This window comes from Triturus cristatus, chromosome 5_1 (assembly GCF_964204655.1).
Source record: "Triturus cristatus chromosome 5_1, aTriCri1.1, whole genome shotgun sequence".
In the NCBI taxonomy this organism is placed as follows: Eukaryota; Metazoa; Chordata; class Amphibia; order Caudata; family Salamandridae; genus Triturus; species Triturus cristatus.
Window position 1 is genome coordinate 179,005,974 of NC_140587.1, and position 276,062 is coordinate 179,282,035.

Here is a 276,062-nt window from a genome sequence, read left to right on the forward strand (position 1 = left end):
GATTGGACGCCAAACAGCCAAGGTGCGCCTGTACAAATAATGAGGTACCAGTGCCCATCCTCAGATGAGTATAACAAGACACACAGGCACTGGCAACTGTGAGTATGAAGAAGGACAATCAGGTCAGGCTGCACAGTGGACACCTGTACAAATTAGCACGTCTATATACATGGTGACAGGGGACAATGGCACAGAGCACAACTTACGCTGTAGACACTGACAGTGGCCACGTTCATGATGACACATACACCACTGAGGAAAAGGTGCCCCAGGGGACAGTAGTGGGCACGCAACTACATGCTACTGAATGGTAATGACAGCAACACACGTCACCATCCCTGCACTATGTGTATCGCACAGTCATGCACATCATGTCACAGGCCACTACATAGGACATGCGCGCTGTAAGGCATGACACATGAGAGACCAACTCCCATGTCTGGAGTCAGCATCAGTGCCAACTGACATGGAACCCACATGCAGTGAACTTGACAGTGCACAGGCAAGGTCCCACAACCTGTTACACACCACCCCCACACATGATGCTACAGACATTGTTCCCGTGGACAAAGCGCCAGCCTACATTACCCTGTGAAGGAGTGACTACACACAGACCAGGGAACACATTGCAAGGAGGGGAAGGGTGGCAGGGGCACAGCGCTATACTGGGGCAAACAGGATCTGCACAGCACCTTTAAACCCTGCCAGTGGATTCATGCTACTGTGCCCTTACAAATGCCGGTGACACACAACAAACACACATGTACCTACCCCCTTCCGGCTGCTGCATCGCCTGTAAGCGCCTCTCAAGGTCTGGAAAGACCACCGGCAGCACACGCCTGTGGAGGTGGCTCAGACGGCGGCGGCCGCGGTTCTTGTGGCTCTCAGGTGAGTCCCCCAGCAGGAGCCGTGCAATCCTCCGCGTCCAGCACCGGATATCCTGCCAGCGTTTCCTCACCTGGGCCAGGCGCCGCCTCCGACCATCCACACCCCTCACGGCACTGACGGCGGTCAGCCAGATCTGCTCCTTGGCAGTGGCGCCTACCTGTGAGGAGGAACAAGTGACACCACATCAATACACCAGCCACATGTCACAGAGAGACATATGGGTACAAATTAGCTGGTAACAACAAGGCATGTCATGCAGCCAACGCATTGCACCTTTGTCATAGGGACATCATCCCCTGGTGAGGGGAAAAGCACTACGTGCCACAGTGGGTACACAGGTGGAATGATGGCAATGTCACAATCAATGATCTAGGCTCACACTGTGCATCACACCCACCCCTCCTGGCTCAGGGCACTTCTGTGAGGACTCCACACCCACCCCTCCTGTCTCAGGGCACTGCTGGGAGGACTCTGCACCCACCCCTCCTGTCTCAGGGCACTGCTGGGAGGACTCTGCACCCACCCCTCCTGTCTCAGGGCACTGCTGGGAGGACTCTGCACACACCCCTCCTGTCTCAGGGCACTGCTGGGAGGACTCTGCACCCACCCCTCCTGTCTCAGGGCACTGCTGGGAGGACTCTGCACACACCCCTCCTGTCTCAGGGCACTGCTGGGAGGACTCTGCACCCACCCCTCCTGTCTCAGGGCAATGCTGGGAGGACTCTGCACACACCCCTCCTGTCTCAGGGCACTGCTGGGAGTGATGGGCACCCACCCCACCTGTCTCAGGGCACTGCTGTGAGGACTCCACACCCACCCCTCCTGTCTCAGGGCACTCCTGGGAGGACTCTGCACACACCCCTCCTGTCTCAGGGCACTGCTGGGAGGACTCTGCACCCACCCCTCCTGTCTCAGGGCACTGCTGGGAGGACTCTGCACACACCCCTCCTGTCTCAGGGCACTGCTGGGAGGACTCTGCACCCACCCCTCCTGTCTCAGGGCAATGCTGGGAGGACTCTGCACACACCCCTCCTGTCTCAGGGCACTGCTGGGAGTGATGGGCACCCACCCCACCTGTCTCAGGGCACTGCTGTGAGGACTCCACACCCACCCCTCCTGTCTCAGGGCACTGCTGGGAGGACTCTGCACCCACCCCTCCTGGCTCAGGGCACTGCTGTGAGTGATAGGCCCCCACCCCTCCTGTCTCAGGGCACTGCTGGGAGACATCAGGCACCCCCCCCCATGGGACCCCCCCGACAGTACATGGCATGTGTGTTACACCTGGACGCAATGGCAGAAGTCACAGTCACCACATAGGGACAGTCTGTGGCAGTGGCCTATGCACTCACCTGATAACCTGGTCGCCCATACAGCATGGAGTACTGTGGGAGGATCACATCCAGCAGAGCCATGTTCTCCTCCAGGGTGAATGGCTGTGTCCTCTCCACAGCCCTTGACATGGTTCCAGGGAATCAGTAGCAGCAGCTGGGTCGACGAATGCAAAGATGTGCAGGCAAGTGCTCCCTCATGGGACCTGGCTGCCTTATATGTGCCCTTCTGCCCAGTCTCATGCACAGGAGTACAGAGGGATTGGTCACTCACATTTGCATCCTATGTTTCCACCAATCCCTTCAAACCTAGCAGTCTGTGTGTTCTCTATCGGTTTCATTCTCCTGCATGATGTCAGCCCCACAAACACATTGCAACAAAGTAGACAAATCCCAACTGACTTCTGCTGTGCACCTTCCAGAACAATTTCGAATTTTGAACTTGGTCTCCATGACAACCAGCATGCATGTAGGCCTTAATACTTGTCCCCTATGTAATTTGGAGCATCACACACAGGTACGGTGCGTGTGGGGGCCCTAGGGCACCCCAAATGCATGGCAACGGCCCGTACATGCATGCCTACGCTCTCCATCACTTTTGGTCTGCACGCGTATGCGTACCCGTAGTGGTACGGACCGAACACTCGCATCTACGCTCACTATCACTACGGGTACGCATACGCGTGCAGACCCATAGTGATAGTGAGCGTAGATGCGAGTGTACGGTCCGTACCACTACGGGTACGCATACGCGTGCAGACCCATAGTGATAGGGCCGTACACTCGCATCTACGCTCTCTATCACTATGGGTCTGCACGCGTATGCGTACCCGTAGTGGTACGGACCGTACACTCGCATCTACGCTCGCCATCACGATGGGTACACATACGGCAGCACTCCCACAGTGATTTGGGAACATGCACAGGCCCTCTCAGCAGCAGTACGGCGGATTTTACACATCACTGTGGTGATAGGCGACACACATGTCGGAATAGGGCGGACATACTTGTCCATGGATGGACATACTTGTCCAGGAATGGACACCAAGGCATCGTCTGTGCATTACCACATGTGTGGGGCACAGGTGTCACAGGCTGTGATGTGGAACATGCCTCCTGAGTGGAGAAGGCACCAGATGTATGATGAGATGTGTACATGTGTACTGTGTGAGGGTGCAATGTGTGCCAGGCATGCCCTTGACTCCTTTGACATGTGTGCATGTGGGACTGCGCACTTGGGGTGAGCGTCACTGGCATGGCACGGACACCAACACACGGAAGTGTCCCATGATGCCCGGTACAGGGGTCATGACACATGACTCATCACTACCCACAGTGCACAATGTGACTATGCCATATATGTGTCCGGGATTTACATCGGGTTGATGTTGTAGCACTCTCAAAAGCTGCAGCCGTTGCAGCAACCAACATGTGGCTGTGTGTAGATTGTCATTGCACACTGTTCCCAACACCATGCCACATGTGTTACCGGATGTGAGGTGCACATGTATGCAAGGGACACGGAGTAGCGTGACCAGGCCATGTCAGCAAACTCACAAGGAATGTGTGGGGAGTCATGACATGTGCACCTTCATGGCAAGGTGTGTGGGCTGGACTAGTGTAATGTCATGTGACCTGTGGCTCAAGTGTTCCGCTGCCAGTCTCTGCAATCAGCATCACACTTCTGCTGATGTGTGGGTGTATGTCACTCCTGTCTTGCGTCGGGCAGTGCACTTGCACTGGGACACAGCTATTTTCATGGCGTGGCATGGGGAGGTTCTCAATCACCGTGTGTAGCTGGGTCTTGGAAGGAGTGTCACCTTGCATCCATACGTGTCCTGGGCATGTAGCACATGCCTGACTCCCTATGTGGCATGTGTGTATTGCCAGATTTACATGTGCTCAGTAGACATGAGTTGTTCTCGTAGTGCACTCACTCTTCCTTGTCACTTCCAAATTACTGCAGAGCGCCTCCTGTTGCCCGAAGAATTCCAGACTTGGCCACCATGCAGGAGAATGACAGGATCCGGCTCTACCGCTTCACCCAACCGTTGATTCTGGAGCTGACGGCGAGACTGGCACCACACCTGCAACCGCAGCACAGGTATCCTACGGCACTGACACCCCAGCTGAAGGTAATGGCTGCCCTACATTTCCTTGCCACGGGTACCTTCCAATATACCATAGCTCATGTTGGTGGCATGTCCCAGAGCATGTTCAGCGGTGTGCTGCATGATTTCTTGGAGGCCATGTTGATTCACCTGGATGACTTCATCAAGTTCCCAACCCCTGAACAGATGGTCAAGCGTGGTTTCTATGCCCTGGGAGGGATGCCCCATGTCATTGGGTCCATAGATGGGACACATGTAGGTTTGGTACCACCACACGCACGGGAGGTGGCGTACCGCAATCGGAAGCACTACCACTCCATCAATGCCCTTGTGGTGTGTCTGTCCAACATGGTGATTTCACATGTCTGTGCTCGTTTTCCAGGATCAGCACACGATGCCTACATCATGAGGCGTAGCGGGATGCCTGATATGATGATGCAGCTGCGCAACGAACGGGCATGTGTTGTTGGTGGGTACAGTCTGTCTGTCCTGTATTCTGTTTGGCCGAGCAGCACTACCGCTTCGCCAGTTCTAACGATATCCATGTGCTTTCCATTTAGGGGACGCTGGCTATCCCAACATGCCTTGGCTGCTGACACCTCTCCGCAACCCCATCACGCCGGCCCAGCTCCGCTACAACACCGCCCATGGCCGGACAAGGCGAGTGATAGAGAGGACGTTTGGCATGCTGAAGAGCCGATTCAGGTGCCTCCACAAGACCGGAGGCGCACTCCCATATGCCCCGGCGAAGGTCTGCAAGATCTTCATGGTCTGCTGCATGCTGCACAACATGGCAGTTGAAAGAGCTGTGCCCCTCATCCTGGATCAAGATGACGAGGACCATCCACCCGTGGAGGACGAAGGGCTTGGCAATGGGGCTAGTGATGTGGAGGATGTGGAGCCGCAAGAGGACATCCGGACTCGGCTCATACGCGACTTCTTTGCTTAGTGGTGAGTACCAGGGTCTGAGTGTGCACGCATTGGTCCCCGTGTGGCATGCGTTGTGATGTGTGTCTCCACCTGCATGTATGGCACGTGGGTCAGAGGTGTGTGTGGGTGTGTCACTGGAGTGATGGTGGCAGTGATGGTAGTATTTCCCCAGGCATAATTGTGACCTAGCATGTTGTCATACATACATGTGTCGAGTAAATGCACATGCAAGTGGCTGTGCTTCTTGTGGCTGACTTCTTGTGTGTCTCTCTTCCCCAGGTACCTGCGCATGCCGTTTGCTGGTTGCATTGTTGTGGCACTGCTATTCCTCATGGACATGGCATCGTGGGCTGACTCAGCGTTACAGGCACGGACACGTTTGGAAGTCTCCATGGGGTAAGGGATGCATCTGGGGTGTATTGGGTGTGGCAGTTGTTCACGATGTGTGCACACTGCCCCGGTCGGGGTTTGGGTCCTCTGCAGACATGTGGCATCCCCATGGGACACGACATGCAGCTGGGTACACCTGAATAGATGGGCTGCCTGGTTGTCAGTCATCAGTGATGGGATAGTGGATTGTGATGAAGGCATCAATGTGTGTGACACTGCCCTCGGACACATACGGTTAACATTGTCTTGACATGGCGTGGGACTTCCACATCAGCGGATGTATGGTGTATGGCAGTCTCTCCGTGAGCAGCTGTGGGTATTTAGCTGTTATCCGACACTTGTGTGCCAGTTCCATGGCTATCACGCATTTGTGCTGCAGAAGGGGGGTGCCAGTGTTGGAGCCACATGTTACTCCACATGATGTGTTCATGTGTACTTCAAGTTGCCTCTGCAATCCCAAACACATGACTATTAAAGGTGTCCCTATGCCTCCAAGGTGCCTCTTCTCAGTCAATGCTGGTGTGTTGGCACGGTGCATCCTGCATGTCTGGCATGGTATTCCCTGATTGTGGCTATGTGTCAATGTGTCGAGTGGCAAGATGCAAGCTGTGTGTGTGTGCTGAGACTGTGTAATGGGCATGATGTCCATGACTGTGTGGGTATTGTGACATGTGCCATCCCCATGCATCCAACGTTGTCCATGACCCCATTCTCTGCATCCACCCGACTCAAGCTTGCAGGACATGGTTCTGCCACCTGTCTACACGTACCTGGGTGCCCCCCAGGACACGGGCCAGGATCCCTGACCTCTGCGCATGACTGTTGCTGTACTCAATGTGTCTGTCAGCACGGTTGTTCGGCCACCCCCTCAGCTGGTTCTGACCATCACGGGTGTGTATGGTGCTCCATGTCTGTCTTGCCTAGAAAACTGTGACCCATGTGTCCTGTGCCAGACTCAGGCCCCAGGGTGTGGATGGTTGAAGTGAACAGATGACTCAGGCATGTTTAGACTGTACAAGACACATGTTAGGTAATAATGCTACCAGCAGGCATCTACTCTTAATAGTGTGATTTATTATTGGGGGGGGGGGGGCCAAGTGAGGGCCTTTCCGGGATTAGGGAATCCAAAGTTCAGTAGGGGAGTTGGTGTCCTTGCCATTGGAAATCCTCAGAGTCCATGCCACAGTCTTTGTCAACATTGGTCAGCCAGTGACCAGCAGGGCCATGTGGCAGAGAATGTCTCTTGATGCTGTGATGCTGTTGCTCCAGTGGGCCAGGTGCCAGGCCAGGTGTCCTGGGAGATGGTGATGTAGCAGCCACCCTCACGGTCCTTTCCGTGGACGACCCGGCTTCCTGCGGGGAACCTCAGCAGCAGGCCGTGACGACGTCTGGGATGCTCCGTCGGATGTTTCCTCCTCCTCCTCATGATCCCTCCCTGTGGGTGGTGATGTTCTCCGCCTTCTGGCACAGGGAGGGTCGGCCATGGTGTCGGCCATCCGACGGAGTTCAGCGTGAATCCCCTGGGACGCCGTCACTTGCTGAGCCTGTCTGTCCTCCATCCTCCGTTGGTGTAGCTGTAGACAGGCTATTAGCTCCGCATGTTGCTGGGCCTGCTGGACCTTGATCCCCTCGAGGACGGACACAACCTGGGCCATGCCCGTGGTGTCCTGCCGGTATGAGTCCAGGATGTTACGGACATGGGAAAATACCGGATCCCCAGCCAACTGGTCAGGCTCGCGCCTCCGCCGTTCTCCACTCCCACCACCCCTGCCCACTTGCGTCTGGCCTGCACTTGTGGGCACATGGGGTCTCCGGGACCCCTGAGGGGTGGCATTGGCGTTGTCGCCTGCCTCCTCCTGGGTGCCCGGGACACCGTGTCCCTCCTGGCGAGCCTGGCTGCATTGTGGTGTTGGGGCAGGGATCCTGGGTGTCTCCTGGGATGTGGCAGGAGTGGGGGTGGTGGTTGGCACGGTTGTACCTGACGCAGGTGCTGCAGGTGGTTGGACACCAGAGGGGCCAGGTCGGTCGGGGTCGTCCGCAGAGTGGTGAGAGTGGTCGCTGCCGGTGGGATCGGTCTCCTGCAGATCCGGGTCCTGTGAGTGTTCCCCCCCAGTGTTGGGGGGTGCAGCACGACGTTGACCTGTGTGTGAGAGAGACAATGTTAATTTTGATCCATGCAACATCCATGTTTCATCCGTTACAAAGTTGGCACATTTCCTCTTGGAATTAGGATCTGTCTTGCATTCCACTCACAGTGCACTTGTGCATGTGTGTGTCCCTTGGGCACCAATTTGGCCCCTTTAACTATGTGTGGCACAGTCTTACTTGCTGCGTCAAGTGTGACTGCAGTCAGCAGTGGAGTGTGCATGTGTGCCGAGCTATGCATTTGCGCCTTCCTTGTAGCACTGTACATGTGCACATGGAGTGGATCCACACACTCATATGATGCAGGTGGCTGTCCTTGTGCTCGTGTACAGGTTGTAACATGGCCCTGCGTTTTGCCATGATGAAGAGGGGGGGTTCTGGCACTGGCCACCCTTGTCTACATGCACGCAGTCCACCTGCTGACGAGCAGACATTCCCACACACCAAAGGACTGATTTGCTCTCCCTGTGTCTCCCTCCTTCTCTGTCCCCCTCTCCCTCCCTCTCTGTCCCCCTCTCCCTCCCTCTGTGTGTCAGCCTCCTCCCTCTGTCCATCTTCCTGTGTCTCCCTCTCTCTCTGTCCCCCTCTCCCTCCCTCTCTGTCCCCCTCTCCCTCCCTCTCTGTCCCCCTCTCCCTCCCTCTCTGTCCCCCTCTCCCTCCCTCTGTGTGTCAGCCTCCTCCCTCTGTCCGTCTCCCTCCCTCTCAGTCCCCCTCTCCCTCCCTCTCTGTCCCCCTCTCCCACCCTCTGTGTCCCCCTCTCCCTCCCTCCGTGTGTCAGCCTCCTCCCTCTGTCCGTCTCCCTCCCTCTCAGTCCCCCTCTCCCTCCCTCTCTGTCCCCCTCTCCCTCCCTCTCTGTCCCCCTCTCCCTCCCTCTGTGTGTCAGCCTCCTCCCTCTGTCCGTCTCCCTCCCTCTCAGTCCCCCTCTCCCTCCCTCTCTGTCCCCCTCTCCCACCCTCTGTGTCCCCCTCTCCCTCCCTCCGTGTGTCAGCCTCCTCCCTCTGTCAGGTCTCCCTCCCTCTCAGTCCCCCTCTCCCTCCCTCTCTGTCCCCCTCTCCCTCCCTCTCTGTCCCCCTCTCCCTCCCTCCGTGTGTCAGCCTCCTCCCTCTGTCCGTCTCCCTCCCTCTCAGTCCCCCTCTCCCTCCCTCCCTGTCCCCCTCTCCCACCCTCTGTGTCCCCCTCTCCCTCCCTCCGTGTGTCAGCCTCCTCCCTCTGTCCGTCTCCCTCCCTCTCAGTCCCCCTCTCCCTCCCTCCCTGTCCCCCTCTCCCACCCTCTCTGTCCCCCTCTCCCTCCCTCTGTGTCCCCCTCTCCCTCCCTCCGTGTGTCACCCTCTGTCCCCTTGGCCCAGCTTCCTGGGCACACACTGTTAGCAGATCTTTGAGTGGCCCTTGGCCTGTTGATGTGAGTTTGTTTCTGATCTCCAGGCACCCATTTTGTCTGCTGTGTGTCTGTGCGCTGCTGCTGTGGTGGTGTGTGCTGCCACTCTTTCACACTGTTGGCTGTTCATTAGCTGCTGGCATGTGCAAAACAGTGCCTTCACCCCCATGTGTTGATGCAAGGCGTCCGCCATTTGCTGGCAAGTCATTCCTGTGTTGGGACACAGTGTTTGTCTGGCTGTGACCTAGGCCATATGGGCAGAGGGCATTGTTGTCTGCTTTGGAGTCGCACTATGTGATTCTTGGTGCCCAGCCTCCCGCCATCCGGGTTACCGTGTCATGTGTTGTTGTCTTCTGTGGCCTGTGACTTGACGTTGTCCAGCTGGGTGCATGGGGCATGGTGGCAGCAGTGGCATGTGCCTGCTCATGGAGTGTGGTTGAGTAATGCGATGGCTTGTGGTGGTTGCGTGCCTGTTATTAATTTTGGTTGTGGTTGCAGTTCCCCCCATGTGAGGTGCGTTGTTTGTGTACTCACCCGGGTCTCGGAGTCCTTCTACTCCTTCAACTGCCTCCACCGGCAGTATGGCCATCACCCTCTCCTCCCAGGGATGGTACTGTACGGCTCTGCGGGAGGGCCCTCCTCCGGTGGCGTTGGCCTGGTCGTGTTCCTCCTGCCTCTTGGCTCTGACCCTCCTCCGCAGATCGTACCACCTGTTCTGGCAATCCTGCTTGGTCCTCCTGGTGTCCGCAACAGCATTCACAGCATCGACGATGGTCTGCCACATGGCTGTTTTGGCTGCCTGGCTGGTGCTTCTGACCAATGTTCCAAAGATCTGTGGCTCGACTCTGAGGATTTGATCAACAAGGACCTCCAACTCTCGGTGACTGAACTTTGGATTCTTGGTAGTGGGCATGGTGAGGGGTGTGGGTGGGGATGGTGTGGGTGTGGGGGGGGGTGTGGATGTTGGGGGGGGGGTGTGGATGGTTGTGTGTGTGTGTGAATGTGATGAGAGGGTGTTTGTGAGGGTGGTCGTTTGAAGGTGTGCAAGTGTAAGGTGTGGTGTAGCTTGTAGTCTGGTTCTGTGGTGTCTGGCAGCAGTGAGTCTGTTGGAAAGGCTCATGGTTTGTGTGTGTGGGCCCTTTTTATTGGTCCATGGGTGGGTGTGGCAGTTTTTGAATTTTGGGTGGGTGTGTTATAAGGAGTGGTGGTGTATTGGGCCTCTGTTTGTTTTTGGCAGTTGCAGGTCAGTGATTGTGTTATTTAAGTGGTTGTTGGCCATGTTTAGTGGCTGTGTGCCTTTCGACTGGTGTATTCTTGTGTTGTTTTATTTTGTCCTGGTTGTGTACGTGCGTTTTGAGCGTGTGTACGGTGTGTACATGGGCCATTTGGTTGTACGATTTTGTCCTTGTGTGTGGCTTTGTAAGACTCGTACATGCGGTTGTGATGTTGGGGCATGGGGTGCGCTCCGTACTTAGGAGGTTGTGTTGGGGGTGCGCCAGGAACGTCCAGGGGTGGGGGTACGACTGGAACGTACTGGGGTGTGGGTACACGGGGGGTACGACACGTACAGGGGTGGGGGGTGTACATTGACGGTGGTACGACACGTACTGGGGTGGGGGGGTGTACATTGACGGTGGTACGACACGTCCTGGGGTGGGGGTACGACTCGAACGTACTGGGGTGTAGGTTCACGGTGGTACGACACGTCCAGGGGTGGGGGTACGACTGGAACGTACTGGGGTGTGGGTACACGGGGGGTACGACACGTCCAGGGGTGGGGGGTGTACATTGACGGTGGTACGACACGTACTGGGGTGGGGGGGTGTACATTGACGGTGGTACGACACGTCCTGGGGTGGGGGTACGACTCGAACGTACTGGGGTGTAGGTTCACGGTGGTACGACACGTCCAGGGGTGGGGGTACGACTGGAACGTACTGGGGTGTGGGTACACGGGGGGTACGACACGTACTGGGGTGGGGGGGTGTACATTGACGGTGGTACGACACGTACTGGGGTGGGGGGGGTGTACATTGACGGTGGTACGACACGTACTGGGGTGGGGGTACGACTGGAACGTACTGGGGTGTAGGTACACGGGGGGTACGACACGTCCAGGGGTGGGGGGTGTACATTGACGGTGGTACGACACGTCCTGGGGTGGGGGTACGACTCGAACGTACTGGGGTGTAGGTTCACGGTGGTACGACACGTCCAGGGGTGGGGGTACGACTGGAACGTACTGGGGTGTGGGTACACGGGGGGGTACGACACGTACTGGGGTGGGGGGGTGTACATTGACGGTGGTACGACACGTCCAGGGGTGGGGGTACGACTGGAACGTACTGGGGTGTGGGTACACGGGGGTACGACACGTACAGGGGTGGGGGGTGTACATTGACGGTGGTACGACACGTACTGGGGTGGGGGGGTGTACATTGACGGTGGAACGACACGTACTGGGGTGGGGGTACGACTGGAACGTACTGGGGTGTAGGTACACGGGGGGTACGACACGTCCAGGGGTGGGGGGTGTACATTGACGGTGGTACGACACGTACTGGGGTGGGGGTACGATTCGAACGTACTGGGGTGTAGGTTCACGGTGGTACGACACGTCCAGGGGTGGGGGTACGACTGGAACGTACTGGGGTGTGGGTACACGGGGGGTACGACACGTACAGGGGTGGGGGGGTGTACATTGACGGTGGTACGACACGTACTGGGGTGGGGGGGGTGTACATTGACGGTGGTACGACACGTACTGGGGTGGGGGTACGACTGGAACGTACTGGGGTGTAGGTACACGGGGGGTACGACACGTCCAGGGGTGGGGGGTGTACATTGACGGTGGTACGACACGTCCTGGGGTGGGGGGGTGTACATTGACGGTGGTACGACACGTCCTGGGGTGGGGGTACGACTCGAACGTACTGGGGTGTAGGTTCACGGTGGTACGACACGTCCAGGGGTGGGGGTACGACTGGAACGTACTTGGGTGTAGGTACACGGGGGGTACGACACGTCCAGGGGTGGGGGTACGACTGGAACGTACTTGGGTGTAGGTACACGGGGGGTACGACACGTACTGGGGTGGGGGGTGTACATTGACGGTGGTACGACACGTACAGGGGTGGGGGGTGTACATTGACGGTGGTACGACACGTACTGGGGTGGGGGTACGACTGGAACGTACTGGGGTGTACCTAGACGGGTGGGGGTATACATACACGGGGGGTACGTGTCGGACGTACGGGGGCTGGGGGGAGTGTTGGGCGCGTATGCGGGCACATGTCTCCATGGTTGCTATAGGTGTTCGGTGCGGACGGTGTTTTTTCCATACGGTTGTACGCTCGGATGCACGGGATGGATCGTGATTCCTCGGTCGGACTTGGCTTTTCACGTTTGTAAGGTAAATCGTCCGAGGACGTGTCGGACACATTTTCCGACCCGAGGACGTGTGGGGAATGATTCCCAGTGCGGTTCGTATGGACTTTTTACCATGCGAATCGTGATTGCCAGTTCGTACGGCACTTGTACGATTCGTACGGTAAAAAGACCCGATACGAGTCGCACGGGGGAATTTTTTGCCGGATCGTGATCGGCACCTTGGATTTTTTTGTATTATATGAATTGAGTGGTGCATTTGGTGCTGTGTTTTTTCACAATAAAACTACTACTCCAGCTCCAAAAACCAACAACAGAAAGGAAAATTTTGGATAGCGGAGGGCTAAAAATTACTATATCCACTCCAGATAGTGTAACAGTAGGGAAAGTGTTGGATAACGTAGAGGTATAAATTACTATTCCGACTCCAGGGAGTGCAACAGTAAGGAAAGTGTTGGATAGCGTAGGGGTAAAAATAACTATTCCAACTCCAAAGAGTGCAACAGTAGGGAAAGTGTTGGATGGCGTAGGGGTAAAAATTAGTATTCCCACTCCAGACAGTGCAACCGTAGGGAAAATGTTGGATGGCGTAAGGGTAAAAATTACTATTCCAACTCCAGGGAGTGCAACAGTAGAGAAAGTGTTGGATTGCGTAGGGATAAAAATTACTATTCCCACTCCAGACAGTGCAACAGTAGGGAAGTGTTGGATAGCGTAGGGGTAAAAATTACTATTCCAACTCCAGAGAGTGCAACAGTAGGGAAAGTGTTGGATAGCGTAGGGGTAAAAATTACTATTCCAACTCCAGAGAGTGCAACAGTAGGGAAAGTGTTGGATAGCGTAGGGGTAAAAATTGCTATTCCAACTCCAGAGAGTGCAACAGTATGGAAAGTGTTGGATAGCGTAGGGGTAAAAATTACTATTCCAACTCCAGAGAGTGCAACAGTAGGGAAAGTGTTGGATAGCGTAGGGGTAAAAATTACTACTCCAACTCCAGAGAGTGCAACAGTAGGGAAAGTGTTGGATTGCGTAGTGGTAACAATTAGTATTCCAACTCCAGAGAGTGCAACAGTAGGGAAAGTGTTGGATAGCGTAGGGGTAAAAATTGCTATTCCAACTCCAGAGAGTGCAACAGTAGGGAAAGTGTTGGATAGCGTAGGGGTAAAAATTAATATTCCAACTCCAGAGAGTGCAACAGTAGGGAAAGTGTTGGATAGCGTAGGGGTAAAAATTACTACTCCAACTCCAGAGAGTGCAACAGTAGGGAAAGTGTTGGATTGCGTAGGGGTAAAAATTACTATTCAAACTCCAGAGAGTGCAACAGTAGGGAAAGTGTTGGATAGCTTAGAAGTTAAAAATAACATACTTTTAAATACAATAATTCTTTAAAATAATTAATAATGTAATTATTAAATAACTCAAAATTACTTACAAATACCAATAGATATTTATTAAAAACATAACTACCAATAAATAATTAATTAGCAATACAATATTAATAAATACCAATACATAATAATTAATGAATATTAATTACCAATTAAAAAATATTGAACAATTACATTTTTTACACCAAAAAATAATTATCAAACTTTAAATACCAATTAAAAATATTAAACAATTGCATATTTTTTATACCAAAATTAATAATTATTATACATTAATTACCAATTAATAAGTACTTATTAATATATTAATTAGAAATATCAATAAATAATATTTAAACATATCTAATTACCAATTGATTATTAATCAATAATAACCCGATTTTCATAACCAAAATATTATAATTTAAAATATTTACCAATTAATAATAATCTCCAATTAATTAATTATCAATACCCAGCAACAAATGTAATAATTACTTAATTAGATTTCAATTACTTCCAACACTATTCCCCTATAAACGCACGAAACACTCAAATAATAAAATAATACAGTTAACATAATTATCAATTAATCAATTAATTAAAACTAATTACCAATTAATACTTAATTAACAAAAATATAATTATCAATACCAATAAATAAATACAAATATTACTTAATTACAATTAAATTACTTCCCACCCTATTCCCCTATAAACCCACAACCCGCTACAGAATTTCAACGCAAAAATTATTTAAAATTAATTTATAATTCCTAAAAATGTATAATTAATTTCATATAATTAAATTACTTCCCACCCTATTCCCCTATAAACCCACAACCCGCTACAGAATTTCAACGCAAAAATTATTTAAAATTAATTTATAATTCCTAAAAATGTATAATTAATTTCATATAATTAAATTACTTCCCACCCTAAAACCCTATAAACCCACAACCCGCTACAGAATTTAAATGCAAAAATGATTTTAAATTAACTTATAATTCCTAAAAATTTATAAATAATTTCATATAATTAAATTACTTCCCACCCTGTTCCCCTATAAACCCACAACCCGCTACAGAATTTAAACGCAAAAATTATTTAAAATTAATTTATAATTCCCAAAAATGTATAATTAAATTCATATAATTAAATTACTTCCCACCCTATTCCCCTATAAACCCACAACCCGCTACGGTACTAAAACACAAAATTAACTTTAAAAAAACATTATTAACATATAAAAATTGTATACATATATTTTAAAACCAGTAGAACACTTAACAAAAAATAATTAACACATACATATTAAATACATAATAAAATACATAGCAATATTATACATATCGATATTAGTGACATCGATATTAGTAACATCGATATATTTCATATCGATATTGCTAACTTCGATATTACTAACATCGATATAAAAAATAATCGATATTACTTACCTTAGGGTCGATATTCTGTCCATCGATATTCTTGACATCGATATTCTGTCCCTTCGATATTCTAGACTCGATATTATTGTAGGTCAAAATTAAATTTTCGATATTTAGACTGCTCACCGGATCTTATACAGTAAAATGGGTCACAACAGGCTACAGCTCGTGTCCCTTGTGTCAGACCCATTTGGAGTCACTGGCCCACCTATTGTTTGTCTGCCCAGCATATGCTGTCCCCCGTCGAGTGTGGCTCACGCCAATCTGTACGTTGCTGGGTACCAGAAGGAGTGGTGAAGCACTAAGAATATTGCGCACAGATGCACCACCCTGTATTGCCATCGCAATAGCTAAATGTTTAAGATGGAGGTGGGCTATTCGATCACATACACTCCTTGCAAACTGAAGAACCCCAATTGCTTTCTTTGCGCCTGCGTATATGAAGATGGCTACTCATTTAATCTGTATTGAATTAATGATTGCTATATTGTATACGTACTAAGATCCCAAAAGTTAACCTAGGCGTCATTGTTTTTGCCAAAGTCCTGAATTGTTGTTTTTATTTGTTTTACATGTTCCAGTCTTTTAAACCACATCAACTGTGTTTTACTACTGCTCACGACAGTTTACATCTACCTTTATAATGTTTTAAACTTCGCTTACTTTGCACCACGTATGAAATATTTCCATTTTATGTATTGTGCTTTCATGACATAACTGTGGAATAAAGCTTTTTTGGATTGGATTGGACTGGATAAAGAATCAGTTAACATGCATAGATGTGTGAGAATAGTTATTACAATCGGAGGAGACAATCGCAACATTAGAATATTTTCTGACAATATTATATTCTGGTTCTGCCCTATGGGAATCCCTTTGTGCTCTCTACTATGTAATGGGAATAATTCTATGGCAAATGAAATGTACAATAGCGTTGAATTTGGATGGCTGATAAAGGCCATTGTATAGCTATTGGGGTTTCCACAGATGCTGGGTCAACTATTGAATACTGGGCACAATATGGGCAGGCCATCCAGCTGACCCCTCCTCTGTCATCACATAGGCTCCCACCACCTGAAGCAGGGCCACAAGCAGAGTCATTTTCAGGGTTTATGAGGTCATGGGCAAAAGAGGGACCGGGCGCCCTGTTGGGGACTACTTTGAATATATTTATCTGCCCAAGCCACTGACTTGTTCACACTGTCAGTCATGTCTGATGGAGTCACACTGCCAGCCTGTCTCGCCTTGGACAGACACACATATGGCGTTTTTCAACTGCTCTACACAGGTAATAAAAGTGCTTTCTTTAAGATGTTAGGGGCAGGGAAATAAGGAGGGGCACAGGAATCAGAGGGCGGCACAGTAGAGAAAGAGAGATATGAGAAGACATGAGGAACTGAAGTAAGAAGGAGGGGACATTAGAGCCAAATATGGAGGGAGATTTGAGGAGAGGGAAGAGTAAAATGGGTAAGGGAGATCTAAAAATGAGAGATCAGTTATCTCTCGAGAAATTATTGGTGAACGAGTTAAACACTGGGTACAGAGATCTAGCATTAAATCACAGGTCTGAAATCCACTGCGGATAGCTGACGTCACTGCAAGGTGGATTACAAACTACTATTTTCATTGGTAATAATTAGCCACATCATTTGAGCCTCAGTGGGTACTTTAAGTGTGTGCTGTACGATGTTGATTAGTAACGTTATATATTAGGTGTCACGAGTATGATGCAACAGAGCAAGGAAAAGAATGAGAAATGAGAGAAACATTACACAGAGGGGGCACAAGTGAGGAAGTAAATGCCATGTGGAGATGAGGAACTATAGTATGAAATGAATAAATGGAGAGAATAGGAAGGTTAACAGAAAGAATAGATATGAGCAGGGCCACAGGAATTATGCAGTACAGGAAACCAATTTATGAGGCAGGGTGTACGATATTATGCGACTAGAAAAGTAAATTGATGCCGTCTAGTGCGGTAAATTTTCAAGCAATATACCTTCAGTGTTGTCTCATTTTTACACATGTTAATATTGTATTGGCAAAGATATCACCTCGTTAATATAAGTTTAACACCTAACTATAACAATCACCAACTGAAACTGACTCTGCCTGAGAAGAGGCCTGCCGGTAAGTTGCAGAATCACATACATACCCGAGAAAAGGCCTGCCGGTAAGTTGCAGAATCACATACATGCCCGAGAAAAGGCCTGCCGGTAAGTTGCAGAATCACATACATGCCCGAGAAAAGGCCTGCCGGTAAGTTGTAGAATCACATACATGCCCGAGAAAAGGCCTGCCGGTAAGTTGCAGAATCACATACATGCCAGAGAAAAGGCCTGCCGGTAAGTTGCAGAATCACATACATGCCCGAGAAAAGGCCTGCCGGTAAGTTGCAGAATCACATACATGCCCAAGAAAAGGCTTGCCGGTAAGTTGCAGAATCACATACATGCCAGAGAAAAGGCCTGCCGGTAAGTTGCAGAATCACATATGTCCTGCAGCCCTGGCGTACCTGGTCGTAACAATATACAAACATGGAAGTACGATTCGCACGGAAATACTATTTCCGTACGAATCGTACAAAATCCCGACCGACGAAAATAAACATACAAATGTGATCCGGGAAAGCGCCGACGTGACGTCGGGACGCACGCAGCCTGCCATTCACGAACCAGGAAGTACGATTCGCACCGACGTCATCCCGCACGGAGAATATTTTCCGGCAGCCAAAAACTGCCGGGAAATCAGGACGACGCGAACAAGGAGTACCTGCACGCGACGGACAGACATGGACCCGAACCTACGTGTCATCCCGGCCCTCATAGCAGTCGACCTCCTCTACAGGTTACGACGCAGATGCCGCAGAAGGTCAGAACAACAAAGGGAGGGGGAAGGGGGGGGCAGGAGCAGGGGCAGGCCACAAAACCCCCACCCAAGTCACACAGCACTCATGCCCTGGACATACCTGACCCCCAGGCCCTGGTCACTACGAGGGGGTGGGGGTGTGTCCAGCAAAGCCAGCGTCCGCCACAACGGAAGTGGTTGACGACGCGAACCGGTAACACAAAAATACAGGTACGTCCCGTACCCACGCCTTAAGAGCGTGGGTACGAGTCGTACCACGCCCACACCTACGTCACCCCAACAATGGCGGGACGGCTTTACCCACGTGGCAAAGGCCTGGGTACGGCCCGCACAAGTATTCCACAGCGTGGGTACGGATATGTACGACCCGTACCCTCACCCGCGTATGTATGGAGCGTACACCCCATGCCAACAGTGTACGTACGGACCGTACCCCCACCCCGTATGCATGGTGCGTACCCTACACCCCAACAGTGTAAGTACAACCCGTACCCTCACCCGCGTATGTATGGAGCGTACCCCCCATGCCAACAGTGTACGTACGGACCGTACCCCCACTCCGTATGCATAGAGCGTACCCCCCAGCCCAACAGTGTAAGTACGACCCGTACCCTCACCCGCGTATGTATGGAGCGTACCTCCACCCCAACCGTGTATGTACGACCCGTACCCTCACCCGCGTACGTATGGAGCGTACCCCCCATGCCAACAGTGTAAGTACGGACCGTACCCCCACCCCGTATGCATGAGCGTACCCCCCACCCCAACAGTGTAAGTACGACCTGTACCCTCACCCGCGTATGTATGGAGCGTACCTCCACCCCAACCGTGTATGTACGACCCGTACCCTCACCCGCGTACGTATGGAGCGTACCCCCATGCCAACAGTGTACGTATGGACCGTACCCCCACCCCGTATGCATGGAGCGTACCGACCACCCCAACAGTGTACGTACGGACCGTACCCCCACCCCGTATGCATGGAGCGTACCCCCACCCCAACAGTGTAAGTACGACCCGTACCCTCACCTGCGTATGTATGGAGCGTACCCCCCATGCCAACAGTGTACGTACGGACCGTACCCCCACCCCGTATGCATGGAGCGTACCCCCACCCCAACAGTGTAAGTACGACCCGTACCCTCACCCGCGTATGTATGGAGCGTACCCCCCATGCCAACAGTGTATGTACAGACCGTACCCCCACCCCATATGCATGGAGGGTACCCCCCACCCCAACAGTGTACGTACGACCCGTACCCTCACCCGCGTATGCATGGAGCGAACCCACACCCGTGTATGTCCTAAGCGTACATATCCTGAAATAGGAGGGGTGGGTGCAGAGTCCACCCAGCAGTGCCCAGACAAGAGGGGTGTGTGCAGAGTCCTCCCAGCAGTGCCCAGACACAGGAGGGGTGGGTGCAGAGTCCACCCAGCAGTGCCCAGACACAGGAGGGGTGTGTGCAGAGTCCTCCCAGCAGTGCCCAGACACAGGAGGGGTGTGTGCAGGGTCCTCCCAGCAGTGCCCAGTCATAAGAGGGGTGTGTGCAGAGTCCTCCCAGCAGTGCCCAGACACAGGAGGGTTGGGTGCCTAACACTCACAGCAGTGCCCAGACACAGGAGGGGTGGGTGCAGAGTCCTCCCAGCAGTGCCCAGACACAGGAGGGGTGGGTGCAGAGGCCTCCCAGCAGTGCCCAGACACAGGAGGGGTGTGTGCAGAGTCCTCCCAGCAGTGCCCAGACACAGGAGGGGTGGGTGCAGAGTCCTCCCAGCAGTGCCCAGACACAGGAGGGGTGGGTGCAGAGTCCACCCAGCAGTGCCCAGACACAGGAGGGGTGTGTGCAGAGTCCTCCCAGCAGTGCCCAGACACAGGAGGGGTGTGTGCAGAGTCCTCCCAGCAGTGCCCAGTCATAAGAGGGGTGTGTGCAGAGTCCTCCCAGCAGTGCACAGACACAGGAGGGTTGGGTGCCTAACACTCACAGCAGTGCCCAGACACAGGAGGGGTGGGTGCAGAGTCCTCCCAGCAGTGCCCAGACACAGGAGGGGTGGGTGCAGAGTCCTCTCAGCAGTGCCCAGTCATAAGAGGGGTGTGTGCAGAGTCCTCCCAGCAGTGCCCAGACACAGGAGGGTTGGGTGCCTAACACTCACAGCAGTGCCCAGACACAGGAGGGGTGGGTGCAGAGTCCACCCAGCAGTGCCCAGACAAGAGGGGTGTGTGCAGAGTCCTCCCAGCAGTGCCCAGACACAGGAGGGGTGGGTGCAGAGTCCACCCAGCAGTGCCCAGACACAGGAGGGGTGTGTGCAGAGTCCTCCCAGCAGTGCCCAGACACAGGAGGGGTGTGTGCAGGGTCCTCCCAGCAGTGCCCAGTCATAAGAGGGGTGTGTGCAGAGTCCTCCCAGCAGTGCCCAGACACAGGAGGGTTGGGTGCCTAACACTCACAGCAGTGCCCAGACACAGGAGGGGTGGGTGCAGAGTCCTCCCAGCAGTGCCCAGACACAGGAGGGGTGGGTGCAGAGGCCTCCCAGCAGTGCCCAGACACAGGAGGGGTGTGTGCAGAGTCCTCCCAGCAGTGCCCAGACACAGGAGGGGTGGGTGCAGAGTCCTCCCAGCAGTGCCCAGACACAGGAGGGGTGGGTGCAGAGTCCACCCAGCAGTGCCCAGACACAGGAGGGGTGTGTGCAGAGTCCTCCCAGCAGTGCCCAGACACAGGAGGGGTGTGTGCAGAGTCCTCCCAGCAGTGCCCAGTCATAAGAGGGGTGTGTGCAGAGTCCTCCCAGCAGTGCACAGACACAGGAGGGTTGGGTGCCTAACACTCACAGCAGTGCCCAGACACAGGAGGGGTGGGTGCAGAGTCCTCCCAGCAGTGCCCAGACACAGGAGGGGTGGGTGCAGAGTCCTCTCAGCAGTGCCCAGTCATAAGAGGGGTGTGTGCAGAGTCCTCCCAGCAGTGCCCAGACACAGGAGGGTTGGGTGCCTAACACTCACAGCAGTGCCCAGACACAGGAGGGGTGGGTGCAGAGTCCACCCAGCAGTGCCCAGACACAGGAGGGGTGTGTGCAGAGTCCTCCCAGCAGTGCCCAGACACAGGAGGGGTGGGTGCAGAGTCCTCCCAGCAGTGCCCAGTCATAAGAGGGGTGTGTGCAGAGTCCTCCCAGCAGTGCCCAGACACAGGAGGGTTGGGTGCCTAACACTCACAGCAGTGCCCAGACACAGGAGTGGTGGGTGCCTAACACTCACAGCAGTGCCCCTGCAAAGAAAAGGGTGGAGTACCCACAGATCCAATGCCCACAAATGTCAGTCAGGTGCACAAAGATCCTGCAGTACATGTACCACATGTGTACGAGGCTGGGAGTATACACATGCATAGCGCCAAAAAGAAAACATGTCCACATGAAGTCATCACAACAGTCTACATACACAAGTACAGTGACCACCAAGGACGCCACGAATGATGCAGGTGGAGACATCGCTCAGCATGCATGGCCCAAGTCTAACGAGTCCCTCACACACCCAGCCAATGTAGACACAGCTCAGCACCACATATTGGAAAGACCCTGCAGGGAAGATGTCAGGTTACACAGAGGAAGGAACACACCTTGGGACGATGTCACCATGCAGTAACTGCTTACATGAACAAAGTTATGTAGCCAACAGCTTGTGATGGCACACAGATACCAGGATCCACCCTATGACCAGCACAAGACTACAATTCCCACACACCCAACACATAATCACCACCCAAAATAATGGGGCCGGTCCACCAACAGCAATACCAGACAGACAGTAGTGTACTAAGGAAAAATAAATTGCTTTATTCAGCATCCAAAAATCTGTTTGTCCCTTGAAGGTTCAAAATGTACAATGCCCATAGGGCAATCCAAAGTTCAAATCCAGGTGGGGGACACAGTGGGACGCGTGTCCCCTGGCTTGCCTGCACAGTCAGACTCCTTCGTCTTCCAGAGGGGGAGGGCATCATGTGGGGGGGAAGGACCAGGCACCGCAGGGACATGAGGGCAAAGGGTAGGCGTCATGGGTGCAGGGATGGAGGACTCCACCACAGGGGGTGGGGCAGGGCCAAAGGCGGAGGCCAGGATGGCACTGCACTCCATAGCTAGGTCCTCCAGCGACTCCCCTGCACCCGAAGGAACCACAGGCCCCAAGGAGGGGGGGGGGGGTCAGAGGGATGGGTCGCTGCACCACTGGGGGAGGGTGTGGACAGGGGGGGGGACTCCCTTGACCGCTTGCGGGGTGGTGTCACTGTGGGGCTCAGGGACAGAGCGGCCATGAAGGAGTCTTTGCCGGATATGTGGCCAGGAGAGCTGAGGGGAGGGGATTTGGAGGGAGTGGATTTGGTGTAATGCGGACTCCCACTCTGGCTGCGTGGCTTACGTTTGCCCCCCGACCCAGTGGGTGTGCCTACTTCACCCTGCGTGTGCGTGTCAGGAGGTGTGCGTTTGACCTTCCCTGCCGGTGTGGTGCCTGTGTCTCTTGTGGTGGGTGCATGCTGATGTCTGGGTGTACGTGGGACAGGCATGGGAGTGGGAAGTGTGGATGGGTCAGGGGTAGGGGGTTGGACGAAGCGCTGCAGGAGACCCACTGCTGCAGTCAGTGTTGAGTCAATGGACCTCAGCAAGTTGCGTTGGTCAGCCTGCGATGAGAAAATGCCCTCCAAGTATGCCTCCATGTTGTTCAGCACTTGGCTGTGGCCATGGAGGACATTAAGCATCGCAGCCTGACCAACCTGCAACTGCCGCTGGATGTCCACAGACTCGGCATTGGCGGCAGCAGTGGAGACAGGGGCAGGGGGTGCGGTGCCTGGCAGGAAGGAGACATGCGGTGACTGGGCACGCTGGGAAGGGACACGAGCAAGTGGGAGGTGGCTGATGGCAATGGAGGGGGCGGGGAGAGATGTTGTGCCGCTGTCAGCTGCTGGTGCCGCCTCCGCCCACTCGGAGAGATCATCCTCGGACCCGTCAGCTTCATATTCTGTGGTGGCAGTGGACAGGTCCTCGGCCTCACTCTCCTCCGCCTCAGTTCCACTCGATGTGCCAGCCACGATGACACCGCTGGCACTGGTGCTCGGTCCCTCCGCTCCGTCTGTGCTGATGTCTCCCTCCGTGTCCCCCGACGATGCTGTGGGCAAGGTGAAGAGACAGCAATTAATCATACACCTGTATGCATATGTCACATGAGTCCAATCTACATAGGTTACAGTGCATAGCCTGAAAAGTAAGGTGAGTAACATCTACAAAACAAGGTACATATGTAGGGCATGCAACACACAGTTGGTTGACCCACCATGCCACTGAAAAACTATTGAGAGCATGACACAATAGCAAATGACATGAAATGGATTTTGACAGAGGAGCCAGGCCCTGGGGACAATCCAGCACTGCATCTGCACCACACAGCGTCGCCGCAAATAGGGATGAGCAGGGACCATATCCATGAACTTGAGGCACATGCTGCATAGGTAATACTGAACACATGCCCACCATGACTGGCTCACTGCACCTTGAGTGTATGTCCAGACAAACATCACACACTGGCCAGACCTAACAAGGAGATATCAGGTTTTGACATGTAGGCTTTGCCCGCACCAACCACCCCCTACATGAGACAATTAGTTGAGACACAGGAAGCACTTACGTCTCTTAGTGTGGGTGAAATACACATGGGCTGCATAAATGCAAGATTGGACACCAAATATCCAAGGTGCGCCTGTCCAAATAATCATGTACAAATGGTCATCATCAGATGATTGTAACAAGACACACAGGCACTGGCCACCGTGAGTATGAACAAGGAAAATCAGGTCAGGCTGTACAGTGGACACTTGTACTACATTTTACGTCAATATACATGGTGCCAGGGGACAATGGCACAGAGCACAACCTATGCTGTAGACACTGAGAGTGTCCACATTTTGAGATGACACACATGACACCTAGGAAAATATGCCCCAGGGGACAGTAGTGGCCACACAACTCCATGGTCCTGAATGGGAATGACTGCAACACACGCCACCATCCCTGCACCATACGTATCGCACACTCATGCACATCATGTCACAGGCCACAACATAGGACATGCGTGCTGTAAGGCATGACACTTGAGAGACTAACTCCCATGTCTGGACTCAGCATCAGTGCCAACTGACATGGAACCCACAAGTACTGAACTGGACAGGGCACAGGCAAGGTCCCAAAACCTGTTACACACCACCCCCACACATGATGCTACAGGCATTGTTCACGTGGATAAAGTGCCAGCCTAGATAACCTTGTGAAGGAGTGACTACACACAGACCAGGGAACACATTGCAAGGAGGGGAAGGGAGGCAGAAGAGCACCGCTATACTGTGGGTAACAGGATCTGCACAGCACCTTCAAACCCTGGCAGTGTATCCATGCAACTGTGCACTTACAAATGCTGGTGACACACAACAAACACACATGTACCTACCCCCTTCCTGCTGCTGCTTCTCCTGTAAGCGCCTGTCCAAGTCTGGAAAGACCACCGCCAGCACACGCTTGTGGATGTGGGTCAGACGGCGGCGCCCACGGTTCTTATGGGTCTCAGGTGAGTCCCCCAGCAGGACCCGTGCGATCCTCCGCGTCCAGCACCGGATATCCTGCCAGCGTTTCCTCACCTGGGCCAGGCGCCGCTTGCGACCCTCTGTCCTCCTCACGGCACTGACGGCGGTCATCCATATCTGCTTCTTGGCAGAGGCGCCTACCTGTGAGGATGAACAAGTGACACTACATCAATACACCTGGCACATGTCACAGAGACACATATTAGAACCAATTTGCTGTTTACAACAAGGCATAGTATGCATCCAACGCATTGCACCTTTGTCATAGGGACATGATCCTCTGGGGAAGGGCAAAAGCAGTACGTGCCATTGAAAGTACACAGGTGGAATGAGGGCAACGACACAATCAATGATCCTGGCTCACACTGTGCATCACAAGCTACACCAGGATTATGTGCAGCACCTCTAAGCAGTCACATTGCACAGACCACTGACGCTACCTTAGCAGAGTACACAGACACACACAGGCACAGGACATTCACCTGCCATTGCCAAATGCAGCGACAAACCTCACTCTGCACATGTGCCACTAGACGGGGGGGGGGGGGGCTCACAGGTGTGGGGCTGGCTCTGCACGTCAGACACACAGCACTGCTCCCTGCTCACATCAGATGGGCAGGGTATATCCATCCCTCATGCAGCCCGGGTGCTACACTCCACATATGCACCCACCCACATGACAGGGAACTTACACACACACCGATGTCCAGGGTACGAACACATCATGTGGACACTCTCAGCACAGGTACACAGAACTAACACACATCTGTGGGTACAGTCACCTGTCACACTGGGCTGACCACATAATCAAATGAGGACTGTAGAGGCTACATTCCCAGGAGGATAAGACAGGCAGAATGTGGCATGCACCATGCAGTGATTGTCACAGTAAACACAATGCAAGTGAGGACGGCAGACATGCACCACAGCATGCTCTGGCTGGGAGACATCAGGCATTCCCCCCCTGGGACCGCCCCTACAGTACATTGCATGTGTGTCACACCTGGACACAATGCCAGAAGTCACAGTCACAAAAAAGGGACACAGTCTGTGCTAGTAGACTCTGCACTCACCTGATACCCTGGTCGCCCATACAGCAGGGGGTACTGTGGGAGGATCACATCCAGCAATGCCAGGTTCTCCTCCAGGGTGAAAGGCTGTGCCCTCTCCACAGACCTTGACATGGTTCCAGGGAATCAGGAGCAGCAGCTGGGTCGTAGAATCCAAAGATGTGCAGGCAAGTGCTCCCTCATGGGACCTGGCTGCCTTATATCTGCCTTGCTGGCCTGTTTCATGCACAGGAGTACAGAGTGATTGGTCACTCACATTTGCATCCTATGTTTCCTCCAATCCCTTCAAACCTAGCACAGTCAGTGGGTTTAAATTGTGTTTTTTTCTTGAGCATGATGTCAACTCCAGAACCACATTGCAACAAAGTAGATTCATTCAAACTGACTTCTGCTGTGCACCTGCAGAAAAAAATTCATACTTTAAACTTGGTCTCCATGACAACCAGCATGCATGTAGGCCTTTATACTTGTCCCTCATGTGTCTCCTATGTAATTTGGACATTCACACACAGGTACAGTGAGTTCCAGGGCCCCCCAAATGCATAGAAACGGCCCGTACACGCGCATGTACGGGGCGTATCACTATGGGTACGCATACGCGAGCAAAGCCATAGTGAAACGGCCCGTACAGGCGTGTGTACGGTCCGTATCACTATGGGTGTGCTCGCGTATGCGTACCCATAGTGATAGTGAGCGTACAGGCGTGTGTACGGTCCGTATCACTATGGGTGTGCTCGCGTATGCGTACCCATAGTGATAGTGAGCGTACAGGCGTGTGTACGGTCCGTATCACTATGGGTGTGCTCGCGTATGCGTACCCATAGTGATAGTGAGCGTACAGGCGTGTGTACGGTCCGTATCACTATGGGAGTGCTGCCTTATGCGTACCCATAGTGATAGTGAGCATACAGGCGTGTGTAGGTCCGTATCACTATGGGTACGCATACGCGAGCACACCCATAGTGATACGGACCGTACACACGCCTGTACGCTCACTATCACTATGGGTACGCATACGCGAGCACACCCATAGTGATACGGACCGTACACATGCCTGTACGCTCACTATCACTATGGGTACGCATACACGAGCACACCCATAGTGATACGGACCGTACACACGCCTGTACGCTCACTATCACTATGGGTACGCATACGGCAGCACTCCCATAGTGTTAGGGACCGTACACACGCCTGTACGCTCACTATCACTATGGGTACGCATACGGCAGCACTCCCATAGTGTTAGGGAACGTACACAGGCCCTCTGAGCGAATGTACGGTGCCTTTCACACATCACAGTGGTGACAGGCAGAACACAGGAAGGAATAGAGCTGACATACTTGTCCATGGATGGACATCAAGGCATTGTCTGGGCAGTACTACATGTGTGGGGCACAGGTGTGAAAGGCTGTGATGTGGCACATAACTCCTGAGTCGAGGAGGCAATAGATGTATGATGAGATGTGTACAGATGTTATGTGTGACGGTGCAATATGTGCTAGGCATGCCCTTGACTCCTTTGACATGTGTGCATGTCATACTGCACACTTGGGATGAGCGTCACTGGCATGGCACAGTCAACAACACACGCAAGTGCCCCTGATGGCCGCTACAGGGGTTACCACACCAGACATGTGACTACCCACGGTGCACGATGTGTCTATGTCATGTATGTGTGGTGTGTTCCCATTAGCTTGATGTTGGTGTTCCCTCAAGAGCATCAGCTGTTGCAGCAACCAACATGTGTCTGTGTGTAGATGGACATGGCACACTGTTACGCACACCAGGCCACATGTGGTATCGGATGTGAGGTGCGTATGTATGCATGGGACACGGAGTAGCGTAACAAGGACCTGTCTGCATCCTCTCAATGTATGTTTGGTGAGTCATTACATGTACACCTTATTGGCAAGGTGTGTGGGCTGTCCTAGTGTAATGTCATGTGACCTGTGACTCTAGTGTTCCACTACCTGTCTCTGAAATCGACATCCTACTTCTGCTGATGTGTTGATGTATGTCACTCCTGTGTTGCGTCTGGCTGTTCACTTACACTGGGACACAGCTAATCCCATGCCATGGCATGTGGAGGTTCACAATCTCCGTGTGTAGCTGGGTCCTGGTAGGAGTGTCACCTGGCAGCCATACGTGTCCAGGGCATGTGGCACATACCTGACTCCGTATGTGGCATATGTGTATGGACAGATTAACATGTGCTCAGTACAAATAAATTGTTGTTGTAGTGCACTCACTCTTCCTTGTCACTTCCAAATTACTGCAGAGCGCCGCCTCTTCCCCGACCAATTCCGGACTTGGCTGACATGTGGGAGAATGACTGTATCCGCTGCTACCGCTTCCCCCAACCGTTGATTGAGGAGATGACGGCAAGGCTGGCACCACACCTGCAACCGCTGCACAGGTATCCTACGGCACTGACACCCAAGCTGAAGGTAATGGCAGCCCTACATTTTCTTGCCATGGGTACCTTTCAATATACCATAGCTCATGTTGGTGGCATGTCCCAGAGCATGTTCAGCCGTGTGCTGCATGATTTCTTAGAGACCATGTTGCTTCACCTTGATGAGTTCATCCATTTCCCAACTCCTGAACTGTTGACTGGGGTCAAGCGTGGATTCTATGCCCTGGGAGGGATGCCCCATGTCATTGGGTCCATAGATGGGGCACATGTGGCTTTGGTACCACCACAGGCACAGGAGGTAGCGTACAGGAATCGCAAACACTACCACTCCATCAATGCCCTTGTGGTGTGTCTGTCCAACATGGTGACTTCACATGTCTGTGCTCGTTTTCCAGGATCAGCAAACGATGCCTACATCATGAAGCGTAGCAGGGTGCCTGAAATGATGCCGCAGCTGCGCAACGAACGAGCATGTGTTGTTGGTGGGTACACTCTGTCTGTCCTGTATTTTGTGTAGACTTCCAGCACGACCGCTTCTCCTGTCCTACTTATGTCCATGTGGTTTCCATGTAGGGGACGCTGGCTATCCCAACATGCCATGGCTGATCACACCTCTCCGCAACCGCAGCACGCCGGCCCAGCTCCGCTACAACACCGCCCATGGCCGGACAAGGCGAGTGATAGAGAGGACATTTGGCCTCCTGAAGAGCCGATTCAGATGCCTCCACAAGACCGGCGGCGCCCTCCCATATGCCCCGGCGAAGGTCTGCAAAATCTTCATGGTCTGCTGCATGCTGCACAACATGGCAGTTGAGAAAGCTGTGCCACTCATCCTGGATCAAGATGATCAGGACCATCCACCCGTAGAGGACGAAGGGCTTGGCAATGGGGCTTGTGATGTGGAGGATGTGGTTCCACAAGAGGACATTCGGAGTCTGCTCATACGCGACTTCTTTGCTTAGTGGTGAGTACCAGTGTCTGAGTGTGCACGCATTGGTCCCCGTGTGGCATGTGTTGCGATGTGTGTGTCCATCTGCATGTATGCCACGTGAGTCAGCGGTGTGTGTGGATGTGTCACTCGAGTGATGGTGCCAGTGATGAGTGTATTTCCACAGTCATAATTGTGACCTAGCATGTTGTCATCCTTACATGTGTCGAGTACATGCACATGCAAGTGGCTGTGCTTTTTGTGGCTGACTTCTTGTGTGTCTCTCATCCCCAGGTACTTGCGCATGGCGTCTGCTGGTTGCATTGTTGTGGCACTGCTATTCCTCATGGACACGTCATCGTGTGCTGACTCAGCGTTACACGCACGGACAAGTTTGGAAGTCTCCTTAGGGTAAGGGATGCATCAGGGGTGTATTGGGTGTGGCAGTTGTTTACGATGTGTGCACACTGCCCCTGTCGATGTTTGGTTCCTCTGCAGACATGTCGCATCACCATGGGACACATGACATGTAGCTGGGTACACCTGAATAGATGGTCAGACTTGTTGACAGTCATCTGTGATGGGATAGTGGATTGTGATGATGGCATCAATGTGTGTAACACTGCCCTCGGACACATACGGTTTGCATTGGCTTGACATGGTGTGGGACTTCCACATCGGAGGATCAATGGTGTATGGCAGCCTCTCCGTGAGCAGCAGGGGGTGTTTAGCTGTTAGCCGACACTTGTGTGCCAGTTCCATGGCTATCAAGCATTTGTGGTGCAGAAGGGGGGTGCCACTGTTGGACCCACATGTTACTCCACATTACCTGTGTATGTGTACTCCGAGTTGCCTCTGCATTCCGGAATACATGACTAATAAAGGTGTCCCTATGCCTCCAAGCTGCCTCTTCTCAGTCAATGCTGGTGTGTTGCCACGGTGCATACGGCATGTCTGGCATGGTTTTCCCTGATAGTGGCTATGTGTCGAGTAGCAAGATGCAAGCTGTTTGTGTGGGATTAGACTGTGTATTGTGCATGATGTCCATGACTGTGTGGGTATTGTGACATGTGCCATCCCCATGCATCCAACGTTGGCCAGGCCACCATTCTCTGCATCCACCTGACTCAAGCTTGCAGGACATGGTTCTGCCACCTGTCCACACATACCTGGGTGCCCCCCAGGAGACTCCACATGATCCCTGACCTCTGCGCATGGCTGTCGCTGCACTCAATATGTCTGTCGGCACGGTTGTGCGGCCACCCCCTCAGCTGGTTGGGCCCATCACGGGTGTGTATGGTGCTCCATGTCTGTGTTGCCTAATACATTGTGACCCATGTGTGTCCGGTGCCAGACTCAGGCCCCAGGGTGTGGATGGTGGAAGTCATATGAGAACTCAGGCATGGTTAGACTTTACAAGACACATGTAAGGTAATTATGCAAAATGTAGGCATCATCTCTTTATCGTGTAACTTTTTATTTTTGTTTGGGTACGTGGGGGGGGGGGTATGACATGAGGGGCTTTCCGGGTGTGTGGAATCCAAAGTTCACTAGGGGAGTTGGTGTCCTTGCCATAGGAAATCCTCAGAGTCCATGCCACAGTCTTTGTCAGCATTGGTCAGACAGTGACCAGCAAGTCCATGTGGCAGAGAATGTCTTTTGCTGCTGTGCTGCTGTTGGTCCAGTGGGCCAGGTGCCAGGCCAGGTGTCCTGGGAGATGGTGCTATGGCGCCGACCCTCACGGTCTTTTCCGTGGACAACCCGCCCTCCTGCGGGGACCCTCAGAAGAAGGCCGTGACGATGTTTGGGATGCTCCGTCGGATGTCTCCTCCTCCTCCTGATCCCTCCCTGTGGGTGGTGATGTTCTACGCCTGGTGGCACAGTGAGGGTTGCCCATGTTGTCGGCCATCCGACGGAGTGTACGGTGAATTCCCGTGAACACCGTCACAAGCTCAGCCTGTCTGTCCTCCATCCGCCCTTGGTGTTGCAGTAGACAGGCATGTTGCTCCGCATGTTGCTGGGCCTGCTGGGTCTTGATCTCCTCGAGGATGGACACAACTTGGGCCATGCCCGTGGTGTCCTGCCGGTATGTGTCCAGGATATTTCTGACATGGGAATATACCGGTTCCGCAGCCAACTGGTCAGGCTCGCGCCTCCGCCATCCTCCACTCCCACCACCCCTGCCCACTTGCACCTGGCCTTCCCTTGTGGGCACATCGGGTCTCCGGGACCCCTGAGGGGTGGCATTGGCGTTGTCGCCTGCCTCCTCCTGGGTGCCCGGTACACCGTGTCCCTCCTGGCCAGCCTGGCTGCATTGTGGTGGTGGGGCAGGGATCCTGGGTGTCTCCTGGGATGTGGCAGGAGTGGGGGTGGTGGTTGGCCCAGTTGTACCTGACGCAGGTGCTGCAGGTGGTTGGACACCAGAGGGGCCAGGTTGGTCGGGGTCGTCCACAGAGTGGTGAGAGTCGTCACTGCCGGTGGGTCCGTCATCCCGCCGAGCCGGGTCCTGTGAGTCTTTTCCCCCAGTGTTGGGGGGTGATCCACGACGTTGACCTGTGTGTGAGAGAGACAATGTTAATTTTGTTCCATGCAACATCCATGTTTCATTCGTTTCTAAGTTGGCACATTTCCTCTGGGAATTTGGATATGTCTTGCATTCCCCTCACAGTGCACTTGTGCATGGGTATGTCCCTTGGCCACAGTTTTTGCGACTTTACTTATGTGTGGCACAGTCTTACTTGCTGCATCAATTGTGACTGCAGTCAGCAGTGGAGTGAGCAGGTGTGGCGCGCCATGCATTGGCGCCTTCCGTGTTGCACTGTACGTGGGCACATGGAGTTGTTCCACACACTTATATAATGCAGGTAGCTGGCGTTGTGCTCGTGCACAGGTTGAGACATGGCCCAGTGTTTTGCCATGGAGAAGAGAGAGGGATTCAGGCACTGGCCACCCTTGTCTACATGCACGCAGTCCACCTGCTGACGAGCAGACATTCCCACACCCCCCAAGGCTGAATTGGTCTCCCTGTGTGTCCCTTTCTCACTCCCTCTCCGTCCCCCTCTCCCTCCCTCCCTGTGTCAGCCTCCTCCCTCTGTCCGTCTCCCTGTGTCTCCCTCCCTCTCTCTCCCCCTCTCCCTCCCTCTGTGTGTCACCCTCTGTCACCTCAGCCCAGCTTCCTAGGCACACACTTTTTGCAGTTCTTTGAATGGCCCTTGGCTTGTTGATGTGAGTTTGTTTCTGATCTCCAGGCACCCATTGGGTGTAGTGTCTGTGTCTGCGCTGCTGCTGTGGTGGTGTGTGCTGCCACTCTTTCACAGTGTTGGCTGTTCATTAGCTGCTGTCATGTGCAAAAACGTGCCGTCACCCCCATGTCTTAATGCAAGGCGTCCGCCATTTGCTGGCAAGTCTTTCCTGTGTGGGGACACACTGTTTGTCTGGCTGTGACCTAGGCCATATGGGCAGAGGGCATTGTTGTCTGCTTCTGAGTAGCACTATGTGATTTTTGGGGCCCACACTCCCGCCATCCGGCTTACCGTGTCTTGTGTTGGTGTTGTCTGTGGCCTGTGACTTTGCATTGTCCAGCTGGGTGCATGGGGCATGGTGGCACCAGTGGCATGTGCGTGTTCATGGAGTGTGGTTGAGTCATGCGATAGCTTGGGGTGGTTGCGTGCCTGATTGTGAGTTTGGTTGTGGATGACGTTCCCCCCATGTGAGGTGAGTTGTTTGTGTACTCACCCGGGTCTCGGAGTCCTTCTAATCCGTCCACTGACACCACCGGCAGTATGGCCATCACCCTCTCCTCCCAGGAATGGTATTGTATGGGTCTGCGGGGCGGCCCTCCTCCAGTGACGTTGGCCTGGTTGTGGTCGTCGGTCATTTTGGCTCGGACCCTCCTCCGCAGATCGTACCACCTGGCTTGGCATTCATGCCTGGTCCTTCTGGTGGACGCAACAGCATTCATAGCATCGACACTTCTCTGCCACATGGCTGTTTTTTCGGACATGCAGGTCTGTCTGACCAATGTTCCAAAGAGGTGTGGCTCGACTCTGAGGATTTCGTCGACAAGGACCTCCAACTCTTGGCTAGTGAACTTTGGATTCTTGTTAGTGGGCATGGTGTGGGTGTGGATGGTTGTGGGGGGTGTGGGTGTGGATGGTTGTGGGTGTGTGGGTGTGGTTGTGCAGGTGTGTGTGTGAATGTGATGAGGGGGTGTTTGTGAAGGTGGGTGTGTGAAGGTGTGCAAGTGTAGTAAAGGTTCAAGTATGGTGCTGTAGGTTGTCTGTGGGGTCTGGCAGCAGTGAGTCTGTTGCAAAGGCTCATGGTCTGTGTCTGTGGGCCCTTTTTATTGGTCCATTGGTGGGTGTGGCTGTGTTTGAACTTTGGGTGGGTGTGTTATAAGGAGTGGTTGTATTTTGGGCCTCTGTTTTGGATTTTGGCAGTTGCAGGTCAGTGAATGTGTTGTATTTGTGCTTGTTGGACATGTTTTGTGGCTTTGTGCCATTCGAATAGTGTATTCTTGTGTTGTTTTGCTTTGTCCTGGTTGTGTACGTGCGTTTTTAGCGTGTGTACGGTGTGTACTTCGGAAATTTTGTTGTACAGTGCTGTCCTTGTGTCTGGCTTGGTACGACTCGTACATGCGCGATGTTTGGTGAAGGTGCTGATGTTGGGGCCTGGGGTGCGCTCCGTACTTAGAATGTTGGGGTGGGGGTACGCTCCATACGTACGCGGGTGAGGGCACGGGTCGTACATACACGGTTGGGGTGGGGGTACGGTCCGTACATACACTGTTGGGGTGGGGGTACACTCCATGCATACGCGGGTGAGGGTACGGGTCGTACATACACAGTTGGGGTGGGGGTACGCTCCGTACATACGCGGGTGAGGGTACGGGTCGTACATACACGGTTGGGGTGGGGGTACGGGTCGTACATACACTGTTGGGGTGGGGGTACGCTCCATACGTACGCGGGTGAGGGTACGGGTCGTACATACATGGTTGGGGTGGGGTTACGGGTCGCACATACACTGTTGGGGTGGGGGTATGCTCCATTCGTACGCGGGTGAGGGTACGGGTCGTACATACACGGTTGGGGTGGGGGTACGCTCCATGCATACGCGGGTGAGGGTACGGGTCGTACATACACGGTTGGGGTGGGGGTACGGTCCGTACATACACTGTTGGGGTGGGGGTACGCTCCATACATACGCGGGTGAGGGTACGGGTCGTACATACACGGTTGAGGTGGGGGTACGGTCCGTACATACACGGGTGGGGGTACGCTCCATACGTACGCGGGTGAGGGTACAGGTCGTACATACACGGTTGGGGTGGGGGTACGGGTCGTACATACACTGTTGGGGTGGGGGTACGCTCCATTCGTACGCGGGTGAGGGTACAGGTCGTACATACACGGGTGGGGGTACACTCCATGCATACACGGGTGAGGGTACGGGTCGTACATACACGGTTGGGGTGGGGGTACGGGTCGTACATACACGGTTGGGGTGAGGGTACGCTCCATGCATACGCAGGTGAGGGTACGGGTCGTACATACACGGTTGGGGTGGGGGTACGGGTGGTACATACACTGTTGGGGTGGGGGTACGCTCCATACGTACGCGGGTGAGGGTACGGGTCGTACATACACGGTTGGGATGGGGGTACGGGTCGTACATACACGGTTGGGGTGGGGGTACACTCCATACGTACGCGGGTGAGGGTACGGGTCGTACATATACGGTTGGGGTGGGGGTACGCTCCATACATACGCGGGTGAGGGTACGGGTCGTACTTACACTGTTGGGGTGGGGGGTACACTCCATGCATACGGGGTGGGGGTACGCTCCATACGTACGCGGGTGAGGGTATGGGTCGTACATACACTGTTAGGGTGGGGGTACGCTCCATACATACGCGGGTGGGGGTACGGGCCGTACATACACGGGTGGGGGTACGTCTCGTACATACACGGGTGTACATACACGGGTGTACATACACGGGTGTACATTCACGGGTGGGGGTACGTCTCGTACATACAGGGGTGTACATACACGGGTGGGGATTCGACTCGTACATACGAGGGCTGGGGGGAGTGTTGGGCACGTATGCGGGCACATGTCTCCATGGTTGCTATGGGAGTTTGGTGCGGACGGTGTTTTTTCCATACGGTTGTAACATCGGACGCACGGGATGGATCGTACTTGCGCGGTCGGACTTCCCTTTTCACATTTGTACAGTAAATCGTCCGAGGATGTGTCGGGCACATTTTCCGACCCGAGGACGTGTGGGGAATAATTCCCAATGCGATTCGTATGGACTTTTTCCCATGCGAATCGTACTTGGCAGTTTTTACGGCACTTGTACGATTCGTACGGTAAAAAGACCGGATACGAGTCGTACGGGGAAATTTTTTCCAGGATCGTAATCGGCACCCTAATCTGTGTTGAATTAGTGAAACTTCACAAGTCTTTTCACTTAAGATTCAAAACGTTGCCATTGTCAGAATTGTTTTTCTTAATATAGTGCCCATAAGCAGGGCCACTGGAAATATGTGATTTTAAGGCTACAGGGTATTTTGCATTATTATGGATTTGACACATGTGTCACATAATCCATCATCTACTGCATAACTTGCAGATTTTAAGGAGAGAAAGGAATATGCTACTTACCAGTATGCATCTGTTCTTGGCATGTAGAGCTGCATATCTATACACTGTGCATAGATCGCCATCTGGTGTTGGGCCCGGATGTTTGCAGTTTGTTTTTCTTCTTGGACAGTCTTTGGAAGTCACGAGTTCGGTGACTCCTCCTTCGGTCCGTACTGCGCATGGGCTTCGGCTCCATCCTCAGATTGTTTTTCGCCAGCAGGGAAAAGATGGAGCGTAGTGATAACAGTGAAGAAACCCATGTGTGTTGTATCTAAATAAGATAGTTTTATCAAAAGCTGGACGAACCCGAAGGTGTTGGTACAATCACTGTGAGGCAGTGATAGGGAACCCACTAGGTTAGTTAAAAGGCACCTCAGACACCAACCTGGTTGGTGTCATGCTTCATCATAGGGGCCCCAACCGAGTGCCTCCCGGTTGTGCTGCGACGCCTGACTACAGCGGAGCTGGTGTGGTGCAGAAGTGTGATGTAGTGAAGGTTTAAAAATATCTCTGAGAGTCCTTGCCGAGGTAAATTTATTGTTGGCGGCTCAGGATATCTTAAAATTAAACTATGTGGTGCAACTACGAAAGAGGTTAGTTTCTAATAGTTGTATGTGTGGTAGGTCTACATGTTTCAGCCCACTTCAGAGTGTCAGGGGCTTTCGTCAGGACCAGTGAGTGAAGTGAATGGCAAAGTGAAGGGTGCCACGTGATTGGTGAAAAAATAAAAAGATTTTAATTACCTACACACTCGCTAAGGTGTGTGGATTCGGTGTCTGCACACTGGCGGACACAGCAGGGAAAAATAACCTGTGGGAGAAAAGAACATAGCACAAAGACATGTAAAGCAGTGACATTTTGTGCTGAATATCGCCGCAACTATAAAATGCAATCTTCCGTGCTGTGATGTAACCAACACTTGCAGACGGTCGTGCCTGTGGCCACACCCATACTATACTTGTGTGGCATGCTGCTATAGTCTCACACTGATCACTGACAGCTGATAAGGGGACGCTATGCGTCCTGTGAACTCTATCGTTAAGAAGGTGAAGAGCAAGACAGGCAACAAGACAGACAATGAGGATTGTGAACTATCTTCATGGGGTGCCTGGTGGAGGCAGTGGGCACCTCGGAAGGTGGTGCCGTGTGGCCACCGAGTGGTCGGACTATGTCGTAAATACCCAGTACGCACTGGTGGGATAGGCTTTCCAGGTGACAGTGCGCGTTACTTATGAGGTGCTGGGTACAGGAAGGGGAAGTACCCCTGTGTGGCGCGCTGTGGTAACGGGAGGAGGGGATGACAAACAGAAGAAGATAAAAAGCTAACTTTAGGACTCCTAAATGCCTTCTGTGAAGACCGAAAGCCTTAAAATTAGGATTTTTCTCTGTTTAGTAGTAGTATAGTTAGGACTCCTAAATGCCTTCTGTGAATACCGAAAGTCTTAAAATAAGGATTTTTCTCAGTTTAGTAGTAGTATAGTTAGGACTCCTAACTTTAGGACTCCTAAATGCCTTCTGTGAATACCGAAAGTCTTAAAATAAGGATTTTTCTCAATTTAGTAGTCCTAAAGTTAGGACTCCTAACTTTAGGACTCCTAAATGCCTTCTGTGACTCCTCAAAGCCTTAAAATTAGGATTTTTCTCAGTTTAGTAGTAGTAAAGTTAGGAGTCCTAACTTTAGGACTCCTAAACTGAGAAAAATCCTAATTTTAAGACTTTCGGTATTCACAGAGGGCATTTAGGAGTCCTAAAGTTAGGACTCCTAACTTCTGTGAATACCGAAGTGAGTAAGTGTCTTCTGTGAATACCAAAATGAGTAAGTGCCTTCTGTGAATACGAAAATGGTAGTAAGTTTAGGATTTTGTCTTAAGTTAGTTCTGTGAATCGGGCCCAGTGTCTTAAGTACAGCCTGGCCCACACTAGCTTGTTGTTTGGAGTGCACATCTACACAGTAATGTTTTGTGAAGGTGTGCGGTGTTGACCATGTGGCTGCCTTGCAGATGTCATCTAAGGGAATGTTCCCTAGAAAAGCCATAGAAGCCCCTATCTTTCTTGTAGAGTGGGCTTTAGGTGGAACAGATAATGTTCGTTTTGCTTTGTGATAGCAAATTTGTATACACTTTACAATCCACCTAGCTATCCCTGATTTTGAAATGGGGTTGCCTTTATGCGGTGGAGAGAAGGAGACGAACAACTGTTTAGTCTTTCTGAAAGGTTGCGTTCTTTGTATGTAGTACAGTAAGGCCCTTTTAACGTCAAGTGTATGTAGAGCCCTTTCCGCAACAGATTGAGGTTGCGAAAAAAAAAACGGTAATTCCACCGATTGATTGAGATGGAAGGGGGAAATGACCCTAGGCAGAAATTTGGGATTTGTGCGAAGTATCACCTTGCTGTGATGTATCTGTAGAAAGGGTTCTTGTATAGTGAACGCTTGTATTTCACTAACCCTTCTAAGGGAAGTGATAGCTACGAGGAAAGCTGTTTTCCAAGTAAGGAACTGTAGCTCACATATATGCATTGGTTCGAAAGGCGGACCCATTAGCCTTGTAAGAACTACGTTTAGATTCCATACAGGTGAAGGTGGTGCCCTGGGTGAAATTACTCTTTTAAGGCCTTCCATAAAGGCTTTAATAGCAGGCACTCTGAACAGTGATAAATGCTGTCTGTTTTGTAGGTAAGCAGCAATTGCTGCTAGAAGTAGACGGATGGATGAGTACGCCAGGTTACACCTTTGAAGATGGAGCAGATAGCATATGATGTGCTGCATGGAGACATCTAAAGGGTTGATTGTATTGTTACGGCAGTAAACAACAAATCTCTTCAACTTTGCGGCATAGCATGCTCGAGTGGTAGGACGTCTGGCTTCCTTGATAATGTTCATGCAATCAGGGGGAAGATTAAGGTATCCAAATTCTAAGATTTCAGGAGCCAGATCGCAAGGTTGAGCTGAGCTGGGTCCGGGTGCCTGATTTCTCCATGGTTCTGGGTTAGGAGGCATGGGGACAGGTGCAGTTTTTGATGTGGTACCACCGATAGCTGTAGTAGTGTGGTGTACCACGGCTGCCTGGCCCATGTTGGGGCTACCAGAATGAGTGTGAGGGAGGACTGCTGTAGCTTCCTTACCACTAACGGAATTAGCGGGAGAGGAGGAAAGGCGTATGCAAATCTGCCTGACCAGTTCATCCATATCGCATTGCCTTTGGACAATGGGTGTGGGTATCTGGCGGCGAAGCTTGGGCATTTTTTGTTTTTGTGGGTGGCGAAGAGGTCTATTTGAGGATGCCCCCACTTGTGAAAGAATGGGTGAAGAACTTGTGGATGCAGTTCCCATTCGTGCATTTGCTGCGTTTGTCTGCTGAGCAGATCTGCGATGGTGTTTTGTATGCCTGGGACGTGTTGTGCCAGGAGAAAGATTTTTTGTGGAATTGCCCATCTCCATATGCTCTGTGCTAAGCGGGAGAGCTGGGGAGAGTGTGTCCCCCCCCTGTTTTTGAATATAATACATTGCAGTCATATTGTCTGTGCGAATGAGGACTGCCTTGGCTGAAATTTGTTTCTGAAACGATTTCAGGGCTAGAAAGATTGCCATTAACTCCAGATGGTTGATGTGGAGTAACCTCTGTTGTGGCGTCCATAGACCTTGGACTGTGAGGTGTGACAGATGCGCTCCCCAGCCGGAGAGCGATGCGTCCGTTGTTAGAATCACCTGAGGAACCGGGTCCAGGAACGGTCGCCCTTTGGAAAGGTTTGTGGTGTTCCACCACTGCAGAGATCGATGGGTGCGGCCGTCCACCAACACCAGATCTGTCAGCTGTCCCTGGGCCTGGTTCCACTGGCGTGCTAGGCACTCTTGGAGTGGACGCATGTGAAGTCTTGCATGGGGCACTATGAAAATGCAAGACGCCATCATCCCTATTAGTTTCATGAACACTCTTGCTGGGAGAGAGTGCTGAAGAAGGAATTTTTGGCGCAGGGCTTGCATGCCTGCGATTCTGGCTGAGTTGGGATAGGCTATAGCTTTTGAGGTGTCTATAGTGGCACCGAGGTATTGCTTTGTGTGAGACGGTATTAAGTGGGACTTTGGGTGATTCACGGTAAAGCCTAGCTGGTGGAGTAGTTGTATGGTAGTGTTTGTATTCTGCACACACTGGTGGTAGGACGCGGCTTTTATGAGCCAGTTGTCCAGGTAGGGGAAGACGTGAATGTTTTGTCTTCTGACATTACTGCCAGGCATTTGGTAAACACCCGTGGTGCGGTTGTGACCCCGAAGGGGAGAACCTTGAACTGATAATGTTGGCCGTCCACCACAAATCGGAGGTACTTTCTGTGAGCAGGGTGTATTGGAATATGAAAGTATGCGTCTTTCAGGTCCAGTGTAGTGAGAAAGTCGCCCTGACGGAGGAGTGGGAGAACTTGCTGAAGAGTTACCATATGAAAATGGTCTGAATGGATGTATGCATTTAGAGGCCGGAGGTCTAGAATGGGCCGTAGGGTCTCGTCTTTCTTCGGTATGAGAAAGTACAGAGAGTAGACCCCTAGATTTTGCTGATCGACGGGTACCTGCTCTATTGCGTGTTTTTGCAGGACGGAGAGTACCTCTTGTTTGAGAAGTGTGGTATGTTCTTGTGACATCGCACGGTGTCTGGGTGGGATATTTGGGGGGGGTAGAAGTTAGCTCGAGACAGTACCCTGACCGAATAATTTGGGTCACCCATTTGTCTGATGTTATGGCCTCCCAGGTTTGAAGGAAGTGTTGTAGTCTGCCCCCGACCGGAGTGGAATGGTCTGGGGGGAGCGGGGGAAAGTCATTGTGTGGGCGGTGTGGCAGAACGGGCGGTGTTGGTTTTGCCCCTGCCTTTATTATTGTTTCCTCGATATCCACCTCTTTGGTAGCCCTTTGAGAAGGTATTGTGAGGAGGGGACTTGTAGGACGTGGAGGCGTTATCGGAAGAGTAACCTCTGCCAGAGCCTCGAAAGGAGGAACGGCGAAAGGAGCGTTTAGGGGTTTGTGATTGCAGGGCTCCCATAGACTTCGCCGTATCTGTATCCTTCTTCATTTTTTCCAGGGCTTTGTCTACTTTTGGGCCAAATAATTATTGTTGGTCAAAAGGGTGGTTTAATATAGATGCTTGGACCTCTGGTTTAAAGCCTGAGATCCTGAGCCAGGCGTGACGGCGAAGCAGAACACTGGTGTTTATAGCCCTGGACGCCGTGTCTGCTGCGTCAAGTGCACATTTAATAGAGGTGTTGGTAATAATTTTTCCCTCTTGTATGAGTTCATGAGCCTTATTCTTATATTTCTCTGGGAGATGCTGCATGAGAGCCTCCAGCTCATCATAGTGCGCTCTATCGTACCTCGCCAGTAGCGCCTGCGTGTTGGCGATGCGCCACATATTGGCAGCTTGCGAGGCAGTGCGTTTGCCTGATGCATCTAAGAGCTTGGACTCCTTATCAGGTGGTGGAGCCTCACCAGATGACTGAGAGTTGGAGCGCTTCCTAGCTGTGGAAACCACTAATGAGTCTAGGGGCGCAGGTCCTTTAATATAGGCAGGATCCGTGGGGGCTGCCTTGTATTTCTTTTCTATTCTGGGGTTTAAGACCCTAGCTCTAACGGGGTCTTTGAAAACCTCTGTAGCATGCTTGGTCACCCCTTTTAGCATTGGTAATATAGCGGTGGATTTATCTGCTATGTCAAATGTGTCAAGTAGGAAGTCTTCCTCAACTGGATCACTGTGTAACTCCACCCCATGATAATGTGCCGCCCGTTGTAAGAGGTGGTGGAACCCCAGGGAGTCCTCTGGTGGAGACGGCCTGAATGGATAGAGATCATCCTGAGGCACATCTGGGACATCGGGATTGTGATAATCCTACCATGGGTCAGGTGTTCCCGGAGGAGTGGGGTCCTGCGGGGCATCTGTGGGATCATAGAATGGATCTCCGTGGTCATCAGGGTCTGGAGACGGGGTTGGAGACCGATGAGGCAAGGGTGGAGAAGGTGGGGGTGGAGATGGAGGGGGTGGAGGAGGGGGAGGAGGTGGAGGTGGTGGGGAGGGTACTCTGAACGGGGATGTGGCAGAGTCCTTCCGTTTTGGTGGTGGAGGAGGAGTTGGCTTGTCCAAAAGTCTTTTCTTGGAAGACAAAATTAAATGTCCAGTCCTGGGATCCTTAGTTAAAGTCTTTTGAAGAGGATCCGGTGTGAAAAGCTCCTCCGGCACCGATTCCTCCATCGGTGCCGATGTTTTCGGAACCGAAGGCTTCGTCGGTTTATCCGCACCGTGCTTTCTCGGGGTGTCCGATTTTTTGGTCGGCGCCGAGGCAGGCTTCGACACGGAAGCGTCGGTGCCGAGGGATTTGTGTTTGGTCGGCACCGAGAGGCCAGGTTTCGACACCGATGGCTTCGGAACGGAGCTTGTTTTCTTCGGCGCCGCTAGGAGGCTGGCTCGGGCCCGAGCCGCCAGGAGACTTGTGATGCTTTTTCACCGGGCCCGAAGGTGGGGTGATGGAAGCAGTATGCTTGGTTTTCCCTAGGCCCGGAGGCGAAGGGGTAACCGGAGTCTCTTTCGGTATGGACGCGGGAGTGGGAGGGGGTAGAGTACTCACGACCCTCTGCGCCGGTGTGATCTCCTCCACGTCGGAGTCGTCGGCCTCGGAAGCGCTGACGACGTCGTCCTCCAGCTCGGTGTGCTGCTGTCCCGAAGCTCCGGTGTCTTCTCCGAAGATGTCAGGTGGAGCCGAGGTCGATGAGTGCGCCATGGTGCGTCGAGCTCGTCGATCCCGAATAGTCTTTTTCGAACGAAAAGACTTGCAGGCGGGGCAGTCTCCGGCCTCGTGTTCGGGAGAGAGGCAGAGGTTGCACACCTGATGGAGGTCGGTGTGGGGAAATTTAGACCCACATTTTGGGCACTTCTTGAAGGGAGTCCTTTCCATCAGCCGAGACCGGAGTCGAGATAGGCCCGAAGGCCGCTGCCGATGCCTGGAATCGAAGAAGTGCCGAAGAGAGAGATGAAGAAGTCGATTTCGTCTAAGAATCTCGATGGACGAGGATTTTTCGTCGAAGGTCGAACTGGAAAGGTTCGAAGCCGGAGCAAGAAGTATTACATCCAAGCCCGATGGCGGAAAAAAACAATCTGAGGATGGAGCCGAAGCCCATGCGCAGTACGGACCGAAGGAGGAGTCCCCGAACTCGTGACTTCCAAAGACTGTCCAAGAAGAAAAACAAACTGCAAGCATCCGGGCCCAACACCAGATGGCGATCTATGCACAGTGTATAATCTGCAGCTCATATGCCTCGAACACATGTTTCTGGCCCACACGGATCAAATGTTACTAAAAAGGCAGTGGCATGTATGGCTATGCAGTGGAGCCCCTTTGCAAAGGTGGACCGGTCACCTTTCAGTTGCCTATTGCTACCTTTTAGTGTTAAACTGGTATTAGCCGGGTGTAACCTTTGCCAAGACAGTGTTAACGTGTAAAATTAAGAATAATGAAGGAATCATATGACCAAAGGTACCCAATTGCACAGTTATTTGCTTTTTCTTGCCACAAAATTTAGTCAACCCTGCTGCATAATTTGTTTTTCTCCCACCGCATAATTCCAGCGTTCTCAGCCATAAGTAATACACAGCATTACAGCAGAAAGAAAACAAAAATGCTACTAAGATGTATTTATGTATATTTCTTGTCATGGCAATATCCTTCACACTGTTTCTGACATAAAACTGTTTTAATCTCATAACTACTGTGTGAGTGGAGCTTGCAGTGTCGATATAGTGCGGGGGGTGGGGGGGGTTACAAGTATCCCTTCCATTTACGCATTCACAGTAATGGCAACCATCCCCTGTGCCCTCACCCCTACCCCCAGGCACTTAAAATAGCCCAAGGCATTGGCGTTTTACATGAAATTTACACACATAGGCTTTGATAGCTCGGCTGCAGACATGTATGATTGTTTCATCAAGGAAAAAAAAACATGCTTCCTGCTTATAAATGGGCATTGGGTGGGGAGCGGGGCTATCTTGGGAGGGCCTGGCCCACCCTCTAGAATCGGTCCTAGTTAGCAGGCAGAACATGAAACAGATGCGGACTCTAATTTGGTTTAAGCCCAAACCTTCACAATTTTCCAAGAAGTGTTTACTAATCTCTCTGTCCGCTACATAGGTGCCACTTGCTGTTCCATCGGCACTGCGCATGTGCAGATGGAGCACCCAAGAAAGGAAAGGGTAGTACAGGAAATGGGCACAGCGATATTAACAAAAAGTTGAATAAATACCCCATGTGGGGATTGCCATGGAGCTGGGAAGGATGCAAGTTTCATGGCGCTTGTCACCAGGCAGTTAAACCTGGGCTAAGCTTCTGAAAACATCTGCTCCAGAGGTGGGATCCACTTGAAGTCACTTCTGTATGTGCCTGTGAGAAGCAGAATATATCCTCCTGTTAACCTACAAGGTGTCAGCATGTATTCATGTGCTACCTACCGCCCATCCGACATCGTAACATCATGACGAATAACAGGGTACCCAATGGGAAGGAAGAAAGCAACACTTTAAAAAGGGAAAGTGAACCCAACAAGACAGCGCACACCTGCAAATAAAAGCTGTGAGTCAATGCGCACGGAAGAAAAAGTCACATTAAGGTGCACCTGTTTATTTGTACATTCTCCAGGAAATATAAAAATATTTTTCTGACAATTCATTCTTGTTTTTCGTTTCACGTTCTGACTTATTGAATTATGCCAATTCAATTAAACTGATGAATTTAAATGAACTATTTAAATTAGGAAGCACCATTACAATATATAGAGTATACTGGAAAAATATATATAATGTTTATAATGTTTAAGCATCATTATTTTACTTTTTTTTAAACAGCAGGGTTTCAAAACTCATAAAGCAGAAGAATTATGCTAATTTGTTTATATTATATATACAAACTAACTGGAAGACAAAAACAAAAAACTGCTTTAAATATTTTTTTAAACGGCAGGGTTTCAAAACTCATAAAGCAGAAGAATTATACTAATTTGTTTATATTATATATACAAACTAACTGGAAGACAAAAACAAAATGCTTTAAATATTTCATGTTTCAAAAATGCCACCTTGGGATTCTGCAGACATAGCACCCTATTCTCATGTCACCATAAGACCTTGGAGCTTTATAGTACCTTAAAGCATGAACGCTTACTTACAAAAATATACATTTATGGATGTAATTATATATAAATAGAGAGAGAAATAGAAAGACAGAGTTCTGTGATTAAGGTTTCATTCTATAATGCATCCACAATATATATATAACAAAAGTCACGCATACAGTGACGATGAGCAAACACTGACATTTCAAAGCAGGATTGAGTTCATTTAAATCACAACATATTTCTTTTGATAACTTTAAGGTGTTTTAATTTTACTCAAACAATTATTGGTATTTCAACTACTGATACAAAATAAAAGCATATATACAAAATCCTAAACTTACTATCATTTTGGTATTCACAGAAGGCACTTACTCATTTTGGTATTCACAGAAGGCACTTACTCATTTCAGTATTCACAGAAGTTAGGAGTCCTAACTTTAGGACTCCTAAATGCCTTCTGTGAATACCGAAAGTCTTAAAATTAGGATTTTTCTCAGTTTAGTAGCAGTAAAGTTAGGACTCCTTACCGAAATGTGTAAGTGCCTTCTGTGAATACCAAAATGAGTAAGTGCCTTCTGTAAATACCAAAATGGTAGGAAGTTTAGGATTTTGTCTTAAACTAGTTCTGTGAATCGGGCCATTGTACCTAAATTGAAAACAAGTGCATGCAGTGACCTGTCCCGTATAATGCATAAAACGGATCCTAGGCTATACAAATGCATATCAAATCAAATCAAAATATACTTCGGATTTTTGTGCCCCAGTAAACAATATGTAAACAATAAAAATGCAAATGTGCAATTTCTTAAAATGTATTTTTAAGTTCAATACGTTGAATACAGTAGTACATTAAAAAGAGGTACATGTTATTTAAATAAGCTTTTCCCAGATACAACTGTGCAATTTGGACAAATGCCATATCAACATGTTTGTCATTTTCAGGTGAGGGCCGGATGACCAGAAAGACCTCCTTATCCTGGTGCTTCCATCCAGATGTTAGGATTCTCTACTGATTCCATTAATGTAGCCTGACATATTAAACATCCACAATCCCCTGAAGCTACTTCCAAAAACACTACATCGAGACAAATAACTATCACTCATGTGGCCTGCTCAGCACCCTACTTATGCATCAGTTGCACATCCTGTACAGCTGCACAATTCATACCTTTTCTAGGCATTTCACATCATTTGTGCTTCTAGTGCATTCCAGCCCCTCCCCCCACCCCATCTCCCTTTACCCTCTGAAAGGCATTAGAAGTATTTAGAACTACAGAAGAAGAGGTTGCTCCAAACAGTCGAAGCCATGTTTATACTTTCAGATATTTCAATATTCATACCTTTGTTATATTTCCCTCCACCTGCCACGGCCTTCAAACCCCTTTGAGGAGTTGTCACCAACCTGAAGCTTCCCAAAGGGCTCTCACATGTGACTGCATGCCTGAGGGGCCATGCTTTATGTTCCATCCCTTAGCTGGGGCAGTCGCTCGTAACTACAAGGACAGGCCCCATTCCCGGAAGCGAAGCCAACAGGTATTGGTCAATGACTTGACTCCATCACCACCTAACATTATACCGTGTTGACTGAGACCTAATTAGGGCAAGCTCCAGTTCTAGGACATGATAAGACACGGCTGCTGCCTGCAGCACTTCTATATGTTAGAAGATGTTGGCTCAATAAGTGCTGCAAAGTCCTTGATCCTTCTCACAAACCGAGCATTGTTCTCTCAGGTGCGAAGATGCTGGTCACCAGCATTGACTCCTGTCCCATGCATCGACACTGAATATGAGGAAACTTGGGCCACTGGTCAAGGCAGGACTGACTCTGGATGCACAGCTTGGATTAGTGTCCAGAGCTGCTTCTTCCAACTTAGATGTAGGAGGTGCAAACTCCATAGGCTTCCCTCTAGCACTTGCACGCATAGTTAACACAACACTTTAATCTCCCCTGGATTATGGCAGCTGAACGTGTTACAGTCTACCATCTTGATCCACTGTTCTCTCCGCATCATATTCAAAATGCAATGCCTACCGTGTATATGACCTCGAGAAGGTCATCCTGGTACCACTACACATTACATCATATATTCATTGGCTTCTAGTACGCAGATAGAAATAGAGACTAGGCACTGCTCTGTATACCTTTGGTTGCTGTGGACTCAATTTTTAATCATAGAAGCTTGAACGTCACCTCCCAAACCATGAGTTATGTATGTGTAAAGTGATGGTTCACCTAAGGGTTTCTTGCGCTACATGGCAGATATGTTTTGTTATCCAGGTCAATAGTACTCAGTTTATTGAGCTTGGGAGGATGGAAGGTGAAGTAGACCTCCCAGTATTCAAACCTGGGACAATGAGGTCAGGCACAGATCCCTGGAATGGATGCTTGAGTTCCCTGGACCACTAGACCCAGATAGCCATCTCAGATTTGTGATCCCCTCTTTCAAATTAATCCTTCTGGTCTCCTGACTGTTTAAGCTCTAGGTCGTCAAGTTTTTGAACACTTGTCAAACCTCTCAGAAACCAGAGCAATCAATGGAAATTTTAAGAAGTAATTAAGATCCATCTGTTCCAACGAATGTTCTTCAATAGCACCAAAAATCATTGTGCGTAATTTGTACTACAGAAGTTCCATAGAACATAATACAGAATAATAAAAAATCTCTAGCAAGGGAATGAGCATTTAGTTACCCGCAGCAATTTGCAACAGCACATGTTGTCCTCAAGTTGTGCATGAGGAGTGGCACAATTTAATTCAATCTATGGTCTCGATTGTTGAAAGAGGATCCTCCATTACCCTTCAATTGTTTAAATGGCAATTAAGTTCAGCTGAGCATGCATCATCAGCTACAGGTCGAGATACAAATGACTAGATGAATAACCACAGGTATCCCATGAAGGGAAGGTCACTCAAAAACACAAGCTGCTGATTCATTGATTTGGGATGAAATCAGGTTGTGAAATCACAGTATGATCTGCCGTGGGTCCATTAAGGTAACTATACCGGTGAAGCACGTCTGTGGCGTATGTAGGATGACATGTCTGTCCAGCGTAGGCCATCTTCTGGAGACAGCCTTAAGATCAGAACAGCACTTCAGCTGCTTACGAGGTGACACACACCACATACGCAGGCATAATGCTACAGACAGCGATAACATTTTTAGTGAACAGTTGAGGTTATGTACTTTGGGAAGTAGTTTGAAGAATGACTATCAATTTGATATCAATTTCTTTCAAATAAAATGGAACACTTGCTAATTTTGGTTATAGCTCTATTTACTTTACAAGAATGATATATCTCAAATACTGCTTAAAAGGAGAAGATGCTCCGGGTTTGCTCTTCAAATTTTTAAAATGAGGAAATTCTATCCGTTTTAAAATTTTATGAACCCTTCTCTTTGTTGCAACAGATCTATGGTGTTTTTGTGGCCCTTTGAGGGTACTGTGCAGCAAAACCTCACAGACTTATTGAAAGTACATGCTATATAAATGCCACTTACATACACATGTAAGAAAGAATTAGCAGCAATGTCCATAAAAGGAGTCTAATTTTCTACTAACTCCTAAATGCAGTTTAACGTGCACAAAAAACAGAATCCCAGTGCAGACAGTAACAGTTTTTGAGTCCCTATGGACTGCCCTAGAAGATCTTAAGTCACATCAATCAATCAGTAGATTTGTAAAGTGCTACTTGTCATCGGTGAAGGTATCCAGGCCCTTCAATTTCAAGATTTTGGAGTGTGATGAACACAGAATGCATGTAATGCCTCTGAAGACTGTCCAAGTAGAGTGGATGAAGTCACCATTAGTCTTATTCTGAGAAGTCGGAATAGTGCAGCGCACACACCTCTTCATAGTTCATCTCTTCAACGGCAAAGGGCACGTCCTTCCATTTCTTGTATGTCTTCCTTTGACCATCCGATGTCTCCACAACAAAGTTTTTGATGGCAATGGCAGGAAGATTGACTGCCCTGTAGAGTATTTCCATGCCCCACTCCTGTGTACGAACAGTATGTTAGCAAAATAACAGTAGGTAATCATTTTGGTTCATAAAGTGGGTCAGAGCACCAAATGATGCTGTTTGTGGTTTAGGGTGGCACACGTTTTATCACAAAGATAGTTTACAATCGAGACTCAGGGAGAGAACATCTCATGTCCCCAAATTATAGGGGCTCAGAGACTGGAAGATTACGGGAGTGCAGACACAGAGAGATGCAGGAGTGTAGCAGAAGGCAGTGACTAAGAGGCAGCGCAGTGTGGGGCGCGGCAGAGATTCAGTGAGATGAGCACTGTGGTGCAAGGCGGTGCATCATTTGAGGCGGTGGATGCAGGTGGGGTCCACCAACACTTATTTGTGGGGACTGGCAGTTTTTCTTCCTCATCAGACTTTGACCCAGGGCAAGAAAGAGAAAAACACACAAGAGAAAAAGGAGGAGGAAGAGAAAGACAGAAAAGACGTGCCAAAAGGAGAAAGCAGGAACCTGCAAGAGTGCAATAAAGGGGCAGGGAGTGTCTGGTAGTGGATAAAAGAGGCATGAGGTGAAATCAAGAGTACATATCCTTGGTATTCGGCACACATACATACAACAGCACCGGCTCCAGAGAAAAACGCTGGGCACAGGCACTTACAAATGAAGCACAGGTGCCAGGTGTACAGTAGGGACATGAAGCAATGCTCCGAAGTGGTGTGGATGGAAAAGAATTGCTTCATGTTTGGCAAAGTGGAACACTTAAAAAAAGGTATACTGAAATAGGAAAGAGGGGAGGAAAGGGAGGGTAGTGCAGCAGTAAGTCTACTGTAATGGGTGGAGAGGAGAGAAATGCAGAAGGTAGCATAAGAAGTGGGGAGGGTGAGAGAGGAATGTAGGAGGCTGAAGTGTGGTTAAAGCACCCTAGAGAAGACACTGCTCGGTGGTGGGAGGGCAGTCGAGCAAACAGAGTGGGAAGACTGAATGATGTATCAAAGTGGACATGTAATAAAGCTGCCTAAGAAACCGCTTCCTCACTCTTGGACAGTAATCATGTAAAGGAGTGACTGCCCTCTGTACTACTGGTAGGTGACCATATCATAAGATGAACCATCACAGAGTAGTACCAACTGGCACCTTGAACGGGCAACCTGGCATACATAGGAGATGCATTTATTTAGGTTGTGATAACTTCCCTTCACCGTGTGACCCTTACGATCCTCTCTGACTTTTGGAAGAGTAAACCAGTAGAAATGAGATTAGGAGAGGTACCTGTTGCAGAGGTATGTGTTTATGTTTAAAACGTTTTATTGAGACAAAACAAACCATGGGGGAGGGGGATAGGAGGGCAAGATACATGGAATACAGTCAAAGAAAAAGGGTGCAACTCCAGAGGGTTGGCAATAGGTAGCGCGGTGGATCAGGGGGAAAAACACAGTAAATGAAAGCTAGAAGTACAAGCTGTGGAATCCCCGCACGCGTATCCGACACCCCAAATCTAAGCAATAAAAACCCCCCCCATCAACACCTCAGCATAACACAATCCCCCCCCTCCCATCCCCCATCCTCCCAGTAACGAAACAACAACACTCCCCCCCCCCCCCCCCCCCCCCCCGTCCTATGGTCCCGCATCAGAGTAATCCTAACCAGGAAGCCCCGCACCCCCCCCCCTCCCCGGGGGTCCCCGTCTCACATGTAAGCTAGTCCGCCGGGGTCACCGGCGGCGTCAGCCTGAGAAGCCTAAGATACCTCGGGCAGGTGAGCTCCCGGAATTCAGTGGACAGCAGCGCTAGAAAGGGTTGCCATAGCTCTTCAAATTGGTCTATCTCCCCCGCAACCGTAAGCGACAGCTTCTCCATCCCCAGCACATGCCAGAGCCTATGCAACCAACCGGTGATGGAGGGGACGGTGGTTGTGCGCCAGTGGATTAGAATGTTCTGAACCGCAGACCCCAGCGCGATTGCGATCTGCCTACCCCTACGGGACTTCAGTGGGTACATTAGGTCATTGGGGAGGCCCAACAGGACATACGCCGGGAGTCGCGGCAGCTCTATCCCAAAGTGCATATCCACCTCGTCCAAGACTTCCTTCCAGTAGGCGGTCAGCACTGGGCAATCCCAAAGAATGTGTGTAAGGGTACCTTCCTGCCCGCAGCTCCGCCAGCACCCCCTGTCAGTGTGTTTGTGCATTTCATACAGTCTCTCCGGGGTGTAGTACCAGTATGTGGACACCTTAGTAAAGGTCTCCGTAAGGCCCGTGTGATATGCAGAGTGCCGCGCCCGATACGAAATTTGGTCCCATTCCTTGTGGCTGAGCGTCCTACCCAATTCCCTGTGCCAACGCTCCCTCCCCGGGTTGTAATAGTGAAACGGCGGGGGTTGTAGGTATTTGTACAGATCGGTGATCAGTTTAGCGTCGGAGGTCCGAGTAGCCAACCACCTCTCATACGGTGTAATTGGACGGGCGGCGGTGGCACGCACCTGGGGCTGGAGGGCCCAATGCCGAACTTGCATGTAGCGCAATCTGTCCAGCTCCGTCAGGCCGAACTCCTGGCGGAGTTGCTGAAAAGGAACCACTCCTTCCGGGCCATAGATCTGGAAGAGTGCCCTGCAGCCCGCCTGCACCCAGTGGGAGAAAACCCCCGGCTCCATCCCCGGGGAGAAGTCCGGGTTGCCCGCAATGGGCGTGAGCGGCGAAGGGAAGGTGGTAAGGCCCCGGGCCTCACAGACCGCGTCCCACACACGCAGGGGGACCCGCGTAACAAAGGAAGCGTAAAGGTTAGGGGGGCGATGCGCGCGGCGCAGGAATGGAACCTCTTGTAAGGTGCGGCCCGCCACTGCGTGGTCTTGGAAGAGCCAATGTTTGTCGGACTCCCACCTGCTCCACTCCACCAGATAGCGGAGCTGTGCCGCCTGAAAGTACTTACGGAGGTCCGGAATGCCGAGACCCCCCGCTTCCGGAGCAAGCGTGGAGAGGACCCTCTTCATGCGTGGCCTGCGGCCCTGCCAGACAAAGCGGGAGATGTCGGCCTGCATTTGTCGTATCCAGCCCACCGGGGGCTGGAGCGGAAGGGCCCGGAAAAGATATAGTATCTGGGGCAACACCGTCATCTTGACCGCCGCGATTCGCCCCAGCCAGGACAGCAGGCCTTTGTTCCAGCGGCCGAGCTCGTCCTTGATCTTCCTGCTGAGGGAGGCATAATTGGCCATAACCATCTCCTGTAATGTAGGCGCCAGCAGAATCCCCAGATACGGCACCGTGGACGAGGACCACTGCATGGGGAAGAGCCGCTGAAGATCCCTCCTGGTTTCCGCAGCCAGGGACACGTCTAATGCCATCGACTTGCTCATATTCATTTTGAAGCCGGCCACCCCCGCAAAGGCGTCCAGCTCTCGGAGGCAAGCAGGCAGCGACCTCCTAGGGTCGTCCAAAGTCAGCAGGACATCATCCGCGTAGAGACTGACGGTGTGGACGTACTGGCCCATCCGGACCCCGACAGCATCCGGATTATTACGGATCCTCTGAGCAAACGGCTCCATATAGAGGGCAAACAAGAGCGGCGAAAGAGGGCAGCCCTGCCGCGTGCCGCGCTCGATGGCAAAGCCACCGGAGCTACACCCGTTGACCCGCACCGACGCTGAAGGATGCTTATAGCAGTTAAATACCATGGTGCGGAACTTATCGCCGATTCCCAGTTTCTTGAGGACCAGCTCAAGATACGGCCAGTGAACTCTGTCGAAGGCCTTCTCCGCATCAACGGACAGCAACATCCGCTCCCCTGAGATCCTTGAGGCCTTCTCCAGAACATGCGTCACCCTCTTGGTGTTGTCAACCGTCTGCCTGCCGGGCACAAAACCAGCCTGGTCCGCCTCCACCAAGTCGGGGAGGTGTGGACTCAGCCTGGACGCGAGAATCCCCGTGTACAACTTGAGGTCGACATTCAAAAGCGAAATGGGTCGGTACGAGCCGCAGAGGGCCCGGTCCTTCCCAGGTTTCGGGATTACCGCGACCGTCGCCCTCAGGAGATCCGGAGGGATGGCTCCCGGTTCGGAGAAAGAGTTAAATAGCCGAGTAAGGACAGGGGCCACGGCCGTGCAAAAAGTCTTGTAAAATAGCGACGTATACCCGTCCGGGCCCGGGGCCTTGCCATGTTTCAGCCGCGCGATAGCTGAAATCACTTCCTCAACATGGATGTCCCGCTCCAGGTGGTCAGCCTGAGCCGGATCCAGTACCGGGAGGGTCACCGACTCCAAATAGCCGTCGGCATCCCGTGGCGAGGAGGGCTCCTCAGCATACAGCGCCTCGTAGAAGCCGCGGAAAGACCCCCCCCCCCATCCGCACCCACCAATTCTTTCACCACGCTGCGCTGTTGCGCGACCCGGAGCCGGTGTGCTAGGAGCTTGCCACATCTGTCCCCCCCAGTGTAGTAGGCATGTTTCAAGCGTAGGGCGGCGTACTCCGCCCTGTCAAGATCCAGAGCCGACAGGAGCTTCCTCGCTGCCTTCAACTGCCTCCACACCCTCGGCGCCCCCGTACGGCGGTGGACCTGCTCAAGCTCCCGGACTTGAGCTGTCAGCTCATCCCTCTTCAGTTGCCGCTCCTTATTCTCAGCTGCAGAGATAGAGATGAATTCCCCCCGGAGGACGGCCTTCAATGCCGCCCACTGTGTCGCCTGCGAGGTGTCAGTGTTGCTATTGTGGGTGAGATAGTCCTGTATGACCTCCCCGATGCGTTGCACCACCGACTTTTTGTGTAGAAGTGTATCCCGGAGGCGCCACACCCCCCGAGAGGGGGAGGCCGCCGGCCACTGGAAAACGCCGGTGACTGGGGAGTGGTCAGACAGGGTCAGGACCCCGATGTCCGCCGCCGTGGCAGCAGTACGCATCGGTCCACTCACCAGGAGGTAGTCCAGCCGTGAGTATGTTCGGTGTGCGTGCGAGAAGTAAGAGTAGTCCCTATCCGTGGGGTGCATGGAGCGCCAGAGGTCATGCAAATCCATTTCCGCAATCCGGGCCTTCCCAGCCTGGGACAGTTCCCCCGTCTGCGGGAAGCGCTGCGCCGATCTGTCCATCACAGAGTCAAAGACAATGTTGAGGTCTCCCCCCAAGATAATGTGGCGGTCGGGGGAAGCAGTGACATCCACCAGCGCGGAATCTAGGAAGCGCTCTTGGTGATCGTTTGGGCTATAAACTGAGCCGACCGTAAATGCTATGCCTCCCAGGCGCATGCGATACGCAAGGAGCCTCCCCTTCTGTTCCGCACACTTATGCAACACCTCCCCCCGAAAGGAGCTCGCTAGGAGAATGGCTACCCCCGCCGTCTTGTTCGCTGCCGAGGAAAAGAACTGGGTAGGGAACTTAGCAGAGCGCATCCTGTGGCAATCCCGGGGCAATAAGTGTGTCTCCTGCAAAAGGCAAATGTCCGCCTGCGTCCCCTCCAGCAACGACAGGATCGCTCTGCGCTTCACCGGGTTGTTCAGACCCTGAACATTAAGGGTCACTACCTTTAGGCCCGGCATTCCTCGCGGGGGTTAGGAGCGCCATGCAATGGGCAGGGAATCAGCGGGTGGGGCGCGTGGGGCCGCAGCGCAGGACAGGCCAAAACAAAGCGGGCATAGACAACCTCGGACGGGACCTTCCCGACCCCAAAACAACCCCCTCCCCCACCCAAAACACAACCCTGGCAACTAGCCACCCACAAACTCAAACACCCCATAGTCTCAGTCAAGCCCCAAAACGGGCAAGTCCGTAGAAAAGAGCGAAGTGGACGTCCAGCCACTCACCTCCAACCGCTCCCCCCCAACCCCCCCGCCCCGCACCAAGCATGTAAAGAAGCTAAAGACATCTCCCCCCGGAGAGTGTGTTAGGCCGTCAAGGCCACGCTAGAGGAGCCGGTCGAGTCCCCGGCCGCCGCCCTCAGGGCGTCGGCCATGTCCGCTCTGATGGTAGGGGAGTCCGGGCGCCCCACACTGGTCGCTGAGCGCCGCCTCGTTGACCTCCGCCGATTCCGTCTCTCCGAGGACCTCCACGACGGCATAGCTCCCTCCTCCTCCGCCGCCGTGAGCCCCAGGACACCATAAATGTCTTGCAAGGAGCGTAGCTGGTGTAACACTCCGTTCCACCGGAAAATCAGGCGGAAGGGGTGACCCCAAGAGTACGGTGTCTCATGCTCGCGCAGAAAGTCAGTGGCAATCCTAAAGGACCTGCGTTTCTGCAGAGTGATGGCGGAGAGGTCCTGGTAAAGCGCCACCGGCCGATCCCGGAAAGTCAGGGGCTGTTTCCTGCGGGCTTCAGCCATGATGCGTTCCTTTAGTGGAAAGTCGGGCAGGAAGGCCAGAATGTTCGGTGGAGGTGCCGATGACTGGCGCTGCCGGCCAACCCTATGCGCCCTGTCAATGCTGATGGGAAAGTCCGCAGCTTCCCCCAGAATCTCTCGGAACAGGGCCCGCAGGTAGCTCCCCAGATCGGACCCCTCGTCCGCAGTCGGCACGCCACGCACTCGGATATTGTTCCTCCGAGATCTGTTCTCAAGGTCCTCAGAGTGGGCCTGGAGCTCCACACACTGTTCCCGGAGGCGAAGAACGTCCTGCTGGAGGTGGACTATCTCCTCCGCTCGCTGTTGGCCCTCCGTCTCCACCGCTTCCACGCGCTCGCCAAGGCCCTCCACTTCCCTGCGCACTTCTCGGACCTCGCTGGCCACCTCCCGCTTCAGTGTCTGGAAGTCCTCCCTGAGGGAGCTAAACAGTTCCTCCATAAAGGCCCTCGTGACGGGTGGCTCCCCTCCAGTCACATCCGCCGGAGCCCGGGAGGGCCCCGGCGAGGGCTGCGTCCTGTCCCGCAAGTGCTGGGCCCTGCCAAGCATGTCCGGCAGGGTACGGTCCCCTTTCTTCGGGCCTCCTCTTCCAGACATCGCTAGCTCCGCAGTCGGTCACCAGGGATGCTCAGCCGCCGGCCAGCACTCGACCTGGGTATCCCCCACGAGTGAAGTCGCTGCGTCACAGGTGACAAAATGGCGGCCCAGTCCGGTCACCGTCAGCCGCAAGAGCTCGTGTGAGACAACCAAGGGGGCCGCAGCGGAGGGGTCTCATCAGCACATCCCTCCGGTAGTCAGCCCAGCAGCAGCGGGGGTCGCTTGCATCCAGCAGCTAGGACTCCGGCGAAGGCTGCCACCACTGCTCCTTCGGGGACAAAATGGCGGCCGGGCGGAGCAGGCCAAAACGACCAGGCCCGACGACACCACCGGGGCCCCCGAAGCACCCCACAGTAGAATAAGTTCCACCACCGGCCCCCGTCTGTCACGCACAGGGGCCCAGATGGTCCAACCCCATCAGGGAGTCCGCTGTACCTCGGCTAGGGGTGAGGGCCTCCGCAGTGCGAGGTGTCGCCGTCACCAATCTGAGTGCCGGGGCACCCGCCTCAAGCCTTCCACACCGTCGGGCCCCTTCTCGCAAGGCTCCGTCAGTCACCGTCGAACGGCGGGCCAGATCCCCTCCAGATCGCAACTTTCAGCACCAGGCCCGGCCGAGGTACCCGGACAGCTCTCCAGTGCGCTCCGCCCCTCGGGCTCGCCGTCGTCGTTCCTTGATCGCGATCGAACTTTTGGGGGGGTTCCCCCGAGGCGATCCGAACCAAAACAGCACCAATGTGCACCCCTGATGCTCCGCCACGCTCCCCTCCCGCGCTGAGCCTCAGCGGGGGGAGAAAAGCATAAGAAAAGGGCTCTAGCTTGGCCGGGCCGGAGGAGCTACGGGAGGAAGCGTCCGCTCACCCCGCCATCTTGGCCACGCCCCCAGAGGGGTATGTGTTTAAAGAAACGTAGCATGTCATAATCCCTAGATAAAAAAATTACCACTTACTTGAGTAACTGAACCTGCTTTGCTACAACACTAAGGGATTGTAGTAGCATGCGCAATGTACGAAATTATAACAAATGTTATAGTTAGTGTAATAGTACGAAGAAGACTAGATGGATTAAGAGCCACTACGTTTTTAGGTTCAGTGACATAATATCGAAATCACAATTATTGTGATAAATAAATACTGTGTCAAAATTATCGATCACAAAAATATAGTTTTCCTATACACATAAAGGTAAGTGAAAGAATATCGAAAAATATATATTATTTCACACTTATATCATTATAAAAATATCGATTTAAAAAACATATTCAGGTTAAAATAGTAAATTTAAATATTTTAATATCCAACATAATTATAATGTAAAATACATAAAGGTAACATTTTATACTATGAATAAAAATATACTTACGTAAACATTCACACATAATTAGTCGTATAGTTATATATACATATATTTATATATAGCATAACACTTATAAAAAATATTTTAGAATATATTACATTTTTAATGGCTTTTTTTAATTTAGTGATATGAAACACACATTATATATAACATAAAATAATAAAAAAATTAAACAAAACATTTTTTACAAAAAAATAAAAATATATATAATTATATATATTTATATGAAAATAATATCAACAATAATATAAAATTAAACAAATAATATTACATATAAATAAGCAATGTTAAAAAAATAGTAACATCTGTAAAACTGTATCTACTATTTCTAATACATAGCGAGCATAGCGGACGCGTCTTTCTAGAGCTCTGCTAGCCCGCGCCATCTCAGAGCCCTAATCTTCCAATTATCCTAACCCCAGAAGCAGCTGCTGCGGACCTCTGCTGGCGGAACACACCGGTGTCGAAACGGCGGTGGCTGAGAGTGGAGTCCACACAGGGCCGTGCCGTGTGGGCCAGGCCGTGGTTGTCGATCGCCGCAGGCCGATTGTGTGGATTTGCTGCCGAGACTGTCATCTCCCCGTGGAGCTGCAGACGGAGCCTGGGGAGAGCTCTGGAGATCTGAAGCCTGCCGCCGTGTGCTCTTGCGGGCTGCCCAGACCGTGGTAGTGACGCCATTGCCGAGGGCCCATTCCCATCCCCGGAGTGGCATGGAGCGGAGTACGGAGACTTCGGGGCTGGCGCGGCCCCTGACAGGGCCCCGGCTGTGTGGACGCCTGCATCGGCCAGACCCGCTGTGCTGTGGGGGTCGGGCCGTCTTCTCTCCGACATCGGCAGTTTCGGGGATCGAGCTGCATGGAGGACATGCTGTGTGGCCGCGCTGCGGCAAGCGGTGGACTGCCGACGAGACCTCGCCCTTCATTTGTGAGGACTGGGATAGTGAAGTTGGTGGCTGGGACCGGCGGGTTTGCCGGCTCGTGCATTTCACCGGAGGCCTGCTTCTTCTACCTGGAACCTCCACAGTAGACCCCCTGGTCGGGCTCCCGCTGGGGCGCGACGACGTGACCCGGTGGACTTGTGGGGGCCCTGGACTCTGTGGCTGCCCGCACCTGAGAACGCTGCAGGTGCACTGCAGGGGCCGGGTTTGGCACAACCGCGGGCGATTGTGGGGCTGCCGCGGCCTGCGCTCTGTGGGTTGTGGTCGCCCTCTCATCTGGCCGTGGAGTCCTTCTGAGTTGCTGGTGCCCTGGCGACCATCTCCTCCTGACCTGCCTGGCGCCCCTGGGAAGTTCGTCTGACGCCATTCCTGGTGGTCCCTGGAGCCGGTGGATGGTGTGGTCCGGAGTAGGGCATTGTGGTGAGTAGACTCCCGACCTAGTAGTGGCCCGGACCGAGCTGGGTTTATCCGGGGATGGAGGGTTCCCTCCAGAGCTGGACCTGGTGCCACGTGGCTCTCCACTTTCTGCGGAACATTGCCCTCAGCGCGAGAAGGCCCACTCCTCCGCACCTGCCGGCGAGGGCTGCGGGCCAAGGGCGAGCTCCCCTGTTGGATTTTCTGTTCCACAATGGGCAAGGATAAACATGGTGCTGTGGCCCCTAAGCAGCCTACCATAGATCAATATACCACTGCTCCAACAGGGAAGAAGGTCACCGAGGGCATGGCCTCCGACACTGCGCTTTTCGGCCATTAACCAACCCAGGAGCTGCACTTGAGGTCCAGATCGGGGCTGTTGGTTCTGAGGTGTTGTTCTTTCTTCAGGACCTTCGGAGGGCGTTAGGCTGAATCACTGAGGCGGAGACCAGGGTCTCCACGGTAGAGGACACCGTATCCGCCCTCCAGAAGAAGGTGGACAAACTTACCACAGTCTCGAAGGAACTTGCGTCGCATGTCGAAGATGCAGAGGGGAGGGCCCAGCGAAACAGCATTCGCCTGGTAGGCTTTCCGGAGGGCTGCGAGGGTACCTCCATGGATGAATTCCTCTCTGGCTGGCTCAAGGCGTTGCTGCTACCCGAGGTTATGTCTCCTTGATTTGTGGTGGGGAGAGCCCACCGCGCACTGACTAGGAAGCCGCCTCCTGGGGAGCGTCCGAGGCCTATCATCGCCCGACTCCTCAACTACGCCGACCGGGATGCGATCCTCCACTATGCCCGGCTCCACAAGGACAAAATGTCTTTTGAATCTCATCCCATCCTGGTCTTCCCGGACTACACCCGGCTAGTGCAGCAGCAACGTCAGTCATTCGTGGCGGCCAAGCGACGTCTTCGGGAAATTAACTTATCCTATGGGCTGCTGTTTCCTGCCCGGATGAAGGTGATATACAATGCCAAAACTCTCTTCTTTGACTCCCCCGAGGAGATTTTCGCTTGGACTGATGAAAAGCGTACTCTTAAGCCGCACTCGCCACCACGGCTGGACTCAGACTCATCGCAGGGATCCCATCGCGGCGGTCGGCAGGACAGGGACTCCACGACACGGCGCCACAGGTCCTGCTCTAATTGGCGCTCCCAGGGTCCATCGGGGTCTGCAGACTGAGACAGCCCTGGATAGGGGCATATCCTGGTTTTCCATCTCAGCAGAACATTCTACCGTAGCCGCGGTATTTCACTGGACAGCGTAAGATCCTGGTGCGCTGGGGTCTCCTCCGCCTGCTCTGAGAGGTGCCGGTCGCTGACCGCCCTGGACGGTTTGGGTAATGTTGGGTGGGGGGGATCCACTGGAGGACTTGCCTGGGTCATCATGTCGGGGTCCTAGGGCTGGATAACACCACGACAGATACTCCTCACTGTTGGAAGTATGGGGGTGGAGGGGTCATGTTGGGTTTCAGGTTGTTTGTTTTGTGGTTTGCACACCAGACATACGTCTCCAAGTCACGTCATTAATGCACCATTGGTCACTGCATACTTAAGATGGTAGGGATGACTCATTTGTTAGTTCTATGTTCTACGCACCATGCACACAATTCCATGCTCCATCATTCTCACATCGTTTATCACTATACATTATGAGGACTAGGAATGGCCCACACCACGGGTGAATCTCCGTTGTGGGAACTCAACATTCTTTCCTGGAATGTGCGGGTCTACTGAACAAGGTCAAACGGGAGGCAGTGCTCCATCTAGCGTAGCGCTACTCAGCCGACATCCTACTACTACAGGAGACGCATCTTCTGGGCACTAAAGGCCCTTGCCTCTCCCGCTACGGGTTCGCCACGGTGTACCACTCCGGTTTTACGAGGGGAGCGCGAGGCACAGCAGTTCTTATTCACTGCAGAGTGCCACTCCGGGTTACACAGCACTGGTCAGAGCCAGGTGGCCGTTTTACGGTTATCTCAGGCATCATAGCGGGTGAACAGATCACAATTGGAAGTTTCTACCACCGCTAGGCCAGACATTCATAGACATCAGGAAATCCCCTGGATAGGTGGAGAGCTGGGCCACCTGATGTATCCCCCTCTAGATCTAAATTGCACATACTGGCACATACACTGGGCTGGGCAGACTTGTGGCGGGCCTTTCAACCCTCAGAAGCTGGGTTCACATATGCATCGTCAGTCCACCCCACTCTTTTACGCCTGGACTATCTGTCCCTCCCACACAGCTATATACCCAGAGTGACACACACATCCATGATGCCCCAGGGCCTTTCCGATCATTCGCCGGTCCAACTCAAGCTGCGGCTGCAGACCCGTCGAGCCCCCTATAGGTGGCGCATGTCTCCATGGCTGCTCCGTGGCGCTGAGTATCAGGAGATGCTACATCGGGCAATCGCCGACTATCTTAGCTTCAATGTTGGAACCTCCCCATCCCCGGTCAAGCCCACGATTCGGGGGGCGGACATAAGCTATTGCACGGGGGAGAAGGAGCGCCGCCTGGTACAGATACGGGAACTGGAGGACCGTCAGGTCCAACTGCAATCCCGAATGGTGGAGGGTTGACTCCAGTGCCCGTCATAATATGCTGCATGTTCAACAGCAGCTCTATCAGCTGCATACAGATAGCGCCAAAGAGGCCTGGCTGGCAACCCAATATAGGATTTATCAATGGGGCGATAAGTCCAGCTGGATGCTCCACAGGCCAGAGCGTCCCCGACGCAGGTTCCCCTATTGAGGTTCCCGGACAACGACATGTGTGCCTCCCCGAGGCTGTGGTTCAGGCCTTTGCCGATTTTTACGCTGCACTTTATGAGGAACGTGAGGTGATTGCCGAATCCCTTATAGATGACTTCTTCACAGATATCCCTCCTCGTCGCCTTTCGGACGAGCAAAGCGACGCCCTGGACAAACCCATTTCCCTAGGCGAGCTGCAGACGGCGTTATCCAATACTCACCCGGGACATGCACCAGGCCCAAACGGGTTCCTGTGCGACTTCCTGCGCCCCCACATGGGGACTCTCGGACCTCATCTACTTAAAGCGATCCACGAGGCGTAAGAACAGTGCATTCTGCCCCCAGATTGGTGACACGCCGAAATTGTAGTCTTTGTCAAGCCGGGCCGCCCTCCTAAAGACCTGGGTTCGTATCGCCCCATCTCCTTGTTGAATTTTGAGCCTAAATTGCTGGGGAAGGTCCTGGCTGACCGCCTCCGCATGTGTATCCAAGATCTGGTACATCCAGATCAGTCTGGTTTAATGCCACAACGCTCCACCAGACACAACATCAGACGGGCCCACATCGCAGTGGCGGATGCTCACCATCTGGGTCGCCCCGCGGTGGTCTTGTTGGCAGACATAGATAAGGCGTTTGATTCGCTGAGCTGGACCTATCTTTTTAAGCTCCTAGAGGTTGTTAACCTGGGACCTTGCTTTAGGGCCTATGTGAAATTATGGTATAAAGATCTCACCACATCGGTTCGTGCGGCCGGATATTACTCAGCTCCCTTCCCCATTCGCAGGGGCACGAGACAGGGGAGCCCCCTTTTGCCTCTTTATTCGCCTTAGCGATAGAGCCATTAGCCGCGTAGGTACGCCTGGACTCTGTCTTCCGGGGACTGGACTAGTCGCCGGAGTGCTCGGACAGGATTGCGCTATATGCTGATGACGCCCTGTTCTTCATATCAGATCTGTGGGCCTCCGGGCCACGTGTGCTTCAAATCCTGCAGATTTTTGGGGAGACTTAAGGGCTATGCGCTAACCCGTCCAAATCTATCCTGTTCCCCATTTGTGGCGAGCAGAGGAGTCAGGCTTGGGCTGATCGTCGCTGACGTGTGCTTCAAGTACCTCGGGGTATATATCACGCGGTGTCTTAACGAAGCTTGGTCGCGCAATAACGCTCCGCTGCTTCCTGCTGTCCACGACAAAACAATGGTATGGTCCCACCTGCCCCTTTCGCTATACGGCAGGTCCGCCATTTTCCAAATGGTGTCTTTGCCACGTGGCTGCAGAATTATATGTATCCTATCCCCCCGTTGTGGTTTTTCCAAATAAATGCACTCCTGAATAGGTTCCTCTGGCAGGGGGGTGCGGTCCGGGTGGCGCTTGCCACGTTTATCTAGTCTACGTACTGCGGTGGGATTGCGGCGGCTGATGTTTGGGCGCATTACTGGGCTTCGCATCTCCTGGTGATCAATGAATGGTGGTATGGCTCTCAGGTGACCCGGCCTATGCCGTGGAAAGGCTCTTCATGGCGGATACCCCGCTGCTCCACCTCTTGTACAGCTGCTCATCCTTGGAGGTGTTTCCCCCGGCCTGCCGGACAGTTATTCGGATATGGAGGCGGGCGGTCCGGTCTATGGGTTGGTGGAGTATGCTGACCAGTGCTACTTCCCTATGGCAGGGATCACACCTCCTATCTCGACACTAGTGGGGTTCTGAAGGTAGGACGATAGTGGGATATCCACTCTCGGAGATATTATGCAGGGGTCCATGCTTAAGTCCTTCCAGAGGTTGCAGGAGGATTTCAACCTTCATAAATCACAGTTTCATAGATACCTATAGCTCCATCATGCCTTGTCCCCCCGGCGTCTTAAGTCTTTACCCGAGTTTCACCCGTTGGAGGGTCGGTTGTCGATGGGGGATTTGGGGGCCCACAAAATCCAGCAAATTTATCAAACCCTCACTACACACTCAAAAACCACTATACATCAGACCCGAGCGGCATGGGAGGTGGACTTACCCACCCTGACAGACGATTGGGCAGAGGCGCTGGCTAGCCTCAGGTATTCCGCTGTTTCCACTAAATACAGGCTGATCCAATTTAAATATCTCCATAGAATATATTACACATGACTCCGCCTCTGGAAGATGGGGGCTATTCAGTCCCCCGCATGTCTCCACTGTGGCTCGGACGAGGGGTCGGGTCGTTTCTCCATACGGTGTGGAGTTGCGGGGCACTTCAACACTTCTGGTCGGGCGTTCTGTCTTGCATGGGGCCGATATTGGCATGGGACATTCCGGCAGACCCAAGATTGGCACTCCTAAACAGCACAGAAGACATTGGTGGGAACAGATATAAAAGACACCTTCTGTTCTTGGGCCTCACATTGGCAAAGCGAGACATTGCACAGCACTGGAAGGCTACGTCCCCACCGTGTGTTGCAAATTGGAACAAGGCCATGGATAGGAGCATATCTGTGGAGATTGCGGTGTTTCAGGTGAGGGGCTGTCCACAGGAGCATGTGAAGATCTGGGCCAGGTGGGCCAAATATTGAGGTATTGACTTGTCCTTAATAAAGCAGCCACTAAACCGAGACCCTCTTGAACGGCTAGTGGTAAATGACTGGCCAGTGATAAGAGTTACACAGATGTAGACGGGAACTAATTCAATGTGTTTATACTATGTTTTTTATGGTATGAATGGTGCGTGGTTGGGGGTGGGTTTTTTTTTCCTGGTCTGATGTTCCGCAGACCTTTAGGGTGGAAAATTCTCAGTACCTAAAGTTTTTACAGTATGCCCTTCAAATGTACGCTGCTTGCCGGGCTTGGCCCATCTGGTACTACCGAAAATCAATAAAATATGTTGTTACATTTTATTTTTTTACTATTCCCTCTCTAGTCTGGGCAACAGTAGGGAAAGCGTAGGACACCAGAAGAGTAAAATGTACTACTCCCATTCCAGTCTGTGCAACAATAGGGAAAGTGTTGGACTCCAGAGGCATAACATTTACTATTTCCACTCCAGTCTGTGCAACAATAAGATAAGTGCTGGACACCAAAGGGGTAAAATTTACTATTCCTACTCCAATCTGTGCAACAGTAGTGAAAGTGGTGGACTCGGAATGGGTCAAATTTACTATTCCAACTTTGGTCTGTGCAACATTAGAGAAAGAGTAGTTCACTTAAACCAAATAACATATTTTAACAAGTTTATTAATTAACGTAAAATATAAAATTATTCATATAAAAATGATATGTCTAAATAAAAAAATTATACATATTTATTACAATTTTAATAGCTATTATTAATTAAAATAAATAGTATTAATGTCATTAAAATGCCACACTATACTCCCACAAACTTAACAGCTAACAATTAAAATGCAATTGAAATAAAAAAAGGATAACACAATTTACATATTAAGTAATAAATAAAAGAATTAATAAATGAATACATATTTTTTATTAATTAAATAACTTCCCTCCCTATTCTCCTACAAACACAACAAAACACACCTAATATATAACATAACAAATTAAATTATTAAATAATGTACACAATTATCAATAAATTAAAGATTTCAATCCAAATTAATAATTAATTAGTAATTTGTACTTAACTTCCCACCCCATTCCCCTACAAACTAAGCAACCCACACCTAAAATATAACTTGAAAAATATAATAATTGCACAATTTACATATTTATCAATTAAACAATTAATACATCAATAATTCCCACCGTATACCCGTACAAATCCAACAAGCTGCACTTAAATTATAATTTAAAAATTAAATGATTAATTACAAAATAATTATCAATTACATATAACTAATTTCCCAGCCTGCACCCCTACAAACCTCATAAACCATCTATGACACTATAAATTACAATTAACAATTAAATTAAAGTTTAAAAAAAAACTATAAACTAGATTTAAAAACATTAACAACAATTATACAAACAATTTATAACATTCACCATTAAAATATAAATTAAAATACATAAAGATAATTTAAAAATGAAATTTTGTACAACTATATTTTTGTAAACGATATTAACACAGATATTTTTGACAACGATATTACTTACCTTCAAAAAAATCAATATTTTTGTAATTGACATCTCTGCATCACAATATTTCTGTATCACGATATTAAAAATTCGGTATTTGTGTGACTTGATATTTTGTCCAAATACCGTTTTTTCTTTATGTGCTCAAGCAGGAAAAAAATCAAACCAGGGTTGCATTGGCTGGACTAATTGTGTGGTGTGTTTCAAGACTACATTAGTGACCCCCCTGTGACCCACAGGCGGTCGCTCCTATCCCCTGCTGCTGCCTACGCCTGCTGCTGCCTACGCCTGCCGCTGCCTACGCCTGCCGCTGCCTTTCACCCACTGCAACCCCCGTTGGCGCCACTTACCTCCTTCCGCCGCTCTCAGGTACCGGCCTCCGCTCGCTGCCTGCTTGTTTTTCTTCTTTTTCGCCGTTTCCGCCGCCACTGCCCCGGTCACTCTTTCCCCTCCTCCCGCTTCCCTGTTCCGGTCCCCGCAGTCCCGCCTCCCCTCACTGCCCATTGGCTACCCAGCCTCCCGCCTCCCTGCTGACCCTCCCTCCGGGCTCCTACTTAGGGATCCTCACCGCGCTGGTCAGTGTGACCCCCCTGTGACCCACAGGCGGTCGCTCCTATCCCCTGCTGCTGCCTACGCCTGCTGCTGCCTACGCCTGCCGCTGCCTACGCCTGCCGCTGCCTTTCACCCACTGCAACCCCCTTTGGCGCCACTTACCTCCTTCCGCCGCTCTCAGGTACCGGCCTCCGCTCGCTGCCTGCTTGTTTTTCTTCTTTTTCGCCGTTTCCGCCGCCACTGCCCCGGTCACTCTTTCCCCTCCTCCCGCTTCCCTGTTCCGGTCCCCGCAGTCCCGCCTCCCCTCACTGCCCATTGGCTACCCAGCCTCCCGCCTCCCTGCTGACCCTCCCTCCGGGCTCCTACTTAGGGATCCTCACCGCGCTGGTCAGTGTGACCCCCCTGTGACCCACAGGCGGTCGCTCCTATCCCCTGCTGCTGCCTACGCCTGCTGCTGCCTACGCCTGCCGCTGCCTACGCCTGCCGCTGCCTTTCACCCACTGCAACCCCCGTTGGCGCCACTTACCTCCTTCCGCCGCTCTCAGGTACCGGCCTCCGCTCGCTGCCTGCTTGTTTTTCTTCTTTTTCGCCGTTTCCGCCGCCACTGCCCCGGTCACTCTTTCCCCTCCTCCCGCTTCCCTGTTCCGGTCCCCGCAGTCCCGCCTCCCCTCACTGCCCATTGGCTACCCAGCCTCCCGCCTCCCTGCTGACCCTCCCTCCGGGCTCCTACTTAGGGATCCTCACCGCGCTGGTCAGTGTGACCCCCCTGTGACCCACAGGCGGTCGCTCCTATCCCCTGCTGCTGCCTACGCCTGCTGCTGCCTACGCCTGCCGCTGCCTACGCCTGCCGCTGCCTTTCACCCACTGCAACCCCCGTTGGCGCCACTTACCTCCTTCCGCCGCTCTCAGGTACCGGCCTCCGCTCGCTGCCTGCTTGTTTTTCTTCTTTTTCGCCGTTTCCGCCGCCACTGCCCCGGTCACTCTTTCCCCTCCTCCCGCTTCCCTGTTCCGGTCCCCGCAGTCCCGCCTCCCCTCACTGCCCATTGGCTACCCAGCCTCCCGCCTCCCTGCTGACCCTCCCTCCGGGCTCCTACTTAGGGATCCTCACCGCGCTGGTCAGTGTGACCCCCCTGTGACCCACAGGCGGTCGCTCCTATCCCCTGCTGCTGCCTACGCCTGCTGCTGCCTACGCCTGCCGCTGCCTACGCCTGCCGCTGCCTTTCACCCACTGCAACCCCCTTTGGCGCCACTTACCTCCTTCCGCCGCTCTCAGGTACCGGCCTCCGCTCGCTGCCTGCTTGTTTTTCTTCTTTTTCGCCGTTTCCGCCGCCACTGCCCCGGTCACTCTTTCCCCTCCTCCCGCTTCCCTGTTCCGGTCCCCGCAGTCCCGCCTCCCCTCACTGCCCATTGGCTACCCAGCCTCCCGCCTCCCTGCTGACCCTCCCTCCGGGCTCCTACTTATGACGCCCCTTCCGCGACCGCGCAGCGGACGCGCGCAGCGGGAGCGCCGATTGAGCGCCGAAGGTGCGCCAAAGGTAAGCCCGTCTGCGCCCGTCCGCGCCTGGACCGCGCCCAGCGCCAGACTCCCTGGTCCCCGCGCCCGCCAGCCCCCCCGCAGGATCTACGACTTCGCTACGCTCATCGCACTCAAAACCGCCCGAGCCCCCGGATGCTACCGAGCGTCCCCGCGACGCACCCATGGACCCTTCACCTGCCGATCCTGCAACTTCTCTTGCCTCCAAACAAGCACCACGCCCACCAAGACGGACAACAGCAACCACCTCCAGTGCATCCTGCTCAACACCCGCTCCGTCCACAGACACGCCGTGGAACTCTGGAACCTCCTCGACACCGCATCTCCGGACGTCGCCTTCCTCACGGAAACCTGGATGAACGACTCTTCAGCCCCCGACATCGCCATAGCCATCCCGGACGGCTACAAGATCATCAGGAAGGATCGCGTCAACCAGACCGGAGGAGGCATCGCCATCGTACACAAGAGCACCATTCGCATCTCGACTGACTCCATCGACGTATTCAACGCCGCCGAATACCTGCACTTCCAGATCCACACCGACCCCAAGACTACCCTCAGAGGCACCCTCATCTACAGACCCCCGGGACCACGCGCACAGTTCTGCGAAGACATCGCCGACTTCATCAGCCCTCACGCCCTCCCCTCCGCCGACTACATCCTCCTCGGGGACCTCAACTTCCACCTGGAGAACAACAATGACCACAACACCACCGCCCTGCTGGATAACCTCGCCAACCTCGGACTTCAGCAACTGGTCAACACCCCCACCCACTTCGCCGGCCACACGCTCGACCCACTCTTCTCGTCCAGCAAGCACGTCACCTTTAGCCACTCCACCGGACTTCACTGGACCGACCACAGCTGCGTCCATTTCAGCTTCAGAAAGAACACGGTCCACAATCACCCGAAGCAGGCTCCCCACAGAAACTGGAGCAAGATCACCGCCGACCAGCTCGCCACCTCCCTCAGCCAGAGCCCACCTGCCAGGACCACGGACCCTAACACAGCTGCCCTCGACCTCACGCAGTGGCTGACCTCCTGTGCCGACGACCTCGCCCCACTGAAGAACCCCCCCTCCAGACCCAGAAGCAAGAAGGCCCCCTGGTTCACCGACGAACTCAAGGACTCCAAGAAGGCCTGCCGCACCCTCGAGAAGGCCTGGCTCCTCAACAAGACCGCCGACAACAGAACAGCACTCAAACTCGCCACTCGCAGACATCACCAGCTCATCCGCACCACCAAGAAGAAATCTCTGCGGGAACGACTGGACAAGAACGCCCATGACAGCAAGGAGCTCTTCAACATCGTCAAGGAGTTCTCCAACCCCAGCACCGGCAACAACGACATCACTCCCTCACAGGACCTCTGCGACTCCCTCGCCTCGTACTTCCACCGCAAGATCGCCGACATCCACAACAGCTTCGACATTTCACCCCCGCACCCATCGGTTGTACCTTCGCGCCCCGCCGCCACCCTCCAGACATGGACCGAGGTGACCCCCGAAGACACGTCACGCATGATGAACACCATCCACTCCGGATCTCCGACCGACCCGTGCCCCCATCATGTCTTCAACAAGGCAGCCTCTACCATCGCACCCCACCTCCGAGACATCATCAACACCTCCTTCAACACAGCAACCTTCCCGGAGAGCTGGAAGCACGCCGAACTCAGCGCTCTGCTGAAGAAACCAACAGCGGACCCGACCGACCTCAAGAACTACCGCCCCATCTCGCTCCTTCCTTTCCCGGCCAAAGTCATCGAGAAGGTCGTCAACATGCAACTGGCAGCCTTCCTCGAGACGAACGGATCCCTCGACCCATCACAGTCCGGATTCAGAGCCAACCACAGCACCGAGACAGCCCTCATCGCAGCCACCGACGACATCCGAGCCCTGCTCGACAACGGCGAAACAGCGGCACTCATCCTCCTAGACCTCTCCGCAGCATTTGACACTGTCTGCCACCGCACACTAGTCCAACGCCTCAACGACACCGGCATCCAAGGGAAGGCTCTGGAATGGATCATCTCATACCTCTCCGGCAGAACACAGAGAGTACGCCTCCCTCCGTTCCGCTCCGAGGCCACCGAAGTCATCTGCGGCGTCCCGCAAGGATCGTCGCTCAGCCCTACTCTCTTCAACATCTACATGAAACCCCTCGCTGCCATCGCACGCCAACACAACCTCAACATCATTTCCTACGCCGATGACACCCAGCTGATTCTCTCCCTCTCCAGAGACCCCGACACCGCCAAAGCCAGCCTGCACGAAGGGATGACAGACGTCGCTGAATGGATGAACATCAGCCGCCTGAAACTGAACACGGACAAGACAGAAGTCCTCATTCTGGGACCATCACCCTCCGCATGGGACGACTCCTGGTGGCCCCCGGCACTAGGCACCGCACCTGAACCGACGGACCACGCACGCAACTTGGGCGTCATACTGGATTCCTCCCTATCGATGACCAGACAAGTCAACGCCGTCTCCTCAGCTTGCTTCCACAACCTCCGCTTGCTCCGAAAGATCTTCCGATGGATCCCGACCGAGACCAGGAAGACGGTCACCCACGCTCTCGTCACCAGCAGACTAGACTACGGAAACACCCTCTACGCCGGTACTACAGCCAAGCTTCAGAAAAGACTTCAGCGTATCCAGAACGCCTCCGCCCGACTCATCCTGGACGTCCCCCGACGCAGCCACATCTCGTGCCACCTGAGAGACCTGCACTGGCTCCCTGTCAACAAGAGGATCACGTTCAGACTCCTCACCCACGCACACAAGTCCCTCCACGACCTAGGCCCAGGGTACCTCAACAGCCGCCTCACCTTCTACACGCCCACCCGCCGGCTACGTTCCGCTAACCTCGCCCTCGCCGTCGTCCCTCGCATCCAGAGAGCCACCGCTGGAGGAAGGTCATTCTCCTACCTGGCAGCTAAGACTTGGAACTCCCTACCCGTCCACCTGCGGATGACCCAGGACCACCTGGCCTTCAGGAAACAGCTCAAGACCTGGCTGTTCGAGCAGTAGCAGACCCCCTTCCCCAAGCGCCTTGAGACCCTTACGGGTGAGTAGTGCGCGATATAAGTTCCATGATTGATTGATTGATTGATTGAGTGAAAGAGGTGAGCACTGGCTTATTATGCACTGCCAGGCATTGGGAGGAGTTAAAAACAGTGCTTAGTTTGGGCCAGTTGTAGTGGGTGATGGGCGCTGGCAAGTATTTTGGGGGCTGAGATTTGTTTTCCCTGATCATATTTTGGCCCAAAGACACGAGAGAAACAAGCATTGGAAATGCAATAGGTCTCGCATTTGTTGGAGCTGGAGCTATTGGTATTGTAAATGGCAATGTTTTGTACTTTGAAAAAGGTCTTGTGTTTGTTGGAGCTATTCACATTGTAAATGGCAATGTTTTTTATTTATCCTTAGGGTTTTATATAGCACGAACTTAACAGCCTCAGTTGTGAATTTCGATTCATCAAAGTTTTGTGAGCCCAGAAATTTGCACAAGTAAAGTGCTAACAGTATAAATATGGGCACTGTTTAATAAACAAAGCAACTGCAATACAAGAGCAAAGGTGACCGAGTGACTGCTTCTGGGTTGACGGAGTTGCTTACACTCACTGGCCGTTAAAGCTAGCTAGCCCGCTACTATGAGTTTATCAAACTTAATGCTATGTTTTCTTATGTTATGTTATGCTATGCAATGCTATGTTTTGTTATGCTATGCTATGTTTTGTGTATGCTATGCTATGTTTTGTTTTGTTATGCTATGCTATTTTTTGTTATGCTATGCTATGTTTTGTTATGCTATGCTATGTTTTGTTGTGTTTTGCTATGTTTTGTTTTGTTATGCTATGCTATGTTTTGTTATGCTATGCTTTGTTTTGTTGTGTGTTGCTATGCTGTTTTGTTATGTTATGCTATGATATGTTTTGTTATGCTATGTTTTCTTGTGTTTTGTTATGCTATGCTATGCTTTGTTATGCTATGTTTGTTTTGTTATGCTATGCTATATTTTGTTTAGTTATGCTATGCTTTGTTGTGTTTTGTTATGTTATGCTATGCTACGTTGTGTTTTGTTATGCTATGCTATGTTTTGTTATGCTATGTTTTGATGTGTTTTGTTATGCTATACTATGTTTTGTTATGCTATGTTTTGTTATGCTATGCTATGTTTTGCTATGCTATGCTTTGTTTTGTTATGCTATGCTATGTTTTGTTATGCTCTGCTATGTTTTGTTGTGTTTTGCTATGCTATGTTGTGTTATGTTATGCTATGATGTTTTGTTTTGTTGTGTTTGGTTATGCTATGCTTTGTTATGCTATGCTATGTTTTGTTGTGTTTTGTTATGCTATGCTATGCTATGTTGTGTTTTGTTATGCTATGCTACGTTTTCTTATGCTATGCTGTTTTGTTGTGTTTTGCTATGCTATGCTATGTTTTGTTTTGTTATGCTATGTTTTGTTGTGTTTTGGTATGCTATGTTTTGTTATGCTATGCTATGTATTGTTTTGCTATGCTATGCTTTGTTATGCCATGGTATGTTTTGTTGTGTTTTGTTATGCTATACTATGTTTTGTTATGCTATGTTTTGTGTTTTCTAATGCTATGCTATGTTTTATTTTGTTATGCTATGTTATGCTTTGTTTTGCTATGCTATGCTTTGTTTTGTTAGGCTATGTTTTGTTATGCTATGTGTTGTTGAGTTTTGTTATGCTATTTTTTGTTATGCTGTGCTATGTTTTGTTATGCTATGCTATGTTTTGTTTTATGCTATGCTTTGTTATGCTATGCTATGTTTTGTTTTGATATTTTTTGTTGCTATGCTATTTTTTGTTGTGTTTTGTTATGCTATACTATGTTTTGTTATGCTATGCTATGTTTTGTTGTGTTTTGCTATGCTATGCTTTGTTTTGTTATGCTATGCTATGTTTTGTGATGCTATGCTATGTTTTGTTTTGTTTTGTTATGCTATGCGTTGTTTTGGTATGCTATACTATGTTATGTTATGCTATACTATGTTATGTTTTGTTATGCTATGTTACGATTTGTTATGTTATGTTAGGCTAGGCTATGTTATGTTATGTTATGGTATGCTATGCAATGGTATGCAACGCTAGGCTATGTTTTATTATGTTATGTAATGGTATGTTTTGTTATGTTAGGCTATGTTCTGTTATGTTATGCTGTTATTTTATGTTAGTCTAGGCTATGTTTTGTTATGTTATGCTTTGTTATGGTGTATTAAACTACTGTGGATTTTAACACATCCAAAAGCTGATGAATGGAGCAGGCTTGCACGTCTTTGGGCTTGTGCGCGCTCCCCTCCCTCCCCCACCACAGTACTTTACCCTGTGTTTGTAAGTGTGTTTTCATGTGGAATTAAGGTGCCTGGTGACGGGGCACTATCCGGCGCAGCAGTGGGATTAGTGTCTTAATACTGAAAAGTAGCTGTGAATTGTGGGAACCCCAGATTTTTGTGCGTGAAGTAAATAGCTTGCAGGAAGCACTCCAATACATTCGGGGACACAAATGAGGGCGCAGGAGGTGGCTGAAGAAGTGGGGTGGGTTAATCAGCAGAGAGCGGGAGGAGGAGGTGGTGGTTTAAAAGCAGGAGGAGTTGTTAAAAACAATGGTGGGGGCTGGGAGGGTGAGTTAACACAACCAATGCATGTCAAAGGCAAAGCTGGCTGACGGCAAGTTGTGTATCCTCTTGAGTGCTGCGGTGGGTACCTTTGAGAAATTTCGCGCAGCAATAGACCTTCCATGCTTTCGAAAGTCTAATATTGCCAGCACGTTATAACCAATATTTGGTGGAGTAGTGTTTGCAGGCGTGGTGAGCGTCATGCATGTGGGACGGGAATGCACATTATACACATGGAAAATGTATTAAAAGAAAGCTGACCGACCCTTTCATTTTAGGATGGTTCTCATTCGTGCCTCCTCCTTCGACCTAAGGAAGAGGGTTCGAGTCTCTGTGTTGGCTCAACATCCTATGATCCTGGGCAAATCACTTAATGCCTGTGTGTGTAATAGAAAAAAAAACTCAAACTGAAAGTGTCTTTGTAATGTAAATGGTGCTTTTATAAAGCACTCCAATACCTTCGGGGATTCGAGTGATAGTGCGGGAAGTGGCTGAAGTGGGGGGGAGGCGGGGGGGGGGATTTAAATCAACAGCGATCAGGAAGGAGGACATGGTGGGTTAAAACAAGGGGGGTAGGAATGATTTGTTAAAAACAGCGTTGTCAGATGCTTGGTTAATACGCTGGGAAGGAGAGAAGATGGCATGCAAAACAAGACAAGCCTGGCGGAGCGTGGCGCGCGTGAGCGCTTGGGGGCGGGGGAGCGGACCCTTTGAAGTGCTCCCAAAAAGCAGATTGCATGGCGGCACGATGCGCGTGATTGTGCGCGTGCTAGCCATGCAATCCGCTTTTTGGGAGCACTTTTAAAACCCACAATAGTCTCGCTTTGCGATCGCTTACGCGATAGCAAGGCGAGACCTAAAAAGGGAGAAACGGTAGAAAGAAGAAGGAATAGTAAGATAGGAAAACAGTGACAAAGAGAGAAAGCAGAGACGAAAAACAACCTGCAAGAGTGAGACAAAGAGATAAGAAGAAGAAAGACGTGTGATGGTATTCGACAAATACATGATGGGCTCCTAATGAAAACTTTGGGCTTCTGTACCTTTTATTTTTAATAATTGAGTGCTGTTTATAAAGAAGTCTTGATGTCTGGTCCAGGAAGGCAGAGCAGCAACTGCTGAACATCTACATGACAACATGCTCAAACCACACATGCTAGAACATTCTGTTCTCATAAATCTACATAATCCTTACTTTTACACAACTAAAAAAATAACAGATTTGTCACAAATTACTATTTATCTTGTCTACCTCCTAATAGTCACATGAGAGGCGGACTTTTCACTTGACTGCCCATCTTGTCTGATATGACACAAGACAATGAACTAGGCCAGTATTGGCACAGGTCTTTGATATAATGGAAGCATGCAGAACTCACCTGTCCGCATGTGCAGCTGATCAGTCCACCAGCCTCCCAGTCTATCATTTTTCTGCCAAGATCTACTGGAGTGTCAGACACATTGTAGTAGATTCTGCAACAAAGAGAAGAAATGGATGTGTCAGAGCTGAGGAACATCACTTAAAAGGGCTAACATATGATAGATATGATAAAGATAACATAGATGCATTATCTTTAGCTAAAAAAAGAACCTCTTTCTCACGTAATGACTGTATGGCGCCTCTCCTTAGTTCCATGACATTATTTTTGACAGAAAGTTAGTTTCTCTTGTTAGTGACCCATGTTTAGGAGGAGCTCTGCATATGCTCTTTTTCAATTGGTGTGACTGGAATCTCCTTTCTTTAACTTAGACAGCACAGTAAAAATAGCAGAGTGTCCTTGTATTGACCAGTCAGAAGCAATTTATAATGCCTACTATTCCCAACACACTGCATACGGTTGGATGCAAAGTTGTATTAGTACTGACATCTTGCTCTCTGTGCTACACACAATTTTCTATCTTGGTATGGCAACCTCCTGGCTCAGCCTCTTCATGTATCCCCTCTCTTTGTAAAGGCCCCACATGTTGTCTTCAATTGTATCTATTCATTCTTGACAATTATAATCCCTGTGTTGGCTATTTCCCATAAACTGTGGAGGATAAGCAACTTAACGATCCTGTAGAACACATACATATATGTGGTTTGTGACAGACTGTTATAAATCACACAAATATTGGTGATCATGTTCTGGACAATAGGCCTCACTTGGTCAGATACTATCCAATTGATTTAAAAGAAATTATCTTTTGAAAGCCTTCTTGACAGATTTCTTTCTCTGCCTTGCATATTGTGTGAATAGTGAGAATTCTCCACTCAGTACGTCAATGAAACATTCAATGAAACACTTCTGGTTCACTTATTGGCAATAAAAAATACTTTTTAAGATTGAATATGCTACTTACCAGTATGCATCTGTTCTTGGCATGTAGGGCTGCTGACATTCATATCTGTGCATAGATCGCCGCCTAGTGTTGGGTCCGGATGTTTGCACGTTGTTGTCCTGGAAGAGTCTTCGAAGTATCCTGAGATAGGTGACTCCTCCCCTGGACCACAGTGCGCATGGGCATCCTCTCCATCCTCAGATTGTTTTTCGCCATTGTGGCAGTGATGGAGTAGATACAGAAAGTGATGACCATGCTTACAGTAATTCTGAGAGCTGCAGCTGCTACAGGCGCCGGGGAGGAGGGTGGGCGATATGAATGTCAGCAGCCCTACATGCCAAGAACAGATGCATACTGGTAAGTAGCATATTCAGTTCGAGGCATGTGGGCTGCTGAATTCATATCTGTGCATAGAATATATAGCAGTACCCTCTATTAGCTACCAGTATTAACCTCTATTAACCTCTATTAACTACCAGTGCCAGCTGCAGCGGTCTGAAAAGAGTTTTGAGAACAGCCTGTCCTACAGCTGCCTGCTGTTTTGATTGCACATCTACACAATAGTGTTTGGTAAATGTATGTGTAGTGGACCAGGTGGCTGCTCTACATATATCATGCAAAGGAATGTTTCCCAGGAAAGCCATGGAGGCCCCTAACTTGCGTGTGGAGTGGGCTCGTGGGGGAATCGTTAATGTGCGTTTAGCCTTTTGATAGCAAATTTGAATACATTTAACGATCCATCTGGCTATACCTGCTTTGGAGATGGCGTTGCCTTTGTGGTGTGGGGCAAAGGCAACGAAAAGTTGTTTGTTTTCCTAAAGACTTTAGTCCTGTCTATATAGTACATGAGGGCTCTCTTTACATCCAGTGTATGGAGTGCTCTTTCTGCGACAGTTTGTGGGTTTTGAAAGAAAACAGGCAGTTCAATAGTTTGATTCATGTGGAACTGCGATATCACCTTGGGCATGAATTTGGGGTTGGTACGTAGTACGACCCTGTTGGCGTGAACCTGTATGAATGGCTCTTGAACGGTTAGTGCCTGGAGTTCACTAACTCTCCTCAAAGAAGTGATTGCTACTAGGAAAGCTACTTTCCAGGTGAGGAATTGAATCTCGCATGAGTGTAGAGGTTCGAAGGGTGGACCCATCAGGCGTGTGAGGACCAAGTTGAGGTTCCACATTGGAGCTGGTGGGTGGCGTGGAGGAATTACTCGTTTGAGTCCTTCCAAGAATGCTTTGATGGCCGGCACTCTGAATAAAGAGAGGTGCTGCCTGTTCTGGAGATAGGCTGATATTGCGGTCAAATGGACACGTATTGAGGTGTATGCCAGATTGCATCGGTATAGGTGTAAGAGATAACAGATAATGTTTTGAATGGATGCGTCCAGCGGGTTAATGTCATTGTTGTTACAATAAATGACAAACCTTTTCCATTTAGCCGCATAGCAAGCTCTGGTAGTGGGTCTCCTGGCCTCCTTAATGATATCCATACAGTCAGGTGGCAGGTTTAGGTAGCCAAACTCTAGGACTTCAGGAGCCAGATTGCCAGGTTCAGCTGTTGCGGATCTGGGTGCTGAATCTCCATGGTTCTGCGTCAAATGTGCGGGTTTGATCCGCAGCCGTTGATGCGGCACCACGGAAAGTTCGAGAAAGGTGGTGTACCATGGTTGGCGTGCCCATGTTGGAGCAACCAGGACGAGTGTTAGTGAGTGTTGTCTGAGTTTGCGTGCCACCAGCGGTATCAATGGTGCTGGGGGAAAAGCGTACGCAAATCTGCCGGACCAGTTCATCCATATCGCATTGCCCTGCGACTGCGGATGTGGGAACCTGGCGGCAAAGCTTTGGCATTTTGCGTTTTCGCTTGTGGCGAATAGGTCTATCTCTGGATGACCCCACTGCTGGAAGTACGGTTGGAGTACTGATGGGTGTAACTCCCACTCGTGCATCTGGTGGCTGTGTCTGCTGAGCAGATCCGCCATCTGGCTGTCCTTGCCGGGGAGGTGTTCCGCCATGAGGAACATGTTCCTCTGAATGGCCCACTTCCACATGCTCTGAGCCAGATGAGACAACTGTGGAGAGTGTGTTCCTCCCTGCTTCTGTATGTAGTACATGGCAGTCATGTTGTCCGTCCGGATCAACACGACTTTGTTGCACAAGTGTACTTTGAATGCTTTCATAGCTAGGAAGATTGCCATCAGTTCTAGAAGGTTGATGTGCATCTTCTTTTGTTGTATTGTCCATAGTCCCTGCACTGTGTAATTGAGTACATGAGCTCCCCATCCCTGGAGAGACGCGTCCGCTGTCAGTATTATTTGTGGAACAGGCTCTTGGAACGGTCGGCCCTTGCAAAGGTTTTGTGGATTCCACCAATGCAGAGAGTTGTATGCCCGACCGCTCACCAACACTAGGTCTTTTAGTTGCCCGTGAGCCTGATTCCATTGACGTGCTAAGCACTCCTGAAGCGGGCGCATATGTAGTCTCGCGTGTGGGACTATGAAAATGCAGGAGGCCATCATGCCTATCAACTGCATGAACACTCGCGCAGGAAGGGAGTGTTGGGGTTTGAACTTGGAAATCAGCATTTGCATGCTGTTGATCCTCACTAAATTTGGCTGAGCTGTGGCTGCCAGAGTGTCTATGGTCGCACCTAGGTACTGTTGTACGTGTGCGGGTTGGAGATGTGATTTTGGGTAATTTAGTGAGAACCCCAGACTGTGAAGAAGGTGAATGGTGCGGGACATGTGGCTGGCACATTGCTGGGCTGACTTTGCCTGAACAAGCCAGTCGTCCAGGTAAGGGTAGACATGAATGTGTTGCCTCCGTAAATGTGCAGCCACAGTAGCTAGGCACTTTGCGAAAACTCTGGGCGCTGTTGTCACGCCGAAGGGAAGAACCTTGAATTGGTAGTGCTGCCCTTGAATAGTGAACCTGAGATATTTTCTGTGTGATGGGAGAATGGGTATGTGGAAATACGCATCTTTGAGGTCTAGCGTGGCTAGGAAGTCTCCCTGTTTGAGCAGCGGGAGGACTTGTTGTAGGGTGAGCATGTGGAAATGCTCTGAGAGAATGTAGCGGTTGAGGGGTCTCAGGTCTAGTATAGGTCTGAGTGACCCGTCCTTTTTTGGTATTAAAAAGTACAGGGAGTACACCCCCGTACCTTGCTCGTGGACGGGTACGACCTCTATTGCGCCTTTTTGCAGCATACTTAGCACTTCCTGCTGTAATAGCGCTAAGTGCTCTGAGGACATAGGACGGTGTTTTGGCGGTATTGTGGGTGGAGTTGAGGTTAATTCTAGGCAGTAACCGTGTTTGATAATATCTTTGACCCACCTGTCCGTGGTGATGGAGTTCCACGTGGACAGGAACCATTGTAGCCTTCCCCCGACAGGTGTTATGTGGTCGGGAGGAAGGGAGAGGGCGTCACTGTTTGTTCTTGGGGGAGGACCTGGTATTACCGTATCCGCGTCCTCTGCCCTTTGTGCTTGAGCCACGATATCCACCCCGGGTGTTTTTATCGTAGGTACTTTGTGTGTTGCCCTTGTTGTAGGTTTGCTGTGACCCCTGTCCTCTACCTGCTCCTCTATTTCCGGGGCGACGAAAGGAGCCACTCCGAAAGGTCTGCGTTTGGAGAGCCCCCATGGACTTTGCAGTGTCTGTGTCCTTTTTTATTTTTTCTAGGGTGGTGTCAACCTCTGGTCCGAATAAGTAGTCGGGGTTGACCGGCTGGTTGAGGATGTTATTTTGTACCTCAGGTTTGAATCCGGAGATTCGTAACCAGGCGTATCGTCGTAACATGACGCTAGTGTTTATGGCTCTGGCAGCTGTATCTGCGGCATCCAGTGCACACTTAATGGATGCGTTCGTGAGGAGTTGTCCCTCCCTGATGAGGATCTCTGCTCCCTCTTTGTATTGGTCAGGGAGATGTTGGAGTAAGGTTTCTAATGTGTCATAGTGTGCGCGATCGTAGCGAGCTAGGAGCGCCTGAGTATTGGCAATACGCCATATGTTAGCTGCCTGGGCTGCAACCCGTTTGCCGGAGGTCTCTAGCACCTTGGACTCTTTGTCCGGGGGAGGAGCATCCCCAGTTGTCTGTGAGTGCGCCCGTTTGCGGGCATTAGCGACCACGATGGAATCCAGAGGCAACTGGCCTCTAATGTACGTAGGGTCCCCAGGCGCCGACCTATATTTCTTGTCGATCCTGGGGTTTATTACTCTTGCCCTGGTGGGTTCTTTGAAAATGTCCTTTGCTGGTTTGAGGACACCTTTCAACATGGGTAGAGTTTTGATATTCCTTTCTGAGGATGCGAAAGTATACATTAGAAAATCGTCCTCGATTGTGTCACAGTGGAGTTGCACACCATGATTTGCCGCAGCACGTTCAATGAGGGCGTTGAATGCGGCAGTGTCCTCTGTGGGAGACGTTTTCGCCCCATATAGCTGCGTGTCCTGTGTATCCATAGGTGCACCCGGGTCTACAGGGTCATCCCAAGCCTGGTCAGGGTCCTGTTGGCCTTCAGGGTCCATCTCTCCGGGGTAGGGGACGTGGTCACCCATGTAGTCCTCCAAAACGTCGGTTTCGGAGTGTGTTGGAGAGAAGGACTGTGGATCTGGGTAAGAGGTATGGAGAGGTTCGTAAAGAACTGGTTCCGAATCCGCTGGCAGCTTTTTCTTTAGCGGGATCCGGTAGGAGTCCAAAGCTTGCTCGGAAGATATTCTCCGCTTGTGGAGCATAATTCTGCCGGTGTTGGCATCGATGATGTGGGATGGTGACGTCTCCGTAGGAGAGCGTTCGGCAGGTGTGATCCTAGTGTGGGTGACACGTGTTCTGATTTCGAACAGTTTGGGCGCCGTGGATGGCGGCAGGCCAAAAGTGATGTTGGCTGGTGCCGGAGAAGCTTGTGGACCTTTTTTCGGCTCGGAGCCTGACGTGTCCTGGAGGGCTGCCTTTTCTTTGATGCGTTGCAAGGACGCTGCAACTTGCCGAACCTGGAACGCCGACGGTTCTTTGGCGCCAAGCGGTTCTGTAGAGGCAGGCGTGGACTTCTTTGGCGCCACGGGGTCATCGAGTCGAGGAGAGGTAGTAGCTGTCGACGGCGTCGCTGATTGGGCCTTCGGTGCTGCTTTCGAAGTGGTGTGAGACGCAGCGGCCATTTTGACCTTTGTGGCCGGAGCCGATTGTTTCGGTGCCGGGGGCCGAGGCGGTTTGGCGGTACCGATGGCCTTTTTCCGTGTGTCGGCGCCGACGTCGGCTGCTGCGAGCTCCGCACCGAAGTCCCGTTTGGTGCGGTCGGTGCCGACGGGTTTGGCTGGCGTCGAAGGTGTAGTGGGCTTCGATCCGACCAGTGTCAGTTTCAGTTTCGGTTTTTGTGGAATCGATACGACTTTCGGTTTCGATGAAGGGAAACCAGTCGTTTTGGGTAGTAATGGCTGTCGCTGAATGTCCGAGGCCGGGCCAGAGGGCGGGGCCGAAGAACTGCGGGATAGGTCTTGGGTAAGGCCCGAAGGCGATCCCTTGACCGGAGCCATAGACTGACGCACTGGGATATCCTCCGTCTGCACGGGTAGGCCTTGCTCGTCACCGGAGCTACTCTCTTCGGCCCCTAAGGCCTCATCGTAGTCTCCTACCTCGGTGTCGGCTTCTTCCCTGTGAAAGAGTTGTTCTTCGATGTCTTCCGATCCGGAATCGTGTTCGGAAGCGGGGCTGGAGGGTAGGTTCTCCACGCCTTCCACATCTTCGTCCTCGGCGCTGAAGATGTTGGTCGGGGCCGGTGCCGCTTGCTGCGCTTCAAGTCTCGCTGCTCGTCGATTCCGGAGAGTCTTTTTGGATCGGAATCGGGCACAGGCCATACATGTGGATTCGATGTGATCCGGTGAAAGGCATTTGTTGCACACCGGGTGGACGTCGACATGGGGATATTTCGCATTGCAAACAGGACACCGCTTGAATGGTGTCCTCGATTCCATCGTCGATGTGGGGTCGATGGTCGGATATGATGCGAAAAAGTTGTTCTTGAAGTTAGTAAACTAACAAGTAACTATCGATACCGATCGGGAACAGTACCGACGCGAACTAAAGGCCTTTTGGCCTGAAAAAGTTTTTCCTAACTTGAGTCAAGATAAGCACATCCGAACCCAATGGCGGAAAAAAACAATCTGAGGATGGAGAGGATGCCCATGCGCACTGTGGTCCAGGGGAGGAGTCACCTATCTCAGGATACTTCGAAGACTCTTCCAGGACAACAACGTGCAAACATCCGGACCCAACACTAGGCGGCGATCTATGCACAGATATGAATTCAGCAGCCCACATGCCTCGAACATTAAGATTTTGTGGGTTGAGTGATTTATGTGCTAAACTAATTCACTTAAGATCCAACCCAAGTGACTTTGTAATACACTGCAATCTGCTCCAAATTACTGATATAATTGAACACTGACACTAGAAATGTTGAACACAAACAGTGTTGCAGAACTGTTTTGGGAGATATGCAAACGTATAAAATCTTGCTGAAAACACATGAATCTGGGCCAAAGTTTAAAAAAATGCTGAAAAACCTCAAATTACATTTCATACTCAGGTGCCGATTCCGATCCTGTAAAACCCGTGTACGAATGGTCGTACGGTGCGTTTTCTCCGTACGACTCGTACCTGGGAATTCCACCGTACAAACCAGCAAGTACGATTCGTACAGAAATACCATTTCTGTACGAATCGTAAAAAACACCGTACGGCCTAAAAATACATACAATTCTGATCCAGGACAGTGCGTACGCGACGTCTGCACGGAGTCAGGCAGCGTTTTACGGACCAGCAAGTATGATTCGTACCCAAAGCACTCCGCACGGCTATATTTTTACGGGAGCCAAAAAGTGCCGGAAAAGCTAAGTACGCTGCGATGCACGAGGAAAAGGGGCCCCGCTATGCGACGTACACGCCATCACCCACATCGTACGTGTCATCATGTACGGTGTGTACCCCAACATTGCATATGTACGGACCGTACCCCCCACCCTCCCCGTACGTCCGCACCATACCCCCACCCCCGTATGTACGGACTGTACCCCCACCCGCGTATGTCCGCACCGTACCCCAGGCGTACCCCCCACCCGTGTATGTCCACACCGTACCCCCCACCCGCGTATGTCCGCAGCGTATATACGCGGGTGGGGGTATGCCTGGGGTACGGTGCGGACATACGCGGGTGGGGGGTACGCCTGGGGTACGGTGCAGACATACGCGGGTGGGGGTACGGTCCGTACATACGGGGGGTGGGGGGTACGGTGCGGACGTACGCGGGTGGGGTGGCAGGCTGGGGGGGCCGTACGACTCGTACCCCGGGCACAAGTGTACTCGGGTTAGGGGTCGTACAAAGTTCGCTCCGTACGGGGCCTTTTCCATGCGCTTTTGTTTTCGGACGGGTGGTACGGATCGTACTTGCGCGCTCGGACTTCAGTTCTACGAGTTGTAAGTAAAACTGTCCGGGGACGTCTCGTAGACTTTTCCCGAGGCGATTCGTATGTATTTTTCATGTATGAATCGTACTTCGCCGTTTGTACGGGACTTGTACGATTCGTACGTAAAAAAATACGGATACGAGTCGTACGGGAAAAAAAAATCCGGGATCGGAATCGACCCCATAGTGTTAATAATGAATATGCTACTTACCAGTATGCATCTGTTCTTGGCATGTAGGGCTGCTGACATTCATATCTGTGCATAGATCGCCGCCTAGTGTTGGGTCCGGATGTTTGCACGTTGTTGTCCTGGAAGAGTCTTCGAAGTATCCTGGGATAGGTGACTCCTCCCCTGGACTACAGTGCGCATGGGCATCCTCTCCATCCCCAGATTGTTTTTCCCCATTGTGGCAGTGATGGAGTAGATACAGAAAGTGATGACCATGCTTACAGTAATTCTGAGAGCTGCAGCTGCTACAGGCGCCGGGGAGGAGGGAGGGCGATATGAATGTCAGCAGCCCTACATGCCAAGAACAGATGCATACTGGTAAGTAGCATATTCAGTTCGAGGCATGTGGGCTGCTGAATTCATATCTGTGCATAGAATACACAGCAGTGCCCTCTATTAGCGGCGGCTACCAGTGCCAGCTGCAGCGGTCTGAAAAAGAGTTTTGAGAACAGCCTGTCCTACAGCTGCCTGCTGTTTTGATTGCACATCTACACAATAGTGTTTGGTAAATGTATGTGTAGTGGACCAGGTGGCTGCTCTACATATATCATGCAAAGGAATGTTTCCTTCGTCTTCGAAGGAACTGCACCAACATAGAGGACTATGACAAGCAATCGGACATTATGAAGGCGAAATTTATAGCCAGAGGCTATCCCAGAAGGCTAGTGCGAGACTCCTTTAAAAGGGCACGCTATTTTGACCGTCAATGTCTACTGAAAAAGAAACCTCCAAAAGAACAAAAACGCTTGGTAATGGTTATGAGATATTCAACCATGAATGAGTCCGTGCGCCAAATCGTGAATTCAAACTGGCACATTTTAAATGCCACAAGGAGTGACTCAAATCCCCTGCCCAAGCCAATGTTTGCTTATCGGAAAAATAAAAACTTGAAGGATTTGGTGACAAGGTCCCGTATGCACAAACCTACAATCACTGCTGCACAAACTACTATTGAAGGTTTACATACAGTCAAAGGAAACTATCGATGTATGTCTTGCCTTGCCTGTAAGTCTGCCCTAGAGGTTAAACAATACTCCATCAATGGAGTCGAAATACATATGCAGAGTTTCACGAATTGCAAAACCACCAATATAATATATGCAATTCAATGTCCCTGTAAGAAAACCTACATAGGGGAAACATCAAGATCAATGGCAACTCGCCTAACAGAACACAGGTCAGCTATCAAAACGAAAAAACTACAAGCACCACTAGTACAACATTTTATTGATTCTAATCATCCCACGGAAAGCATAAAATGGTTGATATTGGAGAAAATCAATATTAGTGGAGTACAGGGCATGGAGATACGCAAAAGAAGAGAAGTCTTTTGGATATTCTCGCTGGACACATACAAGCAAGGTTTAAATAATGAGATCCCGTGGAGTCAAGCTATCCGCTACAATAACTGATATGATGTACATAACTGCAATAAGCATCAAGAGGGCCATTAACAAATGTATGAATCTGGTATGAATTCAATGCCTTAAGTTAGCATCCTTACGTTTGGAATTTCCGGTCAAGGGTTAAGGTACAGAGACAAGTTGTACAACAGAAATATTGCTCAAAAATTTTTAGACAATTTGCATCATCATAATACAAATATATAATCCTAGCCAATTCTGATACCAGGCGATACGGTTGTCTCATTCTGATCCCATCCGGTCTAGACGTTTGTTTTGACTAGGGAAGAAATACATAAAGATGTTTCTGTTTCATTATCATTTTCCGTGGGTTTTATAAACATTGTCACTCATGGACTCGATCGCCTTATCTCGACCTCTTCCTATGTAGAAGCACCAGTTCATTGTTTAAAAAAAACGAGGAACTAAATATCTGCGCCTTTAAGTTCGTTTGTGAACGCTGTTATTGGGAAGCGAGTGATTGGCTTCCTCCCGAAGATAATTATGTCTGCGCTTAATCAACAATGCATGCATACCCCTTTAAAATAGAAACAACTGCCATGTAGCACACGATAGGCCAGTTTGGATCACAAATTAGCCAATGGTAGAAAGGCTTATACAATATAACGGAAGTGCTAGTTATCGACGGCGTTTGCACGCTGGCGCGACCGCTTGAGATTGAATGAGCAGAGAACGGCGAACATTTGGTAAGTGACAATCGGGTCTCTTAGTAACTAGCGGAAATAGAGGAGGTGCATCGATCTGTGCCGTTAAACGTGGGGTGGACGAAGATTATTAATCTAGACAAATATACTTATTTATAGATGACGTTACCGCACGCCCTCCGAAAAGGGAAAACAACGATCGATATACGCACACGCCGTGACTCGCAAGAGCAAGTAGCGTTGTTGTTCCGGTGAGTGCAATTTTGATATTAAGTGAATACATTAGAAGTTGCGTCTCCCGTTGATTTATACGCGAGTCAACTAAAAGTATACATCTAGATTTAAACGTATTCCTCTTTCCTCTAGACGACGTCATTGTACTCCTCCTCACCTTTAATATATTTACCAACTGATAGACACGCCATAGTTTGGATGGGATAATCTGGACACTACGCGTTGGTACTGTGTTTAAGTAAGTACCTAAAAATCAGCATAGATTAATAGGAACAGCCGTAGATATCTCGACTTCAAAACATTAATGCTAAGACACCATGATGTTGTGTTTTTCCGCAGACTGTAAAGCAATATTAATCCAGCAGCAAGCCTCCTTTGATGCACGTCCCTGCTACTCTTTCCCGCCCATCATAAGAACTTAACTCCAAAAGTAAGTTAGTCCACACTATATAGGTAGAGCAGGCCTAACTGGGCCATACAATCATCTCTATGACCTTATTTTATTCTGTTATAGAGCTTTGCGCACAACCCATTAGCGGCGAAAAAGTATCCTGAAACTGAGTCAACAGACCTGCCCCCAATAGAGTAATATCAGTGACGGCACACAATAATGAAATAAAACATACGAACAGGAATGTATGTAGAGCGAGTAAACAGAAAAGAAATAGAATTCCAATGAATTTCGTTTACATTCTCGCTACAATTTTTGCCCTCCATAGTGTATAATCAGGTCACGACAGTATCATAGATATATATATATTTTTTGGCTAAAGGGAGCAAAGGTCACGACAGTATCATAGATATATATAATTTTTGGGCTAAAGGGAGTACCTAGAGAACCCTTTAAACAGAATAAATTATAGATGTATTGATTACACCGTACCATACAGAAGTGAATAGCCTCTACAAACACTGAATTTACCCGAATGTTTTGAACTTCCTCCAAACTGGGCCTTTATTGGGCACATTTCAAGTACTGCAGATTGCTAAGGTGATTTGGAAATGAACAAGATTGAATATGTATAGGAAATGGTATAAAATTGTAAATAGATATTTGTTTGTAAATCTTGTAAATACGGTAATAGATATTTTAGAATTATGAATACGCACTTTAGGTTGTTATGGTATGCACAGACAATTATAGTTTATTTTTTCTTATTGTAGGAGGTATCAGGATTATGGCTACCTGAAGAAGGCTGATCGCCGAAACGCGCGTAGAATCAAACATTAGCCATAACTTATTATTATCTTCTGTTTCTTTTGTCTTTTTGTTTTTTCATCAATTCTTGTCTCCTATTGGTGATCTATTGCATAATGAAATTACAAATGTTTACATGGATGTGTTATGACATGATGACTTTGATATAAAACAGATACAAAGAAAAGTTTTGCACATGTATATATATATAAAAATAGGAACGAAAAAGTAAGAAATAAAATGAATTAATGAACTAATATGTGCAGCAGTTGTCATATTTAACCAATAGAAAACCATAATTGAAATGTTTTGATTGTTTGTGCACTACCTGTGTTGAATTGTTTCCTATTAAGTTTTGTCCAAAAAAAAAAATGTTTCCTAGGAAAGCCATGGAGGCCCCTAACTTACGTGTTGAGTGGGCTCGTGGGGGAATCTTAATGTGCGTTTAGCCTATTGATAGCAAATTTGAATACATTTAACGATCCATCTGGCTATACCTGCTTTGGAGATAGCGTTACCTTTGTGGTGTGGGGCAAAGGCAACGAAAAGTTGTTTTGTTTTCCTAAAGACTTTAGTCCTGTCGATATAGTACATGAGGGCCCTCTTTACATCTAGTGTATGGAGTGCTCTTTCTGCGACAGTCTGTGGGTTTTGAAAGAAAACAGGCAGTTCAATAGTTTGATTCATGTGGAACTGCGATATCACCTTGGGCATGAATTTGGGGTTGGTACGTAGTACGACCCTGTTGGCGTGAACCTGTATAAATGGCTCTTGAACGGTTAGTGCCTGGAGTTCACTAACTCTTCTTAAAGAAGTGATCGCTACTAGGAAAGCTACTTTCCAGGTAAGGAATTGAATCTCGCATGAGTGTAGAGGTTCAAAGGGTGGACCCATCAGGCGTGTGAGGACCAAGTTGAGGTTCCACATTGGAGCCGGTGGGTGGCTTGGTGGAATGACTCGTTTGAGTCCTTCCAAGAATGCTTTGATGGCAGGCACTGTGAATAGAGAGAGGTGCTGCCTGGTCTGCAGATAGGCTGATATTGCGGTCAAATGGACACGTATAGAGGTGTACGCCAGATTGCATCGGTATAGGTGTAAGAGGTAACAAATTATGTTTTGGATGGATGCGTCTAGCGGGTTAATGTCATTATTATTGCAATAAATGACGAACCTTTTCCATTTGGCTGCATAGCAAGCTCTGGTAGTGGGTCTCCTGGCCTCCTTAATGATGTCCATACAGTCAGGTGGCAGGTTTAGGTAGCCAAACTCTAGGACTTCAGGAGCCAGATTGCCAGGTTCAGCTGTTGCGGATCTGGGTGCTGAATCTCTCCATGGTTCTGCGTCAAATGCGCGGGTTTGATCCGCAGCCTTTGATGCGGCACCACGGAAAGTTCGAGAAAGGTGGTGTACCATGGCTGGCGTGCCCACGTTGGAGCAACCAGGACGAGTGTCAGTGAGTGTTGTCTGAGTTTGCGTGCCACCAGCGGTATCAGTGGTGCTGGGGGAAAAGCGTACGCAAATCTGCCGGACCAGTTCATCCATATCGCATTGCCCTGCGACTGCGGATGTGGGAACCTGGCGGCAAAGCTTTGGCATTTTGCGTTTTCGCTTGTGGCGAATAGGTCTATCTCTGGATGACCCCATTGCTGGAAGTACGGTTGGAGTACTGATGGGTGTAACTCCCACTCGTGCATCTGGTGGCTGTGTCTGCTGAGCAGATCCACCATCTGGTTGTCTTTGCCGGGGAGGTGTTCTGCCATGAGGAACATGTTCCTCTGAATGGCCCACTTCCACATGCTCTGAGCCAGATGAGACAACTGTGGAGAGTGTGTTCCTCCCTGCTTCTGTATGTAGTACATGGCAGTCATGTTGTCCGTCCGGATCAACACGACTTTGTTGCACAAGTGTACTTTGAATGCTTTCATTGCCAGGAAGATTGCCATCAATTCCAGAAGGTTGATGTGCATCTTCTTCTGATGTGTTGTCCATAGTCCCTGCACTGTGTAGTTGAGTACATGAGCTCCCCATCCCTGGAGAGACGCGTCCGCTGTCAGTATTATTTGTGGAACAGGCTCTTGGAACGGTCGGCCCTTGCAAAGGTTTTGTGGATTCCACCAATGCAGAGAGTTATATGCCCGACCGCTCACCAACACTAGGTCTTTCAACTGTCCTTGAGCCTGATTCCACTGACGTGCTAAGCACTCCTGAAGCGGGCGCATATGTAGTCTCGCGTGTGGGACTATGAAAATGCAGGAGGCCATCATGCCTATCAGCTGCATGAACACTCGCGCGGGAAGGGAGTGTTGAGGTTTGAACTTGGAAATCAGCATTTGCATGCTGTTGATTCTCACTAAATTTGGCTGAGCTGTGGCCGCCAGAGTGTCTATAGTCGCACCTAGGTACTGTTGTACGTGTGCGGGCTGGAGATGGGATTTTGGGTAATTTAGTGAGAAACCCAGACTGTGAAGGAGGTGAATGGTGCGGGACATGTGGCTGGCACATTGCAGGGCTGACTTCGCTTGAACGAGCCAGTCGTCCAGGTAAGGGTAGACGTGTATGTGCTGCCTCCGTAGATGTGCCGCCACAGTAGCTAGGCACTTTGTGAACACCCTGGGTGCTGTTGTCACGCCGAAGGGAAGGACTTTGAATTGGTAGTGCTGCCCCTGAACAGTGAACCTGAGGTATTTTTTGTGTGAGGCGTGAATGGGTATGTGGAAATACGCATCTTTGAGGTCCAGTGTGGCCAGGAAGTCTCCCTGCTTGAGCAGCGGGAGGACTTGCTGTAAAGTGAGCATGTGAAAATGCTCGGAGAGAATGTAGCGGTTCAGGGGTCTCAGGTCTAATATAGGTCTGAGTGACCCGTCATTTTTTGGTATTAAAAAGTACAGGGAGTACACCCCCGTACCTTGGTCGTGGACGGGTACGACCTCCATTGCGCCTTTTAGTAGCATACTGAGCACCTCCTGCTGTAAGAGCGTTAAGTGCTCTGAGGACATAGGACGGTGTTTTGGAGGTATTGTGGGTGGAGTTGAGGTTAATTCTAGGCAGTAACCGTATTTGACAATATCTTTGACCCACCTGTCCGTGGTGATGGAGTTCCACGTGGACAGGAACCTTTGTAGCCTTCCCCCGACAGGTGTTATGTGGTCAGAAGGAAGGGAGAGGGCGTCACTGTTTGTTCTTGGGGGAGGACCTGGTGTTGCCGTACCCGCGTCCTCTGCCCTTTGTGCTGGAGCCACGATATCCACCCCAGGTGTTTTTATCGTAGGTGCTTTGTGTGTTGCTCTTGTTGTAGGTTTGCTGTGACCCCTGTCCTCTACCTGCTCCTCTATTTCCGGGGCGACGAAAGGAGCCGCTCCGAAAGGACTGCGTTTGGAGAGCCCCCATGGACTTTGCAGTGTCTGTGTCCTTTTTTATTTTCTCTAGGGTGGTGTCAACCTCCGGCCCGAATAAGTAGTCGGGGTTGACAGGCTGGTTGAGGATGTTATTTTGTACCTCAGGTTTGAATCCGGAAATTCGCAACCAGGCGTGTCGTCGCAACATGACGCTAGTGTTTATGGCTCTGGCAGCTGTATCCGCGGCATCCAGTGCACACTTAATGGATGCGTTTGTGAGGAGTTGTCCCTCCCTGATGAGGATCTCTGCACCTTCTTTGAATTGGTCAGGGAGATGTTGGAGTAATTGTTCTAATGTGTCGTAGTGTGCTCGATCGTAGCGAGCGAGGAGCGCCTGAGTATTGGCAATGCGCCATATGTTAGCTGCCTGGGCCGCAACCCGTTTGCCGGAGGTCTCTAGCACCTTGGACTCTTTGTCCGGGGGAGGAGCATCACCTGTTGTTTGCGAGTGTGCCCGTTTGCGAGCATTCGCAACTACAATGGAATCCAGAGGTAACTGGCCTCTAATGTAGGTAGGGTTCCCAGGCGCCGACCTGTATTTCTTGTCGATCCTGGGGTTTATTACTCTTGCCCTGGTGGGTTCTTTGAAGATGTCCTTTGCTGGTTTGAGGACACCCTTCAACATGGGTAGAGTTTTTATATTCCTTTCTGAGGATGCGAAAGTATCCATGAGAAAGTCGTCCTCGACGGTGTCAGAGTGGAGTTGCACACCATGATTAGCCGCAGCACGTTCAATTAGGGCGTTGAATGCGGCAGTGTCCTCTGTGGGAGATGTTTTTGCTCCATAGAGTTGCGGGTCCTGTGTATCCATAGGTGCACCCGAGTCTACAGGGTCATCCCAAGCCTGGTCAGGGTCCTGTTGGCCTTCAGGGTCCATCTCTCCGGGGTAGGGGACGTGGTCACCCATGTAGTCCTCCAAAACGTCTGTGTCGGAGTGTGTGGGAGAGAAGGACTGTGGATCTTGGTAAGAGGAATGGAGAGGTTCGTAAAGAACTGGTTCCGAAGCCACTGGCAGCTTTTTCTTAAGCGGGATCCGGTAGGAGTCCAAAGCTGGCTCGGAAGCTATTCTCCTCTTGTGGAGCATCATCCTGCCGGTGTCGGCGTCGATGAAATGTGATGGAGACGTCTCCGCAGGAGAGCGTTCGGCAGGCGTGAACGTGGTGTGGGTGACCCGTGTTCTGATTTGGAATAGTTTTGGGGCCGTGGATGGCGGCAGGCCAAAAGTGATGTTGGCCGGTGCCGAAGAGGCTGTTGGAGCTTTTATCGGCTCGGAGCCTGACGTGTCCTGGAGGACTGCTTTGTGTTTGGTGCGTTGCGCAGCAACGGGCCGCACCTGGAGCGCCATCGAGTCCTTTGCGCCGACCGGTTCTGTAGAGGCGGGCGTGGACTTCTTCGGCGCCGGGGAGTCATCGAGTCGAGGGGCGGTAATGGCCGTCGACGTCTTTGATGAGTGTGCCTTTGGTGGTGCTGTCGAAGCGGTGTGAGACGCAGCAGGCAGTTTGACCTTTGGGGTCGGAGCCGATTGTGTCGGTGCCGGGAGCCGAGTAGGTTTGGTGGCACCGAAGGTCTTCTTCCGTGTGTCGGCGCCGACGTCGGCTGCTGCAAGCTCGGCACCGAAGTCTCGTTTGGTGCGGTCGGTGCCGACGGGTTTTGCTGGCGTCGAAGGTGTGGTGGGCCTCGATCCGACCAGCGTCACTTTCGGTTTCGGTTTCTGGTGAACCAATACAGCTTTCGGTTTCGGTTTCGAAGAAGGGAAACCAGCCGTGTTGGGTAGTAATGGCTGCCGCTGAATGTCCGAGGCCGGGCCAGAGGGCGGGGCCGAAGAACTGCGGGATAGGTCTTGGGTAAGGCCCAAAGGCGATCCCTCGACCAGAGCCATAGACTGGCGCACTGGGATATCCTCAGTGTGTACGGGTAGGCCTTGCTCGTCACCGGAGCTACTCTCTTCGGCCCCTAAGGCCTCATTGTAGTCTCCTACCTCGGTGTCGGCTTCATCTCTGGAAAAGAGTCGTTCTTCGACGTCTTCCGATCCGGAATCGTGTTCGGAAGCGGGGCTGGAGGGTAGGTTCTCCACGTCTTCGACATCTTCGTCTTCGGCGCTGAAGATGTTGGCCGGGGCCGGTGCCGCTTGCTGCGCTTCGAGTCTCGCTGCTCGTCGATTCCGGAGAGTCTTCTTGGATCGGAATCGGGCACAGGCCATACATGTAGATTCGTCGTGATCCGGTGAAAGGCATTTGTTGCACACCGGATGGACGTCGATATGGGGATATTTCGCATTGCATACAGGACACCGCTTGAATGGTGTCCTCGATTCCATCGTCGATGACGTGTCGATGGTCGGGTAAAATGCGAAAAAGTTGGTTCTGGAAGTTAGTAAACTAACAAGATACTATCGATACTGATCGGGAACAGTACCGACGCGAACTAAAGGCCTTTTGGCCTGGAAAAAGTTTTTCCTAACTTGAGTCAAGATAAGCACATCCGAACCCAATGGCGGAAAAAAAAATCTGGGGATGGAGAGGATGCCCATGCGCACTGTAGTCCAGGGGAGGAGTCACCTATCCCAGGATACTTCGAAGACTCTTCCAGGACAACAACGTGCAAACATCCGGACCCAACACTAGGCGGCGATCTATGCACAGATATGAATTCAGCAGCCCACATGCCTCGAACACAACAATATTTTGGCCTCTGCAGAACTTTGTGGGATCTTGCCTCTTTCATTGTCTCCAAAGTTGAAGTGATTAAAGATACCACTACATCTAAAAACTATGATCCATCCAGTTATTCTTCTACCTTTACCAAGAGAGACTTTATATACATTTATAAATATCAATCATGTATCTGATTTATATCAACTACACCTTTCTTTACTCAAATCCGGATCAGTTTGGAGCCATGGCTAGTGAAACAACTAAGGGCCCCATTACGATGCATGTCAGAGCGACCGTCCAGCCGCCATCTCCGCGAGCACTTTCCAACCGCAGAAGCCGAATGGTTTCCCCCAGCCAAACTGCGATGAAACCACTGCTACAGCAGAGGTCCCAGCTAAGGTGGAGTATATATCCATGAATATGTTGCTGCAAATACGTATTAACCTCACAGAAACCATGTCAATTGCACACACATGCATGACATGTGGGGATGTGCCTTGTGCGCCATGTACCCCATTGCTGGAGTGTGGCAGAATGTGCACAGTCCAGTCGATGGAGATACATACCGCAGAAGGACTTACCTTGATTCCGGCGCCCACAGGATCATAGTCATCGGAGTTCAACTGCCCAGGTGTAGGGGGGACCTGGAGGAAGGAATCCATGTGGACACTGCTGGAGAGAAGCAGATTGGGGTACCGACCACTACGGACAAGACCTTGAGCGGTCCAACCTCGTCCGGCAGGACCTTGGAAGCTAGTCCGACCGGCATCGTAAGGATGCCCTTAGTCATATCAATGAAACAATATTGCCTCATGTAGCATTATTAAAGGGTCCCTTGATCTGGGCATAGTTCCACTTTAAGAAAAGCCCTTACTGAAGAATGTGAGTATTGTTTTTAGTGTAATGGTGAATTACCACCATATCGCCCTGCTCCGCTATTTATTTATTTATTTATTTATTTGCGGTATTTATAGAGCGCGACACTCATCCCAAGGGATATCACGGAGCTATGAACCAAGAGGGACTACTGAAGGCATATGCTGGAAGGTTACGTTTTGGGGAAAAGATGTGTTTTCAGTTTTTTTCGGAACTGAAGGTAGTTGATAGTGTGTCTTAGGTCGGTAGGTAGATCATTCCACCTTTTGGCTGCCAGGTAGGAAAAGGCGCGGCCGCCTGTTCTGACTTTATAGATTCGTTTGGGTTTGGCCAGGGCTGATTGACTCGACCGTAGATTCCTGTTGGGAACATAGAACTCGATTTTCCCTTGAAGAATTGTAGGGCCAGATTTATATAAAGCTCTATGCGCATGGCTAAGCAGTTTATAGGCAGACCTCTGGCGCATCGGAAGCCAGTGGAGTTTCTTTAGGCATTCCGATGCCGAGTCTCGTTTGCCTTTATTACAGACCAGTTTGGCCGCCTGATTTTGCAAGACCTGTAGGCGGGAGAATAGTTGTTCATTCATCCTTTCGAATAGTGCGTTGCCATAGTCCAGGCGGCTGACCAATAGTGCCTGTGTGACTGAGCGTCTACAGTCCAAGGGTATCCAAGGAAATATCCTTGCGAGGAGTTTTAATATAGCAAAACCCTTGCCCCAAAGGGAGCGGACATGATCCTTCATGGACAGGGCATCGTCCATAATGATTCCCAGATTTCTGGCGTGTTGTTTGGGAATGGGGGCCAATCCCAGTGAAGGTGGCCACCATGTGGCGTCCCACACACGTTTGGCTCCACCGAACAGGAGGATCTCAGATGTGCCAGCATTTAGTTTTAGACAATGGTTGTGCATCCATTGGGCCATCTCAGAGAGGCAGTCATGTAGCTTTTTTTTGGTTATCTCGGGCCCTTCGTTCATAGTCACCATCAGCTGTGTATCATCTGCATAAGAGCAGATGCCAATGCCCCACTTCCTTCCAATGTCAGCCAGAGATGAAATATAGACATTGAATAGAGTGGGGCTCAGTGAGGCCCCCTGAGGGACCCCACAGCCGATGGGGTTGGGTTTTGAATGGAACTGGCCCATATGCACTGCCTGGGTACGGTTGCTTAGGAAGGATTGAATCCAGTTCAGTGCTGTAGATTGAACTCCTTTACTCAGGAGTATGTTCAGCAGGCAGTCGTGGGATACCGTGTCAAACGCCGCTGACAGGTCAAGCAGTATCAGTGCCACTGCTCCACCTTGATCGGTGGAGGATCTGATACTGTCCGACACTGCCAGCAACGTTGCCTCGGTGCTGTTGTTAGCTCTAAAACCAGTCTGGGAAGGATCCAGAAGAGAGTTGTCTTCTAGATACTTAGTCAATTGTACGTTGACCAACTTCTCCAAGGCTTTGGAGAGGTAAGGGAGCTGGGAGATAGGTCTATAATTCTCTGGATTGAAAATATCAGATCCCGCTTTCTTCAGAAGGGGGGTCACGGAGGCGTGTTTCCATGCCTCAGGGAAGATGGCAGTGACTAGCGATTTATTGAAGAGTTGGGTGACAAAGGGGCAGAGCGTGGGTGCGATTTTAGAGAACACGAAGTGGGGACAAGGGTCCGAAGGGGAACCGGATTTGACAGTGTTCAATACCGCTAAAACCTCTTCTTCAGAGAGTGGTTCAAAACTGGTTAGGCGAGGTGCATTGCATGGGTCTGATTGGTCTTTGCATCTTTCTGATGAAATAACAGTCTTGCAAGGATTGTCTGGGGTACTGAAAGTATTTTGGGCGGTAAAGGTGGAATATATTTTTTTGATTTTATCAGAAAAGAAGGTGCTAATACGCTCACAAGCCTCAATTGAGGGGGTGAGGGTTTGTGAGGTGCTCGAAGGTTTACTAAGCTCCTTTACTATTCTGAACAGTTCTTTAGCTGAGTTACTGTTCTCCTGAATGCGTTGGGTAAAATAGACCTTCTTTGCATCTTTGAATGCCGAAATATATTGCTTCCGTTTGTAGGTATAATTTAGTCTTGCTTCGCTGTCTTTCTTCTGTCTCCATAAGTGTTCATGTTTTTGGCAGTCCTTTTTAAGATTTTTTAGGTGGGAGGTGTACCATTTCTCTGTAGTTTTTTTCCTAGATTCCCGCATGGGTGCTAGTTTGTCTAATGTTTGCCGTATTCTGGCATCTAATAGGACGACGTTGTTACAGACAGGGGAATCGTCCGGTTGTGTAGAGTCCACTTCACAGAAATATTTCTCAAAGTTTGATTCATTGATTAGCCTCCAGGCTCTATTGGAGATAAGAGGGGCTGTTTTAGGCTTTGGAGGTTTGCCAGGAAATTTAAATGAGAAGGATATCATGGAGTGGTCTGACCAGGATAGGGGAAGGATTTCTCTTATATCGGTGCATTCGATACTGGTAAATAGTAGATCTAGTGTATGGCCAGCTAAGTGCGTGGGACCCACTATCCACTGTCTTAGTTGGAGAATTTTCATGTCATATTCCAATTGGGAGGATCCTGGGGCATCCGTTTTCTCATAATGGATGTTGAAGTCGCCAACAACCATATAGTTTTTGTTTTTTAGACAGAGTGGTAGCAGTTGATTCAATAGTTTGGCACCGAGACTGGCTTGTTGTCCTGGGGGATTATATATAACTGCACCGGCTATGATGGTAAGACCCTCAAAAAGTACTTTGAATGGTAGGGTCTGAGGTTCAATATAGGCAATTGTAGGTTCAGTGAGGCATGTTAGGTAATCCCTGAATATCACAGCAACTCCGCCACCTTTTTTGCCCGGTCTATCTTGTGTGATGATTTTGTAGTTAGGGGGAATGGCGTTTGCTAGGTCTGGAGCACTGGTTTCAGATAACCAGGTTTCGGTGATGAAAACCAGGTCTGGGGTCTTGGATATGAGTAGATCCCAGATATCAAGGAAATGTTTAGGGTGAGATCTTGCGTTGAGATATAGACAATTCAACGCGAGATGATTATTATCGGGGATCATGTGGTAGTCTGTTAGGGTTTGACTCATGCTGGACCATCGACAAGCAAGGCAGGAGATGGGTCCATAGGATAAGCCTGGGCCAGTTTGGGTACAGGGATGTGGTTTTGTGTTTGTATTGGCTTTGTTAAAGGCCAATAGCTCGCTGCGCGAGTAGCGAATTGGTGTGGGCAGAGTTTGAGTGGGACCAGTAGGGGGTATAGCCCCTAGTCCCGGCCGGTCGCGGACGGGCGCAGACGGGCTCGCCTTTGGCTGCGCTTCCGGTAAATGCGCATTAATAAAGAAAGAAAAAGGGCGTGGCCTCAGAAAGTGGGCGTGGCCCGGGGATCGAGCGCGCGATGGCGGCGAAGATTGTTCCCTGCCTGCAACAGCGCTGAAATCCGCTGTGCAGGGGACTTCAAGGCAGTTGAAGGGAAAGTGCCCAGGGGTGAGTGAAACGTGAGTTAAAAGCAGCAAAATACAGCAGTTTTAAAATTACACACAGAGCATACTCTCCCGGCTTCCGCCTCAGGAGTGGTTCAGTGATTCTGGCGCGCTAGTGAATCAGCGCGGCTCTTTGAAGGTTCGGTGGGCGTGGCCTCAGAAAGTGGGCGTGGCCCGGGGATCGAGCGCGCGATGGCGGCGAAGATTGTTCCCTGCCTGCAACAGCGCTGAAATCCGCTGTGCAGGGGACTTCAAGGCAGTTGAAGGGAAAGTGCCCAGGGGTGAGTGAAACGTGAGTTAAAAGCAGCAAAATACACTTACTTGCAAAGCACGTTCCAAACCAATTCTGTGCCGAACTTGAAAATAACATACTTTAAGACAGTACCCAAATGAGATTTCACCTGGGATGTAGCACACAGACTGTATTAGTTGCTGAAGCAGAGTCTTTACTTGATGGTGGTTGTTAAGAGTATCTGTGCCCTGATCTTCTTTTACCCATCTGCAGCATTTGACAGTCTTGACCATGGGCTGCAAAACCATGGCATAGTACTGAAGGTCGAGATCTTATTTGGTTTAAATTATTTTAGCTTTAGATGACCGAGTCAGTGAGTCTTCATGATTCCTTTTTTATCTATTTTTAGTACTCTTTTAGTTGCCCACAGCTTAATGCTTTCACTTTGCCTTTCAAATGTTCATGGCTCTTCCCTTGCCAAAATTCATCCTCCCTCTTGGCCTCCATATCTATACTTACTTCGATGACATGCTGCTTATTTAGAGGGTGGACAGCAATAGTGCATCAGCAAAGATCTTTTAAAACTGTCTTTTGGGAGTTACTGAGTGGACGGGGGAAATGCTGGTTAATGCCAAACATAGAAAACACAGAGGTATTGCTGGTGGGTGAAAGCAAGGACGTCTGGCGTCCTGTAAACACCCTCTTAATGGGAGTTTGCCACAAGGCAGAACTAATCTAGGGATACAAATAAATGCAGCCCTCCAACTGAGAAGGAATATGCTACTTACCAGTATGCATCTGTTCTTGGCATGTAGAGCTGCAGATCTACACACTTTTGCATAGATCGCCATCTGGTGTCGGGCCCGGATGTTTGCAGTTTGTTTTTCCTCTTGGAAAGTCTTTGGAAGTCACGAGGTTGGTGACTCCTCCCTTGGATGGTATTGCGCATGGGCTTCGGCTCCATCCTCAGATTGTTTTTCGCCAACAGGGAAAGATGGAGCGTAGTAATAACAGTGGAGAAACCCATGTGTGTTGTATCTAAGTAAGATAGACTGGAACAGATACAGGTAGCCGGGGAGGCGGGTGGGCGTGTGTAGATCTGCAGCTCTACATGCCAAGAACAGATGCATACTGGTAAGTAGCATATTCCGTTTGAGGCATATGAGCTGCAGATTACACACTTTGGCATAGACTATATAGCAGTTCCCAACCTTAGCGGCGACCACCGGTATCTGTTGCAGTTGTTTGAAATAGTGTTTTTAGTACAGCCTGGCCCACACTAGCTTGTTGCTTGGTTTGCACATCTACACAGTAATGTTTAGTGAAAGTGTGCGGTGTTGACCATGTAGCTGCTTTGCAGATATCATCTAATGGGATGTTCCCTAGAAAAGCCATAGAAGCCCCTATCTTTCGCGTAGAGGGGGCTTTAGGGGGAACAGATAGCGTTCGTTTTGCTTTGTGGTAGCAAATCTGTATGCATTTTACAATCCACCTAGCTATCCCTTATTTAGAGATGGGGTTGCCTTTGTGTGGTGGAGAGAAAGAGACAAATAGTTGTTTTGTCTTTCTGAAAGGTTGTGTTCTCTGGATATAGTAAAGTAAGGCCCGTTTAACATCTAGCGTGTGTAGAGCCCTTTCTGCAACAGTTTGAGGTTGTGAGAAAAATACCGGTAGTTCTACTGATTGGTTTAAATGAAAGGGGGAAATGACTTTGGGTAGGAATTTTGGGTTGGTACAGAGAACAACCTTGTTCTGGTGCATTTTGGAGAAAAGGTTCCTGTATAGTAAGTGCTTGTAACTCGCTGACCCTTCTAAGGGAAGTGATGGCTACAAGAAAAGCTGTCTTCTATGTGAGAAATTGCAGTTCGCATTTATGCAAAGGTTCGAAGGGAGGTCCCATTAGCCTTGTGAGAACTATATTTAAGTTCCACACAGGTGAGGGTGGTACTCTGGGGGGAATTATTCGTTTGAGGCCTTCCATGAAGGCTTTAATGGCAGGCACTCTGAAAAGTGATAGGTGCTGTCTGTTCTGTAGGTAAGCAGCAATTGCTGCGAGGTGTAGCCGAATGGATGTGTATGCTAGGTTACACCTTTGTAAATGGAGCAAGTAGCATATGATGTGCTGTATAGATGCGTCTAGAGGATTGATTGTGTTGTTATGGCAATAAACAACAAATCTTTTCCACTTGGCAGCGTAGCAGGCTCTAGTGGTAGGGCGTCTAGCTTCTCTAATAACGTTCATACAGTCAGGGGGAAGGTTAGGGTATCCGAATTCTAGGATCTCAGGAGCCAGATCGCAAGGTTGAGCTGAGCTGGGTCCGGGCGTCTGACATCTCCATGGTTCTGGGTTAGGAGGCATGGTGAGAGGTGTAGCTTTTGGTGTGGGACTACCGAGAGTTCCAACAGCGTGGTGTACCACGGTTGTCTGGCCCACGTTGGAGCTACTAAGATCAGTGTGAGGGAATGTTGTTGTAGCTTTCGCACCACTAATGGAATTAGTGGGAGAGGTGGAAAGGCGTACGCAAATTTCCCTGACCAGTTCATCCATATCGCATTGCCTTTGGACAATGGGTGTGGGTATCTGGGGGCGAAGCTTGGGCATTTTTTGTTTTCGTGGGTGGCGAAGAGGTCTATGTGTGGATGCCCCCACATCTGAAAGAACAGGTGTAGAACTTGTGGGTGAAGTTCCCACTCATGGATCTGCTGCGTCTGTCTGCTGAGCAGATCTGCCATGGTGTTTTGGACTCCTGGGACATGTTGGGCTAGGAGAAAGATTTTGTGTGGAATTGCCCATCTCCATATGCTCTGTGCTAGTTGAGAGAGCTGTGGAGAGTGTGTGCCGCCTTGTTTTTGAATGTAGTAGATGGCAGTCATGTTGTCTGTGCGAATGAGGACTGCCTTGCCTAAGATCTGTGTCTGAAAGTTATTTTAGGGCTAGAAAGATTGCCAGTAACTCCAGATGGTTGATATGGAGTAACTTTTGTTGCGGCGTCCATGTGCCCTGCACTGTGAGGTGTAATAGATGAGCTCCCCAGCCGGAGAGCGATGCGTCTGTTAGGATTATTTGAGGAACCGGGTCCAGGAACGGTCGGCCTCTGGAAAGATTTGTGGTGTTCCACCACTGTAGAGAGCGATGGGTGCGACTGTCTACCAACACCAGATCTGTCAGTTGCCCCTGGGCCTGGTTCCATTGGCGCGCTAAGCACTCTTGGAGTGGACGCATCTGGAGTCTTGCGTGAGGCACTATGAAAATGCAAGAGGCCATCATCCCTATCAGTTGCATAAACACTCTTGCTGGGAGAGAGTGTTGAGGTATGAATCTTTGACGCAAAGCCTGAATGCTTGCAATCCTGGCAGGATTTGGGTAGGCTATGGCTTTTGAGGTGTGTATGGTGGCACCGAGGTATTGCTTTATGTGGGATGGTGTTAGCTGGGACTTTTGGTGGTTCACCGTGAAGCCTAGCTGGTGAAGTAGTTGGATTGTAGTGGCGGTGTGATGTACACATTGGTCGTAGGACGTGGCTTTTATTAGCCAGTCGTCCAAATATGGGAAGACGTGAATGTGCTGTCTTCTGAGGTGTGCCGCCACTACCGCTAGGCACTTGGTGAATACCCTTGGTGCTGTTGTGACCCCGAATGGGAGCACCTTGAACTGGTAGTGTTGCCCGTCCACTACAAATATGAGGTACTTTCTGTGAGCATGGTGTACCGGAATGTGAAAGTATGCGTCTTTCAAGTCCAGTATGGTGAGAAAGTCGTTCTGGGAGAGGAGCGGAAGTACCTGCTGAAGTGTTACCATGTGAAAATAGTCCGAATGTATGTATGTGTTTAGAGGCCGGAGATCTAGAATAGGTCGTAGAGTCTCGTCTCTTTTTGGTATCAGAAAATATAGGGAGTAGACTCCTAAATTTTGCTGATTGGCGGGAATTTGTTCTATCGCATGTTTTTGTAGGAGGGAGATTACCTCCTGTTTCAGTAATGTGGAATGTTCTTGTGACATTGGGCGTTGCCTGGGTGGAATGTTTGGGGGGGTAGATGTCAATTCTAGGCTGTACCCTGAGCGAATAATTTGGGTCACCCATCTGTCTGAGGTGATGGTCTCCCAGAACTGAAGGAAATTTTGTAGCCTGCCCCCGACCGGAGTGGGATGGTCTGGAGGGAGCGGGGGGAAGTCATTGGGTCGGCGGTGTGGCAGAGCGGGCGGTATTTGTTTTGCTTCAGCCTTTATGGTTATTGCCCCAATAGCCGCCTCTTTGATAACCCCTTGTGAAGGTGGATTGAGCAGGGGATTTGTAGGAAGTGGACTCGCTATCTGAGGAGTAGCCTCTAGCCGTACCCCGAAAGGAAGAGCGGCGAAAGGAGCGCCTAGGAGGGTGTGACTGCAGGGCTCCCATAGATTTCGCCGTATCCGTGTCCTTCTTCATTTTCTCGAGGGCCTTATCTACCTTTGGGCCGAATAGGTGTTCTTGGTCAAAGGGATGATTTAGGATGGAGGCCTGTACCTCAGGTTTGAAGCCTGAAACTCTCAGCCAAGCATGGCGACGGAGGAGGACGCTAATGTTAATGGCCCTGGAGGCTGTGTCTGCTGCGTCTAAGGCACAGCGTATAGAGGTGTTAGTTATAGTCTTACCCTCTTGAATTAATTCATTGGCCCTATTTTTGTGTTTTTCTGGGAGATGGTGCATGATGGTTTCTAATTCATCATAATGCGCTCTATCGTATCTGGCCAATAGCGCTTGAGTGTTGGCGATACGCCATATATTGGCTGCCTGTGACGCAGTGCGCTTTCCTGACGCGTCCAGTAGCTTTGACGCTTTGTCAGGTGGTGGTGCTTCGCCTGACGCCTGGGAGTTTGACCTCTTCCGTGCAGTGGAAACCACTAGGGAATCCAGTGGCGCTGGCCCTTTGATATAGGCAGGATCTGTGGGGGCATCTTTGTACTTTTTTTCTATGCATGGGTTAATGACCCTAGCCCTGACTGGGTCCTTAAAAACCTCTGGCGCATGTTTTATTACCCCCTTGAGCATAGGTAGTATGGACCTATGTGCGGTATCAAAGGTGTCGAGGAGGAAATCCTCCTCTACTGGGTCAGTGTGTAGCTCTACCCCGTGATAATGTGCCGCCCTCTGAAGTAGGTGGTGGAAACCTAATGAGTCTTCCGGTGGAGATGGCCTGGAAGGGTAAAGGTCATCTTGTGGGACGTCTGGAATGTCTGGATTATTATAGTTGTCCCATGGGTCTTGGGATCCTGTAGGGGTGGGGTCTTGTGGCACATCCCCTGGATCGTCATATGGGTCCCCCTGATCATCATCGTCTGGAGACGGGGTTGGGGAGCGATGAGGTGGGGGTGGAGAAGGCGGAGGGGGCGGAGGTGGAGAGGGTGGAGGAGGTGGGGAAGGCATTCTGAAAGGGGAGATAGCAGAGTTCTTCCTCTTTGGAGGTGGAGGTGGAGCCGGTTTGTCCAAATGTCTCTTTTTAGAAGAGAGTGCCAAATGTCCAGTTTTTGGATCCTTGGTAAGTGTCTTTTGCAAGGGATCCGGTGTAAACAGTTCCTGTGACAATGTTTGTTCCGTCGGCGCCGAAGGTTTCGGGGCCGATGACTTTTTACGCTTGTCCGCGCTGTGCATCTTGGGAACCTCCGATTTCTTGGTCGGCGCCGAGGTGGGCTTCGGCGCCGAAGTGTCAGTGCCGAGGGCCTTATGGGGTTTGGTCGGTACAGAAAGGCTGGGTTTCGACACCGAGGACTTTGGTGCGGAGCTCGGTGTCGAGGTAGAGGCCGGTCTCTTTTTCGGTGCCGAAGTGTGTTTCTCGGCACCGCTGGAAGGCTGGCTCGAGCCCGAGCCGCCAGAAGGCTTATTTGGCTTCTTCACCGGGCCTGAAGGTGGGGTGTTTGAAGCAGTGTCTCTGGTCTTGCCTAGGCCCGGAGGCGAAGGCGTGACCGAAGCCTTTTTGGGTGTCGGCGCGGGTGCGGGAGGGGGTATAGTACTTACGACCCTCTGCGCCGGGGTGATGTCCTCCACATCCGAGTTGTCGGCTTCGGAAGCACTGACGAGGTCCTCTTCGGTGTGCTGCTGTCCCGGATCTTTGACGTCGTCCCCGAAGATGTCGACTGGAACGGAGGCCGGACAGTCTCGAGCCTTGTGTTCAGGGGAGAGGCAGAGGTTGCACACCTCATGAAGATCGGTGTGGGGGAATTTGGACCCACATCGAGGGCACTTCTTGAATGGAGTTCTTTCCATCAGCCGGGACCGGAGCTTGGATAGGCCCGAAGGCTGCCGTCCACGACTGGAATCGAAGATGTGTCGAAGAGAAGGTAATTGAGGAGATCTGGATCTGGACAATACCGCGATGAGCGAGGATTCCGCTTCGATCGTCAAACTGGAAATGTTCGGAACCGGAGCGCGAAGTATTACATCTGAGCCCGATGGCGGAAAAAAACAATCTGAGGATGGAGCCGAAGCCCATGCGCAATACCATCCAAGGGAGGAGTCACCAACCTTGTGACTTCCAAAGACTTTCCAAGAGGAAAAACAAACTGCAAACATCCGGGCCCAACACCAGATGGCAATCTATGCAAAAGTGTGTCATCTGAAGCTCATATGCCTCGAACACAAAGTTCCAAAGATATGTTAGAACTCATTTGTTACAACTGAAGTGGTTGTGCAAGACCAAACTCTATTATGTTCCTAGATTTAGTCAAGCCATTCCTTTTCTGGAAAAGATTTACTAGCTTCCTGTAATAAGGTAGCTGAACTAGATGACAGAATCCCCACTCTACCTCCAATGGTGTCTAGAATGGTATGTACCTGTGAGAATTCTAAGATCCTCCAACGTTTTGCTAAGTGTTTTGCTTTCGGAAAGCCAGACTTTCTCTACAATGGATCTCTCATTTTGGAATGCTGTTCCCTTGATCTTGAGAAGTAACGATAATCTATCTTTCTGCTAGACACATAATCTTTGGTTTTAAGAGTCTGGCCATTGCCATTTATTCTTCCTAGCACGTAGAAACCATATGTGTAATGTTGAGTTGAGCTCTTTACCAAAATAAAATATATTTAAAAAATAAAATAACAACACTTACTTAAAGTCAAGATTGATGTTAACATGGTGGGAGTTCTCAATCGTGCATAGGTCGGTGCCATGGGCGACTGCTGCGTTGCAGTTCCTACAGTAAAGTCGAACATCCTGTGGTCGGAATATCCTTTTCTTTTCATCTAATTTCTGTTGTTTCACTTTCCTGGAAATGATTGATTCTGTTTGCAGTTTCCGGATCTAAATAGAGAATGTGATAATGCAGGCAATTAAAGATATTGAGCATGAATGATACAGCAGGATACATGCACAAAGGTGCAAAAACAGGGGCCTGGATAGATGAGCATGTCTTAATGGAGACATTCTTTTTTTTTAAAGTTCTTTTTATTAATATATGCTCAGCAATTGGCACAATCGGGAGACAGTTACATTGGATTACAATATCTTTGTTTATTATATAATCAATGGTACATAGATCTTTACAATAGCAACTCATTGCATGTCAGTACCTACCTACACTACTTCCCTCGTAGATCTCTGTAGGTCTGCCAGGCTCCCATATCTTCTCCCATTTCCTCGGGTACCCCCTGCTCTTGTATTTTATTTGTTCTGCTTGCCTACACCAGTCTAAGTCGGTTTTCCACTCCCTACTGTCAGAATACCGGTTGCTCCCTATCTCCTTGCAACATTCCGCTTTGCTACTCACAGTGCCAAAGCCACCCATTGCCTTGTGTATCTGGGCCAGGCTTCCTCCCCGGTAATCATAAGTAGAAACCATTTCGGTGTCAAATGCACGTATATTCCCATAACTACCGTCAGTACTTCTCCATCTCTTTGCCAAAACTCTTAGGCAACCCCATATCAAATGGAATAAGGTCCCCTCCATTCCACACTCTCTGACACCGTGCATCTTCATTCTGTCCCATTCGGTGTAACACCGTTTTGGGGTAGTATACTCTGTGAAGGACATTCAACTGAATCAGTCGGAATGTTGCCCTTATCTACACCTCTCTTGGGCCCTGCAGTGCTTCCATCCATTCCTTGTCTTCAAGCGGACTAATATCACCCTCCCAGGTTGCTCTCAATGTAATGGAGACATTTTTATTCATAAACAACCTCCAATGTAGCTGGCCTAAAACAGGGACAACTGTGGACATTCTCTGCAGGGGACAAAAGATGAAAGGGTCAGAGTATGAGTTTCAGACTCACCCTTCAAGGTGAATTCACCCTAGATGCCATGGGAGAAGTTTGCACTTCCGGGGAGGACTTCCGTCTTCAGTTCCAGTAGTCTTACATCTTTCACTAGCAGCAACATCTCACCCTACATCCACCCAAACATTTAGGGCTTCATTCTAAGTCTTGCAGGATAAACCTTTTTCCTGTGAAATGCCACAAACTTCCATGAAAATTTTATGAAATTATGCTTTTGCAGCAAATTTTGGTTTGTTGGTATCTCATATCAGTTTTTTCACTGAGGGTGTCCCTCTCATAAACAAACACATCTGGCAAGGTACTTCAAAGAGACTGGTACAGAAAGGAATATGCTACTTACCAGTATGCATCTGTTCTTGGCATGTAGAGCTGCAGATCTATACACTGTGCATAGCTCGCCATCTGGTGTTGGGCCCGGATGTTTGCAGTTTGTTTTTCCTCTTGGAAAGTCTTTGGAAGTCACGAGTTCAGTGACTCCTCCCTTGGTTCGTATTGCGCATGGGCTTCGGCTCCATCCTCAGATTGTTTTTCGCCAGCAGGGAAAGAGGGAGCGTAGTGGTAACAGTAAAGAAACCCATGTGTGTTGTATCTAAATAAGATAAGACTGGAACGGATACAGGTAGCCGGGGAGGCGGGTGGGCGTGTATAGATCTGCAGCTCTACATGCCAAGAACAGATGCATACTGGTAAGTAGCATATTCCGTTCGAGGCATATGAGCTGCAGATTATACACTGTGCATAGATTATATAGCAGTACCCAACCCTAGCGGCGACCACCGGTATCCGTTGCAGTAGTTTGGAACAGTGTTTGGAGTACAGCCTGGCCCACAGTAGCTTGTTGCTTGGTTTGCACATCTACACAGTAATGTTTTGTGAAAGTGTGCGGTGTTGACCATGTGGCTGCTTTGCATATGTCATCTAGTGGTATGTTTCCTAGAAAAGCCATAGAAGCCCCTATCTTTCTTGTAGAGTGGGCTTTAGGGGGAACCGATAGCGTTTGTTTTGCTTTGTGGTAGCAAATCTGTATGCATTTTACAATCCACCTAGCTATCCCTGATTCAGAAATAGGGTTGCCCTTATGTGGTGGAGAGAAGGAGACAAATAGCTGTTTGGTTTTCCTGAAAGGTTGTGTGCGTTGGATGTAGTAATGTAAATCCCTTTTTACATCCAGTGTGTGTAACGCTCTTTCCGCAACAGTTTGAGGTTGTGAGAAAAAGACTGGTAATTCTACCGACTGGTTTAAATGGAATGGAGAAATGACTTTGGGTAGAAACTTTGGGTTGGTGCGGAGTACAACCTTGTTCTGATGCATTTGGAGAAAAGGTTCCTGTATAGTGAGTGCTTGTATTTCACTAACCCTTCTGAGGGAAGTGATGGCCACTAGAAAAGCTGTTTTCCATGTGAGAAATTGGAGCTCACATTTATGTGGTGGTTCGAAAGGGGGTCCCATTAACCGTGTGAGAACTATATTCAAATTCCAGACCGGTGAGGGTGGTACTCTGGGTGGAATTACTCTTTTGAGGCCTTCCATGAAGGCCTTGATGGCAGGCCCTCTGAAGAGTGATAGGTGCTGCCTGTTCTGTAAGTAAGCAGCAATGGCAGCGAGATGTAACCTAATGGAAGTATATGCTAGGTTACACCTTTGTAGGTGGAGTAAATAACATATGATGTGCTGTATGGACACATTTAAAGGATTGATTGTGTTGTTGTGGCAGTAAACAACCAATCTTTTCCACTTTGCCGCATAGCATGCCCTAGTAGTAGGGCGTCTAGCTTCCCTGATAATGTTCATGCAATCAGGGGGAAGGTTAAGGTATCCAAATTCTAGGACCTCAGGAGCCAGATCGCAAGGTTGAGCTGAGCTGGGTCCGGGTGCCTGATCTCTCCATGGTTCTGGGTTAGGAGGCATGGTGAGAGGTGTAGCTTTTGGTGTGGTACTACTGAGAGTTCCAGCAGTGTGGTGTACCACGGTTGTCTGGCCCATGTTGGAACTACTAGGATCAGTGTTAGGGAATGCTGTTGTAGCTTTCGCACCACTAATGGAATTAGTGGGAGAGGTGGAAAAGCGTATGCAAATTTGTTTGACCAGTTCATCCATATCGCATTGCCTTTGGACAATGGGTGTGGCTATCTGGCGGCGAAGCTTGGGCATTTTTTGTTTTCGTGGGTGGCGAATAGATCTATGTGTGGATGCCCCCACTTCTGAAAGAACGGGTGAAGAACTTGTGGGTGAAGTTCCCACTCGTGGATCTGCTGCGTCTGTCTGCTGAGCAGATCTGCCACGGTGTTTTGGACTCCTGGGACGTGTTGGGCCAGGAGAAAGATTTTTTTGTGGAATTGCCCATCTCCACATGCTCTGTGCTAGCTGAGAGAGCTGTGGAGAGTGTGTGCCTCCCTGCTTTTGAATGTAGTACATGGCAGTCATGTTGTCTGTGCGAATGAGGACTGCCTTGCCTGAAATCTGCGTCTGGAAGGATTTGAGGGCGAGGAAGATTGCTAGTAACTCCAGATGGTTGATGTGGAGTAACTTTTGTTGTGGCGTCCCTGTGCCCTGTGCTGTGAGATGTAACAGATGAGCTCCCCAGCCGGAGAGCGATGCGTCTGTTGTGAGGATTATCTGTGGGACCGGGTCCAGGAATGGTCGACCTCTGGAAAGGTTTGTGGTGTTCCACCACTGCAGAGAGCGATGGGGGCGACCGTCTACCAACACCAGATCTGCCAGTTGTCCCTGGGCCTGGTTTCCCTGGCGCGCTAAGCACTCTTGGAGTGGACGCATCTGGAGTCTTGCATGGGGCACTATGAAGATGCAAGAGGCCATCATCCCTATCAGTTGCATAAACACTCTTGCTGGGAGAGAGTGTTGGGATATGAATTTTTGGCGCAGAGCATGTATCTTTGCAATCCTGGCAGGATTGGGATAGGCTATGGCTTTTGAGGTGTCTATGGTGGCACCGAGGTATTGTTTTGTGTGTGATGGTACCAGGTGGGATTTTTGATGGTTCACCGCGAACCCTAGCTGGTGGAGTAGTTGGACTGTAGCGGCGGTATGATGCACACATTGTTCGTAGGACGTGGCTTTTATTAGCCAATCGTCCAGATACGGGAAGACGTGAATGTGCTGTCTTCTGAGGTGTGCAGACACTACTGCTAGGCACTTGGTGAATACCCTTGGTGCTGTTGTTACCCCGAACGGGAGCACCTTGAACTGGTAGTGTTGCCCGTCCACCACAAATCTAAGGTACTTTCTGTGAGACCGGTGTACTGGAATATGAAAGTATGCGTCTTTCAAGTCCAGAGTGGTGAGAAAATCGTTCTGGGAGAGCAGTGGGAGAACCTGTTGAAGGATTACCATGTGAAAATGGTCTGAGTGTATGTAAGAGTTTAGAGGTCTGAGATCTAGGATAGGTCATAGAGTCTCGTCTGTCTTTGGAATCAGAAAGTACAGGGAGTAGACCCCTAAATTTTGCTGATTTATGGGGACCTGCTCTATGGCTCCTTTTTGCAGGAGGGAGGTCACCTTCTGTTTTAGCAGTGCAGTATGTTCTTGAGACATAGGGCGGTGCATGGGTGGAATGTTTGGGGAGGCAGATGTTAGTTCTAAGCAATACCCTGACTGAATAATTTGTGTCACCCATTTGTCTGAGGTGATTGTCTCCCAGACGTGAAGGAAATGTTGTATTCTTGCCCCGACCGGAGTGGAATGGTCTGGAGGGAGCGGGGGGAAAGTCATTGGGTAGTAGGTGTGGCAGAGCGGGCGGTATTTGTTTTGCCTCTGCCCTTATTATTATTGCCTCTGTATCCGCCTCTTTGATAACCCTTTGTGAAGGTAGATTGAGGAGGGGATTTGTAGGACTTGGATGCACTATCCGAGGAGTAGCCTCTGCCCGTGCCTCGATAGGAAGAGCGGCGAAAGGAGCGCCTAGGAGTGTGTGACTGTAGGGCTCCCATGGATTTCGCTGTGTCAGTATCTTTTTTGATCTTTTCCAGGGCTTCATCAACTTTTGGGCCAAACAGATGATCTTGGAATGGGTGATTTAATATAGAGGCTTGTACCTCAGGTTTAAAACCTGAAACTCTGAGCCAGGCATGACGACGTAGAAGGACACTGGTGTTTATGGCCCTGGAGGCTGTATCTGCTGCATCTAGGGCACAGCGAATAGAGGTATTAGTTATTATTTTTCACTCTTGGATCAATTCATTGGCCCTGTTCTTATATTTTTCTGGGAGATGGTGCATGATGGTCACTAACTCATCGTAATGTGCCCTGTCGTATCTGGCCAATAGCGCTTGCGTATTGGCGATACGCCATATGTTGGCGGCTTGCGACGCAGTGCGCTTCCCTGACGCGTCTAGGAGCTTGGACTCTTTGTCAGGTGGTGGTGCTTCGCCTGACGCCTGAGAATTGGAGCGTTTCCTAGCTGTGGATACCACTAGGGAATCCAATGGTGCAGGACCTTTAATAAATGAAGGGTCTGTGGGGGCGGCTTTGTATTTCTTCTCTATATGGGGGTTTAGGACCCTGGCCCTGACTGGGTCTTTAAAGACTTCCGGTGCATGTTTAATCACCCCTTTTAACATAGGTAGGATGGCAGTAGACCTATGTGCATCTTCAAAGGTGTCTAGGAGAAAATCCTCCTCCACCGGGTCAGTATGTAACTCCACCCCGTGGTAGTGTGACGCCCTTTGTAATAGGTGGTGAAAACCCAAGGAATCTTCAGGTGAGGATGGCCTAGATGGGTAAAGGTCATCCTGTGGGACATCTGGGATGTCCGGATTATTATAATCGTCCCATGGGTCTGGAGATCCAGTAGGGGTGGGATCCTGTGGCATATCTGCTTGATCATACAATGGGTCTCCTAAGTCATCTGGGACAGGAGACAAGGTTGGGAAACGATGAGGCGGGGTGGAGAGGGTAGAGGTGGGGAGGGTGGAGGAGGTGGAGGAGGAGGGGAAGGCACTCTGAAAGGGGAGGTAGCAGTGTCTTTCCTCTTTGGAGGTGGAGCTGGTTTATCCAAGTGTCTCTTTTTTGTAGACAATGTCAAATGTCCAGTTTTTGGATCCTTGGTGAGTGTCTTTTGGAGAGGATCCGGTGTAAAAAGTTCTTGCGACACTGGTTGTTCGGTCGGCGCCGAAGTTTTCGGGGCCGACGGCTTTTTAGGCTTGTCCAAGCCGTGCTTCTTTGGGACCTCCGATTTTTTGGTCGGCGCCGAAGAAGGCTTCGGCACGGGAGTGTCGGAGCCGAGGGCCTTGTGATGTTTGGTCGGCACAGGCAGGGTAGGTTTCGACACCGAAGGCTTTGGTACTGGGTTCGGTGTGGAGATGGAGGCCGATCTTTTCTTCGGTGCCGAAGGGTGTTTTTCGGTACCGATGGTAGGCTGGCTCGAGCCCAAGCTGCCGGAAGGCTTAATAGGCTTCTTTACCGGGCCCGAAGGCGGGGTGTGCGAAGCAGTGTCCTTGGTCTTGCCTATGACCGAAGGCGAAGGTGTGACCGAAGCCTTTTTGGGTGTCGGCGTGGGTGTGGGAGGGGGTATTGTACTCACGACCCTCTGCGCCGGGGTGATGTCCTCCACATCTGAGTCGTCGGCCTCGGAAGCACTGACGAGGTCGTCGTCCTCCTGTTCGATGTTCTGCTGTCCCGGAGCTTCGACGTCGGCCCCGAAGATGTCGACTGGAGCGGAGGTCGAGGAGTGCGCCATGTTGCGTCTAGCCCGTCGATCTCGAATGGTCTTTTTGGAGCGAAAAGACTTGCAGGCGGGACAGTCTCGAGCCTCGTGTTCAGGGGAGAGGCAGAGGTTGCACACCTCGTGGAGATCGGTGTGGGGAAACTTGGACCCACATCGAGGGCACTTCTTGAAAGGAGTTATTTCCATCAGCCGAGACCGGAGCCGGAATAGGCCCGAAGCCCGCCGTCGACGACCGGAATCGTAGAAGTGCCGAAGAGAAGGTGATTAAGATGATTTATTATCTGAAGGATCTCGATGAGCGAGGATTTTGTGCCGATCGGTTGAACTGGAAAGTTCGGAACCGAAGCGCGAAGTATTACATCCGAGCCCGATGGCGGAAAAAAATAATCTGAGGATGGAGCCGAAGCCCATGCGCAATACGAACCAAGGGAGGAGTCACCGAACTCGTGACTTCCAAAGACTTTCCAAGAGGAAAAACAAACTGAAAACATCCGGGCCCAACACCAGATGGCGAGCTATGCACAGTGTATAATCTGCAGCTCATATGCCTCGAAAAATCTCTCGGAGACACATTTTCAGTGTGTGCTAATCTTCTTCTGGTACATCATGAGATTTGTTTTACACAAGGTGCGCGTAGGTAAAAAAGTTATACAAAATCACAAAATGCTAAATTTAAAGTCGTTTTGGGATTTTAGTACAACACATAATTCAGGAATTCTGTAAATTTCACTGGTTTAAAAATCTGCCCAGGCCTTAAAAATGCCTCGTTAAATATCTGATATGCATCTTTTAGTATTTCCCAGGAATTATTTAACAGCCCAATGTGAAGTTTTTGATGTCAGAATGAGGGATTTACAACGCTAATGTCGTTTTACACCAGCTAAAATCCACACATTCTTCTCTTTAGTGACTGTGCAAATACCTCAATTTTATAAGTGAGGAATTTGTGTAAGAAAAACCCCAGAAGTGCTGTAATTTTGGAGTACTTGGAATCTGAAACCAGGCAAAAACAACATCTGCGTTCAAATCGAATTCCCTGCAGCACTCAAAATGAAGCATAGAGAACTAAAAGGTGAGCAAAATTGTAATTCAGTAATCTAAATTACACTAAACTGTGTAATTTAACACATTTTCTGTATTACGCAAGCAGGGACATTTTTCTCTGCCAGTAGTTTTCAAATTCTTTATTCAGATCACAAAAGATACATCATATAAAAGACAATTCATAAATAGTAAAAGCAGGGAAAATCAATTCATTATTTATTGCAGGCTTCTCCAACGAGTAGCTCGTCAGCTACTCATAAGTAGATCTCCTGTGTTCAGCCCAGCCTACTAAATTAGAAGCTTTTGTTTGGTTGAATTAATACATATACAGCTAAATCAAAACGTGTGTATTTGAGACGGAAATGTGTGTATTTTCAGAGCTCATGTGATGATCTTAGGAGAGCTGTATTACCAATAATAACTTGGTTCAAGGGGCATTGCAGCCATAACTGTGATCTTTTACCGATCTAGAGGCATTCCACATTGACAAAGCATTTTTTACATTACTGCTGGGAACCGTGCCTGATGCACTCACATTGCTAGTAATCTTGCACATGGTGGCCACTAATGTAAACTTGTCTGAAGTGGTCAGTATTAAAACTCTAATAATATTAGTAGCTCAGGATGACTTTCACTGAACATAAGTAGCTCATACTATAGAAAAGGTTGGAGACCCAGCTCCAACTACTGTCTGTCCTGGATTTTCAAGGCTAGTGGTGACTTAAAGGAGATGAAGGACTGGGTTATTCTAAGACCCAGCGGTGCCAGGGAACAACACCTGAAACCTTCGTGGGTTACCTGTTCTGGCGTACGAAACACATTCACTCGCTTTCCTTTAGACAAAACACACGCTCTTGTCAATGCAATCAATTCTGCCGCTTGTGCTGAATTCTGATTCAATCTCGCAGTTTCCACAACCGTGCTCAACGTCACTACAGCATACGCAGTCGTCACATCGCCATTCGGCAATTTAAAACAAGAGCCATCCACATACAAAGTACCATCGGGATCTGTCAAGGGAGTGTTTTTCAGGTCCACACGACCTTTTGTTTCTTCCTCAGTTCGTAAATAACAATCATGTGGCGGCACCTCATCTGATTCCATATTAATCGGCAACAATGTCGCCGGATTCAGTACATTACAACGTTTGATCTGTATATGACTTGCCAAAAGGGTCAGCTCGTACCCAGACAACCTTGCACTCGTCAGATGTTGAGTTTTTCTCCGATTCAAGAGAGTATCAACTGCATGCGGAACCATCACCATGAGCATATTATCCATAACAAGACCTGCGGACTGCCGAATAGACGCCGCTGCTGCCGCTGTCGCCCTCAAGCAACTTGGCAACGCTCTAGCTACCGGGTCTAAGGTCGAGGAAAAATATGCACACGGGCGCTGCTTGCCACCAAATTGTTGCGTTAAAACACTCAACGCACAACCTTCCCTCTCGTGGACGTATAATGTGAATGGCTTGCTGTAATCAGGAGTACCTAACACAGGAGCCGAACACAACGCATCACGTAGTTCAGAAAAACTTTTCTGACATTCCTCCGTCCATGGCAAAGGAGTCGAAACATCCTTGCACGTGAGAGCTATCAATGGCTTCGCTAACAGTGAAAAATTTGGGATCTACTGTCTGCAGTATGACGTGATACCTAAAAAGGCACGCACATCTCTCTGAGTCGTCGGCACAGTCATTCGAGCAATTGCTGCGATTCTTTCAGGGGTCAACCTTCTTCCCGCCTTTGACAATAAGTGACCTAAGTAGGTAACTTCTTGACAACAATATTGTAGTTTAGAAGGTGACACCTTGTGGTGTAAGTCACAGAGATGCTGTAACAGTGACACAGTAGCGGTCTTGCAAACTTGTTCAGTGTCTGCAGCCACCAACAGATCGTCGACATACTGAATTAAAGCCGCACCAGTCGGCAGCACAAACGCATCCAGTTGACTCTTAAGAGCTTGGCTGTAAATCGATGGGCTCTCACAGTAGCCTTGAGGTGCGCGTTTGAACCGGAAACTGCAACCGCCTAATGAAAACCCAAACAAATCACGACTTTCCTCAGCAATTGGAATGCTAAAGAACGCATTCTTCAGATCGATTACCGAGAACCATGATGCAGAGGCTGGAATCAGAGTCAATAAAGCTGTAATGTCGGGCACCACAGGAAACTGCGGGACAACAATTTTATTTACTTCCCGTAAGGCAATAACTAGACGGTACACGGGAGGCTTGGAGGGATCAGTTCGCTTCAGGATAGGCAACACGGGACTATTACACACGTTACCTCGCGTCTCCTCGATAACATCTTTATCGATCAGATCATAAATGATCGCTAATAAGGCCCGTTCACCATCAAGGGAGATACGATACTGGGGTATGCGTGGTAAGCGCGCATCAACTTTCAATTGAACAACATAAGGTGGTATATCCAGCAGGCCCACATCATTGGGACCTGTCGCCCACAAAGAAACCGGAAGAGAACTCAATTCCGGTGGGAGCTTATCGATGCATAGATACATAGGGGAAATCACACTCTCACCCAATGTAAGCTCCACACCCGTAGGAGAGCAGTACGAAGTCGCATGTAACCTCTTCAACAAATCCAAGCCCAAAAGATTCTCACCACAACCAGTAGTCAAATCAAAGGAGCTTCTAACTCATGAGACCCAATCTTAAGGGGCAAGGGGCTAGAAACTTGATTGCTAACGGGGGCGCCAGAGAATCCAACGGAAACATTCGTTAAGCCAGACAAAGGCGCGCCAGGGAGTTTCGAATGCATAATGGAACTTTTTGCTGCACCAGTGTCCAACAGAAAAGGCTCAACGACGCCCAATGTGGCTACTGCAACATAAGGCCCTCTCTGATCAACCGGAACTGATACTTCTCCCTTCCTTTGTCTATGGCTGTCCTAGTAGATACCGTCCGTATCAACATCACGCTCGACGTAACAGTCATCCACATGATACTGTGCAGATCTACCGGACGATGTTTCGCGTCGATCGAAACAATTCTGCGAGTCTGAGGAAGTGGCAAAACGCTCGACCTGATTCTGAGTAACTCCACGACCTCTACCACGGGAAGCTTGTTGAGGACCACTACGTCCTCCTCGAGCTGACACACCATTGTTCCTATCACGGAGAACCGGACAATTAAACTTCAAATGGCCCTCCCCTCGACAATATGCACTTTGATTATATCCCAACACAAAACGAGGTGCGGGAGAGTCATTTCGCGTCTGCGATCTGGAAAACTGTGATTGCGATCGATTTGCCTGTTGCGAGTCACTGAAATTCGAGCGCGGAGGATATGCTTGCTGCAATAAGACCTTAGTTTTAAGATCCTTCGCTTTCTTATCTGCACGCTCACTTTCTTCCTTTTCTCTATTTTCGTAATATTGGGCCGTAGCCAATATTTGAGCAGTGGTAGAAACAGCCCACGAACTCTCAGAATTTTTCAACTTGTTGCTAAGTTCGGGCAACAAGTTCGATACAAACTTATCAACAAACAGCCGCTGACCACCCTCCGAACTCATGTCCTGGCCACTATGATCAACAAATGCTTCCTCGAATCTCGTAAAGAAATCGGAAACGCTTTCATCCCTCTTTTGCTTGCACGCGGACAACTTGTCCCAATTGACGCGCATCGCTGGCATAAGCGTTTTCATAAGAGTAATTATCCTCTGGGGCAAATCCACAATAAGCTGTTCAGGCTTAGCCCCACCAACTTGCTGAGCGTCTGCCGCCGTAAGGGCGGCCCAGTCACCGCCTAACTCGGCCACGTGATTCTCGTGACGGATTTTCGCCCAAATCGGCTGAGGCACTACATTGCCAAACAACATGTCAATATCAGCAAGGTTCATAACAGTAGCATCCACCAATTGGGACAGCTCCTTGTAATAACCTGCAGGATTTTTACGGGGGTCAGGCAAAGTTTGCTTCACCTGTAAAACTTCCGAACGTTTCCAAGGGAGGTGTATCCACACTCGCTGAAAACGGCCCGGGACAGCAGGGTTAGCGTTAGGATTACCTGGCATCCACACTGGGGGAACTTCCCGCATAGGATATTGACCAGGTTTTGCCATCCACTCTGCAGTCTCTTCTTTAAACAATACTCAAGGTTGCACAGTACATCGAAAGGATAACAAGCGTTCGAGAGCATCTCGAACCTTGTCACCTACAATCATACCAGTTGTGAACTGATGCTGGAGCTCAGAAACCTCAGACGGTACATTATCGACCACATCATGATCCCACTCCTCCTTCAACAATTTACACAGTTCTTCAAACACGAATCGTTGAGTGGGCGCATTAAACTGAGAAAACGTTTCGAACACTACACGCGAAGTGTATCTAACAGGATTACGAATCCATCTACGTGCCATTTTTACCAGCGATTCACGTTCCCTACCATCAGGGAGCTGGCTGCGCCTCTGAGCAACATCTGAAAGAGTCGAGCCGAGTATTGGCCCAAAAAGCGGAGAATAAAGAGTAGCAACAGCAGTCAGGAGACGGCTACGAACAGAAGGAGAAGAGGAAGAAGATGCAGGCGCAGCAACAGTAGGAGTGGAGGCAGTGGAAGTAGACGCGGTACCAGGAGCAGCGGGAACGGCAGACTGAGGAGGGACTTGGAAAGGCGCAGTAGGAAGAGAAGCCGGTAAAAGAGGATGAACGATCTGCGGCACAAGGGGATTCGGGAGAGCGGGAGGAACGGCGGGCTGACCAGCAGCCGCCAAAACAGTAGGTTGAGGAAGAGGTAGAAGCACAGGACCCACAGCATCGGGAGCATAGGGAGGTGGTGATTTCAACAGATAAGACAATAGCGAATCCTCCATCGCCTCTTCTCCCGTCTTATCGACATTAGACGGTAGCACCGGATAACATTTATCCACCGCCATATGATGAAGTCGAGCACTAACTTCCTGCTCTTTCTCATCTTTGTCTCGCTGGTACTGTTCTGCATTTCGCATCACCGTAATAACACCTTCTCTTTTATTTTTCTTACTCTGTTTGATTTCTTTCTGCTTGGCCTCTTTCCGCCATAGCCGGAAGGAATCAAACATGGCCGGCCTAGCTTTCTTTTTAAACAGTTTAGCTTCCAAATTATCTAAAACGGCAGTTTCGAAACTACCATGGGATGGCCAACTAAGGACGCCATCATTTTTAGTGTAGCGGATCCAATAGTCATTATACACGATAGGACCCACGCCATGGCGACTATAGAGCTCATAAATTGGAGTTACAACCGGAGGTATCGGACACGAATCCTCCAGCCGGGAATCCATTCTGCAACATTTAAAAAAACCAAACAAAGTACTACGGCCAGGCATCGTGCACACTAACCGAGTTTACAAACTTCAAGGGCTATCGAATTATAATATCCTCGCACAAAAAATGCAAGACCCTCGGTTTTTGGCAATTGCAATCGTCAAATAAAACCCAACAACTAAGAGCCACGAATGCTATGGAACCATGCAAACAACAAAGGAACACTGGGAGCGACCCACAAATACTTATCTGAGAGGACAATGGCGTCACCAGGAAGGCCCGTCTATCGTCTCGCCGTACAAAGGACTACGCCAGGCGCCAAAACAGGTCGACAGTCAGGGCATCAGTCCGTCGCAGCCGTCAGGAGGCGGGGATCTTCGCGGGAAAAGACGTCGGGCCACTTATTCCGACAACTGGATCGATGAAGCGGGGTGCACCTTCCCTCGGAGATTTCACACGAAGTTCCTCACGATCGTCGGGCTTTGGACCGGTACCGTTGATGTCGCCCCATGTTGGGCGCCAACTGAAGGACTGGGTTATTCTAAGACCCAGAGGTGCCAGGGAACAACACCTGAAACCTTCGTGGGTTACCTGTTCTGGCGTACGAAACACAGAGACACGGGACACTTCCAGCGACGTCAGAGATCAGCGTTTATTTACTGCAGGGATACAGAGGTCACAAGAAGTACACAACGTGTAGGTTCTCGGAGACTGCTTCGAATTGCAAAAGTGGATCGCTCCTTTTATACACGTTTTTGCCATAGCACAGTATGGCAAACAAAGGTTACAACCCAGTTCCCACAATAAACTTCAAAAGAGTCGTGTTCATGTTTCAGGAGGCCGGAACATAATTACAACAGTATTGCTGGTTCCCAACTGTAAAAACATATCTTCTCTGCAATAAAACACATTCCATCCTGACCGTAAACACATTAGGAGAAGGGACGAAAACAGATGCAAAGAAAAGACAAGGATGCACAACAGGTTAGAAAAGAAGGTTAGGAGTAATAAAGGAAACTTGATAACGGGATCAAAGACCTCGTGTCCAATGTATGCATGACTGAAACAATAGACCGGCACGGCAAGATGAGCCTCGAGCGGGGCCATCTGCCTTCGCCGTGTCATTTCCCTCGTCGTAAAAGTCACACTCAAAGAAACACGTGTCCCTCGTATAAGCTTGGGAGCCTCAGGGTCACGAAGCGGACAAAGTCCGTTCGCTGGCTACTTGAGGGCAAGAAACAAAATGGATGCTGTGTCTAAAATGGAACCCGAGGGTTCGGATGAACAAACCCAAAAATAAGACGAACCATACGTGGTTGCATAGCGAAACTGCGTACACCCACTATACTCGTCATTTGCGGTTCGTAGACACCAAACTCATCCATATTCGACACCACTCAAAAGTGCCATTCCGTCCCACACGGAACCTCAGAGAAAAGCCTTTTCATTCATCTTCAAATGACATAACAGTTTCTATTCACAGGGAACCAAATGTAATCAAGTTTGGGAAAAGCCTGAAAATGAAAAATCTGACTATCCTGGTCCTCTCCTTGGTGCTTCTTCAAAAATTGTCGGCCGAACATTTATTCCTCTTCTACAGTGTTAAGATTCCTTCAGGTGTTGCATGGATTTTAAATACCAGTTACAATTATAGGAGCCATGGGGAGCAGCACTGTCCCAGAGACATTTAAAAAAATGTAATGCGGCCACTTGGCAACCACAGGGTTCATGTTCACGCCTAAATCCATGGTTCTTACCAGTATACCAAAAGGCAATGTTCATAATTCCAATTTGGATGCTATACCCTCTCTCTTACACTTATTTACACGTGTTTCCATGGTGGTTAATGACAACTGCTGAGACAGTAGTACAGTGGCGGCAGGTAATTTTGGCAGGGAGGAGACGGGCAGACCACAGGCACACATATACACACACTCACTCACATTCATGCATTCACACATGTGCACACACACCTATTCACAACACTCACAACAAATTCATACATTTGTACATACATCAAACATTCAAAAACATACCTATCCTGGAGCTCCTGGAGCTGAAAGCCTCAGAGATCCCAGGAGGGTTGGGACTGCTGCTTTCCATTATTGGCTATCCTTAGGTCAGCCAATGAGGGAAGGCAGCGCTCCCTCACTCGTCACAGAGTGGGATGGCTTCAGTGAGGCTGCTGACCCCACCCCACTGTGTGACAAGGTGTTGGTGATTGACACTTCGCCCTGGGCACTTCAGGGCTTAAAACTGAAGCACCCAGGTGCGAGGAAATCACTGACACTCGCCCTCATCACAAGCACACTCAGCGCATGTCCAGCTCCCGGCTGCCTGACACGAACAAGAAGAGTGTCTGTCAGGATGACCTTTGCTTATCTGACAGACTCTTCTACCCTGTAAAAGTTGAGAGCACGAGGCCCCTTCGCCGATATGTGTGGGCCGCGGCCGTAGCAGTATAGATCCCCATATAGTGGATGGCTGCGTATAACAAAGAAGAAAATGAAAGACGATATAAAAAAGCTAATATACTCAAAAAGAGAGAGTGAACAAACCACTACAATAAGGTCTCACCGAGCCCACCATTAACAGATCATCACTGAGCAAAAATAAAAAAGAAAGCTTTTAGAAAGTCCTTGTACCTCCAGCAGATACTCAGCCTCTGGCATGGCTTGTACAGTCTCAATAGCACGCTTCATAAGCTCCTCCAGGCATTCATTGGTGCACTCTCGCCGCACCTCTTTGCCCCCTCTAGCAGCAAGGATGGAGTATGTGCTGTCAGGTGCTCGGGCACGCCCTCGAGCCTATGACAAAGAGAGAAAACAAATTGTCTTTTCAAACAAATACTTGATAATACACTTTGTAAAAAAAGACTAGTTTAAAAGACAAGGTAATATAGACAATAATGAGGCAAAAGCTAATAATGACAAACTAGTAAATAAAAATAAATTAAAGAGAGTTAATATCAAGATTGTACCTGGTAATCTATAGCTCGGTTGCCTGATTTGCCACTGTAAATTGAGGCTTTGCTTAAAGAGGAGCAATATAATCAAACACATAGAGCACTCCTCTAGTGAAATAGAAATTGGATTTTTTTTAGAAGGAATACCATGCTTTGCTCAGGTTAAAATTTGTGTAATCGTAACAAAACTTTGCGGGCAGATGAGGATAGTCCACCTTTCAGAACCAAAAAAATACAATGGGGTAACAAAGCATTTTTGTTTTAACTCCTCTACGCCGCATGACTCTATGGCTGGCCTACGACTTGTACAAGAACTACAAAGCTACGCAATGCAGCACACAGCTATTCAGACACAGAATGTGAAGTTGGTAAGGGACTGACATAATGTGATGAGGACAAAGAGGTAGCGAGTGAAGCACCTGTATCATGGCGGTCTCATTGGTCATCAGCCCATAGCGGATGACAATGTTGCACGCTGGTATATCCAGACCCTCTTCAGCAACGCTGGTCGAGACCAGGAGTTTCAGTTTTCCCTCGCGGAACCTCTGGATGACTGCTTGTTGTTCATACTAGGAGAGAACAAACCACAACAAATTACTGTCTTGATTTACACTCAAGCATTCACCACTGGTGGCTCAATTTCTACCCAGATATAAGTACCTTACCAAGAGTCCTGCAGTACAGTCACTAATGGATGTGACTCCATCACCCACCAATACAGTATCTAGATCCCTGTTCACTATTTACATATGAGCAGCTTAATTTGGAAGCAGGTATCAATAACATCATATTCAATTCATCATCAGAGCAGTGAAAACATGAACTCTGAGTTGGTGAATGGATGGCCCTAATCCTTCACCTCCATCTCCAGAGCTCCGTCGGAGGTGGCAGAGTGGCAGGTGACAGACCTCCATGTCCTCCACCTCCATTGGGTCGTCCTTGGCCATCATGAGATGCCGGTGACACCCTGGTGTCTCCAAGAAATAGCTTGTCTCCTGCCAGTCTGTGAGGCTTGCATTGTGATTTCTCTGTATGGTGACGGCTGCTCCAGTAGAGCCGCTGACAGCAAATCATCCACTCCTCGCTCTTTCTGAGAGTGAAGGCCCTAGTGAATAGAAGGGGTGCACGAAGCCCGGAGACAAGGGAGGTTATTACACCGCCGGGTATTCAGTTCTTTTGTTCAGCATTTAGGAAATAAGGAGGGCATGCCAGCAGAAGGACAGAGGGTGGCGTAACATCAGGTTTAGTTTTTATATGGGATGAGGAAGGCTAGAGGCAAGTGGGGGAGCAGGCGGAAAGCCTTGTCCATGGCTTGCCGCATCTCGTTTCTCTTTGCACATCTGATTCACAGGATTTACTTAGAGTCTGTGATGCTCATTGGAAAGTGCTCACGAGAGAGGTGGAGCTCATACAAAAATAATACCGCATATGTAGTAGGTGTGATAATCTAGGAGTTGTCCACCTCAGGGCTCCAAGAGACCTCAAGGGTCTATGATATACCTTAGGCCTGCTTAATGGAAAAAGATCCTTCCTTACAGGCCAAGCAAACCTTGGCCTGTAAGGAAGGCTAGAGCAAGCATTCAAAATCCATACCCTTCCCATCTATCATGTGTGTTTTGTTGCAGCCTATCAGCAGAATGGCTGGCACTCACTTTTTCATTGGAAAGAGACTACTGTAAATGTAAGAAAACTGTTCTCGCCACCAGGCTTCAAGTATGGCTAGCATTGTTGAACTGGGATGTTCCACCTAGTCGAGGATTCTGATTAAACAGCAAATTTACCAACAATCTCCATTGAAACTCAGTAATGGTAAATTTGGCCAAAAGATGTTCAACATGGATATGCTAACCCCTGACTGGATCTTACTAATCAGTGGGTTGACAAAGACAGCGAAATAATAACATTTGCACCAGATGCTCCTGCTGTTTTTGCGCCCAGTTTATCGACTGGGGCAAATAATGCTCAATGTTGTGTATTTTATTACTTCCAAATTAATAGTTTTGTGCCTGTTATAACCACCAACAAACATCTGATGGTAACAGTCAGTTAAACAAGGGAGGGCAATTTGTGCTCAGGACCCTATCGGAACTCATACAAAAACAGGCGTAAGTACAGTTTGTGCCCATTTTGTATGAGAACCGCGGTCTAAATGATCTGGAGTGCTATAGGCCGTATATGAATTTAGATGGGTGAATACTCCTTTGGCCAAAAAAGAATATTGCACTAAGATGGATAAAGGCATTGACAAGTCACAACTATTTGTGAGAGGCATTAAGAATGCTCTAACTACTGTGAATGAATACATCTTTTTATGGATATGCAACAAATGAATTGGGGATTCGCTATTCCTGTTTCTGAATTATTAACCAGTACTTTGGTTTAAATCATTGATTCACATATTAAATTAATAAATAAGGCTATGCATTATTTAAATCAGTTTACTGGTGTCATGTGCTTGGTTTGGCTGTTTGATCCTGTCCCGGTCAGAGCAGCGGTGATCTTGGCCAGTCCTTCTAGCCCATCAGATGTGCAGATCCACTGATGCAGCGAGTGCGTGGACTGTCGCGTCTTGGTGAATATAATGCCACATGACTCAGCAGAATAGGCAAAGTGTTCCAGTAGGATTTTCTCCAGCATTTGCAGTTTGGGGTTCTGGTGTCTGGTGTCGTTAGCCAACTGTGACAGTTCTTGTTTGTTTTCTGGGGAATAAGATAAAGGGGTTAAAGACATTTGTATGTTAACTTTGTACATATTTGAATGGTTTTATTGGAGCTATTTTATGTGGTACATCTTTGAAGCTTACATATAACCTCTCCACAATAATTTCTCCCCTCAAAAAACTGAATGATATTAAAAGTGGCAAAACATTCAACTTGCCCAAAAAAGATAAAGAAAAAATACTCCCAGTCCCCACCCCGTTTCAGTTTTTTTGTTTTAGTCTTCTTTCCTGAAGACTCTTCTAAGCAGTTTTAGCTGGAATACTTCCACTTCTGATTGGCCACAAGAGTGTCCTCTGATTGGTCTTCAGCACTGGCTCTCTGCTCCGAGTTGACATTGTTCTGCTGCTTGCTAAGCGACTGGTGGCTGTGCGCTGGATGTCATCTGTGCTTCCTACGGAAGCTGTATGGTTAAAAACATGGCCTACTGCTGCAAGGCTATAGAGGAGTACAGTGACCTGATGCACCCTCGGCATGACCCAGAGACGTTTGGGAACCTAATAGAGCATACGTGAGGTCAAAGGAAACTAGCACGGTTCAGAATCGAAGAATGCGGCATGATTGGAAGCCAATGTCTGATGGAGAGCCACCTGCCTGCGATGTATACGTTTGACTGTGGCGAGATGTGGCTGTCGCTGTTCTGTTCATGATACACACTGTAACCGGATATATGGCCTTGTGGCTGGCACCTTGATGTTATAACCTGTACTTGCTGTCACTATCTCAGCTGTGAGTGAGATAATAAACAGTTTTCTGTTGATTTTGAAAACCTACAAATAAATTCTTTTATTTTTTTTTAAAAGAGCTAAAATTGTACAGATGTCAAATGGGTGAGCTATTACGTCAGCTTAAACTCAGGTTGCGGTAAGTAGCTGAAAGGTTAACATTACGATTTTAGTAGTTTAAACAATAAGAATGACAGTTTTTGTGTTAGGATTTTAGCATTTAGTGTCAGAGTTAATGTTGGCTGGGAATGAAAGACATTTTGATTTCTGAAGGAAATGCTAACTGAGAAGAAATCACCAGAATTTGCCTTGAAATAATTTCCTTTTTTGTCCTCGTACCAGCCTGACGAGAGTATTGTCTTCACCTACCAATGCTAGGTGGTATACGAGCCTGCCAACAGAGAATGTCCCCTGGCGAATGCTCCTCCAGATTTAGCACTTCCTCCTGAAATTGGATAATTTTCCAATACTACCCAATTCTAAATCAGGCCCTTAGCCTTTCAAAATGCCCGCGTTATCACTACCGCACTTTACGCGGCATCATACGTGTGCTTTTAACAGTGGGGTCTCTGTCTGGACTCTGGCAATTGTTCATCTCCTCTGGCAGCATGCAGCAGGTGGGCACCAAATGCTAGAAAAAATATCTCACTTGCTCTGCAGATCTACAGCATTTACTTGTTACTTTAAAGTCTGCTGAAACATAATGTTGCAGCAATGGGGATCACTGATTGGACTGTGCTGTAAATGAATTTATAGGGAGCTTCCTACCCCTTAAGGGCATTGAAATGCTTTACGGAGAGTAGCATGTTACTCCAGAACCCAAGATTAGAGGTTAAATCCAGTGGTTATGTATTGTATTTTTTCATTAGGTTTAGTCTTATGCTGTCAGGGAAAACATTCCATGAATTTACTTCAGTTTTATATTTTTTTGCAATAAATTCAAGTATAGGAGTTAGATGACATCATTAGTAAGGGGTTTTTCACATAATGCAGATGACTGGTGGGGTGAATAGAGGGCTGGGAGAGATTCGGTATTATGGGGTCTGATGAAAGGAGAACTTGTGGTCTCCCCTTTAAATACTTCCTTTACCATCGAATATCCGGAACAGCAACTGTTCTGTAGGGTTATCCTGTGTTTTTCTGAGTTTCTCAAACTTGTAGAATGTCTCCAGGGTGTTAAAAGCATCAATCATTCGGACGGTGTCGTGGATCAGGAGCGCGTCGTTGTACTTTCGTAGGTGCAATGCACAGACCCTCTTCTTTCTGCAGGCCTCCACTGCTCCTGGAGAATAGAAGCACAAGGCACCGCGTCACAACAATGGAGTTCCACAGGGAGGACATTTTAGAATGAGTAATAACAGGTTCCAGATCCCCAAACCATGGCAGAGGCTCTTCAAAGGGATTGCCACTCTGACATGACAGCTGCTCCATGATTTCCATGTATGTACATGTAAAATGTTAGGTATGGGATTCCCCAACAGTTTAAAAAGCATATGTCGGTAAAAAGTTTTATAGACTAACTTACATAGGAGTATAAACTGCACAGTGATTCCCAGCCAATGCCCCATCTTGTTCCATGTACATGCAGAGGAAAGGCTTAGGATGGGCTGGTTCCAGTTCTAGCATCAGAGAGGATGTGGAGAATGTGTTTATTTTTTCAAACAGTAGCAGAAAGGAGACTTCAAGCAAGGTTTAGAAGTGGGCGAGAATCCAGCAGTGAAATTTCTTCCACTGTAAAGATATTATGGTTTAGGTAGTTCCAACAGTGGATTCTCTGTTGGATTTCATCCTTCCCACAGAAACCAGAGGATTTCATCTACATGATTAATATATGAAGAGCTTGTGGTTTAAGCACATTTGGCACTGAATGCCTGGGTGGAAATTCCAGTTAAATGATAATTTTAATAAAGTCAACAAGGGTCAAATTCAAAGACATTTGCCATGTATGGAATAAAGGACTGTGCTACCTTTAGAACCTCCCCGCATTTTGCGTCAACTCGCAACATAATTAGCTCTCAAATAATCCACCAACATAGTAGCGGACCAGACAAAGTGGTCCTGATGAGGGTCAACTGCGTTTATAAGCCCCCTGGCCTCTCTCACCCAAGAACACCCAATGGTGTGCTCAAGTGGCCCTTGCCTCTCCTCCCAGAGACCCCCCTTACCCTCTGAGACTATAGAGACTAACAGAGAAGAAGGATCAGGGAGGGCGACCGGACCCTGCAGGGGAAAACTCACAGTCAGTCTCCTAATGTGGACAAAGGAAAACAGACTCAAGGCCTGCTTTTTGGCGGATGGGATATCCGGTCATAAACATGGTGGATATCCCATCCACTGTATTACAAATGACATAGGATATAATGTATTTATGATACAGCGGACAGGATTCTCCGTTACTTTTGTGACGGTGTATCCTATTAGACGAACTGTGATTCAGGCTCAGAGTGTGTTCCAAGCTGCTGGTAGGGGCTACAGAAAGACACGCTGACAAGACACGGGCTGCATGGATGCAGATTTCGAAAAACACACAGCCAATCTCTTTGAGCAGTGCCAAATTCCTCAAAGAAGCCTCTTTCTGAATGAGGAGCTGAAATGCAGGGAATGTGTATCCCGTTCGAAGCCGCCTTCTACTCATAGGGACCAGAGGACCACCGCCTCCCACCAACTTATTTTTACAATGTGGTATCAGCAAAGGAGGTGAGTTGAGAGTGTATATATAATTTTCAGTGGCCAGGACTCTACATACACCTTTAGGGTCACCTAATGCTTAACTCATATGTATCTACTAACACTACACCACTGTATTGTAATCTAGTGGTATTTCTATATTGCTTTCCATATGCCTCAAGGCTTAAAGCACAATCCGGGGTCAAATGGCTGCATAATATATGTAGCGCTTCCCATTGTTTATGTAAAAGCACTCTGACATGACCACAGAGTGACATGGAGACAGGTAAACTGTTCTTTTTAATTACATGTATTTATCAAAACACACCCTGTGTGTTTATGATCTAACAAAGTAGCACTCAAAACAGAATATATGTGACTTTAAATAAGACAAACCTAATATCATAATATATAAATTAAATGTATCAAAATTAGGTCAGATTCCATAATTAAAAGATTAATACCAGAAAATGTTACTGCAGACCTGTGTTTATCACATATGGCCAAAAGGTAACTGCGGTAGTGTGTTTTTTACTGCTAATCTCAACTCAGCAAGTCAAGAAAACACAACAAATCATTGGATTAAGAGAATGTTAGCAGGTACAAAGTATGCTTTACTTTACCAGGAAAGTAGGCATATTCAGAAATGCTATGCATTATGCAAATCGTAAGCAAGAAAGGTCTAGTAAAAACACATCCAGTCCCAATTGATGACCTACACTCACACACCATCACCCTTGTCACGCTAGCCCTTAGCGCTGAGTTACCTGAAGGTCCTTACCTTCTTTTTCTAGCTCCACAATTTTCTGCTCATAGATCTGGGTACCGAGCTCTGTGCCCTGCAGTTCGTCATCATCCAGATGGTCATGTATTGCATTCATGATGCCTTTCAGTCGGTCACCAAATGGATCCTGAGGGTAAAGGCGTAAAATATTTAGAAGTATTGCGTGAATAGACGTTCTAGAATGTAACATCTCAAGCAAGGATACATCTTTAAAGAAACACACCCATAGGCTGCTTAGCTGGCAAGCTTTTTGAAACCTTTGTATGACCTGTGTTGTATCCGTCTGCTATCCCTGCCCTCAAGTTTCAGAAAGTAGAAGAGGCGGAGCCTACATATTAAACACTCTCTTGCTAAAACCTCACAAATTTAAAAGGAAGAGAATCTACAACCGCTCCTTCTCCTGTCTTGTCGGCAGAATTTGGAACGCTCTTCCTCCCGAAATCAGATTGAACCCTTCGTCCTCCTCATTCAAGAAACAAGTTAAAGGGTTATTACTAAATAACCAGTTGCAACAATCGATCTGAAGACACCATAACTAACTTTTGTTTCTTGTTGACAACATGGGTCTCTCATGCACTGTTGCAATTTTTGTTACTTTACATGTACCACATGTTTGGTTTGCTCTTTTAGTACATGTGCTTGTTAATTTACCTTATGTTTATTATCTACCTTTTTACTTGCCAATCTTATCTGCTTCTTTCTACAGCGCTCCGATACCCTTACGGGTCATGTTCGTGCAATATAAAACTTTGCAAACAAAAAATAAAAAAATAACGTATTCTTTGAATGACACAATACAATACAATACATGGACTAGAGAAACAATACCTCTTCCAGTAAGCCCGATACCACTGAGACCAGTGAAAGCTCCTCTCCTCAGAGTAGGGAGTAGCACAATACTACCATGCTTTCCCCCATTCTCCTCTCTAAAACTCACAATGTATGGTACATACCCACATACTTTACGCAAGGTCTCATGAAATTTGTGCAGGGAAAAGCGAGGTATTACAGTACCAATTGGAATCGCTTTTCAGCCACCCAAACTCTAGTGCTGCTCCAATCTCAAATACGGCCTGTTTGTAATGAGAGCCAAATTATTAACAACATGCTGCAGCATCCCCGTTTCCAGTGGTGGTCGAGTAAAAAAATGTCACCCCAATTCTGTACTTACCTTTTAATGTATCCCAGAATGTAATATATAATCAGATGAATTTGTAAATGTCTTTATAAAGTATCAATGGCTGGCTCGAAGAACATGGAAGTTCAGAATAACGTATGTTCCAAAACTGTTCTCTTATATGGTTACTGCTCCTGTGTGGTGGGGGGGGGGGGTGTAAGGGGTGTCCCACCACAAAAAAGGGTGAAGAACCCCAGTTTCACTACAACAGTGGCCAGCAAGGGTGCCATTCCCCAGAATACAAAAAGGTGGATATTGAAAAATTGCATGAACTCGGGTGCAATTGACACTGCACCTGTTGGGCCAATGACAGCTAGGCCCTTGTCTTTTACGTAGTATATTAAATGCTTCCTCCAAAACTTACAGAAGGTGGAGGAGGATCAGAGCTTTGGAGGGAGCTGGAGTGCAATTTGGGGAAATATTACCGCATTTGGGGAAATCAGTGATAGGTTAGCATGTTAAGACAGACCTCAACCATGTTTAATCCATTTTCTTATTGTGAGGACAATGCACTGTTTAGTACTGTTCATAAAAACGCTGTTAGCATACTTGCAATGTTTTCTTAGAACAGCAAAACTTCTCCAACATACTGAAGTTCAGCTTGGTTCTGTCACGGTTCAGAGATCTCCCTACTGGACTGTCCTGCGGCACGCTCATTACCTACAGTCCATTACCCCATGTGCCCTAGAGCAGAGACATATCTAGCATTTCAATGCTATATATTCCACAAGGCAATATTTAGTAAGAACATCCTCACCTGGGCCCTTTGGTCGGTCAGGTTGTACTCTTTTTGGGGATGCTTCGCCTTTTCCTCCAGCTGAGGGCGATGCACCTTTGGCGACATAATCTTCCAAGTGTCGAGGTTGGCACAGATCTGCAAAAGTAAAACTTGTTCACAGACTACGACTGCCAGAGTTTCTTTTCAAATACGTCTATTGTTTTTTATGTTGATTTTAGAGCAGAGAATACAATAAGCGCAGAATTTCGAGTGCGCATCAAACGGTTCTCACAATCGTGACAAAGGTGTCACCGGGCAAAGTATGTGATTCTCTCAAGAAGAACATTTGTAGGACAGAAGAAAAGAAAAAACAAGAGAAAACACAACAGATCTCTGGATTTCAGTCTGCGTGGAAGTACAGCATGGCATTATATAATTCTTCTACATTTCACTGACTAGCTTCAGCCTTGACAGCAACTCAAGAATGTGACTGACTACATAAGCCCTGTGAATTTAGTCCTGTCCAGTCCATGCTAAGTCCCCACAAACAGCCCCACTTAACTCACCTAATTCGTCTCTCCCTAAACATGGGAATGCTGTACCTATCCAAACCATCACTCTCAACCCCCATAGAGTGCCCAGTCTCAACGCCAATTCCTCAAACATCAATAACCCCCGCGCACAGACACCTTGCCCAAACCACACCTGAAAAGCATGTTACTTAACTGCAGATCAGCGGTGAAACATGCCACAGACCTTGCTGATCTCATCCTTGACCAAGATCTTGACCTCCTTATCCTCACAGAAACCTGGCTCAACGACTCCTATGGCCCTATCCTTGACCTACTAGTCCCTCCTAGTCACAACATTATCAGACTCGACAGAGTCAAGAAATTGGGAGGTGGCATAGCCTGTATCTTCCAGAACTCTCTCACAGCAAAACAGTCCCCCTCAACTACTCTCTCTTCCTGTGAATACCTATGCATAGATATCACTAGCACACACATACCATTATGCAGCCTTCACATCTTCTACCACCACCCAGGTGATAACCTCCATCTAATCGAACAAGTTATGGGAACCATCTCCTCCAACCTTGGCCGACACTCCCCCCAGATCTTCCTTGGTGACTTCAATCTCCACTGGAATGACCCGCACGATCGGTCGGTTACATCCCTCAAACACTTCCTAACCGACCTATCTCTGACCCAATTCTGCGACAGCCCCACTCACAACTTAGGCTCGACACTGGATCTCATCATCGCCAACCCCAACTACATTAATCTCAAATCCATTCTCCCCGTGACTGGTCTGACCATCATTTTATAAACTTTCTGATACTTGAAAGCTGGATCCACAAAACTGCTCAACCAGTGAAACTAAAACATTGGAAAAGACCGCTCCATAACACAAGCATTAGTGAGCTCATGCAGCGATGCAATCTCTCCCTTCCGCCCCCTTCTAACATGTCTGACGTTCACGACCTCACTGAACATGCTATCTGCCTTGTATGATACGGCCCCACTTCAACTAAACAGAATTCCCATAAAAGACTCCAAACCGTGGTTCAGTGACATTCTAAATGCTGACAGATGCAGTCTTAGACTAGCTGAACGTAAGTGGAGATCCTCTCCCTCCACAGATCTTCTAACATCTCTACGACTCAAAAGAAGTACATACAACAAACGCATTAGAACGGCGAAAGCCAACTTCTTCAAATTCCAACTTGACAAAGCCAAAATCGCCCAAAACGACTTTTTGAGCTTATTAAATCTCAACCCAACAACACCTCTACCCAATCTCAGCACCTGTCTCGTCTGCAACCAAACTGCGATGCGGTTGCTGAATTCTTCCTCGAAAAAACAGTAAAAAATCTAATCAGACCTAGGGTCTGCTGCACTCACTCTCTCATCATCTCCTGACACCTCTGTCTCCACACCCCTGCAATCACTCAAAAACAAAGCTTCATGGAGTCAATTCACTCCCATCAATGACATTACCATCCTCAATACTCTCTCGACCCTTAAACCCTCAAATCACTTCAATAACCCCCTTCCCCCCAACTTCTTTAAAGAAATGATTGGCTCACTAGCTCCACTCTGGTCTAAGATCATCAACAATGCACACTACCCCCAGGTTCGCTGGGGAAGGGAACTAGAGGCTTTGCCTCCAAACCAAACTTGGGCCGCTCCTATAAGAATGACCTAAAAAGTGCTGAGTAGTGTTATATGACTGTGAGTGTGGACATCTCACTAAACGGACTGTCCTCACGCACCACCTGGTGTCATGCTTCATCATCGGCCAGTCCTCGCCCTCTAAAAACTTGGTTTGATAGAGGGCGGGCATACACCTGACGACAGGGATGCACTTCTATCTATCAAGAAAATAAGTGAAATTAAAAATCATTATAGTAACCTCATTACCTATTTTAATGATCTAGGAAACTATATGGTTTATAAAAACCAGTGTACGGCGCAATTGGGAAAGTTAATATCCCCTCGCCGTATAAAAATTGGTCTGAAAATGGGTCGACATGTTTCTGCCCTTTGTCAACAGGGGTACTTGTCATTCATCAGGACCTTAGTATTTAACCAGATAACGGGCACCACTCTTACCAATACTGTGGTTAAAGGAAATCAGCGGTGGAGAGACTGTAGTCACTCTCTGCTGTTTATATGGGTCAAAAAGTACCCTAGAGCCTTAACCCTATGTACTCCATGGGAGGGGGAGTAAAGGAGAACCCCTGTAGTCAAACTTTCGTCAAGGTGCGTTCTCCGCAGGATCACCTAGTGCCCTCCCCGGTGACTAAGATCATCAACGCCTCACTTCGTCAAGGTGAGATCCCCGACTGCCTGAAGGCGGGCCTAGTTCTCCCTATTCTCAAAAAACCCTCGGCTGACCCTGCTGACCTGAACAACTACCGTCCAATCACAAACATACCCAGCCTGGCAAAACTACTGAAGAAATGTGTTAATGAACAACTACGCAAACACATTGAGCAAATCCGGCTTATCGACCTATTCCAATCGGGCTTCCGCACTGACCACAGCACTGAAACGGAAATCACTCACATTGTGGATGACGCTCTCACTTTACTCGACCAAAATGAAGCCTGCCTCTTAATTCTGCTCAATCTCTCATTGGCATTTGACACTGTCAAACATGACAATCTACTCTTCCTCCTGGAACGCAGGATGGGGCTCTCAGGCACGGTCTTTAAATGGTTTTCCTCTTTCCTCAGCAACAGAACACAAAGAGTCAAATCCAACCAGTCTCTCTCCAACCCGAGTCCATGCACACTTGGTGTCCCCCAAGGATCCTTATTCTCCCCCACACTCTTCAACCTTTTCCTTGAACCACTGATTTTAATTCTTAAAGCCTCCAACATACAATATCACATGTACGCGGACGACAACCAACTCTACATGAAAATCTCCTCCCCCGAAGACATCAACTCCCTCAATGGAAACCTTCTCAAAACCCTCAACTGGCTCACCTCTAACCATCTCAAATTAAACGCCCTCAAGACGGAATTCCTCCTCATTGCACCCGCTCGGCAAACCCCCACTGTGGTGAAATTCCTCTGTAACCTCACAGCCCTCAACTGCACCCCTCACATCGTGGACTTCACTTAATCACTGGGAGTTGTGCTTGACAAAAACCTAAACATGCATGACCACATCAGATCATCGACCAAAGGAGTCAACTTCCAACTCTGCATCCTAAGAAAACTCAAACCCTTCCTTCCCCATGATGACTTTAAACTGGCGGTGCAAGCACTTGTCATCTCCAGACTAGAATACAGCAGTGCGACTTTTTGCAGTCTGCCCAAACTCAGTTTAGCACCTATCAGAGCATCTCTAAATGCTGCTACTAGACTCATCAAGGGTTCCAAGAAGAACAACCACATTTTTCCGGACCTGAAATCGCTCAAATGGCTTCCCTTTGAAGCAAGGATACAACTAAAGATCGCATGTATGACCCATAGGGCACGACACTTCAACACCCCACTCTACCTGACAAACAAGCTGGAACTCTCTGGTGGCGCCCGGTCCACAAGGAGCACCGGCACACTGCTACTCAAGCCCAAGAAATTTAATAAGCTTAAAACCTACAATCATACATTCTCTGGCATCGCCCCCAGAATCTGGAAGCCCCTCCCAGTGGAAAGAAGACTGATTCCCTCTACACTTGCCTTCAAAAGGTAAGTCAAAAATCTACTAATTAACAATGCGTTGAACTAGATGCTCTGCTCCTCCTGCCTCTAAGGTACAGTCTACTGTCTTGTTTGTTCTTGATGTTTATTGTCCTACCATGTCGGTCTCTCCCAACCTGCTTCCTTTGCCCACCTCAATTTCATCTTGCACCTGCTGTATTTTGTCCCACTGTTTCCCCGATTTCTCTCCCCAAGTTGTTCCTTTGTCTATTTAAATCGTATGTAAAGCGCTCTGGTACCCTTATGGGTCATGTTCGGGCTATACAAAACTATAAATAAATAAAATAAATAAATATATGGACTAATTTATTTAGAGGTCGTAAATCCGAACTGGAGCAGGAGTACGCTTACTTGTGCTGGTATCACCAACTTGTTGTCAATTCCCCAAAAACGAGCCAGGAGTAAGATCCTGGAAATCTGTGAGATTTGTACAATTTTACTATTGCACTCCAAGTAACCCTTAACCCATGCCTGTATACTTTATGGTATTCTGCTAAAAAATGGTTTCAAAAATATTGTGAGACACAAATATTGTGTCAAAAATATTGGGATGTCAACATATTTAGGACACAATATAGAAGACAGAAGAAAAAAGAAGGTAAGAATATTATTTTAACCCCTTCGCTGCGGCGTGAATTCCGCCGCAGCGCTGGGGGGGTTTGGGAGGGTTGACGGCGCCGCCATGCTCATGACGGAACCACGCCGCCATGAGTCACGGGTGAGCTGTGCTCATGACGGCGTGGTTCCGTCATGACTCCACCCACTGCGCTAATCGCCATCACAGGCGGAGAATTAGCGCCGCGTGGGAGGAGCGGCCGCCAACGGCCGCAGCATGACCGAACCACTCCGTCATGAGCACAGCGCACCCGTGGCTCATGACGGAGTGGTTCCGTCATGAGCGGGGAACGGGTTAAAGCATAGCTGTACATAATATTCTTTTTTAAGTTAGTTTTATTCGTTTTTGTGTAATAAGTTATTATTTTAATGTTAAGTATGTTTAATTATTTTGTAGTGTGCTTTTGTTTTCTGCACGAATAGTTTTTTATGTCAGTTTTTTCGGTCTCACCTGTTGCACCCAGGAGGACAGCTCAAATCGGCGTTGTCACGTTGTGTACTCCACATGACCCCCCCCCCCCCCATCTGGCCTTCCTTTTTTCCTGCCTGTTACCCTCAGGTGGGATAGTCGGTCTAAACGAAGAGAGCTTGAGGATTTCTAGACACTACTTACATGCCAACTGCGTCAATAAGGATATTGGTGTTTGTTATTAGATAGCTGTCTTCTAGGCAAACATGCTTGGCTTTGGTGCTGTATGTTGGCACTGACGACTACAAAAACTATTCTGATCCTTTTAGTCCATGATGAAATACGCTGAACGAGAGCACACATATGTATGTTAAATATGATCACAAGTTAAAATTACACAGGGAGCTTTGTCTGATCCCTGCCCCAAGTGGTGTGGATTTAAGATTGAATACCTATGAAGCATACGGCATTCATTTATAAAATTTATTAAAAGTGTTGGCGTAATACAGCCATATATGATCCGCCCTACATCTCCAGTGTAATCACTCATGTCCCGGTACTGCCGTCATATGCCAACCACAGTTTCCTGGCTTGCCCACTACAAACTTGCATTGCTAGATGCCACCATCTTGTATCCAGTAAAAGCCACCATGTACCCGAAGGGAGTGATGAAATGCGCAGGCGTAGCCATCAAATGAGAAAGTGCCACCATCATTAGCCAGGTGCAGCCGGGTCTCATTTTATATCAATTGACAAACCTGGTATCTGTTGACTTGTTTCTTTAAGAAAGGATGAAGCAGTAGGATGATGGGAGACCACTGATGTGCTATATGTGCTCAGATTCCAGAATTAAGTTGTCAACATCTTTAGTGTATACAAACGGACCTGCATCAATGAATAGAGGGAACACAATTACCAGTGGCTCACCTGTAATATATGCTCTTTGGCGCGGTCAATGTTGGTGGCTCTGCCGGTGCCAGGAGAGGCTGTGAGTCCCAGTATCTGCGGGAGTCTCCGCTCCTGCCGAAGCTTTTTCTCTACGTATGACTCCATGAGCTTATTGTAGACGCCGTCCTTGTGTGTGTGGTGGCACTCATCGATTACCAGTAGGGTGAAATCTAAGAACCAGTCAAATGGGAGACAGCTTTAGAGGACCAACCCTGTCTTAAGATCTCAGCTACAGACGCAATACTGCATCACTTACGTCAGTCTCGCCTCTTAGCGCAGTGGACTATCTGGATTGTATACCGCTGCATGCTTCCGCGACTCACATAAGCCAGGGCCTCAGGATATGGGTGAGTGGCGTTGCCCAGAACTGTCTATCTTTTAGGTAGTGCTTTATATTCCCAATTCCCTTGGGGGTATTGGAGTTCCCTTACAGAAAAGGGATGTGTTAATATGTACTTTCTGAGCGTGTAGTGTTTTTGTGGATTGTGTGCAGCGCGAGGATGCTTATGTTGGATGTGCTTGATCCTGACTCTAGCAGACGGCCCATCGCCCAGTGTTAGGATAACACAATATATTTCAATAGCACATGATTTGGAATGCTGGGTGCAGCACAGATGATTGTATATCGCAGAATGTAGTCTGTAGCTGCGGGTATGGAATTGAATTGTAATTTCTTGGGGCAGGTACCGACCCAAAGCACTAGCAAGGATAGAAGTGAAAGTACTTCTGCAGGCATAGAGGGGAGGGGGAGAATCACTGCACAGTCATTTGTCATTAATACCAATGACTTTTGACCCGGTCAACAAGGCACAGTATTGATTATTGCCTTTCTACGATGGGTGTGGACCAAAACTCAATCCCGAAATTCTAGTTGGTTGTTCTGTTTCTACCCACCTCTAATATTTCCATGACCTTCTTCAGGTCCTTCAGAAATTCATCTATCATTTAATTAATCATCACTCCTAAATTTAGAAGGTTCACTTAGGAACATCAGAGTCAAGTTCACCGCATCATGATCTAGAGGAACAACCCTTACAACGCAACTTTTACAACGCACTGCCATTACAACGAAACTGTTACAACGCAAGTGGATTTACAACGCATGCCATTACAACGCAAGTCTTTACATCGACTTGCGCTAGATGGCGTGCTAACATTACAAATAGTGTAGTTTACTATCCCAACACCTTCCCTACTGTTAAGTGGACTGGAGTTGGAATAGTAAATTACACTTTTCTAATGTTAGCACGCCATCTAGTGCAAGTCGATGTAAAGACTTGCGTTGTAATGGCATGCGTTGTAAATCCACTTGCGTTGTAACAGTTTTGTTGTAACAGCACGCGTTGTAACAGCACGCGTTGTAACGTCATACATCCCATGATCTAAGCACATCTCAGCCCTTCAATTCTTCCAATGTAGTATATCTTTCAACAAAGTGAGTAAAACTCATCTATACGAACTGCAATCCATATAATAAGGCAAAGGTGTTGGGAAGCCAAACTGGAGGCAATGATGTGCTATACAATAAGAGACAGCATTTGCATTACGGAGAGCTGCATGTTAATGTTAGTATTCCCAAGCCTACCTACAACTGGCATTAGAGACGAGCAATGGTTAGGTCTGGTGGCCCTCAACTAGTTTCACTTCTAAATATTACATGTAAAACAATAATGTGCTCTCATCAGTCTCTTTACAACACTATGAACTATTGGAGAGTGGGGTTAACCTCCCAATATATTTTCTTATGGGGGATGACCACCATACCTCTCAGACCACGCCCGCTCCCTCCTTATTTTTTACTACAGTCTTCATTTAATAAAGGTATCCTGACACTCCTACCTCTACCACAGTTTCTACTACATGTGGTTCATGTGTCACCCTCTCCCCTCTTTGCCATGATTGTGCAGGGTGAGAGAGTACTCACTATTTTGTAATTTAGCTGCTGAAATGCAGCATATTTTCCTTTGGTAAATAAGCGCTAAGGTGCAAACAGACAGTTCTTGGGTGCAGTGCTTTTAAATCTGATGTTAATCATCGCTTTGTCACTCCTCAGATGATAGAGCATCAGATAGCAGCTGTGGTTGTGGAACGCACATTCACTACTGAGAAGACTCTTGGCACTATGGAAAGATAGCGGACAGAAGTCTCTGGGCACTATGGACACATAACGGATGGTTTTGCTACCCAGCTCAATGGTACTTATTTTAACAGCCTCAAAAAGATGAAAGGCTGAGCGGACCCGCTGGGATGTGAACGTGCATCTATGATCTTAAAAACAAAACCCTTTATTGGGTGCTTCAGCCCACTAAACAGCTATACCTGGCTGGGCTGGACCAGCATCTCTGGACCATATATGGAACACATTCAGCAGACGTACGGAAACAGAAGAGGTCAATCCGACTGTCAGTGTGAAAATTGTGCTGCGGACAGTGTATACATTAACATAGAAAATCTACAAATTAATGCACGAGAGCTGGCGACAGGACAGCTCCGAAATACAGAGGCAACCCCTGCTCACCGGTTAGCTCCACGTGCCTCAATTCGTCCTTGGCTTCCAGCGCGTTCTGCAGGATCTGTGCAGTGCATACAATGACGTCATGCGCCTTCACTGCCTCCGCGAAGAAGCACTTCTGGTCGCTATCCCCACTAATGGCGACGAGGCGGTAGTCGTCCTTGAGGTGCGGATTGAACTCTTTTGTGTAGAGCTGGTCCACCAAATGAACCTAAAAAAAGGAAAAACATTAAACATTTTAATTGTTTTAAATTCGGGAGGCAAATCATAGGTTAATTGTGGCAGTCAGGATTTTGCATTTTTGTTTACAGAAATACCTGAAGCACCGCTCCTACATAAGACACACAAAATACATGAAATTCTTATATTCTGTGGGTTGTTTTTTCATTCGGCTCTCCTGCAGAGTTGGAATCTGTGCACTATAGTTCCACACAACAACACTGTGAAGAGCTGTGTCCAGCTGGTTTAAAAAATAGCCTTGAACTATAATCGACGAGTTTAATTCCAGTCCACTCCCTCCGCTCGCACAAATACTATTATTTTGGACAAGCATTTAAAAACAGGCTTACTAAGCAGTAAATAAAAATATGAATATCAAGACATTTATCTTTGTGATGTAAAAGTATAGAAACCAACAATTCACACCCAAAATATAGACAAGTGGTAAAATACATCTTATTGCATATTCATTTTTTTTAACTCCGGTAGTATTTAAATAAATGTGACCTTTTGGTGGAAACAATAGGTGCGCTAGATAGACTCATAGTACTTCATATGGATGTTTCCACATGTACGTGTAAGGTGCTGGCCGTGCAGGCCTTGTGCGCAATGACCTGGGGAGGCACAGACAAAATAACTGACGCCACTCAGCATGAAAGTTGGGTGCCGACTGACCACGTGTGGTCATTCCTCCTTTAATTATCCGCGCTCTGTCTGCCGGAGTGAGCGTGTGGGTGCGACACATCCGGCGAAGCCCTCCCCCCCGCATTTAAAGATTAAAGCCCCAGGGAGGTGGTGGTCCCCGGGGCTTAGGGGGGCCCGCAAGGCCCCTCCACCCATAAGTAAGGAATGCCTCAGGGAGGTGGTGGTCCCCAGTGGCCATACGAAATAACTCACACCCCATTACTAACAAATAAAAAATCAGACAAGCATTGGCATAGCCAATAGGTCTCGCTTTTGGGACCTTATAAGTATTTAGCCATGCAACAGTTGATGTTGTTGCACCAAGGATATTGTGCTGGATAACCAAACACTTATAAGGTCCCAAAGGCGAGACATATTGGCTATGCCAATGGTTGTTATTTCAGGTGCTCAAGGGTGGCTGTAAGTAAAGGCTTCCAGAGGGGAGTACCAGGAACCAACCCATCGAAGCGCTGCTGCCTGCGTTGTACCGAGTGGTACCTGTGGCCGGCAGCACCTTATCGCCTCCTTCACCGACCTCGTGCTGACCCGGAATAGGAGAAGCCTGCAAAAAGAGCAGGCCAGGCTCGTTTACTGAAGGACGTAGGACGTTAAGCAAACACCACAGAATGAGCGCGGCAACGTGCTGCTCTTTCCCTCTGCTCTTTCCTTCTCGTGGTAAAGTAAATGTTAACTGCGACAACAGATTTCAAAACAGAAGCCTAGGTACACACTGATACACAAACTGAGACGGCTCACCGCAAGCCTGCATCAATACAACTCTGTGCAATGGCCTCCATAATAATAAAACCGAGCTCGTCATGTCAGCAGTACACCTATGCATTTCCCACAATCCCCTTGCATCTAAACGCGCGCACCTGTAAACCAAGTACTCGCAAAGCCCAGAATTTTTGTGTTTCAGAATATTTTCAAAGCCTTAAGTTTGGGTCCATTCAGCACCAGTGTAGTCGAGGACAACTCGAAGTTCCCATTGAAAACATTGTCTTGGGCGGATGAACGTTTTTCCAGGAAGTGGTTATTTCCTGAAGCAAAAAATTTGAGTAACAACTAAGTTTAGTTGTTTAAAGGTCACCCTAGAGCTTTGAATGAAGGGTCTGCTTTCCTTCTAGGGATTTGATTTTGCCTACTGCTTCAAGCAAACACTAACAGTTAAAGCCTAAATATGAACTACTATTTTACGAAAGCAGAATACAGGTACAAAGGTAACTTTTGACGTAAACTACACCTCCGCATTTTTGTAATACAATAAAAAAACAAGCACGCGAAAAGAAAAAAAAAAGTGATCACGAGCAAGAAGTTTGGCCACGACTTGAGCCAAAGTGAAAGTGACCGCGATGCACTTAATGACCCGTGAAAGACAGATGGCGACTGCGCGCGTGCACGCTCGAGTGAACGAAAGCGCTAGGCCAGCCAAAGTGTGGGGTAGCACTTTGAAAACCCACCTACTAAATGTCTCGCAGGGCAGCGTATGCGCTGGCTCAGCGAGACCTAAAAATCAGAATCCGAGTAACAATTGTTAGGAGCCTGAATGTGACATCATTGTACGGGGATTAAACTAAATGAGACCCACATCATGGTTTAGTCTCACTAATACCAGCATACCCAGTGGCCATACGAAATAACTGACACCCCATTACCAACAATTGTCACAAAATACTACCTAGTGTCATCAGTCAGTCCTGCAAAATACATTTAAAATATATTAGTGAGACTAAACCATGATGTGGATCTCTTTTAGTTTAAACCCCGTACAATGATGTCACATTCAGGCTCTTAACAATTGTTACACGGACTGTGATTTTATTTGAATATGTCATGAAATGCCTGTTTATTATTTAATTTGTGTCAATTAATGAATTGTTATCATATTTGATCAATTTCAAAATTTGTTGACCTTGTGAAAAAAAAGGTTGCAAATTGAGTCTGTTTTTCATGTCTAACATCAGCTACGTCTGCTTTCTATGACACTGATTGTTAACACAATAAAATGGTGGTTGTTTGTTTGTGCAAATTGGCTTTGATAAAGACCTTGTGGTCGAAGCATGTTGCTGTTGATTCAAATACAATAATTGTGTGACCATGATCCTGGAGTGCGAGCCTTTCGTTGTAGAGGATATACAAAGTTTCTTCAATATCTGTAACGGACTCCGACGCCCATCCTATGCACCGGCCCAAACTGGCAGACGTGATCAGTGAGTCTGATTTTTTCCTTTGAAGTATGAAATACTGATTCCCGCCGCCAACCCCACCTTGCGGACCTGTGACTATGGAGACGTGGAAGAAAAGCAGAAACAGACTACGAGTGGCGTACGGGTGAGTGCGAGCCGAGTCGCAAGACGCAGGCTTGCGTTTGTTTGCGATTAGGCTTTCCACCTCCGTACACGCCGCTGTGAGGAACCAGATACAGTTTTTAGAGGGAACTTGGCAGGGGCTTTGCGGACAGGATCGAGCGCTTTTACAGACAAACAGGACCTGGGAGAGGCACAGGTGCCCCCTGTGGTTTTACTGAAACCCAAATTGAAGCATGAAGCGAGCAGGGAGACCAGAGGCAGATAAATCCCTCTTCTGCGAAACAGATGAGGATACAGGCGGTGGAGGCACAGTGGGGCAACAAAATCCAGGTGACAACAGGAATATTAAACAACTGCTGGTACAATATGAAAGGCTGCAGCATAAAGAAATAAACCGCTGGTGGGAAGTGTCCTCCTTTGACAATTATGTTGAAGTAGGCAGAGTGCCACAGGGACTGCGTATTCTAATCACCCCCACGTACCACAACCCCAATCCTAAATTGCTAGAGGAATGGTAAATCCTGATGGCAGCGACCTGAAAGAACATGCTGGAGTTACTTTCTAAGTACGCAGGGCTGGAATTATAAATAACCAGCAAAGACATTGACAAATTAAAAGAAGAACTTGATAAACACCCAGTATAGGAGGAGATTAAAGAAGCCCTAAAACAGATGGAAGCACTACTGGATAAATCTGAAGAGGTAATAAAACAGAAGTGTTAGACCTGTCAGCCCTTTGGGTGGTCCCTCCTCATCATTATTTATTTTGTCCCACTTTTGCCTCAAACCCTGTTTGAATTTTTCCTTTTTGGGAACCACCAGACTTTTTCGTGTTGCTACAGATTCAGGGAGCCATTTTAGCTACCCCTGAAACTTCTGTCTGAGGGCCTGGAGCACAAAATGGTGGCCACCTGTGACATCACCAGCATCCACTGGAACCTACCAGCACCTTCCAGAACATTCCAGGAGCTTCCAGAACCCTGTGACCGTTGGAGGCGGTTTAGAATGTTGGGAGGATAAGAGAGGCAGTTGGCAGTTGGAGCTGGCAGTTGGCACCTGACTGGTGAAGAGAGAGGAGCACAACAGTGAAGGAGGAAGGAGTGAAGCAGCAGGGGTGGAAACTTGTGCCTGGAGTGGGGTCCATAAACCCACCCTTGATACTTGTCCCTACTGATGGATCCCAGCCTATAGCCCTGTGTGGGAAGAAGACAGAAAGAAAACCATCCTAAGGACCTGGACAGCAGGAACAGGCCTTAGAACCAAGCAAACAGCAAGATTCTGACCTGAGAACTGGTTTCCCTGGAGCCCGGCGTCGAGTAGCCTGAAGACCTGGAGCCCGAGGTGGAGAAGCGGCGCTGACTGAAGTAGCAGACGTCGTACCCGGAGCCGCCTGAGGTCGTGAGAGGGCGCCGACGGGGGTCGAGAGGAATACCAGAGGTCGAGGAGGAAGTGAACCGAGGTCGAGCGAGCGGCGTCATCGGAGGAGTGAAGTCCGCCCTCCGGAGTCGTCGGAGACCGAGGTAGAGGAGCACCGGAGGTCGGGAGTGAGGATCGCACTCCGGAGTCGCCCGGAACCTGTGAGGAGGAGCACCGGAGGTCGGGGGTGAGGATCGCACCCCGGAGTCGCCGGAAGTCGACATCGAGGCCAGGCCGGCCGACGTCATCGGAGTCGAGAGCGCCATCGGACCGGAGCCGCCCGAAGTCGACATCGTGAAGAGACTGCCCGACGTCGTCGAATCGGAGGTAGAGATCGAACCGAGGCCGCCGACATCGGACCGGAACCGCCTACCGGCGTCGTCAAAGAACTGACATTGTGCCGAGGCCGCCGAGACCGAACCGGAACCGCCTCACGGCGTCGACACGACTCCAGCGGCGTCGGAACATCAGAAAAAGGGCAGTAAGTGGAGTAGAGGGCGCCTAAGGCCCTGTGGAGACCTGAGAGACTGCTCTAAGGGGCTAGGGAGGTGCTGAAACCAACCTGACTGTGCCTGGGGTGAACTGGGACTAACCTAGAGAGGTTGTGTGGAGAAGGAAAGCCAGGGCATTGGTATTCCCCCCTTTGATCTACCTCAGTTTAGGCCTCAGCCTTGTCCCAGCCAGGGAGTAGCCTCCCCCCTCAAGCCTTCCACAACCCTACAAGCTGTGCCTGGGCCAAATCAGCCCTTAAGAAGGGAAGTGTCATCTGATTATATGAGGGGTGCTGTATACTTGTAATTATTTATTGGGGATACTGTATTTATTGAGTTTTTACCTATTTATTGCTGCACTATATTTATAGGTTCACAGGACTTGTTGGTGTACAATATTTATTGATACAGTATTTATTGCCTCAAAGTATTTAATTGTCTGTATATATTGCCCTTGTATTTATGCCCTGTTATTTATGATCACCCCTATTTATTCCATCAAACAGCCAATATTTATTTGACCTGCAGTATTTAAAATTTGTATATTGTGATTGACCTATTTATTTTTCCAATCAGCAACTAAGAGAAAAAGATAAAGAAAGAATATTTTCATAATTTTTACGGTGTAGAGTCGTTTTTGGAACGGATGCACGCATGGTTATTGTATGGGTATATTGTATGCTTAGCACTGCGCCTGTTTCCTGACCACTCGAGCCAAGCTACCCCATTGTGTTGGGAAGGTCCACCACCACCCTGCGGAGTGGGAGTGGGGCTGTTTCCAACATAAATTGGTGGCAGCGGTGGGATAGAGCTGTGCCTACATATACTCAACAATAACTGTGGGTAGTCCATAGGCCTACACCGGGAGTTTTCTCACAGCGGCCTTCCAAATTGTGGGTTTTTGTTTTTTCCAAATTTACTCTGGTGGTGGGAGGAGGTATTACTAAAGGTACCCCCCTGCATTGTTACTGCACAAAACCTGTCCTCTAACCTGAGTGGGCAAGATGGAGTTTGTACTGGAAGATTTAGAAACGTACACTGTGGCCCAACTCAGGGAGTTTTGCCAGCGGGAGGGGGTGTACTGTCCCCCAGGAGCAAAGAAGGGTGCACTCCAAACCAGCTTAAGGGCTTGGGGGGAGGCACGCCGAGAAAGCAAGGCTGAGGAGGAAGACAGGGATGGAGAGCCTAACCCCGAGGGGGCTGAGATGTACCAACCTGAGGTGGGGAACCTGTCAGCAGGGACCAGGACACTTTCTAGGAAGGGCAGCACTGTCTCTAGTGGGGGCTTATCCAGCGTGGAGTTAGCAGATCGGAGAGAGAAAAGACAGCTCACATGGGATTTAGCAAAGCTGGAGAAGGAGAAGGAGGAACAGAGGTTGGCTCATGAGACGGAGAAAGAGAGGATGGCTCATGAGATAAGACTGAAAGAGATAGAGCTTCAGATCCTAAGAATAGGGGCACAACCTGTTCCTAATGGTGGCAGCCAAAACCAAGAGGTCACCAGGGAATCCAAACCTTACCTGCCAAAGGACATAGTAGCTAGCTATGGGGCGGGTGACGACATCGCCAAGTGGCTAGCAGCCTATGAGGTCTCGTTGAGGGCCCATGGGGTTCCAGTGAAGTACTGGGGAGGGGGATTGTATAAGTACATGCCTCCAGCTGGTAGGGATGCTTTATTGGCCCTCGAAGAGGATGAGCAGACCCATTACCCCACCATGAAACTGGCGCTCATCAGAAAGTTTGGACTAACACCTGAAAAGTACAGACAGAAGTTCAGGGGTAGTCACAAGCTGGGCACACAGAATTGGGTGGACTTCCTGGACTATGCAAAGAAGGCACTGGAAGGTTGGATTCAGGGCAGTGAAGTAAGGAACTACGAGGAGCTGTTTGACCTAGTACTGAAGGAACACCTACTCGAGAAATGTTTCCCTGAACTGCGGCAACACCTGGTGGATAGCAAGCTGACCAGCCCCCGGAAGCTTGCTGAGGAGGCGGACATTTGGGCTAGTACCCGGGTGTCCACAAGGGGGACTGGAGGGGATACTCAAAAGGCCGGACAGGGCGCCCCCCAGAAGAAAGAAGGAGGGGAAAAGAAAAAGGAGTTCTCCAAAGGCCCCCAAAATAACTTCCAAGGGAAGGGAACAGGATTCACCTCTAAGGCTAACCCACCCAGAAACCCTAATCCTGGCCAGAGTCAGCAGCCAAGGGTTGTCCATTGCTACGAGTGCGGTGGCGTTGGACACTATAAAGGAGATCCGAAGTGTCAGAAACGATCACCCCCTCCCACTGGAGGAAAGCCCCCCGGAGTAGCTAGTGTAGTGCTCGGGGAGGAGATGCCCTTAACTAAGGGAAGGGAGTGGGCGGGTGTCACTTTAGTGTCCCTGGGAGAACGGGAGATGGTTCCTAAGATCCAGGTGCCCGCAAATACCGCAAAGTATGGGCAGTGGATCACCATCAACGGCCAAAGAGGGGAGGCTCTGAGAGACACAGGAGCCAGTATGACTATGGTGCGTAGTCAACTGGTGTCTCCAGAGCAGGTAATTCCCGATGTACTCCACCCAGCCGCGATGGCTGACGGCAGAACAGGTCACTATCCAGTGGCCGAGGTTCCCTTTGAATGGGGGGGGGTTGCAGGTTCACTTCGAGTTGCCGTAAGCCCTGCCGTGCCAGTCGATTGTCTGCTGGGCAATGACATGGAGCACAACGCTTGGAAGGAGGTGGAATACCGGACTCACACCGAGATGCTGGGTACACCTGACTGGGCCTGTGTTAGCACAAGGTCCGTGACTACCCGAAGAGGGAGTTCATTCCGGCTGGAGCCTGGAACAAAGGCCCAGCCAGCTGCCAGTCAAGGGAAGAACCGAGGACAGGAGGAGCCTGCCTCGGCGTCTCCACCCCGTAGGACGGATAGGCCACCGGAGGTGGTGGACCAGGAGTCTGCGGAGGGGGACGTTACCAACCTGGAGGACCTACCCATCCCGGCCGAGTGGCACGTGGAGGGAGGCCCGTCCAGGGAGGAATTCTGCCAGGGCCAGAGGGAGTGCCCTACCCTTGAGGGGCTGAGGCGACAGGCCGAAGCCCAGGCAGCAGGGAACGTTGAAGGGAACTACAGTGTTTACTGGGAGGATGGCCTCCTCTACAGTGAACCCAAGGCACCCCTACATGGATCGTCACGAGCCTTGGTAGTTCCTCAACGTTATCGAGCCTTCCTTTTAGAGTTGGCTCACGAGATCCCCTTGGCAGGACACCTGGGGCAAGACAAGACCTTCGCCCGTCTTGTCCCACACTTTTATTGGCCTCAGATGAAAGTGTCGTCCGATACCTACTGCCGGACATGTGTGTCTTGCCAAGCCAGTGGGAAAACAGGGGTGAAGCTGAAAGCTCCCCTGGAACCACTTCCTGTCGTTAGCACCCCCTTTGAAAGGGTGGGCATCGAAATTGTGGGTCCATTAGATCCACCAACTACAGCTGGTCACAGGTTTATCCTGGTCCTGGTGGATCATGCCACACGGTACCCAGAGGCAATACCTCTGAGGACCATAACAGCACCTGTTGTGGCTAGGGCCCTGATGGGAATCTTTACCCGAGTGGGTTTTCCCAAGGAAGTTGTGTCCGACAGGGGGACCAACTTCATGTCAGCGTATATGCGGGCAATGTGGAAGGAGTGTGGAGTGACCTACCGGTTCACCATTCCTTACCACCCCCAGACCAATGGTCTGGTGGAGAGGTTTAACAAAACCTTGAAAGGCATGATCAGAAGTCTGCCTGAAAGCCTGCGGAGGAAATGGGACGTCCTCCTACCCTGTTTACTTTTTTCTTACAGGGAAGTGCCACAGAAGGGAGTGGGCTTCAGCCCCTTCGAGCTTCTGTATGGGCACCCTGTACGTGGACCTCTTAACCTGGTAAGAGACGGATGGGAAAGAACTCCCAGAAAGCTCCCCCAGGATGTGGTGAGCTACATGCTGGCCTTCCGGAGCCAAATGGCTAAGTTGTGGAAGCAAGCTTCTGACAACCTGGAAGCCAGCCAAGCAGTGATGAAGGCGTGGTATGACCACAACGCTCACCCGGTGGAGTTGGAGCCTGGCCAGAAGGTGTGGGTGATCGAACCCGGAGAGCTTAGTGCCCTCCAGGATCGCTGGTCAGGACCCTTTGAGGTGTTGGAGAAGAAGGGTAAGGCTACCTACTTGGTGGACCTGAAGACCCCTCGTCAGCCCCTGCGGGTGCTGCATGCCAACCGCCTCAAACCCCACCACGAGAGGCCCGAAGTCATCTTGATGATGGTGACTGACGGAGGAGAGGACGTGGAAAGCGAGCCTCTCCCTGATCTGTTTGCGTCTCAAGAGAAGGATGGGTCGGTGGAGGGAGTGATTCTCTCCCCATCTCTAACTCCTGAACAGCAGGAGGACTGTCGCCAGGTCCTGGGGCAGTACTCTTCGTTGTTCTCCCTTGTCCCGGGTAGGACTCACCTGTGCGTCCATGACGTGGACACAGGAGACAGCCCACCTGTGAAGTCCAAGATCTACCGGATGTCAGACAAGGTGAAGGCCAGCATTCATAGTGAAGTCACTAAGATGCTGGAGCTAGGAGTGATTGAACCTTCTAGCAGCCCCTGGTCTAGTCCGGTGGTGTTAGTACCGAAAGCTGCACCACCGGGTGCCCAACCAGAACTGAGGTTCTGTGTGGACTACCGGGGACTGAATTCAGTGACAAAGACTGATGCACATCCGATCCCTAGGGCGGATGAATTGATTGACCGGCTGGGAGCTGCCCAATATCTAAGTACCTTTGACCTTACTTCAGGGTACTGGCAGATCTCGTTGACTGATGGAGCAAGGGAAAGGTCAGCCTTCTCCACGCCCAATGGCCACTACCAGTTCTGTGTGATGCCCTTTGGGCTCAAGAACGCACCTGCCACGTTTCAGCGCCTGGTAAACCAGATCCTCACCGGAATGGAGAGTTTCTCTGCTGCTTATCTGGATGACATAGCCGTCTTCAGTAACAGCTGGGAGGATCACTTGCGTCACCTGCAAGCTGTTCTCCAGGCCCTGAGACAAGCTGGATTGACGATCAAGGCCAGCAAGTGCCAGATCGGGCAGGGGTCGGTAGTGTACCTTGGACACTTGGTGGGTAGGGGAACGGTGCAACCCCTCCAGGCGAAGATCGAGGCCATCATGGCCTGGGAACCCCCCAAGACACAGACTGAGGTCCGAGCATTTTTGGGCCTCACGGGATACTATCGCCGCTTCGTGAAGGGGTACGGTACCATTGTAGCCCCTCTCACGGAGCTCACGTCCAAGAAACAACCTCGACGGGTAGTCTGGACGGAGGCTTGTCAGCAAGCCTTTGAGAGATTGAAGAAAGCCATGTGCGAGGCCCCGGTCTTAAGGGCCCCAGACTTTTCCAAGGAGTTCATTGTCCAGACAGATGCATCAGAACATGGCATTGGGGCAGTGTTATCGCAACTCAACGAAGAGGGTCTGGATCAACCCGTGGTCTTCCTATCCCGGAGACTACTTCCCAGGGAACAGAAGTGGAGTGCAATAGAGCGTGAAGCCTTTGCAGTGGTATGGGCTCTGAAGAAGTTGCGGCCATACCTGTTTGGATCGCACTTCCTAGTTCAGACCGACCACAGACCCCTTCGCTGGCTGATGCAAATGAAGGGGGAGAATCCCAAGTTGTTGAGGTGGTCTATTTCCCTACAGGGGATGGACTTTCAGGTGGAACATCGGCCTGGAGTGGACCACGCCAATGCAGACGGTCTCTCAAGGTACTTCCGCCTTAGTGATGAGAACTCCCAAGGGGTTGGGTAGCTCTCCCCACTTTCAGCTGGGGGGGACGCGTGTTAGACCTGTCAGCCCTTTGGGTGGTCCCTCCTCATCATTATTTATTTTGTCCCACTTTTGCCTCAAACCCTGTTTGAATTTTTCCTTTTTGGGAACCACCAGACTTTTTCGTGTTGCTACAGATTCAGGGAGCCATTTTAGCTACCCCTGAAACTTCTGTCTGAGGGCCTGGAGCACAAAATGGTGGCCACCTGTGACATCACCAGCATCCACTGGAACCTACCAGCACCTTCCAGAACATTCCAGGAGCTTCCAGAACCCTGTGACCGTTGGAGGCGGTTTAGAATGTTGGGAGGATAAGAGAGGCAGTTGGCAGTTGGAGCTGGCAGTTGGCACCTGACTGGTGAAGAGAGAGGAGCACAACAGTGAAGGAGGAAGGAGTGAAGCAGCAGGGGTGGAAACTTGTGCCTGGAGTGGGGTCCATAAACCCACCCTTGATACTTGTCCCTACTGATGGATCCCAGCCTATAGCCCTGTGTGGGAAGAAGACAGAAAGAAAACCATCCTAAGGACCTGGACAGCAGGAACAGGCCTTAGAACCAAGCAAACAGCAAGATTCTGACCTGAGAACTGGTTTCCCTGGAGCCCGGCGTCGAGTAGCCTGAAGACCTGGAGCCCGAGGTGGAGAAGCGGCGCTGACTGAAGTAGCAGACGTCGTACCCGGAGCCGCCTGAGGTCGTGAGAGGGCGCCGACGGGGGTCGAGAGGAATACCAGAGGTCGAGGAGGAAGTGAACCGAGGTCGAGCGAGCGGCGTCATCGGAGGAGTGAAGTCCGCCCTCCGGAGTCGTCGGAGACCGAGGTAGAGGAGCACCGGAGGTCGGGAGTGAGGATCGCACTCCGGAGTCGCCCGGAACCTGTGAGGAGGAGCACCGGAGGTCGGGGGTGAGGATCGCACCCCGGAGTCGCCGGAAGTCGACATCGAGGCCAGGCCGGCCGACGTCATCGGAGTCGAGAGCGCCATCGGACCGGAGCCGCCCGAAGTCGACATCGTGAAGAGACTGCCCGACGTCGTCGAATCGGAGGTAGAGATCGAACCGAGGCCGCCGACATCGGACCGGAACCGCCTACCGGCGTCGTCAAAGAACTGACATTGTGCCGAGGCCGCCGAGACCGAACCGGAACCGCCTCACGGCGTCGACACGACTCCAGCGGCGTCGGAACATCAGAAAAAGGGCAGTAAGTGGAGTAGAGGGCGCCTAAGGCCCTGTGGAGACCTGAGAGACTGCTCTAAGGGGCTAGGGAGGTGCTGAAACCAACCTGACTGTGCCTGGGGTGAACTGGGACTAACCTAGAGAGGTTGTGTGGAGAAGGAAAGCCAGGGCATTGGTATTCCCCCCTTTGATCTACCTCAGTTTAGGCCTCAGCCTTGTCCCAGCCAGGGAGTAGCCTCCCCCCTCAAGCCTTCCACAACCCTACAAGCTGTGCCTGGGCCAAATCAGCCCTTAAGAAGGGAAGTGTCATCTGATTATATGAGGGGTGCTGTATACTTGTAATTATTTATTGGGGATACTGTATTTATTGAGTTTTTACCTATCTATTGCTGCACTATATTTATAGGTTCACAGGACTTGTTGGTGTACAATATTTATTGATACAGTATTTATTGCCTCAAAGTATTTAATTGTCTGTATATATTGCCCTTGTATTTATGCCCTGTTATTTATGATCACCCCTATTTATTCCATCAAACAGCCAATATTTATTTGACCTGCAGTATTTAAAATTTGTATATTGTGATTGACCTATTTATTTTTCCAATCAGCAACTAAGAGAAAAAGATAAAGAAAGAATATTTTCATAATTTTTACGGTGTAGAGTCGTTTTTGGAACGGATGCACGCATGGTTATTGTATGGGTATATTGTATGCTTAGCACTGCGCCTGTTTCCTGACCACTCGAGCCAAGCTACCCCATTGTGTTGGGAAGGTCCACCACCACCCTGCGGAGTGGGAGTGGGGCTGTTTCCAACAAGAAGAAACTACGTAAATTCCTGAGGGATAAACAGGACTATGCCTGTGGTAGAATTCTGACATTTGGCAGGAAGTATGATGGTGCCATACGACAATTTAGACAAGTGGGAGCCCTGAGACAACAGGAGTTGGTTACATCGGAATCTGGCTTAGAAACCTATTCGGACTTGCAGGATATAGCTGGTAATGCAACGAAAGATGCGCTGCCCTTTACATCTTTGGAAGAATACAGTTTTTTACAGTCCAACAGGATTCTGAAACCAAAACCACCGGATGGAGGCAGAGGAAAACAAAACAACTCAAGAGGAGGAAGACAAGGAGGGGAGCACACAAGCGCGCAAGACGCAACGCCACATGGGAGTAAAACACGCATTGACTTTTTTTGTTTGTGATGAAACTTAAGCTTCTGAAAATGTTCCTTTTAAAAAGAAAGAGAGCAAGAAATCCGAGGAGTGGGGTTGATGTGTCCGGTAATGATGATACTATTGATTGTCTTTGTCTCAAAGATATTGATCTCCTTGCGAGTCTAGCAGAGTTAGAGGAAGAGGTGGTGGACTGGGAAGGGGAGGAGTATTTGCTAAAACAACTGGGCCTTGAAACAGGAGGGGCAGTAATCATGAGGTTTAAACCAAAGTCGAAATTCAATCCCAATTTGCCACATGATAATCTAGATACCTACAAAGAAATTATCATACAGGAGCTTACAAAAATCTGGGTTAACTCCAAGAACAGACTCGCTCATAACCTGACACCAGCACAGAGAGCAGCGTTGGGCACCCCAAATAAGGATCTGAGTTTTGTGATAAACTATCAGATAAGGGGGGGACATTGTGCTATGGGACATCAATAAATATAAACAGGAGGCGAACAGATAGCTAATACTGTCAGGAAGTTACATATGATCCAGTAGAGAGTTGTATGAGAAGGCAACCAACTGTTTTTATACCTAACTGTTGGATTGGAAAACAAGAGAACTCAAAGGGGAAGAAGAATTCTGCTTTCTAAAGGTAAAGAAACCAGTGGCTCCATGTTTCTACATGCTGCCAAAAATCCATAAGGATAGGTTCAATTCACCTGGCAGAATCCATCATATCAGCCAATGGTAGTCTCCTTGAAAATACTTTGTTATTTTTAGGCTAATTTCTGTTACCATATGTTCTCAGTCTCCCCTCATACTGCTGGGACAGCACGGACTTTATAAACAAGATTGAGGGAATACACTGACAGGACAATTTTTGGTTTGTAACCATTGATGTGGTCGCGCTGTGCACATGTATTGAACATCCTAAGGAGATTGCCACATGCAGAATTTTTTATAGGGACAAGTACATTTTCCTGCATGAGCATTCCATGATGTTGCTAGAGATGCTTACCTTCTGTCTGGAAAATAACTTTTTTCTACTTGTGGATAAATGGTACAAGCAGGAGATCGGAACTGCCATGGAAAGTTGCTTCGCACCGAGCTACGACCATATGTTCATGAGGATTTGACTAGACATATTGTGTTCTGGACTTGTTTTATTGAGGACATTTCCTTGATCTGGAGTGGTACCAAATCTAATTTGAAAATGTTTCTAAGACGAATAGCGGACAATGATGTCAATTTGAAATTTACCCACAAGTGCGATCAAGTACGAATGGAGTTCCTGGATGTGAGTGTGCAGATTGAGAATGATGTTATTTTTACCACGTTACACAGGAAAGAAACAGCTGGGAATAGTATTCTGCACGCTGATAGTTATCACCCACCCAAATTAAAGTGGAGCATCCCCTATGGGGAGCTCATTAGGGCGAAGCGTAATTGTAGCACACATGAATCATATGAGGAAGAGAAAGAGAGAATGTTTGAAAGATTCAGGAGAAGGGGTTATGCAATGAAAGTGTTAAAAACAGCAGAGAAGAAGGCGGCAGGCATTAATAGGGCCACCCTTCTGGGCAAGAGAACTAAGAATACACAGGAAGGAAATCCATTCAGATTAATCATTACATTTAACACTGAGTCATCAGCAGTGAGGGAAACCTTAATCAAACATTGGCATATAGTCAAAGGCGACCCAGTAGTGGGTTCGCATGTATCGCCACATCCTTTGGTAACCTACAGACATGCACGGTCCCCAAAAAATATGCTGGTACACAGCTATATGGGCAATGAAAAGGAGCAAAGCTGGATAAAGCAACAGAAAGGGTTCTTCAAGTGTGGCATATGTAAGGCCTGCGGGGGGAGCAAAATCAGAAAATCATTTCCCTTACACACAGGCTAAACCAGGGACATCACCAAATTTATAAATTGCAATTCGGATTTCTGTGTGTATGTGGTGGTCTGCTCGTGTGAAAAATTGTACTTTGGGAGTACTATCTTTCCATTGAAAAATTAATTCTTGAGCATCAAAGGGCAATCAGAAATAGTGATGTCAATTACTCAACTGCCAGACACGTCATGAGCAAAATAGTAATGTATTTTCTTTCTTTGGCATTGACAGGGTGGAAGCAAGCCCAAGAGGAGGAGACGGGGAGAAACAGCTGAGAATCCTGAACTCAAGTTACATTCTACTTCTGGGTAGCAAGTCTCCTTCAGGGATGAACGAGGATGAGGAACTGTTTGTCCACATTGGATAAGCAATGTTAGATGTTCCTTCATATATACCAAGCTCCCTTTGTGATCCCTATTCCCCTGTGATATATTGGACCTCCATGGGGGCTCCCATCAGAGATGTTATGTTCACATGAGGAAGAACTTCACAGGTGGCCTAGCAGTCCAGGGCTCTGGCAGCAAGGAGACTTACAGGACCATGAGCTTAGTGTTGCAATTTGGGTTGAGGTAAGACCTAGTGGGCATGGCGCGTCATCTTTCGGTGTGCCGTGGTCTTTTTTAATTTACTTGAATTCTGTTTATTTCTTTGCACGGTATCCACATTTCACGAAGGATAGAAATCTCTTTCCCTTTTTTAGTAATATCCTTTCTTTACTATATTTTAAATGTATTTTGCAGGACTGACTGATGACACTAGGCAGTATTTTGTGACAATTGTTGGTAATGAGGTGTCAGTTATTTCAAATGGCCACTGGGCTGGTAATGCTGGTATCAGTGAGACTAAACCATGATGTGGCTCTCATTTAGTTTAAACCCCGTAAAATGATGTCACATTCAGGCTCTTAACAATTGTTACACGGACTGTGATTTTATTTGAATATGTCATGAAATGCATGTTTATTATTTAATTTGTGTTAGTTAATGAATTTTAATCATATTTGATCAATTTCCAAATTTGTTGACCCTGTGAAATAACAGGTTGCAAATTGAGTCTGTTTTTAATGCCTAACATCAGCCGGAAGTACATTGTCTGCTTTCTATGTCACTGATTGCAAACACAATAAAATGGTGGTTGTTTGTTTGTGCAAATTGGCTTTGATAACGAACTTGTGATCGAAATATGTTGCCGTTGATACCAATACAATAATTGTGTGACCACGATCCTGTAGAGCAAGTCTTTCTTTGTAGAGGATATACAAAGTTTCTTCAATATATATATATATATAAATATATCTATATTTTGCTCCTCCACGCTCGAGTAACTGCCGCCGCACTCCAAATCAGAGGGTGCGTCGTCTGCCGCGGACTACTCCAGCAAAGTTCGCTTCATATCTCCCAATCCCCTGCAAAAATCCAAAGGATGACGACGCCTTGTCCTGGCTCAGACTAGTTTATTGTACAATCAGCCGGTTGTACGCGTTTTGCCTGCCCTGCAGGCTTGATCACCAGCAGTCGATACAAACTTAGACTCATTATTTACAAACTTTTTTTTGACTCGTGACAGGTCACGTGATTTGCCTCCAACTTTAGTGCATTAGAGAACAGACTCGTAGTTTTCAAAGGGAGATATCGCCATTTCGCTAATAACTGATTAGTACACAATTGTCAGTGCAAGTCGTTATTCTATAAATTACAATATTTGATCTAGCGCACACATTACTTTACCTAGAGAACATCTTTATTTCGAACCAGTGCAACATTCATTACACATTTGGTCGTTACCTAAAAACAGAAATATATTAATATATATCTCTGCAGCAGTCTTATATATGACGTTTCACTACCAAGCTGGTTACATTATGTATAGTTCACATAATTCACATAATTAACATAATTAACAATTATGCCCAAGTGGGCCTATGACTCTCCCTTTGCTAATACAAAGAATAAAAAACAATGTGTACAGTGCACAAACTCAAAAAAAGCCCCATTCTTCCAATTAAAAACAATCACAAGGGGGATTGCTGCTGTTGTCTTACATTAACCATACTCAGGTCTTTAAAGCTGTGTTATTAAGTCTTCCTCCATATTAAGACCTGTGGGGGTTCGTGTGTTGAGTGCAAGGATGTAACAAGATTCAAGTTTCCTCAATTTTTTCTCTCGATTGCCCCCTCTTGCATTGGGCGGTATGCAGTCCATGACAAAATACGATAAGCCTTTCTCATTTTTATCATGGTGAGACTCGAAATGGCGTGCCACAGGATAAGTCCTGTCCCCATTTCTAATAGCCCTCAGATGTTGCAAGACCCTCTTATGCACTGGATGGATTGTGCTGCCCACGTACCGCATGCCACACGGGCATTGCAGGACGTAGACAGCAAAATCTGTCTTATATGAATAACATCCTTTGATCTTCTTTGTTCTTTTCGAGAGGCCTAATGAATAGGAGGTGGTTTTCTTGCCGTAACTGCAGGCCTTGCATTTGTTGCATTTCATAAAGCCTACTCTTCTCGTTAGCCAAGCACTACCCATTGAAACCTGTTTCTTCGATGTTATCATATTAGTCACTAACATCTGTTTAAACGAGCGAGCTTTCCTGAAGGTCATCGCTGGTTTTTTCTGGACAAGTTTCCCCAGCAGGGGGTCATTGCGGATTAAGTGCCAATGTTTGGAGAGAATGCCCCTAATTTGTCTATGGCTTTTGTTGTAGGATGTAATCATCCGTATTTGATTATCTTTGCCTTTTTGTCGATTGCTTTTACTCCGACTAACATTGAAGAGGATATCCTCTCTAGTTCTTTTTTTGGCTCTTGTTACTGCATGCTCAATGACCTCATCTGCATACCCTCTGGCTTTAAAACGGTTATGCATACAGGTGAGCTCTTGCTCAATTACTGCCTCCTCACTACAGTTCCGAATTGTTCTTAAGCTCTCGCCATAAGGAATACTTCTAATCAGGCTGTAGGGATGAAAGCTTTTTGCATGCAGTAATGTGTTGCTCGATGTTGGTTTCCTAAACAGTTTAGTGTGGACTTTCTCCTCTTTGATGTAAATTGTGAGGTCTAAAAAGTTCACTGCGGTTTTACTGATTGTGCTCGTAAATTTTAGATTTAAATCATTGGTTTGCAATTTGTCAATGAATCTTTGTGCCGTTACTTCCGACCCCTTCCAGATAATAAAAAGGTCGTCAATATAACGACTCCACAGCAACACATTTTCCTCCCATTCACTCTGATGGGTGACCCTGACCACCTGCTCCTCCCACCAGCCCATATGCAAATTCGCATAGCTGGGGGCGAAGCAGGTGCCCATCGCTGTGCCGCAGATCTGATGGTACAGTTGGTCATTAAAGAGAAAAAAGTTCTTTTTCAAACAAGTGGAAATCATAGAGAGCAGCATTTGGGTGTGTGACCATAGTTTAATTGGGCGACTGCCCAGAAAATGCTTAATGGCTTTAAGGCCATCCTCATGTCTAATGCTGGTATATAGTGTGGACACGTCTATTGTAACCAGCAAAAGATCTTCTTCCCAAGGGAGGTCATAGATTTTTTTCAAAAAATCTCCTGTGTCCTGGATAAAGGCTGGAAGAGTTCGCACCAGGGGACATAAGAAGGAATCAATGAATTTGGATGTGTTTTCAAAAGCCCCCCCATGGCAGATATAATTGGACGGCCTGGGGGGTTCTGTATGCTTTTATGTACCTTGGGGATCAGATAGAATACTGGTACAACAGTATTGACAATTTTTAAAAATGCTAGTTCATCTCGTGTTAACAGACATTGACTGTACCAAACATAAAGCTGATCATTAAACGCTTTATAACTTGAGTGCATCATGGTATCATTAATCTTGGCATAGTTACTAGAGTTGTTCAGTTGTTTATGGGCCTCTGTGAGGTAACTACTCTTGTCCCACAGGACAATATTACCCCCTTTATCAGCATTGCGAACTATGCATGTGTCATCTGTAGCAAGTCTGTTAATCAATGCAGTATATTCTTGTTGGTGCTTGGTCAACTTTTTGTATTTGACGCTTGTACATTTTTCTAAATTTTTTAAGTCATTCACCACTAGTTCATTGTAGACATCCACTGAATCTCTGGTGGTTTGCGGAATGAATCTGGAGGGTTGTTTAAACTTTGTCGGATCGCTTCCTCCAATGTCAAGTTCCTGTTGTCTGGCTATGTCTTGCGCCTGGCTAATAGACGGGTGTTCATCTGCTGTGTTGGTTGCTCTACCCCCATTGCCCATAGAATCGAATGCCTCATCCATGGGTCTTAAATTGAGTAGCAGGTCCATATCATTCACCTCTAAACCTCCGGGGTAGATATCGTCCAATGCGCTAGGCTGAATAGGTCGAGGTCCTTTATCTAGGTTTGAGGCAAAGTGTTTTTTCAACTTTAACGATCTCACAAATTTGAACACATCGACTCTCGTCTTGACATAGTCGAAATCCGCGGGTGGGCAGTAGGATAAACCAAGGCTTAGAATCTGCTCCTCTTGTTTCGTCAACTTGATATCAGTCATGTTAATTATCAGATTATCGTTCTCGGCCACTGCATCCATTATTGCTTGTTGTTTTTTCCTCTGCCAAAGTTTTGCCCCCTTGCGCCTTTGCTGCCTCTGCCTCTTCCTCTTCGTAAACCTTCGTTTGCCTGGGGTGGACGTGGGCGGAGATTGAATCTCCTTTCTTGTTCTAAAAAAGTGAATTCGTCAATTATAGATGGCACCGCAACTCCATTCTGGCGGGTTTGGCTTTCCTCAACGTGCGTATCCACCTCTGAACTTTGGATACTACTGAGTTCTGCCTGGGCATCTGCCTGCAATGCAGAGGGGGCAATCGAGAGAAAAAATTGAGGAAACTTGAATCTTGTTACATCCTTGCACTCAACACACGAACCCCCACAGGTCTTAATATAGAGGAAGACTTAATAACACAGCTTTAAAGACCTGAGTATGGTTAATGTAAGACAACAGCAGCAATCCCCCTTGTGATTGTTTTTAATTGGAAGAATGGGGCTTTTTTTGAGTTTGTGCACTGTACACATTGTTTTTTATTCTTTGTATTAGCAAAGGGAGAGTCATAGGCCCACTTGGGCATAATTGTTAATTATGTTAATTATGTTAATTATGTGAACTATGCATAATGTAACCAGCTTGTTAGTGAAAAGTCATATATAAGACCGTTGCAGAGATATATATTAATATATTTCTGTTTTTAGGTAACGACCAAATGTGTAATGAATGTTGCACCGGTTCGAAATAAGGATGTTCTCTAGGCAAAGTAATGTGTGCGCTAGATCAAATATTGTAATTTATAGAATAACGACTTGCACTGACAATTGTGTACTAATCAGTTATTAGCGAAATGGCGATATCTCCCTTTGAAAACTACGAGTCTGTTCTCTAATGCACTAAAGTTGGGAGTCACATCACGTGACCTGTCACGAGTCAAAAAAAAAATTGTAAATAATGAGTCTAAGTTTGTATCGACTGTTGGTGATCAAGCCTGCAGGGCAGGCGAAACACGTACAACCGGCTGATTGTACAATAAACTAGTCTGAGCCAGGACAAGGCGTCGTCATCCTTTGGATTTTTGCAGGGGATTGGGAGATAAATATATATATATATATACACACACACACACGTTTACAGTTTTCTTGCAGATACTGCCGCTCACTTCCTGCTAGGAGGGTGCCGCTGATCTCGGTGGCGAACCATATATTTCAGACGAATATTCCTTTGCTCACGCAAACTAGGCAGCGCACGCAGGAGTCAATTTCAAATTTCATTTTATTCCTCCAGCGCTGACAAACGCATTTCAATGTCACCCTGTAATTGTGCCTCCTTGCTTTTTAAAGTATAATACATCAGTGACAAAAAACTGACTCACATGAGTATTTTATTTAAACACAAATGGCTCTGCCATCTTGATAGAGTTCTGTTTCACGAGTGTGCTGCCTTTCATCGCACAACAATCGGTTTGAAACCATGTTATCTCTCTGATTTAAATAAAAAGGAAATCCATTACAAATTCATTTCAATTCATCATTATAATCATCAGATGCACCGTCATTCAATCTACTCTATGACCTAATTGCCTTCTTAAAGAACAACAATTCTCTAGGGACTCGTGGCGGATAGTATCACAAAATAAAATTGTAACAGAACATATTAATTTATAAAATGCTCATCCCCAAATTAATTAAACTGTGCGACCTTCTCAATACTTATTTTGATTTTGTGAAAAATTCATGATCAACTGTTGTCTAGATAATGATCAACTGTTGTCTAGATAATGCCCTGAATGGGCTTTCGTAAATAATGCATCCAAAAATGCCTCCTACAATATTCTCATATACAATACAGAAAAGAGTGAGTATTCAACATATTCACTAGCCACTATTTGTTCCTGCTACAGTGATGTGATTCCACATTACTTGAAACACCCAATTCTTGTGATTAATACCTATAACCCATTAAAACCAACTGTACTCTTAAGTCTACTTATACTCTCAACAAAAATTCCCAATTGACGAGGATCGCTTTAAAAATTTCACAGCTATCATTAACGGGTGACTGCTCTACCCTATATGGACCCACAGTTCTTCTTTACTGTTTAATCCTAATGGGGCCAGGGTTCTCAATTTGACTATATATTTGGATTCAAGTTGTCGTAAAGCCCTTACCCGGTCACCACCTCTCTCTGAAATAGGTACCTGATCTACACAAAAGAAGCTCAACAGATTACTTTTGCTTTGATGATGTATGGCAAAATGTCTGGCTACCGGATAACTTGTATCCAGATTAAGTATGGCCCGCATGTGCTCTAACACCCTTTTCTTTGCTTGATGCACAGTACTCCCCACACACTTAAGGTTACGAGGGCACAGTAGGCAATAGACCACGAAATCAGTGTTGCAATTCAGCAGCTTTGTGATGGACTTTCGGTCTTTGTTGCCTGGAACCGTACAGTCCTTGACTTTAGCACTTTTTTTCTACACGCCTTGCATTTCATAGAAGAAAAAATCCCTTCACCTGATGTCTCATTCTCCCTTTCCTTGTGAAGTGGCTGTGCACTAAAAGATCTTTTAGTGAGGTAATTTTCCTATAGGTTATACTAGGAAAAGGTGGGACCACTGGACCAATTACGCCATCCGCCTGTACAATATTCAACAAGATGTTGAGTATCTATTGTGAATCTTTAGAGAAAGTAAGGATTAACCTTGGTACTTCATCCCCTTCCTTTCTACACTTTTGAATTAACAGATCTTTTCTATCTTGCTGTTCTGCTCTGGCCATAGCCAGAACCTTACTCGGATATCCCCTTCTCTGGCATCTGTGCATTGCCTCATCTCAGGCTTTCTCATAGTTTGCCTGGGTAGTGCTATTACGTTTAATTCGTAGCAGTTCCCCATAGGGAATGCTGTTCACCAGACAACGAGGATGTTGACTAGCGAAATGTAATATTGCATTCCCAGCCGTGGGTTTACAATACAATTTATTCAGTAGTTGGGTACCATCAACGTACGCCCGTACGCCACCAGATCCAGAAAAGCTACCTCCACATTACCAATGTGGCTAATAAACTGTAGATTTAATTCATTGACATTCAAATCAAAGATAAACTCTTCAATTTCCATCCCGCCTGGGCGGAAATGAATGAGGCGTGAGCTCATAAAGTGGCGGTATGGGCACGGCTCATAGATTATATTTTCTTTGTCTGGCAAGGGTCTCGGATGGAAGTTGAAGACTATATCTCTGCTTTGAATATCAATTTATTAAATCTACAGTTTACTAGTCCCAACCACTGGGAGCCTGCAGCCTGTATCCTGAGTCACATGACTAGATGTAGCTGCCAGTTGGTCTTTGTGTTTTGCTAGCAGACAGTGAGACAAATGGGGGATATGTGTTGGCAGGATTGGCCATCTCTGACTTGTGCCACCTACCAAACTTGTACACTGATGGAGCAGGTAGTGCAAACTTTTGTATACCTCCTCTATTTTTGCATGAAAATACTAATTATATAATCTATTAACTATAATATTATTAAACGAGTATTGCATGTATACTAATCAACATTAGTAAAACTTAAACTACACGTGGGATTTGCATTTTGCATGGCTAAATAACCTTTATAACTAAAATCTGTACGCATATTAATAATAGTATATGTGGTAATAGTATACTGCATGATATATGTTGCTTTGTGATGTTGATTCTCGAGGAGGATCGAAAAAGGTGAATATTATGGCTTTAAATGTTGCTATATGCTAGAAAAATACAAGCACATAGAGGGATTAGTAAGGGGTTAACATTAGAATCACTATTTCTATGAATTAATTACTCTTTTGTGTTTGTTTCGCTTAAGTTGGCGTCTGGGCCTAAATCCAATATGGCCGCTGTCACCACACGCCGAAGTGGCCACTGTCTCGTGAGGCGCGGAATCAATTGCGCATGTGCGAAGTGTGTATCCTGAACCTCTTGGCGACCTTTGTACAACATGTCCCCGGTCAATGATATAGAATGGGACACTCACCAAAATAGGGGAACAATCAACCTTACAGAAAACCGGAACAAGCCGACTCTTCGCTGACAAATGACTTCACTCCTCGAACTGTACTGAAAATCTGGGAATATAAATCATACGGTCCCAACCAGCCAATCACGACTGTCCTAAAGCTAAAACTTGTATCTTCTTCAACTTGCTTTGATTATAAAAGAATGGTAGAATAGGAAGGGGGGGTCGTCGTTCGTTGACTGTTCATGGGTTGGTCGACTTCTTCATTATTTTTGGAGAGAGCTCATTTTCCACATTCGTTGTGACGCCTTTCCTGATGATCCAGATGCGGCCTCACCGTTTGATGACAGCAAACTTTTTAACGTGCTGAGCAAAGAACTTTGAGCTTTGGCCTGCTTTTCGGACAATTTGCGACAAAATTTGGTTATGCAGAGCCAATGATTTAGAGAACTTCAAATAGCTAGATTAGGTAAATATGATGTTCTGCTATTTACTTGAATTATTCTAAAAATTCTAAACTTTGACGAGACAAATGCAAATATAAATCATTATGAAAATTTAGATAAACAATTATTGATTAACGAGAAATCATGAGTTTGTGGTGTTTAATTTAGAAAGTTAAGGATTCTGAGTCTTAAAATGTGTTTTAGCTGGATCTAAATTACCATCAACCAATCCAACTAATTTGGTCCTTTCGACCAAGTGGGAGGAGTGCCTTGATGTTTAGGATTAGGGATCTATAGGTGAAGGATGTTAATGTATATTTTGTAAAATAACTTTTCTCTCCCTGTAGGTTATAAGGTGTTCCCCCACATGTACAGCGCTTGAATTACTCATCCCTCCTGTGTGTGCAGACCACTGAGAGAGACGTGTGAGTGTGGGTGTTATAAGCCCCACCAATGACTGCGTGTGTGAATGAGCTAGTGTGACGTCGGGTCTGCGACGCAGGGAGGGTGTCGGTAAGGCTACTTACCAGTATGCATCTGTTCTTGGCATGTAGAGCTTCAGATCTACACACTGTGCATAGATCGCCATCCGGTGTTGGGCCCGGATGTTTGCAGTTGTTTGTCCTCTTGGAAAGTCTTTGGAAGTCACGAGGTATGTGACTCCTCCTTTGGATCATATTGAGCATGGGCTTCGGCTCCATCCTCAGATTGTTTTTCGCCAGCAGGGAAAGATGGAGCGTAGTAATAACAGTGAAGATGCCCATGTGTGTTGTATCTAAATAAGATAAACTGGAACAGATCAAGGTAGCCAGGGAGGCGGGTGGGCGTGTGTAGATCTGCAGCTCTACATGCCAAGAACAGATGCATACTGGTAAGTAGCATTTGCCGTTCGAGGCATGTGAGCTGCAGATTACACACTGTGCATAGATTATATAGAAGTACCCATCCTTAGCGGCGACCACCCGTATCTGTTGCAGTGGTTTGAAATAATGTTTTGAGTACAGCCTGGCCCACACTAGCCTGTTGCTTAGTTTGAACATCTACACAATAGTGTTTAGTGAAAGTGTGCGGTGTTGACCATGTAGCTGCTTTGCAGATATCATCTAATGGGATGTTTTCTAAGAATGCCATAGAAGCCCCTATTTTTCGTGTAGAATGGGCTTTAGGGGGAACAGATAGCGTTCGTTTTGCTTTGTGGTAGCAAATCTGAATGCATTTGACAATCCACCTAGCTATCCTCGACTTGGAGATGGGGTTGCCTTTGTGTGGTGGTGAGAAAGAGACAAACAGTTGTTTGGTCTTACGGAAAGGGTAAGTGTAATAGAGTAAGGCTCGTTTGACATCTAATGTGTGAAGAGCTCTTTCTGCAACGGTCTGTGGTTGCGAGAATAATACTGGTAGTTTTACAGATTGGTTTAGGTGAAAAGGAGAAATTAGTTTAGGGAGGAATTTTGGGTTAGTACGCAGAACAACCTTGTTATGGTGCATTTGGAGAAAAGATTCTTGAATGGTAAGTGCTTGTATCTCACTGACCCTTCTGAGGGAAGTGATGGCTACAAGAAAGGCGGTTTTCCATGTTAGGAATTGAAGTTCACATTTGTGTAGAGGTTCAAAGGGAGGCCCCATTAGTCTGGTGAGAACGATATTTAGGTTCCACACAGGTGAGGGTGGCACTCTTGGTGGGAATTATTCTTTTGAGGCCTTCCATGAATGCTTTAATGGCAGGTACTCTAAAAAGTGATAGATGTTGCCTGTGTGTAGATAAGCTGCTATGGCTGCAAGGTGCAGTCTAATAGACGTATAGGCTAGATTGCATCTTTGTAGGTGTAGTAAATAGCCTATGATGTGTTGAATGGACACATCTAGGGGATTGATGGTATTGTTGTGACAATAGACCACAAATCGTTTCAACTTGGCAGCGTAGCACGCTCTAGTGGTGGGTCGCCTAGCTTCTTTAATGACGTTCATACATTCAGGGTGGAAGAATTAGATAACCGAATTCTAGGATTTCAGGAGCCAGATCGCAAGGTTGAGCTGAGCTGGGTCCGGGTGTCTGATCTCTCCATGGTTCTGGGTTAAGAGGTGTGGAGAGAGGTGTAACTTTTAGTGCGGTACTACAGATAGTTAGTTCCAGCAGTGTGGTGTACCACAGTTGTCTGGCCCAAGTTGGAGCTGCTAGGATTAGTGTGAGGGAGTGTTGTTGTAGTTTGCGCACCACTAATGGAATGAGTGGGAGAGGCGGAAAGGCTTCCGCAAATCTGCCTGACCAGTTCATCCATATCGCATTGCCTTTGGACAATGGGTGTGGATATCTGGCGTCGAAGCTTGGGCATTTGGCGTTTTTGTGGGTGGCGAAGAGGTCTATCTGTGGATGCCCCCACATTTGAAAGAACAGGTGAAGAACTTGCGGTGGAGTTCCCACTCGTGGATTTGTTGTGTTTGTCTGCTGAGCAGATCTGCCACAGTGTTTTGGACTCCTGGGACATGTTGGGCTAGGAGAAAGATTTTCTGGGGTATGGCCCATCTCCATATGCTCTGTGCTAGCCCAGAAAGCTGTGGAGAGTGTGTGCCTCCTTGTTTTTGTATATAGTACATGGCTGTCATGTTGTCTGTGCGGACTAGGACTGCTTTGCCTGAAATCTGTGTTTGAAAAGATTTTAGGGCTAAAAATATAGCTAGTAACTCCAGATGGTTGATGTGGAGTAACGTTTGTTGAGGTGTCTACCTGCCCTGCATGGTGTGATGTAATAGGTGAGCTCCCCAGCCAGAGAGCGATGCGTCCGCTGTCATAACTATCTGAGGAGCCGGGTCCAGGAACAGTCGCCCTTTGGAAAGGTTTTTGGTGGTCCACCACTGCAGAGAGCGATGGGTACGACCGTCTACCAACACCAGATCTGTTAATTGACCCTGGGCCTGGTTCCATTGGCGCGCTAAGCACTCTTGGAGAGGACGCATCTGGAGTCTTGCGTGAGGTACTATGAATATGCAAGAGGCCATCATTCCTATTAGTTGCATGAACACTCGAGCTGGAAGAGAGTGTTGTGGCTGAAATTTGGCGCGTAGAGCCTGAATGCTTGCTATCCTGGCAGGACTGAGGTAGGCTAGCTCTGTAGAGGTTTCTATAGTGGCACCGAGGTATTGTTTTACGTGGGACGGTTGGAGATGGGACTTTGCGTGGTTTACTGTGAAGCCCAGTTGGTGAAGTAGCTTGGATAGTGGTGTGCGTGTGTTGTACACACTGGTTGTATGAACTGGCCTTTATTAGCCAGTCGTCTAGGTATGGGAAGACATGGATGTGTTGTCTCCGGAGGTGTGCTGCCACTACTGCTAGGCACTTGTTGAATACCCGTGGTGCTGTCGTGACTCCAAATGGGAGTACTTTGAATTGATAGTGTTGGCCATCCACTACAAATCTGAGGAACTTCCTGTGAGCGTTGTGAACAGGAATGTGGAAATAGGCGTCTTTGAGATCTAAATTGGTCAGGAAATCGTTGTGGAAGAGCAGTGTAAGTACCTGCTGAAGTGTTACCATGTGAAAATGGTCTGAGTGTATGTATTGGTTAAGGGGCCTGAGGTCTAGGATGGGCCATAGAGTGTCGTCCCTTTTTGGTATGAGAAAATATAGGGAGTATACCCCCATATTTTGTTGGTTGGTAGGAACCTGTTCTATCGCCCCCTTTTGTAGGAGGGAGATTACCTCCTGCTTTAGTAGTGTTAAATGTTCCTGTGACATTGGGCGTTGTCTGGGTGGAATGTTTGGGGGGGTAGATATTAGTTCTAGGCAGTAGCCTGACCATATTATTTGTGTTACCCATTTGTCTGAGGTGATGGTAGTCCAGACAGGAAGGACGTTTTGGAGTCTGCCCCCGACCGAAGTGGGATGGTCTGGGGGGAGTGGAGGGGAGTCATTGGGTAGGTGCGGAGGCAGAGCGGGCGGTGTTTGTCTTGCCTCTGCCCTTATTATTGTTGCCTCTGTAGCCACCTCTTTGGTAACCCCTTGTACAGGTGGATTGGGTAGGGGCCTTACATGAAGTGGAAGCGGTGTCAGAGGAGTAGCCTCTGGATGTGCTCCGAAAGGAAGAGCGGTGAAAGGAGCGCCTGGGAGGGTGCGATTGTAAGGCTCCCATAGACTTCGCCGTATCCGTGTCTTTTTTCATTTTTTCTAGGGCCTCATCCACTTTTGGGCTGAACAGATGATCCTGGTCAAAGGGGTGGTTCAGGATGGAAGCTTGCACTTCTGGTTTAAAACCTGAAATCCTTAGCCAGGCATGGCGACGGAGGAGGATGCTGGTATTAATGGCTCAGGAGGCGGTGTCGGCTGCATCTAGGGCACAGCGGATGGAGGTATTGGTAATGGTTTTGCCCTCCTGAATTAACTGATTTGCCCTATTTTTATATTTGTCAGGGAGGTGTTGCATTATGGCTTCTAGTTCGTCATAATGGGCCCGGTCGTATCTTGCCAGTAGTGCTTGTGTATTAGCGATGCGCCATATGTTGGCAGCTTGGGATGCAGTGCGCTTGCCCGATGCGTCCAAGAGTTTTGACTCTTTGTCAGGTGGTGGTGCTTCGCCTGACTCTTGGGAGTTTGCCCTCTTTCGTGCTGTAGACACTACTAGGGAATCTAGTGGTGTTGTCCCTCTGATGTAGGCGAGATCTGTAGGGGCGGCTTTATATTTTTTGTCTATGTGGGGGTTAATGGCCCTGGCTCTGACCAGGTCTTTAAAGACCTCCTGCGCGTGTTTGATAACTCCCATGAGCATGGGCAGTATGGAGGTGGCCCTATGTGTGGTGTCAAATGTATCAAGGAGGAAGTCCTCCTCCACGGGGTCGGTATGGAGATCCACACCGTGATAGTGTGCAGCCCTTTGGAGTAAGTGGTTGAACCCCAATGAGTCTTCTGGTGGGGATGGTCTCGAAGGGTACAGATCATCTTGCGGGACATTTGGAATGTCAGGAATGTTATAGTCGTGTGGGAGTGGGGTCCCCGGTAGGTAGGTCATGGGGTTCGTCCCCTATGTCATGATAGACATCATCATTATCATCATCCAGAGAGTGTGTGGGGGAATGATGAGGTGGGGGGGAAAAGGAGGAGGTGGAGGAGGGGAAGATGGAGGGGGTGGAGGAGGTGGTGAAGGCATTCTGAAAGGGGAGGTAGCAGAGTCCTTCCTCTTTTGAGGTGGAGCTGGGGCAGGCTTTTCCAGCTGTCTCTTTTTGATGCTGAGCATCAAATGTCCGGTTTTGGGGTCCTTGATCAATGTCTTTTGCAATGGATCAGGTGTAAAAAGTTCTTCCGACGGTGGCTTGTCCGTCGGCACCGAAGGCATCGGGTCATTGGTTTTCTTGTTTTAGAGTCTGCACTAGACCGCTGTTTGGAACTATGCGGCCTAGAAAGGGTTGTCTGTTTACCCGGTGGCGAGATGGTTTTCGGCTTCGAGATATCGGTGTCGGTGGCCTAGTGTTTTTTGCTCAGTTCCGGGGATGGTGTCGGTACCGAGGAGCTGGAGCTGGTTTTCGGCGCCGAGTTTCGTATGGAGCTGGGTGCCGATGAGGAGGCCATTTTCTTTTTCGGCATCGGTGCGGAGGAGTGTTTCTCGGCACCGACGGTGGGATGGCTCGAGCCCGAGCCGCCAGAAGGCTTAATAGGCTTCTTTACCGGTCCCGAAGGTACGGTGTGGGAAGCAGTGTTTTTGGTCGTGCCTAGGCCTGGAGGCGAAGGCGTGACCGAAGCCTTTTTCGGTGCCGTCGAGGGTGTGGGGGGGGCCTTCAGTACGCACGACCCTCTGTGCCGGAGTGATGTCCTCCACATCTGAATCGTCGGCTTCGGAGGCGCTGACGAGGCCCTCGTCGGTGTGTTGTCCTTCTGGAGCGTCAACGCCTTCCACGAAGATGTTGTCTGGAATCGTTGTCGACGAGTGTGCCATAGTTCTTCGTGCCCTCCGGTCTCAAATGGTTTTCTTGGACCAGAAGGACTTGCACGCGGGACAGTCTCGAGCCTCATGTTCAGGGGAGAGGCAGAGGTTACATACTTCGTGAAGGTCGGTGTGGGGGAATTTGGACCCACATCGAGGGCACTTATTGAAGGGAGTCCTTTCCATTAGCCAGGACCGGAGCTTGGGCAGGCCCGAAGGCCGTCGTCGACGACTGGAATCGAAGGTCTTGATCGATGAGAGCCGCGCCGAGTGTGGAGATCGCGATGGAAAACAATACAGCGAATTGGGGTGAGGATTGCGCGTCGATAGAAGAACTGGAAACTGTTCGGAACCGGAGCGCGAAGATCACATCCAAGCCCGATGGCGGAAAAAAACTATCTGAGGATGGAGCCGAAGCCCATACGCAATACGATCCAAAGGAGGAGTCACATACCTCGTGACTTCCAAAGACTTTCCAAGAGGAAAAACAACTGCAAACATCCGGGCCCAACACCAGATGGCGATCTATGCACAGTGTGTAATCTGCAGCTCATATGCCTCGAACATGTTATTCCTCATTTCTTCCCAGTCTCGCGCTGGATCAACACCACAAAGGCCCTGCAGCAGCACACTCACAAAGGGTTTCACACTAGTCTTTTGTGCCACCAGACAAACTGGGGCCAGGTCAGCGAGGCAGAAAACTCCAAACACCTGTTGAGGTGTAAACCTCGAAACCCTTCTCCTACTTCAAAGCTGGTGCACAGATTGAAACTCAGACCCAACTCTTCTGTACACCCTTGGACCTGTGGAAGACTCAGGACTGCTGAGCTGGTCTGCTGCAAGAAGGACTCTTACTCTGCTGCCCTGCTGCCTGAGTGAAAAGGAATGGACCTGCATCTTGAACCCAGGACCACCAGGGTAACTCCACAGAATAGTTGGCTGGCCTCCAGATAAGAGCCTTAAGGGCCGGAAAGGTTCCAACCACCTTAAACCCAGCACCTGAACTCTATCTGCTGTGAGTCTTGACCCCCCAAGTGGTGCCCCACCCCCCCCCCCAGTAATCAGACCCCTTGAAAATGGGTCTGAAGGTGCTTTGCCAGCCCAGCTGTGGTCTTTTAGGCAGAACCAACACAGCGCGATGCATCTCCTCTGAACTACACATCGGAATGGCCACTGTGCCACGCATATCCGGTGAAGGTCCTCCCGTCATAGCTCCTTAGAACCAATGCTAAATGATGCATCTCCGACACAGGACATTGCTTTGCTGACCGCAGTTCTTGAGAACCGCTGCTGCATGACACAACCTCAACTCGGAATCTTGCAACACTCTGCAACCAGGATTTAAGGCACTTTGTTCAGAGGGTCTAACTTGGTCCCTGTGTCTGGGTCGTGCTCCATCGAGGTTGGCCTGAACTTGTGACTCTGCCCAGCTCCGGAGTGACCAGATAACCACAGTTGGTGCTTTGTGCTTTAAGGCACTATTTTGACAGAAATATTTAAAATGGCATATTTCTGGTTCTTTTATTAATTCGATTTTTGTTGTTTTGATCTCAAATGATATATTACATTTACTCAGGTCATCCTGACAATAATTGTGGTTGCTGCTGGAGTAGGGTTTCACACCCCCACCCCCAACCAATATCCCAATTTTCTAAAATGGGCAAAATGACAGGACTGACCCACGAGCAGCCAATCAGCTGTTGGCAGGCAAGCACTGCACAGATCAAGTGAGTCTGGATGTATACCACTGAAAGAGTACACTGGTGACACATCTGTATGGCAGCACCAATGACTGATAGCCTCTGTCCGGGCCTCTTCATTGAGGCAGTCGATGGTTTACTAAATTAACGTAATTGTTTGAATTCTGTGTAGTTGGCACTTCAGAAAGTATCTTAGTCCCTATAAATACATGCTGGCTGTGTCCTCTGGCATTCACTTGAGCACATTAAGCACTGGAAATGAGCAAAACCTGGGAGATGAGCAGAGGTTATTGTTATGGTTATGACAAGCCACAAGACAAGTACATTTAAAAGCAATACATAGTAAACAAAAGAAGATACGGAAGCCCCAATTGTGGTCGGTTTGGAAATGGGCCTTAAATAAATAGTTATTGCAACGTTTATATTCCGACATCACAAGTATCAGAATTTATCGGCTTGAGGTGCGCGGCGGCGGTGACGAAGGATGGCGGCTTCTTGAGAAGCTCTGCGACATCGAGCTACGCTCGGCACAGAAGGGCTTCTATTTTGGCAGCGGCCCCGCTCGTAACCCATGTCATCATGTATCGGAAGTTGCCAGGAGTGCTGAGGCAAGTTTTCAGACCTGAATATGGTCTGCATCATTTCTTTTTTATTCATTCCTGCTTTTCTTCAGTGCTCCCTCAAGGCGCGGCCGCTCTTTTGTGCGTCTTATGCACAAATTTCGTCCCCACAGCAATGACATTCTGAAAATCGTCTTGGGACTTACAATAACTCTTTATTAAGGCACATCGTTTTTTCTAACAGCCTTCCTCACAGGCATCACCATATTTTATGTTTTTGGTGGATGTGTCATGCTGCAAATGGTAATGTGGGCAAGCCTTTCATGACGGTGTGCATGCACCTATAACTTCCATTTCCAGCTCATTTGGATTTTCATCCTTCCTTCTCACCATATGCTTCTTTAGAATACTTCTTCTGGTCTCGCCTCTACTTGAGGATTCTGCACAATCTTTGTTCACTGTGTATTGAATGCTACAAATTTACACACCTTGCGAGAACTATTTCTTTCCTCAGTTTATGCAGCCATTCAATCCCTAAATATGGAATCCTCACTTCCTACCAAGTCCCAAGGAGCATCTGGTTCTAACATTAATAGTCGCAAGGACTCTTCCAGTAGTGCTAATAAACGTGTCAAGAAAGATCCGTCCTCTCCAACGAAATCACCTCTTCCGCTAACTTTAGAGGATATCATGGACAAACTACGCAATATTCGACCTTTTGTGACGGAAACCACTGCAACACTTAAAAGAATTGAGGAGAAATGGTCTGGTCTAGACTCAAGGCTCTCAGATGTTGAGCAACGGATAAGTGACGCACAAGACTTTGTCGCTAAAGTAGACTCTCTTTCTCGTGAGGTGGAACAACTGATGAAAACCTCAGAGGATTTACAAAATCGAAATAGGCGTAACAACTTACATGTTTATGGTGGGGTCTGAAGTTTGCATATGATCTCCTTTTTGAAGATTCATATTCCCCAGATTGTCGGTCTGCCGAAATCCACTGACCTCAACATCCAAAGGGCTCACAGGATCCGCCCCCAAAACTCATCTTCCTCCAATAGACCACGAGGAATCATTGCTCATTTTCTATTATATTCTGACCTTATGGCGACTCTTAATGCAGCTCGACAACGCAAACAGATTCTCTGGTCAGGTCAAAAAATCTTTTTCAGTCAGGATGTCTCCAAACCCACTGCCAACCGTTGTGCTCCATGAATGCCTGCTATGGACTTATTCATCCCTGCTTCTTTAAAGTCACTTACAAAGACAGAACTTACTCCTTTTAAGATCCAGCTGAACTTAGAACATTAATTTATACTCACAGGGGAGAGGCTATGGAATTGAGCAAAACTTGAATGTTTTCTTACATGTTTTCTCTTTTATTCCACAGGCTTCCCCTTCGTGTCTTGTTGGGTGATGCTGTTCGTATATGTGCTGTTCACCTGTTTTGTTTTGTATGCTCCACTCGTTGTGTTATCCCCTTCACTGTTCGGTGAGTTCCCTTTTTTAATGTATATTTACGTTCACGATCACAGTTTTCTGTAAACTTTTGTGTTTTTTATAGTTATACTCCTCGATGTCCCTCTTGGAATTGCCTCTGTCCTCCTCGCCCCCCCCACCTACTTTAATGTTCTTCCTTTTTGTGGTCATTACGACTGAAGTCCTCTGGCTTCTTGTCATCTTCTCTCTGGCTATCCCTCTGAGAAGACCGGGTTCTCCTTGTACTGTCCTTCTCTTTCCCTTTCATCCTTCCCTTATTCCTTCATCCTTTATCCTCTATTCTCCTGCAGCTTTTAACTTACATTATGTTTCTTCTATTTCTGCGGTGGCTCATTACTTCCTCTCTTATATATTTACTTGGTTCCTTCAGTCTAACTGTTTCTTTCTTTTACTTCCTTCTCAGCTCTCATTTTCAATTATTTTTCAGTCTGCTTCTCTTTCTCCCTTGTTTCTATTTGTTTCCATTCAGGGGGTGCATTGTTTATTTCTTTTTTGCCTCTTGTTTTTCATTTTTATTCTCTTCCTTTTAACTTTTCAATTGTTTTGTGTTTAACTTGGAGTAATCTTTTTAAATGAATGGCTTACGTATTATCTTTTGGAATGTCAAAGGTATACGCAATCCAATTAAAAAACAGCGTGTCTTGTCTCCCCTTGCTAAATTGAACTGTCATGTAGCGTTCCTGCAAGAAACGCACCTTAAAGAACAGGATTTATCTTCTTTACGTAAATTATGGGTCGGTGAAGTCTATTGCTCTCCAGCAGTTAATAACAAAAATGCTGTAGTAATCCTGGTCCCTAAATCCGGTTTGTTTGCAAAATGAGGTCAAAGACACTAATGGTAGATGGCTTCTATTGAATGCTAAAGTTAATAATACTCAACTTTCTTATATATTTACTTGGTTCCTTCAGTCTAACTATTTCTTTCTTTTACTTCCTTCTCAGCTCTCATTTTCAATTATTTTTCGGTCTGCTTCTCTTTCTCCCTTGTTTCTATTTGTTTCCATTCAGGGGGTGCATTGTTTATTTCTTTTTTGCCTCTTGTTTTTCATTTTTATTCTCTTCCTTTTAACTTTTCAATTTTTTTGTGTTTAACTTGGAGTAAGCTTTTTAAATGAATGGCTTACGTATTATCTTTTGGAATGTCAAAGGTATACGCAATCCAATTAAAAAACAGCGTGTCTTGTCTCCCCTTGCTAAATTGAACTGTCATGTAGCGTTCCTGCAAGAAACGCACCTTAAAGAACAGGATTTATCTTCTTTACATAAATTATGGGTTGGTGAAGTCTATTGCTCTCCAGCAGTTAATAACAAAAATGCTGTAGTAATCCTGTTCCCTAAATCCGGTTTATTTGCAAAATGAGGTCAAAGACACTAATGGTAGATGGCATCTATTGAATGCTAAAGTTAATAATACTCAACTTTTTTTTTGTAATGTATATGGTCCGAATGGTATTGATTTAACATTTTGAAATGATTTCTCTGCTCTTCTTTTCTCTCATGCGTCTGATAATTTGATTTTGGGTGGTGGTTGCCACCAAATGATAGATCCCTTTTTAGATCGAAAATCCCAATCGAGATTCATCCCTAATAAAATGCAAAAGACCTTCCACAAAGCCATTACCTCTAGAGGATTGTTGGAAGCATGGAGAATTGCCCATCCTGATGTTTTAGAATTTTCTTTTTTCCCCCCTGTTCATAAATCTCATTCCCGAATCGATTACATATTTCTTACCCAATCATCCCTTCAATGTATGATGAATATTGAGATTGGCTCTATCCTCATCTCTGATCATGCCCCTGTTATATTAGATTTGGAATACCCCCCACACACACCTACTTCACGTAGATGGCGTTTCAATAATGCTCTTCTGTTGGATACTTATTTTGTTGAATAATTCACACGGTTCATGCAGGAATTCTTTGATAATAACTCATCCTCTGTTTCACATTTTCACCTCATCTGGGACGCTTTTAAAATCACTGCTAGAGGGTTTATAATAGAGTTTGTCTCCCGGAAAAACAAGATGGCACTTAAGGGTACTATTTCACTTCTAAAACAAATCAAGATGCTAGGACACGAATATTTTACTATAAATTGTGCCACTACTCTGTTCACTCTCATTAAAACTAAAATGCAATATAATAAACTATCCTGGGACAATGCCTGCAACAATATATTTAACGCAAAAATGTATGGTGGACGGAACAAAACTGGCAAATCTCTAGCTAATTATCTTAAAATTAAAAAACAAAAATCCAAGATTGCTGCTATCACTGATAGTAACGGAATTAGACACATTACTGACACTAAAATTCTTGAATGTTTCACTAACTACTATTCCTCTCTTTATACCCCTGAATCTACTCCTTCCGCTGATCAAATTGACTCCTTCTTTCAATCCATTCCTAAATCCTCTGACAACTTATTATTGCGTTATATTGCAATAAAGTGAGCCGACTGTAACCAGGGTAAGAGACTTGTGGAAGCCAGCGGCAAGATACTAACGAAGGGTTAATCACATAAGCGAATGGTGGCTAGAAAATTAAATCTGAAAGAAGTGTTAAAGATAGATGGCATGGGAGTAAGAGGATACACACCAAGTCTAATAAGGAAAGAGCAGTAGACTCAAAGAGAAAATAAAGGGGCTGAGAAGAGAATTGTACCTTCATGTAAACTGAGGAGGAAAAGTACTATATGAAGCCAAAATATTAGGTACTGGCTGCAGATGAGATCTGAGAGTGGAAGGAAGGAGAAGGACCAAACAGCACATACGTTCAGTAGAAGGCAAGCTGAGTATAACATCAGGAAGGGAATAGATGGAGAGAAGAGAAGAAAAGAATCTCAACTTTGGTGGGATTGAGATGGAGGGAAGAAAGAACAATAGGAAGAAATAGAGGCATATATCTGTAAGTCACTGGGGTTGAAGTGGCAGTCCAGATGAGGAGACGAAAGGGGGCATAACTAGATAACAGAATAGGGGCAAGAACAGAGCCCTGCAGAACCCACAGCAGTGATATAAAGGGTTAGAATGCTGGAGCGTTCAACAAGGTAAGGTGAGAGCAAAGATACTGCAGACTTAGAGATGCCAAGAGAGCAGAGAACAGAAAGAAGTGCAGAGTGATATGCTAAGTCAAAAGCAGCAGAGAGTGCAAGAAAAATAGGAAGGGAAGACTGTTGACACACAGAGCAGAAGTGAGGTAAACAATCTAAGACAACACTGCAGTTTTGCAGAATGTATGATGTGAAATTCAGGTTGTAGAGGTGAGACAGGACATTATTGGTCAAGGTATTGGATGCGCAGGTTAAAGTCAAGATGCTCCAAGAGTTTAGATAGAAAGGGAATGCAAGAAACCAAAATGAAGTATGTTTGGAATAACTCAGGAAGTTTCCTGGTATACACGTTTATAAAAGGATACCTGGCAAAGAAATGGAGAAGGAAGAGGATTAATTGGGAGGATTGTGTGATCTGAAGCAAAAGTGTGAGATCAGGATCAGAGATTTGCGGCAGCCTGTGTCACCCTCCCCAAGCCTGAAGAAGGCCTGTTGTATTGTCTCTCTACCTTGGTCCTTGTGGTACAGCCCTTTATCTGAGGCAGCCCAATCAGCTTCTGAAACAGTTTGACCCTTGTGTCTAGGACATAAGGTTCCAGAGATGAGATGATTGGGTTTAAAAGAGTGGAAGGGACGTAAACCTGGAGCAATGGTCTTATGAGTGCTCCCATCATAAAAAAATTCTGCTGACGGCCACCCTTTAATGAAATATCAGCTTATAGAGTTAAGTATCCTTTCAGAAGCCTACTTTGGATGCTAAGTCTGTTTCCAGCACCAGTCGTTCCCCACTGAATTATAAACTTTTTGAGGTGTAACTGGCCCTCAAGAACTGAGTCCGGAGCCACGTACAACACTTACCAGCTGTCCAGTGGACATACAGATTAGATATTGCAAGGCTGATTTTGGGCCCCATTTATTTGCTAAACTGAAATGATTATTCCTGTGGTTTGGGAATGTTAGTTCACTTTTTATGGTGAATGGAGTTTTGGAGACGCTTGGCAAAATGTCAGTCAACTGGACTCAAACTACTCCCCTAATTTGAACCCTGGTGAGATGAACAAAGTAGTAAAAAGAGCAAACGCAGTGCAGCGCCCTTGATCCATCTGTAACATTAAGTCAGACACTTACTAGCATTGAGAAACATTGACCAAAGCTTTCCAGAACCTGTCAGAGACTCGTGATCAGTGTGCTTAGGGTGATACTGTGTATAGATGTGAATCTAATTCTGATTGGACCATCTTAATGGGCAAGTTCGATAAAACTGTTTGCGGCCCAACTTCAACCCCAGGTTTTAGGAGTTCCTGATTATTTTAGGTTGTTCTGGTGGCATGGCAAAATATAGAGGACAGAAACATTGTCCTACAAAAATATTGTGGCCTAAATTTTAGGAACCAAAATATGCTGAAGGTACGTATATAAAGGTAAGTATAGATTTACTGTTTTAACTCTGTGTACCTTGAAGATAGGTATATTTTGGCAATGTATATAGAAGTCGAGTTACTTAAGTATTCTAATTACGGTCACAATCATTTTATAGTCAGTATTTTGTCCACAATTGTTTGGTAGGATGATAGTCCATAATAATAATGTTGGGCTTCATGTTTTTCTGCCTCACTTTAGCTATGATTAAAGAAAGACATACTCTAGACGCACTATCTGACTGCCTGCACTTCTAATGTGCATGCCGTCTCTGATCTAGGGTTCCTTGTGTGGTGCTCAACACCACAGGGTGTACAGTACCACTAGCCTTCCCAATCCCCAAGACACTAGACTTCCTAATCCCCTAGGCACTAGCCTTCCTAATCCTTGTGGACACTAGCCTTCCGAATCCCCTAGACACTACCCTTCCGAATCCCCTAGACACTACCCTTCCGAATCCTCTAGACATTAGCCTTCCTAACCCCCTAGGTACTAGGTTTCCTAATCCACCTAGACACTAGACTTCCTGATCCCCTAGGCAGTAGCCGTCCTAATACCCTAGACACTAGCCTTCCTAACCCCGTAGACACCAGCCTTCCTAATCCTTTTAGACAGTAGCCTTCCTAATCCCCTAGGCACTGGCCTTCCTAATCCCCTAGACACTAGCCTTCCTAATCCCCTAGACACTAGCCTTCCTAATCCCCTAGGCACTAGCCTTCCTGATCCTTGTAGACACTAGCCTTCCGAATCCTCTAACCACTACCCTTCCGAATCCCCTAGACATTAGCCTTCCTAACCCCCTATGTACTAGGTTTCCTAATCCACCTAGGCACTAGCCTTCCTAATCCACCTAGACACTAGCCATCCTAATACCCGAGACACTAGCCTTCCTAATCCCTAGACACTAGCCATACTAATCCACCTAGACACTAGCCTTCCTAATCCACCTAGACACTAACCTCCCTAATCCACCTAGACACTAGCCTTCCTAATCCACCTAGACACTAGCCATCCTAATCCCCTAGGCACTAGCCTTCCTAATCCACCTAGAGACTAGCCTTCCTAATCCGCTAGACACTAGCCATCCTAATACCCTAGACACTAACCTTCCTAATCCCCTAGACACTAGCCTTCCTAATCCACCTAGACACTAGCCATCCTAATCCCCTAGGCACTAGCCTTCCTAATCCACCTAGACGCTAGCCTTCCTAATCCCCTGGACACTAGCCTTCCTAATCCCCTAGTGCTCAGAATACGCTGCCTGTTTAAACACCATGACCCAACCCTAAAGCATTAGGGGGGAAAAGGAGCATGGGGAAACTACAAAGAACGAGAGAGAGAGAGAGAGATGAGGAGAGATTGCTTCTTCGCGAGCAAACAACAGCAAGTGTTTCACTGGTAAACAAAACAAGATCCCTGTCAAACCTGAAGTGCGCCTCTTGTTCCTCTGCCTAAAATGCCTGAGCAGAAGCAAATCTCTACTATGAAATTGTTCCAAATAAAATAAGGGAAAACCCTCTCAGTTCACGGTTTCCACGCAGTACTGTCAGTAAGACTCATCAGTAAATTGCCAGATGGGGGAGTAATGTCTCAGGAAAGCAGAAGTCACAGCAGCAAACGAGAAGTAAACTAAGCATTGACCTCAGGAAACACACGACAGACAGCAAACTGACCACAAAAGGTAGCTAGCACCAGGGTCTTCCACCAAATGGACAGAGTCCTGAAGGGGGGGTGGAGGCGGAAGGGGATTGTGGAGTAATTACCAGAAGTAGCAACTGACAGCTGAAATGTGGTTTGGCTGGTTTGAGACCCACATCACTTAGATAGGTCATGACCTCTCCAGAGTGAACTTCAGATCTGGAGGATAAACACTGTATTCCAGCTGTTAAGGGCCAGGAACTCATATTCATGAACTGAACAGTTTGGTACAAACAAGCACATGAGGTTCTAGCCTTAACTGCTCTGCTTACCAAATTTACCTTCGGCAGTAAAATGTTTCAAGAATTTAGGGCTCGATTATGAATTTGGCAGTCCATCGGACCGCCGAACCCATGGTGGAGGTGCGGTGGTGGTCGGAGAGACCACTGCCAGCGGTCTCATGGCGGTGTGATCAAGCCATGAAACTGCTGGCAGTGAGGAAACTAAGGTGTTGCCTCTGGCCATGGGGATGCATGCAAGGGGGCACATGATGTGCCCCCCTTTCTGCATGCAGATCCAGTTCCTGCACGGCATGACTTAACAGTCCATGCCATGCAGGAACTTGCTTTGGTGTTCCCATTCCTGTGCCTTTTTTAAATGCACCACCTTGGGAAACGCCAAAGGACCGCAACGACAACGAGACCGGTCATAATCTGGCAGGTGGCCGGCGGTCGAGTTTGGCAGTGCGGAAGCGGGGCTGTGGCGTGCCACCCTAGCTCCCGCACCGCCAAACTCAAATTAAGGCCCTTAGTCTATTGCAGTGGTAAATTACACCAGCCATTCACTGTCCCACAAGAGCACCAAAAAACAGTGCTCCCATGGTGAACAGTACAATAAGTTACCTTGTTCACCAGTACTGCCACCTTGGCGTTGCGCTTGTTCTGCAGGTGTCGCTTGGTCACATACACCGCTGCTCTGGTCTTCCCGCTTCCTGTTGGGAGCCAAATGATGATGTTTTTCCCCTCAAGCGCTGGCTGGATCACTTCCCATTGGTAATCGTACAGATCCATCGTTACCCGAGACTGAAAAAGGTTTACAAAAATAAATGTATCACAGATGCCCTTATTATAATTTGTATGAACAAAAATAATAATTGTATTCTGTAATCACACCCCCTAAACAGCAGCACAATCCCAAATGATGAACAATTTACATTACCTGATTTCTGTAGTTATTTATATATGGGCATCGTTCGGAAAACATTTACCATTTGTTTTTTTTGTTCGAGGTGCAATTCTTTTTTTTTTTCTTAAAATAAAGAGGACCACTTCTTATTGATCAATTGATTGGAAATTTGTTAAGCACTCAAAGGGTGCCCTGGCAGTGAACAGAAAGCTTAATTAGGCAGAGAAGAATTGGGTCTTCCATCATTTCCTGAGGTTCGGATGGAGGAGGCTGATCGAATGGCAGCATGGAGGGCCTTTGAGGCTTTGCTGGGGACCACCGAGAAGACTCAAGCTCACATCTGAGTTTTAGTAAAATAAGGAACGGGCAAGAGATTGTTGGAACTGGAGATGAGAGATCTAGGAGGGAAATAGCTTGTGAACAAGACTTGACATATTTAATAAAACAATTCACACCTCTTATCAAAACGTGGTGGTCTTAAAAAAGAAAACATAGTGCTCATGGACTGTTGTCTTAAGGGTTGTGCTCCAGCTCAAGAAGACATTCGTTTTGGTTAAGAAAGCCCATAATCCCCTAGAGAATATTTTTGTTTTCTTTAAAGATAAAAATGAACGCAAAGAGAGACGATGTTGATGTCTTTAGCAATCTTTTAAAATCAAGTGGGTTTGGGATCTATAATTCAAAATTAGGCTTAGTTAACGACCACTGGCACAATAGATTAAATTTAAAATTTTAGGTTTGTTACCTTATCACTAGTAAAGATGCAAATATCAAGTCCTGTATATGATGAGGTAGATATAAGACTTCATGCATAAAATCGTGTATGTTACCTGCTGAAGACAACAGGTTCTATATTGTTAAGTGTTATTTTCTAAAAAACATGTTTTTTGCATATTATGTGCCTTACCCTGTTGAGAAGGGGTCTTGGTACCTATCCAGGTGTATACAGGCAAGGGGCCATATTGAAACATGCGTGGTACCAACACACAAGTATATGCATCACGTGGCTTTTTACAAGCCTTCCGTAACTCCTGGTAGGTAGAGTTCACGAGTACTGATGACAGGGCCGGACTGGCTGTAACGGGCATAGGGTGTTTTCCGTGGAGGTTGGAAGGGTGGGGAGTGGTTTGCAGCATTGGGGGCGGGTTTTGTCACTGGGGGCCGGTTTTGCAGCGGTCCTGCAAATATCAGCCCCCAGAAAACAAAAGCAGCAAGCAAGCGTTTTCAGCCTCCAGGCAGCCAGGCAGTGCTTCCTCAGGGGCTGGTCCAAGAAAATTGCCAGTGCTGCTATGAGTTCCCAGTCCGACCCTGAACAGTTGCCACATGAGGCGCCGTGGCCTTAAACCACAAATATCCGAGTGTCTTGGTACTGGGCATATTTAGACATAGTCCCTTGCCTGTGCACACATGGATAAGTATCAAGGACCCTCAAAAACATTTGAAGAGCAGTGTCACATTTAAAGATCCTTCTCACATTTATTGATCACTCTCACATTTAAAGAGCATCCTCACATTTAAAGAGCATCCTCACATTTAAAGACCATCATCACATTTAAAGAGCATTGTCACACTTAAAGACCATCCCCACATTTAAATACCATCCTCACATTTAATTACCATCGTCAAATTTAAAGAACATCCCCACATTTAAATACCATCGTCAAATTTAAAGACCATTCTCACATTTAAAGACCATCCCCACATTTAAAGACCATCGTCACATTTAAAGACCATAGTCACATTTAAAGACCATCGTCACATTTAAAGACCATCTCATGCGCTACTCACTTACTTTCACACGCCGTGAGAGGAACGGCTGACACTCACCTTTCGCCTGCTGCATCGTCCTGCTTCACTGCCTACTACGGGGTCACCGCCGTGAGGGGAACAGCTCTGTGCCCGGACTACCCATCCCAGGGGGCAGTGCGCGGAGTCCGCACCGGGCGTCATTGGAGGGCGCCGGAGGCCCTCAAAAGCAATGAGCGCTTCCCGCAGCGCGGGACGCGCGCGAGCTCGCCCGGGCCAAGGGCGGGCCCGTCTTTGCCGGTCATCGCCTGGAGGAGGCTGGGCTGGGCTTGCCCTCTAATCCCTGGATTTCTGCGTACTACATTCGCTAACCAGCCAGAAGGTACTGTACCGCCAATTAGAACTGTCTGTGCATCTATTCATCACTTGTCTCTGTGCTGTGATGGCTTCCCAAGACCCTCCCCTCCGTAGACAGGGGAGACGTGCATGTGCAGCAAAGCGCCCTGGGCCAAAGTCAAACCCACCCTCACTATCTCTGCCCACTGCTATCGATCTAATGCTTCAGAAGGCGATTGGAGTCGTTACTTCTGAAATTGAACAGACTGAAAGACGCCTCTCAATTATTCAGATTGCTTCCTTCTGAGTCAATCACCCCCGAAAGACCCAGTGAATCTTATAGATTTGAATTTTGGCCAAAATGACGCTCCTATTAATTCTGAATCTTTCTCAACTTCAAATTTTGTGTCCGTAGCTGAGGGTACCACTTCTATATCTTCCAGACCTAGGAAAATTTGTTATACAAGGGGGCCCTGAAGGGAAAAAAACAAAAGGAAGACCCGCTCAAGGTACCGTGAGGTTAACTGACAGAGGAACTTCACTGCCCATTTCTCCCAAATCTCTCCCACTTCAGTCTTATCCTCCCTGGGCTCATGCTCTAGTGGCGGATTTTTTAGACCAGTGTCGAGCGATTGTGAGGGAAGAGATTGCTCCCATTCTTCACTATTTTCAAAACCCTACATTTACTAATAATATATCTCAGGTCCACGCGAATCAGGAACTTATGGCAACCCCCATAGCCCCCATACAAAACCACGGGCCTTTGACCACACTGAATCTACCTCCCTCCCAGGTTTCGCAGTCTCTTGTAGCTACTAAACTGACCCAAGATCGACTTCTTCAAAATTCTGAAGCCTGTAGTAATAACTTTGGTGTGACTTCAACCGGTGGTCAAGGACTGGTCGGACCATCATCCCAAATTTTACACGACAATACCCATAACCTTGTGCGGGAGTTAGCAACCCATACTCTTCCTACACCAAGAAATGTACCTGATACTGTCAAAAGTGTTTCGTTATCTGTCATAGGGAATGCAGGGGGGGAAAGTTACGTGCCGCCACAAATCTGTCTTCCTACAATTAATCTACCCCCGGAAGCAGCTCCTTATGTAATCATATTGGCAGGACTACCAGAATTGAAGAATGGCCACAGTGAATCCCATCTGGAACTACGAAATAAGATCTTGTTTTGGTTGGCCAAAAATAAGCAATTTCCATATAGCAAGGCAGGTGACATATTGATGGTAAGGCGGGTTGCTTGGGTGGGCCCTACACATAAGTCCATTGATGGGGATTGTGCGATTATCAATTTTAGATTCCCAGAAAACCATCCGAAGACTATTAGTGCAACATCCGATTAATAGGGACTCCTCTGTGAAAATCTGTGCCCTTACTCTTGATTTCTTCTATCCATGTCCCTGGAGGACGGGTGTCCCCCAGCCTTTAATTAACTTTGAAAGTCGAGACTTGATTCGTCAGATCACACCCGTTAGTTTGCAACATCATTCTTCTCTTTTTAATATTCCTGTATCAAATCGTTACGCTCAATTGGAGGAAGTAGATTGACTTGGCAGGTTAGACGACCTGTACCTGGGCAGATACTATCCAGGTCTCTTCGCCAATGTCGGTGGCCACCATTCCGGCCTCCTTGCTACAGCTACCTATCCTGTTCACTCTACTAGTATTTTGGGGTTTAGTACCATCTTAGATCCCAAAGCCACTCCTACTAAATTAGATACAACAAGGTATGATGTAACTGTGGGTTCCCCTCATCCTCTACCTATCTTACCTTTACGTCCCCATAAGGTGAACGGTACTAACAAACCTGCAAGTGATATGGCCATCATTCCTTCCCCTGCTGCAACCACGATAAAGGACCCGAACCATCGGCATCTGACAACAAATTTTCCATCTTGTCTTGGAATGTGGCGGGGCTCCGTAAGAAAATGGCCTTACCAGACTGGGGATCTTTTATCGACCAGTTCGATGTTTGCCTGTTTCAGGAGACCTGGCTTAGGGATCACTTTTTCAGGTTGGGTTTTTTGTCTGTTAACAATTTAGCTTTAATTGCTGAGAGGGGTAGACCCTCTGGGGGTATGACTATTCTAATTGGTTCACATCTAGGTTGTTCAGTGTCCCAATTGGATACTCTATCCCCTGATTTACAATGTGTCAGACTTTCCTTCTCATCTAAATTTAGTCTGACCTTCAATAATGTCTATTCTCGTCCTACTCAGACGGGTAAAGAATCACCAACATTGGACACTCTAGATAAACTTATATCTTCAGTACAGGGGGAGACTATTCTGATCGTTGCTGGGGATTTTAATTGTCAGAACGAACCCCTGCCGGGCATTATGGAGTCTATCACCTCTGAGGAGGACTCACTTTGGTCTATCCCTGATCTCCTAGTTTCCCCGATCAAGGCATGGACACCACTTGCCCTCCAGTTGAATTCTATTACCATGGCACACTCTTTGAGAGCCTGTAATGGTCGCTCTCAATCTGATCTGGAGGGTAGATCCACTTTTAATCGTCCTGGCCAGACCTCCCGCATTGATTACGTTTTGGTAGAGACAAGGACCTGGCCTAGGGTAATTGATTTTATGATTCTTCCACGTCACGATAGTGACCACGACGCCCTTGTTCTTGACCTAAGTCTCCCTGAGATAGGTTTAAATATAGAGGAAAGAGCAGACAACCGTGGCATCCCTCTCCTCTCTAACGACAGAAGTAGGCTTAAATGGCCAATGGTGAAAAGGTCCCCTGATAAAATGACCACTCTCTATCAAGCTGTTTATCAGGCGCTCCTCGAACCAAGTGGACATTTAGACCAGGGCCAGGAATCGTCTGCCCACCAGATATATAACATCCATTCAGGTTTAGTGACTGCTCTTGCTGAATTATTAAATCCATTATCGGCCAAACCAAGGAAGATTTAGAAGGTCCATACCTTGTTTGATCATAATTGTATGACTGCAAAGGGGGCACTTCTGGAAGCTATTAAATCTCTGAATAGACCACTTATAAGACAAAAGAGATTGGATTACAAGAAAGTGCTAACTGAGGCTAAACAGAATTGGGATAACAGCAAACGGGACGCTATAAAATCTGCTCTTGGGAATAGGGATATGAGGGAATTCTGGTCAATAATCAGAACTGGTAGTGGGGTTGTCCTAAAGGCAGACGACCCCAATATTGCACCAGAGAGATGGGTTGAGCACTACCAATTGCTGTATGCTCCCTTGATAGTATCCAACTTCTCTCTCGACCCCTCTCCTCAGTCACTGCACCAGAACATCGATGAGGCACCAGAATGTTCCCTCGACAACTATCCCCCTCCCCACACTTCCATTGAAGCATCCTATTTTAAAGTCACATTGACGGAGGTTGAATCTGCCATAAAAAGGCTCCCAGCAGGTAAGGAGCCTGGCCTTGATAACATCCCGGGTGATCTTTACAAGGATCAAACAGCGATTTGGGTCCCATATCTTTGTTATTTGTTTAATGCTATCATTTTGGGAGCCAAATTACCGGATACCTGGGTGGGAGCTGAGATCATACCAGTATTTAAAAAAGGATCCCCATTATTACCGGCCAACTACCGTCCGATCAGTCTGATCGATGTAAGCCAAAAACTATTCTCACGTATTATACTCGATCGGCTTCAGACCTGGATGGAGGATCAGTCGATCCTTAGTTGTTATCAGGCAGGTTTTAGGGAAAAGACATCTACGGTCGATCAGTTATTAAGGCTCCAACTCTTACACTGGAAAACCATAAGAGTAGAGGGTGGCAGCCTCTACTTAATCTTTGTTGACCTTAAATCCGCCTTTGACCTGGTACCCCGTCAAATATTATGGGTAGTGATGGAGGATATGGGGGTCCCAGCCAACCTCCTTAACATCATTAGGAGGCTCCATCTGGATAACTTTGCACAAGTGAGGAGTGGTAAACGGGGCGGTCTAACAACTAGATTTCCAGTCAAGGGAGGAGTCAGACAGGGCTGTATTCTGGCCCCCACCCTATTCTGTCTTTTTGTTAATGCATTGATCACCCACCTCAAGGGGGTTAAAGACATCGATGCCCCGAAGCTACTTAACGATCAGGTGGTGGCATTAATGTTTGCAGACGATACCCTTTTACTGTCTAAATCGCCTATGGGTATCCAACGTGCCCTGGACAATTTTGTCAATTTCTGTCTTATAAGGGGGTTGGAGATTAATACTCAAAAGACCAAGTTTATGGTCTGTAATCCACCAAAGACCAGATGTCCCAATCCCTCTTTGAATGGCACAGTATTGGACAGGGTTACTGTTTTCGAATATCTGGGCATTACCCTGACTGACAGAATGGATTGGGGCCCACAACTGGCCAAAGCTAAATTAAGACTGGTGCAAACTACAGGTGGTATTTTAAAACTTCATAGAGAATCCTCCTTTAAGCCTGTTGCTTCCATCATAGAAATATACAGAGCCCAAGCATGTGGTGCTATTCTGTATGGGGCGGAATTGTGGGGTCACTCTTTGATACCTGACATTTGCAAGTCTGAAAATTCATTTCTTAGATCACTCTTGGCTTTACCATCTAGCACCCCTCTTATTCCCATTAGAATGGATATGGGTTTTAGACCCATAGAAGAAGTAGTCGCCTTACGGTCTCTACTATATTGGCGCAGACTTTGGGTCACCCCTGAGCTGACGCACTTTAGAGACGAAACTGTAGAGATATTGGGGTCCCAGAAATTGCCCTGGTTTGCTTTTATAAAAAAAGAAAGCAGGAGATTGGGCATCCCAGGATTTTGGTCTAATCCTGCTGTAGGCTGTGCTGAGTTGTCTCGTGCCAACCTGGTTCACCTACATCGTACGTGTAGTTCTACGGCCATTCTTAGTAACTCTGGGCTGGGCTCGCTTACCCTTGACTTTCTGAATATAAAAACTGTTTACAGAGTGGAGCCGTTTCTAGACGAGATCTTGCCTACCTCTGCGAGAAAACTCTATCTACAGTTTAGATATGGCACACTCCCACTCAGGGTCTTTTCTTACAAATGGTCGACTGATAAGTCCATAGAATGTCCGGCCTGTGGGGGCAAGGAAGAGTCTGTAGCCCACGTTTCTTTTTTCTGTATGGGGTACAAACTCATACGACATCGATGGCTTGTTCTACTATGTAGAAACCTTGGGGCCAGCAATCATAAAGCGGCGCTCAGAATATTCCAAACTAATACCTCCACCTCAATAGTCTTTTCGGTCTCGCGTTTTATTAATGCTATGTGGCGCAGGAGAAGATCCTTTTTATAACTTTTTTGACTTACATTTTCCTCTGATGTTAATCATGTTAGAACTGATAATCTATTCTTTTTAACTTTTTATAGTTCTAGTTCTTAATTGTATATAACTTTAGTAAAAAGTAATTCATATTGTGTTTTTTATAAATGCTTGAAACATTTGATATGTCATTGCCTGTAACTATGTATCTTTTAGGGTCTTTGACCGAAATAAAGATTATTTGACTGACCATCTCACATTTAAAGACCATCCTCACATTTAAAGACCATCGTCACATTTAAAGGTCACCCTCACATTTAAAGAGCATCCTTACATTTAACGAGCCGATGTGTCATAGGTTCACACTGTCCACCAGTGCGTTGTCACATTTGCCTTCTCACACTTGCCAGAAGTGCCGGCTTCACACACACTGCACGCACATGCACACTTCCCACCCTCCTCATTAGTGCTTTATCACACTCACTGCCCACAATCAGCAGAGCTTCATGAGTGACATGTTGATGTGCCCTCAGATCAATGCCTATTGTGCCAGCTGATCACATTGACCATTAATGTGACCCTTTCACGCTGCCATCAATGCCAGCTTTTCACAGCGCCAGCCAGCGCCAGTTTCTCACACTCTCACCAGTGACAGCTCCAATAAGGCACCCAGGTGCACGCTTTTCACAAGACTCACTAGTGATAGTGCCAGCTTTTCACAAGACTCACTAGTGATAGTTCCACACACAGCAGTGTCAGCTCATTGGTGCTCACTATTGCCTCAAAGGACGGTGGAACGGGGTAGTTCTAAACCCTCAAGCAGACACCAATGTCTGTGTGTGCTGAAATGAGCGCTTTAAAACAAGTGTGGCTCACCTGTCACCTCTTCAGGTCGCCGCCTCTTTTCCTGCGTCTCCGTGGGCTCTTGTCAGACTGCCAGCACTCTGAGACGCGAGCAGGAGTCTCCCGGTTTTAAAGGCACTGGTGTTTTTCACGACTTAGTTTTTCCCTGTTGTCCCTTAAAGCAGCAGCGGGTATTTCCAAGTTCCCCCTGAAAAGGGGTTTTCGACGTGCAGCCCGCGGTCCCTCTACAATGACAAGGCACTAAGTCACAAAGGGGCATATGTGCGAAAGCATTTGTACGAGTAGAGTTTCGGAGGGCTTGGAAAAGATACTGTGTGGTTGAAGTCTCGAACCCCCTCTTATGCATCCCTGTAGCTGTCATACTCGGAAACCGAAAGTGAATCTTCTCTTCGGACCTGGTAAACTGTAAGTGAAACAGCACCGGTTCCTCCCGAGTAGGAGAAATAATGCTACGCAATCAGGGGCTTGGCTACCATTGGTGCAGCAAGTGCAGTGGCGCCGGAGCCTGATAATTGCTGTCTTTTACTACCCCAACAACAGGCAAAGGGGCAGTTTCCTGCCATACAACAGGTCCCATCCTGCAAGTCGCAAGTAGTTCAAAGACCAAAGGTTAAATAAATAAAAAGTATATGCTTACACAGAGTCGGAGTGAAAGAATGGAATGTTTATTTTCCAAGCAAATCGCAACTAAATAAATGCACGCACGGAGTCGGAGTGAAAGAATGGAATTTTTAATTTTTAAGCAAATCGCAAGTAGTACAAAGAAGGAAACGTAAAATAAATAAAAATTAAACATATGCACGGAGTCGGAGTTGAAGAATGGAATTTTTATTTTTGAAGAGTTGGAGTCACATTGTAAATTAAAGCGTGAGGAGAGAATGACGGCTGCCAAGGTTTCCAATTGCTGTGTGTGACATTCTCATAATTTCAGTGTCATTATGAGTGACATTTCAACAACTCTGAGTGACTTTCTCGCAAGCAAAGTCAAGTGATAAAGATGAGGCAAGCATATAAATATCAGAAATTATACCCATTTCACCAAAGAGAAACTCTAACAAGTTCTTAAAATTACTGCAAAGCACCAGATATGGAAGGGCACTAACCTCGTACTCGCGAGCCGCCCCAGACAGCATCGAGGGCATTGGCAAGGCTCAGGAGAGTGAGGCGCACACCTTACAGCCAGCCAGGATGCTGTTTGTTTCAAAGATAGTACGGTTTAATCAATCCGCATAAAAATGATAACTAAGCAGTGCAGCTGAGCGGTGTCAGCCCAGTTGGCATGCCACTACCTGCCCCACGCCGCAGCACCAGATCGCACCAGCAGGCTGCAGCTGTACCAGAGCTTCTGAAAACACCAGGCTCGAAAGTGACACAGCTGCTGGCCATGCTGAAAGTTGGACCGGCACCATTACCGCTGCACCTCATTACCATAACCAGGTATCAAGTTGTCGATGCTATCAATCAATCAATCCGGGGATTATAAAGCGCGCTGCTCACCCGCGAGGTTCTCAAGGCGCTGGGGGGGGCAGCTCCGGATCAGTCGAAGAGCCAACTCTTGAGGTCCTTCCTGAACGTGTGCAGGGTGAGGGAGCGTCTGATGTTTACGGGTAGCTCGTTCCAGGTCTTGGCTACGATGTGGGAGAAGGCTCTCCCTCCTGTTCTGTTTCTGCGGATGCGGGGGACCTCAGCCAGGGCGAGGTCAGCGGAGCGTAGGTTCCTCTTGGGTACGTGGAAGGAAACTCTCGTTGAGGTATTTGGGTCCGATGTTGTAGATGGATTTGTAGGCGTGGGTGAGGAGTTTGAAAGTGACCCTTTTCTGGACGGGGAGCCAGTGGAGGTCTCATAGGTGTTGGGTCATGTGTTCGTGGCGAGATGTTCCGAGGATGAGTCTGGCCGCGGCGTTCTGGATGGTTTGGAGTCTGTGTAGTAGAGTTCTGTTGATTCCGGTGTATAGGGCGTTGCCGTAGTCCAGTCTGCTGGTTATGAGTGAGTGGGTGATGGTCTTTTTACAGTCGGGGGGCGATCCACTTGAAGTTCTTGAGGAGGATGCGCAGGCAGTTGAAACTGGTGGAGGCGACGGCGTTGATCTGGCGGTTCATGGAGAGGGAGGAGTCGAGGATGATGCCGAGGTTACATGCGTGGTCTGTCGGAGTGGGTGGGTTTCCGTTGGCGGGGGGCCACCAGTTGTCGTCCCAGGCGGAGGTGTGGGGTCCGAGGATGAGGACCTTGGACTTCTCGGAATTGAGCTTCAAGCAGCTGTCCTTCATGCAGGCTGCCAGATTCTTCATTCCTTCCTGGAAACAGAGTCTGGTGTCTTCGGGGCTCTTTGTGTGCGAGAGGATGAGCTCGGTGTCGTCGGCATAGGATACTATGCTGAGCCCATGCTGTCTAACGATGGAGGCGAGGGGAGCCATGTAGATGTTGAAGAGCGTGGGGCTGAGTGATTATCTCTGGGGTACTCCGCAGTTGTTGTTGGTGGGTGCGGAGAGGAAGGGAGGGAGTCTGAACCTCTGGGTTCTGCAGGAGAGAAAGGATTGCAGAGACCTCTTAGCCGATCTGGCCCTTACCCAAGCTTGCACCCTCCCCACTCACGCGAAAGGTGCCACCCTCGACTGGATCATTGCTAAGAAATCAGCGGTCAAACTTATCTCCATTGATCCTTGTGATTGGTCTGACCACCACGCCATCACCTTCCTCTTGCCCAACACTCGCAAACCATGGGCCCCCCAACCTGCGATTCCCAAACGATGGGTCAGAGACACCAAGAACCTTGACCACGAGAAACTGGCAGCCCGTTGTGAATCTGACCTCCCCCCCCCTCCACAGTGCACAACGGTCTCAAACCTGGCGGACCACTACTCCTCCACCATATCCGACATTCTCGATGACCTGGCACCGCTAAAACTAAAAAGAACACAGATCAAAGACAGAAACCCCTGGTTCAGTGGATCCCTCAACAAGGAGAGGAGATCCCTGCGACAGTCTGAACGAATCTGGAAAAAACACCCATCTGCGGCACATCTAAATCTCCTTCGCCAGGCCAGAAATGCCTACAACAAGAAAATACTCAACACAAAAAAAGAATTCTTCAGAACTGAACTGGAAAATGCGAAAAATAGGCCCCGCAAGCTGTTCAACCTGGTCAAACACCAATCCAACAAACTAGTGAAAACTGCCAAAGAAATACCGAAACCCTTAATATCAAGTGAGGAATTCTCTTCCTTCTTCTGTGAAAAAATCTCGGCCCTAAGAAATGAGCTTAAATCTGCAACCCTCCACCAAAATCAAAATCATCCAGCTCCACCTTCTTCTTCCATGTTGTCCACCCAAACCTCACCCAAAAACCTAGCACACTGGTCCAATTTTAATCTATATGACGTTCAATCTGTCGCTAAAATTCTTGCCTCCCTTAAACCGAACAATCATTTTAACGATCCTCTCCCCTCTAACTGCCTAGCTGCCGCCTCGAAGGCCATCATCCCTTCCTGGACCTCAATAATCAACGCCTCCCTCCTACAGGGCTCAATTCCTGACTCGCTCAAGGCGGGTCAAGTTGTCCCCATCCTAAAAAAACCTACGCTGGACCCTGCCTCCGCTGAGAACTATAGACCCATTTCCAACATCCCACTCCTTGCCAAAGTTCTGGAAAAATGTGTGCAACAGCAGCTAAGCCATCACATCAACAACTTTCACCTGCTCGATGACTTTCAATCAGGCTTCAGACCGGGACACAGCACAGAAACCACCCTCCTCCACATTGTTGATGACGCTCTCCAAGCCCTAGATCTAGGCAAAACCTGTCTCCTAAACCTTCTAGACCTCTCTTCCGCCTTTGATACGGTGAACCACGAAATTCTCCTTGAACGCCTCAAATCCAGGATGGGGCTGGAGGGCACCGTCCTTGAATGGTTTAGATCCTTCCTCCAAAACCGATCACAAAGAGTCCTTATCAATGGCGATCTATCCGCCCCATCTCCAGTTTCCGTGGGAGTCCCCCAAGGATCAACCCTATCCCCTACCCTCTTCAACCTTTATCTTGAGGAAATATGAATTTTTATGGTCAATTGTGTCCCCTATCTAGACCCCAACGGCTCCATGTACATGCTACAAGTACATGTATGTTCCCTCCACTTCAAGCTATGAAGACGCAAATACAATTGTGTCCAACGTTAATATGTACTCTTTCATATCTGCCATGAATGGGCCAGATATTCCGTTCCTAAGTATGCCTTGCCACCGTCTTTATATGGTATACTTTTCACGTTTTCCAGCTCTGGCAAGGTAGGCCCTGATTTCTGCCATCGAGCTTTTTCCTGCTTCTGCCTCTGAATGCTCCAGCCTGGACCTGCATCCGTATCCATGAACTTTGTCTTACTTCCTGCGTGGCTAACGGTGCCTAGCCCGGCCTGTTGCCTGCCAAAACTGTATTCAGCCTTCAAGTTATCTGTTCCGCTCCTCAAGAAATACATTCTTGTCGAGTAGCTTAGGTAAACATCCCTCTAGCTGCAGAGCAAAGGGCCCGGCCTTACTGTCTCCGTGCAAGTAATTCATGCCTCTCGTTACCATGGTAGGCCCATGCCCCCTCGCATCTCATGTAGACACTTAGACGCTTGTACACGCACTAGCAGTCAGTATAGAATAGGATCTGTCCGAGAAGACCTTTCCTTCCAGATAATATAGTTCTTTAAACACAAGATATTAGATATGATTTAGGACTAGGTTGTCCTGACACCCCAGACTTCTGTCTCCTCATGTAGGGCTAAATGTCAAGTTCCCTTCACCCTCTAGTTACACGTCAATCACACGTCATGCGGCTGCGCGCGCATCTCTGCCATGTATTTTTGCTGACTTTGCAGGATTCTCTTATGGATCCACCCACATGTGTCATCATCATAATGACGTTTTTAGTATACGCCTCTATGCACGCCTATTGTAACGCCTTTTCTATTACGTATGTGTATTCTTATCAGCTGTTACGCCTCCTGCATCTGTCTTTACTGTAATGCATTACTATATATGCTTTAACCTGTCAATAATGTATTGCTGATCCCTTCCTGAACCTTCGTGGTGACGGAACTCGATTGCCTGGTTCGAACCATCATTCCTTTGTAAGGAATAAATTCCCTATTATACCCTCGAATACCACGGATTCTGCCTCTTATTTTTACTGAGTTATTCGTATTGTACTTTACCGCATAAATTAAGTCTAGGTAATTTAAATTTACCACATAATTGGCGCCCGAATAGGGACACCTCTCACACCCCACGCGCCGGAGGTGCGTTGCAGACCCGGTCTCCTGCCACAGCCGGACGGACAATTACGCGTACCCGCAGGATTTCCTGTATCTCCCTCAGGCCAACGGGGGCGACTGAGGCTGCGATCAACACCCAGACGAGGCGGTGAGGAGTGCGGAGAATCCCGACCAGAGCCTAGCTGAGAGAGCAAGATCCGAGGTATACAGAGGCCCACCAGATTCCGAAGTTCCGAAGTATCTAAGTCACGAGTCGAGTCCAGTCCAGTTTGGTCTAGTCCAGTCCAGACTTCCGAGGCCTTCCGTTCCGTGCTTCCCGGTGAGTACCGTTGCTGAGGACACATCTAGACGTGCACATTAGTTTGTGCCGGTCAAGACGGGTCTGGGTACACAGACCTGGTCTGCACTGTTTTAGCAGTGTATCTGTGCTGTTTAGCAGTACATACAGTATATTTAGTATTATGCAGTTAACTAGTTTTATTCTAATTATTATTGTTCGTTCTAAAATGTTTTGGTATGTTTTAAATGTTGTGGTATGAGTGATTGTTCGATCTTCATTATTGTGTTTATTGTAATTATTGTGTTCAAGACCGAGTAAGAATTAAGTAACAAGGTTCAAGATGCCGTTATTTTCAAAATTAAGACAGATAAAAACTAGAAAAGGGATACTCGAGGAAGCTGTTCCCATCCCACCTAGGGACACTCCAGGGTACTTTATGTACCATAAACATGGCCTAGATGCCGTATTATATCTTGATCTATGGGTGGACTACACCAAGGACTTAGCAGAGAGTCAGAGATGGCCCGCTGCTGGAACATGGGATGCAGATTGCATCATGAGAATAGAAGAAGCGTTATGGAAAAAGAAAGCAAGACAGTCACAGAAAGATGCCATTGAACTATGGCGTAAAGAATCGCATAGGCGCACAGAGAAAGCGCTCAGAAAGGAAGAGAAAAGTAGGGAAGATTCAGAAAAAGCCCGAGAAAACATATTAATTGACGAAGGTACCCGAGTAAAAACAGAACAAGTAGACAGACAACGAAATACTCTTATGAATGGTATGTATCCTCTTCTGGCCGAGGGTTTGCCTAAGGCCACTTTGGAGGTACCAAAAGATCTGCCACCTCCGTTACTCCCGATTAAAGTACATCCCAAGACCGCAAAAGACCAGGGGAGGAGCCAAGATGGCGACCGGAGCAGACGCTTGAGCGCCCGGCTCCGTTGGTCCGTGGCCTCCGACTACTATCCTGATGCCCATCCTCGCCGATTTTCGAGGTGCACCGTGTGCGAAGACGCGCTGACCGCGCTGCCGCTTTCCCGGAGTCTCAGCCCGCCCGGATGCCCGAGTTCTGGGTGCTTTTGTCCCCTGCACTGAAACCCTGCGCCATTACGGCCTTTGCTGGCCCCCTGGAAGCTCCGCAGTTGCCGGACCAGCTAGCGCTAACCTGAGCCCCGCGGTCCCGATTTCACCTCGCACCACGGATCGTTGCCGGACGAGCCCGGAGAGGGACGGCCGGACACCTTCTGCACCCTGTGCCGGACGGGCTGGAGCTGTGGGGTGGGCCCCGGTGCGGCGGGTCCCCTGCCCCGCTCTGAGGACCGCGCTGTGGGAGGCAGCTGCCCCCTTCACCTATTGCCTAGCCAGCGGCGGAGGGAACCTGCGAGAAGAGAAGCGACTGTCGGCCCTTCCCGTTGCGGCGTAGACCTGAGGGGAATTGACTCCTTGCTACGACTCCCCCCCGGCCATTGCACCGTATAGCGGCGAAACATGGCGTTTAGGGCCTGCTTGCGGCTGGGGGGCGATACTCCGGTCTCGCCCGCTGCCCACTTCGCTCCCCCTCTTCCGGACACCAGCTCCACGGTGCCGTCCCGGATTGCTGCCGCTGTGGGGGCCCAGCCTCCGCTTACATGCGGCTCCGTTCTGGCTGCCCTGCGGGACCTCCAACTACAGATGTGCGCTGGCCTGCAGGCGCTGAGTGAGCGGTTTGACCCCATACTGTCGGCCGCGGGTCGTGAGCGCACTGTGTGCCATCTGCAGGGCGTGGGTCTCCCGGTGCTTTCGTCCGCTTGCGGGGACGCAACGGCGGTGTGTGACTGTGTTACACTGGTGCCTTCATCTGGCGCTCCCGGCGCCCAGGGTACACCGCTCTACACCTCAACTGCGGATGCTTTGTCCCCCTGGTCATGGCTGCCTGCTTCATTGTTGCCTGCCTCACCGCGTCCACTGGACTATCCTGTTGAGAGATGCCTAACGGCTCCGAGGAACCGTCCGCGGTGGCTCACTGCTGACTTTTTGTGGAACTCCTGTACCTTACTTGCCAGGTTTGGATTTCATGTGGTGCGAAGAGGGACCTTAATCGATTGGCGGCGGCCATTTCGTGATCCTACTTCACCATCCTTTCACAAGCGACCATCTTGTTTTTGTTTGCTCGGGACACGGGGCCTTCATGCAGGGGCTGGTTTAATCCCGAACCCGCGATCGGGCCAGGGCTAGACTGACTTCTATTGCCATGGTTTATGGACGGGCTGGCCTGGGACTGGAACTGTATGTATGTTATGCGCGCACTCGTGGCGACTTGTATCCCTTCGCTTACACTGTGGTGCCATGGTATCTTCGCATGCCGTTTTTTTTTTTTTTTTTTTTTTTTGGCGTAGTGGGCTCTCAGTGTGTGGGGGCCATGATTGACTGATGGTTTGGGGCGCTCTGGTGTCCCGTGGGCTCCTCCCCGCCTTCTTTTCTGTTTTTCTTATTTTCTTTCCTCTATTCCTACTTTCTTTCTCCCCTATATTTCGGGTTCATTGGGCGACAGGCACTATGCTGGGGGGGGGGTAGGCCGTAGCCTCCGCATTGGTGTAGGGTGGGGGGGTAATACTCTGTTCTTAATTAGTTCTATGGGCCTTTTTTTCTTTATGTCTCTGCGTTCTACTTTCTTCGATTCGGGGTCCGGGTGTGGGGTGGATCGAGTGGGGGCGGCTCCGGAGGAGTGCGTATTTGCTCATGTGACTATCCTGTTATATTTCTGCACCGCCTCACTGTTTGAGTTTTTACTTCAATTGTTGTTCTTACTGCTGTTGCTGCTCTCCCGTGTGGTGAGGCTATCTTACGGACTCGAATCTCGTTTGTTCCTATCCTTCATTGACTTTTTTTCTTGATAAAATTATCAAAAAAACTTAAAATTAACCTTCACTTCTCCTTCCCCGGGTGTCAAAGATATCTCCAGTATGTGATCCATAACTTGTTGTTAATCCTGACTGTTGACGCACGGGGGTTTTAATGTGGATATCAGTGCTTCATTGTATCGTGGCCGGCCTGACGGTTGTAGGCCCGAATTTGTTCTTTTAAGATGCACGAATAAAGGTTTTAAAAAAAAAAAAAAAAAAAAAAAAAAAAGACCGCAAAAGACATTTTCCTTTCTTCCTATTTAGACGATGCAGCCCCTGAATATGCTAATGGTGCGCAGCCACGCGCACACCACCTGTTAACGACGCTCAACCCCAAAATCAGCTGCACTCACCTCCGCAGCAACAAACTCCTATTCAAGTTCTAACCATTCCATCTGTTTCTACAGTCCTTCCTGCACCCACACTCTCTACCCTACACCCAACAAATCCTTTTGGACTTGGCACCTCAGGGGGTGCGACAGGAGGTTTTTCCACGCCACCGCCAACAACTAGATTGACTTATAGGGATTTAGCATATCAACGTACACCCCAAAGAATATCAGACAATATATTAAACAAGCCTCTTTCCGATTGTAGATATGATCCAGTGCCAGGAAAACACGACAGAATGTTGCTATCCTCAGTACGTTTGCGACGAGCTACAAACTATTTAATGACGTTACCAGGAATGGTTGAACATCTAGACAAAATATATCGCTTTATCCAAACAGGGCAAGGTCCTGAAAGTATTGCCGAAGCCATGGAATACCAGAAAGTAGACATACAAAAATTATTGTTACGCTTTTTCATAAACTGCTTGATCAGAAATAGAGATAGGCCTGAGGTAGATTCGGAGGAAATGCAAGCACTTACCAAATGGGGTCAGAATATAACAGACGGGAGACATGATAAACAGAAGTGTATAGAAGCCATGTGCCGAAGGATCAGAAAAGAAGTAGAACGAATACATGAAAGCAGAGTAGAAGCAGATAAAACTGAATCAGAGGAAGAGGAGGAGGAACAGTCAGAAATGAACACAGGACAATTTGAATTACCAGCTAAACAAATGATAGCTTATGTAGGAAAAGGAAGATCTTTTAATAAAACAATACGTCCGATACATCCAGAATGTAACAGAATTTTTCAAACAGTTATTACCAATCCAAGGACCCCTGAACACTTATTCCAGGCTACTGATAAATCACTTCGAGAACGAAGGGGGTACCATGTGCTCGATTCTATGGATGAACAAGAATTAGCCAGGTCAGCAGTACAATGGGCTGACAGCTCTGAAAAATACAGTGATGATGCGCTAGCACACACGTTTCTGAATCTCACACCAGATGAGCAGCGTTTAGCTAGTATATACATGATACAACATCTCCTTATATTATATAAAGGCCAACACTCCGATCCTGGTCCCCTACCTGATATATTGATAGAACTACTCATGAACAAATGGAGAGGTTTAGGTACCGATCTAATTAAAGTAATTCTAGAATACAGACATGGCTATAGGGCCTTTTTGTGTCCTGAACATGATCCAGCTCCTTCCATGGAGAGAAAAACGTATTACATAGACAGACAGAATCCCCTACGCGAAGTACATCCAGTTAGAAATGATGACAATACGTTTAGACGCGTGTTTGTGTACACGCCCATAACTAAAATAGAACTATTGGAAATGAAAAAATTGGTGCCCAGCCATGACAAAGATCCAGCAGGTTTTCACCGTGAACTAAAGGACATGTTACTCATGGGTGATTATACCTATCCTGACATTATGAAAATATTGAAAGTATTATTGCCTGCCGGTATTTATGAGAAACTCAAGGAAAAAGAATGGGAGGTGGGAGACCAAAAGATTGATTGGATCGCATTAGAAACTGAAGAAAATAACCGAACTGCAGGCGTAGGGCTTGGGGACAAAACAAAAGCGTTGCCAGGTTTGTTAGTACAAGTATTGCCACGTTTATTAACTACGAAAAAGGAAGATTGGGGAGCAATCTCAGCTTGTAAACAGAAACCCGATGAAGACACTAGTGATTTTTATTCCCGATTTGAAAAATGTTTTGGTATTAATAGCGGCCTGAAAGCAAATAGCGAGTCATATCCACATCTTTTTGTAACAAAACTAGTCGAGAATTCCCTGCCACAGGTTAAAAACAGAGTATTGAAAGTTGAGAGCACTTGGCAAGCTAACACTCCTTCACAAATGTTACAAATGTTACAGTATCACCAGAATAGAATAAGAGAAGAACAAGAACACGAACAAAGACGTATGAAAGACACGAAAATGAAAATGCTTGTCGCTCAGTCAGTTCCAGCTGACGGTCATAAAAAGGGTGCGACACAGTCCAGTAATTCAACGGTTCCCGTTAAAGGGACATGCAACTATTGTAAACAGCCAGGTCATTATATAAACGATTGTGCAGTTCTGAAACATAATATCTCCACGGGTAAAACCAAGGAGAGACCACGTCCGCCTAGACAGGATCAGATCCAACAACAAGTACCTCAGAATATACAGCCTATGCAAGCTGCACAACAGACCGTACCACAACAACAGCCACAGCCTATTGCTGCAACACAAAACACGACACAACAGATGTACCAGTATGCACAAAATGACTATCCAGAGTATCAGCGCTACACATGAAATAGCCTGGAGAGGGAAGTTGGCTTACCCCTTATTGAGGTTCCTGTAGATCAAGAGGGTCCCTATGTGCAGAGTCAAGTATTAGGGAAAGACAGAAAGTTTCTACTTGATACAGGGGCAAGCAGAACAACTATAAGTCACGACGAAGTCCCAGGGGCACCCCTCTCAGGCTCACAAAATATTTCCCTTGGTTTTTCAGGAAAGCCTACTATTAACGAAGTATCACAACCACTTGCATTCACAGTCGGTCCATTGACACGGACTACAGATCTATTGCTTACGAAATCATGCCCAGAAAACTTGTTAGGTATAAAAACATTGAAAGCTCTAGGAGCTATAATATGTTGTTCTCCGGACGGAGTACGACTATTTTTGCGTGACTTTAAAGGTCACTACGTGTCTAGAGACATGGATCACCGGTTACAGAATCTACCTGCACATTTATGGGCACAAGGCCCCACTGATGTAGGTTGTATGCACATTACACCATACCGAGTTACACTCAAAGCAGGAGTGGTACTACCACGTATGCGACAGTACAAGTTACCGCCAGATGCTGTAGTGGCTTTACTGCAAATCATTGACGAGCTCATTGCACAAGGAGTGGTTGTAGAAACCGACTCCAATGTATGTAATTCTCCGATTATTCCGATTCTTAAACGAACCGACCCAAAAGCACCCCCAGTATATCGATTAGTTATTGATCTGCGAGAATTGAATAAATGCATTGTACCACAATATCCCGTGGTCCCAGATATCTCTTCATTACTGACGGCTATTGATTCAGAGGCAACGTTCTTTACTGTAATTGACCTCAAGAACGCCTTCTTCAGCGTCCCAATAGATCCGGAAAGCCAATATTTGTTCGGATTCAGTTTAAATGGACGAAGTTTTAAATTCGCACGCGCACCTCAAGGATTTACAGAAAGTCCTAGCATCTACAGCCAAGCACTGAAAAGACAACTTGACAGTATCCACATGCCTGTTAACACTGCACTGCTTCAATATGTCGATGATCTGCTGATCACCGCCCGAAGCGAACCCGAATGTGAAAAAGCATCACTGACGGTTTTACATTTCCTAGCCGACAAGGGGCACAAGGTGTCCCCTTCAAAGCTGCAATTTTGTGCCCAGCAAGTTGTGTACCTAGGGCACTTGCTGTCCAAATGGGGGAGACAGCTCACACCTGACCGTATCCAGTTAATTGTAAACATGCCACCACCCAAGACACAAAAGGAGGTACAGGCCTTCATAGGCCTCACTTCGTACTGCAGGCAGTGGATTCCCCAATATGCATTTTTAGCTAAACCACTCATTCAGTTGACAACCCAGGAGGCAGCGACATCGACTGTCCTCCCTTGGACTCCAGAACATACACAAGCTTTTGAGGACTTAAAGAAAGCTTTATGCCAAGCACCTGTCTTAGCGACACCATGTTACAGTAAGCCTTTTACACTCTTTGTTACAGAACGTGAAGGTACTGCCTTGTCAGTACTCACGCAGGAACAAGCAGGATCACACAAGCCATGTGCTTACTTTTCTAGCACATTAGATCCCGTAGCTCAAGCTCTTCCTGCGTGTCTGAAATCAGTTGCAGCAACAGCTCTAGCGATCAGACAAAGTGATTCCATAGTATTAGGACATCAATTGACAGTACAGGTACCACACGCAGTAGAGGTTCTCTTGAACCGGACACAGACACAACACTTGACTATAGCACGACTGACAGGTTACGAACTCACATTGTTTCAGCCACACATAGAAATCAGATGTTGTAGTACATTAAATCCTGCCACACTTTTGCCATTAAGTGGAACAGACCCACTGGCACATGATTGTATTGAAGTCATTACTATTACGACAAAACCCAGACAAGACTTGACAGATGTCCCATTACCAGATCCAGACCTGACACTTTATGTAGATGGTTCATGTATGAGAACAAGTACAGGAAAGTTAGTGGCCGCTTATGTAGTCACGACAGACACCGAAGTCATTGAAACAAATTGTATCGACACCTTATCAGCTCAAGCAGCAGAGCTTATTGCTCTGACACAAGCCTGTATTCAAGCCAAGAATAGAAAAGTTAACATATACACAGATTCACGTTATGCTTTCGGAGTTGTACACGACTTCGGAGTCCTTTGGCGAGAGAGAGGTTATTTGACTTCTCACGGTGCCAACATTCAACACGGCCCCCTCATTCAAGCTCTGTTAGATGCAATACATCTACCTACTTCAATATCTATCATGAAGTGCAAAGCCCATACAAAAGTCATCGATATTATTTCCCAGGGTAACGACCTAGCAGACCGAACAGCTAAGCAAACAGCCCAGAACCAGACTCATACAACTGACTTGACAAAGACAATAGTTCCGACGCCGACACACTGCATGACAGTTAAGGATCCCGCTCTTGATGTAATTGACATACAGACACATGCTACACCAGAGGAAATAAAGAAACGGACTGAATTAGGAGGGATCCAAACAGATCAGGGATGGATGACGAAGGGAAAATCTATATGGTTTCTCCCCGACTCAATGGTTCAAGTTATCATTAACACAATACATAGTCCAGCACATCTAGGAGAAAAAGCCATGTTAGACAGTATTCAACACATTTGGTTCAACAAACACTTACGAGCTGCAGCCAAACAGAAAGTCCGAACTTGTATGATTTGTTGCCAGTTCAATCCAGGTAAAGGCGTACCTGTAGAGCAGGGTGGATTTCAACCTCCCGATCACCCTTTTGAAGTCCTCCAGATGGATTATATCCAGATGGAACGATGTCGAGGATTCAAATATGTCCTCGTAGTTGTATGCGCTCTTTCCCGTTGGACAGAGGCGTATCCCGTCTCAGATTACACTGCCCCGACTACTGCCAAACAATTAGTTCGTGAATTCTTCCCACGGTATGGTTTGCCCCGTATCGTGTACTCAGATAATGGCCAGCCGTTCTCATCCGAGCTAATGAAACACATTTCACTCTTGTTAGGCTATCAATGGAAATTCCACTGTGTCCGACATCCCGAGGCAGCAGGTCTCGTGGAACGCCATAATCAGACCCTGAAAATACGACTTTCTAAAATCTGTAGAGAGAAAGGTGTCGACTGGATAGTAGCCTTACCGGTTGCACTATTTTACATGAGAATGGTAGCACATTCTCGCACAGGGCTATCCCCGTACGAGGTGGTCTTCGGTAGGCCACCAAATATGTGGGGGACGCCTATACCTCGTAAAATAACTGATGTTGATTGTAATACGCTGACAGATTACCTTGCTTCCTTGATGTCTGCACTACAATCTTGCCGTTCACAGGTAGCTGCAGCCTTTCCCGACAACACCGAGGTAAAGCCCCATGAAGTAGTTCCGGGAGATCTCGTTTTCGTCAGAAACTTCGACAGGAGGAGCCCGTTGGAGCCTCGCTGGCTACAACCAAAGCTGGTTCTTCTAACGACGAGGACAGCAGTGAAGGTCGAGGGTCGCAAGGGTTGGTTACACTCGAGTCATATCAAGAAATTTCATGGACTACCATCCAAACTGAACTCTCAGCCCTGCCCCCTTCCAGAGACTGATTCAAAACTCCCCCTGGTTGAACCGACCGAATCTCAAAACTATAAACTGAAACTAAGGTCTAGCAAGTCAGACAATTCGATTGTTTAAGTCCTCTCCAAGGTGAATCGGTTGAATTAAGTCTTTGACATGTATCCTCTAGACCGAATGAGAGAGAGAAATAGACAGAAACAGCTCAAGAAACATGCATACTGTAAATCACTTCATAGTCACTGTATAGTGACATTGTTGATTATGTTTTTTCTAAGTCTTTTTATTATTGCTGCAAGTATACTGCTACACATGTACTATCCTATTTTCAAGCGTGCTTACAATGTTACTGCCGAACACTCTTTTAGTGAACTACCTCCACATGAGTTGTCCTATAGATTTGCGCTGCGCAACAACACATTCATTAGTATGTTACACCATTCCCATCAGACCAGCAATGCTACAAATTGTTGGATATGTGGCCGACTCCCTCCCTATCAGAAATACAAAGGAGTTCTGCCTCTCTTTCCGTATCCGTTCACACACAATGGTTCCTGTGGAGCATGGTTTAGTTTGATTAACTCTTTAGATTCAAACACTGTAGTTTACCAGAGCAACTGGGTATGGGGAAACCTGAACTTAGTTTTGCTTAAAGCCTGTTATCCTAACAAGGAGGGACTTCCCAAAAGAACAGGAACTGACCTAGAAAATGAAGTATATGGATTAGGTAATTTTACACTTAACCTCATGATTCTAAATGTTGAATCTGAAGCTACACTAGTCTTGCCTGCTATGTCCGTATTACCAGTCAAAGGTGAATTCTGTGTAAGAAAGAATGGTTCAGTACACCTGGGTCATAGTAAATGTACTACTGTGATCGAATTCAGTGATAAAGGCAAGTCTACATTTAGAGCTTCCCGTCATTCCTACTTCATCTGTGGTCACACCGCATATATACGCCTACCCCTAGATTGGGATGGTACCTGTTACATTGCATTCCTTCTGCCACCTGTTTTCCTAGCCCCTCCTGATTACCATAGAAATACCAATCTAGTACACCATAGACCCCAGAGAGATATCCCGATTGTTGACTACACCGAAACAGCATGGGAACAATATACAGACTTCAATAAAGGTCTCTTCCCTTACATAGGTGTTGTCTCAAACAGTAAACTGATACGTAGATTAACTAGAACCCTTGAAGCAGTAGTGAATGAAACTACCTCTGCCCTAGGCAACTTAACAGAGGAGCAGTCTGCGATGCGGATTGTTGTTCTCCAAAATCGTCTTGTCCTTGACGTCATCCTAGCAGATAGGGGCGGAGCTTGTAGGGTCATCGGATCAAGTTGCTGTGTTTTCATCCCAGAAAACGCGCCATCTGTATATAAAGCCATAACTCGTCTTCACAAGATTGCAAACCAGATACATCAGAATGCAGGCACCTGGACATGGTCCGGTTGGTTCTGGAGCGTGTTGTCAGCCTGGGGATGGAAAGTCCTATCCTTCCTAGGTATTGGCCTTCTCATAGTATTCAGTTGCTGCCTATGTCTACAATGTGGACCAGCGATTTGCGGCCTGTGTGCCACATCGTGTATTCCACGTTCAAGTTTTCATTCAAGATCCCGGAAGAAGAAAGAAGAGCAAATGATGTTACATGAACAGATTGATGGATTCCTGAAGATCGATATTTCATGAGGGTCCGTAGGGGACAAGGAGGGAATGAGGAAATATGAATTTTTATGGTCAATTGTGTCCCCTATCTAGACCCCAACGGCTCCATGTACATGCTACAAGTACATGTATGTTCCCTCCACTTCAAGCTATGAAGACGCAAATACAATTGTGTCCAACGTTAATATGTACTCTTTCATATCTGCCATGAATGGGCCAGATATTCCATTCCTAAGTATGCCTTGCCACCGTCTTTATATGGTATACTTTTCACGTTTTCCAGCTCTGGCAAGGTAGGCCCTGAATTCTGCCATCGAGCTTTTTCCTGCTTCTGCCTCTGAATGCTCCAGCCTGGACCTGCATCCGTATCCATGAACTTTGTCTTACTTCCTGCGCGGCTAACGGTGCCTAGCCCGGCCTGTTGCCTGCCAAAACTGTATTCAGCCTTCAAGTTATCTGTTCCGCTCCTCAAGAAATACATTCTTGTCTAGTAGCTTAGGTAAACATCCCTCTAGCTGCAGAGCAAAGGGCCCGGCCTTACTGTCTCCGTGCAAGTAATTCATGCCTCTCGTTACCATGGTAGGCCCATGCCCCCTCGCATCTCATGTAGACACTTAGACGCTTGTACACGCACTAGCAGTCAGTATAGAATAGGATCTGTCCGAGAAGACCTTTCCTTCCAGATAATATAGTTCATTAAACACAAGATATTAGATATGATTTAGGACTAGGTTGTCCTGACACCCCAGACTTCTGTCTCCTCATGTAGGGCTAAATGTCAAGTTCCCTTCACCCTCTAGTTACACGTCAATCACACGTCATGCGGCTGCGCGCGCATCTCTGCCATGTATTTTTGCTGACTTTGCAGGATTCTCTTATGGATCCACCCACATGTGTCATCATCATAATGACGTTTTTAGTATACGCCTCTATGCACGCCTATTGTAACGCCTTTTCTATTACGTATGTGTATTCTTATCAGCTGTTACGCCTCCTGCATCTGTCTTTACTGTAATGCATTACTATATATGCTTTAACCTGTCAATAATGTATTGCTGATCCCTTCCTGAACCTTCGTGGTGACGGAACTCGATTGCCTGGTTCGAACCATCATTCCTTTGTAAGGAATAAATTCCCTATTATACCCTCGAATACCACGGATTCTGCCTCTTATTTTTACTGAGTTATTCGTATTGTACTTTACCGCATAAATTAAGTCTAGGTAATTTAAATTTACCACAATCTCGAACCTCTCACCGAGGTTCTGCGTGCCGCCAACATCTCATACCTTATGTACGCCGACGATACACAGGTCTACATTAAAATCTCTTCCCCCCAGGACATTCTCTCCCTAAACATGGCACTGGAGCTAACAGTTCATTGGCTCACTGCCAACCAACTTAAACTCAACGCCAACAAAACCGAATTCCTTCTGATCTCCCCACCCAAACCTAACCCAGACATCCAGGAATGGATCAAGACAATCACGGCACTAAACTGCCCGCCTACCATTGTTGACTCTGCAAAATCCCTGGGAATAACCCTTGACGGCAGCTTGAATATGCACAGCCATATAAACGCGATGGCCAAAACGGCTAGATTCCACCTGAGCTACCTAAGAAACCTAAAACCCTTCCTCGAGAGGTCCGACCTTAAAATGGCTACCCAGGCCCTTGTCATCTCCAGGCTTGAATATGGATGCTCCACTCTCGCAGGGCTACCCAAGAACTCTCTGGCCCCACTGAAAGCCTGCCTCAACTCCGCTGCCAGACTCATAACGGGCTCAAAACAATTTGACCACATCTCTCCCCACCTCAAGGCTCTGAACTGGCTGCCCCTGGAGGCCAGAATACAATTTAAACTGGCCTGCATAACTCACAAAGCTCTATACGCGAACTCACCGACATTTCTTGCACATAAACTCGTGATATCCGGACAAGCCAGAAATTCCCGATCTGCCAAAAACCTGCTGTTGCAGCCAGCAAAATTCCGGAAGAAAAAATCCTACAACCGAGCCTTCTCTGGAGCCGCTCCAAGAATCTGGAACTCTATCCCACCCGCCGTTAGAAGACTCCCGTCCTTGGCACACTTTAAGAGGGAGACCAAAACTTTCTTAATGGGAAAATACCTCATCTAGTGAACCCCTTACTTTCAGACTTGCCGCGTGTGCCCTATAACTGCCCGCTCAAACTTTTTATCCCATTTGTAGCGTCAACTGCAGCTAGGATGCACCTCGTGGATTGGAAACTTTGTTTTGTATTGTTACTCTGCATACTTTAATTTTTCTCCCACAGGTAGCTTGAACTTGAAATTGAATCTCCCCCTGTATCCCTTTCTCTCCCAGTGTGATCCCTCCCGTCCCTACGTCTTACTCCCCCCTCAATCCTGTAAAGCGCTCTGATACCCTCACGGGTCTGGTTCGCGCTATATAAAACTGTAAAATAAATAAATAAATAAATAAAGATTGGATCCAGTCGAGGGCGGCTCCTTGGGTGCACGCGTTGTGAAGTCTGGCTGCGAGAGTGCGATGTTCAACGGTGTTGAAGGCTGCGGAGAGGTCTAGAAGGATGAGGGCTGCAGTGTGTCCCTGGTCTAGTAGCCTGCGGATGTCATCCGTGGTGACGAGGAGGGCGGTCTCGGTGCTGTGGTTGCTGCGGAATCCAGACTGGGAGGCATCTAGGATGGAGTTCTCATCGATGAAGGTGGTCAGCAGGGCGTTCACGAGTCTCTCGGTGACTTTGGCCGCGAAAGGGAGGAGAGGGATGTGTCGGTAGTTTTTCAGGTCAGTTGGGTCGGCAGTGGGTTTCTTGAGGATGGGTTTAACCTCTGCCCGCTTCCAGTCATCTGGGAAGATGCCGGACCTGAAGGAGGTGTTGATGGTGAGTCCTAGTTCGGGTGCGATGGTGGTTGCGGCCCTGTGGAATATGTGAGGTGAGCAGGGGTCAGTTGGGGCTACTGAGTAGGTTTTCTTCATGGTGGCAGCGATGTGTTAGGCGGTGGCGGGTTCCCAGGCCATGATGATTGGCTTGTCGGCGGCGTTGGGGGGGGGGGGGGTGTTTTCCGTCGTCGGTTCGCTGAAGTTGTCGTAGAGGGCCTTGATCTTCAGGTGAAAGTATGAGCTTCCGGAGCCGGACTCACTCCGCTTGGCAGGCACCAACAAACTGGGGCTCTAGGGAGGTGGCATCCATCCTGCTGATTGCTCCCTAGGGCTCAGCTTCCAGCTTAGCTTGTTTATGTGTAGGCCGCACTCACCTGCGGCAGTCTCGTGTGCAGCGGTGTGCCCGGGCAGTCCTATGTGAAAGGGAAGTATGGAAGCGGGAATGCTGGCTGGAGAGTGGGTGAGCGTATGGGTTTCTCTGGTGTTTTTGGAGGGTGTGGGGGAAAGATTCCAGGTGTAGGCAGGTGTCTCACGCAGGGTCCCTTACTTCTTGTGGCGGTGCAGCTAACTGCCGTTTATCTGCTGTGAAGCGCCGGCGGTGCAGCATGCCCTTTTGCGGGGTTAGGTGCTAAGTGCAGACCCCTTCATCACTGTGGCACCCATTACCTGCTGAGTGCGAGAGTATAATCCCTAACTTGATTTTCTGGCCTGCTCTGTGGGAATTCGAGACCAAACCGACTGGGGAAGCTAGTACTGGCCCTTGTGGAGCGAGATTAAGTTTCAAGGTGGGAGCGCAGGTTCCCTTACCTACTTCTGGTGTAGGCACACTCTCTCCCTCCTGGGTGCTGCTGTCTTCGGAGTCGGCTGCAGCTGTTCTCCTCCAGGAGTCGAGTTGACGACTCCTTGCAGGGTGCGCCACAGCATGCAATCTGAGATGAGCTCAGTGCTGCCTGTCAGACACCGCCAATCCTGCGGCTGTCTGTACTGGGACGGGACTGGCCGCGTGTCAAAAGACTGTCACTTTATTCCATGACTGTTGTGTTTTACGCTCGCAGGGGCCGGTTCGCCAATATATAAAGGGAGCGAGTCTCTTGATAGAAGCTGTGGGCCATAATTTTAACACTGACTGTGAGGTGACTAGTCACACAGTTGACCTGAATGGATTGCTGGTGTCAAGGGGAAGTGAATAAACCTGCTTACATTGTAGCCTCTGCTCTCAGCCTGCTTAAGACACCCCAGTCACGAGCTGAGCCAGCCTTCCCAAGCCTGCGCAAGCAGCGCAGACCGTGCTCTGCAACCTGGATTTCAGTTTCTAACACAGCACTATTAGCACTCTGGATTGATACTAAGGCGCTACAAATGACTTTCCATTTCAGTGCGGTGTTGCGGACCACCACACTGAAATGCGTTAGTCTAACGCCTGATGCATGGTACTTAACAGAGCTGAGGGAAACAATGGCAGATTAAAAACCTAAAAGGATAAAACCCATCAATATGATAGGAATATTAAAGTGTGAGGGGTAGAAAAAAGGCAATGGGAAAAAGCAGGATAGGAAAATGGAGAAATAAAACATTTCAGATTATATTCTATTTTATTTATTTATTTTACTTTTAGTGTTTTTTATAGCGCAAACATGGCCCAATCCTGGGTGTCAGAACGCTTTACAGGTCTGCCACAAACAGTTTTGATTACAGTTTACAAATTTACAACTAATAAACATCTTCAGTCTTACTAGGCAACCACTAGGGTTATAGTAGTAAATATCATGACATGCATATAAAAAGTAATATAAAATGTAATATCCTCTCTAAAGAAAACCTGGCTTCAGAACTGGATGCACAGTTACAGATACAGATCAATAACCATGTGGCGTGATAGAGGTATCTTCATTAGCTATCGTCCTTGAATCTTGCGTATGGACTTGGGTATCCATGCCGGTCTGACTGAGGTCCGTAGGTGAGACTCGATGAAAACACAATGCCTTGTGCTACCCCGGAGCCATTACTCTGATACTCGTAGTACAGTCATCCTGTTATCTCCACCTATTAACACATCTGAAAATAGTAGATTCAGGGATGATTAAAGGTCTCAAAGGAGTCGCAAGAGGGCCGTAGTTAGTTACAGGAGAAATGTACTCATGAGAAAGAACTTAGCCTCTTTATTGAATTGTGAGACAGAGGTGATTCCTCTAATATTTGGTGGAAGCGCATTCCAAATTCTTGGTGCCGCTATAGAGAATTCTCGATCGTACGTTCTCTTCTTACGGAAAATTGCTGATTTTAGAAAGAAATATGCAGTCCCCCTCGATGATCTAAGGCCTCCAGAAATTGTAATTTTCTGGGCAAGGTAAAGTGGTGTTCTGTAGTGTAAAGCTGTGTGTGTAATACACGCCATCTTTAGCTGAATTCTTGCCTCGTACGGTAGCCATTTGAGCGCTTTCAGATGTGGAGTGATGTGGTCAAATTTTCCTGTACCTGTTACGATTGTCGCTGCAGCATCGAGGCAGGCTTTTAGTGGGGCTGTTGAAATCTGTTGAAATCTTAGGAAGCCCAGGTAGAGTTGTGCAACCATACTCAATCCTTGAGATCTCGCAACTTGCTGTTAGCAGCTCCATGTTTAGGCCTTTAGTATCTCTGACCCATTGCTGAGACTTGACTGCCTGTGTGGCTCTTTTTTTCTTAAAGGGTGTTATTTGGAAGGTGATGATGTGGTGATCCGACCAGTTGCAGGATACAATATCGATTGAATCTACCTAATTTTCTTTGGAGATGATCCAGTCTAATGTTGCGCCTTTTGAGTGAGTTGGAAGACCACATGCCTGCACTAGAGAATGGTCTGCTAGGAAGTTTTTGAAAATATTGACCTGATTATCTGTGAGGTCATTCCAATGTAGATTGAAGTCCCCTAGAAAGATATTGTTGGAGTGTGGATCAGAATTTGCTGTGATCATTTCCATAAGTTGGTCTATGAACATTGCGTTTTTACTTGGGGGGTGGTAGAAAGCGTGTAGTTTAAAGTGATGGTTATGTGATGTGCTGTTGAATTTTGTGGCGTGATATGGAATGATATGGTGTGGTTTAGATGTATTTGGTGTGTTCTGTCCTTGTGGTTGTTGTGCTCAAATATATGGTTTGTTGCCGAATTGTGTGGTGTAGAAGGAAAATGGTACAGTTGAATTGTGTGGCTTGGAAGAGTGCAGTATTGTGTGAAATCATGCTGATTGGAATTATGTTGCATAGTGTGGAGTGTATTTGTGTGGATTGTGTTCCCAAGTTTTAAAATGATGACACACAATTACGAAGAAGGCGGTCTTTTATTGCGCACAAATTTACAAAACCTTATTATATGCAAAGACTTGTCCAAATATCCTAATTTTAGGGGGGACTTGAACAATGTGGGGCGCTGTTTTGGTTGAAAATGGTGCTAGGGCTATGCACATCTGTGGGGGGGCACGCACCATATTCATCTAAACTTAGCTTGGCACATTTGTCAGGGAAGGTCTGATTCTGGTGCTCCAAACGACGCACCCATAGATGTGTATGTGGTTCACAGGATTTTAAATTCACTGCTCAGTAGGCAACGAGCTGGTTGCTTTTAAAACTGTAAACTTATTAAATGCCAAAAGCTATTAAGTGAGGTAAAAAACAAGCATAAACATTTATGCCAGATAAAAGAGGGAAGACACACGCATCATTGCTTCTGACAGTGCCGAGTTGGGATACTGGTATTCCTGACCTTTTCCTCGCTGCATTTTCGAGCTCTTGTTGCCTTACTTACCTTATGAGACGTGGGATGGTGGTTGGATCTCGCTTGGGGCAGTCTTGTTTCTTTTATAATGATGCTGACCCGTGCCTGGCCTGCCTCTACACCAATGTGATTGCTTCATGTGTTTTCAGCTGGTGTGTTTGGGATGGTCGTTTGCCACTGGTGACTTAGATAAACTTCCAAAAACAATGAATCCCACTTTCTTCGCAAAGACTCAGAAGAATGGCAATTTTATTATTATTGTGCTTCCTAAGAAGTAGTCTTATTTAAGCAGGATTCTAGTTTTTCTGCACAATGATCCCATGTCAGCTGGTCTTCTCAGTAGGTTATGTGTTCCCTGCTGTTATTACTGTGCGACCAGCCAGGGTGAATTCCAGCAGGGCCAGTTCAGCCTTGCATCCATCCAACATAGACAAATGAGTAGCATTACATTGAGTAACATGTGTTATTACAGCGCCTACAACTGCAAACCTCTGGCATTACATACTATAAAAAACTATTTATCATCATTAATTTGTTATAAACCTCCTAGTCACAGGTGTGATAGTGGCAGGGCCAACTGTCTGTTTCATAGTTCAAAAATCGGCTAAGTGAGTTGGGCACTATAAACGGTAAACACTTGCAAACACTTTAAAAATAACCAGGTTCTTATTTGATGGTAAGGCCAACGAATACACCTAGCAGGTAATCTGCTTTAGATACCACCTGTCCTCTTCTATTCGCAAAACCAAACAGAGAAGAAATGCGTGGATTTGATTTGCTCATATGGCTATCGGGCAACAGAAAACAGATTGTTTGTCACAATGGCAACAGAAAGCACATTTTGGAAGAGGTGTGATGAGGGGACGCCTGCCTGACAACAGACGGAGTCAAGAGCCACATCACCACTACTGCAGACAGATCGCAGCCGTAGTGGAGGGCACGCTATGGAATGGGGCCTCAGTGTGAAAAAGATCTCATCTTCCAGAGTCAGTTTAAAAAACAAGGCAAGCGCAGGCCGCTGCCTTAAGTCTAGAGGAGCAGAAGACCATCAGCATTATCATAAAATTAGCAAAGACTACAGGGAGTGAAGAGGCGCAAAATGTCACTTTGCCAAGGGTGGCAAAAATCCATGCAACAGCCCTAGTTAGCTTTCGCTGGTACCCACTGTTTCCCTTGGAGGATTTTTGAAGAGGAGCAAGGCCTGCAAAGCATTTAAGGTGAACTACACAATGCATCTAGTATGGTGGGATTTCACGAATTTTACCAAAACTCCACACTGTAGCTTGGAGAAACAAGGGATCATGTGCGTTAATAGTTACAGCTCTGAAACGACGTACAGGATCACTTCTCTAGAAGCAGTATATACTCACAAGCAAGCGAGGCACTGAGCGCACTCAATCTAAGTCTCTCGAGTAACCTTTCTATTCGTCTTTTGTGCTTCCGTTGACCGGTCTTTCAGGTGTAAACATAAGACCACATTGGCAGACCCCCCCCACTGCAATAACACTCAGTTGAGCAGAAACATACATACACAGAGAAACACGCAGCGCTCAAGATTTCCGTCTGTTTGAATCATGCGGTTTAAATTGCTAATGAGTCCATGCTTAAAGTTGATGCTCGATGTTCCACACAGATGAATGGACAAAGCATTGCATGCTGTGCCGATCAAGTTGAAAAGAGTAGTGGAAACGCGCGTTGCGATGGCCAACCAGGAGGAACCATGAACGTCTGATAACCAATCCAAAGGAACAATTAGTGAAATTGCCTGGGCGTGAACCAAGCACCCGAAGGCGGGACAATTACAAGCAATGCACCAATAAAAAGGCAGCATTTCTGAAAGGCACAAAAATGAACGAATGGCAATAGATGGGCTTGGCTAAAGCCCATATTGTAGATACATACTGCCTCGCAGAGCAGCGCATGCACTCTGACTCTAGGCTTGACCTAAAAAGGAGGTATGATACGGTCGCAACCCTTTTTTTCTAAATGCTGGCGGGGTAGGAGGGAAGGCAGGGGATACAAGGAGGGAGAGAAGAAATAGGTGTTGGGGGCAACATGGACAATAGAGGGTGTAGGAATTAAAGCACGTTTTTGCTTCTTTCAGGCTGGAAGTACAGCTCTGCCAAGTATCATGCATCAATGGTTAGACAAATGCAGTTTAGCATGGAAGTCCTCATCACCACACTAAAATGCTTAGTCATGCATTTATAGCGCCTCCTATCACAGCGGCACTACTAGGCATAAGAAATTGCAAATAGGAAGAGACCATTGCAAAAGCGCGAGCAGCGGGCTGCCTGCTGGCAGTGGTGTGCAAACTGTGCTGCCAGTGATCCTGCATTATAGAGTGCCACCTTCAAGGTTGAGTTTCTTCACTACCAATAATGAACACAAATTGTCATCACACAGCATAGGGCAGCCTCAGGCTCTGGGTGCAGCACAAAATAAAGCTGAGCCTCAGGAACCCAGGCATGTGACATGCCATGGCTAAGTCTGTCAAACAGACTCTTACAATTAAATTCTCTGTGGAGAGTAGTAATCACCCTGAGACTACCCTCGTATCCCCTGCCTTCCCTCTGACCCCGCTTGCTCAGACTGAGAGTGAGATGAATCCAGGGGGAGGCAAGTTCCCTGTTGTATTTTAAAAACTGGAGCCACCTGCACGGCACCGTCACTGACAGTTAACTCAATTCCACTATGTCAGTGATTGGATGATGATTGGCCAGTGACCCAGCAACTGGTGGGCAAAATGATGTTTTTGTGTTACTGCACTTTGTGTGCTCTCCTGTAGGCATTGAGTGAGTGGGGCTGGGGGGCGTGGCTTGGCCGACAATGGAGTCAGACGTGTAGTTGCGGAGCTCCGTCTATGGCTCCCTTCCCTGGCCGCAATGCTCCATCTATATCTGAGCTGAAGGGGCCGCTGCCAGCCGCGGCTTCTCCTGCGAAGGTCCTGATGCCCTGGTGAGCAAATAAGCGGACGGAGGCAGTAAAACACCGAAACGGACCCCCCTGCCTCCATCACTGCCAAGAGCGGCTCCAGGACATTGAGCGCGATGAGGAATGTGGAGCCGGGGATTGGCCCCGCCCCCTAGTCGCCGCTATGCACAGCGGCTCCGTTTTGCTTCCCTGATCTCCCACTGCCGTGATAACCCCGGAATCACCCTGAACGGCACAGAGTGGGGACGCGGTGGAGGTCCCACTCAGCCCCAGACTGAACCCCACCGCCTTCTGAGCTACTGAGCTTGGAGCGCTGCTGCCGGTCATGACTGCCTACACGAGGCCGGGGTCTAGGTTCGCCCACTGGGCCTAATCAAGTGAAGTACAGCTGGGTCGGTGTGGAGGTCGCGTACTGCTGCAAGGACTCTGCGATCGCTGGTGAGTTGCTGATGTGGGAACCAGCGGTGGAGGGGCTGCCACATGGGGATCGTTCTACCCCTCTCCCTGGTTGCTGCGCGGGGCACAACAGAGGCATCGGACTCGCAGCGTGCCTGTGATCAGTGGCTGCCCTGCCCCTGAGCCTGGGTGGATGCATCGGAGCTCCCCTCGTCATGGCCACCCATTGAAGCTGAGGATCAACGCTCTTATAAAGCAGCGTGGAGCTAATGCGCAATCTACCCGCATTGACGCCTGTGGCCAGTGCTGCTTGGGCGGTGAGATTGCGGGCGTCCAGAGCAGACTGAGTCACTATTCCCCTTGAACTAAACAGGACGTGCGGAGTCATCTCAGGAGACCTAGGGGGTCCCAAGTGTGGGATAACTCGCTCTTGAACTCCCCACTTTGAGAAACTTGCTGCACTGGATGCCTTGCTCTTTGGTACCATACTGAGCTGGATTGATAAGGCTGCTGCTGTAGCTATGGACTAGTGCATGGTGGCATACCACAATTCGCTACATCTGCCACGCCCTGTATTCCAAAATAATACTACCGGGCCCGGGTGAGGCGAGACCTGCCTAGCTGCCTTCATATCAACGGCTAGCAGCATGGCCGCGAGCCGCACAGACGAGGTACGCCAGCCCTTTTGAATTAACTCAGGACTTTGCCGGTGGTGGATGGTAGATTGGGATTTCAGGCACTGCTCCAGAGGCAGCTGAGGAGTGATACGTCTAACATAGTGCTCGTTACCTGCCACTTCAAGTCACGAGGGGGCCAAACGAAGACTGGCACCGGGGGTGCAACGGGCCTTCCCCAACAGATGCATGTGCAGGCGGATAAGATGATGGAGGCGGAGACGGTAGATCCCATGTCGCATAAACTAGATGCGATGCTGGCGGCAGTTGAGAAAATCCGCACCTCTCTAGAAGGTAAAATCGACAAAGTGGCTCTTGATCTAATGCTGCTACATGCAGACCATTGGAAACTTGCAGACCGTACCGCTGAAGGGGAAATTGCGGAGGTTTCACCACAAGTGTCTACGGCCAAGAAGAACATCCGCGATTTGCTCAACCGAGTAGAATTCCTGGAAGATAGAGCGGAGAATGCCGAAGGCAGTGTCCGCCGCAACAACGTACGCGTCGTTGGCATGCCGGAGGGTGTGGAAGGGAAGAACGAAGTAAACTACGCGGAGGATTAGATACGATCGCTGCTGCCAGGAGAGGCCCTGTCACCACACTTTGTAGTAGAAAGAGCGCATAGGGTACCTGACAACCCCCCACCTCCGGGCTCGAACCTAAGTCCGTTTTTAATCCGTCTAGTAAACTACAGGGGCAGAGACGCTGTTCTTCAAGAGACTACAAAATTGCAGGACATACAACTGGACAATCACAAAGTAATGATCTTCCCGGACTACACTTTTCAAGTCCAGAAACAGCGCCACTCTTACTTAGCGGTGAAGATATGCCTGCGACAATGTGATCTTAAGTACTCGTTGTTGTTTCCTGCAAAGTTGAGGGTCGTGGCAAATGGAAAGACCCATTTTTTCACTACACCAGAAGGCACAGAGGAATGGCTGGACTCTTTCAAATCGTCACAAACTGGATGCAGAGAGCAACCGCCAGAGACCACTCTATGGCGCCGCAGAAGGAGGCAGAGATGATCGCAGTCTTCTGCCCAACAGGTATCTGGCCTGATGCCAGAACTGATACTGAGCGGACAACTCGTGGCGGTGCAGGCAGTGGTGAACATCAGCGTATCCCCGGAGGGGGAATCTGACTCAGACTCCGATCACCGAGGGCCGAACAGTTATGAGGAACTCTTGGACGCTTTCCCTGTTTCCCAAGGCTCCTGTGAACTGCCACAAGTCACTCCTCAGACCTCCGATAACATTGCTTGGATGTGTGAATATTCATTGCTCACCTTTTCTCTCCTCCATACTCTGAGCGACGCACAGACATTTTGGTCACGCAGGTATAAAAAATACTCAGTATGCTGTATTCGCACTGTAATGATTACACCTAATATACATGCACTGGTCAGCATTGCAGGGTGGGTCCTGGGATGGTTGACACACTCTTTCCATCAGCTTTGAAATATATGGGAATTATATGTATAATCAGCAGACAGCGGCCCGTCCAGAAAAGGGTCTGGCCGGGGATAGGCTCAGCTATGCATGATGGTCCCCTCCTCTATTTCCTTTGGTTCCTAGGTTGCTGTGCACAATGGCCTCCCCCAGACGTTAGCTGAGTGCTATTGCGTTTCAAGTTTGGGCAATTGCCTGTTGCAAAATTGCTCTCATGGTATTTTTGATTGTGAGTTGCTTTAATGTTTTTTCTGCCATCATTCTTAGACAAGGGTATGATTGTTTCACAGCCAGGCTCCGCAAAGCAGCACACAATGCAATGGTCTATATACACCCACTGCCACCTTCTCCCGTCACTCGGCTGAATCAGCCTAGAGGCACTCCTGACACTCATTGGTTATGGCACCTATTAAAAAAGGCACATGGAACGTGCGAGGCATCCACAGACTATAGAACGCCACTATATCATATTCTCCTACCTGAAACGCCATCACATACAAATAGCACTTCATCAGGAGACACATTTAGTTCAAACAGAAGTCACACGACTCCACAGGCGACGGAGGGAGCAACTATATGTGACAGGATATTCTGCATACGCGCGTGGAGTCCTAGTGTGGGTAAGGCCGCTTACTCCATTTAAAGTGGTGGACCCATTGGTGGACGGGGAGGGCAGATATGTTATAGTTAAAGGGGTGCTTGATGGGAAGCCGATAGTAGTGGCAACACTTTATGTACCCAACACTGAACAAGCAGCCTTCTTAGATCCTTGATCGCAAAAATTGTCTGTATGGCATGATCTCCCTATGATCTTGGGCAGAGACTGAATTGTGTACTGGACGTCTCCTTGGACCGGTCTTCCCTCCCTCGCCTGGCACCGCCACACACACAGCTGCAAAAGCGCTAGGGCACTGGGCACTACAGTGGTGCTTCTCCAATGTATGGTGATACAGAAACCCACTAGACAGGGTATATTCCTACTACTCCGGAGCCCATAGACTGCACGTGCGTCTGGACCGCTTCATGGTGTCAAACGACCTCCTACCATGCATTCCAGACTCCACCTACATGGGACGTACACACTCTGGTCATAACCCGCACATCATGGAGCTACAGTGGGAGGATGAGTTGCCACCAATCCCAATCTGGCATCTTCAGCCAGATGTCCTCCTGGACGCGCCCTTTCGGGATTTACTAGCTACTACTGTGGCACAATATTTTGAAGAAAATGTAGGTACAACCACATCGCCATTGGTGGAATGGGAAGCCCTTGAAGTGGTTGTTAGGGGACATTGTTTGTGGACGCAAGCAGGTATGCTCCCACAGCTGGAAAAGGAACTCACTGTTTTAGAGCGCAGACTAGCCACCACAGAGCAGGCAGACATAGATGCCACTCAGGGGCAGCTGGGCTCCCTCAAGGAGAAACATGAGCGACTGCTAGAGTGACTGGGATGCCTCGCGTATGCTGCACATTCGGAGAGGACTCACCAAATGGGCGACAAAGCAGGCAAACTGCTCTCATGGCTCATCCGTCAGAATGAGTCGTCAGAACCCATAGCACCGGTGAGGAAGAAGACGGGGGAAATTGCGTATACACAGCGGGATATTCACGGCGCGTTTGTGACACACTATCGGGATCTGTATAATCTGTGTGTACAAGTTACACTCCTGGAGATACAGACATATCTGGATGGTCTACATCTGCCACGGCCGATGCGCACACAAAGTGAAGAACTAAATTCCCCTCTCCACTCAGAGGAACTCCGAGACAGTATTTTTTCCCTGTCCAATGGGAAGTCGCCAGAACCAGACAGCCTGCCGACTGAATTGTACAAGGCATACATGCACATTTTAGTACCACAACTGCTAAAAGTGTACGAAACAGCGCTCAACGACTCTACCCTCACTGCTACGCAGAATGAGGCTTTGTTGGTCTCCCTCTTTAAACCTGATAAGAATCCTGACCTCTTAGGCTCCTATCATCCGCTAGCGCTCCTTAACACAGATTACAACATTTTTGCATCACTATTAGCTAGGCGTCTCTCACCGCTCGTAAAAGCGTTGGTGCACCCGGATCAGAACGGTTTTGTTCCGGCACGCTGCACTTCCCTGAATATACGTAGATTTTTTAGAGTGCAACAGTACGCCACGCAAACCTGGCCTCGTTCGGGCTGCATGGTACTAGATTTGGAGAAGTCCTTTGATTCATTGGAATGGCCTTATCTGGCATCTGTGCTGGGTAAATCCGAACTAGGGGAACACTACTTAAATATGGTTTGTTTATTGTACCAACAGCCCACTGTCCGGGTTCGAACAGGCAAGTTAATATCAGATTGCATTTGAGTGAGACGAGGGACACGTCAGGATGCCCACTATCTCTGTTATTGTTCTCCCTAGCTATGGAGCCTCTAGCAATGTTGCTCCGGAGAGATGGCGAAGAGTGGGGTATACGGTTGGGAGATAGGCTACATCCCGTTTCCCTGTACACGGATGATCTGTTGTTGTATCTTCGTGATATTACTGCAATCCCGATGTCCATTGCATATATACTTGAGTCCTTTGGGGAGAAGTCAGGGCCCCAGGTTAATTGGGTCAAATCGGGGGGCTCTATTCATTCAGCTTAATACACTAGAGGTAGATGTATCCCTAAATTGCACACCCCTCACATGGTACCCACCACATTCAGACATCTCATCGTTTTTATATATCACTCACCTGACAACTTAATGGAAGGTAATTTGATGAGAGGAATATCAGCCATACGTGCTCAAACGCAATTCTGAAAGACGCTTCCGCTGAATGTAATGAGCTGCATCACCTTGCTGAAAATGATTGTACTCCCCAAACTGCTCTATTATTTTTCAAATTTCCCACTTTATATCCCACCAAAGATGTTCCGAGACCTGGAGCGACTATCCCAGAACCTAATATGGAATAAAGGACGGCTGCATATTGCTTTGTGGAAGTTGTATGCTCCCACTAGCCAGGGCGGGCTGTTGGTCCCTAATATGGAACTGTACTATTTAGCTGTCCAGCTCCAATGGGCGACAAAGTGGTTGAATTACAAGTGCCTGGAAGACACAGCGACCATGCACCAACCCTGGACCCATTCTCAAGTTTGTCACTTGTTCCATCCCATCGGCAAACTCCCACGGCCACCACAGTTCCACTTGGGATTAGCCCATAAATGCTATAAAAGAAGTTTATATCTCACCCGCAAAACACTTCCATATTCCCCAATTCTACCATTGATGGGGACACCAAGGGGTAGGCTGGGTACCCCGGAGGCGGCCCTAACGGCATGGCATACGGCAGAGCTCGACACATTGGGCGACTTATAATAGGGATGGTGCATTATTAACATTCGAGACGCTAGTCGAAGACAATGAATTGCCAGCGGGCCAATTTCTGTTACACACTTCCCGACTGAAGGCTCTGTCAACTGCCTGGGGAGATCTGGCAATTGAGCTACTGACACATCTGTTAGTACAATATTTACATGTCATGGGAGCGGGGTAACATGTGGTCCATTGGCTGGTGGAGATGATGATTGAGAAAAATAGGGGTGCCCCTGAGGTTAATTCCTAAATCAGGGTGCTTATAACATTCGTTTGCAAAACAATTTAGGAACAATGTTTAAAAATACAGAAGCCTACTAAGTGGACAAATTGAGTAAATATGTCACTAGTAGATACAAAATTATTAGGTATACTTTATTTATGTCACTTTATATATACATTATAAAGGGATTATGTATCATATTCATGTATTTTGATACTTTCAAAATCAAGACAGAAGATAGAACATATGTTTCTTGTTTTTTTTGGAGATGAGTCAAAATTCAAACATAATATATAAACTCAAGTGTGTATCTACAAAAGGTTTGTACAAAATAACAGATTACAATTTCAGATAGTCATGGCTGGATCGATGTTACATCCATTGGCTGGTGGAAGCACGTCTCACACACACGCTGAGGCCGATGCAATGGCTTAAAGTCAGATGGGAGGCAGATAGAGGCCGGCCTTGGACAGACAAGGAATGGGATGCCATATTAGCGGGCGCTAGGAACATACCCAGGAACTCGAGGTTTAAGCTTATTCAAACATACATTATACAAAGGGCATATCTCTTGCTGGACATGATAAATAGATACTTCCACATCGCCACTTCTGCATGTCCACGCTGTCAGCATATTGATGCAGACCTGCTTCATATGCTGTGGGCTTGCACATCCCTTCAGCATTATTGGCAAGAAGTAGCCACAATCCTAGCTTCATGCACAAATATGGCGATGCCATTGTCATGAGAAGTCTGCCTTCGAGGGCTTTTCATCAGATCCCAAAAAACTAAAGTCACCTTGAAGTTCCGAGATTTGGGTCTCATTACTGCAAAATGTCTCATAACTAAAAAATGGAAAACTGCAGTCCCGCCGGAAATACTTAGTTGGAAGCGCTCACTCATAATATGGGCACAGGCGGAAAGTACGGCACTACATAGAGAGGAGACAGCAAGGCTTTGTAAGTTTCCCATTGCACAAAGCTGGGACACATTGCTTGTCGCCTTACAGACCGGCAACCCGATAGCAGTTGATATCGCCCCATTAGTCAATCAGTGATAAACCCACCAGCCCCCCATTTCTCAGCCAAGGGGAGTTGACACGCCACAGAGTCTGCAGAATGGATAAATGTCGTTCCCCCTGGTCTGTTATGGATAGTCACCTACAGCTCATCCGCCCTCAGACACAAAGGTGCTCTTTGCTGGCAAATTATCATGTCCTGTTATGTGCAACATTTCAACTATCCACCAGATATGTGGCTACACGGAAATGTACCGATAAAACATCTTCGTACTCAATCATGCACAATTGATATTGTTTGTATTTAATGGATGGCGGATGTTCTTTTTTATGTTTTAAGTTTCAGTTTAATTTGAACATTTTTGAAAATGAGATATATTGGTATTCACTGGTGATCATTATTTGTGCCCTATCATCATTCAAGTCCTTTCTCCTACTAAGCAGTGAATAGATGATAAGGCCCGACTGGAAAGATTTGTATGTATACACACACAAGATCCTGTCATGACTGCTCAGATAAGGTGTGTTAAGAGCAAGAAGTGGATAGCAATGACACTAATTCACAAACTATGATGTAGCTAAACTGTGGGCAATGGCACGCAGAGGCACTGGTACATATGTTCACATACGATATAAATGTCTGTAATGGTAAATGGCACATTCGTGTTGATTATATATTGCTGTGATAGATAATGCTATTCTGCACATGGGATTTGTATTTCTAATATCAACATCCAAATATTTTTGTACGGATTTGTGATGATAGTCATGTTAAAAGGTAAAATACCAATAAAGATGTTTAAACAAAAAACAGAGTGAGTGAGGCTGTCGGCACCTCTCAGACCACGCAGCGCTATAGACCCCCGGCCTCATTGGCAGTGCTTTGTTTGTACTACCTTTTATTATATAGCAGATTACAGTATATTTTCAGATTTTTTACACCAATCCCACAAGATTTTACATCCAGTTCCCTTAACCCCTTCAGTGCCACGCCCTTTCCCCCTCCTGTGCCGGGCGTTGCACTAGTGGGTGGGGTTCATGACGAGAAAGTCTCGTCATGGGCACAGCACAACCGTGCTCCATGACGAGACTATCTCGTCATGGGCACTGAAGAGGTTAAGGGATACCAGATATAATGGACTATAGCGGCTATACTATCTGGTATTCCCTGTGTTTCTGCTGTTAGAACTTACCGGTATTCAAATTGGCATGGTCTTATGTTGGATGGGTGAGCACAGTATTTCTATGCCAAATATCACCCTTCCTTTTGCTTTCCAACATCGTTTACTATGGGGATACTAACTATTATGGCTCACGCATTGCTGTAATATCTCTTATCCCCAGCGTGTCATGAGTTGCGCTTTAGACATTGACCACTTGAAGTTTTCTTTCATTTGATAGCAGATCACAGTATCTTTTCAGATTTTTTACATCCTTTCACAAGATTTTACATCCAGTTCCGTTAGGTGATACTAAATATTATGGCTCACACATTGCTGTGATATCTTGTATCCCCTACGTTTCATGACCTACCCTTTAGCCATTGACCACTTGAAGTTGCCTTTTATTTGATGGCAGACGACAGTAAATTTTCACCGTTTTTTACATCATTCCACCAGATTTTACATCCGGTTCCCTTAAGGGATACCAAATGTAATGGCCTATACCGGCTATAATATGTAGTATCCCCTTTGTTTCTTCGGATAGAACTTACCAGTATTCAAGTTAACATAGTCTAATGTTGAATGGATGAGCACATTATTCCCATGGAAAATAGTACGCTTCCTTTTGCTTCCCAACATCGCTTACAATGGGGATACCAAATATTATGGCTCACGCATTGCTGTAATATCTTGTATCCCCAAAGTTTCATCGGTTACCCTGTAGCCATTGACCACTTGAAGTTGCGTTTTACTTGATAGCGGACTACAGTATCTTTTCACATTTTTAACATCATTCAACAAGATTGTACGTCCGGTTCCCTTAGGGGATACCGTATATAATGCCCTATACCGGCTATAATATTTGGTATCCCTGTGTCTCTTGAATTAGAGCTTAACAGGATTCAATTTGACATGGTCTTATGTTGGATGGGTGAGCACAGTACTTGTATGCCAAATAGCGGTCTTCCTTTTGCTTTCCAATTTCATTTACTATGGGGATACCAAATATTATGGCTCACGAATTGCTGTAATTTCTCGTTTCCCCTACGTTACATGGGTTACCCTTTAGCCATTGGCCACTTGAAGTTGTCATTTATTTGACAGCAGACTACAGTATCTTTTCACATTTTTTCATCATTCCACAAGATTGTACGTCCAGTTCCCTTAGGGGATACTATATATAATGGCCTATACTGCCTTTAATATTTGGTATCCCCTTTGTTTCTTGGGTTAGAACATATTGGGATTCAATTTGACATGGCCTTATGTTGGATGGGTGAGCACAGTATTTCTATGCCAAATAGCAGCCTTCCTTTTGCTTTTCATAATCGTTTACTATGGGGATACCAAATATTATGGCTCACGCATAATATCTCATATCTCCTACGTTTCATGGGTTACTCTTTAGCCATTGGCCACTTGAAGTTGCCTTTTACTTGATTCAGACTACAGTAACCTTTCAAATTTTTTCATCACTCCTCAAGATGGTAGCTCCCGTTCCCCTAGGAGATACCACATATAATGGCCTATACCAGCTATAATATTTGGTATCCCCTGTGTTTCCTGGGTTAAGACTTACGAGGATTCAAATTGAAACAGTCTTATGTTGGATGGGTGAACACAGTACTTGTATGCCAAATAGCGGCCTCTCTTTTGCTTTCCAATATCGTTTACTAGGGGGATAATCCATGATTTACTCATGATTTGTGTGTTCCTTTTGTTTCTTCTTTCCACTAACTGTGAACGTTATAAATGTTGAAATAAGTTGTTCTGTTCTTATATATACATGTTGCTCTTTATTCAAAGAAAGAAAGCAATTCCTTTCCCGACAGAACCAGCATTATTTCTAAACTTTGCACCCAGGTTCTGAGGGCACTGGGTTACCCCATTATACTAGACGAAAGTCAGAACAAAGGTATCCTTACTGGGTGAAGACGCCAAAAGAATCTAGCCATTGAGGGACCATCCTTAGGTGAAAATTTGTAATTTCTCCTGCTCAGAGCTTCCTTTCAAAAGTCAACAGCAACACAGAGTCCTCATCTGATGGCTACCCGGCCTCACGGAGCCCTTCTCGGCCACAGACTGCTGCTTTGCCCCACTAAGGATTCTTCACTTACATTTCAGAGACTAAGTGGCCGATTCCGATGACGTTCGGAAAGCATTCCGACCGAATCGGTTCCCGGAATACTTTCCGAACGACTCCGATCGGGGGAGTTCGAACGAGTGATGCGTCCGGATACAAGTCGGTCGGACTCCCATTAACTTCTATAGGAGCCTGTGTTCCGAACGAGAACACAGGCTCCCACTGAAGAAAGGGGTGGCTGAGGAAAAGCAGGCACCCTGTGGCGGGTACCCCATGGTGCCTGCCACACTGTGCATGGTGGTAGAGAGGGGACCCATGGGTACACCCACAGGCCTGATTCGGAGGGCCCCAGGCGAAGGGGGGCCTGCTATAGGGCCCCCAAAGACCGATTCTGCCAGCCAATTTGTTATGGAGAAACCGAATCACAATGGCTGTCCAAATCGGTCACCGTGCTCGCTCCCTCAGAAACTGAGTCCATTTGAGGTGTACAATTCGGCTCCGATAGATGCGACCTGTCCGAATGGATTTTGGGACTGATTCAGACAGCCCTAACGGTTTCCAGCTGATTCGGTCGGATACGGCAAACACAAACCTGATTCGGAGCCCTTCCGAACGACATCCGAATCGACCCCTAAGTTAGAAATTAAAACTTCTGACCATGACAAACCTGGTTTCTGTATCTGACCTGCGCTCCATTGGCCTTAAATCTCAACTAGATTCTAGTCAAGTGCAACCAGATGACTGCAGTTGGTGTTTAATGCTTTTTGGTGCTATTTTTACAATTCAAGGTAACATTTTTTTATCTCTGGTTCCTTTTGTTGGATGTTCGGTATTTTAGTATCATTTTGTTAATTAAATAATTCTCCATTTTCTATATTGGAGTGGCATTTTTGATTATGTTACATTTTTTACTTTTTATCTGCTTTAGTACTTCTAAATGCTTTGCATATTTTTTTTAAATTAAGCCTGTCTGCTCTGTGACATTGAAACCATTTATTGCGCTCAGGATTAAATTATTGCAACTTTTACTGGACCTAACAAGAACAGAGATCCTATAACCATCCACCCCAACTAACAATACACTTTCTCACAAGAAACAGGTAGTACTGTCAACAAAATACTTTACTCTTTTTTACAAAGCAAGCATACCAACAGAGCACATGAGCTATACCCTTCACTGCGATGCATCTGCAGGGCAACACTAACCAATGACGCTTTGTCATGGTCCACATGGCATAGTAGACTATCATGCTACATTCAACATGCCAGTGGACAGACCATAAACAAAGCTTCACACTGATATAACTATAAAAATCATCACACTCTGCATTATCTGAAGGCTTTCTCATCAAAATCCCTAATGCCATAATGGACAACTTGTGATATGCATCATGAACACTCCCAGGAGTGCCATTGCCTTTTTAGGGCTGCAATTTCTTCTCAGATGCCTCCTACTAATCTTTACGTGACACATGCAAGTACCCCGTCTATATTATCTCCACTTTCAGAGCAGCATATCATCCAACATGCCACATTTTCCATTACAATGGGCTTCATTCTCCATCTTCCATTAATTAATTCATTGTATTAAAATTAGTATATTATTTTTCATTTTTGGTTTTGTATGGGGCTACAGTTGGTATTTTAAACACGGTTCACATTGGAATGTAGTTAAAGGTTTTTTTTTGGTGCATATTTAATTTAAATAATATATTTAGAGGTAGTTAGACAGAATATCAGAAACAGAAATATCGAGGACAAAAATATTATGAAGGTAAGTTTCTATTGGTAAGTAAAGTTTTACTATATATAACTCCACATATATGTACCTTGACGATGTATATATATTTCTTCAAGTAGGCAGATATGGGGTGAAGAATAGTAAATCTATACGTACCTATTTGCACTCACTTTCTCTATATTTTGTTCCTTGATATTTTGGGCACAATATTCTGTCCACACAATATTTTTGATTCCGATATCCTGTCAGTGATCCATATTTAAACAAGAAGCATTGGCTGATATTAGGGTCTCGACTGGAATTAGGGTTACAGCAGTAACATCTAATGTTACTACTACTAAACTTAATTAGGTAATTGAATTTACGGTTAGGGTTAGGACTAAAGCTGGGTACAAGGATAGGAAAAGAGTGCATAAATCAAATACATTTAATTTAAATGACCCGTAATGGTATCATGGTTAGCGACTAGAAGAATTTTTAAATTATTGTAATCGATATAATTACATATTAGCATTGACTAGAATTAGAGTTTGGGTTTGCAATAGCATTCGTATAAGTGCTCATTATTTTAATTAAATGTAATATATAATGAATACTATATATGTATGTAAGATATTAGGAATATTAATGTTAGCTTACTGACACGTAATAGAAGACGATTTAAATTGGTGAGGCTTTTGATGCCTTTTAAAAGGGCACCCAGTCTTTGGCTTCATTCTTGTCACCAGCCCTGAATGTATTGGTCACCTTCTTATATATACTGTATACTAGATGGTACTTTATGCCATGTATATCCACTCGTTGACACAAGAAAGGACCTTATTACCAATTGAAGGTTTACTACTGTGATCTGACCAACACATTTTCCTAAAGTATGAGTATCTGACAGATTATTTGGATATTATCTGTTAATATCTACACAATTAATGACCTGGGCCATGGAACGCATGTCTAAAATGAACAGGAGGAGTGATAAGAAGCTACCCTGTGAGCTTCACATGTTACAGCGATTGCATTTGACTTGGATGGGCCTATGTACATTTGTTGACTCTAATGCCGAAGAAAGATTTGATACAGCCAACTGCAGTTTCAGAGACTTACACCCATACTGCAGATTCCCTCTAAAAGTCCTCCTACTGTTCATGATCGCAGTGGAAACTTACCTCCTATATTCACAGTTGGTTGCCAAAGTACACGACTCCCAATTCCTACTGCCAGATGCTCTTGCACCCGGCCTGCACTCATCATAATATGGGGCACACATGAGCATGATGTATATATTCCACGCCTGTAATGGGGCTGTTTGGTCTACACTCCTCACATATTGAGAGCAAGCCTGAAATCCCCCACCCAGTGAGCCTCAGTCCAGATGGGCTGCTGGTCGATGTAAAGCAAAAGCTTGATCACAATATATGAAGAAAAATGTAAAACAAAAAAAGGAAAAGTGGGCCAATCAAGGAGGACTGGGTCTGGGAGTTTGTGAGGGGTGCGATACTCGATATCAGTGTCGGAATATCGACTGGCATAAATATTGTGTCCTAAATAACGCCTGAAAACTATCACCTCATTGAAGCTAATAATAGCAAATTCACACCTGTTGGGATGATATTTTTGCACATTTTATTTTGGGGACAAAATGTATGAATGAATAAATGAATACGCCATTTATAAAGTGCGTAGCAACTCTCCATAGGAGTGTCCCAGCACTGGGGATCAGAAGCAGACTGAACGGCAGAAGGGATGGAGACATTTTTAAAAGCGACAAGCCTTGAGATTCTTGTGAAACTGAGGCTCAGATGGAGATTGCGTCAGCTGCAGTGGAAGGGAATGCCAGAGTTTAGTGGCAAGCTGCCATAAGCATCTTCCACCAGCGCGAGCTTTCTTAATTCTGGGCACCTGAATGAGAAGTGCATCTGAGGACCTAAGGCCGCTCCTCTGAGAATAGAGAGTGAGAAGAGAGTGGCGGTACTTTGGTCCACGTCGCACACCTCTTCTGTCTTTAACTCGTGCTTTCATGACTCTGTTCGCATTTCTGCTACTTTGTAGGTGTTTTTCTTAATAGCATCTGATACAAAGGGGCAAATGTACAAGGAAATGCAGCAGCGCTGCGAGCAATTTAGCAGTGCTGCGCTGCAGCATTTAAAAAACGCAGGGATGCGCCGTATTTACAGGAATATGGCGCACCAAGGGTGCCTGTGCTGCAGGGATGATTGTTTAAGTGCAGGAAGGGACACTTCCTCCTGCACATAAACAATCATTAATGGTAATTTGCTCCTTCTGCGGGTGCTGCAGCAGCACACATTGAAAGAGTAAACAATGAGGTGAAACTAACCGATTTAATGCCTGCTATTCAGTTGCGTTCGTTGATGGCGCTACCTCAGATTTACAGATCCTTGTAAATCGGGGGCAGCGTCAAAAAGCAATAGGTGTTGTGGTGGAACACTCACAATAACACGGATTGCACACCCCTTTCACACCGTAAACAATTAATGTTATATCCTGCGTGTCATTCTTCAAATACATGGAAGAGGGTTGGGAGAGTCGTTATGGGATTGGTTATATATTAAAGGATGTCATCTGCCTATAACGAGAACCTTTGATCTCGACTCGTCTCTCCATCTGCTGTAAACCCTCTTATGTCTGGTTGGGCCCTGACCAGGCATGCTAGTGGTTCCAGTATGTGTGCAAACATCAGTGGGTCCATAGGCAACCCTGTCTAGTCCCCCTGTCCACTGGGAACTCAGCAGACACCACTCCATTAACCCGCACTCTTGCCCTCGGTGAGGTGTGTAGCAGGTCAATCCATGTCAGAAATACGGGGTCAAATCCACACCTCTTTGGCGCCTGTTTCATGAAGGGCAAATATATGGCATCAAACGCCTTCTCTGCATCAAGGGCTAGGAGTATATGTGGGTCGGTTCTGTCTTTGATCCTGTCAAGGCAGATAGATAATTGGCGAAGGTTAAACCTTGGCAATCTTTTAGGCATGAAGCCTGACTGGTCTGCATAGATAAGAGAAGTAATAACTGGTATCAATCTCATCGCTAGGACAGTGGCCAAGACTCTGGTTTCTACATTTAACAGTGAGTTTGGTCGGTATGATCCACACTCTGTTGTGGGCATCCCATCTTTGTGAATGACTGCCACCGTGGCAGTGCGGAGATCAGGGAGGCGTGTGGCCTCCGTTTGGGCTTCCTGGTACATCCTCATGAGGTGTGGACTCAGCAGGCCGAAGTTATCTTTGTAGAACCCTGCCGGTATTCTGTTGGGTCCGGGGTCTTCCCTACTGCCTGTCTAGCAATTGCCATTGTGGCTTCCTCTAGTGTTAGCTCTGTTTCGAGTGTGTGCCTATCCTCTGGTGACAGGGTGTGATGATCAAGTGCGTTGAGGTAGCTTTGAATCTGTGAGTTGTTTGCCAAATCCCTGGCCTTGTACAAGTCTGCATGGTAATTCGTAAGATATCGGTTATCGCCTGGTCTTTGGTCAGTGTGATGTCTACCTTTTTTATGCCTCCAATCTCGTTTCCCTCTCTTTCCTGCCTAACCCCACCAGGAGTCTCTCGGCTCTATCTCCGGTTTCATATAGATGACACCAACAGACCACGCATGCCAGCTAACAGTGGATCGATAAGTCGTTGGAGTCACCTCCTCATGTTTCCTCGCCCTCTGCATGCTCCGCAGAATCTTCAGATGGATCACCATCAACTCCAGAAAGACCGTCAAGCAGGCCCTTGTCACCAGCCGCTTAGACTATGGCAACTCTCTCTACAGTGGAATCTCTACCCAACTCCTCAAGACTCCAGACCATACAGAAGCCACAGCCAGACTCATTCTGGACCTCCCCAAATGGTCCCAGATCACCCCCACCTCAGAGACCTCCACTGGCTCCCCATCCAGAAGAGATGCCAGTTCAAGAACCTCAAGCATGCCTGCAAAGGACCAGCCTGCATGAACCATCAACTGAACGTCCACCTGCCTGCAAGTCACCTACACTCTGCCGCACTCGCACACAAACTCCACATCCATCGCAGCAGCATCGGGGGCCGCTCCTTCTCCTACATCGCCACCAAGATCTGGAATACCCTACCCCTCCACCTCCGTGCAGTCCTGTCCATGGCGAAGTTCAGAAAGAAGCTCAGGAACTGATTTTGCGACAGAGGCGGCACCTCAGCGCCCAGATATTCCTAGGGGTGGCAGTGTATACTCTACAAATACTGATTGATTGTTTCCAAGAGACTGTTGACAACACCTGGTTCCCTCTGAAGGAGCCAAAAGGAGGAATCGGACAGCTATGCCCCAACTGGACATGCAGACCATGTTGGTATGTTGGTTTTTACATGGTAGGATCCTGGCTCTGGAGACTACTTTCAGACCTGAATGGACCGCTATGACCCAACCATGCCCGATGGTCCCATAGCAGTAGCAGCCTCTTTCTGCATGGGGCTGGTTTGAAACTGTGTGCCTCGGCTGTTTGTGATTTCGACTCCGGCCATGGTGACAGCTGGCACTTTCACCCACTCAGTTGTAGGGGCTATGCGGGCAAATAACTCCACATATGCATGTTGCTGTTGACTCTGAAGTCATGAAAAACTTGAGTAATTCTACCCTGCATCACATTTAAGACGCTGTGTATTGTATATAAAGTTTTACGCAAGTAGGGGCCTTGACTGATGGAAGCAAAGTTAGACAGGAATATTCCTGGCAGAGCCCTCAAGATTATCAGAGGTCCCCTTGAAGATTGCTCTGCGAATTAAACACATGTGTGTGGAAGACCCGTGGGTCCCAAATGGTGGAATGTTCTGCCCCTTTCTCTGCCCCTCTACTCAAATCATCTGAATTTTAACAAAACATCAGAAAACCTGGCTTTTTGTTTAGTGCTGTCTCGTTTCCTTTTTGGCTGTTGTGATAACTGCTATTAGCTTTATAAATATGGAAATAAATAAAAAGGGGTGCTGCAATCATGGCTCATTGCTGACACAAAAATGTACCCTCAAACCTACTAATTGGAGTATAGTAGTTGGGTTTACCCCTGCACATGACAACAAATATCCTTTAGCAGGACTTCAGTGAATGAAATTGGAAGCGTTTAAAACAACTTCGTGCATCAAAATGGCTTAACCCCTTCGATGCTCATGACGGAATGGTTCCGTCATGACGTCAGCGCGCAGGTCACGCTGTCGTCATTGCACAGAAACCGAAACTGAAATGAGCCTTTAGGCTCATTTCAGTTTCACTTTCTATGTGCTCAGGGGACTATCTCAGCCCCCTGGGCATGTAGAAAGATGGGAGCGGTATAATTGGAAAGGGGAGAATCTCCCCTTTCCAATGGTATCCCTGCCCAGTGGATCCCTGCTTGGGGATTGCCCCAGGAGGGCGATCCCCAAGCAGGGATCCACCCACTAGACACCAGGGAGAGAAGAGCGGCCCCTTGGGCAAGGGCTTTTGCTCCCCCCAAATACATTTTGTGTGATTTAGTCTTTTTGCCCCCCCTCTGCCTCCCCGGGGGAAGGGGGGGCAAAAAGCCCACTATACGCCAGGGATTTTTTTTTTATTCTAATTTGTGGTGGGGGCTGCCCAATATGGGCATGCCCATGTCCCCGCCCACCCGCAAAAATGACAGCCTTTCTGCGCAGATGGGGGCATTAGTCCCAAATATGCCCCTCCGGGGTGGCAAAAAGCCCAGTAGACAAAGCGGTACAAAAGGGGGTGGTGATGGACGGAGCATCAGAACCAATCAAACACTCACACCCAGTCAACAGATCTGGGTTTGATCCATCACCGTTCTTTAGCCCACTCTGCCACCCCAGTTCAGACATGGCCACATGCAAATCAGTCTGACCCTGTGCCTCATGGGATCAGTCCAGCCCGAACTGCCAAGCCATGCCTTCCCTGGACCGGAAACAAGCTTCCTAGGACCGGTTTCTGGCATTTCAGCCGTCTTCAGCCAGGCTTGCTTGAATCCAGTGGCAAAGTGAGCAAGAGACTCACGTCTGAGCATACCCTGCCAACTTATGGCGAACAAAGCGGTACAAAAGGGGGTGGTGATGGACGGAGCATCAGAACCAATCAAACACTCACACCCAGTCAACAGATCTGGGTTTGATCCATCACCGTTCTTTAGCCCACTCTGCCACCCCAGTTCAGACATGGCCATATGCAAATCAGTCTGACCCTGTGCCTCATGGGAACAGTCCAGCCCGAACTGCCAAGCCATGCCTTCCCTGGACCGGAAACAAGCTTCCTAGGACCGGTTTCTGGCATTTCAGCCGTCTTCAGCCAGGCTTGCTTGAATCCAGTGGCAAAGTGAGCAAGGGACTCACGTCTGAGCATACCCTGCCAATTTATGGCGAACAAAGCGGTACAAAAGGGGGTGGTGATGGACGGAGCATCAGAACCAATCAAACACTCACACCCAGTCAACAGATCTGGGTTTGATCCATCACCGTTCTTTAGCCCACTCTGCCACCCCAGTTCAGACAAATTAAAATTTGCCCCAAAAACTCCCTGATGTCTAGTGGACTTTCTGCCCCCCCTGTGGGACAGATGGGGGCATTAGCCCCCAATCTGCCCCACCGGGGGGCAAAAATCCCACTAAATGCCAGGGAGTTTTTTTGGGCAAACTTGAATTAGGGTGGGGGCTCCCAAAACCGTCATGCCCATGCCCCCAGCCCCCTCCCCTGCAAAAATTACAGCCTTCCTGCCCCCCCCTGGGGGGCAGATGGGGCAGTAGCCCCCAATCTGCCCCCGGGGGGGCAGAAAGCTCATTAGACGCCAGGGATTTGTTTGGGCAAATTTTAATTAAGGTGGGGGCATTGGCATGCTCGTTTTGGGCAGCCCCCACCCTAATTAAAGTTTGCCCAAAAAACTCCTTGGCGTCTAGTGGACTTTCTGCCCCACTGGGAGGCAGGTGGGGGCATTAGCACCCAATCTGCCCCGCCGGAGGGGCAAAAAGCCCACTAGACGCCAGGGATTTTTTTGGAGCAAATTTGAATTAGGGTGGGGGCTCCCAAAACAGGCATGCCCATGCCCCCACCCGCAAAATGTACAGCCTTCCTGCCCGCCCTGGGGGAAGATGGGGCAGTAGCAAAGAGCCCACTAGACGCCCCCCCCCTCCCCCGATATACCCCCAATGCGGCAGAAAGCCGACTAAGCACGGAGTTGTTTTTAGCAATATGCCTACCTGTGGATTTTGGGCCCTAGCGCAGCCGGCACATAGAAAAACCTAGCAAACCTGTACATTTTTTAAAACTAGACACCCAGGGGAATCCAGGATGTGGTGACTTGACTGGCTCTCCCCAGGTTCTGTTACCCACAATCCCTTGCAAACCTAAAAATTTATTTTAACAAAACACATTTTCCTCACATTTCTGTGGTGGAAATTTCTGGAATCTGCGTGGATCCGCAAAATTCCACCCACCCTGCGTTCTCCAAAGTCTGGTACCTCACTTGCGTGGGTAGGCCTAGTGTCTGCGACAGGAAGCAGCCCAAAACGCAACGTGGACACACCACATTTTCACAGTGAAAACTGACCCTTTTTTTGCAAAGTGCCTAGTTGTAGATTTTGAACCCTAACTCTACTGGCACCTAGGGAAACCTAGGAAACCTATACATTTTTGAAAACTAGACACCCAGGGGAATCCAGGATGGGGTGACTTGACTGGCTCTCACCAGGTTCTGTTACCCAGAATCCCTTGCAAACCTAAAACTTTGTTAAAAAAACACATTTTCCATACATTTCTGTGGTGGAAAGTTCTGTAATCTGCATGGGTCCACAAAATTCCACCCACCCCGCGTTTCCCAAAGTCTTCCAAAAAAAATGGTACCTTACTTCCCTGGGTAGGCCTAGTGCCCGCGACAGGCAAGGGCCCAAAACCTATTGAGGCAACATCAAAATTACCTATCACAAAAGAACCTGGTTTTGCAAGGGGGGTCACCTGGGTTTTTGGCCCGGTGCTCGGCGGCCATCTAGGGAAAACTACCAAACCCACACATTTCTGAAGACTAGACACCCGGGGGAGTCCAGCGAGGTATGGCTTGCATGGGTGCCCTAACGTTTTCCTACCCACAATCCCCTGCAAACCTCAAATTTAGCTGATAAAATCACTTTCTTCTCAAATTTCTGTGTGGGAAAGTTCTGGAATCTAGGTGGATCCACAAAATTCCTCTCACCCAGCGTTTCCCCATGTCTCCCAATAAAAATAATACCTCACTCACGTCGGTGGGTCAAGTACCCGCGACAGGCAAGGGCCCAAAACCTATTGAGACGACATCAAAGTTTCCTATCACAAAACAACCTGGTTTTGGAAGGGGGGTGACCTGGGTTTTTGTCCCCGGACTCGGCGGCCATCTTGGGAAACTACCAAAACCAAACATTTCTGAAAAATAGACGCCTGGGGGAGTCTAGCGAGGTATGGCTTGGTGGATTCCCCAACATTTTCCTACCCAGAATCCCCTGCAAACCTCAAATTTAGCTGAAAAAAACATATTTTCCACATATTTTTGCCGCGAATCACTATGCTGGCACAAATGTCCTACCACCCAGCATTCCCCTTGTTCTCCCAAGTAAAATGATACCTCACCTGTGCGGGTGTCCAAAGCAGAACTGGCTAAAAAAATTTAGCGTTTTGAATTTTCGGTGCTATACTCTAAATCCCTATGTTTTGGGCTCTTCCTAGTCACAGGCCTTTGGCCCACCCACACAAGTGAGGTATCTATTTACTCGGGAAAGCTGGGTGGTAGGACATTTGTGCCGAAACGGTGCTCCCACGCACAAATGTATGGAAAAAGTGATTTTTTCAGCTAAATTTGAGGTTTGCAGGGGATTCTGAGTAGGAGAACGTTGGGGGACCCACGCAAGCCATACATCGCTTGTGTCCAGTGTCTAGTTTTCAGAAATGTGTGGGTTTGGTAAGTTTCCCTAGATGGCCGCTGAGCCCAGGGCCAAAAACTCATGGGACACCCCTAGCAAAACCTGGTTGTTTTGTGATAGGTAATTGTTGATGTCGCCTCAATAGGTTTTGGGCCATTGCCTGTCACGGGTCCTTGACCCACCCATGCAAGTGAGGTACTATTTTTCTCGGAAGACTTTGGGGAACGCGGGGTGAGTGGAAATTTGTGGATCCACATAGATTCCAGAACTTTTCACAACAGAAATGTGAGGAAAATTTGTTTTTTTTGACAATTATTTAGGTTTGCAAGGTATTCTGGGTAACAGAACCTGGTGAGAGGCAGTCAAGTCACCCCTCCTGTATTCCCCTGGGTGTCTAGTTTTCAAAAATGTATCAGTTTGCTAGGTTTCCATAGGTGCCGGCAGAGCTAGGGTTCAAAAACTACAGCTAGCCACTTTGCAAAAAAAGGGTAATTTTTCATTGTGAAAATGTGGTGTGTCCACGTTGCGTTTTGCGCTGTTTCCTATCCCGGGCTCTAGGCCTACCCACACAAGTGAGGTACCGTTTTTCTCTGAAGATTTTGGGGAACGCGGGGTGAGTGGAAATTTATGGATCCACACAGATTCCAGAACTTTCCACCAAAGAAATGTGAGGAAAATGTGTTTTTTGGACGATTTTTTAGGTTTGCAAGGGATTCTGGGTAACAGAACCTGGTGAGAGGCAGTCAAGTCACCCCATCCTGTATTCCCCTGGGTGTCTAGCTTTCAAAAATGTATAGGTTTGCTAGGTTTCCCTAGGTGCCGGCAGAGCTAGAGTTAAAAAACCTCAGCTAGGCACTTTGCCAAAAAAGGGTCATTTTTCACTGTGAAATTGTGGTGTGTCCACGTTGTATTTTGCGCCGTTTCCTGTCGCGGGCACTAGGCCTACGCACACAAGTGAGGTACCCTTTTTCTCGGACGGTTTTGGGGAACGCGGGGTAAGTGGAAATTTGTGGATCCACGCAGATTCCAGAACTTTTTTCCACCACAGAAATGTGAGGAAAATATGTTTTTTTTGGACAATTTTTTAGGTTTGCAAGGGATTCTGGGTAACAGAATGTGGTGAGAGGCAGTCAAGTCACCCCATCCTGTATTCCCCTGGGTGTCTAGTGTTCCAAAATGTATAGGTTTGCTAGGTTTCCCTAGATGCCGGCAGAGCTAGGGTTCAAAAACTACAGCTAGGCACTTTGCCAAAAAAGGGTAATATTTCACTGTGAAATTGTGGTGTGTCCACGTTGCGTTTTGTTCTGTTTCCTGTCACGGGAACTAGGCCTACCCACACAAGTGAGGTACCACAGAAATGTGAGGAACATGTGGTTTTTTTTACAATTGTTTAAGTTTGCAAGGGATTCTGGATGACAGAACCTGTTGTGAGCCAGTCAAGTCATCCCCTGTGTGTCTAGTTTTAAAAAAATGTATAGGTTTGCTAGGTTTCCCTAGGTACCAGCAGAGCTAGGGTTAAAAAACGACAGCTAGGCAGTTTGCAAAAAAAGGGTGATTTTTCATTGTGAAAATGTGGTGTGTTCATGTCGCGTTGTGAGCTGTTTCCTGTGGTGGGTACTAAGCCTACCCACACAAGTGAGGTGCCATTTTTATCGGAAGACTTAGGGTAATTCAGATCTGTAAAGCAACTGTTATTACCTATTGACTTTTGATGCATTTCTGCTTTCCAAATGAAAGACAATGTGTAAAAAAAAAAGTAATTTTGAAAAATGATCGATAATTCTCATGCTAGCATGAGTATTCCCAATTTTGGAAATGTGCAAATATCTACTGTTTCTAAACTCTATATTTTGTTACCATTTTAGAAATACATAGGTGTCTTTCATACCGATCTTTCCATGTATACATTTTCCCAGAATAATTGCTATATACCCGGTACATAATAAAAAACAATTGCAAGTCGCTGCTCAGTTTTTGGCTCTGGGTTCGTCAGGTTCCTGGTGAACCTACAAGTCCTATATATACCCACAACCAGTAAGGTCCAGTGGATGTAACGGTATATTGCTTTCAAATAGTTGTCATAATTAGAAGGAGTTACATGTGAAAACGTTGACAGAAAAGGCTGTTTTTTTCAACTATTTTTCAAGTTTTTCTATATTTAACTGTTAGTTTCTATAAAGAAACCTTGAAGGATCTACACAAATGACCCCTTGCTGAATTCAGAATTTTGTCTACTTTCCCAAAATGTATAGCTTTCCATTATTGCTTTCATACCCATTTCTACCATTAACTGGAAGGAGGTTGAAAGCACAAAAAATAGCAAAAATAGGCAATGTCCCAGAAAAATGCCAAAACTGTGTAAAAAATGTTGGTTTTCTGACATAGTCTGCTTGTCCCTGAAAGCTGGGAAGATGGTGATTTCAGCACCACAACCCCTTTTTTGATACCATTTACAGGGAAAAAAAAGTCGCTTTCATCTGTAGCCGTTTTTTCGCATTTTTCCCCCCAAAAAACAAAATTTAGCTGTATTTTGGCTAATTTCTGGGTCTGCTCCAGGGGAATCCACAAACCCTGGGTACCTTTAGAATCCCCATGATGTTGGAAAAAAAGGACGCAAATTTGGCGTGGATACCTTATATGGTCAAAAAGTTATAGGGGCCTAAGCGAGAACTACCCCAAATAGCCAAAAAAAGGCTTAGCACGGGGGGGGGAAAGGCCTAGCAGCGAAAGGGTTCAAACTAGGGGTGGGCACTTTGCGTAGTCACGCTACGCAAAGCTCCGCGAAACTGTAAGAAATATCCACAAGCATGCAAAAGTTCCGCGAACACGTGGAATTGCTTGTTCCTCCCGTTCGCGATGCTTTTTTCCTGTTCGCGAACGCCGTTTGCAGGCTCAGGGAGAAACATCTTGCGAACACGCATTTTGAAAGCGCAAACAAGAAAAAAATTCCGCAAAGCCGCAGATCGCGGAATTTTGGGCAATTCCGCGTTCTCCGAGGAATGCAAAAGTACCCAAATTCCGCGAGCGGAACGGGATTTACCGCCCAGGCCTACTTAAAACATGGGTTCAGTGGCTGCAATCTCAATTTTTGGCTGGAACATTTGCTCAGATCCTCATTTCCTAGGCAGCGGTCCCACATAGGTTTATTGGTCAGTGCCGCTTTATATTGAGATTATGGACGTAAAGCCAGTGCTTGCCAGTGGTTGCGAGGGGTGTTGTCTCCAAGATCTTTCAGATAGTCGCAGTTGCCTTCTTTGAGGAGGGCGGGATGAGAGGGCGAAGGGTGTTGTCTCCAAGATATTTCAGATAGTCGAGGATGTCATCTTTGAGGAGGGCGGGATGAGAGAGCGTGGGGTGTTGTCTCCAAGATCTTTCAGATAGTCGGAGTTGCCTTCTTTGAGGAGGGCGGGATGAGAGGGCGAGGGGTGTTGTCTCCAAGATCTTTCAGATAGTCGGAGTGGTCTTCTTTGAGGAGGGCAGGATGAGAGGGCGAGGGGTGTTGTCTCCAAGATCTTTCAGATAGTTGGAGTTGTCTTCTTTGAGGAGGGCGGGATGAGAGGGCGAGGGGTGTTGTCTCCAAGATCTTTCAGATAGTCGGAGTTGTCTTCTTTGAGGAGGGCCGGATGAGAGGGCAAGGGGTGTTGTCTCCTAGATCTTTCAGATAGTTGGAGTTGTCTTCTTTCCTGATTAAATTCGGGATTGAACCAAGTTTTAGATCGGATTGTCCTTTGTTGTTCAAGTTTGAGTGGGGCGACTTGATCCAGGGCATCGCCCATGGCCTTATTGAAATGATCAGTCAGCTCATTAGCGTTTTGGGAGGGATGGATGAGTTGAAGTTGAGCTTGTAGTTTAGATTCGAGTTCACTTTGAGGGACCTGCTTAAGGTTTCTGGACCATATCTTAGGTTTGTTGTTAACATATGTGGGGAGAGGGGCGCTGGTTGCGATTTCGAATAGAATGAGATGGTGGTCGTACCAGTCAATGGGGACGATGTTGGTCAGGGAGATCAAGTCAATGTTAGAGATAAGAGCGTCACGGGATGCAGGGGGAAACCACATCGGATTGCTTAGGAAGGAAGTCATTAGAAGTTGGAGAATTGTACAAAGAGTAGAGTGCATAAGGTGATCCCACGGGAGGAGAGTGCATAGGAAGAGAGAAGGAGGGAGCATCTGGGAAGAGGGAAGGGAGAGGAGGGGATCGGTCATTGATAAGAATGGGCGTCAGAGAATTTGACCTAGAGGGGAGAGTAGAATGAAACCCAAGAGGGGGCAAATGAGTAAGAAAGGAGTGTGAGGGAGAGTCAGGGATGATGTCGGGACAGGCGGGGTTCGATCGATGTTAAGAGTAGGAGCCGGAGAATTAGACTAGGAAGCGAGTGCAAAGGGAGTCCCAAGGGGAGGCAGGCAGGTAGTAGAAGAGATGGAGAGGGGGAGGAGGGCCTGAACGGAGGTAGAGGGTAAAGACTCATGGGTGCAGGGCAGTTGAGTTATTGAGGGATTATGAGTCAATTGGGAGATTTGATAGGCCAAGGTGCTGAAATGTCTGTCTCAAATGTTGAGGTGGGGATCAGATGCTTGAATGAGGATGTTGCCTGTTCTGAATATGGAAATATCGATTTCCCCCTTGAAGGTGGGGGAAGGGGAAGTCAACGTATGGGATTTTGATAGATTTGGTGATAGAAAGGTGGAGAAGGAAAGTGTTTTTCTATTGAGTGGTGCGCTTGGAGTGGAAAATAAAATCAGTTTTCATTGGACGAGAGAGGCTGGGGTAGGTATCAGCTGATAACGCTTCAGGGTGAAGCTTCAGTAATTTGTGGTTGAAATTTTTTTCTTGGCGTATTTTGAAAGGTTGGACGGATATGAATTGCTCCAAGAGATAGGGCCCTGTTTAGAGAGGGCAGGATCCGGGGGTAAGGGACGGGGGGCTTGGGGGAAGACACGGTGCAATGTACAGTAAGAAAGGAGGCAAGGACAGGATGGAGGCAGGACAAGGACGGATGCAGAGGAAAAGCGCAATATGGGTCGAGGTTCTGGAATAAGGAGATATTCGAAGGGGGGAAAGACCAAGCCGGGTAATGGGAGAAAGGCAAAGTCAAAGTAAAAAAAACGACAAAAAAAGCATCCAATGTAGGCACATAGGTAAAGTCAAAGAATTAAAACCATCCAATATAGGAACACCAAACAGGTAATGGAATAGTGCTCAAAAAACAATTAACATCGAAAAACATCAACATCGAGTACACAACATCAAGACCAATGTGAGTAGGAATAAAGTTTTTTTTATTTTTTATTATTGTCCGAAATTGTAGTCCTTGATCAAGTAGCAAAAAGGCAGCCCGACTTCCGTTTCCTTAGAGGTTATTATTAGTGGTGACTTGTGTCCATGACTACTGTGGGAATAAAAAGGCCATCTTGTGAAACCACCAGTGAAAGAGAAAAGAGAGAGGCACACAAAATGGAGGGGAGTCCTCAGTCAAACAGAAGTGATAGAGACAGTCCTACCTCCCTTTCCATGGAGAATTGTATTACGAGTGTCTTGTGAATATGACTATTATGTCCTGTACGGCATTAAGTCGCTACTGGGAGGAGGTTATTGATTGCTTGACCCAGGTGACAGGGCGAGATCTGGAGGTGGAACTGGGAGTTTGTCTGCTGCTATGGTTTCTCCATACTCCGCGCACGAAAATCACGAGCAAGTTTTGCGATTTAGGGCTAGTCGTGGCCAAAAGAGAAATCACCCTGCACTGGAAAGCGAGAGCTGGTCCTAGCTTTAAGAGGTGGAAGGCGACCTTCACCAAATGGGCGGGTAGTGAGGGCACATACAGGCTACAGTTAGCGTTAAGGGGGAACGACGAAAAGGCGCTGGATATGGCGCGTGCATGGGAGGCACTAGTGGTTGAGCTCCAAGGGTGGGGGACGGATGTAGTTGAGGATGATGAAACGCTGGAGCAACCTGCAGAAGCGCAGTCATAGAGAGGTACTTGGTGGAACACGCGCGATGGCAAGAGTACCTCACTTCTCCCTACAGCTCAGAGCCTGACTGTGGGGGTGGGGAGTGGCCGGTAACCAATAACACGGCAACTTAAAAAGAGAGAATTATCCTTATACCTGGTATTTTGGCACACTGACATGGGGGAGAGGGGAGGGTGTATATGCATATGGGAGTGCTGACGGACAACGAATTGCTAGTTGGTAGTGGTTTAGCTTAGGTTATGCATTGGTTCATAGCAGCTGGATATGACTGTCGGCACGATGATAATTGATGACGGTAATTGTAACTGTGTAAAGCAATAAAAATTGTTTTTGCAAAAAAAAAAAAAACAAGAATATGACTATTATGGGATTTAAAAGGCCATCTTGTGAAAACCACCTGCTACGAGTGGAGAGAGAGGGGAGCACAAAATGGAGGGAGCCCACAGACCAACAGTAAAATGAGCCGCATTAGCGATGAGTCCGTCACCCGCCTTGTGAAGGAGCAGAGCAAACCCAGCAGAAACAGAGCAGCAGGTCGAGGGGGCTGCAAAAAGAGCAGGTCACCCTCCCTGTGCAGGATAAAGTAGCGCAGAGGATTAAGATGCATGCCTGCTGCAAAGAACATGTCCTTGTGTGTTCAGAGCTTCTCAGGAAACAATAAAAATGTAAAGGTAACTTTGGCGATTAAGGTTCGGCCAGGACGGAAATGGAAGTTTTATCTAGTGGCGGTTTACAGTCATGCTCTAGTAGTGCAGAGGATTAATATGCCTGCTGCAGAGAACATGTCCTGGTGTGTTTAAAGGTTTTCAGACAACAATAAAAATGTAAAGATGACTTTGGCGATTACTGTTCCTGCAGGAGAGAGATGGGAGTTTTATCCAGTGGCTGTTTCCACTCATATTAAAGTAGCGCAGAGGATTAAGATGCCTGCTGCAAAGAACATATCCTTGAGTGTCCAGAGGTTTGGAGGCAACAATAAAAATGTAAAGGTAACTTTGGCGATTAAGGTTCCGGCAGGACGGAAATGGAAGTTTTATCTAGTGGCTGTTTCCACTGATGCTAAAGGATCACAGAGGATTCAGATGCCTAGTGCAAAGAACATCTCCTTGTGTATCGAGAGGTTTCCAGGCGACAATAAAAATGTAAAGGTCACCTCGGCAATTAATGTTTCTGTGGGAGAGAGATCAGCAGTTTTATCTAGTTGCTTTTACAGTCATGCTCTAGTAGTGCAGAGGATTAATATGCCTGCTGCAAAGAACATGTCCTGGTGTGTTTAAAGGTTTTCAGGCAACAATAAAAATGTAAAGGTAACTTTGGCGATTACTGTTCCTGCAGGAGAGAGATGAGAGTTTTATCCAGTGGCTGTTTCCACTCATATTAAAGTAGCACAGAGGATTAAAATGCCTGCTGCAAAGAACATGTCCTTGTGTGTTGAGGTTTTCAGGCAACAATACAAATGGAAAGGTACCTTTGGCGATTAATGTTCCTGCGGGAAAGAGAGATGGGAGTGTTATCTAGAGCCTTTTTCCAATCATGCTATATAGGACAGAGGAGTAAGATGCCTGCTGCAAAGAACATGCTTGTGTGTGTTCCGAGGTTTTAAGGCAACAATAACAAGCATTGGCATAGCCAATAGGTCTCGCTTTTGGGACCTTGTAAGTGTTTAGCCATGCAACAGTTGCATAACTAAATACTTATAACGTCCCAAAAGCGAGACCTATTGGCTATGCAAAGCGGCCTTGCGGCCTTGAAAGTGAAAGTGATCGCGATCACGATCAAACATCAAAGCGGCCGCGAAAGTGAAAGTAATCGCGGTAAACCGCGGCGCGCGCGCCCGCGTACATGCACTGTAGCTCTAGGCTAGCCTGGTTGCACTTTTTGGACCCCTCTCAATAAGTCTCGCCAGACCAGCGCATGTGCTGGGTCAGGCGAGACCTAAAAATACAACAGTAACTTTGGCGATTAATGTTCCTGCTGGGAAGCGAGATCAGAGTTTTATCTAGTGGCTGTTTTCACTCCTGCTAAAGCAGCGCAGAGGATTAAGAAGCTTGCTGCAAAGAACATGTCCTTGTGTGGTCAGACGATTTCAGGCGACAATAAAAATGTAAAGGAAACATTGGCGATTAATGTTCCTGTGGGAAAAAGAAGGAAGTTTTATCTAGTGGCTGTTTCCACTCATGCTAAAGTAGCGCAGAAAGTTTAGATGCCTGCTGCAAAGAACATTTCCTTGTGTTTCCAGAGGTCTTCAGGCAACAATAAAAATGTGAAGGTGACTTTAGTGATTATTGTTTATGCTGAAGAGAAATGGGAGTTTCATGCAATATTGAAAATGTAAAGGTAACTTTGGCGATTAATGTTCCTGCAGGAGAGAGATTTGATTTTTATCTAGTGGCTGTTTCCACTCATGCTATACTTTTGCTGAGGATTAAGATGCCTGCTGCAAGGAACATATCCTTGTGTGTCCAGAGGTTTTCAGGCAATAATAAAAATGTTAAAGTAACTTTGATGATTAATGTTCCTGCAGGAGAGAGATCGGAGTTTTATCCAGCGGCTGTTATGAATCATGTTAAAGTAGCGCAGAGGATTAAGATGCCTGCTGCACAGAACGTGTCCTTGTGTGTTCAGAGGTTTTCAGGCAATAATAAAATGTAATAGTAACTTTGGCGATTAATGTTACTGCAGGAGAGAGATCGGAGTTTTATCCAGCGGCTGTTATGAATCATGTTAAAGTAGCGCAGAGGATTAAGATGCCTGCTGCAAAGAATATGTCCTTGTGTGTTCATACTTTCAGGCGACAATACAAATGTAAAGGGAACTTTGGCAATTAATGTTCCTGCTGGAGAGAGATGGGAGTTTAATTTAGTAGCTGTTTCCAGTAATGCCAAAGTAACGCAGAGGATTAAGATGCATGTCTGCTGCAAAGAACATGTCCTTGTGTGTGCAGAGGTTTTCAGGCAACAATAAAAATGTAAAGGGAACTTTGGCAATTAATGTTACTGCTGGAGAGAGATGGGAGTTTAATTTAGTAGCTGTTTCCAGTGATGCTAAAGTTTTGCAGAGGATTCAGATGCCTGCTTCAAAGAACATTTCCTTGTGTGTTCAGAGGTTTTCAGGCAACAATAAAAATGTAGAGGGAACTTTGGCAATTAATGTTCCTGCTGGAGAGAGATGGGAGTTTAATTTAGTAGCTGTTTCCAGTGATGCTAAAGTTTCGCAGAGGATTAAGATGCCTGCTGCAAAGAACATTTCCTTGTGTGTCCAGAGGTTTTCAGACAACAATAAAAATGTAAAAGTAACTTTGACGATTAATGTTCCTGCAGGAGAGAGATCGGAGTTTTATCCAGCGGCTGTTATAAATCATGTTAAAGTAGCGCAGAGGATTAAGACGCCTGCTGCACAGAACGTGTCCTTGTGTGTTCAGAGGTTTTCAGGCAATAATAAAAATGTAATAGTAACTTTGGCGATTAATGTTCCTGCAGGAGAGAGATCGGAGTTTTATCCAGCGGCTGTTATAAATCATGTTAAAGTAGCGCAGAGGATTAAGATGCCTGCTGCAAAGAATATGTCCTTGTGTGTTCATACTTTCAGGCGACAATACAAATGTAAAGGGAACTTTGGCAATTAATGTTCCTGCTGGAGAGAGATGGGAGTTTAATTTAGTAGCTGTTTCCATTGATGCCAAAGTAACGCAGAGGATTAAGATGCATGTCTGCTGCAAAGAACATGTCCTTGTGTGTTCAGAGGATTTCAGGCAACAATAAAAATGTAAAGGTAACTTTGGCGAACAATGCTCCTGCTGGAGAGAGATTAGAGTTTTATCTAGTGGCTGTTTCCAATCATGCTAAAGTAGCGCAGAGGATTAAGATGGCTGCTGCAAAGAACATGTCCTTCTGTGTTCAGGCATTTTCAGGCGACAAAAAAATGTAAAGGTAACTTTGGCGATTAATGTTCCTGCGAGAAAAAGAAAGAAGTTTTATCTAGCTGCTGTTTCCACTCATGCTAAAGTAGCACATAGGATTAAGATGCCTGCAGCAAAGAACATATCATTGTGTGGTCAGAGGTTTTCAGGCAACAATAAAAATGTAAAGTTAAATTTGGTGATTAATGCTGCTTCTGGAGAGAGATAAGAGTTTTATCTAGTGGCTGTTTCCACTCATGCTCTAGTAGTGCCGAGGAGTAAGATGTCTGCTGCAAAGAACATGTCTTTGTGTGTTCAGAGGTTTTCAGGCAACAATAAAAATGCAAAGGGAACTTTGGCAATTAATGTTCCTGCTGGAGAGAGATGGGAGTTTAATTTAGTAGCTTTTTCCAGTGATGCTAAAGTTTTGCAGAGGATTAAGATGCCTGCTGCAAAGAACATTTCCTTGTGTGTTCAGAGGTTTTCAGGCGACAATAAAAATGTAAAGGTAACTTTGGCAATTAATGTTCCTGCTGGAGAGAGATGGGAGTTTAATTTAGAAGATGTTTCCAGTGATGCTAAATTTTCGCAGAGGATTAAGATGCCTGCTGCAAAGAACATTTCCTTGTGTGTTCAGAGGTTTTCAGGCGACAATAAAAATGTAAAGGGAACTTTGGCAATTAATGTTCCTGCTGGAGAGAGATGGAAGTTTAATTTAGTAGCTGTTTCCAGTGATGCTAAAGTAGCACAGAGAATTAAGATGCATGTCTGCTGCAAAGAACATGTCCTTGTGTGTTCAGAGGTTTTCAGGCAACAAAAAAAATGTAAAGGTAACATTGGTGATTAAAGTTTCTGCTGGAGAGAGATGGGAGTTTTATCTATAGCCTGTTTCCACTCATGCTAAAGCAGCGCAGAGGATTAAGATTCCTGCTGCAAGGAGTATGTCCTTGTGTGTTAAGAGGTTTTCAGGCAACAATAAAAATGTAAACGTAACTTTGGCGATTAAAGTTCCTACGGGAAAGAGATGGAAGTTTTATCTGTTGGCTGTTTCCAGTCATGCTGAAGTATCGCAGAGTATTAAGATGCCTGCTGCAAAGAACATGCTCTTGTCTGTTCAGAGGTTTTCAGGCAACAATAAAAATGTAAAGGTAAGTTTGGCGACTAAAGTTCCTGTTGGAGAGAGATGGAAGTTTTGTCTAGTGGCTCTTTCCACTCACGCTGAAGTAGCGCAGAGGATTCAGATGCCTACTGCAAAGAGCATGTCCTTTTGTATCGAGAGGTTTCCAGGCGACAATAAAAATGTAAAGGTAACCTCGGCAATTAATGCTTCTGTGGTAGAGAGATTGGAAGTTTTATCTAGTGGCTGTTTCCAAATCATGCTAAAGTAGCGCAGAGGATTAAGATGCCTGCTGTAAAGAACGTGTGCTTGTGTTGTCAGACGTTTTCAGGCAACAATAAAAATGTAAAGGTAACTTTGGCGATTAAAGTTTCTGTTGGAGAGAGATGGAAGTTTTATCTAGTGGCTGTTTCCACTCATGCTGAAGTAGCGCAGAGGATTAAGGTGCCTGCTGCAAAGAACATGTCCTTGTGTGTCTGTAAGATTTTGGCCAACAATAAAAATGTAAAGTTAACCTTGGCAAATAACGTGTCTGAGGGAGAGATGAGAGTTTTTTCTAGTGGCTGTTTCCACTCATGCTAAAGTAGCACAGAGGATTAAGATGCCTGCTGCAAAGAATATGTCCTTGTGTGTTCATACTTTCAGGCGACAATACAAATGTAAAGGGAACTTTGGCGATTAATGTTCCTGCTGGAGAGAGATAGGAGTTTAATTTAGTGTCTGTTTCCAGTGATGCTGAAGTAGCGCAGAGGATTAAGATGCATGCCTGCTGCAAAGAACATGTCCTTGTGTGTTCAGAGGTTTTCAGGCAATAAAAATGTAAAGGTAAGTTTGGCGATTAATGTTCCTGCTGGAGAGAGATAGGAGTTTAATTTAGTGGCTGTTTCCAGTGATGCTAAAGTAGCTCAGAGGATTAAGATGCATGCCTGCTGCAATGAACATGTTCTTGTGTGGTCAGAGGTTTCCAGGCAACAATAAAAATGTAAAGGTAACTTTGGCGACTAAAGTTCCTGTTGGAGAGAGATGGAAGTTTTGCCTAGTGGCTCTTTCCACTCACGCTGAAGTAGCGCAGAGGATTAAGATGCCTGCTGCAAAGAATATGTCCTTGTGTGTTCATACTTTCAGGCGACAATACAAATGTAAAGGTAACTTTGGCGATTAATGTTCCTGCGAGAAAAAGAAAGAAGTTTTATCTAGTGGCTGTTTCCACTCATGCTAAAGTAGCACATAGGATTAAGATGCCTGCTGAAAAGAACATATCATTGTGTGTTCAGGGGATTTCAGGCAACAATAAAAATGTAAAGGTAACTTTGGCGATTAAGGTTCCGGCAGGACGGAAATGGAAGTTTTATCTAGTGGCTGGTTACAGTCATGCTCTAGTAGTGCCGAGGATTAATATGCCTGCTGCAAAGAACATGTCCTGGTGTGTTTAAAGGTTTTCAGGCAACAATAAAAATGTAAAGATGACTTTGGCGATTACTGTTCCTGCAGGAGAGAGGTGGGAGTTTTATCCAGTGGCTGTTTCCACTCATATTAAAGTAGCACAGAGGATTAAGATGCCTGCTGCAAAGAACATGTCCTTGTGTGTTGAGGTTTTCAGGCAACAATACAAATGGAAAGGTACCTTTAGCGATTAATGTTCCTGCGGAAAAGAGAGATGGGAGTGTTATCTAGAGCCTTTTTCCAATCATGCTAAAGTAGGACAGAGGAGTAAGATGCCTGCTGCAAAGAACATGCTTGTGTGTGTTCCAAGGTTTTAAGGCAACAATAAAAATACAACGGTAACTTTGGCGATTAATGTTCCTGCTGGGAAGAGAGATCAGAGTTTTATCTAGTGGCTGTTTTCACTCCTGCTAAAGCAGCGCGGAGGATTAAGAAGCTTGCTGCAAAGAACATGTCCTTGTGTGGTCAGACGAATTCAGGCGACAATAAAAATGTAAAGGAAACGTTGGCAATTAATGTTCCTGTGGGAAAAAGAAGGAAGTTTTATCTAGTGGCTGTTTCCGCTCCTGCTAAAGCAGCGCAGAGGATTAAAAAGCTTGCTGCAAAGAACATGTCCTTGTGTGGTCAGACGTTTTCAGGCGACAATAAAAATGTAAAGGAAACGTTGGCGATTAATGTTCCTGTGGGAAAAAGAAGGAAGTTTTATCTAGTGGCTGTTTCCACTCATGCTAAAGTAGCGCAGAAGGTTTAGATGCCTGCTGCAAAGAACATTTCCTTGTGTTTCCAGAGGTCTTCAGGCAACAATAAAAATGTGAAGGTGACTTTAGTGATTATTGTTCATGCTGAAGAGAAATGGGAGTTTTATGCAATATTGAAAATGTAAAGGTCACTTTGGCGATTAATGTTCCTGCAGGAGAGAGATTTGATTTTTATCTAGTGGCTGTTTCCACTCATGCTATACTTTTGCTGAGGATTAAGATGCCTGCTGCAAGGAACATATCCTTGTGTGTCCAGAGGTTTTCAGACAACAATAAAAATGTAAAAGTAACTTTGATGATTAAAGTTCCTGCAGGAGAGAGATCGGAGTTTTATCCAGCGGCTGTTATGAATCATGTTAAAGTAGCGCAGAGGATTAAGACGCCTGCTGCACAGAACGTGTCCTTGTGTGTTCAGAGGTTTTCAGGCAATAATAAAAATGTAATAGTAACTTTGGCGATTAATGTTCCTGCAGGAGAGAGATCGGAGATTTATCCAGCGGCTGTTATGAATCATGTTAAAGTAGCGCAGAGGATTAAGATGCCTGCTGCAAAGAATATGTCCTTGTGTGTTCATACTTTCAGGCGACAAAACAAATGTAAAGGGAACTTTGGCAATTAATGTTCCTGCTGGAGAGAGATGGGAGTTAAATTTAGTAGCTGTTTCCAGTGATGCCAAAGTAACTCAGAGGATTAAGATGCATGTCTGCTGAAAAGAACATGTCCTTGTGTGGTCAGAGGTTTTCAGGCAACAATAAAAATGTAAAGTTAAATTTGGTGATTAATGCTGCTTCTGGAGAGAGATAAGAGTTTTATCTAGTGGCTGTTTCCACTCATGCTCTAGTAGTGCCGAGGAGTAAGATGTCTGCTGCAAAGAACATGTCTTTGTGTGTTCAGAGGTTTTCAGGCAACAATAAAAATGCAAAGGGAACTTTGGCAATTAATGTTCCTGCTGGAGAGAGATGGGAGTTTAATTTAGTAGCTTTTTCCAGTGATGCTAAAGTTTTGCAGAGGATTAAGATGCCTGCTGCAAAGAACATTTCCTTGTGTGTTCAGAGGTTTTCAGGCGACAATAAAAACGTAAAGGTAACTTTGGCGATTAATGTTCCTGCGAGAAAAAAAAATAAGTTTTATCTAGCGGCTGTTTCCACTCATGCTAAAGGAGCACATAGGATTAAGATGCCTGCTGCAAAGAACATATCATTGTGTGGTCAGAGGTTTGCAGGCAACAATAAAAATGTAAAGTTAAAATTGGTGATTAATGCTGCTTCTGGAGAGAGATAAGAAATTTATCTAGTGGGTGTTTCCACTCATGCTCTAGAACTGCCGAGGGGTAAGATGCCTGCTGCAAAGAACATGTCCTTGTGTGTTCAGGGGATTTCAGGCAACAATAAAAATGTAAAGGTAACTTTGGCGATTAAAGTTCCTGGGGGAAAGAGAGGGAAATTTTATCTAGTGGCTGTTTCCAATCATGCTGAAGTACCACAGATGATTAGGATACCTGCTGCAAAGAACATGTCCTTGTGTATCATGAGTTTTACAGGCGACAATAAAAATGTAAAGGCAACTTTGGTGATTAATTATCCTGCTGGAGAGAGATGGGAGTTGTATCTAGTGGCTGTTTCTACTCATGTTAAGGTAGCGTAGAGGATTAAGATGCCTGCTGCAAAGAACCTTGTGTGTCTGTAGGTTTTTACGCAACAATAAAAATGTAAAGGTACATTTGGCGATTATTGTTCCTGCTGGAGAGAGATGGAAGTTTTATCTAGTGGCTGTTTCCACTCATGCTCAAGTAGCACAGAGGATTAAGATGCCTGATGCAAAGAATATGTCCTTGTGTGTTCATACTTTCAGGCGACAAAACAAATGTAAAGGGAACTTTGGTGATTAATGTTGCTGCTGGAGAGAGATAGGAGTTTAATTTAGTGTCTGTTTCCAGTGATGCTAAAGTAGCGCAGAGGATTAAGATGCATGCCTGCTGCAAAGAACATGTCCTTGTGTGTTCAGAGGTTTTCAGGCAACAATAAAAATGTAACGGTAACTTTGGCGATTAGAATTCCTGTTGGAGAAGAGATGGAAGTTTTATCTAGTGGCTGTTTCCACTCATGCTGAAGTAGCGCAGAGGATTAATATGACTGCTGCAAAGAACATGCTCTTGTGTGTTCAGAGGTTTTCAGGCAACAGTAAAAATGTAAAGGTAACATTGTCGATTAAGGTTCCTGAAGGACGGAAAAGGAAGTTTTATCTCGTGGCTGTTTCCACTGATGCTAAAGGATCACAGAGGATTCAGATGCCTACTGCAAAGAACATGTCTTTGTGTATCGAGAGGTTGTCAGGCGACAATAAAAATGTACAGGTAACCTCGGCAATTAATATTTCTTTGGGAGAGAGATCGGACATTTTAGCTAGTGGCTGTTTCCACTCATGCTATAGTAGCACAGAGGATTAAGATGCATGCTGCAAAGAACATGTCCTTGTGTGTTTAGAGGATTTCAGGCAACAATAAAAATGTAAAGGTAAGTTTGGCGATTAATGTTCCTGCTGGAGAGAGATAGGAGTTTAATTTAGTGGCTGTTTCCAGTGATGCTAAAGTAGCTCAGAGGATTAAGATGCATGCCTGCTGCAAAGAACATCTTCTTGTGTGTTCAGAGGTTTTCAGGTAACAATAAAAATGTAAAAGTAACTTTGGCGACTAAAGTTCCTGTTGGAGAGAGATGGAAGTTTTGTCTAGTCGCTCTTTCCACTCACACTGAAGTAGCGCAGAGGATTAGGATGCCTGCTGCAAAGAACATGCTCTTGTGTGTTTAGAGGTTTTCAGGCAACAGTAAAAATGTAAAGGTAAAATTGGCGATTAAGGTTCCTGAAGGATGGAAAAGGAAGTTTTATCTCGTGGCTGTTTCCACTCATGCTAAAGTAGCGCAGAGGATTAAGATGCGTGCTGCAAAGAATATGTCCTTGTGTGTTCATACTTTCAGGCGACAATACAAATGTAAAGGGAACTTTGGCGATTAATGTTCCTGCTGGAGAGAGATAGGAGTTTAATTTAGTGTCTGTTTCCAGTGATGCTAAAGTAGCGCAGAGGATTAAGATGCATGCCTGCTGCAAAGAACATGTCCTTGTGTGTTCAGAGGTTTTCAGGCAACAATAAAAATGTAAAGGTAACTTTGGCGATTAAAATTCCTGTTGGAGAAGAGATGGAAGTTTTATCTAGTGGCTGTTTGCACTCATGCTGAAGTAGCACAGAGGATTAAGATGCCTGCTGCAAAGCACATGCTCTTGTGTTTTCAGAGGTTTTCAGGCAACAGTAAAAATGTAAAGGTAACATTGGCGATTAAGGTTCCTGAAGGACAGAAAAGGAAGTTTAATCTTGTGTCTGTTTCCAATGATGCTAAAGGATCACAGAGGATTCAGATGCCTACTGCAAAGAACATGTCCTTGTGTATCGAGAGGTTGTCAGGCGACAATAAAGATGTAAAGGTAACCTCGGCAATTAATGTTTCTGTGGGAGAGAGATCGGACATTTTAGCTAGTGGCTGTTTCCACTCATGCTATAGTAGCGCAGAGGATTAAGATGCCTGCTGCAAAGAACATGTCCTGGTGTGTTTAGAGGATTTCAGGCAACAATAAAAATGTAAAGGTAAGTTTGGCGATTAATGTTCCTGCTGGAGAGAGATAGGAGTTTAATTTAGTGGCTGTTTCCAGTGATGTTAAAGTAGCTCAGAGGATTAAGATGCATGCCTGCTGCAATGAACATGTTCTTGTGTGTTCAGAGGTTTCCAGGCAACAATAAAAATGTAAAGGTAACTTTGGCGACTAAAGTTCCTGTTGGAGGGAGATGGAAGTTTTGTCTAGTGGCTCTTTCCACTCAAGCTGAAGTAACGCAGAGGATTAAGATGCCTGCTGCAAAGAATATGTCCTTGTGTGTTCATACTTTCAGGCGACAATATAAATGTAAAGGGAACTTTGGCAATTAATCTTCCTGCTGGAGAGAGATGGGAGTTTAATTTAGTAACTGTTTCCAGTGATGCCAAAGTAACGCAGAGGATTAAGATGCATGTCTGCTGAAAAGAACATGTCCTTGTGTGTTCAGAGGTTTTCAGGCAACAATAAAAATGTAAAGGTAACTTTGGCGATTAATGCTCCTGCTGGAGAGAGATTAGAGTTTTATCTAGTGGTTGTTTCCAATCATGCTAAAGTAGCGCAGAGGATTAAGATGGCTGCTGCAAAGAACATGTCCTTCTGTGTTCAGGCATTTTCAGGCGGCAATAAAAATGTAAAGGTAACTTTGGCGATTAATGTTCCTGCGAGAAAAAGAAAGAAGTTTTATCTAGTGGCTGTTTCCACTCATGCTAAAGTAGCACATAGGATTAAGATGCCTGCTGCAAAGAACATATCATTGTGTGTTCAGGGGATTCAGGCAACAATAAAAATGTAAAGGTAACTTTGGCGATTAAGGTTCCGGCAGGACGGAAATGGAAGTTTTAGTTAGTGGCTGGTTACAGTCATGCTCTAGTAGTGCCGAGGATTAATATGCCTGCTGCAAAGAACATGTCCTGGTGTGTTTAAAGGTTTTCAGGCAACAATAAAAATGTAAGGATGACTTTGGCGATTACTGTTCCTGCAGGAGAGAGGTGGGAGTTTTATCCAGTGGCTGTTTCCACTCATATTAAAGTAGCACAGAGGATTAAGATGCCTGCTGCAAAGAACATGTCCTTGTGTGTTGAGGTTTTCAGGCAACAATACAAATGGAAAGGTACCTTTGGCGATTAATGTTCCTGCGGGAAAGAGAGATGGGAGTGTTATCTAGAGCCTTTTTCCAATCATGCTAAAGTAGGACAGAGGAGTAAGATGCCTGCTGCAAAGAACATGCTTGTGTGTGTTCCAAGGTTTTAAGGCAACAATCAAAATACAACGGTAACTTTGGCGATTAATATTCCTGCTGGGAAGAGAGATCAGAGTTTTATCTAGTGGCTGTTTTCACTCCTGCTAAAGCAGCGCAGAGGATTACGAAGCTTGCTGCAAAGAACATGTCCTTGTGTGGTCAGACGATTTCAGGCGACAATAAAAATGTAAAGGAAACATTGGCGATTAATGTTCCTGTGGGAAAAAGAAGGAAGTTTTATCTAGTGGCTGTTTCCACTCCTGCTAAAGCAGCGCAGAGGATTAAGAAGCTTGCTGCAAAGAACATGTCCTTGTGTGTTCAGATGTTTTCAGTCGACAATAAAAATGTAAAGGAAATGTTGGCGATTAATGTTCCTGTGGGAAAAAGAAGGACGTTTTATCTAGTGGCTGTTTCCACTCATGCTAAAGTAGCGCAGAAGGTTTAGATGCCTGCTGCAAAGAACATTTCCTTGTGTGTTCAGAGGTTTTCAGGCAATAAAAATGTAAAGGTAAGTTTGGCGATTAATGTTCCTGCTGGAGAGAGATAGGAGTTTAATTTAGTGGCTGTTTCCAGTGATGCTAAAGTAGCTCAGAGGATTAAGATGCATGCCTGCTGCAATGAACATGTTCTTGTGTGTTCAGAGGTTTCCAGGCAACAATAAAAATGTAAAGGTAACTTTGGCGACTAAAGTTCCTGTTGGAGAGAGATGGAAGTTTTGTCTAGTGGCTCTTTCCACTCACGCTGAAGTAGCGCAGAGGATTAAGATGCCTGCTGCAAAGAATATGTCCTTGTGTGTTCATACTTTCAGGCGACAATACAAATGTAAAGGGAACTTTGGCAATTAATGTTCCTGCTAGAGAGAGATGGGAGTTTAATTTAGTAGCTGTTTCCAGTGATGCCAAAGTAAAGCAGAGGATTAAGATGCATGTCTGCTGAAAAGAACATGTCCTTGTGTGTTCAGAGGTTTTCAGGCAACAATAAAAATGTAAAGGTAACTTTGGCGATTAATGCTCCTGCTGGAGAGAGATTAGAGTTTTATCTAGTGGTTGTTTCCAATCATGCTAAAGTAGCGCAGAGGATTAAGATGGCTGCTGCAAAGAACATGTCCTTCTGTGTTCAGGCATTTTCAGGCGACAATAAAAATGTAAAGGTAACTTTGGCGATTAATGTTCCTGCGAGAAAAAGAAAGAAGTTTTATCTAGTGGCTGTTTCCACTCATGCTAAAGTAGCACATAGGATTAAGATGCCTGCTGCAAAGAACATATCATTGTGTGTTCAGGGGATTTCAGGCAACAATAAAAATGTAAAGGTAACTTTGGCGATTAAGGTTCCGGCAGGACGGAAATGGAAGTTTTATCTAGTGGCTGGTTACAGTCATGCTCTAGTAGTGCCGAGGATTAATATGCCTGCTGCAAAGAACATGTCCTGGTGTGTTTAAAGGCTTTCAGGCAACAATAAAAATGTAAACATGACTTTGGCGATTACTGTTCCTGCAGGAGAGAGGTGGGAGTTTTATCCAGTGGCTGTTTCCACTCATATTAAAGTAGCACGGAGGATTAAGATGCCTGCTGCAAAGAACATGTCCTTGTGTGTTGAGGTTTTCAGGCAACAATACAAATGGAAAGGTACCTTTAGCGATTAATGTTCCTGTGGAAAAGAGAGATGGGAGTGTTATCTAGAGCCTTTTTCCAATCATGCTAAAGTAGGACAGAGGAGTAAGATGCCTGCTGCAAAGAACATGCTTTTGTGTGTTCCAAGGTTTTAAGGCAACAATAAAAATACAACGGTAACTTTGGCGATTAATGTTCCTGCTGGGAAGAGAGATCAGAGTTTTAGCTAGTGGCTGTTTTCACTCCTGCTAAAGCAGCGCAGAGGATTAAGAAGCTTGCTGCAAAGAACGTGTCCTTGTGTGGTCAGACGATTTCAGGCGACAATAAAAATGTAAAGGAAACGTTGGCGATTAATGTTCCTGTGGGAAAAAGAAGGAAGTTTTATCTAGTGGCTGTTTCCACTCATGCTAAAGTAGCGCAGAAGGTTTAGATGCCTGCTGCAAAGAACATTTCCTTGTGTTTCCAGAGGTCTTCAGGCAACAATAAAAATGTGAAGAGACTTTTGTGGTTATTGTTTATGCTGAAGAGAAATGGGAGTTTTATGCAATATTGAAAATGTAAAGGTCACTTTGGCGATTAATGTTCCTGCAGGAGAGAGATTTGATTTTTATCTAGTGGCTGTTTCCACTCATGCTATACTTTTGCTGAGGATTAAGATGCCTGCTGCAAGGAACATATCCTTGTGTGTCCAGAGGTTTTCAGACAACAATAAAAATGTAAAAGTAACTTTGACGATTAATGTTCCTGCAGGAGAGAGATCGGAGTTTTATCCAGCGGCTGTTATGAATCATGTTAAAGTAGCGCAGAGGATTAAGACACCTGCTGCACAAAACGTGTCCTTGTGTGTTCAGAGGTTTTCAGGCAATAATAAAAATGTAATAGTAACTTTGGCGATTAATGTTCCTGCAGGAGAGAGATCGGAGATTTATCCAGCGGCTGTTATGAATCATGTTAAAGTAGCGCAGAGGATTAAGATGCCTGCTGCAAAGAATATGTCCTTGTGTGTTCATACTTTCAGGCGACAAAACAAATGTAAAGGGAACTTTGGCAATTAATGTTCCTGCTGGAGAGAGATGGGAGTTTAATTTAGTAGCTGTTTCCAGTGATGCCAAAGTAACTCAGAGGATTAAGATGCATGTCTGCTGAAAAGAACATGTCCTTGTGTGTTCAGAGGTTTTCAGGCAACAATAAAAATGTAAAGGTAACTTTGGCAATTAATGATCCTGCTGGAGAGAGATTAGAGTTTTATCTAGTTTTATCATGCTAAAGTGGCACAGAGGATTAAGATGGCTGCTGCAAAGAACATGTCCTTCTGTGTTCAGGCATTTTCAGGCGACAATAAAAACGTAAAGGTAACTTTGGCGATTAATGTTCCTGCGAGAAAAAGAAAGAACTTTTATCTAGCGGCTGTTTCCACTCATGCTAAAGGAGCACATAGGATTAAGATGCCTGCTGCAAAGAACATATCATTGTGTGGTCAGAGGTTTTCAGGCAACAAAAAAAATGTAAAGTTAAATTTGGTGAATAATGCTGCTTCTGGAGAGAGATAAGAGTTTTATCTAGTGGGTGTTTTCACTCATGCTCTAGTAGTGCCGAGGGGTAAGATGCCTGCTGCAAAGAACATGTCTTTGTGTGTTCAGAGGTTTTCAGGCAACAATTAAAATGTAAAGGGAAATTTGGCGATTAATGTTACTGCTGGAGAGAGATCGGAATTTTATCTAGAGCCTGTTTCCACTCATGCTAAAGTAGCGCTGAGGGTTAAGATGCCTGCTGCAAAAAACATGTCCTTGTGTGTTCAGAGGTTTTCAGGCGACAATAAAAATGTAAAGGGAACTTTGGCAATTAATGTTCCTGCTGGAGAGAGATTCGAGTTTAATTTAGTAGCCGTTTCCAGTGATGCTAAAGTTTCGCAGAGGATTAAGATGCCTGCTGCAAAGAACATTTCCTTGTGTGTTCAGAGGTTTTCAGGCGACAATAAAAATGTAAAGGGAACTTTGACAATTAATGTTCCTGCTGGAGAGAGATGGGAGTTTAATTTAGTAGCTGTTTCCAGTGATGCTAAAGTAGCGCAGAGGATTACGATGCATGTCTGCTGCAAAGAACATGTCCTTGTGTGTTCAGAGGTTTTCAGGCAACAATAAAAATGTAAAGGTAACTTTGGCGATTAATGCTTCTGCTGGAGAGAGATGGGAGTTTAATCTACAGCCTGTTTCCACTCATGCTGAAGCAGCGCAGAGGATTAAGATGCCTGCTGCAAAGAGCATGTCCTTGTGTGTTAAGAGGTTTTCAGGCAACAATAAAAATGTAAAGGTAAATTTGGTGATTAATGCTGCTTCTAGAGAGAGATAAGGGTTTTATCTGGTGGCTGTTTCCCCTCATGCTCTAGTAGTGCCGAGGGGTAAGATGCCTGCTGCAAAGAACATGTCTTTGTGTGTTCAGAGGTTTTCAAGCACCAATAAAAATGTAAAGGGAAATTTGGCGATTAATGTTACTGCTGGAGAGAGTTCGGAATTTTATCTAGAGCCTGTTTCCACTCATGCTAAAGTAGCGCTGAGGGTTAAGATGCCTGCTGCAAAAAACATGTCCTTGTGTGTTCAGAGGTTTTCAGGCGACAATAAAAATGTAAAGGGAACTTTGGCAATTAATGTTCCTGCTGGAGAGAGATGGGAGTTTAATTTAGTAGCTGTTTCCAGTGATGCTAAAGTTTCGCAGAGGATTAAGATGCCTGCTGGAAAAAACATTTCCTTTTGTGTTCAGAGGTTTTCAGGCGACAATAAAAATGTAAAGGGAACTTTGGCAATTAATGTTCCTGCTGGAGAGAGATGGGAGTTTAATTTAGTAGCTGTTTCCAGTGATGCTAAAGTTTCGGAGAGGATTAAAATGCCTGCTGCAAAGAACATTTCCTTGTGTGTTCAGAGGTTTTCAGGCGACAATAAAAATGTAAAGGGAACTTTGGCAATTAATGTTCCTGCTGGAGAGAGATGGGAGTTTAATTTAGTAGCTGTTTCCAGTGATGCTAAAGTAGCGCAGAGGATTAAGATGCATGTCTGCTGCAAAGAACATGTCCTTGTGTGTTCAGAGGTTTTCAGGCAACAATAAAAATGTAAAGGTAACTTTGGCGATTAATGTTTTTGCTGGAGAGAGATGGGAGTTTTATCTACAGCCTGTTTCCACTCATGCTGAAGCAGCACAGAGGATTAAGATGCCTGCTGCAAAGAGCATGTCCTTGTGTGTTAAGAGGTTTTCAGGCAACAATAAAAATGTAAATGTAACTTTGGCGATTAAAGTTCCTGCGGGAAAGAGATGGAAGTTTTATCTGTTGGCTGTTTCCACTCATTCTGAAGTAGCGCAGAGTATTAAGATGCCTGCTGCAAAGAAAATGCTCTTGTCTGTTCAGAGGTTTTCAGGCAACAATAAAAATGTAAAAGTAACTTTGGCGATTAAGGTTCCTGCAGGACGGAAATGGAAATTTCATGTAGTGGCTGTTTCCAATGATGCTAAAGGATTACAGAGGATTCAGATGCCTACTGCAAAGAGCATGTCCTTTTGTATCGAGAGGTTTCCAGGTGAGTATAAAAATATAAAGGTAACCTCGGCAATTAATGTTTCTGTGGGAGAGAGATCGGAAGTGTTATCTAGTTGCCTCTTTCCAAATCATGCTAAAGTAGCGCAGAGGATTAAGATGCCTGCTGTAAAGAACGTGTCCTTGTGTGTTCAGACGTTTTCAGGCAACAATAAAAATGTAAAGGTAACTTTGGCGATTAAAGTTTCTGTTGGAGATAGATGGAAGTTTTATCTAGTGGCTGTTTCCACTCATGCTGAAGTAGAGCAGAGGATTAGGGTGCCTGCTGCAAAGAACATGTCCTTGTGTGTCTGTAAGTTTTTGGGCAACAATAAAAATGTAAAGTTAACCTTTGGCAAATAACGTGTCTGAGGGAGAGAGCAGAGTTTTTTCTAGTGGCTGTTTCCACTCATGCTAAAGTAGTGCAGAGGATTAAGATGTCTGCTGCAAAGAACATGTCCTTGTGTGTTCATATGTTTTCAGGCAACAATAAAAATGTAAAGGTAACTTTGGCAATTAATGTTCATGCTGGAGAGAGATGGGAGTTTAATTTAGTGGCTGTTTCCTGTGATGCTAAAGTAGCTCAGAGGATTAAGATGCATGTCTGCTGCAAATAACATGTCCTTGTGTATTCAGGGGATTTCAGGCAACAATAAAAATGTAAAGGTAACTTTGGCGATTAAAGTTCCTGGGGGAAAGAGAGGGAAATTTTATCTAGTGGCTGTTTCCACTCATGCTGAAGTACCGCAGAGGATTAGGATGCCTGCTGCAAAGAACCTTGTGTGTCTGTAAGTTTTTATGCAACAATAAAAACGTAAAGGTAACTTTGGCGATTAATGTTCCTGCTGGAGAGAGATGGAAGTTTTATCTAGTGGCTGTTTCCACTCATGCTAAAGTAGCGCAGAGGATTAAGATGCGTGCTGCAAAGAATATGTCCTTGTGTGTTCATACTTTCAGGCGACAATACAAATGTAAAGGGAACTTTGGCGATTAATGTTCCTGCGAGAAAAAGAAAGAAGTTTTATCTAGTGGCTGTTTCCACTCATGCTAAAGTAGCACATAGGATTAAGATGCCTGCTGAAAAGAACATATCATTGTGTGTTCAGGGGATTTCAGGCAACAATAAAAATGTAAAGGTAACTTTGGCGATTAAGGTTCCGGCAGGACGGAAATGGAAGTTTTATCTAGTGGCTGGTTACAGTCATGCTCTAGTAGTGCCGAGGATTAATATGCCTGCTGCAAAGAACATGTCCTGGTGTGTTTAAAGGTTTTCAGGCAACAATAAAAATGTAAAGATGACTTTGGCGATTACTGTTCCTGCAGGAGAGAGGTGGGAGTTTTATCCAGTGGCTGTTTCCACTCATATTAAAGTAGCACAGAGGATTAAGATGCCTGCTGCAAAGAACATGTCCTTGTGTGTTGAGGTTTTCAGGCAACAATACAAATGGAAAGGTACCTTTAGCGATTAATGTTCCTGCGGAAAAGAGAGATGGGAGTGTTATCTAGAGCCTTTTTCCAATCATGCTAAAGTAGGACAGAGGAGTAAGATGCCTGCTGCAAAGAACATGCTTGTGTGTGTTCCAAGGTTTTAAGGCAACAATAAAAATACAACGGTAACTTTGGCGATTAATGTTCCTGCTGGGAAGAGAGATCAGAGTTTTATCTAGTGGCTGTTTTCACTCCTGCTAAAGCAGCGCGGAGGATTAAGAAGCTTGCTGCAAAGAACATGTCCTTGTGTGGTCAGACGAATTCAGGCGACAATAAAAATGTAAAGGAAACGTTGGCAATTAATGTTCCTGTGGGAAAAAGAAGGAAGTTTTATCTAGTGGCTGTTTCCGCTCCTGCTAAAGCAGCGCAGAGGATTAAAAAGCTTGCTGCAAAGAACATGTCCTTGTGTGGTCAGACGTTTTCAGGCGACAATAAAAATGTAAAGGAAACGTTGGCGATTAATGTTCCTGTGGGAAAAAGAAGGAAGTTTTATCTAGTGGCTGTTTCCACTCATGCTAAAGTAGCGCAGAAGGTTTAGATGCCTGCTGCAAAGAACATTTCCTTGTGTTTCCAGAGGTCTTCAGGCAACAATAAAAATGTGAAGGTGACTTTAGTGATTATTGTTCATGCTGAAGAGAAATGGGAGTTTTATGCAATATTGAAAATGTAAAGGTCACTTTGGCGATTAATGTTCCTGCAGGAGAGAGATTTGATTTTTATCTAGTGGCTGTTTCCACTCATGCTATACTTTTGCTGAGGATTAAGATGCCTGCTGCAAGGAACATATCCTTGTGTGTCCAGAGGTTTTCAGACAACAATAAAAATGTAAAAGTAACTTTGATGATTAAAGTTCCTGCAGGAGAGAGATCGGAGTTTTATCCAGCGGCTGTTATGAATCATGTTAAAGTAGCGCAGAGGATTAAGACGCCTGCTGCACAGAACGTGTCCTTGTGTGTTCAGAGGTTTTCAGGCAATAATAAAAATGTAATAGTAACTTTGGCGATTAATGTTCCTGCAGGAGAGAGATCGGAGATTTATCCAGCGGCTGTTATGAATCATGTTAAAGTAGCGCAGAGGATTAAGATGCCTGCTGCAAAGAATATGTCCTTGTGTGTTCATACTTTCAGGCGACAAAACAAATGTAAAGGGAACTTTGGCAATTAATGTTCCTGCTGGAGAGAGATGGGAGTTAAATTTAGTAGCTGTTTCCAGTGATGCCAAAGTAACTCAGAGGATTAAGATGCATGTCTGCTGAAAAGAACATGTCCTTGTGTGGTCAGAGGTTTTCAGGCAACAATAAAAATGTAAAGTTAAATTTGGTGATTAATGCTGCTTCTGGAGAGAGATAAGAGTTTTATCTAGTGGCTGTTTCCACTCATGCTCTAGTAGTGCCGAGGAGTAAGATGTCTGCTGCAAAGAACATGTCTTTGTGTGTTCAGAGGTTTTCAGGCAACAATAAAAATGCAAAGGGAACTTTGGCAATTAATGTTCCTGCTGGAGAGAGATGGGAGTTTAATTTAGTAGCTTTTTCCAGTGATGCTAAAGTTTTGCAGAGGATTAAGATGCCTGCTGCAAAGAACATTTCCTTGTGTGTTCAGAGGTTTTCAGGCGACAATAAAAACGTAAAGGTAACTTTGGCGATTAATGTTCCTGCGAGAAAAAAAAATAAGTTTTATCTAGCGGCTGTTTCCACTCATGCTAAAGGAGCACATAGGATTAAGATGCCTGCTGCAAAGAACATATCATTGTGTGGTCAGAGGTTTGCAGGCAACAATAAAAATGTAAAGTTAAAATTGGTGATTAATGCTGCTTCTGGAGAGAGATAAGAAATTTATCTAGTGGGTGTTTCCACTCATGCTCTAGAACTGCCGAGGGGTAAGATGCCTGCTGCAAAGAACATGTCCTTGTGTGTTCAGGGGATTTCAGGCAACAATAAAAATGTAAAGGTAACTTTGGCGATTAAAGTTCCTGGGGGAAAGAGAGGGAAATTTTATCTAGTGGCTGTTTCCAATCATGCTGAAGTACCACAGATGATTAGGATACCTGCTGCAAAGAACATGTCCTTGTGTATCATGAGTTTTACAGGCGACAATAAAAATGTAAAGGCAACTTTGGTGATTAATTATCCTGCTGGAGAGAGATGGGAGTTGTATCTAGTGGCTGTTTCTACTCATGTTAAGGTAGCGTAGAGGATTAAGATGCCTGCTGCAAAGAACCTTGTGTGTCTGTAGGTTTTTACGCAACAATAAAAATGTAAAGGTACATTTGGCGATTATTGTTCCTGCTGGAGAGAGATGGAAGTTTTATCTAGTGGCTGTTTCCACTCATGCTCAAGTAGCACAGAGGATTAAGATGCCTGATGCAAAGAATATGTCCTTGTGTGTTCATACTTTCAGGCGACAAAACAAATGTAAAGGGAACTTTGGTGATTAATGTTGCTGCTGGAGAGAGATAGGAGTTTAATTTAGTGTCTGTTTCCAGTGATGCTAAAGTAGCGCAGAGGATTAAGATGCATGCCTGCTGCAAAGAACATGTCCTTGTGTGTTCAGAGGTTTTCAGGCAACAATAAAAATGTAACGGTAACTTTGGCGATTAGAATTCCTGTTGGAGAAGAGATGGAAGTTTTATCTAGTGGCTGTTTCCACTCATGCTGAAGTAGCGCAGAGGATTAATATGACTGCTGCAAAGAACATGCTCTTGTGTGTTCAGAGGTTTTCAGGCAACAGTAAAAATGTAAAGGTAACATTGTCGATTAAGGTTCCTGAAGGACGGAAAAGGAAGTTTTATCTCGTGGCTGTTTCCACTGATGCTAAAGGATCACAGAGGATTCAGATGCCTACTGCAAAGAACATGTCTTTGTGTATCGAGAGGTTGTCAGGCGACAATAAAAATGTACAGGTAACCTCGGCAATTAATATTTCTTTGGGAGAGAGATCGGACATTTTAGCTAGTGGCTGTTTCCACTCATGCTATAGTAGCACAGAGGATTAAGATGCATGCTGCAAAGAACATGTCCTTGTGTGTTTAGAGGATTTCAGGCAACAATAAAAATGTAAAGGTAAGTTTGGCGATTAATGTTCCTGCTGGAGAGAGATAGGAGTTTAATTTAGTGGCTGTTTCCAGTGATGCTAAAGTAGCTCAGAGGATTAAGATGCATGCCTGCTGCAAAGAACATCTTCTTGTGTGTTCAGAGGTTTTCAGGTAACAATAAAAATGTAAAAGTAACTTTGGCGACTAAAGTTCCTGTTGGAGAGGATGGAAGTTTTGTCTAGTCGCTCTTTCCACTCACACTGAAGTAGCGCAGAGGATTAGGATGCCTGCTGCAAAGAACATGCTCTTGTGTGTTTAGAGGTTTTCAGGCAACAGTAAAAATGTAAAGGTAAAATTGGCGATTAAGGTTCCTGAAGGATGGAAAAGGAAGTTTTATCTCGTGGCTGTTTCCACTCATGCTAAAGTAGCGCAGAGGATTAAGATGCGTGCTGCAAAGAATATGTCCTTGTGTGTTCATACTTTCAGGCGACAATACAAATGTAAAGGGAACTTTGGCGATTAATGTTCCTGCTGGAGAGAGATAGGAGTTTAATTTAGTGTCTGTTTCCAGTGATGCTAAAGTAGCGCAGAGGATTAAGATGCATGCCTGCTGCAAAGAACATGTCCTTGTGTGTTCAGAGGTTTTCAGGCAACAATAAAAATGTAAAGGTAACTTTGGCAATTAATGATCCTGCTGGAGAGAGATTAGAGTTTTATCTAGTTTTATCATGCTAAAGTGGCACAGAGGATTAAGATGGCTGCTGCAAAGAACATGTCCTTCTGTGTTCAGGCATTTTCAGGCGACAATAAAAACGTAAAGGTAACTTTGGCGATTAATGTTCCTGCGAGAAAAAGAAAGAACTTTTATCTAGCGGCTGTTTCCACTCATGCTAAAGGAGCACATAGGATTAAGATGCCTGCTGCAAAGAACATATCATTGTGTGGTCAGAGGTTTTCAGGCAACAAAAAAAATGTAAAGTTAAATTTGGTGAATAATGCTGCTTCTGGAGAGAGATAAGAGTTTTATCTAGTGGGTGTTTTCACTCATGCTCTAGTAGTGCCGAGGGGTAAGATGCCTGCTGCAAAGAACATGTCTTTGTGTGTTCAGAGGTTTTCAGGCAACAATTAAAATGTAAAGGGAAATTTGGCGATTAATGTTACTGCTGGAGAGAGATCGGAATTTTATCTAGAGCCTGTTTCCACTCATGCTAAAGTAGCGCTGAGGGTTAAGATGCCTGCTGCAAAAAACATGTCCTTGTGTGTTCAGAGGTTTTCAGGCGACAATAAAAATGTAAAGGGAACTTTGGCAATTAATGTTCCTGCTGGAGAGAGATTCGAGTTTAATTTAGTAGCCGTTTCCAGTGATGCTAAAGTTTCGCAGAGGATTAAGATGCCTGCTGCAAAGAACATTTCCTTGTGTGTTCAGAGGTTTTCAGGCGACAATAAAAATGTAAAGGGAACTTTGACAATTAATGTTCCTGCTGGAGAGAGATGGGAGTTTAATTTAGTAGCTGTTTCCAGTGATGCTAAAGTAGCGCAGAGGATTACGATGCATGTCTGCTGCAAAGAACATGTCCTTGTGTGTTCAGAGGTTTTCAGGCAACAATAAAAATGTAAAGGTAACTTTGGCGATTAATGCTTCTGCTGGAGAGAGATGGGAGTTTAATCTACAGCCTGTTTCCACTCATGCTGAAGCAGCGCAGAGGATTAAGATGCCTGCTGCAAAGAGCATGTCCTTGTGTGTTAAGAGGTTTTCAGGCAACAATAAAAATGTAAAGGTAAATTTGGTGATTAATGCTGCTTCTAGAGAGAGATAAGGGTTTTATCTGGTGGCTGTTTCCCCTCATGCTCTAGTAGTGCCGAGGGGTAAGATGCCTGCTGCAAAGAACATGTCTTTGTGTGTTCAGAGGTTTTCAAGCACCAATAAAAATGTAAAGGGAAATTTGGCGATTAATGTTACTGCTGGAGAGAGTTCGGAATTTTATCTAGAGCCTGTTTCCACTCATGCTAAAGTAGCGCTGAGGGTTAAGATGCCTGCTGCAAAAAACATGTCCTTGTGTGTTCAGAGGTTTTCAGGCGACAATAAAAATGTAAAGGGAACTTTGGCAATTAATGTTCCTGCTGGAGAGAGATGGGAGTTTAATTTAGTAGCTGTTTCCAGTGATGCTAAAGTTTCGCAGAGGATTAAGATGCCTGCTGGAAAAAACATTTCCTTTTGTGTTCAGAGGTTTTCAGGCGACAATAAAAATGTAAAGGGAACTTTGGCAATTAATGTTCCTGCTGGAGAGAGATGGGAGTTTAATTTAGTAGCTGTTTCCAGTGATGCTAAAGTTTCGGAGAGGATTAAAATGCCTGCTGCAAAGAACATTTCCTTGTGTGTTCAGAGGTTTTCAGGCGACAATAAAAATGTAAAGGGAACTTTGGCAATTAATGTTCCTGCTGGAGAGAGATGGGAGTTTAATTTAGTAGCTGTTTCCAGTGATGCTAAAGTAGCGCAGAGGATTAAGATGCATGTCTGCTGCAAAGAACATGTCCTTGTGTGTTCAGAGGTTTTCAGGCAACAATAAAAATGTAAAGGTAACTTTGGCGATTAATGTTTTTGCTGGAGAGAGATGGGAGTTTTATCTACAGCCTGTTTCCACTCATGCTGAAGCAGCACAGAGGATTAAGATGCCTGCTGCAAAGAGCATGTCCTTGTGTGTTAAGAGGTTTTCAGGCAACAATAAAAATGTAAATGTAACTTTGGCGATTAAAGTTCCTGCGGGAAAGAGATGGAAGTTTTATCTGTTGGCTGTTTCCACTCATTCTGAAGTAGCGCAGAGTATTAAGATGCCTGCTGCAAAGAAAATGCTCTTGTCTGTTCAGAGGTTTTCAGGCAACAATAAAAATGTAAAAGTAACTTTGGCGATTAAGGTTCCTGCAGGACGGAAATGGAAATTTCATGTAGTGGCTGTTTCCAATGATGCTAAAGGATTACAGAGGATTCAGATGCCTACTGCAAAGAGCATGTCCTTTTGTATCGAGAGGTTTCCAGGTGAGTATAAAAATATAAAGGTAACCTCGGCAATTAATGTTTCTGTGGGAGAGAGATCGGAAGTGTTATCTAGTTGCCTCTTTCCAAATCATGCTAAAGTAGCGCAGAGGATTAAGATGCCTGCTGTAAAGAACGTGTCCTTGTGTGTTCAGACGTTTTCAGGCAACAATAAAAATGTAAAGGTAACTTTGGCGATTAAAGTTTCTGTTGGAGATAGATGGAAGTTTTATCTAGTGGCTGTTTCCACTCATGCTGAAGTAGAGCAGAGGATTAGGGTGCCTGCTGCAAAGAACATGTCCTTGTGTGTCTGTAAGTTTTTGGGCAACAATAAAAATGTAAAGTTAACCTTTGGCAAATAACGTGTCTGAGGGAGAGAGCAGAGTTTTTTCTAGTGGCTGTTTCCACTCATGCTAAAGTAGTGCAGAGGATTAAGATGTCTGCTGCAAAGAACATGTCCTTGTGTGTTCATATGTTTTCAGGCAACAATAAAAATGTAAAGGTAACTTTGGCAATTAATGTTCATGCTGGAGAGAGATGGGAGTTTAATTTAGTGGCTGTTTCCTGTGATGCTAAAGTAGCTCAGAGGATTAAGATGCATGTCTGCTGCAAATAACATGTCCTTGTGTATTCAGGGGATTTCAGGCAACAATAAAAATGTAAAGGTAACTTTGGCGATTAAAGTTCCTGGGGGAAAGAGAGGGAAATTTTATCTAGTGGCTGTTTCCACTCATGCTGAAGTACCGCAGAGGATTAGGATGCCTGCTGCAAAGAACCTTGTGTGTCTGTAAGTTTTTATGCAACAATAAAAACGTAAAGGTAACTTTGGCGATTAATGTTCCTGCTGGAGAGAGATGGAAGTTTTATCTAGTGGCTGTTTCCACTCATGCTAAAGTAGCGCAGAGGATTAAGATGCGTGCTGCAAAGAATATGTCCTTGTGTGTTCATACTTTCAGGCGACAATACAAATGTAAAGGGAACTTTGGCGATTAATGTTCCTGCGAGAAAAAGAAAGAAGTTTTATCTAGTGGCTGTTTCCACTCATGCTAAAGTAGCACATAGGATTAAGATGCCTGCTGAAAAGAACATATCATTGTGTGTTCAGGGGATTTCAGGCAACAATAAAAATGTAAAGGTAACTTTGGCGATTAAGGTTCCGGCAGGACGGAAATGGAAGTTTTATCTAGTGGCTGGTTACAGTCATGCTCTAGTAGTGCCGAGGATTAATATGCCTGCTGCAAAGAACATGTCCTGGTGTGTTTAAAGGTTTTCAGGCAACAATAAAAATGTAAAGATGACTTTGGCGATTACTGTTCCTGCAGGAGAGAGGTGGGAGTTTTATCCAGTGGCTGTTTCCACTCATATTAAAGTAGCACAGAGGATTAAGATGCCTGCTGCAAAGAACATGTCCTTGTGTGTTGAGGTTTTCAGGCAACAATACAAATGGAAAGGTACCTTTAGCGATTAATGTTCCTGCGGAAAAGAGAGATGGGAGTGTTATCTAGAGCCTTTTTCCAATCATGCTAAAGTAGGACAGAGGAGTAAGATGCCTGCTGCAAAGAACATGCTTGTGTGTGTTCCAAGGTTTTAAGGCAACAATAAAAATACAACGGTAACTTTGGCGATTAATGTTCCTGCTGGGAAGAGAGATCAGAGTTTTATCTAGTGGCTGTTTTCACTCCTGCTAAAGCAGCGCGGAGGATTAAGAAGCTTGCTGCAAAGAACATGTCCTTGTGTGGTCAGACGAATTCAGGCGACAATAAAAATGTAAAGGAAACGTTGGCAATTAATGTTCCTGTGGGAAAAAGAAGGAAGTTTTATCTAGTGGCTGTTTCCGCTCCTGCTAAAGCAGCGCAGAGGATTAAAAAGCTTGCTGCAAAGAACATGTCCTTGTGTGGTCAGACGTTTTCAGGCGACAATAAAAATGTAAAGGAAACGTTGGCGATTAATGTTCCTGTGGGAAAAAGAAGGAAGTTTTATCTAGTGGCTGTTTCCACTCATGCTAAAGTAGCGCAGAAGGTTTAGATGCCTGCTGCAAAGAACATTTCCTTGTGTTTCCAGAGGTCTTCAGGCAACAATAAAAATGTGAAGGTGACTTTAGTGATTATTGTTCATGCTGAAGAGAAATGGGAGTTTTATGCAATATTGAAAATGTAAAGGTCACTTTGGCGATTAATGTTCCTGCAGGAGAGAGATTTGATTTTTATCTAGTGGCTGTTTCCACTCATGCTATACTTTTGCTGAGGATTAAGATGCCTGCTGCAAGGAACATATCCTTGTGTGTCCAGAGGTTTTCAGACAACAATAAAAATGTAAAAGTAACTTTGATGATTAAAGTTCCTGCAGGAGAGAGATCGGAGTTTTATCCAGCGGCTGTTATGAATCATGTTAAAGTAGCGCAGAGGATTAAGACGCCTGCTGCACAGAACGTGTCCTTGTGTGTTCAGAGGTTTTCAGGCAATAATAAAAATGTAATAGTAACTTTGGCGATTAATGTTCCTGCAGGAGAGAGATCGGAGATTTATCCAGCGGCTGTTATGAATCATGTTAAAGTAGCGCAGAGGATTAAGATGCCTGCTGCAAAGAATATGTCCTTGTGTGTTCATACTTTCAGGCGACAAAACAAATGTAAAGGGAACTTTGGCAATTAATGTTCCTGCTGGAGAGAGATGGGAGTTAAATTTAGTAGCTGTTTCCAGTGATGCCAAAGTAACTCAGAGGATTAAGATGCATGTCTGCTGAAAAGAACATGTCCTTGTGTGGTCAGAGGTTTTCAGGCAACAATAAAAATGTAAAGTTAAATTTGGTGATTAATGCTGCTTCTGGAGAGAGATAAGAGTTTTATCTAGTGGCTGTTTCCACTCATGCTCTAGTAGTGCCGAGGAGTAAGATGTCTGCTGCAAAGAACATGTCTTTGTGTGTTCAGAGGTTTTCAGGCAACAATAAAAATGCAAAGGGAACTTTGGCAATTAATGTTCCTGCTGGAGAGAGATGGGAGTTTAATTTAGTAGCTTTTTCCAGTGATGCTAAAGTTTTGCAGAGGATTAAGATGCCTGCTGCAAAGAACATTTCCTTGTGTGTTCAGAGGTTTTCAGGCGACAATAAAAACGTAAAGGTAACTTTGGCGATTAATGTTCCTGCGAGAAAAAAAAATAAGTTTTATCTAGCGGCTGTTTCCACTCATGCTAAAGGAGCACATAGGATTAAGATGCCTGCTGCAAAGAACATATCATTGTGTGGTCAGAGGTTTGCAGGCAACAATAAAAATGTAAAGTTAAAATTGGTGATTAATGCTGCTTCTGGAGAGAGATAAGAAATTTATCTAGTGGGTGTTTCCACTCATGCTCTAGAACTGCCGAGGGGTAAGATGCCTGCTGCAAAGAACATGTCCTTGTGTGTTCAGGGGATTTCAGGCAACAATAAAAATGTAAAGGTAACTTTGGCGATTAAAGTTCCTGGGGGAAAGAGAGGGAAATTTTATCTAGTGGCTGTTTCCAATCATGCTGAAGTACCACAGATGATTAGGATACCTGCTGCAAAGAACATGTCCTTGTGTATCATGAGTTTTACAGGCGACAATAAAAATGTAAAGGCAACTTTGGTGATTAATTATCCTGCTGGAGAGAGATGGGAGTTGTATCTAGTGGCTGTTTCTACTCATGTTAAGGTAGCGTAGAGGATTAAGATGCCTGCTGCAAAGAACCTTGTGTGTCTGTAGGTTTTTACGCAACAATAAAAATGTAAAGGTACATTTGGCGATTATTGTTCCTGCTGGAGAGAGATGGAAGTTTTATCTAGTGGCTGTTTCCACTCATGCTCAAGTAGCACAGAGGATTAAGATGCCTGATGCAAAGAATATGTCCTTGTGTGTTCATACTTTCAGGCGACAAAACAAATGTAAAGGGAACTTTGGTGATTAATGTTGCTGCTGGAGAGAGATAGGAGTTTAATTTAGTGTCTGTTTCCAGTGATGCTAAAGTAGCGCAGAGGATTAAGATGCATGCCTGCTGCAAAGAACATGTCCTTGTGTGTTCAGAGGTTTTCAGGCAACAATAAAAATGTAACGGTAACTTTGGCGATTAGAATTCCTGTTGGAGAAGAGATGGAAGTTTTATCTAGTGGCTGTTTCCACTCATGCTGAAGTAGCGCAGAGGATTAATATGACTGCTGCAAAGAACATGCTCTTGTGTGTTCAGAGGTTTTCAGGCAACAGTAAAAATGTAAAGGTAACATTGTCGATTAAGGTTCCTGAAGGACGGAAAAGGAAGTTTTATCTCGTGGCTGTTTCCACTGATGCTAAAGGATCACAGAGGATTCAGATGCCTACTGCAAAGAACATGTCTTTGTGTATCGAGAGGTTGTCAGGCGACAATAAAAATGTACAGGTAACCTCGGCAATTAATATTTCTTTGGGAGAGAGATCGGACATTTTAGCTAGTGGCTGTTTCCACTCATGCTATAGTAGCACAGAGGATTAAGATGCATGCTGCAAAGAACATGTCCTTGTGTGTTTAGAGGATTTCAGGCAACAATAAAAATGTAAAGGTAAGTTTGGCGATTAACGTTCCTGCTGGAGAGAGATAGGAGTTTAATTTAGTGGCTGTTTCCAGTGATGCTAAAGTAGCTCAGAGGATTAAGATGCATGCCTGCTGCAAAGAACATCTTCTTGTGTGTTCAGAGGTTTTCAGGTAACAATAAAAATGTAAAAGTAACTTTGGCGACTAAAGTTCCTGTTGGAGAGAGATGGAAGTTTTGTCTAGTCGCTCTTTCCACTCACACTGAAGTAGCGCAGAGGATTAGGATGCCTGCTGCAAAGAACATGCTCTTGTGTGTTTAGAGGTTTTCAGGCAACAGTAAAAATGTAAAGGTAAAATTGGCGATTAAGGTTCCTGAAGGATGGAAAAGGAAGTTTTATCTCGTGGCTGTTTCCACTCATGCTAAAGTAGCGCAGAGGATTAAGATGCGTGCTGCAAAGAATATGTCCTTGTGTGTTCATACTTTCAGGCGACAATACAAATGTAAAGGGAACTTTGGCGATTAATGTTCCTGCTGGAGAGAGATAGGAGTTTAATTTAGTGTCTGTTTCCAGTGATGCTAAAGTAGCGCAGAGGATTAAGATGCATGCCTGCTGCAAAGAACATGTCCTTGTGTGTTCAGAGGTTTTCAGGCAACAATAAAAATGTAAAGGTAACTTTGGCGATTAAAATTCCTGTTGGAGAAGAGATGGAAGTTTTATCTAGTGGCTGTTTGCACTCATGCTGAAGTAGCACAGAGGATTAAGATGCCTGCTGCAAAGCACATGCTCTTGTGTTTTCAGAGGTTTTCAGGCAACAGTAAAAATGTAAAGGTAACATTGGCGATTAAGGTTCCTGAAGGACAGAAAAGGAAGTTTAATCTTGTGTCTGTTTCCAATGATGCTAAAGGATCACAGAGGATTCAGATGCCTACTGCAAAGAACATGTCCTTGTGTATCGAGAGGTTGTCAGGCGACAATAAAGATGTAAAGGTAACCTCGGCAATTAATGTTTCTGTGGGAGAGAGATCGGACATTTTAGCTAGTGGCTGTTTCCACTCATGCTATAGTAGCGCAGAGGATTAAGATGCCTGCTGCAAAGAACATGTCCTGGTGTGTTTAGAGGATTTCAGGCAACAATAAAAATGTAAAGGTAAGTTTGGCGATTAATGTTCCTGCTGGAGAGAGATAGGAGTTTAATTTAGTGGCTGTTTCCAGTGATGTTAAAGTAGCTCAGAGGATTAAGATGCATGCCTGCTGCAATGAACATGTTCTTGTGTGTTCAGAGGTTTCCAGGCAACAATAAAAATGTAAAGGTAACTTTGGCGACTAAAGTTCCTGTTGGAGGGAGATGGAAGTTTTGTCTAGTGGCTCTTTCCACTCAAGCTGAAGTAACGCAGAGGATTAAGATGCCTGCTGCAAAGAATATGTCCTTGTGTGTTCATACTTTCAGGCGACAATATAAATGTAAAGGGAACTTTGGCAATTAATCTTCCTGCTGGAGAGAGATGGGAGTTTAATTTAGTAACTGTTTCCAGTGATGCCAAAGTAACGCAGAGGATTAAGATGCATGTCTGCTGAAAAGAACATGTCCTTGTGTGTTCAGAGGTTTTCAGGCAACAATAAAAATGTAAAGGTAACTTTGGCGATTAATGCTCCTGCTGGAGAGAGATTAGAGTTTTATCTAGTGGTTGTTTCCAATCATGCTAAAGTAGCGCAGAGGATTAAGATGGCTGCTGCAAAGAACATGTCCTTCTGTGTTCAGGCATTTTCAGGCGGCAATAAAAATGTAAAGGTAACTTTGGCGATTAATGTTCCTGCGAGAAAAAGAAAGAAGTTTTATCTAGTGGCTGTTTCCACTCATGCTAAAGTAGCACATAGGATTAAGATGCCTGCTGCAAAGAACATATCATTGTGTGTTCAGGGGATTCAGGCAACAATAAAAATGTAAAGGTAACTTTGGCGATTAAGGTTCCGGCAGGACGGAAATGGAAGTTTTAGTTAGTGGCTGGTTACAGTCATGCTCTAGTAGTGCCGAGGATTAATATGCCTGCTGCAAAGAACATGTCCTGGTGTGTTTAAAGGTTTTCAGGCAACAATAAAAATGTAAGGATGACTTTGGCGATTACTGTTCCTGCAGGAGAGAGGTGGGAGTTTTATCCAGTGGCTGTTTCCACTCATATTAAAGTAGCACAGAGGATTAAGATGCCTGCTGCAAAGAACATGTCCTTGTGTGTTGAGGTTTTCAGGCAACAATACAAATGGAAAGGTACCTTTGGCGATTAATGTTCCTGCGGGAAAGAGAGATGGGAGTGTTATCTAGAGCCTTTTTCCAATCATGCTAAAGTAGGACAGAGGAGTAAGATGCCTGCTGCAAAGAACATGCTTGTGTGTGTTCCAAGGTTTTAAGGCAACAATCAAAATACAACGGTAACTTTGGCGATTAATATTCCTGCTGGGAAGAGAGATCAGAGTTTTATCTAGTGGCTGTTTTCACTCCTGCTAAAGCAGCGCAGAGGATTACGAAGCTTGCTGCAAAGAACATGTCCTTGTGTGGTCAGACGATTTCAGGCGACAATAAAAATGTAAAGGAAACATTGGCGATTAATGTTCCTGTGGGAAAAAGAAGGAAGTTTTATCTAGTGGCTGTTTCCACTCCTGCTAAAGCAGCGCAGAGGATTAAGAAGCTTGCTGCAAAGAACATGTCCTTGTGTGTTCAGATGTTTTCAGTCGACAATAAAAATGTAAAGGAAATGTTGGCGATTAATGTTCCTGTGGGAAAAAGAAGGACGTTTTATCTAGTGGCTGTTTCCACTCATGCTAAAGTAGCGCAGAAGGTTTAGATGCCTGCTGCAAAGAACATTTCCTTGTGTGTTCAGAGGTTTTCAGGCAATAAAAATGTAAAGGTAAGTTTGGCGATTAATGTTCCTGCTGGAGAGAGATAGGAGTTTAATTTAGTGGCTGTTTCCAGTGATGCTAAAGTAGCTCAGAGGATTAAGATGCATGCCTGCTGCAATGAACATGTTCTTGTGTGTTCAGAGGTTTCCAGGCAACAATAAAAATGTAAAGGTAACTTTGGCGACTAAAGTTCCTGTTGGAGAGAGATGGAAGTTTTGTCTAGTGGCTCTTTCCACTCACGCTGAAGTAGCGCAGAGGATTAAGATGCCTGCTGCAAAGAATATGTCCTTGTGTGTTCATACTTTCAGGCGACAATACAAATGTAAAGGGAACTTTGGCAATTAATGTTCCTGCTAGAGAGAGATGGGAGTTTAATTTAGTAGCTGTTTCCAGTGATGCCAAAGTAAAGCAGAGGATTAAGATGCATGTCTGCTGAAAAGAACATGTCCTTGTGTGTTCAGAGGTTTTCAGGCAACAATAAAAATGTAAAGGTAACTTTGGCGATTAATGCTCCTGCTGGAGAGAGATTAGAGTTTTATCTAGTGGTTGTTTCCAATCATGCTAAAGTAGCGCAGAGGATTAAGATGGCTGCTGCAAAGAACATGTCCTTCTGTGTTCAGGCATTTTCAGGCGACAATAAAAATGTAAAGGTAACTTTGGCGATTAATGTTCCTGCGAGAAAAAGAAAGAAGTTTTATCTAGTGGCTGTTTCCACTCATGCTAAAGTAGCACATAGGATTAAGATGCCTGCTGCAAAGAACATATCATTGTGTGTTCAGGGGATTTCAGGCAACAATAAAAATGTAAAGGTAACTTTGGCGATTAAGGTTCCGGCAGGACGGAAATGGAAGTTTTATCTAGTGGCTGGTTACAGTCATGCTCTAGTAGTGCCGAGGATTAATATGCCTGCTGCAAAGAACATGTCCTGGTGTGTTTAAAGGCTTTCAGGCAACAATAAAAATGTAAACATGACTTTGGCGATTACTGTTCCTGCAGGAGAGAGGTGGGAGTTTTATCCAGTGGCTGTTTCCACTCATATTAAAGTAGCACGGAGGATTAAGATGCCTGCTGCAAAGAACATGTCCTTGTGTGTTGAGGTTTTCAGGCAACAATACAAATGGAAAGGTACCTTTAGCGATTAATGTTCCTGTGGAAAAGAGAGATGGGAGTGTTATCTAGAGCCTTTTTCCAATCATGCTAAAGTAGGACAGAGGAGTAAGATGCCTGCTGCAAAGAACATGCTTTTGTGTGTTCCAAGGTTTTAAGGCAACAATAAAAATACAACGGTAACTTTGGCGATTAATGTTCCTGCTGGGAAGAGAGATCAGAGTTTTAGCTAGTGGCTGTTTTCACTCCTGCTAAAGCAGCGCAGAGGATTAAGAAGCTTGCTGCAAAGAACGTGTCCTTGTGTGGTCAGACGATTTCAGGCGACAATAAAAATGTAAAGGAAACGTTGGCGATTAATGTTCCTGTGGGAAAAAGAAGGAAGTTTTATCTAGTGGCTGTTTCCACTCATGCTAAAGTAGCGCAGAAGGTTTAGATGCCTGCTGCAAAGAACATTTCCTTGTGTTTCCAGAGGTCTTCAGGCAACAATAAAAATGTGAAGAGACTTTTGTGGTTATTGTTTATGCTGAAGAGAAATGGGAGTTTTATGCAATATTGAAAATGTAAAGGTCACTTTGGCGATTAATGTTCCTGCAGGAGAGAGATTTGATTTTTATCTAGTGGCTGTTTCCACTCATGCTATACTTTTGCTGAGGATTAAGATGCCTGCTGCAAGGAACATATCCTTGTGTGTCCAGAGGTTTTCAGACAACAATAAAAATGTAAAAGTAACTTTGACGATTAATGTTCCTGCAGGAGAGAGATCGGAGTTTTATCCAGCGGCTGTTATGAATCATGTTAAAGTAGCGCAGAGGATTAAGACACCTGCTGCACAAAACGTGTCCTTGTGTGTTCAGAGGTTTTCAGGCAATAATAAAAATGTAATAGTAACTTTGGCGATTAATGTTCCTGCAGGAGAGAGATCGGAGATTTATCCAGCGGCTGTTATGAATCATGTTAAAGTAGCGCAGAGGATTAAGATGCCTGCTGCAAAGAATATGTCCTTGTGTGTTCATACTTTCAGGCGACAAAACAAATGTAAAGGGAACTTTGGCAATTAATGTTCCTGCTGGAGAGAGATGGGAGTTTAATTTAGTAGCTGTTTCCAGTGATGCCAAAGTAACTCAGAGGATTAAGATGCATGTCTGCTGAAAAGAACATGTCCTTGTGTGTTCAGAGGTTTTCAGGCAACAATAAAAATGTAAAGGTAACTTTGGCAATTAATGATCCTGCTGGAGAGAGATTAGAGTTTTATCTAGTTTTATCATGCTAAAGTGGCACAGAGGATTAAGATGGCTGCTGCAAAGAACATGTCCTTCTGTGTTCAGGCATTTTCAGGCGACAATAAAAACGTAAAGGTAACTTTGGCGATTAATGTTCCTGCGAGAAAAAGAAAGAACTTTTATCTAGCGGCTGTTTCCACTCATGCTAAAGGAGCACATAGGATTAAGATGCCTGCTGCAAAGAACATATCATTGTGTGGTCAGAGGTTTTCAGGCAACAAAAAAAATGTAAAGTTAAATTTGGTGAATAATGCTGCTTCTGGAGAGAGATAAGAGTTTTATCTAGTGGGTGTTTTCACTCATGCTCTAGTAGTGCCGAGGGGTAAGATGCCTGCTGCAAAGAACATGTCTTTGTGTGTTCAGAGGTTTTCAGGCAACAATTAAAATGTAAAGGGAAATTTGGCGATTAATGTTACTGCTGGAGAGAGATCGGAATTTTATCTAGAGCCTGTTTCCACTCATGCTAAAGTAGCGCTGAGGGTTAAGATGCCTGCTGCAAAAAACATGTCCTTGTGTGTTCAGAGGTTTTCAGGCGACAATAAAAATGTAAAGGGAACTTTGGCAATTAATGTTCCTGCTGGAGAGAGATTCGAGTTTAATTTAGTAGCCGTTTCCAGTGATGCTAAAGTTTCGCAGAGGATTAAGATGCCTGCTGCAAAGAACATTTCCTTGTGTGTTCAGAGGTTTTCAGGCGACAATAAAAATGTAAAGGGAACTTTGACAATTAATGTTCCTGCTGGAGAGAGATGGGAGTTTAATTTAGTAGCTGTTTCCAGTGATGCTAAAGTAGCGCAGAGGATTACGATGCATGTCTGCTGCAAAGAACATGTCCTTGTGTGTTCAGAGGTTTTCAGGCAACAATAAAAATGTAAAGGTAACTTTGGCGATTAATGCTTCTGCTGGAGAGAGATGGGAGTTTAATCTACAGCCTGTTTCCACTCATGCTGAAGCAGCGCAGAGGATTAAGATGCCTGCTGCAAAGAGCATGTCCTTGTGTGTTAAGAGGTTTTCAGGCAACAATAAAAATGTAAAGGTAAATTTGGTGATTAATGCTGCTTCTAGAGAGAGATAAGGGTTTTATCTGGTGGCTGTTTCCCCTCATGCTCTAGTAGTGCCGAGGGGTAAGATGCCTGCTGCAAAGAACATGTCTTTGTGTGTTCAGAGGTTTTCAAGCACCAATAAAAATGTAAAGGGAAATTTGGCGATTAATGTTACTGCTGGAGAGAGTTCGGAATTTTATCTAGAGCCTGTTTCCACTCATGCTAAAGTAGCGCTGAGGGTTAAGATGCCTGCTGCAAAAAACATGTCCTTGTGTGTTCAGAGGTTTTCAGGCGACAATAAAAATGTAAAGGGAACTTTGGCAAT

General features: G+C 47.1%; 1 protein-coding gene across 1 annotated transcript; it reads right to left on the bottom strand.

The window, feature by feature from the left end:
* Positions 1-44,528: 44,528 nt before the first annotated feature.
* LOC146830595 (ATP-dependent RNA helicase DHX58-like) lies at positions 44,529-187,720 on the bottom strand. Its single transcript, XM_085604788.1, has 13 exons — positions 187,321-187,720; positions 178,814-178,993; positions 137,991-138,195; positions 135,452-135,642; positions 129,324-129,440; positions 127,387-127,516; positions 125,029-125,220; positions 122,939-123,195; positions 120,916-121,065; positions 120,177-120,338; positions 104,373-104,563; positions 74,546-74,639; positions 44,529-49,034 (listed from the first exon to the last, which is right to left on the bottom strand). The coding sequence occupies exons 2-13, from the start codon at positions 178,979-178,981 to the stop codon at positions 48,849-48,851; spliced, it is 2,043 nt and encodes a 680-aa protein (XP_085460914.1). The 5' UTR covers positions 178,982-178,993; positions 187,321-187,720; the 3' UTR covers positions 44,529-48,848.
* Between the last annotated feature and the right edge of the window lie 88,342 nt (positions 187,721-276,062).

Bases quoted from the DNA above. Each gene is read 5' to 3' on its own strand.
- LOC146830595 (XM_085604788.1), bottom strand. From the start codon at position 178,981: ATGGATCTGTACGATTACCAATGGGAAGTGATCCAGCCAGCGCTTGAG. The intron at 138,196-178,813 runs GTAACTTATTGT...TCCTTTTTTTAG, and splicing joins TGGCAGTACTGGTGAACAAG to GTTCATTTGGTGGACCAGCT. The intron at 49,035-74,545 runs GTGAGTTCTGCA...GTTCGTACACAG, and splicing joins TCAGCTGCACATGCGGACAG to GAGTGGGGCATGGAAATACT.